We start from the raw sequence: 282,378 nt of genomic DNA, 5'->3' as shown, positions 1-282,378 counted from the left end.
TTCATTTTTTAAAATGTAAGAAATTATTATAATATATACATATTACTTATTTTAAAATAAATTATGCTTGTATCTCAAAAATAAAAATAAAAAAAAGTATTTTTTGTTATATTCTTGTTCTCTTTTTGACAAAACATTTATCATTTTGTAAATAATTTATAGCAACTATTGTTTATTGTTTATTCTACGTGAGATTATGTACTACAGCAATTTTGTGATCTAGTTCGGATAGCTTGACCTCAACTCAGTGTGTGACGGGTGACAGCGATGCCACGATTCAAGGAACCGACCAAGAAGAAAACCAAGATTCCATTATCACCGTGTTATGGGTATTTTAAAAAATAACAATAATAATTATGTATCGCTATTTGTATTTCTAATAGAAAAATGATATCAAGACGTTGATTTATATATTTGAAGCAAAGTGTTGAGTTTGAATTTTATAAAAAAATTGAAAAATAATAATTAAAAAGAGAAATTTCACTATAAAAATGATAAGTGAGTTGATACTTTGCACTATGGTGGTAAAAAGAAAATAGAGCAATGATAAACGTATACTTCAAAAATAGAGTTAATGAGATAAAGAAATAGAAAAGAAAGAAAGAAGAAGAAAGAGAAATTAAATATCTGTTTATATTTTTTCTTTAAAGAATACTATAAATTGAGAGTTTTTCATTAACCCATTTTTCCCCACTTAATATTTTTGCTTATATAGTTGTGTAAGTTTTTTGTCTATTTTTTTTACCCAACTTCATAATTTATCCTTTAATTTAAATATATTTTTTCATATTTTTCTTGCTTATCTTATATGTGCAATTATTCATATCTATTTTATTTTAATCATATAAATACATATTCATTTGTAAAAAAAATAACATAAATATTTATTAAATAATACGGAAAACAAACTAGAAGTATATGTGTTTTGGAATGAACTCATATTAGCTTAAATCATCAAAAGACATCAATATAGTTGGTAGGTTGAATGAAGCTTCATTTCGGTGAACTCATATTAATCCAAGTTCAAAGTGAATTCAATGAATCCAGTTGTAGGGAAATTCATTTCGGTCAAGAGTAAATTAGAAGGATTTTTTAGTTGAAATTTGCTCAGTACAAAGGGTTGGCTCTGGTATCAATTTTTTCTCCATGGGAAGGAGGGGGGTCACTCACTGGCAAATGCATATGCTTCAGACTTTGTTCGATTTTGAGGATCATATTAGTTATTTGTCTTGGAATCTTATTTTCTAAACATTGCCTTTACATAGCATTGCGGACTACGAAATTCAAGTATTGTTTAAGATGCATTGTAACATGTATAAAGGAGGACAGTAATATTGTTGTGCTGCCGTTGGATCCAAAAATGACTTGGGATGTTTTGGCTTCTTAATTTCTCAAGTTTCTTATATTATTAGGTAATTGACCTCATTAATGCTTTATTCTATTCAATGATTTTTTTGGCACATAATGTCATTTATTATGTATCACTCACTCTTAATTTAAAATTAAAAAAATATCATGAATACTCATAATTGCTTTATTATCATTTTAGATAGGATGATATGTTTTATCTTCAAGTTTGAAGAGACTGTGAATTTTAAGAGTAGCTAATATTTTTTTAACTCAATTCAAACATATAGAAATATCTTGATATATTATTGAAAAATAAAATATCTTAATTGTAGTGGTTAAAAGAAAATAGAAGAGAGAAAGAGTAAATGTAACAAAAAATATATAATGGAATAAGAAAAGAAAAATAAAAAAGAGATGAACTATTTCAAATAGATATTTACAGGGTACTTTGAATATGTGGGGGATGGAAATCTACTTACTTTATTATAAAAAATTTGTTCAGTGTCACTCACATGTCCAATTTTTCTTAGTCACGTGTGACTATTATGAAGCTTCACTTTTGTTTTTCATTTTTTTTTTATCTTTCCTCCATCCCAAAAAACACGTTTCTTCTCGCCTTGTCCATTTTTTTTTTCTTTTTATATAAAAAAATATTGTATCAGATTTATATATTTATAAGGTTTTTTCATTTTGGATTTAGAATATTTTTATATTCAGTTATATTCTTATGTATTTAATTGTTTATATTTTACTATTGTAAAAAACTATTTATTATTAATTAATTAAATTTTGTATAAAAATATATTATAAAAATTAGTGATTTTATCATGTGACAGTTTATGCTTTATAGGATTGGATGACAGATTTGTCAGCATATTTAAATTATTTTTTATTATATAAATTTGTCTTTATATAAAATATCTTTTAATAAAAATGTGAAAAAGTTAACGACAAAAAAAACAAAAAAAAACAATGGGAAGCACATAGTTATTCCCGGCACATGAGGTCACTGGGCAATAAACAAATATCGAAAGGCTGGGCCCCAGCACATTGAAGACGTGTATGGCTAGGATTTCTCCTATCTTGTCTGACTAAGACCAATTTCGAGGAACCCAATGAACTTATCAACGTCACTTTCCTCCCAACGGCTATTTACAAAGACAAAATCCAACGGTCCTCAACGCCCCGGCGGTTGCCGCCCAACACCATTCAACGGTATTCGTCTAAGGTTGCCGACCGCAAAGGTTGTCAGTAATTTAGGAGAAATTCTGACATAATCATTAAAATAATTGCAAATATCGCATTACTAACGTTCATTGAAAGAAAAAAAAAATACGTTGAGTATTCGATCTTGCGATTTTTGGCATATATATTAAAGGCGTACGATTGTAGTTAGTCGCTTAGAAAACCCCTTAGAGGCTTAGACCCCTCTCTTCTAAAACCAGGGTCCCCTCAACCAAAATCTTCTTCTTCTTCTGTTGTTCATATGCTGTATTTTATGATAACAACATACATACATAGAAGCTTGTTCTTCTGATCTGATTTGATGAGATCAAGTGTTGGTTCTTTGTTCATCTAATATTATTATTCTTTCCCTGAAATATATTCTAAACTAATTCACAGGCTCTTGATCCGTTTATTTTGAAGAAGATCATCGGCTGTTTTACTAGCTTAATTTTTTGTTTAATCCCTCCGTTAAATCTGAATGGACGGTGCAACGGCTCAAAAACAATCGTTTGCTCCCAACAGGAATATCAGAATGAAAACCCCGAAGAAAAATGGACGAGGTAATTTCATTTCTAATAAGCCTTCTGAGAACTTTAACACGTATGCAGGTCTCTTGAATCCTCCTCCTCCTCCTCCTTCACGCGCCATGTCCTTCTCCTACTCTCATCCGCTCTCAGCTTCTTCACTCATCTACATGCAACAACAACCACCTCTGCTTCCTCTGCCCCATGTTGTTAATAAAAAGAAAAACAGGAGCAGAGAGGAAGCGAAGAAAAGACCGGGAACACAATCTATTCTTTCTGATAACCGCTGGGGACCTGATCCCAAAGACCTTCCCAAAGTGGTGCTAGGGATGGGAAACATCGACGACGTCGTCGTTTCGGGTGCGGTTTTCAATCTGGCTCCGCCACCCAGTAGTTTGCCACTTCCCAACTTTTCTCTCAGATCCAAACACGGTTGCAAAGCGGAAACTGCGGCTGGTTGCGTTGACGACGGAGCAACCAACAATCTCCGGCGACTTCTGCGCCTCCGCTGATCTTCTTAAACCACTCTCTCCCCCTCTCTCCTCGTTGCAGTATGATGCTAAGTTTGTTGGGTCACGTTACTTGTTACTTGATGCTTACTACTAGTAAGGATCCGCGAGGGTAATCTGCTGATTCGTGTTTTTTTTTTTCTCCTTTTCTTTTCTTTATCAAAAAGGGAACTTGTGTGTACCGCCTATGGTTTTTTTGAATTGGGGTGCACAGAAACAATGTGTAGTAGTTTCTTCTTTGGATGTGAACTTTGTATGTACCATCAGTTCCGTAATCTGTCTATTTAATTTCGGGCTATCTTTTACAAATCTATTTTCTCATTTTTAGTTACTCTATTCTTTTTCTTATATTTTTCCTCATCTCTCAAGGTCACGATAATTATATATCGATCTCTTATTTTAATTTCCTTTTTATCTCTCTTCTTTCCGCTCATACAACTAAAAAATTGTTATACCATAAAACGTTTTTGCTTAGTTTTTATTCACATAAAATAATGGTTTGGGATTTGTATCGGAAAGTTTTTAGTTACCCCTCCATTAATTTTTTTGATCGCTGATATTCAGCCATACAAGACAGAACAACCCGTGTTTATAATTTTGATGTTTAATTTAAACGTGACATAACATATTTGATGAGTTTATAAAAACTTACATGACAATATAGAACTAATTAATTTGACGACAAATGTTTAGTTGACAATGTGAGGAAATGGAACAAGACACTGTAAAGTGATTTTGTCACTAAATAAATAGCTCTACTTTATTTGGATGAATAGATTTGAATGGGAAAAAAATTATAAAAAAAAAAGAGAAATGAAATATTTTCTCATTTCAAAAGGAGTGTGAAATAATATAAATTCTTGTATGATCATAAACATACGTTATGTTCTAGACGATTTTTATGTGATATGTGGCTAAATTTTTAATTTGTAAAAAAATAATTAATAAAGTCCACGCTGTATCATGTAGTAATTAGTTGGGACTATGACAAAATCAAGTAATAATTTTGTTTGAAATACACTATTAAAAAACAATGAATTAGTAATCAAATTTTGTGATAGAAAATTGTTCTTCCTTTGTTATTTTCGGGCTTCTTGATTTTTCTAGTAACTATAGGGGAAAGGGGAGTTTTTTTTTTTTTTTTTACGTGAAAGTGTGAAACTCCTGAAAAAAATAATTCCCAATATCATGTGAGAACTTTGGAATATGTTATTTTCTTTTTTCAGACCCTGTCTTGAGATTTTTCTCCCATTTCCCACTTTAGCATGTTTGGTACACTCATTCGTAAAGCATATTCAATGTCCATTTATATTTTATATATGAACTGGATGCATCAAGGTAGTTGACCACCATATTGTGGCAAATTTACGGAGGAGGGTTGGTTTTAGAAACTATTTACTCAATGGGGTCTCATTTATAAGAAATTACGGGGGGGCTTTGTTTTCTACGTGGGTGCCGCCATTGGCACTGGCGGGAAGCTTGAACCGCCAGTGGCAATGGCGGGATAGGGGCTGACTAGGAGAGAGGGGGAGGGGTGCAGAGGTGTCCCACCCTTGGAGATGGCGGGATAGGAGAGAGGGGGTGGTCCCGCCCTTGGAGCTGGCGGGACAGGTGAGAGAGGGCGGTACCGCCACTGGCGGTTGCGGGACAGGGGGAGAGAGGATCCCGCCTTTCGAGCTGGCGGGATAGGCTTGTGTGGGTTACGTGAATGAAGGCTTGGTCTGCACCTTTTTCTGAAAAGCCTGCACCTATGTTCACGTGAATGAAGGCTTGGTCTGCACCTTGTAAGCAATAGCTTTCAGGTTCTGAAAAGGCTAGCATATATAGCATCTTAACGTTAAAAAAATTTGAACGTTGGGGGTGGGGTTTAAGTTTTGGGCTATAAAAAAAATGTTGAACTCATTCTTTACGTTTACACAGCTTCCTTAGTTTGCTTTTTCTTTCTTTCTTCTTCTGGAGTTTGAAAGATTATTGTGTTTGTGTTCTTCTGTGCATTCATCTTTCAAGTGTGCTTCAAGTGCCCTTAAATTCCTGGTATGTATTTTCAAAGTAAATATGCTAATATATATTATAAGTTTAAGTTAGTTAGTATTATAAGTTAGTTAGTATGTAAATAGTAGGTTAGTTATTATTAACAAAAGTTCTAAGTTTAAATTAGTTTGTATGAGTAGCTATTGTGTTATTATTTTTTACTTATTAATAAATATTCCAATACTAGGTTAGTTAGTATCAAAATATTATTTGGTTAGTTAGAATTAAAATTTTATTTAGTTATTCTTATTGTATATATTGTTAGATGTTATTTGGTTATTGTATATAATATTTTAGTATTAGTAGTAATTGTTATTTGGTTAGTTAGAATTAAAATTTTATTTAGTTATTGTTATTGTATATATTGTTAGATGTTATTTGATTATTGTATATAATATTTTAGTATTATTAGTAGTAATTACAGCATAGCATAGAATATTATTATTATTTTTTTTTATCAAAGAATGAGAATTTTATTATGAATTCTAGAAATATCTGTAAAATAAAATATATTCTAACTCAAGATGGAAGGGTTATAAATGAAGGGCTATAAATAAAATATATTTTATAGATAAGTTCAACATTTTTTTTATAGCCCAAAACTTAAACCCCACCCCCAACGTTCAAATTTTTTTAACGTTAAGATGCTATATATGCTAGCCTTTTCAGAACCTGAAAGCTATTGCTTACAAGGTGCAGACCAAGCCTTCATTCACGTGAACATAGGTGCAGGCTTTTCAGAAAAAGGTGCAGACCAAGCCTTCATTCACGTAACCCACACAAGCCTATCCCGCCAGCTCGAAAGGCGGGATCCTCTCTTCCCCTGTCCCGCAACCGCCAGTGGCGGTACCGCCCTCTCTCACCTGTCCCGCCAGCTCCAAGGGCGGGACCACCCCCTCTCTCCTATCCCGCCATCTCCAAGGGCGGGACACCTCTGCACCCCTCCCCCTCTCTCCTAGTTAGCACCTATCCCGCCATTACCACTGGCAGTTCAAGCTTCCCGCCAGTGTCAATGGCGGCACCCACGTAGAAAACAACCCCCCCCCCCCCCCCCGTAATTTCTTATAAATGAGACCCCATTGAGTAAATAGTTTCTAAAACCAACCCTCCTCCGTAAATTTACCAGAATGTGTTTTCACTTCAGTCGCCATTTCGATCTTGTGGGTTTGCATGACTTGTTAAACGATACCAAGGTTTGGAAGAGTCAGCCGCATCGACCTCAATTTGAATTTACAAGCCTAACGATGCTCTTGATTGCACCGATTACTCTGTTTGAGAGCAAATGCACCATATAAATAGCTAAGTATATTGGTTATGTATAATAATATCAAATAGTTATGTATATTAGTTTTCATCAAGGTTTTTTTTTATATTAAAAATAAATAAAGAGTTGGACTTGGAGATGAACTCAACAAAAATGAGAGTGAGACTATGAGAATAAGAAAGCCACTTCATTTTGGTAAGAATTTATATTATGTTTAAATTGATAGAAATAGAGAAAATAAAAATATTAATTTGATACTTTTTTTTGAGATAGAAAATATTGGATTTTTAAAAATATCTTCTAGTAATGTGAAATGGGCGGGGAGTTGTTTATTTTTTATTTTTTTATAAAAATATTTTTACAAGATAAAAAGTAATAAACTGAAAGAAATATAACTTTGCTTGGATGTAAAAATAACTTTGATGAAAACTAATATACATAACTATTTCTTAATTATAGATTCTCAAAGGAGTTTTCTTGGATGTGATTTGTTCCTTCCAAGTGTTTTCTATTCCCTCTTTATTATCAATGTATATACCAGGGTGGGTTAGGTGTTGTTGGGATTGAGATGCCAATATTGTTGAAATATCAACCCTTGCTGCTCTATCTTAGCTCATTCCTTCTTCTGCATTAAAAAAACTACAAAATCACCTCGCTTTTTACTCAACCGAACAACCCTTACTGGATCGAACATTTTAAGCTCCACAATTTCGATCTTGTGATGGATCAAATTAAGTTTTATCGTGAGATTTCAAATTTTGAGAGAAGGATATGTAAACAATAATTGCCAATAAAAGAATGTGTTGGCTTTTTCCACACTTGGGAATGTTAGTTGTTCCCTCACTGTTGATTGTTGAGTGTAAGAAAAGGGCATCAAATTGTTCCATATTATTCATCCTTCCCAGAGAGTTTACCGGTCAAAGTGAAATGGCACTGATGATAAGTATGAGAAAAAAAGGTCAAATGAAAAGGCATGGATATCAAAATGCATAAATAAGCATGAGTTTTGCCTTGTTTTTTAGACACAAAAGTCAAAATTTTATCCAGCCAATTGACCAGACTTAAGGTGGAGAAAATTTCACACTTTATGATACTCTTATTGCATTCATGTGAGTGTGACGTCTGCTCAACATTCATGAAAGACGGACTTGGGGTGTTGCTTTGTGTAGGTTGAGCACCAACGGTATGTTAGCAAACTTTTGGTATAGTACTCCAGTAAGTTGTTTCTTTTGCTAGGGGCATCCAATTAGGATATCATCACATTATCACCATCTCATAGAAAGTTTACTAAAGGCGGTGATAATTTCAATTTGTAAGCAAGCCCCTTCAAAAAAAAAAAGAAAAAAAAAACTAGAAACCAATCAGTTACTATAATATTACTAAAATCTGCATCAAATAAAAAAAAAAGTACTAGGAAACTAATTGTACAGTTTGTTCTAGTAAGAAAATTGAAGGAAAGATAGAAATGAAGGCACGTTGAAACACGTAACAGAAGTTATTGTGGAATTTAATCTGTTTCACGCCTTAAATCTTAATATTAGAGTAACTTAATGGAAACAGGAACATATCATAGTAATAGAAAATGAGATTGAAGGACGAAAGTAAGAGACCAATTTGTTCCAAGCACGAGGATGTGGTGATAAAACCTCATCTTTGGAGACACTTTACATCATTGCATTTTGCATTTGTCCTAGTTTGGTGTTAAAACCATAACCATTGGGGGTGTTTTGAGATTGGGCTAAATATGGGGTTTGTTTTTCTCCCTTCTCAAAACGTGATCCAAGACCAAGAGGACTTCGCACAAAAGAAAAGAAAAATATACACTTTGTAGGTTACTTACACTAATGTCCTGAATTTTAGCTGAAATGACATTAATTTGAAGGACAAATTGATAATTGCACAATCAATGCACCGAAATTCAGTGTGAGATTGATGAAACCAAATTGACAATTGAAAATTACGGACCAAACTATAAATTATGCACTTAGGACTTGGGAATACATTGCGCCCCGTTCTTATCCAAAATGGTTGTTAGTTCCAACAAGAGAACAAAAAAGATGTTCATTTCCTTGAAGCAACGAAGGAAACAAAATGGTAACAATGCTCTGTTGAATATAAGAGACGGGACCGGGAGGTGAGGGAAGTTAGTGTTGGCAACAACACATGGAGGTCGTACTTTACCCTTCCCAATTCCATGTTCCTTCAACTTCCTCACACATTAGATCCAAACAATAGTAGTTCAATTTTCGATGGAGTTTGGTAACGCAGTTAGCGGCATGTTATCGTCTTCATGTTCCAAACAAAATTGCACAAACAATTCCACAAATCAACTACAACTTTCTTTAACAGAAATGCAAAAAAACTATTTTACAATTCTACATATGTAAATTTTTTTTATCCTTATGAATAATTAAACACAGTAACAAAAATTTATAATACTTATATTCTGTTCAACCAATTAAATTAAATTTCTTAGTTTCACATATATGTTTGCATCTCCTTCTCAACGAGGTCTATACAATAGATGCACGTACATATAATGAGCTCTATATCTAGGAACTTCAAAATATTTTACCGAGCTAAACATATAAAATATTATTAGTAAGTACTATGTGTATTGTTAAAAAAAAAACCGTGTGTACAACATAGATAAGATATTTTTTAAAATCCAGTCAAATAATAAAAAAAATCTAAAATCTAAAAAAGTATATGTAATATTCAAACTCGACAAACCTTTATTTAATGATCGACTGAGTATTTTATTCGAATTTTAAAGAACTTGATAATTATAAGTAAGAGTGAAACTTTATTATATGATAAAAAAGATAAATATATTCCTTAAAATCGAAAGTTATTTATTGGTGTATTTATTTTATACTAAAATTAATTGATGTATAAAAAAATAATGCCTTGGTGTTTGGTAAAGCATATCTATAAAAAAATAATATCGAATGAGTGGGTCCTATTATTTTTATTCATCAAACGTTAACCTTTTTATCCAACTTTTTCTCTTTTTTTTTATTAGTGATTTTGTAATAAAGGTATAATGGTATTTTTATGACCACAATATTATTTTTCACTCTATCTCTAAAAAAATTCTCTTCAAACAAACATCTCATACATTTTTTTAATTTCTATTTTATTTAAAAAAATATTTTTCTTTTATTTTTATTCTCTTTGTCAAATATATGCTATATATTTTTCCCTAATTACACTAAGAAGATTGAGATATGCATGATATTTTTCTCACTTTTCTCATTTATGTGATACATAGTTACTTACACAATAAAATAACTTGCGAGGTAAATTTTGATGTATCAAACATTCAAAATAATAATAAGAGAAACAAAAGAGTATTTTTAAAATTTAAACCATTAATCATCGACGCAAGATCCACGCAATCATTTGCGCCTGTCCAACTAATGTTTTTTCTTTTGTAATGAGGTGTGTCTAACTAACGTTACGTCTGTGCCTTTTGTTGATTTGAAATTTTACTTTACTTTAGAATAAACGATAAACATAAAGAACCGTTAACACACATACAAACAAAAAAAAATTTAAAAAAGAAAACAAAGATTTTTACTTGATTAAATAATTAATTTAGAGGAAGGAATAATTATTTTGTTGAGGCTAAGTAGTAGGAAGAGGACCAAATAGTCACATGAAATTATAGATAGCTGGCAAAAGGTTGTCTCTTGGGTCAGTCACAGTCAGCCAAGTGTCTCAAACCTTTTCTTTCTTTCTTTTGAATTTCATTTCAATTTAATTTCCATTTCATTTCCCCCTTTCTCTGCAACTCCCTCCAATTTAGTTAGAGTTATAGAGGCATTGTTGCTGTTTGGAAACAGATCTCTGATCTGAAAATGAGTGCATCGAGGTTCATTAAGTGCGTCACCGTCGGCGACGGCGCTGTCGGCAAAACCTGCTTGTTGATTTCCTACACCAGCAACACTTTTCCCACGGTTTCTTTCTTTCTCCTCTTCCCAATTATAACTATCTGTAGTTAAAATTAGATATATATGCGTTTGAATGGTAAAACTCCTATAATTTGGAGTTTCCAACTGATGTTTCATTACGTCTGGAACTTTCCAAATTTGGAGATTCACTATATTATCATTGTTATTCCTATTATTCCTGTATTCCTTAATGAACCAAGTGCTTCAAAGTCATTTAACGCTGTTTGTCACTTAGGGCTTATATTTATTATGTTGAGTAATAATTGAGTTTGAGAATTTGCTTGCAATTTGATTGAGACCACTTGAGCAAAGCAGGGATGCGTTGCTACTGCTTTATTTATTTTGTTTTTTTAATCAGCTTTCCAATTGATTTTGGTTTTGTTCTTTAAGAATTATGGCTTTGTGGTTTGTTTCACCCTTTTTCATTTTTGTTTTTTTATCATCGATAACAGGACTACGTGCCCACGGTTTTTGACAATTTCAGTGCTAATGTTGTGGTGGATGGAAGCACCGTAAACCTGGGGTTGTGGGATACTGCTGGTAATTATGACAACCAATTCAGTTATATAGAATCGGGTATTATTTTTGACTAATTGTTTGTTTCTGGTGGTTTAACTTGTTTGATTAACAGGTCAGGAGGATTATAATAGGCTTAGACCCTTGAGTTATCGAGGAGCTGATGTATTTATACTTGCCTTTTCTCTCATAAGCAAGGCTAGCTATGAAAATATTGCAAAGAAGGTTTACTTCTTTCTCTCAATTAGGACGGTGATATTTTAAATCAATTTCTGCACTCAGTATGATATGACTGATTAAGTTATTGTTCTTTTGGTTTCTTCTTTCAGTGGATCCCTGAACTAAGGCATTATGCCCCTGGTGTTCCAATAATTCTCGTTGGAACAAAGTTAGGTAAGCCTTTACCCCTTTCCTTCATTGAATGGAATGGAACCAATCCTGACGATCCTGTTAGAGCTTCCTGCTTGGCTTTGGTTATTGAAATGGTTTTCTTGACTTCAAAGTTCAGTTGTTCACAATTCACATCAGTCTATTGCCTTATCCTATCAAAACTATTCTATTCTTTACATTTGTTTTTCGTTGAGGTTTGTTCACGCACCAACCTAGAGTGTATGGAATGGTTCAAACAGCGTCATAGAGGCATTGCTGTTATCATTTTCATAAATAGTTATTCTTTCTTTGTGCTAAAGCATTATTGATGCCCTGGTGTATAATGCTCACAGAAGTTGGTTTAAAATCTCTGCCAAGAATAAGATGTTAACAGTTCTCAATGGTTATTGCAGAAATAAAGAGAAAATTATTCAGTTTAGCATCAATGTTGTGGAGTTGAGGAAATTCTAGTTTGATTTGTTTTTATTAGAAGAAAATATATGGAGGACATAGTTCGCAAGCCCAGTATCTAAATTGTGTTTGGATGGTGCATGGCAAAAGTAGCAACTTCTTTTTCTTACCAATTTTGAATGATTTATAACAATTGTAAAATGCTTAATTTGATCTGCAGATCTTCGAGAAGATAAGCAATTTTTTATAGACCACCCTGGTGCAGTACCAATAACTACAACACAGGTATGAAATAAACAAATTTTCTAAGCCCCACCCATTTCTTTTGCTAGGGGGGTAGGTGTGAATTCTTGATTCAGAAATTACATTGATCTACACATTGACATTTGTTTTCACTTTGGTTGAAGGGAGAAGAATTAAGAAAACTGATTGGTGCTCCTGCTTACATCGAGTGTAGTTCAAAAACACAGCAGGTGCAATTCTCTCTCTTAACACATATGCAGTGATTTTTTTTCCTGTTGTTTATAGGCTAAAATGCAATTTCTGTCCCCCTAGTTTGATGACTCAGCGATTTTGGTCCCCTTAGAATTTAATTGAGACATTTGGTCCGGAGTCTTAAAAATTGATGATTTTGGTCCTTCTGTCTAATGGCTTCCATTGACTGTTAATTTATAACGTTGAGCTATGCTCCTATGTAAGACATCTGTATTAGTTGATGGTTAGGGGTCTCATTAATGAGTAATTTACATTATTAACCAAAATTGAACAATGAAAAATTAACAAACGTTTGTAGAGAGGAGGGGTTGGGGGAATGAATGTCGATAACCACTGCAAGTCTGCTACCCATTCAAAACAAAACGCAACACACATCGCAGACCTAAGTTTCTGCTGTGAGAACCGAAGCCGTGGTTGGTGGCGGTTCAGATCTGAGTTTTTGCTGCCAAGATCGAAGCCATGGTCGGTAGTGGTGCATATCTGAGTTTTCGCTGTTGGGATCAAAGCCTTGGTTGGTGGCATTGCAGATCTTAGTTTCTGCTGCTCACCCACTCTCAATCCTTTTGTGGGCGGTGGCGGTGCAGATCCAAGGCTCCCAACATGGAGTATTGGAAGCTCCATGAGTCTTCTTCGATGTCGGTGAGAGAGCGAGAACGAGTTGGTGAATCCTAATGCATGGATAACATATTTCATCTCTATGCGATTTGGTTGCTTTTGTTTCTTTTATTTCCTTTGTTTTTGAACGTGCACTTGGCCAATCCTAATGTGTGCTACTGGTGAAACCATCTGCTTTTTTTTTTTTTTTAATCTTAGTTACTGTGTGGTAAGAACAAATGGGTGTTGCTGAGTGCATCTAAAGCCTGGAATATCAAATTTCAACTTCGATGAAATTTCTTAATGTTGTATTTGCTTTAGCATATTGTTGTTAGTGTCTTCATGATCTGGTTCTTCGTTTTTGTTAATATTCCAGTTTATATGAGAAAGAGTGTTATTTTTTTTGTTTTGGATTTTTATGTGGTTTGAATCTCTGAGGAAGAAGATGATTGAGGTGGTGTATGTTTGCGGGTTACAGAAAATGGATTAAGGAATAAGAAAGAGAATAATTTAGTTAGTCAACATATGTAAACTAACATTTAACGGAAGCCATTAGACGGAAGGACCAAAATCATCAATTTTTAAAATTAGGGGGACAAAATGTCTCAATTAAATTCTAGGGGACCAAAATAGTATTTTAGCCTTGTTTATATCACAGTTTTCATGTGCCCCTGTTAATAACAGAATGTTAAAGCTGTCTTTGACGCTGCCATCAAAGTGGTTCTTCAACCACCAAAGCAAAAGAAAAAGAAGAGAAAAGCACAGAAAGCTTGCTCAATATTGTGATTAAGAATCAGAAGGCTTGCTCAACATTGTGATTTAATAACCAGAGATTAATAGGAGGTATTGACTGTCTGGCCAACGTTTAATGTTGCCTCTCCATTGGTTTGTCTTGTTTTGTTCCCTATCCTCTGTAGCAGAGCAGGAAGCTGTGTATAGTTTGGACTGACTTCTTAGGCCTTATAATCAATCACATGATTACTGCCTTGTCTGTCTCATTTTCATACTCTGTAATTAAAACTAGCTCAATTACATAGCTGGTGCCTACCTATTTCCTTCTACTATTATTATGTTAGTAGCCCATACTGCTTGCTTTGTGAATGTGGTCATATTCATTTGGCCTTTTTGATGTCTTCTATGAATTTCTTTAATGGTTTTGGTCAGATGTTGCATATTTTAAATTTTAACACTCAAGGGATGTTATTGAAGGATAAAATTCCATTTTGGTTTATGGGATGTACCATTTAAATATTTACATAGCTATACGTGTTCTTGTATCTGTGGATCCAGATCTCCTGCAGATACATTTTTTAACTGCGCATATCCTACCTAAGCTTTAAAATTTCTTGATTTATTTGTACCAAAATAATTTTTCTCAACTGTAGGGGACTCAGTTTCAAACTAAGCTAATATGAAGTTTAACTTATTTTCTTAGCTCAAAAACTCAACTTAAAACACTGATTAAAAAAAAAGACTCAAGATTACTTGATCTTTTGATGAATTTTATCTTAAATCACTTTGTTAAAAATATTTTTTCTCTCCCAAAAATTAAATGAACGTATCAATACATACACAAAAAAAAAGTTTAATATTTTTCTTTAAAGTGTGTATATCTATACTATCTATCTATATCAAATAATCAAATTGATTTGGGAGTATGTATTAAGCATACGCAAATATAAACTAGTTAGCACACGGCTAATGATGAAGTTTGGGGTAGATGGTTAAAACTTAGTTCAATCTTTATTATAAAATTATATTATCAATGCATTACTTTTTTTTTCTTTAAAAAAATAATCTAAAAACACTAGTTAAACCGAATGTTTAAGAGGTGTTTGATTGTAAAGAAATAGAAGAGAAAGAGAGAAATTTTCAAAAAAATAATGTGTTTTTCACATTTTTTTCTATTTTAATTAAAATATTTCTTCTTAATTTTCTTTATTTTTTTCTCTTCTACACAATCAAACTCATGTACATGTTTGAATTAAAATTGGAAAAGTTCAAAAGTAATTTTACTTTCAAAGCAACAATTTTCCTTCTCATTTTATAGAGGGGAATGCACAATTTTCCTTCTCCTGAATCTTTCTAGATTTTTGATTAGGCACCAAATAATTTGATGTACAAGTGGTAATCGCTGTGATTACCTCATTTACCTGTAGCCTATATGTCTGCTTTCGGCATAGAAATCTTCCATTTTCCTTCTAGAATACGTCACAACGGTGCAAGTGGATTTAATTTAAACTTGATGGAACCATATATTTCTCCCCCAACAATTTAGTATAGAACTTGATTTGCTTCTTAATGTTGCTAATTAAAATTAAAGTTTTATCTTAGTAACTCATTGGATGCCATTACTTTAATTCTATCAGACCCTAGATTGTGGCAATGGTATTGGTATGGCACTAGCAATCTTTGAGTTTCCTCTTTCAAAACGCTTAAGTTTCCTTGGAATGTTATTAATTTCATGGTAAGTATGAAAGTTAGAGGATCACTGCTAATGAAAAAGTTAATGTGAACTTATTCGGTATTTCAACATAGTGTTACAGGATCACTGCTATCCCTTTTAAGACTTACGATGGCCATTTGCTGAGCCGCATTGGCAATACGGTGCAGACTCTGCAATAAATACTCCATAAGAGACTAGTAAGAACACAACATCATTGCCTTTAAAAAAAAAAAAACAACATCATATGCAAATAAATTGTTATGATAGAGGTATGGAAGAGAGTGGTGAATTTATTGAGGAATAGCAAAGCATTTATTGGGTAAAATAATCGCAACTTTCCAGTCCTCAGCCTTAACAAAATCTATTAAAAAAATAATATTCCACTCTTGCTTTTGATTTTTTTTTATTCTCGTAGAAGTCATAAATCAAAAGTCCTGGATCTATTTACGATTTACCCGTAAAAGTGTATTTTTTAAAAATCTATCTCCATTTGATCATTTTGAAAAAAATTACCCTCTCTTGATAAAATAAAATATGATTAAATCATATCTTATCCCAAAAATAAAAAAAATTATTATAAAGCATACCCTTGATTCAAAGGAAACGTGAGACCCACACTTGAATGATCTCACTGCGTCTTTCAAATCCTAGAGGAAAGTCTATGCCAGAACAATAAGCAACTCTTATCTATGTTTTTCTAAATCACTTTTTTAAATATTGTTATTAAAAATTTAATAGATATGTAATCAAAACTCTCTCCTTAAAATAAAAAACCCAAACTCACATTTTTCAACTTATACAAAAAAAAACCTTATTATTACATTGGTCGGGACCGGACCAAATAATAATTTATCGAGGATAGGGGAAAAGGATATATTAATCTAATGATAATTATCACATGAATTTGAAATAGTTTGGAAAAATAAAAAGTGAGTGGGAGAAAAAAAGAAGATGGAGAGCGGAGAGAATAATGGTGACGGCGCGCACGCACACGGCCATGCAAAACCACCTGACGGGGTTGGTGGCAGAGATCCTCAACGCATGTCACTTAGAGATAGGATCGTAGGGAAAGTCTCCACCTATCGCAACACGCAACCTTTTGCAAGCCGGAAACATGAAGTTGGACTATGAAGGAGGGAACCGCTTGCTTCCCAAATTCACGATTGACGCTAAGGTTTTTGAGCAACTATGTATTCCCTGGAAGAAATGCTTGGTAGTGAAGCTGTTGGGCAAGAGTATCGGATATTTGATCATGAAGGAAAAACTTCAATCAACATGGAAGCCAGATGAAGGGTTTGATTTAATTGATGTTTCTTATGGATACTTCATGGTGAATTTTGATTTGGATGCGGATAGAGAGAAGGCAGTTAATGGGAGACCATGAATGATTTTCGATCATTATCTTACGGTCCGGCCTTGGGTGCTTGAGTTTGAGGCGTCAACGACAACGATGGACAAAACTTTGGTTTGGGTTAGATTCCGAGGACTAGGAATGGTGTATTATGATGGGAGCATGCTGCTTACCATTGCCTCAGCTATTGGTGCACCAATCAAGGTGGATCAAAACACGTTGAATATGAATCGTGGTCGATTTGCACGAGTGTGTGTTCAAATAAATTTGAACGTTCCTATAGAGGGAAAATTCAATCTCAATGGGAGTTGGTATAAAGTGGAATATGAGGGTCCACATGTTCTTTGTGTTGCTTGTCGTTGTTATGGCCATGTTGCTCGAGCTTGCCCAACCATACCGCTATCTCAGTGGGTTGTTGATAATCAGGGAACGCAAAGCAAGCAAGGGGCAGGGGTGACTCCTAATCCTAACCATAATACGGAGAAGGTGTCACCACCAGCTACAGAGTTTCATGAAGTTGCAACGCATGGGTAGTGGATGGTGGTGAAGTGCAAACCTAGGAAGAACGAGACCAATCAGAAAATGCCAACCGTGGGGAATATTTTCATTCAAAATATTCGAGCCAAGGAGAATCCCAAGGGTGCCACAACTCAGCATAATAATGTGATTCTATTGGATGCCATGCAACCCCAATAGAGTCATGAGGGCCAATCATCAATAACTCAGAAAACGAGTATGATTTCATCTTCTTCAAATCTAGCTCACATGGCCAGGAAAAGGGTAAGACTGGATTCTTCCGCACGTGGCAATCAACTTAAACTAGAGCTTAAGACACACATGTAGCTTCACGTCAGGGGGTGCATATTGGGCTCATGCATGACTTACAATTGCCACGACAACTCCAAGGGATGAAGACTACACAAGTTGGGATCTCTCTTACTGCACAGGGAGACTCCATGTGTGATAATAATATTGTGACCCTGCCCATGACTATGCATGCCCCGCATGGTAATTCTGATGTTAGTGGTCAAGAAATCATGAATGTGGATCCAAGGGCAAAACCAAATGTTGCTAGTATCACGTCGATGGAGTCGTCGCAGGTCCCAGATGGGGCTCCTCTTCACGATGTTGTTATGCAGTCCTAGTGTGGACTCACAGTTTTCCTTCCTTGTGTATTCCTATGGAAGTCTCCAAAGATATGAATCTAATTTCCTAGAATATCCAGGGAGCTGTGAATGCGAAAGGGCGGCGTCGTATCAAGGAATTGGTGCGTATGTACAAACCTTGTATCTTTATTTTGTTAGAGACTCATTGTCTGTTTGCGTTTGCTGCTATTTTTGGCATGCATTGGGCTTTGAGGTAAGGCATTTGGTTGAAGCTTCGGGACATGTTGCAGGCCATGAATTGAAATGCATTGCAGTATGATAAAATGTGATGAATTATAATGGAATTGAGCGCATAAAAAAACCTTTTTGATCATTGAACTGGTGAAAGAAAAGTCAATTTATCGTGCCAACAAAACTTATTGAGCAATAGCTGTATTCAAACGAGGAACTGTATGTGAAATGATGTTGTAATAATCTCACATTCTTTGCTATGTTACTGTTGTAAATTGTGCATTCTGTTACTAGAAATTTAGGATAGTTTTTCTAGTTACCATAAATAGGTTTTATTTTAGGGGATAAAGTAATCTTTTTACAGAAAGAAGTCGTATTATTTCATTAATAATCAAAGATAGAATACAAGCTGAAGTATGATTAAAGACATGGCTACCAGGAGTTTTGATAGTTTTAATCCTCCATGGTCAGTCTTTCAAAAAAAAAAAAAAAATCATCCATGATTAACTTGTCTCTTTACAAAGATAGCTAAGTTATGAGCAACATGTTATCATATCATTTCAATTTTTTTGTATTATTAATTTTTCACCCATTCTTTTCATTCATTTTCATTATTTTGACCAATTTTATTGCTTATTCGCATTTTTTTATACCATTCATTTGCATTTTTCCCCAGCTCATTTAAATGATTTTTCCATTTTTTTTCTTGTTTGCATAATTTTCCTCTCCATTTTTTTATTTGTTAAAATTGGTTGGAAATTATAAAATTGTGTGACACTCATTTTTTTAACCCACAATATTATATGGAATATTCACCAACTTTTGTTAATGACTAATTTCTATCAAGAAATCTAAAATCTTGTTTAAGAGAATCTAAATTCAATACCACTCAAACCAACGATTTGTTATTATATTATTTTTTTTATTGAGTTAATTAGAATGATCACCCATGTTATTTGTTTTATTACACTTGTCATCCTTCTTTTTTTTACATTGCTTTTAATCTCATATTTAACTTAGTGAAACTTTCGTTAGTAAATTTAATAAAAGAAAAAAAGATATTCATTTATGAAAGAAAAACAAAGACAAAAGAGAATGATATTTAAATAGTGACATGAATAATTTTGTCGACAACTATTTTAATATTAACTGGTGAAATTCAATAAAGATATTTTAAGCAAGAAAAATTTATTAAAAAATAATGTGTTTCTTATGTGACAGTCTCAAACTAACATTTTTTAGATTTAAAACATCAAAGGTGACTAACTAAACATAAAACCAACATTTAGGATTTTTTTAGGGTTCAAAAAAAGTAAAGTGTCCAATGTAATAAAAGCAAACAAAAATCATTCTAATTATTCTTTTTTTATTTAATGAACTCTAATTATGATTTTATAATTTTTTAATAAAATTTAATGAATAGAATATAGAAGAGAATGTATTATAAGTTTGTGTCAAAAAAGGAAAAAGAAAATGTATTAGAAAGATTGCTGGCAGTTATCTAAAATTGGGTGGAAAAAAAAAAAACACCTTCATGGCTTCATTAATATAAGAAATAGTTTGTTATTATTATTTATTGTTGTTGAAAAAGAAGCAAAACCCTAAACCCTGAAGTTTGGTTGTGTGACGGTGAATTGAGGAGAGAGAGAGAGAGGATGAGAGGGGTGAAGAGAGCAATGTTTGTAGGCAGAGCCCTGAGAAGCAATTCCAACAGCGGCGTGTCTCCCCATGGCCATGGCTGCTTGACCCCATCAAATCCAAATCCAAATCCAAATCCTTCTGTTTCTGTTACTGGGTTTAGATACCTTTCTGCTTATGCTGCTGCCACGTCTCTTGTCCAAGACGCTCTGACCAAGGCCTTCAAACCCAAAGAACTTGCCTCTTTCAATACTAGGCCTGTCCATTCTGCAACAAGGTTGCAATTGAACAATTTCCGCTCTTTTTCTATTCATTCTAACATTTCTTTGATGATTAAGTCTTTCAATTTGTTGCAGCGTTTCTGGACTATTATGATATTCCATTCAAAGTGGTTGAGGTAAATCCCATCAACAAGAAGGAGATCAAGTGGTCCGACTACAAGAAGGTGCCTATCCTCACCGTTGATGGTCAACAAATGGTCGACTCTTCAGGTTCTTATTATTCTTTCCATTTCTTTATCTTGTTCTTTGCAAAATCAAAAGTTCTTTTCTTGTAATTAAACTCGCTGTTTATTTTTGGCAGACATAATTGATAAATTGATCAAAAGGATACATCCAGATTATGACCTAAATGCACAAGAAGAGAACAAGTGGCGATACTATGTTTTGCTTATTATACTTCGACTACTTGGTTGCATACAGTTATCTCTCTTCTTTACTGCTTCCTCTTTAACTAATTCATATCCTTTAACAAAATTGGTTAATATAGTTACTAACATTAAATTTGTATTATTTTGCTAAAATTATCATGAAGTTTCCGGGAACTCAATCTCTTTCTTTTTACTTGATTGCTTTCACACCTAATTAATTAATGTGTATCTTCTTATCCAATCTTTATATGTAGCACATCGGGTTACATCTGATGTCATTATTAGGAGTTTGTGGTGCTATAACCAACTGCTTCTATGTATGAACATTATGCTGTGACATGTTGTATTGGTGGGTGGATAATCACTTGGTGCATGCCTTGTCACGGAATATATATCGAAATGTTCCTGAAGCTCTTGAATCATTTGATTATATCACCACCCAAGGTATGATTTTCAATAAGAGTTTGTCTCTTGTAAGCTTTCATTTTATTTTCTTACTTCTAAAAAACAAAAAGATTATTTAATACATATAATCAAAAAAAGAATGTTGTATTCTTAATTGTAGTTTGCAACTAATAGTTGAATTATAAGCTGGTTGTGTTTCTGGTCGACCCTGTACAATTTTATAACTCTTCAAAGCATATTTCGTTTTCTCCTAAAATATTAGACATGTATGGGACATTTTCATTTTATCCTAATTTCATATTGCTTGAAATCAGTGTTTTCCTCTGTCATTTTCTTAATATGGAGAAAGTTCTGAAAATTCTGTCGTTTTCAGTTAGGTCATGCAAAGTTGATTATTCTGTAGTGAGTAGTGACCCTAAAATATGCACAATGGGATGGATACTAATCTGTCCCTGTTGATGCATGACACTAAACAGATCTCTTGATTCATCAAACCGTTTTGCTTCAAATTTAAGTAAACCTTATCCAATTGTATGGCCACGTCTGTAATAATTATACATCATGAAATTGAAGGCTTTGGAGGAAGAGATAGGAAGCCTTAATTCAACTGTTAAAATCTACGTTAGTTTTATGTCTTTTGTAAGGCAATATTTATTTTAATCATTCCCTTTCACTGTTTGTTAACATCCTTGTCTCTCCTTTTGAACCTTTTTGGCTTTTTATCCCAAAGTCTAGCATGTTATAGAGTGTAAACAATTTTAGCTGTTTCCTTGACATGCAGGAAATTTCAGTTTTTCTGAGAGGTTAGTGGCAAAGTATGGTGGGGCTGCGGCTATGTATTTTGTGTCAAAGAAATTTTAGCAGATCTTGCTGTGTTTGGTGTTCTAAGACCCATCCACCATCTCAAGTCAGGTAGAGATATAATAGAGCACGCCCTGATTGGGAAATGGTTTTCTGAGATGGATCTTGCAGTAGGACAGTCTTCTAGGGTGAGTGAGCATAGCTAGAAAAAACTATAGTGAGCAAAAATACATAGCTTCTATATGGGGAAATGAAATGACTTTTATTCTAAGTTTGGTGAGTCTTAGTAAGCTATAAATGCTTTGCAGTTTGTACTTGTAATTTATCTTGTGGTGATTAGTGATCACATACTGTTCTGGTAAATCCGGGTATATATTCAATAAAAAAGTTTATCTCACTTTGGGACAAGCACAAAAATCTCTCTTTTGCTTCAAATTGTTTGATTATGCAATTATTGGACAGCAAAATTTGACATTTTCTGTCTTATATAGCTTAGGGAGTAAGGGTGTATTGCTGATTCATATATGAAATCTGGAGTGATGATTCACACTCGAGTTTGTTTAGGGAAAGTGAGGGAGAGAGAAGAAACTAGCACGTACTATCCTCTTATAGGATACAACGTTGTGACATTCGATCACTATATGATACAACTATCCTTTGGATAAGCTTATCTTGCTCTTGCAGTTGTATTTGTGTGGCCTAGAAAAAATTGTTTCAATAGGAACTAGTACAATGAGCCTGTTTGGATAAGGCTGAAAGTGCTTTTGAGAACTTCTTTACTGAAAAAGTTCTATATTTTTAGTAGAAAAATTCTCAAAAGCACTTTCAGCCTTTCTTGTATTCAAAAAGGAACTATGACTCCTGAATTTCAAGAGCAATTATGAGTTTTTCAACAGTATTTACGATATTCCTTTGCCAAAAAGAAAAGAAAACATCATAGCATACAAATCTATAATAGACCAAAATTGAAAAGTAAAGTGCTAATACCATTCTTTAATAATATCCTTAATATTTTTCTCTGATTTTTATCTTTGTAAATGTTTAAAATAATGATTATTATCATTATTGATTTACTTATCTGTAAAACTGGTGAATATTTAATACCAATGTTATGGGTAGGGGCGGACCAAGGTTGAAGGAGGAGGGATCTTGATCCCTGTTTTTTTTTTTTTTTTCCTTTTCAAATATATAAATTCATTAGATTATTAGTGTTAATGATTTACTATTTTATATAATTATTGAATCATAGATGCTGTCAAAAAATTTTATTGAATCATAGATTCACATTGAGTAGGCAAGCAGCAGTATGACTGCTTGAGAATCAAGTGGCATCTAATTTGCCTATAAAAATATATTATTATTTATTATTAAAATAAATTTTATCTAAAATTCATATTGACTAAATTTTTAGTTATTATATAATCTATTTTTATCTCTAGACATTTTTCTTCTAAATTATCAAATCAATAATAATTCTATTTTTTTTAAGAAAATATAATTTAAATATTATAGTTTATCAAGTTTTATACAATCAATTTTTATCTCTTGACTTTTTAAAATTATAAAATTAATAGTAAATTTTTTAAAAATCTTATCAAAAAATTATATTTTATTAATTTAAATTATTATATAATTGTTTTTATCTCAATACTTTTTTCTAAACTAAAAATCAATAAAAATCTTGTCTTTCTTTAGTAAATTCTATTTAAATATTATATTTATCAAATTTTGGTTATTATACAATTAATTTTTATCTTCTATCTTTATAATCATAAAATTAATAGCAATTTCATCTTTTTGTAAAGAAATATTATGTAAATATTTTATTTTATTAATTCTAATTATTATTTAATTATTGTTTAATTTTCTCAATCATAGACATTTTGTGACATGCACGAAAGACATTTTGAAGTGACAATTATATTTTGTATATCAATTAATGATATATATTTATTAGATAATTTTTTTATCATTGGCTTCCTCTGTTGTATGAGTATGGGTCTGTCCCATTTTACAAGTATAAAAAAATATGAATATAGATATGTCAAAATAAGTTAACTAAATATCTTTATTTTAAAATAAAAATAGATAATTTAATTAAGAATATAATTTTTTTGAAATTGATTGGCTAAATATATTTATTTTAAAATAAATAAATCAAAATTACGGAACAAGTATAATAAAACAAACAAAATTATATTTAAGTACACTTTTAAAGTCTATCTCTAAACCAAAAAAAATAAAAAATCATCGAAACCTTTTTAGCAAAGTAAAATACTTTGTAATGGTTTATGTGTTACTTGTATTTAAGCCCACTTTTAAAGTCTATATTTTTTTAAAAAAAAAAGTTAAAATTTTGCTTTTACCCTATCTTTATGTGATACTTGTAAACGATTTATGTGTTTGGGGTAAGTTTAAGTAATCATCCTAGATAATAATCGCTAGTGTTTGTAATACAATGTCAAAATATGATATCTTAGAAGAAAAAAAATTCTAGATCCTAGTAATTAATGTTATCTATCTACCTTAAAAATAGTGATTTTAGACTTTAAAGAGATTATAGCAAAAAAAAATATTTACAAGATCAAAACTAAAATTTGCTCCTTTTATAGGAAGTAAAATCAATAATTTTAAATTTTATAGGAATAAAAAACAAAGAAAAATTTGTATAGGAACCAAAATAAAAATATATAATATTTCAGCCAATCTTCTTTCATATAACTTTTTTTTGTTTTACTTTGTATTTATTTATGATGTTTAAATTGCTTGTACTTATTTATTTGATGAGTTAACTTATGAGTCATTTATTTTTTATTATTTTCTCTATAAAAAAAATTATTAGGTGTATCTCACACATCACTCTTGTAAATATAGTTGAAAATTTTCTTTCTTAAGCATTTCAAATTATTCATGTTTTATTTTTATTTATATACTTATATTCCTAATTGTTTTTTTTAACTTACCTTCTTTTATTTCAAACTTTAAATTAGTTTCCAATGATTTTGTTTAAAGAATGATCAATATTTAAAAATAATCTTATACAGCATACAACTTAGCTTGCTAATTATAAATTCAAAATATATTTTTTATATTTATTATAAAATTTTCTTATGATATAAGGTCATTTTTAACGTTTGAATATTTTTTTAATTATTGAATTTTAATTAAGAAATAGGGATAATGGACAACACATAAAATAAATAGATAATTAAGAATTCAAGTATATAAATTAAGATAAAAAAGGTAATTTGTGATAAGTGAGATATTTTTTTTGTAAAAAAAGTGTGTGAAATATATAAGTATTGAGAAAACATTAATAATGTATAAAGCGCAATCATAGATGAAAGTAAAGAAGATTAAAGTCTTATCTTTTAAGTTATATAATTTTTTGTAGTATAAGTTATATATTTTAATCTATAATAGTGAAATATTAAATGCAAAAATAAACTTCAATTTTAATTTTTAAATGCCTAAAGCCTAATCATAAATAAAGATAAAAAAATAATAATAAAATATTGAGTAAATAGCAACTGAAGTAATGAAACACAGAGTCAATAAAAAGCATGTTCTGTTGCAATTACTACCTTAACAATTGCTATTTAGCGTATTTTCATGTCCTTCGCCTGCAGATAGCGCAGCACCCAAGTTACTTCTAGAACCTCCGTGTTCCGCGAATTACACCCCCACCTCAAACAAACCACTTGCACATATTCTGAGAGAAAGAGTATTGAATCCTCATCCTCTTCCTTCCATTCCTCAAGAACCCTAATCCCAATCAGCCATGCAGCAAGGAGACTACACCTCCGCTCCATCTCCATATTATCAATTCCCTCATCTCCAAAACCCCAATCCCAATCCCAATCCCAATCCCGATCCACACCCAAACAACCCTTACGCTTCTGCACCTCCCTTCACCCCCAATTACGCTCCCTCCGATTACACCCCTTACCCTTCCTACCCTCAAAATCCCGATCCTTCTCCACCCACTGCTCCTTCCTTTCCTCCCTCTTCTTCCAACCCTAATTTACCCCCTCCTTTCAATCCTCCCTTCGAATCTAACCCTCCCTACCAACAACAACAACCCTATTTCTCACCATATGATCAGCATCAAACGCCTCCCAACCCCAATTCCACTCCCTCCTCATACAACCCTGTCCCTTCTCCCTACAGCTACTCCGGACCCTCCTCCGTTCCTCCGATTCCGACCTACGAACCTGCATACGAGGCTCCCGTGAGGCCCGATCAAGGTGGAGGCTACTTTGACGACAGGTACCGAGCCGGATTTACTCGGAGCCATTCCGATTTGGGATCCGATTTTTACGGGAAGAGCGGTGGTGGCGCAGATGATGGATACGGAGATGGGGTGTATGCTTATGAAGGGGGCAAGGTGGAACCCTACGGGGCGCGTGGCACGGCGCCAAAATCGTCGACTTGGGCGGCGTTTGATGATTACGGGAGGTCCATCAGTTTCCCCTCGCAGAAGGAATCTTCTTCTGTGGGGGGTAAGATTGTGAAAGCGGTGCCCAAGGCTGATACACAACAAGATGTCAAAGGTGGCGGCGTGCAAAAGTTTCGTGTCAAGCTGTTGGCCGAAAGTGGGGGTCAGAGCACTATGGATGTTCTCTGTCAGGTATGACGAGGATTGCATTTAGAACCATTTGTTATGTTTGTGTTTTATAATTAAGAGGATTGCATTCAGCTGTTGCCCCAAAGCTGGTTTAGGGCTTCAATATCAACGCTTGTTCATCGGATTCAATCCAATGAATGAGAGACAAGGATGTGGAACATTTGGAAATTCATTGAGAATTAAGAAATTACGTCTAGGATGTGGAAGCTTTAGCTACTAGCTTCTTGGTATACGTGAAGAATCTCATCTGGGATGTGGAACCAAACATGCTAACAAATTGTGAAAAAATGACATTTGGGATGTGGAACCAAACACCCTAACTAAATTGTGAGAAATCACTTCTGGGATGTGGAAGTGGAACCAAACAAGTTAACTAAATTGTTTCCTTTGCATTGTTATTGAAGTAATTATAGTCAGGCTAGGGACTAGGGGAGCACATACATATGGCACAAGACACTGATTTTGAATTATAACTCATTTGCACAATTTTTAATTACAAGATAGCTTCAATGTTTTGAAATTTAGCGTTAGTTAATAAAAATGAGAAAACAGATTATGTACTGACTGGGTAAAACAATTTTTCACAGTCATCCAATCATAAACAACCGTGTGTGGGAAGTTTATTGACTTCTACAATAGTTATCTTAAAAGTGATACTAATGATGATTTGTGATTGGATTACAATGTAAAACTATTTGTGATTGGATTACCATGGCCGTTATAGCGGAATGGCGTGGCAGATTTTTTGCCAACTGTCCTAGTAAATTTGTGAAGGGAGGCCTGCTATGGCAGTACCATAGGCCACAATAGCGGGTCTATATGACGGAATTTTTTCCTTCTGCCATCTGCCATTGATAACACTGATAGCCATTAAACTCAAAAAATACTATTGTTTTATCTAATTCTTATGTTGTTTTCGTTTATATTTTGTATGGAAGTTCAAAAAATAAATAATTGCAAAATGTAGTGAAGAGTTACGACTTGAGAGTATCCAAAGTATCTATATCATATTTTTAGCATGGTTATGTGTTTGAAGTGGGTATGACAATTATTTTGACATGTCCGTGGTTCCTAGCCGCAAGGATATTGGATACCAATTGCATGGCTAGGGGTGCTTCTTTTGTATAAGTAGGTTAATGAAGGATCTGGTTTATGACTTTGACCCAAAGTAGTAGTCTCTCTCTCTATATATATATGTCTAGATTAGTCTATTCTTTCTATATATTCCTGATTTTGTTTTTGCTTCTAAAAAATGTTGGTCACATTATGTTATTGCTGTTGATCTGAACTTCGTTGACCTCTGTCTGCTCAGATTGGTTTGGATGGAATTCGTATGCTGGATCCAAATACCAGCCGGACATTGAGAATTTATCCTCTTGAGAACATAACAAGATGTGATGTGAGCTTCTTGATTTCCTTCAGAAAACTTCTCTACTTCCATGAAATTAATTTTCCTAGTCAATCTCATTATAATTTTTTGCTAATTGAATCATGCAGAGAATCGATTCATCTACCTTTGCATTTTGGTCAAAGAGTCCTGTTGACATTGAGCCAAGACGGATCAGATTGCAATCTAATAGTTACACTACTAACACACTTTTGGATATAGTGACTGCTGCAACCATACAGGTATTCAGATATTTCAACTTTCTGTTATAACAATTGTTCAGGTTTTTTTATGATAAATTAGGCTAGATCATAAGACACTGGCTCTGTATTTTTAAGGTTACCATGGGACAAGATTTTGTTTTAAGGTTGCTTTCTCAGTTTGAGTTACCATGTGATAGATAACAAGACCAGAGGTCCAAAAGTAAAGGAAAGCAGAGAACAAGCTGAATTATATCTACTCTACTGTACTGATAAAAGTTGGGTTAATAATATGTGAAAGATAGATGAACAAGAATATAAAAATACTGATGGCTCAGGCAGTTTCAAGAGTGCCCGATTCTCTCCCTTCCTAAACCTTTAGCAGTTATCACACTTTTCATCCCCAAGTCAGCATTGTAGTTAATTGTGCACATTAGTGGTAGTAGCACTATCATGCCATCATGGCCTCCTGCCACTCCTCCAACCCCCATCATCATGTCACACGTGGTTATCTTAGCTAGACTTGTGCCTTTTGTGGCCAATCATGACCATCATAGGTGCTACGCAGGTGACATGTTAAGTTCAATTTTGCCCCTGAAACCGGTGTTGTTTTACGGTTTTATTGGGGGCAAACTTGGAAACTTGCCTGTCCTAATAATCTGTTCTCTTGTGTTTGTTTATCACTTCCTTTATCATCAGTCTGCCCTAGCCTCTGTTTTCTGTTCTGTGAACAAACCAGCCATGCTCCTCACCTCTGCTCTATCTTTCTCCACCCGCACACTTCTGACACAACTCTTTCAGACCAACTCACACCATGTAGAACTTTGGCACATCGTTTTGCACTTTTTGTTCACATCTCTCTGCTCATCAGCCATCTCATGCCCTTTCTTGTTGTACTTTTCTTTTCTTTTATATTTTCTGACTTTTCTTCTTATTAACTTTTGTATGTCTTATTGGGATAAGGCTTTGTTGTTGTTGTTGTTGTTGTGGTATTATGACTTTTAACTATACTTGAATTTAAGTGTGAGGAAATTTCACTCACATGACTCTTGATATTCATGTTTCAGCTTACAATTTATAGAGTACAAAGCATAAGAGAGAGAAAGGGGGAAAAGACAGCCTAGCCTAGTCTATGTGACAGCCTAGTCTAGTCTATGTCTGCTGACTTCTAAAACAAGGAAAAAATATTTAGTAATGATGCATACAAATCTAATTTAGAAACCCCAAAAGATATTCAACACTCCCCCTCAAGCTGGAGCATATAGATCATATGCACCAAGCTTGGAACAAATAGACTGAATCCTAGGTCCTCGCAATAACTTAGTCAAAATATCTGCTGGCTGATCATTAGAGCTAATGAACTCAGTGATAATTTCTTTGGACAATAGCTTCTCCCGAATGAAATGACAGTCAATTTCTATGTGTTTGGTTCTCTCATGAAAGACTGGATTTGAAGCAATATGGAGAGCGGCTTGGTTATCACAATATAACTTCATCTGCCCAACTTCACAGAATCTCAATTCATGAAGTAGTTGTTTGATCCACATAAGTTCATATGTAGCCATGGCCATAGATCTATATTCAGCCTATGCACTGGATCAGGCAACAACAGTTTGCTTCTTGCTCTTCCAAGAGATAGCATTCCCTCCAATGGAAACACAATATCCGGATGTGGATCTCCTATCCATAGGACAACCAGCCCAATCTGGATCACAATACCCAGATACTTGTGTATTACCTTTGTCTTCATAAAGTAATCCTTGTCTTGAAGCTCTCTTAATGTATCTAAGAATACGCATAACAACATTCCAATGATCAACACGAGGATTTTGCATAAATTGGCTCACCACTCCAACAACAAAGGAAATATCAGGTCTTGTAATGGTGAGATAAATGAGTTTTTCCACAAGTCTTCTATATCTCTCGGGATCAGGACACATTTCACTCTGATCTGCCAGGAGCTTCAGATTTGGATCCATAGGACTATCAACAGGTCTACAATTCTGCATGCCTGTTTCCTCCAAAATGTCAAGGGCATACTTCCTCTGAGAGATCACAACACCATCTCCTGACTGAGTCACCTCAATACCAAGGAAGTACTTCAAATATCCCAGGTCTTTGGTCTGGAAATGACTGAATAAGTGCTCTTTTAGCTGAACAATCTTAGTAGCATCATTCCCTGTAATCACTATATCATCAACGTATACTATCAAATAAACACATTTCCCAGGGGATGAATGACAATAAAAAACAGAATGATCAGCCTTACTTCATTTCAACCCAAAAAGTTGAACAATATGACTGAATTTACCAAACCAAGCCCGAGGGGATTGCTTCAACCCATAGAGAGATCGACACAGCTTACAAACAAGACCATACTCCCCCTGAGCAACAAACCCAGGAGGTTGCTCCATATAAATCTTCTCCTCAAGATCACCATGGAGGAAAGCATTCTTAATGTCAAGCTGATGAAGAGGCCAATAACGCATGGCTGCCATAGCAAGAAACAGACGAGCAGTGGTGATTTTAGCCATAGGAGAAAAGGTGTCACAATAATCAAGGCCATAAATCTGAATATAGCCTTTAGCTACCGATCGAGCCTTAAGTTGATCAACCTTACCATTAGGCCCAACTTTAACTGCATAGACCCATCTACAACCCACAGTCTTCTTGCCAGGTGGAAGAGGAACAAGTTCCCAAGTACCATTATTTTCAAGGGCCTGCATTTCATCAATCATAGCCTGTCGCCATCCAGGATGACTAAGTGCCTCATGAACATTAGAAGGAACATGGTGTGAGGATACAGAGAAAACAAAGGAAGAATATGAAGGAGACAAGCGATGGTAACTCAAAAACTTATAAATAGGATGAGGGTTGCGAGTGGATCGAGTACCTTTTCGGATGGCAATGGGCCAGGCTGAATCAGAGTGATGAGAGACAGGTGAGGAAGCAGGATCCATGGTTGGAGGACTAGTTGGAGAAGGATGAGAATCACGAGGGGAGACGCAGTGCTTACTGCGTGCTTCTTAATTAATAGGATGCCTTCTTCTTCTCTTGATACCAACTTGAATTTAAGTGTGAGGAAATTTCACTCACATGACTCTTGATATTCATGTTTCAGCTTACAATTTATAGAGTTCAAAGCATAAGAGAGAGAAAGGGGGAAAAGACAGCCTAGCCGAGTCTATGTGACAGCCTAGTCTAGTCTATGTCTGCTGACTTCTAAAACAAGGAAAAAATATTTAGTAATGATGCATACAAATCTAATTTAGAAACCCCAAAAGATATTCAACAACTATTAATCTGAACATGCCTTTAATAATGCGTATTTTTATAGCATTTATATATGTAATACTACCTGTCCCTTAATATAAGACTCTTTTAACTAATTCATACTGTTTAAGAAAGTTGGTTTATTTATTTAGAAGTATTAAATTTGTTAGCAATTTATATTATTTTTCATACTTATCGTTAGAATTATTGGGACTCATGATCTCTCTCTTTCTGCTTAATTACTTTCTACCTAATTAATTAATGTGTGTTAGCCTTTTTCTCCAATCTTTGTAAGAGAGAGAATACATTTATATTTTTAATTCATAGCATTTATTGTAAAAGTAATTTGGGGTATTTTAGTAAAAAAATAATTAATGCAAAAGACAACTTGAAAAGAGCCTTATAAAAAGGGACAAGCAAATTTTTAAAGAAGTCTTATATTTAGGGACGGAGTGACGAAGGTAGTATAAATATTTAGTTTACATCTAGATTCTAGAAATTTCATAATAGTGGTTATCCTGCTGTCCGCTATCTCACTGTACCAGTTTTGGGGTCTGCTGCTTTGTGCCACTATCTGGGATTTTAATAATTATTACTCTGGTTCATATTCTTAAAATCAGTTATAGTATCTGCAATGTCTGCAATAATAGAAAAAATCGTCTGTTAACATTATTTATGGTCGCCTAAATCTATTTTAATTATTAAATTCTACACAGGTTTTCTAGTTAAATAGCTTTTCATTTTTCCTTTTCTTGGGTTCTTTGGCTACTTATCAACAACTAAATTGTTTTAAATATTGGGATTATATGATATATATGTCTTAATTACCTTTATTTTCTTTTTCTTAATGCAGTTCAAGGAAATGGGTGGAGGCAGGAGGCCTGCTGAAGCTGTGAAAACAAATGAACTGTCTTCAGAAAGAAAGAAAGGTTTTGGTGATTGGATGAATCTTATCAAACCTGCCAATGAAGAGAAGGATCATTGGGTAAAAATTAGATGCAATCTTTTTGGCTTCTCCCTCTCAGAAATAGGATCCTTTGTTTTTTTGAAGAAATATTTTCCAATCATTTTCTGGTAGAGGCTTGTGATTGTTGGAACATGTTTTGTTACTTTAATTAGTATTTTTTTGACTTTATTTTCAATTGTTAGTATTTTTCACTCCTTTTAACTCTTGCAAAGTTTCTGAATGTGACTTGATTTTAATGAAAATTAGTTGACCTATCTTACAAGGTTCTATTTTGGTATAGGTACCGGATGAAGCCGTCTCAAAATGTACAGCATGTGGCACTGATTTTGGGGCTTTTGTTCGCAGGGTTAGTCTCCCTGTTTTCCTTGCTCAACCAATGTTCTCTGTTTTTTGTGTGCTTTGTTGCTAATGTCATGATCCTCTGTGCTTCCAATAGCATCACTGTAGGAACTGTGGTGATATTTTCTGTGACAAATGTACCCATGGTAGAATTGCTCTGACTGCTGATGAGAATGCTCAGCCTGTACGAGTTTGTGACCGTTGCATGGTATGTGCAATATTTGTTGGCTTTTCATTGGATCATATTGGATATATTGAAAATAGGGATACTGTTTTGTAATATGCTTTTGCTGTTGTATTTGTTGAGTTTGTAGTGCTAATGTGCTATTAAATGGGATATCCAAGTAGGGACTTTGTCCCCTCCCAATAATGGGCATACCATACTCCTTTTCTATTACTCTCTTATTTTCAATTCAATTAGTGCTGCCTGAACAGTGAATAACTGAAGAAGCAATGCTGTTAAGTTTCTTATAGTTCCGTTGCTGTATAGGCTGAAGTGACTCAGCGGCTGACTAGTGCGAAAGAGTCATCAAGTAAACCTGCATTGCAGAGTCATGAGGATCTTGCAAAGAAACTTCAGGTAACTGATTGGGACATTATACTGTTTGTTTGTGTTTGTTTTATCGCCCATGGAAAGCTACAATTCTTTTAGTTACTTTGGTAATCTTTCTTGTTGGTGAATGCCTTGGCAGGAGGAACTAGAGAGAAATCAAAAGGCATCAGGTAATGTAATTACTATATAGATTTTTATTTTTTTATTCATAACTTGGAAGCAGGTTTCAAGCAATCTGTTGTAATAGATAATTTAGTTGAGATGGCTTGAATTTTTATTTTTTTTTTAGATTTTGAATTTTATCTCTGCAGCTCTGTTAAGTGGTGTGGTTTGTAGGTTCCAAGTCTGATGGATCTGCAAGACGGATGAAGGAAGTTGCATGTCCTATTTGCACTGTCCATCTGCAGGTTTGAATCTAGTGACCACTGCCCCCGTCTTTTCTCATACATGCATCATTAGATCATCATCTTCATTTGGCGCTCATGTGGCGCTTTGTTTGATATTATTGCAGGTTCAGGTGCCTAGCTCGGGTTCAGAGACTATTGAGTGTGGAGTTTGCCAGCACCCATTTCTTGTGAGTGCTCATTGAGTTCCGATAAACATTAATATGGATGAGAAGGTGTCTTCGTGTTTCACAAGTTTAAAATTCATTTGTTTTACTGAGCTATCTCTTGCACATTAATTATCAATGATTGGGATTGCCTTCCTTTTACTATTATTTTTGGGCTTGTTTCATGTCCTAGTTTTACCTTGCATGCATCTTTTTTTTATTTTTTTATTTTGTGCTTAAAGCTTGGTGTGCTTCGTTAGTTGTTCAATTCTCACTTAAATTCGTTTATCCGCTTGTATAAAATAGACGCTGAACACACATATATATACATGTATAGCTATGGTGAATTCATTATGGTTTCAGACGATTTGTTGGTTCAGCTGAGTAATACTGTTTTGCTAGAGATTTTGTAACTTCTAAAGTTCGGAAGATCAACTTGGTCACAATTATTTTGATCAGTCTTGCGTCTCCCTGAATAATGTAAAGCCGAATATGTGTTATTTTTTCATCTAACTTTTATATCGATTAAGTGGAATAACAAAACATTCAATGAAGGGGTAATTAGTCGGGGTATATTTGGAATTCTGGGTGAAGGATTAGGACTTAGGAAGGAGTTTAAAGACGCAAGTATGGGTAGTCTTTTTCTTGGTTGAGAGTCGTGTGGATTTTTCATATAGTTTGACCTTTTTTTCGAGATATCCCAAATGGGAGCTTGCAAGGAAAAAAATGTTAATTATGTTAGATTCTTTTATAAGGGTAAGATTATCTTTTATTACACCCTTTTTCCTTGCTTTTTCCCCCTCATGATTCATAGTTGGTCAATGTCGCCCTTAGGGGTATTAAGTACAATGTTATCCAACTTGAACATCTTTAATCAAGTTGGAGTAATGGGTCACTAAGTTATGGATCCATAATTGACCCGTATGATCTTTTGTTTATAATTAAAAATATTTCTAAATAATTTCATAACCTATAAATTTGTACACTTAAAGATTTAAAATTTAACATTTTTAGAAAGCACATTTATGAACTTGTTTAAAAAATTTGAGCAATATATTTTATCAGAATTAAGCATATACTGACAAACATAATTTAAATCATCTATTTATTAAAATTATCATCATTGTTCACTCGCAGACATAATCATAAAATAAATTCTTGAGAATGATTTATAGAATAGGATGTAACATTCTCAATTTAAGATTTCTAAGAAATTAAGAATTTCTCTACCAAACATTTATCAGGGTCTTGCTAATGTTTTTGTAGCTACTGATGTGAACCAAAAAAATTCTAATGTTCTAAAAATCAGGGTAATTGAAATGGTGAAGGTATTGGTTTAATGGTTAAGGGTAAATATTATTGTTATAAATCATTTAGTTATATAAATTAAAATTATAAAATTAATATAAAATTGCTTGAAGATATTAGTATAATTTATAACTAGATCGTCGGCCTAATTACTGTTTAAAATTACGACGATATTTCTTAGGACTTAAAATAAAATAGGATTTTATTTAAATTTAAAAATAATAGCAGTCTCATAACAATAATAATTAATACTGTTTAATTTAAGTTTTCAAATAGAAATTGTAATAATTTAAAATAATACATGATTTATTTTAAAATTGAATTTAAAGGTTTTTTTAATTAATTTAAAATTGAAAAAAATAATAAAATCTTGAGAAATCATTCTCACTCTCATAATTTGTGTAAAGATCGTGTAACGAAAAAAGAAGAAAAGTATAAAACAAGTTAATTCAAAGTAGGAAAAATGAGGGTCTCAGTTTCCAACAAAAACATCAAATTTATATTTTGTCACCTTGCTTGACCAAATAATTACTTAGAGAAAAAAAATCGAATAATTTCTCATTGTGAAATGTTAAAGTGAAATATCATATTTTTAGTTATCAAATAATAAATATTTTTATCTACTGTTTTCAAGGTTTTGATTTTTGACATCAAGTTATTATTATTTAATGTTAATTTAAAATTTTACTTTTTTTTACAATTTAATATTAATTTATTTACTATACATATATGATCAGTTAGTCCCGAATCAATCTTGATTAAATAAACAAAATATAAATTAGTATGTTTGAGTAACCATATTAATGTTAAGAACATTGGTATTAAACGAAACTAATACACTGATTAAAATTGTACGCCGACTTCTGCCCTAACGTCAACGAATTTCTACATGACTACATATGTTCAACACGAGTCTTTTACCATGTTGTACTTGTATGGCATGTTAGTACTAAAAACTATTATTATCACTTATTATTGTGATATCCACGGTGGAAAAGATTAATGCATTTGCCTTCTTTGCGGGGTTTGTGATTTTCGAGAATGTTACCTCACATTATAAACAGTTGACTGACTCAGACCGTCAGACTTTAGAATTTTAATTTGATGTTGCCTCATTCGTAAAATTAAATTGTGTGCACTAGCTTGACGAGTAACTCATGATAGTGTGTAAATTATTATACATTATCGTATTTGTATTTAATTCTTATAAATAAAACAAAATTGTATTCAGTAATTCTGTTAGAAATTTATCTAAATAAACTGTTTATTCTCTTAAAGCCTAAAGTGGATGCATTTGCAACAAGTCCGTTCCTTCACGATGATGGTGCCATAATTAGAAACTATCTGCATTTTTAAAACATTCTACTTAGGGACGGATCTGGAAGTCTATTGAAGGGAGATTGAATTTCTTTTTTGTCACTTTATAATTATTTAAATATTGTTTGTTAAAGATTTTATTAATTTCTTGTTTCAAACTTTGAAAGGTTATGATTTTATGAACATAATAAAAATCAATTTTTTTTATTCTTAGAAATGAAATTCAAGTATAAGTGATTTATAACTCATCTACACTATTCAACTACTTGAGTTGGATTTCCTTATACACAATCACAATAAATAAAACTTACATTAATATGATCTCATAATCTAAAAAAAAACAAAATTATTCTATATACTAATAATTAAAAGTCATCAAATCCTATAACAATGATATGATATCTATATGAAACATATTTATTATATATATATTGAGAGGAAAGATAACTTATGTTCATGACAAAAATGAAAAAGTGTTATCATGAGAGTTTTGAATCCTTAACATTCCAAGTAAGAAAAAAAATATAGCAAGATATTAATTTTTGTTCTAAATTTTATGGTTGTTATAGTGTTTCATGGTTAATATTCTATACATTTATTTCTAAGTTATTGTAGGCAATTCATCGGGATCCAAAAATTCTAAGAGTGTCAGCCAGGTAATATGCAATTTTTAGAACTATTGTGCAAGATTATATCAAGTTACGCAATTATATTACATACTCAAAAAATAAATGAACCATCTGTTTTCTTTAGCCCCTACATACTCAATTGGCATGATGGTTACCTCTAGATTTTGCAAATGCTATTCCGTGTTATAAGGGTACTAGTTAAAACAGTAAAATAAATATAATGTATGTAACTCATTGAAAATATATGTTAAGTTTGTAGAGAGAATTTATGTTTTATTCCTTCAAAATATACTCCTGAGAAGGGGTAATAAATTTAAAGTGTGATTAAATAAAGATTAATCTCATAGAATCAAAATATACGAAAATATATATCTTAAGATATTACCTTGAAATCAAATATTCTAATTGATGATTAAAAAAATATAACTAATTTTTTGAATGAGAAACATAAAATTATTTTTTTTTATATTCAAATATGTTTTATATAATTTAATAAAAATTCTTTTAATTTTTTAACCAAAACATTTAACGCAATTGTTAGCAGAACACTTTAGATGCTAAACAACAGAATTGTCAACGAACGTGCACGTCTCTGTTCCGGTCACTTGGCCCACTCACTCACTAGATCACAAACAGTTGGACAGATGAAGAAATTAATATATTTTCAATTAGTAGGTGAGAGGGAAAATGAGGTCAAAGCACAAAATCGTGGATACAATGTTGTTACCTAAAGGTTATGAACAAATTAAAAAAATAAATTATTCAAAAATCAAACTATGGAAGGATGCATGCATTCAGGATATCATGTTACATTCAGGAGTCTGTTTTGAACACGGAACACCTATAAATATATACATATATATAAATTTTAAAATTAGTATTTTTCTCGTGATTCTTTTTCACTATAGTCTCTCATTATTTTGAAGTTATTGATACAACTGAGTTTTATATTTAATATTTTTTTTATAAATTACAAAATCTAATAATTGATTGGTTGTATCTTTTGATACTGTCTTACAGATCATGTTTATCAAATTTCATTTAATTTAGACATTCGACGATATAATAACAACTTGCTAGGATATACTATAAGTCGATAATAAAAAAGATCATAAATGGATTGTACGTGCAGTCAGAAGTTAGCTGAAGTCATTTCTTGCGTGCAATGAATGAGCCAATTAACTCAATTGCGTGACATATAGGTGTATTTCTCGCACTCGCAGATCTAAGTTATTTAAGATGAAGCTAAACTTAGAAGTAGCTAAAATTATCACTGCCATGGATTCTTTAATGGCTTCTCCTCTACCCCTTGGTATTCTTGTTCTACGTTGTTTCATGTTACTGTTAATGGTTTCTTGCAAAGCGAAGGGTTTGGTGGAACTTCCACCAAATGTTACGGTTCCAGCAGTGTTGGTGTTCGGAGATTCAATAATGGATACGGGGAACAACAACAACAACATGCAAACTCTTGCTAAGTGCAACTTCCCACCATATGGGAGAGATTTCGAAGGAGGCATCCCAACTGGTCGATTTGGTAATGGAAAGGTTCCATCAGACCTTGTAGGTATACACTATATTTTTTTTATCCCTATGCTCTTACGTGATATATAGTAGCATATGCTTGAGAAATATTTTTTGCACAACCATTTATATATAGTTCTTTGAAAAATACTACTGTTTCTGAGTTAATCTTTGACTTGTTAATTTATCATATTAATCTTGCCCTTAAGAGTTTAAAATTATACAGTTTAATTTCTCAGTTCATTTTAATATAAAAATGTGAAAATATTCGAATATTTTGATATCTAAAAGCAAAATAATTAAATATTTAAAATATCACTAACTCCACGATATTTACAAAACTGAACTTTAAAATTCGTACTTTAAGAAAAGTTAATATTCAAATCAAACATAATGCCATGATATTCCAATATTTAATGTTAATGTTAAATTAAAGCACTTAAATGCTTGTCCATTGATCATTAAATTGTAACATTATTATGACTTGACGTTAAGCAGATGACATGGCAATTAATATTTAATAATATTTAAGTAAAATTGCAGTTTTGGTTTTTTTTTTTTTATATTATTTAAAAATAATTTAATATTTTTTATCGATAAATATTAATAATTAATATATTATATTAATAGAGAGATTTGAACAAAATGACATTTTTATTACTCCAACTCTTGTCTTATTAAGTATTAGTTGTCACACGTACCATCTATTTAATGCAATATAGAAGGATTAAAAATGTAATTTAACTTAAATATTGTTAAATATTAATTAACATGTCATCTACATAATTTAGATTATGGTTAATTAATGTTAGTATAATTTTGGCGGTCAATAGACAAATATTTAATAGTTAGAACAAAATTATGAATTTTATAAAAATGAGATATTAAAATTATTGATTAAAAATTGGTGGATAAAATTGTAAATTATAAATTATAAATTATAGAATGACTAAAAATGTATTTTCACCGATATATTATGAATTTAATGTTTATGTATTAATTATATAAAATAATTTTATATTGTTATTTAACCATAAATTATTGTTTAAAGTGTAAAACTTTTTATACTTTTAGCGCATAATCCTTTTTTTGGGAGTGAAAAAAAAAACTTTTGAATCAACTAAGGTTTTCAAATTTTGAATTGATGTTAAATAGGAAAATAAATCCTTTACAATGACTCTACAACTGTATAAAATTTGAATCCTTTGCTGAATTTTATTAATATAATATGTTTTATGGAATCATTTTAAAATTTTTTTTCCCAGCAGAAACTATCCCTTCCGTTATTAATATAATATGTTTTTTTCATTTGATTTGATATTAACTTAAATAGAATCTTAGATTTTCCAATGTATTTCAAAATATCTCATAAGTTTGACTCTTTTTATTAACTGTATGATTAATTCTTGATCAACATTTAATTATATTTAAAATTCATAATTTTTTTTACAAAATTAATGTATATTGTCAATTATGTTATGCTTATTGGATAATTTAATATGTTTTTTAGGATCATCTCAAGATTTTTTTTTCCATGAGAGGTTGTTCCTTCCTGTTAAACAATCTTTATTTTCTCAAATAATCTTTTTCCGGTAAAATAAAATTATAGATATAAATGATTTGACACGTATATCTTTAATTAAAGTTTAAGAATTTGATTCTAACTCAAACATGCTATAGTACTAATTTACCTTATAATGAGTAAATAAGTGAATATGGCGAAATAAGATTAGTTAACTATCAAATACAAATATTATTGTATACCTTATAGTCTATATATATATATGTATATAAAAGAAAATTGTCCAGCCATTCCCATATGTCTAACGGTGGAACCGTTTGCATTTTATTTTTGTTTTTCTAATGTATTTTATTTTTGTTTTAACAATATTTAAATATATATTTTTTTTATTATTTTTTCTCTTCACTCTTTCTTTTACCAAAACAACCATGTATTGTACGAATTCCAATGCAAGTTATACATATAAAAAAGAAAAATTAGAAAATCAAAAGGATACATGCCTTTTAGCGAGACAAGTAACTGAGAAATCAGCCAATCAGATTCAGAATTGTGTTCCCTGCAAAAACTACAGAATGTCTGAACGTCCGACGCCCTGCGGTCTGGCTTTACTAGTACAGTACTGATATTTAATATTTTTATGGTAATTATATATAAATATCTCAAAATCGTAAGTAATTAGGGTGCCTTGGTTTCGAAGGAATAAAAAAATTAAATTTTATTTCATGAGATTCACATTTTTTATATTTTATTTTAATTTAAAAATTTTTCTTTATTTTTTTTTAAATCAGACACGTCCTTTATTTTTTTTAAAAGAATTAAAATCACAAACACCTAATTAATTAAGTGTGTTTAGATTGCAACGGTTACAAAAATCAGATTATTTTAAAATGTAATTATATGTTTCATCAATTATAATCATAATAAGTTTTATTTGAATAAATTTATTGAAAACTAATGTAAACATAATTATTTTCGTTAGGAAGAAGAAGAAAGAATTACATAATAAAAGAATTTTTTTCTTAATTATAATTATATTTTTTTATCTACAAGATTAAAATCTAAAATCTTAGACCGAGTTTAGGATTATAATATGAAAACAAATAAAAGAGAAAAAAATGTTAAATAACAATCGTAAATTGCAAATGTTGTATTTTATACAAATAACTTATATTTTTAGAGAAAAAAAATCAAAATTTAAGCTAATTTTTCCAAAAATTTTACCTTTTTTATAAACAACTTTTTCTCCTAAAAACAACTGAAATAGGATAAATTAATCCATCTCAAACATGTTCTTAATTAATAATTACTTGTATCTCTTTCCCTTCTTAATAATCAGGAACATATTGTAACACAATTTCTTATTATATGATCAGCTGAAGAATTGGGCATTAAGGAACTTCTGCCAGCATATTTGGATCCAAATCTTCAACCCAGCGATCTCGTCACTGGTGTCTGCTTTGCATCCGGTGGTTCAGGGTACGATCCTCTCACATCTAAACTAGCGGTAGGGTAACATTCAGTTTCATTGTTCTCTATCAGCTCCTAATTAATTTTGTTTAATAACACAAAAAATAGTTCATTTTTTTCTCTTAATTATTCTAATTAACTTGGTTAATATTTGAATACCAGTCAGCTATATCGTTGACCGGTCAAATAGACATGTTCAAAGAATACATAAGAAAACTAAAAGGACTCGTTGGAGAGGACAAAACAAACTTCATCCTAGCCAATGGTATTGTTCTTGTTGTGGAAGGCAGCAACGACATTTCCAACACATACTTTTTGAGTCATGCTAGAGAAGTAGAATATGATATTCCTGCTTACACTGACTTAATGGTCAAGTCAGCTTCTAATTTCTTAAAGGTATGCATAAATAATAATTAGTTAGCATATGTTATTCAAGTTATGCACATATATCACTTATGAATATGTTATTTTGATTGATTAATTAGCTTACCATGTACATACATTAATTAATAATTATTGTGAATATAATTGAAAGGAAATATATCAACTAGGTGGTCGGAGGATAGGGGTATTCAGTGCTCCACCAATTGGGTGTGTGCCATTTCAGAGAACACTGGTTGGAGGAATAGTTAGAAAATGTGCAGAAAAGTACAACGACGCGGCCAAGTTATTCAACAGCAAACTCGCAAAGGAGTTGGCTTCCCTTAACCGGAACTTGCCTAATGCCAGGATGGTTTATCTGGATGTTTACAACCCCCTACTTGATATCATTGTACATTACCAAAATTATGGTAATCTAACACTTTTCACTTTTATTACACACTTACTATTCATTCATTATTAGTATTTCTTAAGAAATAATCAATGATCATCAAGTTACTGGCTAGAATAGTTCTAAGGTATCAGCCATAGAAGTAGAAAATGATTTGTGTAGAATTAGAACCCAAATGTCTTATTAATTTCACAGTAGACAATGATTCCATAGATAATAGATCAATGGTGACAATAAAATTTAAAATTGAAATGGCATACAAATATTTAAGGCTCTTACTATTAGGTCATTCTTAATAAGTAGCACCCAATTGTTTATGACTGAATTTACTGCCCCTGACAGTGCTCACAGGCAAAAATTCTAAAAAGCAATTAATAGAAAAAGCTTTGTCGGACGTCATGCCTTTATAATTGCAGGATTTAAAGTGGGAGACAGAGGATGCTGTGGTACGGGCAAAATAGAAGCCGCAGTGTTATGCAACCCTTTGCATCCCACGTGTCCGGATGTGGGAGACTACGTTTTTTGGGATAGTTTTCATCCTTCAGAAAATGTTTACAGAAGGCTCGTAGCTCCTATTCTTCGAAAATATTTGTCCCAGTTCATCTGAATTTCTTATTAAATTTTAGTTTTATAGTCAACTTCTAAATAATGTAGAGTTTGACACTCTCCTTGTAAGACCGAATAATTAATTATTGATTTTAATTTAAATATACTATTAAAATAGAATAAGTTTTACATTTATACAGCCAGTAAAATAGGTTACCATGTGATTAATTTGCTTCACGGGAGGATTCCAATAGAAAAGGTAAGAGAAAAGCTCATTTAGGCCCAAATATTGGCAGGTAATAGATCAAACACATTAAACGAGTTTATAATTGTTATTAACAAAAGGAACTTTTTAATGTTTGGCTAAGTGACATACACCACAAGGAAAATGTGACTTGAAACTATCAAAATTAAGGAAAAATTGTTGAAGGTCTAGGCCGTCAATTTGTCACTTGAAGGTTGGCAAAGCCGCGTGCGCCACAGGTACGGTTGGAATCATGAATGGATTTGTGAAGTGGGAACTTTAAATGGATAGGCTTTACGTGCTCATCATTTCAACATAGAAATCTTCAGTATACAATGGTCTAACCTTGAGAAAGCAAGTTGGCACTTGGCAGGGTGGTGTTGAGATTAATTTAGATACTCATATCATATTTTAGAGTGTGATTGGTTAAGTGATGAATAATAAGGGTGTGATTTGTCAAAGAGTTGAATCATCATATATTGAAAAAAAATATTATATTATTATTTAATTATAAATCTTTATATGTATGACCTTTAAACTAATTATAATAAAATTTAATAATTTTTTCTTTTAAGAATTAAAAATTAATAAATTTATCATATATAATAGGTTATAATTAAATAATAATGAAAAATTGTTTTACTTAATACATAACCAATTTTTTTCTTTGTCAAAATATGAATCAAGATAACGTTTTGTGGTTATAAACATTCATCTTTATGTCCACCAAAAAAAAACATTCATCTTTATTATTTGCCGATAAATCAATACACCAACTCAACTGCAAACTGAATGACATTGATTTTGATTTAAATAGAAGTGTACCCAAATTCATATTTATATGAATAGTAACTTTAATACGTACTTATATTTGATTTATTAGGTGCCTATATATACTCTCTCTCTTCTTTTTTTGCTAATGACCTATATTATATTTAGATGCTCCTTACTTTCCTTTTAGTTAATTAAAATTAAAAAATATATTTTAAAATTTTTAAATTCTAGTTATAAAATAAAACAAATATATTATGCAAGTATATCTGGATAGGATCAAGTGCTGTAATACTATCTACCCTCGTCATACTCATAAATTTTTATGGTGTGGGTGTTTTGGTAAGGTACGTACGTATAGTACCTAAATTTTTCCCAACACATATATAACATTTAAAATATAATTTATCTATAGCAAGTATATTACGTATATAAGTATGGAGATAAGGCACTGTAATAAGTCATACCCATAAATTTTTATGAAGTGTGTATGTGGATGTTGTTAATGTATAATACCTGTATTTTTATGAAGTGTGTATGTGAAATACTTAATATAAGGAAATTAACAGAATTTAATAAAGAATAAAATCTTTTTAAAAATATTTTTTATTCAAAATCGATTGCTTAAATTTATACTATAGAATGTATGTTAACTATTCAGTAATGAGAGGAGGAAAAATATATAAAAAATAAATCAGTCCAATTTTAAAATAAAATAAATTTTATTTATGAATATAAAACACAATTTTTTAATTCTCAATATTGTCAATGTTATTTATTAAATCAAATTTCAAACCATTTAAGATAGAAAGTTTTAAATTCATATATTTCGTCAAATTTGATATTTTTTAAATTCTCATTTAATTAAGTTAAAGTCGTATTAAAAAATTTATATTTAGATTATATTTAAAAATATCGTATCGTTTACAAATGAAAATAATCAGAAATTCAGAAGTCCAATTTGGCAATTGGTAAGTGGCAACTACCTGAGAGATGCAGGTACGACGAGTGGCACCTCAACAGCCAGCACTATTCACCACTTTTATAATCTGTTATCCAATATCTAACAACTAATTAGTCGGCACCTCGCTATATTTAATTTGATTCAAATAAATGTGGCCGGAAAATACATGTGATTGTGAATAACAAGATCACACTTCCCTTTCCCACCGTATATGCCTAAGGTTACTCGTAACATTTTTGACGAATCACCTAGAAATAGAGATTTAAAGTTATAAATATGAAATTATATAATTGAACAAAAACTAATTGGTATTACTTATAATAACAAGATATATATATTTTTTGGTAGCACATCATTTAAAATATAAATATGTTTCACTTAAAATAATTATAAAATGAATAATCTTTTAAAAAGTTTCTCGTAAAACTTGTAAGTGAGAACAAAACTTTTACAAGTTTATTGTGGAATGTGTTAACTTAATCAATAACAATAAAGCATAAAAAAGAATAATAAAAATTGGAATTGCATCAAATAGATAATAAGAAAGAGTTGCATTATAAGAGTTTGACCGCTAGATTTTCAACACTAGAGATTTAACCTCTCATTATCAATAGAGACTTTACACTTTAGGGATTGATGGGGATGAAAGAAAAAGAGGGATGAATAGAAAAGGAGAGGGGGAGAATGGTTCTAGAAAAAGGGTTTCCCCTTTTAAAGATACTCATGCTTTTGGTGTATTCAATAAAAAACTCTGAGTCTAGGTGTGTCTTTCTCTTTTGTTTTCTACTTCTTTTATAGGTTTAAGGTAGCTAAGCACGCCTTTCTAGGCTTAGCGGGTATGACGGTGATCACGCGCTTAGCACGACGATGTGCGAGTATGGCAGCAATCATACGCTTAGTGCGGGATTTGCGCTAAGTGTGTCTTTGGGGTTCTTCATAGGTCTTCTTCACGCTAAGCTTGGACTGGCCACTGAGCGAGGTGTCGCGCTAGACCTGTCTTGCATGCTAAGCGAGATGTTTTAGTTTTCAAGTTCTTCTTTAATACTTTTTTTTCTCGTTTTTACATCAATTTTTTTTAAAGTATTTGTAGTTTTCCTTCTTTTGAATCCTGGTCAAGAATTAAAATGATATTAAAATATTCATTATTCTTTTCAAAACAACAATAAAATAAAATAATTCTAATAATTTTTAATCAAATTTAACTATCAATTAAATCCAAATTTTATAGTTATCAAAATGCCATAGTATGAGAGTTATTAAGAAGTCAACATCTAAGAATATTACACTATTCATTAATAAAATTAGAATATTTAATCAAAATTACAAATTCTTTAATGTTATATTTCAATGTAAATTTTAGAGAGACATAAAATCCTATCCTGTTTTGCGAAAAGAAAAAAACACGACAATTTATTTCTTATGGTACCTTGAATAATGAAATGGGTCTTTCCATGAAAACAACTATATATTTATTTTTGAGAATTTATACAAGTTTGATTCTAGTTTTATGCGAGAGTTACACTCATCATCTTTCTTCTTCGGAAATGTGATTTGAGCTTGAAATATTTACTTATTCAAAATGTCTAAGGAATTTTAAAAATTTTACATTTGTTGTCAATATATTTTGTTTATTTATTACTCTTAATCCATTCAAACAGGACTTATTTCAGTTTCCAACAACACATTACCTTTGTTTTAGACTTTGATGCTCTGGTACCGGTGTTTGAACGTTTCTACCCTAATCTTACGGATATTCTAAAAAAAATTATAATGGATAAAGTAAACACTTGATTAATAAGATGAAGTCCGGCATTAAGAATTTATCCACTATGTTTAATGTTATTAGGTGCAAGTATAGATATTGTAGTACATACTTTGCCCCACGTGCATATATATGCATACATATGAGCTTACAAATATAGATATGAAGATATCAAATGAGAATAGCTTTCATTCTAAGAAGTCAGAACTTTAAATTTGGATCATACATCCATATATGGATTATCAAAATTAAAAGTTAATTATTTCGTGGTTATATAATCACTTAATATAATGTCCATATCCACACACACATTACATTTTGGAATGATCATATTAAATGACTATGTTTCTAGATTAGTGTTATTAATTATCGTTGGATGAGTGTAAATTTTCAATTCAATCGTATAAATTTTTATACTTAATAAATTGTATTGATTTTACAATCAAATAAAGTATGAATAACGAAAATATATTAATTTTCATATATAGGTATGCAACAAATACAAAGATAAAGATTGAAGGTGTTACCTCCATAAATAATATCAGATATGGATATTTACAAATAAGAGGATGGACACTATAATATCTTATAACTTAACATTCCTATGCCTAATTGACTGAACCAATTATATCTCTATAGTAGAGAAGGGAATCATGTAGGGATAGCAATGGGCGAGTAATTGTCTCCTCACTCCTATATGTATTTACATGGGTACTCGTCAAGTGGGTATCCACAATATATATGTGGATATTTCTTAAAATATAATTTTAAAAGAAAAGTAAAAACAAAATAAAACTAAAAACAATTAATTTTAAAATATATGAATTTATGCTAAAAAAAATAAATTATTTTACTTATATTAAATAATTTCAAAGTGTAGTTACCCTCAAATACAAATATCTTATGGAGGTGTTCATAACATGTCTCATCCCATCAATCTGACCTAACCCAAAGAACTTTTGATGTGTTTAAATATAAGAAATTAGATTCAATCTATTTTGAGAACAATCAAAGTAACTTACTCTAATATAACATTATTTTAAAATATATATTTCTTTAAACAAAAATACATTAATAGTCTAACCGTTTGTCTTAATAAATAATATTTTACCTAACAATATTATATTTAAAGTTTAATGGTAATACAATGATAATGTAAAATAATTTTAGGTTAATAACAAATTTTTTAGTATAACTTTTAAGGTAATTTTATTAAAACCAATAAACTTATTATATATGATAATTATTAAATAGATAATAATTTAAATTTATTTTAGATTTTATATTGTTAGTATATAATTTTTTTCCTATTTGTATATATTTTTAGTTCTTCAATTTAACTATATACAATGTTATAATTAATATATTATATTAACAGTCGGATTCACGTGGCCTATATATCCTATGATTAATCGGTTGGATTTGGATTCACATAATTGACACTATAAAAGTTTTTGGTTAAATATGAATATGGGTAAATCCATCCTAACTCATTTTGTGAATACTCATATATGATATAATTGACTACTTTTTCTTGTCTCATTAATCAAAGTATATATCTATTTAAATATCAATTTTCAACTCATAACAAGTTTTACCCGCGAATATTCGCGAGTACATTTTATTTTTTTATTTCTAAAACTCTGAAAGCATGCCATTCAGCCTGCACATTTTGTTTTCGATTTTGAACTTTTAAATCTAAAATTGATGAACTTCAACTCATTATGAACCGACATATATATCAAAAGATCGAGGTAGCCCACCCGCTTGCATGATGTACGAAACTACGAATCACTCTTGCACATTTCTTCACGAGAACAAGATGCACCTACCTAACTTTAAAAAAATAATAATTCTAGGATCTTTTTAAAAAAATAATATTTAGGGGTCATTTGGTGTATGAATTAACTTCGGAGTTCAACTTTTGGATGGAAATATCCAAAAATCCCGATTATAATTATTATTTTATTTGGTGCGTATATGATTGGAAATTTAATTATTAGTCTAATTTAATGAAACTAAAAAAACACCATCTTATGTTTTATTTAATTCTTAATTTAATTTTTTTGACATAAAATCTTAATTTTAAACATTAAGAGTAAAAAAAATAATTTTTTATATTTATTGTTCATTACGGCTATCTTATGCATATACTGTATATGCTAGAAAAGCATATTGTTGCTGACATAGTCTCACACAATCATTAATGATATTCTTGTTGCGTGCAAGACGTCAGATCAGGATACCTAAATTTGTATGGTAGGGAGGGAGGCAACTGCTCCCAGCGCCACGTACCATACATTCCAATTATTGGTTATTGCCACGGGATGTCTTTTTAGTTTTTAGTCCGGATTGTGCCACTACCCACCAAATTATTAATCATATGTTTGTTACAGAGAAAACAAATGTGAAAAGAAAGGAAACCTTAATATAAGATTACGATGTCTTTTTAGATCAAGAAGGATTCTTGACTTTTTGCCTCTCTATCTTTTCAATTTTTTTTTTAAATACATTTTTGAAGTGAGACTCACCTTCTATTTTAAGGTGAAATTAAATAAGACCAGAGACCAAGTTATTTCTTTTCTATCCTTCCTTTGATTTTTTCTTATCTAAATTATAATTTTAGTTTCTTTTAATTTCTTAATTCTGGTCATCCTACTTTTTTCTTATTATTTTACTCTATTTTAAAAAAATTCATAATTTTGATTTTATATTCAATTTTACATACTTTTTTATATTTAATTGATTAAATTATTTTTTTATGGTGTCTTGATATGGTATATCTAAGTTTTCAATTGGACTAAATTTGAGAATTAGACAAAAGATATTTTTTTTAACAATTTAGTGTTCTTTCTTTCATGATTTTACCTAACCAAAAATTTAGTAGGAGTTGTCAAAGGAATATGAAAGTAGTAGAAGAACTTAAAAAAAGTAGTAGAAGATAATAAAAAAGGGATAAATGTTATAGACCACATTATAAAAAAAAGTTGTGGTAAGAATAAGATAGAAAAGAAATAAATACATACTAATGTTTTTAATTAGTTTTTAAGGCGTTTAAATATAATTGAAATTATTAGGCTAACAAATGATAAAAAAATTATCATGTTGGTGTAAGGTATTTTTTGATTTTATTTGTTTTATTATCGATAAATATTAGTTGTTAATTACTAATTTTTTATTAGTGAGAATGTTTTAATTCATGATCTCTCCTCTTCTCCCTTTATCATAATAAGTCAATCTTATAACTTTTATTTATTGACTCTACTAATAATCAATCTTTAATTGATCATCTATAATAAAAGATTGTTTAGACATTTTATTTTGATTCATATATAAGATTTGAACCAAATACCATTTTTCAGTCAACATGACTTGTTGACTACTTGAGTATAGTTTTACTCAAACCAATATAATAATGTCAAAAATAAATGATGAAAATGATTAAATTATTGATAAAATAACTTAAATATTTAATTAATTTTTAGATTTTATTTTCAAAATTGAATGAAATTATAATATTTAAAGAATAGTGTTGATAACACACTCTTTTAGCACACATTATACTATTGACTAAAATTTATTAAAAATTATAAAATAAAAAAGACTCACTCAATGAAAAGTTAAATCCACTAAAATTTATTATTTTTAATAAATCCACTAAAATTTATTATTTTTAATAAATTTTAATCAATAAAAATATGTTAAAAAAGTGTGTGATGAAATTAACGTGTTACAAAGATGTTTTTTATCAACAATAAAACATTATATATATCAAGAAGACATCAGAAATACCAAAAGCTGGTACATCAGTGAGACTTGAAGTTTCTCGTGTTAATTAATTAGAGAGCATTAGAATGAATTGTTTACTTTAATATTTATGGCATGTCTCTCATATATTTCTTATAAACGTGTTGTTAGTATTTTTTATAAATTTTTGTGTATCATTTTTTTAATTGTTTGGAGTTCTTGGCCTCTTAAATAAATTTTACTACATCAATAAATTAATTCTTGACAGAGAAATGTATCATTGATTTTTTTATTTATTTATAAAAAAAAATTTAAATCAATGCCATTGCATTATTATAAATTAAGCAAAATATTTGATAATTTTAAATTGTTAACATATAGAAAAAATAAAAGTTTTATCATAATATTATTAAGTGTGTGAATCAAATGATATAAGATTATTTTAATTTAATCAATAATTTTAAGTTGAAATTTTGACTATATAATCGTATTAATTATTAAATGTTTGGAAATTTTTTTTTTGACATCGTGGTAGTTATTCAACTTAAAGACCAAATTGCCCCTCTTTGTAAATACTAAATACCAAAAAAGTGGCATTACCTTTCTTGTTGGTTGGTTGAACTTGAACCCCTTTTCATGCATGGTACCTTACCTTTGACTCTCACGTGATGGCTTTGCCACGAAGAATCGGTCCAAACAATTGCTGGCGTCAGGTATGTCACCCAAAGCATTTTTCAATCATTATTATCATCCACATCGTGTGATACTTGTGATTAGGAATGAAAATGAGCTAAAGAATTTGTTAAGGACCTTTACTTCAATCTATTTAAGATTTGACTCAATTTGATTTATTAAGTTTGATAAATAAGTCTCTTTAAGTAATAATAATAATATTAATAATAATAATTATTATTATCATTAAATAAAAAACTTTTAAATTTTTTTTAACAGATACATAACTATGTCAAATTTAATTATTGTTATAATTCTAATGCTGTTAAAATGTTAAACATCATTTTTGTGGTACAAGTTTACACTTTAATTTATTGGTTTAAGGATGTAAATCTTGAATTATATTTTGTTTGCTAGCTTTATAGCAAGTGACGTATTAATGATAATTATTTATACCATTTCATTTTTATACATTATGAATAACATGATGAAGTGACATAAAATGCTTAGAGAGTTCACTTGTATGTGATAAATTTTCAAACGAAAAAAAGACTAAAAGGATAATATAACCACATTAATGCTTTAAAGGAAAAAAATATTTTGTGAAGATATTTTCAGACAATTTAAATATTTTTCAGACTAATCCATACATTTTTTAATACTATGCTATTTTTTTATATTTTCTTTTGATATACTTTGTGTTTTAATAACTTGAATTCAATATGATTTTGTTTATTAATTATTTTTAGATTTGTACATTACTTATACGAAATTTTATAAGTTTCTTTTTTTACTAGATTTTAAAATAATTAATTGATCAAAGACATTTTTAAGCAAACTTTTAAATAAACTCGTAGGCCAAATTAGATTTTTTGTAAATCTTTTTATGATAAATATTGAATGAAAAGTAAAAATATTTATTATTTTAAAAGTATAAAATATATTTAAAATTTATCATAAAAATAATAGGAAAAGAATAATGTAGTAGGAGGATTAAAAATTATTCTAGTTTACAATCACCCAAAAAAAATATTCTAGTTTATACTTGTTGGTGTCCCCAGGTTTTTCTGATTTAAAGTTAACATTGAGTTATATTAAGTTGCTTTTATCGTCATTTATACTGTCAATATAGGTTGATGATATAAAAAACTTCAATTATTAAAAAAATATTAAATTTGATAGACTTATTAATAAATACGTGTGCCGAAATATAATTTTCATTTGTTTGTATGGATTTACCCTGCCACTCCATGAAGTAATTAACCAGCTGAATCTGAGAGAGAGAGAAAAGTGAAAGCAGCAAATTAAATGCAGTAGTCAACATATTTTCTCCTCCTTTACCTATACTTATAAAAAATGTGGATGGAATTGGCTGTACGTTAACCATGCATGTCATGACTTGTTCGCATATTGGGTCATGGATAAGAGAATACCTACTCAACCTTACCGATGCGATAAGAAATTAAACCTGAACTCTGCATCTTACCAAAGAAAAAGGAAGAGAGACATCCAAGGATCCGTGTTAAGTTAAGTAATGTAGGTGTAAAGGAAGGATCCAATGTCTACTCTAATGATTTGCTTATTGCAACACCGTTGTTGGTCCCAGGTTCCAGACAAGACAGTCCCTTCCTCAACCAACCGAAAGGAAGGATCAAATTTTCCCAATTCAGCACTCAGCAGTCAGCACCAACTTATAACATGGCGTGCCCAACTAATTTTACCATTAAAAAATATCTCATAGTACAATTAATGGTTTGCTTAACGCTGAAATTAAGTAGTAGTAATTTTTATATACAAGTAATTAAGTGCGAAATCAAAGTTACAATCACATACTTAAATAATTTGAAATAACAAATTATTGTGGTTGGTGTCAATTCGCATCTACTAACTCGATCTTTTTTGTATTAAAAAGTTGAGAAGTTAATGCATGATCGATCAACCGCTGGATCCAATCAGTCTTGCTTGTGCAATAAATGAGTAAAAGGACGTGATATGTGTATAAAAGATAGACGCTACGCACTGAATATATTATTCTTATTCATTAAAGGGAGTTAACTTGTGAAGAGGCTATTAGTGGAAGTTCTTAGAAAGCAGCAGCACTATGGCTCTGTTTATCAAGTTCTTTAATTCTTCTTTGACAAGCTTAATGCTCCGTTTCATATTATTGTTAGTTCTATCGTTCAGAACGAAGGCTGTGGTGAAACTACCACCAAATATAACATTTCCCGCAGTGATAGCTTTTGGAGATTCGATCGTTGACCCGGGCAACAACAACATGGTTAAAACACTTGTCAAGTGCGATTTCCCTCCTTACGGTAAAGATTTTGAGGGAGGGATTCCAACCGGTCGATTTTGCAACGGGAAAATCCCATCAGATTTGCTAGGTACTGTGCCTTCCCTTTTGTGTTGAATTTACTTTTCTGAAATGCTTTTTAACTAAGTTAATGCTTCCTCACATGAAAACCCTTAGTTGGGAAAATATATTTTATCATCCAGAAAAGCAAAAACACCTTCAAAAATCATTTGTTAACCGGCCATCTACACAGCATTCTCATCATAGCATATTACAAGACTAAGCATTTTTTGTGTTTTTCAAGAAGTTTACGTCCTTTTCAAACTCTCAAAATGGAGTATTATATTAGGAGAACTCTACTTACTTGAGACAGAAAAATTATGTTCTTAAGATCACTATAAAAAATATTGAGCTTATATTCTTTATATGAAGTTTTTTTCATGGTAATATGAAAATAGGTTGTTGTGTATGCTTGAATTGGGAGTGTATATGTATGGGATTTTAGTGTATATTTTTTTTATATTTTTTAATTTAATTTAAATGAGAAAGGATTAATTTAAAGTATCTCTTTAATTTTATATTATGAGAATTTTTAACTTGTGGCAATTTGGTAGTTCTAACTTTTCATATTATAATAAAAAAAACTAAATGTGTTTTATGTAAAATTTAGGTAAATGATTTTAACAACTAATGCTTCCTTACTTATTTTGTAGAAGAACTATTTATCTCGTAAAGTCAAAAATATTATTTATAATTTAATTAATTTTTATGAAATTACCATTTTCCTTTATTTATTTTATTTCGTTGTATTATGAAGTAACAAAATATTTTTAAAATTTATAAATAATTTACATGATTAACTTTTTTTTTAGCGGACATGATTAACTTAAGGTAATAATTTATCAAATGTTGTGCAATTAAATTTCTACCTTTATGCATAAACTAACTTTCATATCTATTATAATTTTTGAAAACTATATTTAAATAAAAGGTTTTCTAAAAAAATCATGATTTAATAAACTTTGAGAGTAACTCATGCTTTTTATTCATTTATTTCATTTCCAATTTAATTAGTCGCAACACCATGGTCCCCTAGCCTTGAAAACTTCGTTTAAAAAGTTTATTTCGACAGTTAAAAAAAATCTTCATGCAATTATGCAAATTATTTTTTATGGATTGATGTATTTTGAGTATTTATAATAACTACACTTTTAATTGGTTGTCTGAAATTTTATGAAATAAGAGATCTTTCTAATAATTTTTATTATTATCGAGGATTGAGTTGGAACATCACGAACTTGATGCTGCAACTTGCAAAGCATATTTAGAACTGAATAATTTAAATACTATTGCAGACTTGAATATCTAAAGGTTGATAAAATATCTATAACCCATTAACTTTTAGGTCCCGAAAGAAAACAAGTTGGACTACTTATGTGAGGAGATGATAATTGGTCATGGTAATACGTGAAAACAAATATTCATGGGATGGTATAGGTAAGGTAGACTGGTAGTAGTTATGTCAAGCATAAAAATTATCCTTTTAAACAATATTTTTAAGACCAAAAGCTGTTCCAACCTAAATGAAAACGATGGCTTAGCTTGATCGCAAAGTATACATTGATCCTAGCTAAATAGAAATTGAAGTTCGCATGTCTCTTGTGAAACGTTGAGACTTGAGCATTGCTAATAGCATGATACCCGAGTGTTAGGGAACACATTATAAAATAAAGTTTGGCAGGGTAGACATCTTAAAAGACGTAAAAAAAAATAAAAATTCTAAGGACATTAGTTAGCTAGTGAATAAAAAAGAAAATCAAACTATAAAATTCATTTGATTTCTTCTGGTCATATTTTACATCATTAATTATATAAGAAAACATTACCATACACTGTGGTCATGGAAACCATAATCAAAATAGAGTTCGTGTTGGTCAACATTCTTTCAGTAGCATCCAAAATAATTTTGTTCCTCGTTGCAATTAATTACTTCTTTGACTTTCAGCTGAAGAACTGGGTATTAAGGAGCTTTTACCTGCTTATTTGGATCCAAATCTCAAACCAAGTGACCTTGTTACGGGAGTCTGCTTTGCTTCTGGTGCTTCCGGATACGATCCTTTAACGCCAAAAATAGCGGTATTTTAGCCCTAATTCTCACTTCTAAGATAGGCACACATGCACACTCATCCTTTTAATTAATTATCATGGTAGTTCATTTTTCTAATTAACTTGATAACTTGATCCTTTAAAAAAAAAACTTGATAATTGTTTGATTATAATCAGTCGGTGATATCAATGTCGGAACAACTAGACATGTTCAAAGAATACATAGGGAAGCTTAAACACATTGTTGGAGAGGACAGAACAAATTTCATCCTAGCCAACAGTTTTTTCCTTGTGGTAGCTGGAAGTGACGACATTGCCAACACCTATTTTATCGCTCGCGTTCGACAATTACAATATGATATTCCAGCTTATACTGACCTTATGCTCCACTCTGCTTCTAATTTCGTTAAGGTACGTACGTACACTTAATTTTATTTAATTTTTTTATTTTTTCCAACAAGTATTTAACTCAGCCAAATTTTCAAGTTACTCTATCCTAAAAATTATGACAAATAACTAACACCTCTTGAGGTTTGACATAATTACATACGATGAAACTTCTCTCTATTTATCTATATATAAATTTGTCTCAGTCTATATATGTAATAACATATGGTATCGCACGATGCATCTTTGTGGATAATACCTCACCGCATAATTGATTTTTTTTTTATATTTATAAAATGTGAAGGAATTATATGGACTTGGAGCACGCAGAATCGGAGTACTGAGTGCACCACCGATTGGATGCGTTCCATCACAGAGAACTCTAGCTGGAGGTTTACAAAGAGATTGCGCAGAAGAATACAATTACGCAGCCAAGTTGTTTAACTCCAAATTATCAAGGGAACTGGATTCTCTTAAGCATAACTTGCGCAATAGTAGGATCGTTTACATTGATGTTTACAACCCTCTAATGGATATCATTGTGAACTACCAACGTTATGGTAAATTAAATGAATTCCATCCCAATTATTAATTAGCTAGCTAGCTAATAATATACAATTATCTAATCATTTGTTTATTTATTTTTCAAATAAATTTGTTACATATATTGTTTTGAAATGTTATATAATTGAGTTCCTTGGTGAATTATTAATATTGCAGGGTATAAAGTTGTGGATAGAGGATGCTGTGGCACAGGGAAATTGGAGGTGGCAGTGTTATGCAACCCTTTGGGTGCCACTTGTCCCGATGCTTCGCAATATGTTTTTTGGGACAGTTATCATCCCACCGAAGGAGTATACAGACAGCTCATAGTCCAAGTCCTTCAAAAATATTTGACTCGATTCTACTGAGTTTCATCATGGCATGGCGTTAATAAATTAATTACAACACATATCATATCGAAGAAGATGAATATGCATGTTAGTGAGTGTGTATATATAACGTAACGGGTCTACTTTCCGTAGATTCGTATTTTTTCTTCTTCCTTATTTCTATTTGTTTTAAATTTAAAAATATGAGTACTGCAAATGATTGATCATATTATATTCATTTTATTTTTAATTCAAATTTGTATTTCTTTTATATAATTAGACACATTATATATTAGTTTCCTTGCTGTTTTTTTAAAGGATTTGTTTTCTTGTTTTAGACACTCGATATTCGGAAATTATATTAAACTCTAATGTTAATTCGAGTAAAGCAAATAGCCTTATTTAAAAAAGTGAAAAGTCTTTCTAACGTATTTTTTCTTCTTCTTCTCATTAACAAGTTTTTAATAAATTATAAAAAAACAAGTTTTTAATAAAAAATGTTATTTCAGAAGAATTATTTTTTTTATCACTTATATCAATATGAACACCTAATTTTGTCCAAAAAAATAAAAATAAATAAATACTGTAAATTAATAAGATAAATTCTTTCTACTGTAAAAAAACAATTCTTTCTTTCTCTTTTTATAAAGATTAGAAAATATGACTAATTCACGTTAATTTAAGTCGTAAGTAATTAAGTAGAAAGAGTAAGATAATGAATTATAGCCATTTTAAAGATAATTTTGAAAAAATAATATACATTTTTAGTAGGATTAATTATGGTCTTAGTTTTTAAAATTTAAAATAAAATCATTTTTGTCCTCAAATTAAAAAATATATATTTTAGTCCCTATAATTTTAAAAAATTCACTAGACAAGTCATCATTTTTGTTAGCATCGTTTATCTCGTGGGACTAAAAATGAGCTGGTTTTCATTGAATTTTAAAAATAAAAACATAATTAAGCTAAAAATTTAAGAGTACTATTATCTGAATCAACCAACTATTCTAAAATATAAATTAGTTAAAAGAGTCTAATATATAAAAACATAAGAAAGGTAATATATACATTCTTGTCCGAGGTACGTAACTTATTTCTACTTCTATGTGCATTTAGTAAACTGCTATATATACACGAATCTTCTGTGATCAGGACTTGAAACGCTTCCCTTAGATGATGGATATGTTAATGGGTTGTCACTCTATTTTTGGCAATCTGCAACCGCTGCAGTGTAGCAGAAGCAAATTAGGCAAAAATCCTTTAATTGACTCAAACTACAACAGCCTCGCTTTTAGAAAATAAGAGGTGGCTTGGTTTCACAAAATATTTCTTATTTTTATTTTTTGAAAATAGTTTTCATTTTTACATTTTCAAGATTTTGAAACCATGTTTGTTTTATTAAAATCTTATTTTCTATTTTTTGAAAATGAATAATACATTGAAAATGTGTTTGGTTTAATTAATTTTCATAATGAAATTCATAAAATATTTTGTGCATTTAATTTAAAATAATAATATATGTTCAAAAATTAATGAAACTAATATATGCTAATTATTATTTTAAAAAACAATATACTTATTCCAATTATCAACTATATCCCATAACAAGACAATTATTTATCTGTAGAATTCCAATGATCAAATACTGTAAAAAATAAAATAAAAAACTTTACAAATTATATTATTAAATTAAATAATATAATACGATGAAATAGGAGCATAGACACTCCATAATCTTGGATGCTTAATTGGTTGATGAAATGGCGGGGAATATGAGGACAAAAGTTAATGCTGGAATTTGGCTTTTCGCAATTCCTTGGATGTGGTAAATTGGGGTAGATTCGTGAATGAATGACCATGATCTCCCACTGAAATGGTTCAGTAACACCCTTCTGTAGAGGAGAGATTGAAAGGATGATCTTCTGAACTTGGAGCTAATTAATGAGAACGGGATGAGTGATGAACCTAACCACATCAACCTTCACGATACCAAATGGCTGTGAAGAAATGAAAAATGAAGACATTTGTTATAATTGCCATCTATGTTATTGTGTTTTCCCATTTGATTTTCTTTCTCTGTGAAAATGCGGAAAACGACATTATTTCATTTTTAGTGTTAGGCATCTTTTCAAAAAATATTTTTCAAAATAAATGTTTTCTAAAATCAAAACAAACTCATTTTTAAAATTATTTTCTATTTTCTTTGAAAATAAAAACAAAAAATAATCAAATCAAACGTGACCTAATAAACAAGCAAGGGAAAGTGAAGTACTATGAAGAAAAAGAAGGCAAAACGTTTGTGGATATTTCTTTAAATAACGAAAAAGGTTAGCCAACTTTTAGTGTGTTTTTACTTTTTACTTTAGATTATTTTGAAAATTAATTTACATACTTTTATCACTTTTAGAAGATATTTAATTTGTTTTTTAAATTAAACATGTTATTAATGTGGAGATATAAAATTGACAAAGAAAGAAAAAAGAAGTTGTGAATCATTTTATTAGTTACAAGATTAAAAAAATTTAAAATTAAACTGAAGCACTTAACATTTTCTAAAATAATATTTTTTATTATTTTTAATTCGATCTACCTCCCAATGATTCGTACCTGTATATATGTATGACATAAGATTTTTTATTTATTTACAACCGCACTGATTTTTTTTAATATAAATCGCACTGAAATTAAAACTATAACTTTATATTACAAAAATGTATATTATTCAAATTACTGTTAAAAAAAGAGTTTAATAACTGTAAAATTATTTGAATTATTTTAAAAGCGAATAAATTTATATTACATGATCAAATGTGATTCGGTGAACGCATAATTTTTTTATTTATTATAAATCATGTTTTTCTATAAAAAAAATATTATTCAAATTTATGGCTACTGAACTGACCCTAGTAAGAGTTTAATGTACAATGTATGTACACCTACCTATTCCAACGGCTCATATTCCTCTAAATTTCTTAATTGTGCTCTAATTTTTTTTTCCTGAAAAAGTTAAATATATAATGTTTATAAGTTAAGAGTATTTCATATTAATATAAAAAATACAACACATAATAGAATTTGGTTGCATTGGCCATAACGTAGAAAAAATGTTTTTTTTTTCTTAAATCAAAATACATTGTAAACATTAAATCGTATGTATCCCTCTTGGGCACGTTTGGTAGGGAATTTTGTTTTATTTTCATAAACCATAATTTTTAGGAATCATAAATCTTAAAAACAGAGTTAGTCCAACCATAAATGATACCTAAAACATATAGTAAGAAAAATTAATATCTGACCTAATTGATGATTGAGAAATATCGATAATTTCTAAGCAAGGAAACAAGTAATTTAATTAGTATATTATCAATCTTTAATTTCCTTTTTACGTAGTTTGATCTGCATTTAGTTTTCCGTGTGAACGTGGCAAGGTAATTCCGAGGATATTTCGTCTTCCTGTCGTGTTGGGTCTTGGTTGGAACAATTGATCACCACTAACATTGACTTATGGATCCACAAAAATATAAATGAGCAACTCATCATATCTGAGTGATCGTGTTTGGCCATCTATGATAATTCCAAAAATAATATACTCACTTTGTATTTATTTATAAGATCTAAATTTTAAAAAATCCAATGAATAATATTACTTGTATTAATTTTTTAATATGAAAAATAATTTCTCATTAAAAGACAAAGAAAATATATTGATAAATAATTAAAAAGATAAAAATATTAATAACAAATATGATTTTGGAAAAAATTATAAATTTAAAATAAATTTATTGATATATACTAAAATAATTATTTTTTTAATCTTGATGAATTAAATAATTGAATTTTATACATAGAAACATATATAATTCCGATTTGAATATATATTTGCAATTATATATTGAATATATATTTGCAAATATATATTCATTATATTATGACACGATTTGAAACATTTAAATAAGATTTTGTATAAGTTAGTCAACAATTGGGCAACATTTAATTGGGCAACATTTAATTCCGAATTTGTATAAGTTAGTCAACAATTGGGCAACATTTAATTGGGCAACATTTAAATAATATTTAATCGGAATAAAATATATTTTTAATCCCTTATATTTTTATTGAAATTTGTTTTTAGTTCTTGAATATTTATATCAAGTAATTTGGTCCCTAAATTTGATAAAAAAATGTTTTTAATCTTTAATCCATAACCTAAAATTAAAATGTGCAAATTTTGGAGAGTAAGCCTAAAGACTATTTTTTTTATATAAAATTTCAGAGACTAAAATGCATAATTTAAAAGACTAAAAACAAGATTCAACTTAGATATATAATTATTATTTTATCTAATGAGTTTGTTGATCTTTTTAATGATTAAATTATTGTTTATTTAATTGTTATTGTGCTTGTAAAACAAAAAAGTCAACTTTAAAACTTGAAACAAAAGATTAGTATAAATAATTTTCTTCATGTATTATTTGAAACAAAAATCAATTTTAATTTTGCATATAAAACTAATAAATAATTTTATAAAAGTCATTATTTATTAAATATTTATTTATTATAAATTAGATATTCAAATAATTAAAGTACCAAAAAAAAATTCAACCTTCCTTGATGGTTTCTGGATCAGTCCCTGGTTTTTTGTGTAACCAATAATAAATGATGTGAGCAACATAAAATAGATGAATTAATTAAAGCAGTACCTACCTCTATATAATTGCAAGGAATTAGGAGTGAGTAGGAGCAACAGAAAACGCAAAATGGAGTTGTGGAGTGTGGTGTTTGTGTGTTGTGTTTTATGTTATAGTTTTTGTCACAGTGCAGAGGCTATCGTTAAGCTAGGAGGAAATGAAACAATCCCAGCACTGATTTTGTTTGGGGATTCGATCGTTGACACAGGAACTAACAATAACCTAATAACACTGCTTAAGTGCAATTTCCCTCCTTATGGGAGGGATTTCCAGGGTGGGATACCAACAGGAAGATTCAGCAATGGCAAGGTCCCTGCTGACTTCATAGGTACGTACGTACGTGCCATTCATGCTACTGTTAATTACGTCCTCATCATCTTAACTTCCTCCATAATTTAGTGCATAATTATTAATTAGAATCTTACTATTCAATATGATTAGATATACACACGCTAGTTATTCATTCGTATCCCCAGGTAAATTTCAAGTGATGAATAAATTCAGTACTTCAATGTTTACAAAATCAAATTTATGATGTCTAAAACAACATATGAAGCATTACATTCTGCACAAGAATTCATTCAACTGGTCTTAATTTGATATTAATAAAATTGATCACCTAGCTATCTAGGTAGGTTTAACTCTTCTCTTTTCTGACCCAGAAACGAATTGATCCATATTTTGCTTGTAAATTTCAATTATTAATTATAATTCTGAATTGATTGTCGTCTTCAGCGGAAGAGTTGGGAATCAGCGAATATATAACACCATACAAGAGTCCTAGTTTGCAGCCTGGTGATCTCCTCAAGGGAGTCAACTTTGCTTCGGGTGGCTCCGGATATGATTCTTTGACCGCACAAATAGTGGTAAATAGATGCATTTTATTTCATCTAATTATTCTTTCACCACTAACCTATTTTCTTACAAAAGTATTTGCATTAGTATTTTGCAAAAAAAATAATACATATATAATATATTGAATTCTTTGAAAATATAAAATATTTATTAAATAAATAAAATTGATAAATTATTATAAAAATATAGTTCATGACAAATACGCGTGGACAGCAAACGTGTAACGTGTTATGTTTTGTTTAAAACAGATTTTCTCTGCCACTAAATTGTTTTTTAGTCTGACATGATTTGTCCTCGTGTCATTCTTCGGCTTCAAAAGTGGGAAAGCATTAAATTGTATATTAATTTATTTTTATATTTTCTTTCTCTTGCATTATTTTATAAATATTTTTTTCTTTGTTTTTATTTATTTATTTATTTATTTCTCATGATGTGTTTCTATATTACATCATGACATCTTCAAATATATATTTTATTTTAACTTATTTTTTTCTTCTCTCCATCCTGATATTATCCCATCATTTGGCTGAAGCTAACTAACAATCTTCTCTCATAAAATAAACTATTTTAATCGTACTTTGTTGCTAATACAGTCTGTCACACCATTATCTGAGCAACTAGAGCAATTCAAAGAATACATAGGAAAGCTCAAGGGAAATTTTGGAGAAGCAAAAACCAACTTCATCTTGTCCAAAAGTTTAGTACTTGTGGTGTCAAGCAGCAACGACATTGCCAATACTTATTTTGCATCAGGAGTTAGGAAAGTGACTTATGATGTTTCGGGTTATACTGATATGTTGGTGCAAGAAGCCTCTTCTTTCGTTAAGGTAATCTCACTCTGTACTATCCTTCTCTCCCATCATAAATTAGAATCGCATATATTATATATGTATGGGGTTAAATAACTGACCATTTAATTTAAACAATGTGCGATGACTATTTTTTATTTTATATATAGGAATTATATGGATTGGGGGCAAGGAGAATAGGAGTGTTTGGTGCACCTCCACTAGGATGTTTGCCATTCGTACGAACGTTGTTTGGAGGTCTAGAGAGAGTGTGCACCGAAGAAATAAACATGGCATCAAAATTGTTTAACTCTAAACTATCTTCAGAGCTGCACAACCTAAACCAAAGCTTGCCTCAAGCGAAGGTGGTGTATATCCGTATTTACGACTCTTTGCTCAATATCATCCAAAACCCAATCAATTATGGTACAAATCTATTCCTCCCTTCCCTTTCACAAAAAAAATAATCTCTTAATTTACACACATTTGTTCCAATCCTAAATCTAATAATTGAATTTCAGGATTTGATGTTGCTGACAGAGGATGCTGCGGTACAGGGACGGTAGAGGCGGCTTTTCTGTGTAATCCGTTAGATCCAACAACCTGCGTAGATGATTCCAAATATGTGTTTTGGGACAGCTACCATCCCACACAAAAGACATACCAAATTCTTGTTGGTGAAATCCTCAACAAATATATAATCAGCTTCTCTTGAGAGAACTCCAACTGAATTCATGTTCATGGTTTTATCATGTTAAATTTTCTTTATCTTCAATTTTAAAAGACAAGTGTCCAATCGCAAGAGTTGGATACAAATATTGTTTTATTTGTTAATTACGGTTCTATTATTGTCAGAATTTTAACCTTTATATATGAGTAGATTCGACTTCTTTAAGATGAGAAGGTAAACATTAGATAATAATTAGTTGCACTCATAGCCAGTGGTTGTGATTTTTCAATTTCAGTTTTTTAGTTAAGGATTTATTTGGCTTTAATAAGATCAATTCTTGAACACTCTTATGTTATCGTCACGTTGAATGCAAAGAAAGACATAATTGTTATTAAAAAACCTACCGTAATTAGTTATAGAATTCGCTAATTAAATGTGGTAAAAAGAATTATATTTTTCTTTAACATAGCTAAATTATGATGCTGGGTGAGAATTCAAATTTAAAAATGTTTACCTTTACCATTAGAAATTTCAAGAGTTTTTATTTTATTTAAAAAAAACAAAAAGGGGATCAGCTGATGATGTCATTATTCTAACACACATTCAAGTGTTGGGTTTATCTAGTTCTTAAAATTAGAGATGAAAATCTAGGAATGATTTTCCAATATAAACCTTATTCCTGAAGTCTCATCTACTAGGGAACAACTACCAGACCATAGAATGATAATTTTGCAAGTGTGCTATTTCAACCGATTGTGTAAAAATATTGGGAAACATAAAAAAACATGCTAGTTGTTAGAAACACAAAGTCTAGCCTTGAAAATTTTGCAACAAAAGTATTCTTATGTGTGAATGTGGTTTGTATGGGGTTCATCATCTTGAGTTCAAGTCACGTGTCTATGTAGATGAATTACGGATAGTTTACTTTGCCTTCCTATTGTCTGGCTGGATTTGCAAATTTCTTCACTATAAATGAAACTCGATTGCTCACTTAAGATATAGTTCTTTCAAAATCATCTTAGCTATTATTATGTCTCTTCTTGGAGGCACGGATTTTAGTAAACTGCAATGACTATATTGTTTGGCTGGTTGATACATCCATTTTGTTAGTAAAAGAAAAAATGTTTTTGAGCCCTTTCTTTTCCACTCTACCCTTTGGCCTTTGCTAATTAGGCCATTGATATGCTGACATGGTGTTGTGCTCATTTAGGTTGGAAAAGTTTTGACAGATTTACCCTATTTTGGGCCACCTCTTCTCAACCTGCACAATGGTACTGCTATTGGCATAACTGTGAGAAAGTCAGAATATTATTGCTTCATTGGCCCAACTTGGAACTGGTCTGGGAATGCCACCTAGTTCTTATATGACAGAGAATAGAAGTAGCACCTTTGGGCAACCTGTGTATCAATTTTCTAGAGGAACAAAACTGTCTATTCTGGGTCTTCACCACATGCCTTTATCGTCAAAGGAACTAGGAAATTTTGGAGCTTTTACAATTCCTTTAGTCTTGTCCAAGCAATATGAAGATGAAGTTTCTGAGGCAGTACGTGAAGTATTGCCATCAATGGGAACAAAGATGCGTGTGTCAGCTGGTTCTATTGCCTAATGGCAGAGTCTGAAATTGATGATTTTACAAAGATTGGAGGTTGGGTCGAGATGGACAAATTAAATCCCAAATATTTTCAATTGGGTGTAACCATATCTGATGTTTCTGAAGATTCATTTGGTTGGGGAACGAGTCTCAGTGGGATGATTGGAAATTCAATAAATGAGGCTCATTTTCAGGCTGAATCGTATCTAAAATTTAACATGGGTAATAATTCTTGTTTGAAGCCAAGTCTTGTATTGGGAATAGATGGGAAATCTAAAACAGCTGCCTTAATGCTTCGATCTAACTGCTCACTGATAAATATCTATGCATTTTCCGGTATGGCCGAGTTCTCATTTTTTTATCAGGTGTATTAATCATTTTTTGTTATATACATTTATTTGATTGAAAACATGTTTGGTTTTCTTTCTTGATGCATTATGGAAATCTAGAATAGAATTGTAGCTTTCAAGATTAATTTGGGGGGTTAACTGATGATGCTTAGCATTAAGTTGTTCATAATGAATCCTGGGTAGATACTCTGCATTCTGCCATGGCACAAAATGCATTACTTCTGTTTTTGGTTTTTCACACCAAAATGTACTTTGCAAAAATTAGCCTAATAACTTTTTTTTCTTATTTTTTTTTTTTACAAAATATGAAAATCATCCGAACATTTTCAGTTACATTTTTTTTTCAAATTACATTTTAACTCATAGTAAATAATACATTATATCAATAAGGTATCAACTTTGAAGTAAACATTGTTTGCTTGGTTGTAATAGTATAATAATACTATCCTTTATAAGCTTCTTTCTAACTTCAATTGCCCACTAATCAAAGGTGTGTTTAATTGCCCTCGGTTGAAAACAACATTGAATGCCAATAACTATTTTGATAAGCTTTTTCAAGCACCTCTCAAGAGATAGGATCCAAACCTCATTTTTTTAAAAGCACTTCTCAAGAGGTTGGATCCACACCTCAGTTTTTCAAAGAAAACACTCACCCAGTATAAAATAATGATATATAAGGAAAATTAAATCATCTTAAACTCGTGTAATGTATATGCCCGATTTATTCAACTTAGCAATACCCATCATGGGAATCTGACAGACTTATGTACCGTACAACCCCCATGAACTTGATAGTTACTCGATTAGTGGGATTTATGTACCGTACAACCTATGAACTCGATAGTGATGATCACTAACTTTTCACGATCACGCAACGCTTAGAGGACTATCTAGTTAGTGTAACCTCCTTAATGTCGAATATGTATATATTGACATAAATAAAACACAACAAGGTATGTTTTAATCATTTCATACATCGATACATAAGTATCTCGGATCCAATTGAGTTGATTGTTGGAGTCCTTTTTGTAGGTACTTCTCCTACACCGGATTAGGAGATCCAAGATTCCATTCGACCACAACTCACCACAATTCGTCAAAACTAAGTCATAGCTTACCACAACAAAGTCGAAACTCTGCTACAGCTCACCACAACTCAAGCCAAAATTCAGCCACACCTTACTCAAAACTCAGTCGAAACAGTTTCCTTATTTTATGAGCTCACTTCCCTAGTTCCCCCTTACCTTTGTACAAGTTTTGTTAAAAATTCATCATTTTAGTCTGCAACTACTTTTGAGGAGTTTGCATTTGAAGCATGAAATTGATGTTGAATTACCAACCCGTGTAAAAATCCGAGGTTACTACGATCCAGCTATAATTAATGTAATTAAATCACATTTCTTTTTTTTAATTAAGCTGAGGGCAAACGGCTAGTGAATAAGTTGGAACTAATTTTGAGTGTAAATAGTAAGTCAGCTTATATATTTGCAAAAGAAAAAAACATATTAGAGAGGCTGAAAGTATAATAAATTAAATTAAAACAGAAGGCATATGAATAATAAATAATCAGGACTCGAGTGTAGGCACCACGAAGAACTTAGCTTGCATTTATTCATCGCTACTTTTTAATTTCACTATTTAGTTAATACAAAAGGAATTCGAACCATATATTTGTCGTTACTCCAAGTGATAGATCCAAACAAATCTTTCTTCAAGGAGGTCTTCGGTCTGAAAGTAATATTGTAGCTTTGTTTTTTAATACTTGTCGTAAACTCAAGATTATATGGAAAGAGTGTGACAATTACTTCACTAGGAGCTTCAACAACGGGGAAGTACACTGTTTCATCTTCTTCGTCAACGTTTGTGACAGTTCTACTCACGACCGCGTCTGCTTTGCCAGTGAAGTTTACTGCTATGGAAGGGTAGTTGATGCTGGAGATGAGATCAGAGCTCGAATCCTTGGGACAATTGAAATTCTCGGGGACAGTTCCGGAGATGACCTTTATCATGGTTATGTTAAGTCCATTGTAACACAAATAGTTCAAGTAGTCAACGTTGTTGGTTTCATAAACTAGCCCCGGTTGCAATGGTTCAGATGTTGTAATTGCCCCTGCTCCATAGTCATAAGGTGTGGCTATCAACCCTGAATCCGTTGTTATGGGACCCTTCAAATTGTCATTTTGAATTGCTGCATACATATTAATTTATAGAATGATATGAGTTGGTATGGTACATTTTGCTGGATCACATTACTTACTTAGATCACATTATCAAATGGGTGACCTGAAGTCATGATGGCAGATTTGATTGCGGAGGCACTCCAAGTGGGGTTTTTTCTTTTGACACTGCATGCAAGCCCTGAAACATGTGGAGTAGCCATGGAAGTTCCTGAGAGTATGCGATATAGTGAGGGCTTTCTTCCTTTTGGAACCTCTGATGTGTCATTTCCAAACCATGCAGCGAGAATGTTAACTCCCGGGGCTGCAATATCAGGCTAGAAAGAAAGAAAGAAAGAAAGAATGAATGTTCTGTTTAGTGTTTGAGCAATGAGCATATTGAGGATGATGATTGATATGTATAATTCTATCGATCGTCATATCATACCTTGAGAACATTGCTTGTAATCAATGAAGGCCCTCTTGATGAAAAATAACCCACCCGGGGAGCAGGCTTATAATCAGGAATTGTAACTGTTGCTAGTATTGTTCCCACTGGATGGCTTTATATTACATATATGCACAAAGAATTAAAAGAAAATAACTCGTGATCAAAGCAAATTCTAAAATTAATCAAGAATGTTGCTTCTTTCAAGTGCTATATAATATCCTTACCTAGTTGAGTTGATGTACTGGAGGATTGCGTCGCCATGTTTTGATTTTACCTCTGTTACTGGGAAGTCCACATAATAAAATGCTACTGATCCAGATTGATCAGTAATATGAACCAGACCTATTCCTCCCAACGCCTTCACTATGACAATTTTCTCATCAGTTGAATAATAAATGTCATTTTTTCCATCACAAACCACAATCTTCCCTATGACTTTTTTTGGATCTAATGAATCTGGGTGGCATTGTCTGCATGTGACAAATGATTTAATCATTTGCTAAGAGGTTATATATGAGTATTACATATAATTGGTGATGAAACACTTGTTTGTTATTGCTTAGTTGATTGCTTGATTTGAAGTTTGTCCAATACGAAACGACAAATGGTTTTTAGAGTACGTACCTTGCATCAGTTATGTTGGAGATATTTGCCCTGGCAGCAGACTCAGCATATATCATTGGATAATCGGGAGAATTTAAAAGAGGGGAGAAATTTATGGCTCTTCCCTGAAGTTTAATAATTATCAACGATGAGAAAAGATGACATTAGTTGCACTGCACCGATTTAAAGTAGAATATGTAGGTACCTTGACGACTTGGTTATTACCCAAGACCACGTCGGATTGAAGATCACGGTCGATGGTGGAAGCTGCAACGGTTAAAATCCAAGGTGCGTCGTTGAGAACGGTGAATGGTTCTCCGTCGTTCCCGGCGGCGCAGACCACCAGGATGCCGCGCTGGACGGAGTGGAATGCTCCAATCGCAATCGGGTCGGTGGTCAAATCGGTTTTGGTTCCACCGAATCCACCGAGCGACAGCGACAAGATATCCACTCCGTCGTGAATGGCATCGTCAAACCCCGCAAGAATGGCCGACCCAGGACATGACCCAAAAGCCCCACACACTTTGTAAACCGCCAACCTTGACTCAGGGGACCCACCCCTTGCCGTCCCCGCCGCCAGACCATAGAACGATGCGCCACTCACCGGCACGCCCACTGCCGTCGACGAAACGTGAGTCCCATGTCCGTTGAAATCCCTTGCCGTTTTCTCCTCTGGGTTAGGGTAAAACCTCGCGCCAATTATCTTCCTATAAATACAAACCTAACCGTTATTCCATCCACTACCTAATTAAATAGGATTCATTCCAAACCTTCTTAAACAGCAAGCTGAAATCACCTTTTTTCTAATAATAATTAATAATTAATAACGTTCGCCTTTATATATTTATTATTATTATTATTATTATTATTATGGTTTCACATTTTAGTTTACCTGTTACAACAAGAGGAATTGAAGTCTTTTGATGTCATGCAGGTGCCTTTCCATCGGGATGGAACAGGACCGAAACCCTTGTCGCTAAAACTCGCCGCCTCTGGCCATATGCCTGAAATATTCCATTTTTGTATATATTATTATTAACATTTTTAAAAAATGAAACACACACATATATATCATGTTTTTTTTTTTTTTTTGATTATGGACAACCTGTGTCTAAGACGCCAAGAATGACGTCTGATGAAGAAAAAGAAGAACCGGACAGCGTATTTGGTTTGGTGTCGATATTGACACGAGTTTGGCTTTTGAGGAAATCCCATGAACGTGTAGTGTGGAGCTTCAGAATGGGGTCAGGGAAAACAGACACCACACCAGGTTTCTGAGCAATTGAGTTTGCCTCCTCTTTTGATAGACGAGCTGCGAACCCAGAGAAACCATGCTTGTAGTTCCGTACTAGGGCATTCTCATTCCTTCAATTCATTCACACAAAATATGTAAACACATCAATCATCAAATTAATTAATTGGTGCCCATATAATAATAATATTATGTAATTATACGTACCTTCTTAGCACTGAATTCAGAATCTGAGCGTGCTCATTTTTAAGAGAAGCTTTTGTTGAATCTGCAGCTCCCATGTACACGATATAAACTTCTTTACTGTTAGTGTCATCGTTACTTTCATTCCCTGTTGAAGATGAACTTGACACTACAAGAAACAGGAAGAGAGTAGTGTAGAATAAATGCAACAAAAGTGTATTATTGCCTTTCATGTTAAAACTTTGTTGCACTCAGTGTGTGTTTTGCTGCACCCTCACATGCTGTTATTTATACTCAAAATTAGAATATATATTTGCAATTATATAATAAATATATATTTGCAAATATATATTCATTATATTATGACACGATTTTAAGCATTTAAATAAGATTTTGTATAAGTTAGTCAACAATCGGGCAACATTTAATTCCGATTTTTTATTTTTTTGTGTTATTCAGATTTTGTATAAGTTAAAGCAATCTTGGAGTTTCCTAATTAAAATAAAAAAGAAATTATTTTATCGGATATTAAATTGTGGAGTATAGAAAACCATTCTCATGTCGTGTTTTGTGCAAGGACGGATTTACGGGGGTTAGTGGCTTCAGCTCCCCTCCCTCAAAATCTTTAATGAATATACTTTAATAAATGTATAATAATTAATAATATATACTATTTATAGTAAAAAATATATATACTAATTAATACATCTAATAATATATTAATTAATAGATACAATAAGAATGATAATTCTATTACTTGTTATCATTGTTATTACCTAGGCAAACATATGTATTTACTATTATAAGTCTCATTTATTTATTAAAATTAATTATTCTTACAATTATATTATAAAAGGTTACATATGATTGTCATAAAATTTGATGATTGTTAGTTATCAGAATAAAATATATTTTTAATCCCTTATATTTTTATTGAAATTTGTTTTTAGTTCTTGAGTATTTATATCAAGTAATTTGGTCCCTAAATTTGATAAAAAAAATGTTTTTAATCTTTAATCAATAACCTAAAATTAAAATGTGCAAATTTTGGAGAGTAAGCCCAAAGACTATTTTTTTAAAATAAAATTTCAGAGACTAAAATGCACAATTTGAAAGACTAAAAACAAAATTCAACTTAAATATAGAGGACTTAAACATATTTTATCATAATTATTATTTTATCTAATGAGTTTGTTTATCTTTTTAATGATTAAATTATTGGTTATTTGATTGTTATTGTGCTTGTAAAACAAAAAAGTCAACTTTAAAACTTGAAACAAAAGATTAGTATAAATAATTTTCTTCATGTATTATAATGCATGCAATCGGTCTAGTTCATTCGGTGCTCAATTAATTGTTATTTTTATTTTTTTTTACAGTGAAGGAAAAGCAACAATCTGCGATGATAAAATGATTGCATGCGTATTCCTTATGAGCACTGCAATTGCCCGTTATGCACTCAGTCCATGTAAAGTGAGACATTTGAAGATATAGTATTAGTAGCCAGCCATACAGAAATTTTTTGTAGTTGGTGCCGGCCAGCATATATTCGATAACCAAAACTGGAGGTTGCAACCAGTTAGTAACATGTAATGCAACATGTCAAAATTATATAAACAACATATTATATATAGCAGCTAAAGCTTGGCTATGTAAATCGAAAGAAAAAAAAGCTTAGCTATGTATGGTATCAATCAAATTCATTATAAAGGAATTAAGGTGGGGAAAGAAGCTCTTTGGTTGCATTACTCTGGCTCGCTAATTACACGACTCTTACAGAAATTAAGTGTCATTTTAGTTTTCAGCTTTAATAGAATTGGTTTTAATAGAATTAATTTAAATACATAAATATAATTACCCAATGAACGCGGTAACCATGTCGCCATGCGATTGAGATGAGCCAAAAAGATTCTATAGCCTAACTAGGCAATAAGACATTTTCAATTTTTGAAAAAAATCATCATCACAGGCATATTATTTGATAATTATAAGATGAAATAATCATTTTTATTTTTAAATGTATAAAATAGTAACGAATTCATTTTCGAAAAATGAAAATTTAAATTTTAGTAATCGAAAGTGAAAGAAATGCAATAAATTCATTCATTTATTACCGTTAATGAAGGAGTCCAAGAGCACAAATAAGCTAACATGATTATTGAATAGATTAGACCTATGTCAACAAGTTTTCATTAAACTAATTTCTAGGACTCCAAATTTTGTTTTATTTAAGAGTAAAATATAATATAATTTTTATCTTTTATCCTCCATTTTTTTTCTCATTATAATAAAAACACTAAAAAAAATATGAAAACAAACCTAACTTAAAACAAATAATTAAATAAACATAATATTGATTAATAAACATAATTTGTCTATCACTCTAAATTTTTAATGTGATAATACATTACCTAAAATATGATACTTAAACAAAAATATATAATTATTAAGTTAATTTTTACAAAAAAATGAAACTCAACTTAATTTTATTACTACCTAATGTTATTAGAATAGAAAATTCAAAGCAACAAACAAATTATTCTTATTAATTAATATTATGTTTGTTCTAATTTATATTTGTTTTCCTACTTTTCTAATGATACAATAAGGAAGAGAGACGAAAATTAAATTATGTTTTATTTTAAATGAAATAAAATTTGAGATCTAACAAATTAGTCTAATAAAAAATTCAATAACTTTGAGGAGAAAAGTCACTGACTTTTTCTTCTTCTTTAATAAATGGACAACAACTTAAATAAGTCGTAAAAAATTTAATAAAAAAATAAGAAAAGTCACGTTACTTTCTCTTCTCAAAGCTACTCATTTGAGATGCTCTAAAAAGAATTGTTCCATTAGATTCCTTAAATGTCTTTCCTTCTCTGACTCTCTAATGGGTTTTGCATATTTGTAACTTGTGAGTATATAAATTTGGAAAAATATTAATTTAATTATAAATTTTATCTTCAAAGTTTTTTTTAAAATTTTTATCATTTCAAATTTGTGTGCATTTTAACACTGTTGACTTGTTAAAAAAATAAAATAACATTATTTTATTATTATATTTTGTAAAACTGTGTTATTTTGTTATTAATATGATGATAAAATATGTAAAAATAAAAAAATTTGAATCATAAAATTCATAAAGTAATAAAATTAGGGTGATAAAATTAAATTGGAAACTAAGTTAATTATGAGTGAATTTGTTTAAACTTAATAATGATTTTTAGATAAACGTTTTTTAAGAAACAAATTGATAAGATTTGTTTCTTAAAATAAATAAATATTTTTAAGTACAATCAGTTTAAATAAACATATTAAAAAAATTAAAAAAACAATAATTTTATTAAAATAAATAGTTTAAAACAAATAAATTTTAAGCAATCGGACCTATATTTCATATATATAATATATCTTTTAACACTACCTAAATTTGGTAGCAGCTTACGTGAAAAATAAAAAAATAATTTGGCGTGCAATGTATTTATATTTTCTATTTCTCTCCACCTTTTTCATTATATAATATTACATCTATTATTTTCTGTTATTTCTTCTTCTTCTCTCTCCTGGTTCCACCTCAATCAAATCAATCTAAAAGGGGGTGGAGGATTAGAATTACTCCAATGGCATAATACTTTCCTTTATTGGCTTCTAACATCTACTGCCCACCAATTAATTATAGCAGACTAAAATTTTAGATGGCGCAAACAGCCAAACTCGTCACGTTAAAGCAGCAGAAAACTTATATTTCCTTATTTCATTAGCTCACTGACCCCTTACCTAGTACAAGTTTTGTTAAAAATCCATCTTTTATGACATTTGAGGAGTTTGTATCTGAAGCATGAAATTGGTGTTGAATTACCAACGGTGTAAAAACTGAGGTTACTTCCATCCCGCCATGACATTAATGTAGTTGAAACGCGTTTCATTTAATATATTTTTTATGAGTAAATATGGAATTTATTATTAGAAACCAGAACTAAGTACAAGGTGTATATTAGTTTGACAGCAGAAAATTCGTACATAATTCAATATACATTATCAGTGCACCCTACAAATATACCCCCAAACACTTACCCTTTGCAAAGATGTAATTCGTTTCTTTTTTATATTAAGCTGGATCAAAAGGCCTGTGAGTAAGTTAGAACTAATTTTACTTGTAAACATGGTAGTAATTAAGTAGGACAGCTTCGTGTAAAAGAAAAAAAAAAGTATATTTGGAAAGCTGAAACTATAATTAATTAAATTAAAATAGAGAAAAAATGAATAAGAAATAATGAAAACTAGAGAGTAGCTAGGCACCATGAAGAACTTAATTAGTTTGCATTTTATTCATCGCTACTTTTAATTTCACTACTACTTAGTTAATACAAAAGGACTTCGAACCGTATATTTGCCGTTACTCCAAGTAATAGATCCAAACAGGTCTTTCCTCAAGGATTTCTTTGGTGTGAAAATAACTTGGTAGCTTAGTTTTTTACTACTTGTCGTAAACTGAAGTTTATCTGGAGTTAATGTGACAAATACTCCTTTGAGAGCTTCAACAACGGGGAAGTACACTGTTTCACTTCTTCTCCAACGCTTGTGACAGTTCTACTCACGACCACGTTTGCTTTGCCAGTGAAGTTTACTGCTATGGAAGGGTAATTGATGTTGGATATTAGATCAGAGTTCGAATCCTTGGGGCAATTGAAATTATCGGGGACAGTTCCGGAGATGACCTTGACCATGGTTATGTTAAGTCCATTGTAACACAAATAGTTCAAGTAATCAAAGGTGGTGGTTTCATAAACTAGCCATGGTTCAGATGTTGTAATTGCCCCTGCTCCATAGTCATAAGGTGTGGCTAATGATCCCAATTCTGTTGTTATGGGTAGGGGTGGAAATGAGCCGAGTCAAGTAAAACTTTATTAGGGTTGAGTTCAGTTTGAGTTGAATACGCAAGGTTTGAATTTGATTCATTACCTGTCATAGACTTTTTTGAAAGGCTGGACCCAATTTACATAAAAGTCTTACTTGGTCTACGAACCTATTTAAAAATAAAGTCTGTCTAAAGACATCTTTAACCAATTATAAAATTTATAAAATCATATTGTAAAATACTAACTAAAAAAACTTATAAAATTTTATATAAGTAACGTACAAATCCAAAAATAATTGATAAACAAAATCATATTGAATTCAAGTTATTAAAACATAAAGTATATCAAAATAAAATGAAAAAAGAGAGTATAATATTAAAAAATATATATATTAGAGATGATTTATATTAATATAGTCAAATAAAAATATTTAAATTGTTTGAAAATATATTTACAAAACATTCTTTACTTTAGAAGTATTAATCTGGTTGTATTATCCTTTTAACTTTAGTCTTTTTCTTTTTAAAATTTTTTCACATGCAAGTAAACTCTCTAAGCACTTTATGTCACTTCATCCTGTCATTCACTTGAATTTTACATTTTGTATCATTATTCAACAAATATCAAATTTAAATCATTAATTGCTTAAAATTGGACATATACAAATTATGAATATAGTCAAAGTTACTATAGACTCGACACTCGAACTTTTATTTTAAAATACTATTTGAACAAATTGGTGCACTTGCCAATAAACTAACAATATCCGTGGCTTTGAGGGAGAATTTTAAAATTAAAAATAAAGTTTCTTTTGTAATTTTTTTATCATCAAATATGTGAATAATTGTTATGAAGATATTTCAGATTAATCAATGATATTGAGTATAAGTCCTACCTGTACAGCATGAGTGAATTGGGTTTTTGTTTTTCAAGAAACTAAAAATAAAAATATAAAAGAAAACTAAAATAATAAAAGAATTGCTAAAAAAAGACCCTGAACTTAAATGTAAAAAGAAAAAATAGACCTAACTATGCGACGATGAAGGCACACATGAGTGAATTAGATGATAGGAAACATTGGGGAAATGCAAGTTATACACAACTTTGTGTTTGGTACGTAATATCAATATTTTTTTGTTTTTATGGGGCAAAGATCTAGTGACTTTTTTTACCAATGAATCAACTCGTCAAATATGATGCCGTATTTTAAGCCCATTGGAATGGATAGACCCATTTGAGGAGAATTGCATATATTATTATGCAAGCTATATATTTTTCTCCTAACATAGGAATTGAAGGTGTTAGTGTACGTAAGTGTGCTTTCTCAAATCTCAAGTCTTCAAGTGATGAAGTTGGATGTATGTGCCCACTTTTTTGATATCAGTCTCCATATGCATGAGTCATAAAAATTATTGTAGTGCGCCACTATGTCCATTTTCCACATTTGATCTTGTGATATGTATACAGTATTGCTCTGCATAAGTGCATAACCGCATACCTATATGGCTGACTGGTAGCTGGTGTTCCAGATTAATTAATTAATAGGAAACAAAATGTCCTAATTAATTGATCAGTTCAATATCAAATATCAATAAAGTTGGTATGTCAATGTTTCAAATGTTAAGAAAATTCCATCGCAATAACGCCGATGATGGGATGGCATGTAAGGAGAGGCAGCACATTTGTATACAAAGCTTATGGGATATGAGGCGTTTGGTATGCTGGAATAACATAATGAAAATATCTACATTGATGTCGGAGCTATGCGTATTAATCGTATGAAAATGAAAACAAAATATGTCTGGGTGTTTAAATCACAAATTTTTGGACACGCTAGTATCAGTTGGTACACCGTTAATAATGACCGTGAAACATCAAGATCTAGTTGCACCATCCAGCTGCTGGTTAGAGTCTTTTTCCAAAGTATATAATATAGAGATCGATTTTTCATGCAATTCTTATATATAAAACTCCTTAAATTCCTAAATCCCCATGTGTATGATTATTTCTCGTGTCAAATTGACCAGTCTAAAGGTAGAAACAGATCAATTCTCTCATATGACATTAGGTACTTTATATGCGATGATCTGTAATTCTGCTCTAAGAATCCCGGTAAAGATAGGTTTATAAAGGTTTAAATGTTTTATTTTTAAAATTCAAAATGATCAACATAACTGGATAGCTAATAGTAAGTTAGAAGTCAAGCATAATAACTTGGTTGTGAGACGAGGTAGAAATAATAGGTAGCATTCAATTTTTACATATCCGTTTGAAAATCTACGAAACACTTGGAACACTAGATTACCTGGAATATTAATTATTAAACAAATATCACAAACTGGCACCCCTAATTTATTTGTCAATAGAGAATGATACTAGTAAACACTGAACTAAAAGCATGAAGAAGCATTTATTCATCGTTACTTTTAAATTCACTTAGTTAACACAAAAGGACTTCGAACCATATACTTACCGTTACTCCAAGTAATAGATCCAAACAGATCTTCCTTCAAGGAGGTCAGAGTTGATGAAAAAATAACTCGGTAGCTTAGTTTTTTACTACTTTTCGTAAACCGAAGTTTATTTGGAGTTAATGTGACATGCACTCCACTGGGAGCATCAACAATGGGGGAGTACACTGTTTCATCATCTTCGCCAACGTTTGTAACAGTTCTACTCAAGTTCACGGCTCTTTTGCCACTGAAGTTTATTGCTATGGAAGGGTAGTTGATGTTAGAGATATGATCAGAGCTCAAATCCTTGGGGCAATTGAAATTACGAGGGACGGTTTTGGAGATGACTTTAACCGTGGTTACGTTGAATCCAATGTAACACAAGAAGTTCAAGTAGTCAACGGAGCTGGTTTCATAAACTAGCCCCGGTTGCAATGGTTCAGATGTTGTCATTTCCCCTGCTCCATAGTCATAAGGTGTGGCTACCGACCCTGATTCCGTTGTTATGGGAGCCTTCAAGTTGTTGCTTTGAATTGCTGCATATATACAGAAAGATAAGTTTATACATTGCTATATCACGTTACTTAAAGAATATTGATTTATAATTTATAATTAAGTACATTGTAGTCCAAGAAATAGACTATACTATAAGGTCCTTTTTATAAGAAACAAGTTATAGTGTAAAATGCACTATCACTTTGATAGTATAAAAAGGCAGCAATAAGGTGTGCAACGTCACGAAACTAGAAAACGTTAAGTGAAACTTTGGATTTATATATTCATGAAAATGGGTGACCTGAAGTCATGATGGCAGATTTGATTGAGGAGGCACTCCAAGTGGGGTTGCGTGTTTTGACACTGCTTGCAAGCCCTGAAACATGCGGGCAAGCCATGGAAGTCCCTGAGATTATCTTGTATAGTGAGGGCTTTTTTCCTTTGGGAACCACTTCTGTGCCATTTCCAATCCATGCAGCGAGAATGTTAACTCCCGGAGCTGCAATATCAGGCTACAAAGCAATAATGCAGGTTCTGTTTAGTGTTGAACATTTAGGATAGTTTATCATGATATTCATACCTTGAGAATATTGCTTGAAAGCGATGAAGGCCCTCTTGATGAGAAGTTTGGCACCAGGGGAGCAGGCTTATAATCAAGAACTGATGTTGTTGCTAGAATAGTTGCCACTGGATTGCTTTATATGCACAAACAATTAAAATAAAATAACCCGTGATCAAACAAGATTCTAAAATTAACCAAAAATGTTTGCTTCTTTCAAGTGCCAATATCCTTACCTGGTTGAATTGATGTACTGGAGGATTGTGACGCCATCTTTTGAACTTATGACCGTTGCTGGGAAGTCCCCATAATTTGATGCTATTGCTTCATTTTGGTCAGTAATATGAACCAGACCAATTCCTCCCACCGCTTTCACCGTGGCAACTTTTTTTCTAGTTGAATATTTATCATTTTTGTCATCACAGACCACGATCTTTCCTTTGACTTTATTCCCATCTAATGAATTTGGGTGGCATTGTCTGCATTTAACAAATGATTTAATTTTTTGCCTTAGAGGTTTTGAGTTGTGACAGATAACTGATCAAAAACATGTTTGTTATTCCTTTGTTGATTACTTGATTCTCTAAGTTGTCCAATTTCAAACCCTTGAGGTTTGAGCTTCGGATTAATTGCCAAGTTTTTCACATATACAGGTCGTAGATTTTGCGTACATACCTTGCTTCAGCTAAGCTGGTGCTATTCGCCTTGGCAGACTCACCGTATATCAGTGGATACTTGGGAGAATTTGAAAGAGGGGATAGATTTATAGCTTTGCCCTGAAGTTTAATAATTATCAATAATGATCAAAGATGACATTAGTTGAGCTGTACCCATTTAAAACAAAAACAAGAAAACATAAAAAAAAACACATTAATATTTCTTAATTAATTAAAAACGCATAATATGATGCATTAATATTCTTTAACTAATAATGCTTTCAAAACATTCACCAGCAAAATCGTAAAATGAATATTAATGCATCAAAACATTATCTTTCAAAACATTAATATATCTTTTGCCCATTCCTTTGAGAAGGATAAAAATTATACCCTTTCTTTGCCGTTCACCAACAAAAAAAAAAATGATTTACAAAAGATAATGTACGTATAAATTGGTTATAAAGCAATGGATTGGGTCTTTTACAAAAATAAAATAAAATAAATAAGTCCAAAAGTTGATTAATAAAATAAAAAGGAATGGGCAAGGCCTTTAACAACAAAAAAAAGCATAGGAGAACAAAAGAATCCAAAATAAAATAAATAGAATTTTTAGTTTTACACTATTATTTGTCCCTTCTATTGAAATAGAAAAAAATAATAGAACTAATGAATAGTAGGATAATTATCCTTGGTTATATAAGTTATAGATTGTTGTTAGAGAAAATAATCAAGCATTTTAGGCTGTTATTGTCAAATTACAAATAATTTCATACGAGAAATTTGTTCGCTTTTAGATTATAATAAAAATTATTTTTGTCTGGTCAATGGTATTTTTTTTTATCAGGCATAACATAGTCATTAAACTATTATATTATAGTTTTCTCTATTATGCGAGTCAAGGATATCTCACTAGAACTAGAGAGTGATTAATTTCTTAAAATAAATTTTATCTCTCCATTCAAATGGTCAAAGATCAAATCAAAGCCTCACACAACAGAGTCTACATATTCAATTTAGTATGTACCTTGATGATTTTGTTATCACCTAAGACGATGTTGGATAGAAAATTTCGATCAATGGTGGAAGCTGCAACAGTTAAAATCCAAGGTGCATCGTTGACAAGGGTGTAGGAGCTGGGTCCATCGTTCCCAGCAGAGCAGACGACGAGGATGCCATGCTCCATAGCATGGAATGCTCCAAGCGAAATCGGATCGGACGTCAAGTCGGGTCGAAACCCAGTGGATGCACCTAGTGACACCGACAACACATCCACTCCGTCCGCAATGGCATCGTCAAACGCAGCAAGAATGCTCGACCCACGACACCCAAAGTTAGAACACACTCTGTAAACCGCTAATCTTGACTCTGGGGACCCACCCTTTGCACACCCTGTCGCAACACCGTAGTAAGATGCGTTAGTCACCATAACACCAGCTGCCGTTCCCGCCACATGGGTTCCATGCCCATTAGAATCCCTAGCCGTGTTGTCCCCCGAGTCATTAGGGTCAGCATAATACCTTGCGCCAATTAGCTTCCTATATATCCATTCAAAAGTAAAAAGATAAAGATGTACGGACACTTTGAAAGAGAATAAATAAAGGCACATATATATATATATATATGTGCCTTTATTTATTTATTATGGGTTCCTATCTTTTTGGAGGGGCTGTGGATCTTTTTACCTGTTACAATTGGAGGAATAGAAGTCTTGTGATTTCATGCAGGTGCCTTTCCAACGAGATGGAACAGGACCCATACCCTTGTCGCTAAAACTCGCCGCCTCTGGCCATATACCTGAAATTGTGAAATGTTACGTTTTTGTGTTAACAATTAACATTTTAAAAATATTTGGTAATTGTTTGTTATGTAAATAATCAATGACGTCTACAAATGTAAATATGATTGTTTTTAAATTATTGATAACCTGTGTCTAAGATACCAATGACGGAAGAAGATTTGGAGACCGCATTTGGTTTGGTGTCAATTTTGACTTGAGTTTGGTATTTGAGGAAATCCCATGACCGTGTAGTGTGGAGTTTCAGAACTGGGTCAGGGAAAACAGACACCACACCAGGTTTCTGAGCAATTGAGGTTGCCTCCTTTTTTGATAGACGAGCTGCGAACCCTGAGAAACCATGTTTGTAGTTCCGTACTAGAGCATTCTCATTCCTTCAATTCATTCACACAAAATATGTAAGAATATAATCAATAATCAAATTAATTAATTGGTGTCCACATAATAATAAGTGTACCTTCTTAGCACTGAATTGAGAACCTGAGCATGGTCATTCCGGAAGGAAGCATTTGTTGAATCTGCGGCTCCCATATACACGATATAAACTTCTTTACGGTTAGTGACATCGTTACTTCCATTCCCTGCTGAAGATGAACTTCGTACTCCAAGAAACAACAAGAGAGTGTAGAATAAATGCAACAAAAGTGTATCATTGCCTTTCATGTTAACACTTTGTTGCACTCAGTGTGCTTTGCAGCACCATCGCATGTTGTTATTTATACTTCATTCGGTGCTCAATTATGTCAGCAATCAGCCGCGATTGTGATTTACTGTTAAAGAAAAGGTACAATCTGCGATGGTGGTGGAATTATTGCATGCTTATTCCTTGTGCGCACTGCAAATGCAATTATGCCTCAAGCACTCGGTCCACGCAAAGTGCGCCATTTGAAGATATAGTAGCCACTAGCCAGCATATATGGAAATTTTGTACATGGACATGGTGCTGACCACAGTATATACCATAATTTCAAGTTACATATAATGCATTGCGAGGATTATATACACAATACATATATCAATTTGTAGTTACAGCTTGACAATCGATATACATATATAAACTGATATACACCATGTCATTCAGTCGAGCGAAAAAGTTTCCATATCCTTACCAATCAGAACAGTTCCATTTTTCATTTAAGTGAGTTACAGCTGGGCGATGGTAGAATTATTGCATGCCGTGGTAGAATAATTTGAAGATATAGTATGCATGCGATGGTAGAATTATTGCACTCGGCAGCCATTGAGATTTACTGTTAAAGAAAAGCTACAATCAGCGATGGTGGAATTATTGCATGTTTATTCCTATATGGCTGCCTACTATATCTTCAAATGATATATAGGAATCATTTGAAAATCGACAACTAAGAGTGGAGGTAGCAACCAGATAGTAACATGTGCTTATGGCTCGTTTTGAATTAATTTTGAAGTAAAAATATATATATATATATATATATATATATATATATATATATATATATATATATATATTCCATTCTATCACAAAAGAAAATTGCTGTTCGATTTGAAAATAATATTTAAACTAAACTAATATAATCTTAATTTTGTAGTTTGATTTCACTACAAGAAAACGCTGAAATAGAATTTTGAGAACGTAGCGTTGGTCTCGATAGTTACGGCTAGGGCGTGACGCCAACTGAAAGCAACATTTGTGAATGTAGTAGACAAGATTGACAGCATTGGGCATTTGGATGAAGAAGCCTTTGAGTTCACAGAAAAAATGCCAATGGAGCCATGTGCGAAATATTGATGAATCTATATACGTAGAGTTCCTGGGAACATTTGTTGTCTTAATTTCTCTACTGAAAGGATAAGATATATGCCCTGCTTAGAGGTCTAAATGAAGTCACAAGTAAAAGAAGACACAAAATTTGTGTTGCATGACATAGACCAGGAAGAAGCAGGCAAAGAAGAAGCTCTTCTTGCCCACAGCGAGAGAGAAAAGGAAAAAGGAGTGCTACAATTAATATTGCCAAATCTTCTTCAACACGAGGGTGGTGTGGTGGTCACTGCGGGAATGGCGGGGGCTCACGGTGGTGGTTTATGAGGAAATCAAAACGGTGATGGGGATGAGTGATGGAAAAATATAGGAAAAAAAGTTAAAACAAATTAAAAGCTTACCAATTGAATCAGTATCCCTTCTTTCATCTCAGCCATCGAATATTTTATAAATAAATCTAACGGTAAAAATGGATGCTTCACCGGTGACCCACAAATTCTACTACTTCACGCTGGGTTCGACTTCTTATGTCATTGGAGATTAGTTTTTCATGTTAAAAAGAGTAACCTAAAATTGCCCCCTTAATTAATATAATGTATAATTTTCGCCATGCAAATTAATATTTAAACGCACTAATTTTATATTATATTAATAAATATATTTAATTACAATAAAATGTGTTAAAAATCCTTTTATCTATTGATTAATTTAATATGTTGGTATTTTTATTACTTTCTTATTATTTTATTTTTTCTGAGTTAAATAATTATTTTCATATTAATTTAGAGTAATATTTTTAGAAGGTACAACAATCAACCATAAAAAAAATAACAAATAGCTCAAAACTTTAATTCTGATTTAATTATTAATAATTTTAAGCATTTGAAAGAATAAAGAGCCGTACTTTAAGTTTTGATGTATTGAAGTATATATTGTATTTCTCATAGCAAAAGCTTGAACTAAATAGTACATATTAAATTAATAACGATAATAACATTTTTTTACTCCTGTGTTTCAATATATTTTTATAAGCTTTCATCCTTTACAAATACGATAATAATTTATATATGAGTACAATTTAATACAATTACATAGTATAAATTTTGGGTATATAAATATTATTTATTATTCTGAACCCCTCAAATTAATTGGTGAAGCTCTGCAATGAACTTTAGGTACGTACTTATGTTACGTTGGATTTAATATAACCTTGGTTAAGACTATCTCCAGAAATGTTCCTAATAATTTCAGTTACCCCAAGGATTCGAGTTCTCATCATATCTCCAACATCAACTACCCTTCCATAGCAATCTCCGATCTCCAAGGGAAAAGAGTCGTGAAAGTGACTAGAATTGTCACAAACGTTGGTGAAGAGGACGAAACACTGTACTCCCCTCTTGTCGATGCTCCCAATGGGGTAAATGTCAAGTTGATTCCAAACAAACTCCAATCTTCGAGAATTAGTAAGAAACTAAGCTACCAACTTGTTTTTTCCCTCACTTTAATCACGTTGAAGGAAGATCTATTTGGATCGATTACTTGGAGTAATGGTAAATATGTAATTCGAAGTCCATTTGTATTAACTAAGTAGTTAAATATGAATAAATGAACATAAGTTCTTTTTTTTTATTATACTGGAAATGAAGCTAACCTCTTCTTTTTGGTATTTAAATATTTCACTAATGATTCCTCCATTTCAAAATGCACACAAGTTAAGAAAACATTCAGATTAATAATATTTTTTGCCTTCTCAAAAAACATCTATAAAATTTTCTTTGTTACACCGTAACTAAAATATTTTCAATAATTAATTTAATTTATGGTAATTAAGAGAGAAGGTTAATAGATGATAGGTGGAAAAGAAAAATGATAGAAGACATATATAATCATTAATTGGGGGTATAATTGACAGTAATATTTTTTACTAGGGCTTAGATTTCTAAAACAAGTTTTGAAATGAAAAAAGAAAATTTTAAACAATTTTTTTCTTTGAAATAGAGAGCGAGTAATTAAAAAAAGTGTTTGGTAGAATTTTTTTAATGTTTTTTAATTTTAAAATACTAGTTAAAAAACACATTTTTTATATATGGACATTTTATAAAAGTTGACATTATTCAAAATTATCATTAAGAATATAAAATCCTCATTAATAGATTGATGATTCACTATAATTTCAGAAATCCAAAATAATACGTACTCTAATATGAAGGATCAACGACTGTCATCAATGATCAATGTAATAGATTCAATGAGACTTGATGAAAGCAATCCCACACATCAACAATCATGCGTGACCCCAAGACAGTAAAGATTCCAAATTAACTACGTAGTTAGTTGTTTTTCTTCTTTTCCAGTGCACTTTGTCTTTCATGAAGCCCAGCTGCACCAGCCCACTGATTGCACAGCTAGCTCACTGCAAAGCCCGCACAGCGATCCCCTTTCAATTACAACCATAACAATTTGGATGCTATAATGGTATCAGCAATTGGAATGGAAAATGTGGAGTACCTATAATGTCTCCTACATGCATTTTTTCCCCACCAACATTGCACCACATAGTATTTAAGGATGCCATTCTTTGGATGCGTTTCATTCTCGGAAATCCTATTTCTAGAAATATTATAGCTGATAATATTATTTATCGGTATATATAAAAATAAGTTTGGTTAACTTTTAACATTTCTAAGAATACGTTTAAATGTTTAAAATAAAAATAAAAATGAAAGTTACATTGAAGTTAATTAAATCGAACATTTTCTTAATTAATACACACTTATGTTATGTTCAATGAAACTTAGTTAGAAACTCAAAATAGCTAGAAAATATAAATGACATATTTAAAAAGGATAATAAAGAGATTGAATAAATATTTTAAGAATAAAATATAAAAAATTAAAAATTAAGGTTTTAAAAAACATTACATAGTATTTTTAAAAGCATTACAAATTACTTAAAAATGTTTGTTTGTCAACCAATTAAACCAAAAATTTCGACAAACAAAAAAATTAAAAAATAGCTAAAATGACTTGTTAAACAAAACTTTAATCATTAGATAAATTTATTGGAATATTAATAAGATTAGTAAATATTTATTTGTTTTGATACAATAATAAATTTCTATTTTAGTAAGTAGTTTTGTTGGATAGTAGGTAGGTCACATTTTTTTTATGAAATGGATTGAATTTCTATTAGTTCCCTAACAACAATCTAATTTAATTAAATCTAACGAACTTATTTAAGTATATTATGTTAGAATTTAGAAATTCTATGTTGAAAATTTTTGTTATTTCCTGATTTTTTTTTTTACTTGTTTATATTATTTAGGAAGAATACCTTTTTTTTTTTTACAAAATTATAACAAAAATTCTTTAAAGAGAAATATTAAAAAAAATATATAATTTTCAATTAATAATAAAGAATGTATCAGGAAAAACATGTTAGAAAATATTTTCATAACATTTCTCTAACTTTTATAGACCCATATTTGTTATTTAAAGCAGAATTAGAGGCAATGACATATAAAGTAGCTAATGCCGTCAAAGAAGTGATCTGCTTGTACCTTTAGACTGGTCAATTGTTTGACACTGGGTTGAGAAATTGAACAACGAGTTTTATATAAATGTTACATGAATAAACTGTGGAAAAAGACTCGCTCCCAGCAGCAGCAAAATGGTGCAACTGGATGTTTCGCCATCATTACTAACGGTGTACCAACTGATATTATAGCGTGTCCAAAAAAATTTGGGATTTTAATTTTTAAACGCCCAGCCACATTTTATTTTCATTTTCATATATATAAGCGCGCGTGGCTATTTTCATCACATTATTCCAGCATAGCAAATTAATTAATGTACATACCCTCTCATCGTCATCCTTATTATGATGGAATTCTCTTAACAGTTGAAACATTGATTCGCCAACGCCATTGAGATTTGATACTGCACCCAATTAGGACATTTTGTTCCCTAATAATTAATTAATTAATCTGGATCACTTATCTTCACTACCATAGAGGCCTATGCGGTTGTGCAGATAGATCGAGCAATACTGCATACTTATCACAAGATCAAATGTGGAACATGGAAATAGTGGCGCACTACAATAATTAATTCTGATCGATGAATTACGCATATGGATAGATGAGACAGATAACTAAACAAAAAGATGAGCATTTCTCTTCTGTTGAGATTTGAGAAACAAAACTAACACCTTCGGCTCCTCTGTATTTGTCTGACAAATAAGATAAGCATTTCTCCACAAATGGCCAACTTAACAGGGTGCCATCCCTCAGCCACATGATTAATTTCCAGTTTGATAATCTTTTTAATTTGTGCGTCAGAACGCACTCATATATATAATTGCAAGTTTATGTTATACAAATCATATTTATGAAAATTTCCGTCCATTCAAAATTATTCAGTGTTTAAAACTGAAAATATTTAATAAAAATATTTAACCTTTAATATATTAAGAATTTTTTTTAATATTTTTATTTTAAGATTATCAAAAAGTATTTTAATAAAAGTAGCCAATATTATTATGTGTGATCGAGTTTATATATGAAAGTGTCATAAAAATAGTTATTAAAGAGTAAAAGTAAAAAAAATAAATCATATGATTTAAAACAATACAAAATAAAAAAAACTTTATTTTTAATCTTAAAATCCTTATCATGTCATCTTAGCGTCGTATATATGATGATAAAAAAGGTCAAATATGTGTGATATTGCTGGTTATAATTGTTAATTACTATACCCGTAAAAAAGGTCAAAATTTTCCTATATGGTATTGGTAACTAAATCTTCATCAAATATTGGCGCACTTTGCGTGGACAGAGTGCTTGACGCGAAATTGCAGTACGCATAAGGAATAAGCATGCAATAACTCCGCCATCGCAGATATTGCACCTTTTCTTTTAACCAATATTAATCCCAAGCTATTGAGTGCTGACACAATTAAGCACCGAGGAAGACCCAATATATAACAGCATCCGAGGGTGCTGCCAAGAACATTGATCAGTGCAACTAAGAGTTAAGAGAATAATACGAACTAACATGAAAGGCAATAATATACTTTTGTTGCATTTATTCTACACTCTCTTGCTGTTTCTCGGAGTGTCAAGTTAAATTGTGAGATTTTATGGTAGCTGCAAGTCCTGAAACATGTGGGCATGCCATGGAAGTTCCCGATATGATGTTGAATTGGGAGGGCTTTTTTCCTTTTGGAACACCTTCTGTGCCGTTGCCAATCCATGCTGCATGTTAACTCCTGGTGCTGCAATATCAGGCTACCAAGAAACAAAGTCTTATTTAGAGTTGAGAATATTTAGAGTTGAGAATATTTCGTTTGAGTTGAGAATTTTCAAATATATTATTTTATAAAACTAATGTTACATTAAATATTTTTTTTAAATTATGTTAAATTAATTATATTCCTAAAAATCTTAATCGTCATATAATCTAACACACATAAAATATTATTAGTTTAATGATATTAGTCAAGAGTGACATAATCTCTTAACACATTTTTTTATAATTAAAATATATTTCATCATATTTGGATATTTAGTATTTACTGCTTCGAGTGAGTTTGTTAAGAGAGTATGAGCATAATCATTTCCCTTGTGATATACTAGTATACGTTTTTGTGCATATTTGTGATGTGTATTGAATGATTTGATGAAATACTCGAAGCAGTAAATACTAAATACCTGGATCAGTTTATGGCCGAAGACAACGTTGGACTTAAAATCGCGGTCTATGGAAGAGGCTGTAACGGTAAAAATCCAAGGTACGTCATTGACAACGGTGTTTAAGCTTGGTCCGTTGTTTCCGGCGGAGGCAACCACGAGAATGACGCGTTCAACGGCGTGGAATGCTCCGATGGCAATTGTGTCATATTTCAACTCTGATCGGAACCAACCGACAGAGAAATCACATCCACTCCATCAGCAATGGCATCGTCAAACACACTTTGTAAGAACAGCGGAGCCAGGGCACTCATATTTGAAGCACACTTTGTAAATCGCCAATCGTGATTTTGGGGACCCACTTTGGGCGCTCCCCGCCGCGACACCGTAGTATGATGCACCGGGCACGGTGGCTCCGGCCGCTGTGGATGCCACGTGGGTTCCGTGCCCATTTTTATCCCTTGGTGTCACATACTCACTGTCTCCTTGAGGATCGGGGTAATACCTTGCTCCTATTATCTTCCTAATAAAAAATTCAAAATCAAATTCAGCATATATTATTATGGATTACATATTTAAGCTTGATTCAAGGCTGTTTGTGGCGCTTTTTCTTTTCTGTTTTTTTACCTGTTACAGTTAGATGAATTGAAGTCGTAGGATTTCATACATGTGCCTTTCCAACGGGATGGAACAGGATCCATACCCTTGTCGCTAAAACTTGCCGATTCTGGCCATATACCTACATAAATATATCGTTTTTGTTGAATCCATTAGTTAAATATCATTGAAATGATGTAATAATCGAGTACTAATATATAATTCGTTATTGACTGTATATCTTTTAGAACTCTAATGACGTGTCTTGATATTATAGATTACTGTTGATAAACTGAGTCCAAGATGCCAATGAAAAATGGAACAGTTTTGTTATTACTTTGATTTTGAATTCTATTATATGAATACACATATACATAGTACCAGTAAATTTCGAATGGACTATTATTACTCGATATAATAGTGTCATCATCACTTCCATTCCCTGCTTGAATGATGTCTGCAGATGATCTTGACTCGCCAAGAAACACCAAAAAAAAGCGATATTCGATCAAATATTGATTTTCGTAATATTAATTGTAACAAAAATTATCCAAAAAAATTGTATTGAGGCTCTAAACAATGTGTTTAAAGTTTGTAAATATTATCGTCAACTCGCTCAAGGAATTGTTCGATCAAATAATAAAAAAGAGATCACCAATATATATTTTTGAGCAAGAGCCCAAACTGGTAAGGCGAGAACATCTTGATCGAAAGCTCCACTGTTTTGAATAATGAGAAAGACTTTTCAAAATTCGATCGAGAATTTTATCAGACCAACCGACCAATTGAGTTTTGTTGGATGTCCATGTCACAGAACCTCGCTTCTAACCAAGAATCCCATTATTGATCGAATCGGGGCGGATTTTATTTGAGTGCAATGACCCAAATATGAGAAAAATTTGAGTGCTTCTTTTTATTTTTGTTTGACCCAAGAAGACTTCAATTTCTTCCTCCAAAGTTACTCTCCTTCCTTTTATTGTTCCATGTTTCTTTTATCATAAAAACCTTCACTCAAGTTATATTCATTAAACTTTGTTAAAACTATTACCACTACTTTAATTTATACACTATTTTATATTAGGTTAGCCATTAAATTTATAGAAAATGAGTGTTAGAATGTACACAATAGTACTGCTATAAAATTAATGTTTTCAATATTTTAAATTATTCAAATTAATAATAATAAAAACTTCAAATAATAATGATAGTAACAGTATAAGAATGATAATAATGATAGTAACAGTATATGAAAAGTAGTTAATATTTTCACTTTATATAAATAATTAAAGTGATATATTAAAAATATATTTAATTGTTAATGCTTTTAGAGAATAATTTATAAATAATCATACATTGACTATATATAAAGACAAAAAAAATCATCGACTTTTAAATAATCAATCAGTTTATATATTGAAAAAGAGTTAACATCTTCACTTTACATAATTAAAGTGTTAACTAAAAATAAAGAGAGCAAATTTGGAGTTTTTCTTTTACTTTTTTTTAAGCTCAAGCCTAAATTATTTATATCAGACTCATGCCAAAATCTCTTTTTTTATATATAACTTATTTGTGCTTAACCCGTAGATATTTTTTTAATTCTTTCTATTTTTCTCTCTTTTTTACTCGACTTAAAAATTTCTCTTCTTAACTGATTTGAATTAAGTTTAAAAACTATTTTCTTCCTTTCATTTCTAATATTTTCTTCTTTTCAATTTTTGTGTTGTCTATGTCTAATTTTTTTCCTTCTATTTTGTTTTTGTGTAGATTATAAATATTTTTTTTTGAGTTACAATTATGCTTAAATCAGGTAAGACTATTAAGATGATAAATTTTTTTCTTTAAATGTTTAACATTACGAATTTATGACTCTTGGAATAGTTGTTCCTCCTAATTGCTTGTAAAAATCTTGTGTATAAATAATTCTTTATATTATTATTTTGTTTTTGAAAAATAAAAGGAATTAATTTGGACATGATATCCGGCCCGTTAATTTTAAGTCTTTAGTCGAATCTAAAATAATCTTACGTCACACAAACTAATGATTGAGAAAAAAAGAAAGATATATAAAATTTATAAGGTCATTATAGTTAAAAAAAAAAAAGAAAGATATATAAAATTTATAAGGTCATTATAGTTAAAAGGTATGGGACCTAAAAGAATAGAAAGTTTTGCTATATTACTATTATGCCAACCATTATTTCGTCCATGTAGTTTTGTTTCTTTTCGCCTTTTGTCCTTTTTGTTTACATATTAAAAAAATGAAAATCTAGCTGCTAAGTTTTGAAATAAAAAAAAACTCCCTAACCCATGAAATCCGAGTGTGGATGCAAAGTTTTGAAAGGTAAATCAAGCTGCTAAGAATCTTTGGATTGTTTCACGTGTTAAGGAAGAAAAATAAAAAATGAGAGGCGAGAACAACGCGATTGGTGTGTTGAGGGAGTCCACTGGCTACCAAATAGACACAAGGTAGGAGTTGGAGTAGGCATGAATAGAGACTATATAATAATATTTATAAAACCTTATTCTATATAATAATATTCACAAACATTTTGGGGCTAATAATTTTCATTTTCCATCTCTTGTAAAATTCTTTTTGCTCCACTTAGCGCTACCTTTCTCTAATAAGAATTGAAGGCTTTTATTTGATCAAATATCTAATGGCAAATACCTATTTTCCTTTCATTACAATATTTTTGAACTAGTTCATGGATAACAAGCTTAAGGATTTTCTTATTGAAGATAGTGATTAAATTATTTGTTTCACTTTGATTAGCCTTAGTAAAATGTAAATCTCCCCGGGCATTTATAGCCGATAAGCAAATTAAAAAATTCTAAATTACGGTTTTACAAGTACAACCGAGTAAATTTAAAATTAAACAGAATAATATTTAAAACAAATATCCCTTTTTATGATTTGATTTACTCCAGTGCCCATTGAATTTAAAAAAATTTCTCGGTTTTTTTTCCTCACGTGAAAAATACCATAAAAAGAAGAAAAGGACAAGATTGTATTTTTATAAAAGAGAAAAGAAAAAAAAAAGGTTAAAAAGGAATGACAAAACAACATGGGTGGGCCATTGCCACTGGGCCCTCTTATTTTAGATAATTAAGGGAGTGAGTTGTCCTTGTTGGAGCAGAGTGTAGCGATACTTGGCAAATTGCATTGCGTTGCGAGTGATGCTTCTCAAAATGGAGATGTTGAGGTTTTATACAGAGTGCACATTTTGGGAATGCGCTTCAAACGGATTTGCAGCTGTAACAAAAGAAACGTCAACAAAAGTCCAAAATTAATCAATAAAATGAAAAATTAAACTAGTTTAAATCTCTTCATTCTGTATCTACTGACAAGGATTAAGGATTGCTTTCGTAATTAATTTATGTTCTGCTTTTATTTAAATGAACCATTTCTTAAACTTCTTTCATATTAGTGCTATCCAGCTTGAGTACAGAAGATACATCTCGTAAAAAAAAAAAAAAAGACCGAGGGTTGTTGAACCGGTAAGATTGTGGTTCAAAATTTAATGATGTAAACTTATTTTATTTATTTATTTAAGGAACTAAATTAAATTAATTATAGTTAAGTTGATAATAGTTGAATACTACTACTACTATTCTATTTTTAATGCTCTACATTATAATATTAAAAATAACATAATATTCATGTATAGATCAAAACTTAAACTAAAAGCAAGTGTAAAAGTCAAATAAATAGTTTAACCTTTCTTTTTTCTTTGTTCTTCTGAAAGAAAAAGGGAAGCCGACGTTGTGCAAAACTAAATAAACAGTGAATTTTTTAAAAGATTAGAATTAAAGTAATTCACGATTATAATCTCAATTATTTGTTAAAAATAACAATTAATTTATACTCTCAAATTATGATTTATTGAGAGAGAATAGGTGACCTCACTTAGCTTGTAGCTGTGTTCCGAGTCTAGAATTGGATATCTCTTCCATTAAAAAGAAAGGCAAGCTTAGTCTCCAGGTGTTTTGGCCTGCAGAAATAGTTTTATATTATGGGAATTAATGTCAGAGGTGATATGTACGTGCATGGAGGGGCAAAAACTGGTGAATATATTATTAATTAGAATATATTATTATAATCTTTTTAACAAATATGAGAATATTCATTACCATTCTTATATTTTCAAAAATAAAAGATGACTTGAAAAAAACACCCTACTATTATAAGTATTCATAAGGTTGCTCTATCGGGTGCAAAAAGTTAATAAATGTAAGCTTCAATTCTTAAATCAATTATAATCAGATGAATATAAATGAAATATTAATAAAGCTTTTGAAAGTAAAAGTTGTGTGGGTTTTTCACTAGCTGTGGTCAAAGAAAATAAAAATAAAAATAAAAAAGTACTTAAGAAAGTATCAGCATTTGTAGTGTGTACGTAGTAGTTCTAATTTTGTTGTCCGGTAATTTTAAATAAATGCTTACTAAAACAATAAGTAAAAATTTATTTTAGTTCCTCTATTTAGATGTATGATATCAGGAAAAACATTTTTCAAAATGACTGTGTGATATAGCAAGAGAAAAACTTTGACAACCACAACGACAAAAACCCTATGCTCCTCATTACTTTTATTTCTCATGAAATGTTTCATGTATGAAGTATGATCTATCCTTTCGGCTAATTTTGAAAAATAATCCAAACACTACAATCAATTCTTATTCCATTTTTTATCTTTTCCTCACCACTTATAAAATGGCAAGAAACAGGAGTTCTCATAAGAGAATAACCTTAACAAAAAACTTTCATAAACTCCCAACAATAAAAATTATTAAAATTAAAATTGATTAAGATAATCCTTTTAACATACAAAGTTAATTAATTTGATACAAAATTTGCACTAGACAAACAGGAGTTTTATTTTATTTTTCTTTAAAATTTGATTCCCAACTATATTTTAAGTGAAATTTTATTTTTATGAATTTTTATAATTAAGAGAGAAATGGTCAGACAAATATAAAATAAAATGGATAAGATAATTAAAAAAGAGAAAAAATATATAAAAATGTTGTAAAAAACATACGTATGCAAATTATATAATTAATTCATAAAAGGAATAATATATAATCCATCGTGGCCAACCACAACTACTTTATCGTAACAGATTCACAAGAAAAGGGCAACGTGGTGAAATTTTGTTTGTTTCATGTTTGGGTTTAGAACCACACCAGTCAAAGGCAGATTGCAGTAGGGGGAAAATGAATTCAATTGTTAAAATTTTAATATTTATTATTATTTTGATATGCGTATATATGTTTCTTTTCACTTGCATTGAATTTATTTTATTGAATTCAAAGAACCAATTCACTCCCTCTCTTAATGGTATCAAGCTAAAACAAATGTTAATAACTAATAATTTTTTATTAATAATAAAAAAACATGGTAACCAAAAAATAACTAGCATAATTATTGCCCAATTAATCCATCGAATTGTAATATGCAATGACGATTTGACAATACATAAGGTAATTTGCAAACATGACAATAACTAATAACTACAAAAGTCAAAGTAGCTAGAAATAATCTGGGAAGGAGGTAGCGACACCAAGAAATACCCAACGCGCGTGAATTCTAGGGCAATCCCGCAATGAAACATTAAACCATGTTCCCGCGAACGATACAAGCTCGCAAAGAACTCGTGTCAAGTTAATCGAGAGATAGAGACTGATGATAGAAAAAAACAAGTAAACAAACCCAGAGGATCAAGACAAATCTCAAGATAACATTCGGGTCATAAGGAATAAATGCACGGGATAGGAGATTAGAATCAAATTTAGTTAGTTAAATTATCTGTTTTATTTAAAATATAATGAAATGTGGAAGAACTAACAAGGAATCTATTATATATTTTTTTCTAAAGAAAACATTCTAACTTTATTAGTCTTGATAACAGAAAGCAGCCAGTTTTTTTTTAATATATACAATAATGGTAACGAAGCTTAAATTTAAGATTCCATGTTAATTACTCAAATCCCAACTACTAGACAAACTTAGTCAAAACTACAAAACCAGGGTTATCAAAACTCTTCCTCAAAAAAAAAACCCTATTAAAATTCAATCCATTTATAATCCTTGTGTTTCTTTCACAAACATTTGAAAGTTGAAAACATGCAAGAGTCATGCCATATTCACGGGTTCCTTTCCTTCTCAAAATGGAGATGAAGAGGTTCTACACGGAGCGGCCATTCTGGGAGTGTGAGAGGAGCACAAGCAGCGCTGCAACTGTAACAAAAATAATTTCGGAATATATTAAAGCTGCCAAACCCTCTGACCACTACTGAATAATGAATGAACGAGGGAACGTGTTCTTTTAATTCGTTTCCGTACACTTTTCACAGTAACATAGACAATCAACCACACATAAAAAAGAGACGATGGATACCTAACCAACTCAAGCGTCTTAATTTCTCGCTCACCTTTCCTTTAAATCCAGGTACACAATTTTCCTTCCAAAATTTTAACGAAATGGATAGAATAATTTAAAATCCAGGTATAAAATTTTCTTACCGAAAAAAGTATCAATACTTTTTTACTTTCTAACATATTACAAATATTTACGGAATTATTGAGTTTAATAAATATGTGATGTGTCAATCTAAGAGTATGTAGCGATTTTTTTAAAGCTTTTACATAGTAAATTAGTCAAAAATAAATTTAAATTGCTTTTAAGATAATTACTATTAGTTTATAGTGTTAACGCAAATGCATATGTTGTTTATTTACATATTTAGGTCATATTTAAATAATTTTTTCCTTAAATATTTATAGAAAAAGATTAAAAAAATGAATTTCTCCACACAAAAAAAGACAAGTTATACATGTCATATATTTTAGAAATTAAATAAATGAGGTTTAATTCTATTCCAGCTGCCTATTGTAATTCTACGTGAAAAGCTAGCACAGAATTATCTTTCAGATTTTAAAAAAATAAATATTTTCTTTCCGTACAATTATTAGGGAAAAAGTTTATACAAAAATGATCATATTCTTTCTTTACTTTAAAAGGTAGTTTACAAAAATCGCAAGAACTATGAATTACTGAAATGGTTAAGATCGGATGAAAAGAAGGAACAAGAAAATTTAAAAAATAGCTAACCTCTTTCAATTGTCTTTTTAGTCTGGAATTCTCTTCCGTTAAACGGGAAATTTCAACTTCCAAGCCTTTTCTATAAGCCTGCACGTACAAATTGTTTTTCCAACAGTTAATAAGAAAGAAAACACAAGTTTTGAGCATTAAGAAGATTCAAAGGCAGAGAGTTAAGTTACCTGTTTTCTGGCTCTGGACCGAACCGCGGATTCTCGATTCTTGATCACACGCGTATGGCGTTGATCTTGCAGGGTGTTGGGGTCGGAGACAGAGAGAAGAGAGTGGTCATGTTTGTGAAAGACAGAGGAGGAAGAGGAAGTAGAAGTGAGAGTGAGAAAAGTGGAAAGAGGTTGGTTAAGGAAAGAAGAAACGGAGACAGAGTGGTTGTTGTTGTTCAAGTCTAAGTCAACGGAGGAATTGGAGAGAGAGGCGAGTTTGATGTCGTTCCAGACATGTTCAATGGAAGAAGAAGAAGAAGAAGAAGAATGGGGCCAGCAATCACATGGTGATGAGGCCATCGCTTTCTCTCTCACACTCAAACGAACAAAATATCTCTGCAGGTTTGGGTGGCCACGAGGCCATGCTTCACCCCCTTCTTCTTTTTTTTCTACTTTTGCCAATGACAAGGGTATTTCCACATTTAGGGTTGACAAGGAGGTCCCAGGTTCATGTCCCCACACAATTAAACCACCACCTCTTTTTTCTTCTTTTTTATTATTACTTGGTTCTCTTTTCGGAGGACATTTTGGTTTGGTTACAAATACAAGTAACTTTTTTTAAAAAAAATATTTTTCTATAAGATTATTTATAAATTTAATTATGTAAATTGTGTGCATTTAAAAATTCAATCTATGTTTTTATTTTATTTTAAAACATTAACCTGGATATCGTCTTCCCATAATCACTCTGCGACTGTTGCTCAGATATTCTAGTATTATACAGCTATAGCTTGTTAGTAGTGGACAACATAGTGAGGTAGTGAACCTATCTATCATCTATTGGTGCACTACGAATATATTAACATTGTGACTACAAGCACCATAAACGAAAAATAAGAACGATTCTATTTCAATGGTTTCATTAAAAAACAATCAGCCAAAACTACCATAATACCGGCCAACCATCACTGCCTGCACGGTTTATCAGGACAGAAAGGGTTCGATTTAGTTTTTAACTTTTAAACTAAAAATCATTTGAATTAAACATAAGAAATATTTGAATGTAAATAATAAAGTGATAAAAACTACACAAATATCAATACAAATTCAACTTTAATCACGAAAATAAAAGATGAATCCAAACCAAATATTTTTCAATTTTCGATTTAATCAAATTTTATTTTATTAAAAGAGTTGACAGTTTAAAACAGTTAAATTTTAAACCTCTACCTCTAAACGGCAGAATCCATTTCAAGTTTCCAGGGGAAGATGTGATGGGACTCATGAGACATCAAGCCAACAAATGCCAATGAAATATCTACATCAAAATACGGAAATAAATAAAATTAAATTATAAGATTTGACCATTATATTATTAATGTTGATTGTCTATTCAGATAATCAGATGGCTTGATACTTTAAGATGAGTTTATTAAAATAAAAACATGAATATTGTTTAATTTTAATAAATCAAGTCAAAATTAATTTAAAAACAAAAAAAAAAAAAGTTAAAGGAATTCCGCTATATTTGCAACGCAAACCTAGCCACTGGTCCTTCTCTAGCTTCCTTTGCGACGCGAACTCCCACATTGTTATCGTCAATGTCAGCAGCACCAGCACTAGCGGCGATCGATGAGCTTTCAGAGCAATGCCGCCAGTCGTGCTTTCGGAGCAATGTTTCCTCCTCTAGTCTCTCTCTCCGTGTCGCCGCGTCATTGGACAATAGTGAAGATGGCTTTGATATTGACCTCAGAGTCCTCGTCGCTGCTCTCACCGAGGGCCATCGACATCGACGAAGGTGTGTGCTATTATGGCTATGGAAGGAGGTCGCCGGTGGTACTGAAGCTTTGGGTTTGAATAATGTTGATGCTTGAGATTTCTAATAATTTTTTTCTTCTCAATTTATAATAAATTTTCCAAATTCTTGATTTTTTTTTTTTAATTGAGTTATGATGCTTTTTTATTTCTGATGATAACGTTGAAGAGATATTGATTTTTGGATGTTTGATTTTCAATTTTCAGTTGGCCGCCAATGAGGAAAACATGACATCGAGGGTGAATCTGGCCCAAGCTAGGTGGCACAATGCTTGGGTCAGGTGGCGGGTTATCCCATGCAATAGATGAAGGTTTTGAAATCATCATCAACCGAAAAAGAAAATGAAGATAACAATTTTTATTTTTTTTTACTTAATTTAATTAAAAATAAACAATAATCACATTTAAATTTTAATAAACTCATCTTAATCATGTCATCTAAATATCTAAATAACCGATCAACAACAATATATCAGTCAACACAAAAATTAATGGAGGGACCAAGACAAGAGTTTACAAATCATGCGAATCAAATGTTGCCATAAAATTGAGAATTTTTTTTTCATAATCATTGGATCACAACCCTTCTAACCATATATGATAAATTTAATGACTTTTAAAATAATTATCTTGAAATAATTTAAATGAAAATTAAATAATAATATAAAATTATTTTATACCGTTAATGCTTAGATAATACACTTTTAGATAATAAACTTTAAAACTTTAGGAGAATCAAAATCACAAATTTGAAAAAAAGAAAAAAGCAAAATTGCAATTTAATCAAAAGAAAAAGACAGCGAAACAATGTGGAGAAATAAACGAAACAAGAAATCAGAGCATAGAAGTGACAGAACAAACAACATAACCTAATTCGTTAAAATGGCAGGGCAGCTTGGCACAAGCAAAGCTCAAGTGCTGAATTCAATTCATAAAAAATATTTTTACCCACACATACCACCATAAGCCACCAGAAAATAAAGAATAAATCATCCGCAGCAGATATAAAACTATACAAAACCAAAAACTCTTCAAATTCACCTCCATCAAAATTCTAGGCTAACTTTCTTTTCTTTAGGCCAATATAATAATTCCGAAGAATTCTTATTTCTTTCCCTCTTTGATTCAATTGCTACCAAAATCAATCTGTCACCGTAGAAAGGAATCAAACTTCCAAACAACCTATCCTTACCATCCCCTCCAAAAAAAAACCCTTTAAAATCAAGAGTCGCACAGGGCCAGATATGGGCCAAGTATTCTGGGATGAGGTAGATATAAACTGAGTTGAGTTTTAATTGCTGCTCACAGTAGTAGCATCATTTGGGACTTGGGACTGAGTTGAGGACTCTCCTGCAGCATCATCATTTGCCGTAGGCTTGGCGTTAACTTTAGCATCATCCACTGTGATCTTTTCAAAATCAGCTGCTAGGTTATTAGAACTTGATTCGCTAGGCTTGGCCAGAAGCTGAACAGACGGAAGCCACTTCATCCACTCAGTGCGCCTCCTCAACTTGTCCCCCTACAGCAAATTTGGAAGGCAGAAATAACTAATTAGAAAATATAACAAATGGAATAGCTTTAATCAAAGTATACTTCAAACATAGCTCCACTGCATTGCAAACATGGCAATGAACAGAAATGAGATGTGTAGAAGTGTGTCCAGTGAAAGCTGAATGAGAATGACAAAACTTTAAAATTAGAACTTACCTGCACTTCCACAAAAGTGGAAGTTCTCAATGAATCCAATATCAACTTAATGTTGCTTGTCAAACTTCTAACCTGCAAAAAGATAAAACGAACCTAGGATACTTACCATTTATGATAGTTTAATCAAATCACGACCTGACATTGAAGGTGTATAATAACTATTAGCAACATAAGGGTCAAGGATCATCACTCCACAACATATTAGATTAATCTTCTTAATAGTCAAAATCTTGTGCATGTTCACTAAAGATACCCCCCTCCCCTCTGTGTGTGCATTGTTGGACAAGATCCATTAACACGAGGTGTAAGAAATATACAAAGAGAACTTTCCCCCTCTCCTCAATTAGTTTTTTAATTGAATTGTAGACTTCATCTACTTTATGAAAACTTTCAATCAAACAACAGATTGATAAAAGAGCTAATTACATAAACACCACCTGAGGTTTTTTCGATTTGCACACAATACCCCACCTAAATTAATGTTTACAACAACATCCTTTATAAGGGGTTTAGTGTAATATATAAAGGAGTGTAAGTGTAATGTTTTCAAACATTAAGGGGGGTTAGTGTAGGAATAGAAAAAAAGAGCGGTGTTGTGTGCAATTAAAAAAAAAAAAAACTCAGGTTCAAATGCAATTTGCTCTTGATAAAATTTACCATTTACTATAAAGCTACTAAAGGTGCGAGTTTCACAAGAATAACACACACAGAACAATGGGGTAGGAAGTAGAGGTTGGCTTATGGGCATAAATGAGCAAATAATGTTCCATTGATACATGCAAGCACACAGCTGTTTATTAAAAGATGAAATATTTGTAAGCATAAATCTTGAAGTGAAAACAATAAAAAAATGCATGACACATTTAAATGCTTTCAGATGGGATTTGGTTTCTAATACCTTAAGAAATGTTCATATATTATTAGGACCAGACATAGAATGGAATGACATAAGTTGTCATTGTTTGTGGATTTAAACTAGGATGGAATGAAATTGAAGCTGATAAATCTCACTCTAGACCAGTCCATACCATAGATCATTAGATTTCCAAGCATTGTCCAATTATAATATGTGTAACAACTTGAATACCACATCCAAAGCTCACAAAAGTGCATATCTATTTAAGACTTGTTCTTTCCAATATCCATACCAGTGGAATTGTATATGGTGGAAATGAAAATTTCAAGAAAGGGAAAATAAAATTATGGCAGTAACATTAAAAAAAAATACATGACTTGGAAGTAGAACACATTTTAACACCATATCTAAAGCTTTGTGAAATCAATAACCATTCCTAACAAGTTCCTTCCATCATTTATACAGATGACACTGCATGTTCAATAATATTATTTCAAGCAAAGGACAACATTTTTGTGGCAAAAGGTTGCTTTGACAATCATAAAATAATTTTTGAAAATATTAACACGCCCCCCCCCCCCCCCCCCCACACACACACACACAAAAAAACAAAATATTCCAACAAAAAGCTAGACAATCTAACATAAGAAAACAGAATGTTTTCTCTTAAGCACCAAGAAAATCCATTATTTTTTATTCTTTTTTCAGATCTATTATTTTGTTATATTCTATCTTCAGTTTCAACCATAACAACTGCTTTTAAGGTAACAAACATTACCGTCAACTATAAAAGGAAAAATTCCTTAATGGCAAATTACAATCTACTAAAAATATCCACAGTAGACAAATGATGATTAGTAGATGACTAAAATTATTCAACCATACAATCAAGAAGTACATAAAAAAATACCAGTATACATAAGTTTCAGCTATAAAATTCTGGTTTTCAACATACAATGGATCACATACTCAAAGACTTAGCAGAAAAAATGTTGAAAATATTACTTTATCAAGCACAATTAACTTACACGTGGGAAGCTTGCAATCAAAGAAATAGGAACCCATCCCTGTTCATCCATGTTGGACCTTAAATACTCATCCTTCACTAAATTAGCATCACTGTCATAAACAAATCAGTAATGAAAAGAAAATTCAACAGCCAGGATTTGTTGGCAAAATTTAATAGTAAATAACACGGAACGGAACAAATTACCTAAAGTAATAATCAATTTGGTTGGCTATTGTATTGGTGAGAGGAGTTTCTGCAACCGGGTAGAACATCGCAGGAGGAGGTGCATGTGTGAAAAATGGCATGCCCCCAAAGGGTTCAAATTGAAGTGTTGGGAAATAATAGTATTCTATAAAGGAAGAGACAGTGAATTAGGTTTGATTTGTTGTAGTAACAATCAAATAGAAGAAAAAAATAAACTGACCAGGAAACCCAGCAGGGTTTGCAAGGGGTCGCATAGGCTGAGGCCCCATAAATGGAGCAGGATTAGGTGGTGGGGGCCTCATTAATCCCCTTGGAGGCATCCTCTGTTGATTTACATGAGCATCTCTAGTATTTGCATAACCTACACGGTCCTGATCGCGCCTGTTGCCATAACTGTTGTGATAGGGACCTTCTCCACGTGGATGGTGCCCAGCATTGCCCCTGTGAGAGGGACTCCGATGCTCATTCATTGGTGGCATAAAACCCCCATGTTGAGGTCTTGCATCCCAGTTATTGTTCCTGTAAGGATCCCTTGGAGTAGGAACAGGAGCCCCTGGTATCCCATGGGCAAATGTACTTGGAGGCATCAGAAGAACAGGAAAGGGGGGCGGAGGTGGTGGTGGAGGAAGATTTGGGGTAGTACCAGAGAAGTTGTTCTGAACAGGACCAGACCCAACATTATTGCCATTTGCCCCTCCACGCTGCTTCATTGATCTTTGTCTATTAGCCATACCATAGTTCATTGCAGGAGTAGGACTAGGTTTTGCATTAGCAGTGGCTTGTTTCTGAGGGGGGTCTGAAGTAACAGGACCCTGCAAAACAACAAACATCAGGGAGGATAAAACTATTTTCTGTAAACAAACACACATCTTTCATAAGTCGTCTACAATGTCAACAACAGAGGAACTACATTACAACACTATGAACCCTAAAACCCTTAAGATTAACAATTAAATTCGTTTAATTCTTCAAATTAAATAGAATCTGAAGATAATGATAGAATTAGGCTTTGGTATGAAAAGCGGACCTGAGGAGTGGTGGTTGACTCTTCATCAGCAGCAGTCTTAACAGAGGAGTCAGATGTCAATTTAGCGGTGGGCTTGGTGGACTCGGATAAATCGGGCCAAGAATGAGCGCCCATTACAGGCCCAACTTCGGCGACGCCATTGGCCTCCGGTTTCTTCCACGCAGGTTTCACGGCGATATCGCTTGTTTGAACGGCGGGACCGTTAGAATTAATGGAATCGAGGGACGAGGAAGAGGAAGAAGATGGCGGCGATTGATCGTTGGGTTCAGCGTCGGCACCGCGAACGACCTGGGCCCACGGAGATGGCATGGTTTTTTGCGGGAAATTATTAGAGGTATCAGCAGCAGTGGGTGAGTGATGGTTAGAGGAAGAATCAACGGTGGTGGTAACCATTGCCGATTAGGGTTTCCGGTTTCACAGAGACAGATTAATGATTGATCAGAGTATAAGGAAAAAGCATGGACAAATAAATTAATATATCGGTGAGGGTTACGGATGAAAATTGTTGCAAAAAATAAATATAAGAGGGCAGAGAAATAATAAGATTAAAGGAAGGAAAGAATGAGTTAGGGTTTGTGATGGTAGAAGGGTTTGTGATAAAAATTACAGAGGGGTGTGGATGTTGGTATGGTAGCAGGAGCCGCTTCTCCTGCGTTGCGTTGCGTTGGCTTTCACTCTCCGCGGCGCGCAACCTGCGATCTCTTTTTCTGTTTTCACGACTCGGCGGAAACACAAACAAAGTGTAGCAGTAGCTACCCCAGCTGTTACCAAACCTAGTTCTTTTCTCTATTTTTATTCTTAATTCTATTAGTAAAAATATTCGTTTGCTATATTACCCCTCAGTCTTGTACCATACTCTTCTCTTTCTTTTGTACAAAACGGTAAACTCAAGCTGTTTTTTTCTCTCTTTTCTTTTGTGCAAGTGTGTTTATCACAGTTGATTTTACCTCCTTTTACAAACTCGATTTTAGTAAAAGTATTATTATTCTTGGGCAAAATTTATTTTGCCTTCAAATTTTGATTTTATTAGAAGGAGTAAAGCGTAACTTTTATACTAAATTTTACCTCAAAAACTTTGTTTTTCAGGATTACTTCAAACCTACTTTCACATAAAAATATCCAAATATAAATCCCTTCATTGTGAACACTACATTCCTTCTAAAGAATAGTTTGGATAATTTTTAGTTTAAAAGATACTTTGCCATTTAAATTATCTGTCAATGCATAAAAATTTATATCCTTTTATAATTGTTTTAAAAGTTTGTTAACATATGATTTTAAAAAAGCTGACTATAAATTAGTATCCATTTTCTTTGTATATAATTTAAAATAGTTATCTTAAACGAAAGTGTTTTCAACAGACAATACATTTTTTAACAATAATATTTTGTGGAGTTTTCCTTCTACAAGAGTGTCGTTTTAGATATTTTTCTTAATTTTTATCTCTTTCAGTCATCTTTAATATTTTGTTATAATTTAAATTTTATTATTTTTATAAAATAATTTATTGATAATTAAAAATGACATTATATCATGATATAAATTATTTATTAGAAATCTAAAATATAATTTATATTACTTATTCATAATTTAAGTAGTATATTATATTGTATCATTTCTTATTAAGACCATTGCATGATTGTGAATTTTCAAAGTTATTAAAGTGGGTCAACCCAACTTCATCTGAATTGACTCAGCACATGTTATTCGAAAAATGAGTTGATTGACTCACCTAAAATAAAATATGTAATAAAACCAAATTTAAATATTATTTTATTTTTTTGACAAGTAACCTAAAATTATATTTTTTAGGCTAAAAATTCAACTATTCTAACTTTTTGTTAAATATAATTTTTATATTCAAAAATGATTATCTAAAATAAATGTATTAGTTACATTAAATAAACAAGTATCCTATGTATTGCGCGTGTAGGCTAAAAAATTAGTTTATTGAAAATTAAAAAACTATTAACTAAACTTATTTGAAGTAAAACTCGTAAAACTTTGTTTTTTTAAAGAAATATTTGTCAATGGTAAAAAAAAGGAGGAGTGCTAGTTTTAACAAAAAAAAAATAATGAGGAATTTTTGTTTTTTATGGTGGAAAAATGAGGAGTGTTATTAACAATATTTCTAATACACAATTTTATCACACTTTAGTATTGATTAAAAAAATGAAACCTAAAAATAATGTGAATAACTCATTAAATTAGAAGTAGCATTAAAAAAATTGTAATTTTAAAAAATTTCAGCCAATAATAAAAAGATATAGAAACATTTCTCACATGGAAAAAAAAAACTATATTTATATGTTACTAATATTTCTCATTCCAAATAATTTAGGAGGGATGGGCTGACATTGAAATAAAGATGGAATTGCAATTTGCAAGGTCCACGTTAATATGTTTCTATGACGCCATATGTGCTTCGTATCTTGTACACAAACGCGTTCGTATCAATGGTTATCTCATGTCAGGATTCCAGCTGTTTTGCAAGCAAACAGGAATTTCATCCACCATTTTGTGTAAGTATAAATCATTTCATGTGATTTGTATGCGTGTTGGTAGTGGTTATATTTACTCAATATTTATAATATAATTAATCTTATTTTAGTTTATACTGATATAACTTTATTTTTATCACATAAACAAATGTAAATTAAAATAATGTGTTTAATTGGTGCAAATTAACACCGGACCGGGCATCAATATTGTTGATATGATAATAATTTATTTGAATAAAAGTAGGAGTTCAATTTTTATGTAGTAAACTTTGTTACGTTGTTAATTCATTAAAAAGCATTCTAAATATAACTTTCAGTTAAGATAGTTATTAAAAAATTAATAACTTTATCATATGCATATGAGAATATATGATTAAATTACAGTATAAAAGATATTTCTAAGATTCATTGTCCAAGACCTCAAAACACATTAATTGTTTCGTATATACATCTTATTAACTAATAATTAAGATATTTTTTATTTTTTCAATAAGAAATTATTGGACAGAGAAATTTAATCCCTAATTATGGACACGCTTCAATCTCTTAATCTCTCCCCAAGCAAGAAATATATAACACACCTCTCTCTCTCTCTCTTTATATATATGCATACACACACCATACAACAAGAAGGTCAACATAATAAAACTACACCTCTAATCTCTAAACTTTTTATAATTTTATTTAGTAGATGACAAACTCTAGGTGGCTATCTTTCTTGCGAAGAAGAACGGGTGAGTTTAATAATTTATGCAACACTTAATTTTTTTTATTCGTCTTTCGCTTATGCGTGTGCATTTATTTATACGTTACACACATATGATCTTCCTTTAAGATGCACTTTACTTAATATCTTCTAGAACCACTCCAGCAATAAATTGTAGTAAACATGAAGGTGGACCGTCTTCTGGTGGACTACTTGGAAGCAAGCTTAGAAGCACGTCATTGCTGCGACACAATCCTTCAAGCTATCCATCAAACAAGATTTGCTTACGCAAGAGTCACCAATGTCGTTGTCAAGCTAAGCCAAACAACGTCTTATGATGATGACCAATCCCAAAACCCTATCCACACACAACTTTCTTCCTTCGTATAGCATTACAAAATAACCCTTTGTCTATTGTGCAGTTCTGTGACATATATTCACGACAGATACATGACCCTCTTACGTATGCTATTATCAAAGAAAAGGAAAATTCAAAGAATATTAACTATAAAGCGTGTTTGCAAGAAGGTTGGAGGAATTGGTTTAATCGTTTCGCCCAGCGTTCTTCTGGCTGCTCTATTGGTGTTTGCGTTTCATAGTGTAATTGGGTTGGTGGTTGTTGCACCATGTATAGTTGGTTGGTCATAAGGAAGAGATTTAAGTGGAGTGAGTATTCGTGAAAGGTTCAACACTACTACAAACTCTTGTATGAAATTGTGTGAACAACTTGATGTTGCTGCCAAAAGGGTTTATGTGGTGATCAATGAGTTGGACACTATGAGCCGAACGATTAAGAGGTTAGATGATGAGGTTGAACATTGGAGAGAGATTGCTGATATTTGTGTGAAGAATTACTGCAAGTGTGAAATATTGAAGCGGATTGTGAAGGAATTTCAAGACAACAAATCTAATTAACTTTTTGGATATGTTGCAAGAGATTGAAGTGCATATCAATTTGTGCTTTCTCAACGTGAACGGATCTAGAAGGCTAGTTATGCAAGAAATCACGGGGAAACAACGTTAAAAGAACTTGAAGATCGAGCATATCTCTTTTGCTTATTAATTTCATAGCGAATAATTTTTTAGCAGTAGTGCACGAGTCAAGTTCGATCAGAAACTTCTGCTCTATGCACACACAGAGGAATGTTTCACAAGAGTACGTGCTCATTGTTTCAATTTTCAAATTGTCTTTGTAATTCTTTGACTTTTTTTACGTCTTCATAACAAGTAATAAGAATTCTTATTGTACAGTCTCTCTCTCCCCCTTAATTTTGTTGCCAATAATTTCTGTTATAAGTATTGATTCACATGATTTAGTTTTATGCAGCCCGAAATTATAACTTTTTGACTCCATCAAATATTTACTAATATTATGTTAGTTAATGTAGATTCTCGGTGTCTTAATTAAGTTCTTAGAAGAGGATCTTAAACAAAAAAAGATTGGTAGACGATAATGAGATTGATCATTTTTTTTTTACAAAAATTAATTATTAATAAAAAAATAAAAATACATATTTTATTTGAGAGAGAAAAAGAAATAAGCGTATATTAAATAGAGATAAAGAAACAAATAAAAGTATTGAGAGAGAAAAAGAAATAAGCGTATATTAAATAGAGATAAAGAAACAAATAAAAGTATAAAATATGTATTTATAATATATGGGTATTTATATATCATTACTCTTATTAAATAAGTATTTATAATTTTGGCTCTCCTTTAATTTATGATATCTGATTTTAATCCCTACAGTTTAGAAAATTCATAACTTTTTGGGTTACGTGTAGAGTAGATTTTAGGGTTTTTACATTTGAGTATAGGAAGAGGAGAGTAAACAGGGGATATTAAAATTTTTGAGGGTGCGAAGAACCAAAGAATGGAGTCATGAAATTCCTAGAGTCCTGTTACTTTTACATGAACAGGTTTATGAGGTTTTGAGGGTATGTTTGATTTAAAAGATAAAAATAAGAGAAATTTTTTAATTAAGGTAAAATAAAAAAAAGTGTGAAATATAAAAAATATATAAAATTTCTCTCTTCTTTATCAATACATTTATATCATGTACTTTCACTATTACATGGGACACCTCTCGTTACATTTCGAAAATTTCATTTCAAAATATAAATTTATATTTTAAAATAGACTTTTCAAAATGTAAAAAAAGGTGGAAGATACATTAATGAAATGAAACTATATAATAGCCCTCTATCAAACACATCAAGAGTGACTTTTACAATTATTTAAAGCCCAGGCAGTGATGGGCCAGAGGCTAAAAAAAATCTTCTTTCTCTTAATCTCTCCCTCTTCCCTCCATATTTTTAGAGGATCACATTTTCAAGTGAGACCTACTAGCACACTTAGACTTTTCAATCCTTCACTATTTACTATTTAGGAAGGTTCCAAAATAGATGAACGAATTAATGTTAGCTTATTTTGGTTCCTTTTTTATTATTCATTCCTCTCTTAGAAGTTTCTTCTATTTTCAGCGATACCGAACACTATATGTTAGAACATTTTCCATGAAAGTTGACATATAAAATATCTAATTAATTTATTAAATAAAACACAAAAAGTTAGCAGCAACAGTATATAATGGGCATCTTCTCATTCAAACATTTTTTTACATAACATGAGTCCATCCAATTTTTAATTTACTTATGTTAGTGGCGTACATCAGAATATTTGGATAAAAAAAAAGTTATGCTTATTTAAATTGTTTTCGTGGATGTTTGATAAAAAGTAAAAAAGATGGTTTTGGTTCCCATTTTTATATTTGGTGAATTTCTTCTCTTAATTTATTTCTAATGAAACTACAATAATACACCTCTATTAAAAAAAAAATCTGTAAAACTCACCTCTGGCCAGTAATTATTTTTTAAAAAAAATCTAGGAAAGTGGCCAAAAGTCATGTCATCATCATTATTATTTGTTATTAATTTAAATAGTTCAAAAGAAGAAATAAAATAACAAAGCAAAAAATAAAAGAGAAAAACCTAAAGAATGGAGTAGATCCAATAACATGAGATTCTTGGTTGGCCGTGGAGTTAAGAGATTTCATTTAACTAATCATCTGGCCACGGTGTAAGGTTTTTCGCCATATGCTGCACCTAAAAATTTATCAATTTGATCCGGTTTGTAGCATTTGGGGCCCCACTAAATGAAGCATCATGTGGGGTAAGCACTTCGATTATGGCACCATTCTTGTTCCAGATTCAATTGACTTCCCTCAATTTCTTGTACTCCTGAAGGCTAACTAGGGAAGCCTTGACCTTGAGCCAATCAGCAGGTTTTGGCATGATAATAGCAATGTATCCTTCTCTGTAAGCCTGAAGGGTTAATGAAAATAAATTCATAAGGAGGGGGAATGGAAAAAAATTAGAGAATAGTTCATAGCACAAACTCGTGTATGCTCTAACTATCTCAACGAAACACCCAAGTATTTAGCAGTAGCAACAATCATTTTGATAAAACTGGATAAGAACGAAGATGAATAAAAGGACCTTCATTACAAGGAACCCTTATTTGAGAGACCTAAACTCTCCCTCGTATTTCCTGATTACTCCCAATCTGCCCCACAATTCTACCTATCCATGCTAATCTATCATATTGTCAATTACCCGATCTGCTACTAACAATTTCCCAACTAACAGATTCTCATTAGTCATTAACTAACTCTTAACTATATTTAACTGAGTACTGAGGAGTGGGCTATTCCCTACTTTCCCTCTTCTAACACACGCCAGGGATCTAACACATTTACATTAATGAATCAACTTCTATGCCAACCATATACCACGGTAACCGCTGCACAGATAACACCACTTCAGCTGTTAAACCTATAATCCTGCACGCATGTGGTAATCCACTATTTCTAATAAATAGGATATTTCGTAACTATTCGTACATATAGTATATTTTATAATTCCTACCACATTAGTTCCCCATACACATGATACTATATAATTTACATTGGGCACTACACTCAAGGGTATCGTCAATTAAGTAATGCTATAATAAACAGCCTAATAAAGAAAAAAATTCATGAATAATCACAGAAGTATCAATCACAACACAATGTGAAATAATGACTTTACAACCAATTTTAACAGCATGAGATAAATCATTTTTCAAAATATAATGTTTCATACAGATGCATCTGCTAAGGTATAGTTATAAATTGGCTCCTTTCCTTCATAGGTTCTTGAGTAGATGGGAGATGGTCAACCTTCTTAGGTGCGCATACATGAGGTGCATATCTACCAAAGAATATTTCTAGTGCCTTACATACATTTTCCCACTATCCTATGAACCATAAACACAATTTTTTTAACCATACTAGTTACTACCACAACCAACAGTTCTCAACATCTCTTTCTCTTCCTTTGTGAACTGTATTTGCATTCTTGATTGTACTAGCATTAGACTACAGCACCTATAAAATACCCATTGATCACCATAAGTAAGACTTGGCAAATAAATCTGGTATCGTTGCTGCACAAAGACCCTATTAGTTCACACTGAAACTTCAATAACAAATAAAAATTCCCTATTTAAGTAACCACTACATGCCTATAGGATGGATTCAATTAAAAAAGATAACAACACTAGCCAAATTTGATTGTGATTTGTGAAGAAGGTTGGAAGATCAAACATAGTAAGTGGCAATACTGGTTTTCTATTCTCCATTGTAATATGCATAATTGCTCCTGTTATAAGAAAAGTTTATCTATGTTATCCAGCATAAATAAATAGGCTGGATAAGAACTTGGTTATTCTTACCGAAACATTAAGCAGTTCTGGCTGCTTGATTAATTGTTGATTGACTTCCAAAAGGGAGCCTTTGACGCAACATCTATGAAAAATCACGACAAGTCAAGCTATCAGAAAGTTAAAATTTAAAGGACAACGAGAAAGAAGAGGAGTTGGCTAAGCACACAAACACAGCACATAAACGAACTTTTGATCATATGGATGTATTATAATAGAGAACTTACCTCACAATATAAGAATCATTTTTGGTAGAAATTTTACACAAAGCCGTATTGGACTCAAAGTGTTGTGCATTCTGCACGAAAACACATCCTATTAAAAGGAGAAGAAGAAGAAGCTACTTTTCATAAAGTAAAGCACTGTACAACGCACAAAATTCATTAAACAGTAACATTAACAACAACAAGCTCTGCATTTTCTTGAAAACACCCTATATAATATAACAAGATAAAATTTGCAACTCAATCCACTTGCAGAAATAATGAAATAATACCATTAACAAGTGGATCCATTTCACAACAATAAAGCCATTAATTCTAGACTTCTATTCTTAAAAGTAATATCACAAATATGAAAGCATTTTTCAACTTTGCACCAAAAAACAATAGAAATCAGGAATTAGCATTACTAATTCTTCATACGTATCCAGAAACAGACAGAAGGAGAGTGTGAAAATTCAAAATTGAGAAAAATAAGTACCTTCTTCCGCTTTCCAGTGACTTTCATCCCGCTGCGATCAGACTTTCCAACATTGAAATCAACGGCTGTGATTCCACCTTCATCCTTGAAAGCAACGTGGGAAGGAGCCAACCCAATCACGCACAAGCTATAAGGTAACAACAACAGTTACAGAGAGTTTTAAAAAAGAAAAAGAAAATACCAACACAATTCAATTCCAAGTAGAATGAATAGTATACCCATTGGCGTGGCGGTAAACGTACTGATCGTGAGCTGGCTTCATAAAATCTGCACTTCAAATTAATTATTTTCATCAGAATTAAGTGTTAACCCAGCTACAATCGAGGTTTAGGGTTTATTAGAAAAATAATTACCTAGGGCGAAGTAAGTGGCAAAGTTGGTTTCAACGGCGGAAGGAGGGATCAGAGGAAGATTCTGCACGTCAGGGACTAGAAGCTTCTGTAAGTCTTCCTCTTCCTCTTCCTCTTCGACTAGTTTGGTTTCTGAACGGTTCGATTCATCGACGATATGGTCCTTGTTTATGGTTGACATTTTTTTATTTATTCAATTTTAAATGAGAGAGAGAGAGAGAAAAAAAAAAAACTGCAACAAGCAGCCTTCGACAAATAGGGTAACACTCGTAACTAGTATGTGGTAACAGGTATCAAAGGTTACAGAACCACTGGGTTCGTTGGTACTTACAAGTTACAAGTGAGGTGACAACAACTTAGGATTGAGGATTCTCTTTCTCTGTGTTTCTTCTTAAATCTGATTGGGCCTCACCCTTTTCCATATGACTTATATCAAATGGCCCAATAAAAGTTATTTTTTAATAAATATTTTATTTGCACTCGTGAATATGTTTGAAAAGAAAAGTTCAGTTAAAAACATTACTTACCAAAATAAATATTGACATTACTACTAAATTAAATCTTATCTTATATATAAGTTTGAGGAAGGATAGTTTTCTTTTTGAGACTGATAAATTTATTAATAAGAAATTTATCTTAAATGAAAAGTAAAATCTTTTGTTTATTCGGATAGTACTCAAATAATTTCGGTCCATTAAAATTTTTGTTTAATCACTTGGTTAATGTTTTTATCAAATTTCTCATTTAAAATTCATTATTGGAAACTTATCTTAAAACATTAATTAAATTCATTAGTATGAAATATTTTTATTTTTTGGTCCTAATTCCTCTACATCTATTAATCATATTGATTAATTAATTAATTATATAAATTAGAATAGTTATAAATTTTAGCCTCCATTTTCTCCTCCAAAATTCAACTCCCAAATATACCCTTAAATGTTCACTTTTTTCATTTTGAAGTTTTTGAAAAATTATTGCTTCTTCTTTTTACTAAACTGGAGAATTTTAACAAAGATAACAACAATCAAATTGAATTTATCCCTAAAATGCCATAAATATTTTTGCTTCCTTTTCCAGGAATAATTGTTTGAAACCAGCATTATCTTTAAGATAATGAAAATGAAAACACACTAATCTCTAATCCCTGTGGCCTTAAAACTGGACGCGGGTAGGGAAAGTCTGGCCAAAAGCCCAATTTGCTGGAACAACACCTCGGAAAAGTCTAGTTACACCATCGGTGGTGGTGACCTTGAAGGACAAAGATTGACCATTCAAATACTCGTTGGACTGCCAATTTTCTCCCCAGTTTCTTGTCATGGCCATCCATCCAGTTTTTGAGCCTTTGATATACACAGATTTGATAGATCCAGCTCCTCCCACATTGGTGATCAATACAAGCTCAAAGTAGTTGTTCCCATTCATAGTGAACCTAACTCCTCCCTGCCTCGCGCATGGAACCCTGCAAGCAAGACAACGTTATTAATTAATTAATTTGCTGCCAACCAAAAATGCTCGCCTTTTATTTATGCGGATAAATAATTTTAAAAAAAAAATGTTACTCGTACAACAAATAATTGTAATTTTGAAATATGATGACTGACGTGGTGAAAAGAGATAGATACAAAAATTGATGTATGTGTATTACATTTCTGATTTTAGAGGGAATATATTAAGACTTAATACACAAAGATATTGAATGAAGTTCAAACCTTTGGTAGAACACGGGCACGATCCCTCCTCTATAGATAGCAATCTTTTCCCATGCGGGTTGAGACATGTCAAAATGTTTGAGAGGTGGATTGCACCACCCTCCGTTGTTGGGGGACAAAGACAAATTGGGAGGGCAGAAGTTTGTGGCGGTTACGATTACTGATTTTCCTTTTAAGCACCATTTGGGGTCTGTTCGATAATCGCATGTGATTTTGTAGCACTCCCCACATGAAGCTCCATTGTTAAATAAGGCAGTACTCAATGCTGTCGTATCAGTTCCATAACCTGTTGCTGAAAAAATATTCCCATACCCACAAGCTCCTCCTACACAAATATATGCAAACTTCAGTGAGGGAAACAAATTTAAATTCTCTTTTCTTGTTGTCGTCGACTGACATGTAAAATGTGCATCATTTTTATGAGATATAATAATTAGTGTATTTTGCACTCAATTATATGAGTCATTATTTGGTAACAATTGTGTCATTTTCTCTTTGACAATAGACATGAATATATCATTGTATAAAAACATGGTTGGATAACTTTGAATTACAGTGGCTCACCATTTGTCCCAGAGGCATCGATACCACCATAAAAAGTGGCATGGGCACTGTTCCACCCAGAAGGAGAGAAGCCGCAATTGCTAATTGTGAAACAGCATAATACGAGGAAGCTGACTAAAACAAGCATGACTGTAGTAGTGGTCATTCTTGTGTTTTTCTTACTCAATTATAAGTGGCTGCATATATAGGATAGATGTCTTTAATTCGTTGGTGAGCTGTATTGCGAGTTAATTGGCATATTAGAGATTGTTTGACATGTAAGAGGTTAATAGAATTTATTAACATATTAAAGATTAGTTGGAATATTAGGAATTGATTGACAAATTGGTGAGTTAATTGGCAAATTAGGATTTAACTGACAAGAATCACTCTGCATACGTTATATTGGCAACATTTTATTTGCTAACGCGTAGTAAAATGTTAGTATGTTACGGCTTCACCTGACGATATATTCTTTTGTACTATTTTCCGTTAGTTACCAGAAGCTATATCTTTATATACGTATCATCTTCTACTAATAAACGTTGTCGTTTCACATTTTTTAATACTACTTAATTGTTTTTACCTATTTAACTACTCCTAATATCTACTGAAGCCCAAACACCTACTGAATTGTGTTGGTAATTACGAACACAAACTTAGAACTCACCCTAAAATCCAGACTAACAAATTGGAATGGAGTACATATGGGATATGAGTTTGGAGACTTGAAGGTAGTAATTACTGGGTAACTAGCATAGTCATCTGTATGATGCACACAGGCTGGGTATATAATAGTAATAAAGATATTTTTTCATCTTTTTACCCATAATACATTTATTTATTTTTATTATTGGTTGTTCACTATCATATAATTGCAAAATATAAAATATATTTTATATGATAGTGAACAACCAATAATAAAAATAAATAAATGCATTATAGGTAAAAAGATAAAAAAAAAATCTCTAGTATATACTTTGCGTAAAAAAAAGATAAAATCAAATAAAATTCTACTTTATCCTTATGTAAACTAAAAATGGCTAAAAAAATTAATAAATATTTAATTTAAATATATAAACGTTAAAATACCAGTAATATTTCAGAAAATAGTCAAAGCACTAAAAAAATTTGTATATCTAATATTATTAAGAAGATCAAATAATTTTTTTCACTAAAAAAAAAATTAGAAGTCCGATGAAATTATTTGCTAAACATACTGACAACAATTATTACTTCTTAAGTCATAACTGGAGTAATTTTTAATTTCTTGACAAATATAAAATATTTAAACTAATAATGTATTGGAATTATATATATATATATATATATATATATATATATATATATATATATATATATATATATATATATTAAAAATGTATTGATAATATATTTACTAATTTAATGAACTAATTATTGTTAGATTAAAGTTTATTAAAAATCATGAGTGTGAAATTTAAAAAATGAAAACGATATTGGTATAATTTCATATAAATTTAATAATAATAATAATATATGATAATTAAAGATTATACACTAATATTATAAAATACATTTATAATCACATCTGATTACAAATTATGATTATAAATTATCACGTATAATAAATTTTTTAATTTTATAATAATTATTTTAAAAATTAAACTAATAATAATTTATAATTATACCAAGTGTAAAATTGTTTAACATTTGATGATTAAACTCATAAAATATTTAATAAAAAAAATTGTCATGGTGACATTTTCTACTTAAATAATAGAACCATCTCGTTTCAAAGAGAAAATTCAAATCCAGAACTATTATGCTTTTTTAAGCGGGTGATGCAATGCAACTGACGAACTAGTATGAAGAAACAACACGTTGCTTCTAGACTTGAATTTCAATTTTCAGGGAATTAATGTGCTTCAATTCCAGCTATTCTATTCATTTCGTGGGTAATATGAGATCTGTTGAAGCTGAAGCCTTGGCTATTTTAGAGGCTATTGTAGAGAGCCATTATAGAAACTGATTGTAGTTAATAGGATTAAAGGAAAGTGTACAACCCTTTCTGAATTGGCCGCCATTGTTACAGACTTCATTGTTAGCATTTGCATACATAGGCTTTCTTTGGTAGGAGACAATCTAATTGCGTTACTCATGCTTTAGCTCGGGTATCGCAATTTCATGCTAGTTCTCATTTTTTTTTTATTACATTCCATTTTGTATTCAGAACTACATTTCAAAGGATATGATATGAGCTTTTTGCATGAAAAAAGAGTTGTACTAAAAACTCAACAAAAGTGTTCACATAGTATCGTATGATTCAAACTCTGAAGATGTTTATTTTACACGGCTTACAGCTGACATATAATTCCTTATATAATTCCTTCATTAAGGCCATCAAGTTCATATTTACCAAATTCAAAAGCAGAAAAGATAGGTGGCGGGCTGCTCCAGTAAAATAATAAGCACGCCACTGCCGTTTCGTTCACGAGAAAGTCCAAAACCCACACAACTCAATAGTCCTTTGTAGCCCTTAAAACTGGACACTAGTAGGGAAAGTCTGGCCAAAAGCCCAATTTGCTGGAACAACATCTTGGAAAAGCCTAGTTACACCATCGGTGATTGTGACCCTAAAGGACAAAGATTGACCATTCAAATACGCATTGGATTGCCAATTAGCACCCCAGTTTCTTGACATGGTCATCCATCCTGTTTTTGAGCCTTTGATGGACACAGATTGAATAGATCCAGCCCCTCCCACATTGCTGATCAACACAAGCTCAAAGTAGTGTCTCCCATTCACACTGAACTTAACCCCTCCCTTCTTCACGCATGGAGTCCTGCAAGCAAGACAACGTTAATTAATTTCCCACCAACCAAAAATGCTCTCACATTCTGACATTCATGTGGATATGTAATTGAGAAATCATAGTAGCAGCACATTTTAGTTCTATATCTCTAACATACTAATGTTTTTTTAGGCAAGTGAACATAGTCCTACTCATTAAGTCAAAGATATTATTTTCACGATATGTGATTGTTTTTTATTTAAAAGAATTTTAGACATGATAAAAATTAAACATAATTTTTTCTGTTAAATAAATCATTTTTCACATATAATAAACACATTGTGACCTTGATTATACTATTGTGTCATTTCTTTGGGTTTTTCAACATACTATTTTGATCATATTATACTATTGATTAAAATTTATTAAAAATTTTAATATTTTTTTAGATGTCACATTTTATTTAACTACCGATTATAATTTAATAAATTTTAATCAATAATAGAATATATGTTAAAAATGACTTAGGAAGGACAAGACAAAGCTAGGTCTAAATTCTAAATAGTTTACTTACAAAATTACTTACAGTTTTAAAGATAGTATTATTAGACAAAGATATTGAATAAAGTTAAAACCTTTGGAATAAGACGGGCACGATCCCTCCTCTATAGATACCAATCTTTTCCCATGCGGGTTGAGCCATGTCGAAATGTTTAAGAGGTGGGTTGCACCACCCTCCGTTGTTGTTGGGCAAAGCAAAATTGGGAGGGCAGAAGTTTGTGGCAGTTATGGTTACTGATGCTCCTTTTAAGCACCATCTGGGATCTGCTTGATAATCGCATGTTATTTTGTAGCACTCCCCACACGATGCTCCATCGTTGAATAATGCAGTACTTAATGCTGCTGTATCAGTTCCGTACCCTGTCGAATACAGATTCCCATACCCACAAGCTCCTCCTGCAATCACACACAAATATATGCAAAAGGGGAAAAACTTTAACAAATTCTCTTACTTTGTTGTCCTTGAGTGACATGTTAAAAACATACTTTTTATCAAATATAATAATCATGCGATTTTATAAGCATCTTAAGGGAATTAAAATATAGAAAAATAAGGTACTGGTACTATAGTACTAGACTCACCCATTGTCCCAGAGGCATCGCTACCTCCATAAAAAGTGGCATGGGCATTGGTCCATCCAGAAGATGAGAAGGCGCAAGTGTTGATTGTGTAACAACATAATACGAGGAAGCTGACCAAAACAAACATGACTTTAGCCATTAGTATCTTGCTTCACGCACCAAATATGCTCAAGTCAATACCCCGGCCGAGTGAAAAATAAGGATGTAATGATAGAATTTGTATTAAGCACGGAGTTAGTGTTTAAATAAGGGATCAGACTCGCTAAGGCAACGATGCCACACGTGAATGCCGCAACAAGAAAGAACTGAGAAAAAAAGAATATCATTTATTTGCATTAAATTTATGTGTGCATATTGGTACAGTTCTGGTGTCATTCAATTATTCCCACGTTCTCTTATCTGACACTTCCCTTCTTGCTCACATGCACAAGAGTCGTAAATGCATCCAAAAAAACCAAGATTAATTGGACATCCCCATCTGATCGTGTCTTTTCTTATTTTCCTTCCCAATTTTAGTTCCATCGTTTCATTTGACTTCTTGGTTTGCAGCTATTTGCGGATAAAATCACAGGTAATATTTTTGCGAAATGGAGCAAATGTCACCGATGGTCACATGCAAATGCTTGGAAATGTCATAATTAATGAGTAATATCCACATGTCCCATTTTGACTAGTAATACAGATTGTTAAGGCTATATTATAGATGGTGCTAGAAGGCACAAGGTTAATTGGCAATATCACCGTCGATTCAATTAGAGAATACACAACGTGGCATCTATATTATGTATGTATAGACTAGAGAATCATAGAATTGGGGTTGGATATATATTGTCTCATTTGTGAAATATTGAATCTATCGGATTGATGATTACTTGATCCACCGTCAAGCAAAGCGAACGACAAAGAAATTCACATTGGACATTTGGACCCAATGACAACTGTAATCAACATAGTATTCAGAATTCACCGGCTTTCCAATTTTTCTAACTTTCGTAATTTTTTTAGAATAATGCTATTTCCAATCAACATAGTATTCAGTATTCAACGAAGGGATTCTGTGCGAAAAACATTCGAAATTTTTTACTGTATATCTTCAGGAACTCCTTTTCTTGAAATCTGTCTTGGATTAGTTAGGTGAGTATTGCTATAATGAATTATAAATTAATAAATAAAAACATTCATTAAAAATTATGATAAAGATATATTAATAGTAATAGATTATATATTTAATGCAAACCTTTTTATTTTTAATTGTAATATAAAATTGTTATAATATATTGATAAAAAAATTGTTATATTATTTGCTATGTGATTTGTAAAGATTTATGAAGATTTTTTTTTATGACAGAAGGAAAATAATTTATTATTAAGAAAGATAAAATTCCCATATTTTTTATGATACGAATCTTTAGTAAAAATTACTTTCAGTGCAAATAATAGTAATAATAATGAAAAGGAAAAAAAAAAACTGTTTTGCACCATATAACACTTTTCAATTATATTTGCAACAACAATATGTTAATATTCACATATCTTAATGATATTCTCTCATATAAGTTGTTCAATGGTACATTAATTTTATTATTGCTTTTTTAAATAATTCAAATTATATCCTTATCGTATATAGTTTGAGTAAAATTGCCCCCTCTTGCAAGTGAATTTTTGGACGATTCAAACAATTTTGAGATCTGATAAAAATATTTAAAAAAATTATAACAAGGGTTTTGTAATCAATAATCATAAGTGTAAAATTCTAAAACTTTCGATTAAAAAATACTCCTACGAAACTTTTGGAGTATTAAATCATTTCTTAACTTTTTTTCATTTTTTTAGCCAATAATTAATATTTTAAGAAACCTATTGTTTCATACGAAAAGGTTTTGTATAAAAACGTGATAAAGTCGCGTGTCATTATTGGGAAAAATTAATTTTTTTTTTAAAAAAAAAGTGATTGCTTCAATGTCATTATTTCCAGAGTACCAATATCTTTTCACAGTGAACCAAGAAAAAAAGTGAAAAAAATAATCTAAACATACATTAAAAAAGCATAAAAACATTAAAAGTACATCATAATTGAATTAGAATTTAATTTTAATATATTTTAAATTTTATAATCACAAAATATTTCAGATATTTATTTTCATTTTCTAAAATATAAAAGATGAGTAGTATGCAAATATAAATGAATGGACGACAAAAGTAATCCTAATTCCTAAGGGTCATTTAGCAAATAGAAAATAATAAAATCTTAAACAAACAAGTCATATTATCAATATCATATTACAGTTAAAGTTACAAGCACACGTGTTTATTATTGAGAAGTGATTCACATAATTTATTGGACAAATAACATTTGCTTTTGTGATTTATTGATAAATTAAGGAAGGTACCAATAAGTAATAACCTTTAAAATATGCAAATACCGTGGAATTTATCATTATAAATATTAATGACTTCATAAAAATCATGTAGGTTTGCCTCACAATTATCGTCGGAATTTTGTTTCATAAATACTATCAATTTTGTTATTTTAAATACGAAACCCATAATTATAAATAAATTAAGACCTTTTATAATTTTATCAAAAAAAAATATTTTCATATATTAATATAAAATAAATTGTTTAAAATAACTTTTTAAACGGTATATTTGTTCTAGATCACTATATTGAACTCAAATTCACGAAGCAAATAGCTTGGTCCAAACACAAGCAAATAATATGATCAATCCAATTTAAGTCCGAAACGAGGATCACCTCACTAGTGCACCATGACAAATAATATGCTTGCATTGCACTAGATGCAAATAAAATTGTGCTGGGCATTTCACATACATCATCGCTTGCACATGCATAGGCATAACCACACTTATCCTTTGCTCAATTTTCTCCTCATTTTTTCAAAAGCCCTAATACGTTTACATAAAATCCCCATCTACACATGCATAAGGAAGGATTTCATCTCGGGGCACAAAGAAAATGAATCGTTCTTGACAGAAAAATAGATTGTCATGCTATAATTCAATAAATCCTCCAGGGTAACAGTTTCTAATAATAAAACTTCTGAACAGAATTCGCATCGTCCTAAATATTTGATTTTTTTTTCTTCAGGTCCTAAAACATAATTCTCCGAACAAGGAACAAACCATAGCAGTCATCATGGATGAAAAAAAAAAGTAAATATTTCGATATGTTAAACTGACTTTCAGAGATCTTCCACTTAGGAAATGAAAAATTCACTTTTTGAAAAAGGAAATGATAATGAAAGTTCTTCAAAAGGAAAAGATGAGCAAACGTTGGAAATGAAGGTATCCAGATAGCAATTCATAGGGTGAAAAAAAACAATTATCAGAAATCATCGTCATCCTCCTCTGCAATATGCTTAGCCAGCTCTTGCTCTTGCTGTTGTCTCTCTCTTCTCTTTTCAGCACTTTCCTTCTCTTTGTGTGTGTTTGGTGGAAATCGAAGTGCTCGAACCGCCTCATTGTGCATGTTAAGACAGAAAGCAATCCGAGAATTAAAGGCTAACTGAGGCTCATTTGTGGAGTAAATATCTCCAGTTTCTTTGGACACCATCCAACCATTGGCATGATCCAATGTAGCATCAATTGCACCATCACGAATAGCCTTTGATACAATGCTCTCAGCATCTGCAACAGGACTTGCAGAGTTCAGCCTCAGTTTTTTAGCAACATCAGCTAGAGAGATGCGAGAATAGGAGATGCTGATGTTGCGTAAACCAGTCCTGATGACATTATGCCGCAAACGAACAATCAAATTATGGGTTCTGTCTGCATTAAAGGTAGTGGCAAACTTGTCCGCAATATTCCTAAACAGTTCCAAGTCTCCAATCCGCACAGCCTGAAATTTCCACAACATAAGCTAACACTACCACAAAGTTGTACAATATTGAATAACATTATCATGCATATGAAATTATTAATTGTTGGGATACAAAGAGAGTGTTCACAAATATGTAAGATGGAATGAATTTATAGTTGAACCAAAAAAAGTGCACTTGTCATGATTGAGAGAGAGATCGAAACAGGACTAATCATAATGATATCAGGAACCAGTTTAGAATGATGTTATCATGATAAACTTGGGAGCATAACATGAACTTACATTTGTAAGCTCAAAGTAAGGCCTTAGAGCTTTCTCCATTCCTTTCTGCATGAAGACAGTCCGCTCAGGTATTTCTCCCAACAGTAAACGCACTATCACAGCCCACTTGTTACATTGAATTCGAAAACCCCGTGCAGCAACAGGAGCTTTCCGGGCGGCCTGCAGGAGAGACTCTTTTGCATCGGTATACTCCAGCTGAATTGTCCGAATTTTCCCTAGGTAGAAGAGATAACGACAAAACTGAAAAGAAATACAACAAATGAGGATAAAAAGTGAAGGGAAAATGAATCAAAAAAGAGTCTCAGAGCAACAATAAATTAGACTACATAAACACCAATAATACAATAGTTGAGGACATTCACAAGGGATTTAACACAACATCTCTGAGCACTGGAATAAAAGGTAGAGATTGTTTACCCAAAATAAAAAAATCAAAGCTTAGGTGCTCAGGATAAAAGAACTACTATACCTGCTGGTTTGAATGTGCTTCAAATCGAGGAGCCTTCGACCTCAACTTCTCAGCCTGATCATATAGGTTGTAGTGAAGGTAGTTACGAAGTAACAAATTAAGAAGTGTTTCCTGCATTGAATCAACAGTCAACAGATCAGTTAAAAATTAAATAATTTGCATGAATTGTTTGACGGATCATTCTATATTCAAGGAATATTTATTGTAAGTGCGTGATTTAATAAGGAATACAATTGAAATTTTAAGATAAATCAAAGCTATAATTACTTACAAACCAGTCATGTGAATTAATTGATAATCCATAAAAGCTATCAAATATGTCCTTGGTTTTAACATGAGCTCAATTCTAACAATGATCATAAGCCCTTAAGTAAAATAGCTCAAGGAAGTTTGAAACAAACCTGACCCAGCTCATCATGGCGGAGGGTGGCAATTCGGTGCAATGCAAGAAGGTTGCTGAAAACAAAAAATGCAAAATTTAAAATTACTTAAATATAATTCAGTCTTGAACCTCCTTTTTTTTAACATTACAAAGATTAGCACCTAACTCACCCCCGAATTTCAGCAAGATCTCCCATAAGTTCATAGCTATACGAATAGTAAAAATACAGTCTGGATGCAATAACATCAACAGTTCTCCTGTTTATGTTCTTCAGCCAAACAATGCTAGCTGAGGAACAAGCTTTGGCCTGAAAAGTAAAAGAAACATTAGCTTATAATCAGTTGTCACTCATTAGTTTGCAAAGTCAAAAAAGGGGAACTGACCTCACTGTATTTTTTCTGATCAATCAGAAAAAGGAGTACAAGCAGGTAACAGTAGATTTCTAGCTCGGGCAACAAGTGTTTGGCTGGGGTTTGAATCGCAGATGTTGCAGCGTCCACTTCCATCTCATGATCATCCTCCTACACAATCAGTGACAAAATTAGGAGTCGAAACAAGATCACACCATAAAAGCATAGGAAGGAAATATCACATTATTTCCCAAAGCCAGAGAGAGCACTACGCTCATTGACCTTCTTCAAGTTCCCACTATTAATTCTTTAAACAGAAGTAAAATTATACGAATTTTCCACATGAGTAACGAAATCACCAGAAGTATCTTTTAGAGGGACTACTCATCTTCATCCACTTCATAATTCAAATTAAATGAAACATAGACGACTACTCATCTTCATCCACTTCACAATTCAAATGAGTGTAATAATAAAAGCAACAAAATCTAAAGCCCTATTCAACAGGAACAACCCCTGAATCTAAGATAGAAGTTCACCTTGGGAAGATACGCAGACAATTTGGCGTGAACTTCAGAGCCAGGAGTGAGAACATGATCGAGAAAAGAAGAGATAGCGGATGCTGTCAATTTCCGCCTCAACGCAATTGTAAGGCGAACAGCGCGAGCAATTCTACGAACTTCCTTCGAGTACGAACCGGTCTCGATAAGAGACGCTATCTCCTTCAAATCTGCAAATCCAAATAGCAAAGAAAAGAAAAAATAAAGAGCGAAAAGCTGGAATAGTTTTGTGAAAATGCGAAATCGGCACAGTGGAAGTGGTTAGAGAAAGATACTATATGCTTACGCTGCAGAGTAGATGGAGCAGGCGAAGAAACGGAGTTGGAAGGCGTTGAGCGATCCTTCATCTCTAGATCTTGAGTCATTTTGAAGAAAATCTAGCGAAAGCGCAAAATCAAGCAAGAATTAGGGGAATCTGATGCAAACCCTAAGAGGGTGAAGAAGACCAAATTGGAAGCAATATGGTCGCACAACTGGCACATGTCCTCTACAGACTACAGTCACCTCACTTCACCTGATACGAAAACTTGTAAACGTAAAATGGGCCTTTGATGAATGGGCCAAGTCAAACACGGGCCAGGTTTGTTTCAGAACTACAAAAAGCAAGCTACTAAGCCCAATGTATTCTCTCAAAAATAGTATTATGCAGCTTGTAGCTTAACTGATTAAAAAAAACATTTAATGTATTTTATTAAATATTTAAATTATTTTAAAATATATATTAATATTTTTTGTTTTAAATATAATAAAAAAATTAATTAAATAATTTTACTTTTCATTGAATACTTTTTGTACAGTACTTTTCATTGAATACTTTGAAAAAAGGAAAACAAGTATTTATTTCCTTTGGTCTCTAGTCAGTTTAATTTATTTTTCTGGGAATGCAAATTCTAGTCAGTTTAATTGACTTTATGACAATAATTGTAAATGATTATTATTTTTTGTTGTAAGTATATAATTTTGATAACCCATGAGCTCCCTTTGAACAGCACAACAACAAACAAAAATTGCATTTCTATCATGATTCATTTAAATGAACAAAATAATACTTTTTTAGAACTGTCCATAAAGTTAAGAATAATCACAATCTTCAAAATTGGTTGTGATATTGTCAACATATGTGTAATTCCTCATCACCAAAAAATTGTAAATTCTGCTGTCCTCTTCTGAATTAGTAAAAAGGGGAAAAAAAATAAAAATATATATATATATATATATATATATATATATATATATATATATTAAAAAATCCTAGCAGATTGAGTTAATTTTGTGGAATTAATTAATTTTAACGCTATAGTTGCCTCCTATTGAAAAGAAAAAAAAAACAGCAGAAGCATTGGTTTTATCTATTTTTAAATGTTAATAATTATTATTACATTGTTGACTGATATAATGTAAACATTTTTTAAGTTTTAAATAATAATCATTTTAATTTAAATATTACATCGGAAGGATAAATGTTTATTCTTATATAATTTTTTTTTTTCACAATATGTAATTAAAATTTATAACAGATAAATATTTCATTATATAAATTTTATTATCATTTAAATTTATAATAAATAGCTTTGAACATATACATTATATTTTGTATTTATGTTGAAAATTTTAAATTATGATAAAGGTTTGTTTAGAGTTTAATAGTTATACATTGTGTAAATTTTATTATATTTTTTATCAATTATAATTCATTATTGATATGTCTTTTAAGGTTTGTAAGCTTTTTTTGACTGCAAGGTTTGTAAACCTTAAAAATCATTAAATTTATTATACATGTGATTTAATTGTGATTGAATGATAGTGTAAAATAAATTTATCTTATTAATACATAACTTTTTTCTTCTTTTTTTACTATTGGCAATTTCTTTTAAAAAAATGTTGAAATTCAATTTAAATGCAAAGATAAAACATAACAACTTAAAAGAAATCAAGTACATAGATAAAATGACTATATTGAGACTCTTTTAAGAATAATTAGACGTTTTTCTAAAAAAAAAACAATTAGACCTGATTGAACATTTAATTAATAATGAGACAAAATTAAACAAAATAAATTAATAAATAAAGAAGAGAAATATAACCAAGCATACTTTTTTGTGTTAAATAACTTCGTTAGATACATGATATAATTAAAATATTACTGGCTTTCCAAAAAAAAACCACCTTCATATTTTTTCATCGTTGGCTTTCAAAATTAAAAGGATAATTTAATGCACGATAAAATTTTTTTATAAATTCCTTACAACAAGATAAAAAAAATGAAGCAATCATGTATTGTATAACATGGATTTTATATATATATATATATATATATATATATATATATATATATATATATATATATATAATATAAAATTTAAAACAGTTTATCAATATAACATAAATGTAAAACAATATGAGTTTTTTTTTACATGTAAAACCTATGTATAAGTAGGGGTCACATACATGTATTGTACATGATAAACAAACACTCGAAATATATCATATATTACAAATATAAAAATTAAATGTAATAGTTGTTACTTGTGATAGCCTTGTGTGGTGTGTACAGTCTACGATACTTTGAGGTTTTTCTTTTCTTTTTAGACCACAAATATTTTTTTATTGATGAAATTTTTTTATTGTAAATAATAAAAGTCTTTATTTAAGTATTTAAGGCAACATTTCATATTATTTCTTTTCATAAAATTCAAACATAAACTAAGGAATATCACATCCCAATATATTCGAATCGATGCCACATATGTATATGTAAGGATAAGGACTAAGGAATGTTTTATAACATTTGATTCCAATATCGCATTTTTGGCAATAGCCCCTATAATTTAGTCAGCGGACACATTCTTCAGATTCCTTCACTGATGCAGTGCTAATGCAACTGGACTTTATTTATTTGCAGGCAATTTTTACAAGAAGAAATGAAGGGACTCCTCATTTTGGATACTCTTATTCTTAGCTCCAACCAATGGGTCAATGACCTTCCTCCAAGTCTTGTAGTCAACAGCACCTCCAGTATCAGGCAACAAGAATCCATTGACATAGAAAAATGGCGTCCATACACCCCTCTCGAAGCAGCATACTGCATTTTCAAATAAACTTGAATTAAACTAACAAGAAAAATGTATTTGATAGAAGGAGGGGGAACTATGTTCACGTGTTTTTTCAAGTCTTAAATCAAACAATCAAGATGTGAAAAATATTAGTTTTGACTTTTGAACACAATTTCAAATGCAAACATCTTCAAGTAAGTGGAATTAATCAGAATGCAACCTAAAAGATAAAAGAATTTGTCTTACCTTAAAAGAAACTCTGGTCTGAATATCAGTTTTTGTGTCATTGAAGGCATTCTTTATGGTGTTATAATAAGAGCTCCCAACTACTTGTGTTGCAGACTCCGCTACTTCCTCTATAACAGAAGCCCTAGATAAGTTCCGTGTTTGAGCCCCATAGAATTTCCCCTGTTAAAGGGTATGCACCAGATATGGTGAGTAAGAAACTTGAATAACTTTTCGCCTTTTCATCTAGAAAGATTGCATCTGAGATGCAAATGCATTTAATGTCTTAAGCACAACACAACATAAAAATTACAGTGACGTCAATATAAACAACTTTAAGCCAGATAACAATGATTTTACAAGTAGCCATGTTGCTCTTCCTTAAATAGTTATGACAGGTATGACTTATATTAAGGCATGTAACGCATGTTGCTGATTCAACAACGAAACTTTCACTGTGCGAGCCCACCAGAATTTCCCCATGAATCAGATGCAGCACTCAACCACCATGTGATCAATATGTAAGGCTATATTTGAAAATTAAAACAGAACAAGCAGAATGAAAACAAAGAGAATAAAAATTCAATAGAAGAAAACAACTTTCCATCTTATTGGAAGGATAAAATAGAAACAGGGGAATAAAATCCCAAGGATTGCCGGTTTCCATTGTCTGGGAACAATCCTAGGCATGAGAAATAAATTGATACCCGTGTGACGGGAAATATTTATTTAGATTTGTCTATTTTATCATATCGATTCCTCTATTTTTTAATTTAACCTTCGATTAACAATATTAAATTTTAAATATTGACTAGATTAAAAAATTGACCAATATTTTTAAAAAAATAAGAACTTCAAAAAAAATATTTAAAGAAGAATAAGAATCATAAGTGAGTCACAAAAATAATTTTATTGAATTTGAGGATATAACATGATTCATAATAGGTTAAATTAGTCTTTTGATAGCTGAAATATTTGACATTTTCCTTGGGGTGACATTTTTGTTATATAATTTTTTGTTATCGAGTCCTTGATTTTTTAAAATCACTATAAATTATTTTTTTACAAATTTAAGTCACGAAAAACTAACATCAGAAATATAATTTAAAAAAATAATTTAAGAATCTATTTGAAAATTTGGAAATTCTTAAACAACAATTAAGTAATTTAACCTTCACACCAACACCAAAAGACAGGGAGCTACTATAGTTTTCAAGTTAGTAGGCAATATGAGTGGCAAAAGTCAAATAACAAAATACATGAATTATTATTAATATCTAGACACAGTTTTTGGACTTTGATTTCTACCGATGAGGGGCAAAAATATCCATTAATCCAAGACTCATGGAGTGCATTCATGTAAAATCTAACCCAATTCATATTATAGTTACTTAAAAAGGGATACTAAGATCAGATTAAATATAATTAAATAGATACTCCCTCGTAAGAACCGAATTAGAAGTGGTGTTTAATCCTATTTATTAGAACCAATTTATAATTTTTCTTATTTTAATTATTTTTAGACTAACAAAAAAAAGTTGTAATGACAAACAATTAAGGAAGAAAACACGAGGGTTAGCGACAATGACCATTTTGAAAAAATAAAATAAATATAAGATATATTAATTGTTATCAACTAAATTAAATTCTTTCTTTAATCCTATTTTATTTTCAAATTCAACGGGTCGTTTAATTAACGCTTTACGGATCAAAATCAATCCAATATAGTTTTTTCATAGTTTATTTTTTAAAAATATATTGAGACTCATTTACGACATTATGTTTCTTTCTTTATATACAGATTGTGCTGTCCTTTTTTTTTTTAGGAAAAAGTTGTCACCTGCTCGTAAACAACATAATACACGAAGTCCATGAGATTTCCAATTTCAAAAAATAACAACAAAGAGAAACAAGCTTATACGAAATACTAATGTTTCTGATCTCCATCTTCTCAGTAGAGATGAAGTCTGGGTAAACTTCTCTATAAAATACTTTTAGGAGAAAAAATAATAAATTTTTTATTAGTTAATTTTTATATGTTTTTTTATATTTTTAAAAATGAGCCAAATTAATCACGAATTTTTTTAAAAAAATAATTTAATCTTTAAATTTTTTTTAAAAAATTATTGTTTACGACATGGAGAAAAATATGCCAAAAACTTTCTGGGAAGACAACCCCGTGTTTCACAACTGATTCAATAAACACTATTTGAAATTAAGGAACACAAATTGCTTTCATATCTTCGCAATACGTACGTAAAGCATGGGATTGAAGTTGCAGGTGAGGCATTGCTATCATGGGTCATCATTGATGCAGGATGCATCCAATAACGAAAAGCTACAGTACAAGCATGTTGTCATCACCATTATTCATTTTAATAATTATTTTCCTTGAATATTATATTATTTATTTTAAATTTTCATAAAATATTGTATATCTAAATAAAAAAAAACAATATGATTTCAAAATTATTATGAAACAAATTTATAATTACCTAAAAGTATAGTTTCTCTGCATAATAAAAATATTTAAAAATCATATTAACTTATTTTTTAATATTATTTTATATTTGTCGATTAATTTAACCGTTATTTTTATTAAATAATTATAATTTAATAAATTAATTTAACAATTTAAAAAAAATAATTAATTAACTTATCAGATATTTTTGTCTTGCGTGTATTGTGTATAGTTCATGATGTCGATGATTAATTTCTATGTATTTGTAAAACTCATTTGTACTGAACCAATTCATTCAATTATGTATTCACATCTCATGCACGTTCGATCCTATTCTCTCGGATTTTTCTCTAGTTTGATAACAATAAAAAGTGTGAATAAATAGTTCTATGCAGAATTATTTCTTATCTTGTTTATAGTTTTCTTTAAAAAAACTTGTTTATACTTGTTCCTCTCATTAATTATAAACTACGTAGGCCAAGCTACCTGATAACAACTCTCTAATTAAGATTTAGAATTTTTTTTAAGGAATCAAGATTAAGAAAAAGTTATAAACAGATTTATCCATCGTACTAATAGCTTATTGGAGTATGCGAATTTAGATGCTATTAAACGAATGCAATCTCTGTGATTTAATAAACAAAGATTTGACGGTCCCAATTAACGAATTTGAGTATCCATTGTTGGCATGCTTGGCCACATGTGTGCAATTTCGTTAGATGAGAAGTGTGAATTGAGAAGTACGTAGCATAAAAAGTCCTTATTTGATATATTTTCTTTTGGCCACAAAGTGTGTAGCCACCACCAATTCAGGAACGGATTATGTAGAAGCTAATGGGGGCAATTGCTCTCATTAAGTAATTTTGTTTTAGTTCAATATATGGAATAAATATTTTTTTTGTTCTCATAAAAAAATAAATAGATGTTGTTGCATTAAAAATTTATTTTAAAAAGATAAATGAAAAATTAAAAAAATAACTAATACTAATTTTATTTATTTTATTCTTTTAGTTTTTATTATTTTCAATTTTTTTCATACTCTTTTAATAGAGTTTATATTATTTTTCGTGTAAGAAAATATTAGGCTGTCACACCTCCTCCCGATTTTTTACGACTAAAACGCCTCCTCCCTTCTCTCATTTATGCCTATGGTTTGTTAGATGGAAAGGGAGAAATTAGATGAAACATAGAACAGATAAAAATAGGAAATAGAAAAATATGATAAACAAAAATAAAGAAATAGGTTAAAATAAGTGTTTAATTTGAATAAAAAATAGGAAAGAACAAAAAAAAAGTTTTTAACAAATGATTATAGTTATTTGTAAACGATTGATTGTCACGGTGAGTAAAACAATGGATTTTTTTATTAATTTTTTTTTGGTAATTAAGAAACAGCTTACTGTTTGTTTCCGCTTATTATTGCAACAAAATAAAACGTTGTAGAATCCACGTCTTTATATTTTTATTTCATCTTATTTCACTCATACCAAACATACTTCAAAAATTCATCCCTTCATTGTTTTCTTTATTCTATTTTTATTTTTATTTGTTTCCTATCAAATGACAATATGAGTAACACATTTAGTCGAATCTTTCTCTCACACTAGTTATAATTTGAGTTACATTCTTAATTTTTCCTATCAGAAGATGACTTGTATATTCTAATGTAAATCATAACTTCTTTTATCACATTTTCCTTAATATTAGACAATATTAACATTCTAATATAATTAATCCTGTTACTGTTGGTGGTCTTTTCTAGTCTTACGAAAGGTGTATCTTCTCCTTATCATAATTTCTTGTAATATATATTACATTCTAACAAATCCCATTATCATTATATTAAATGACACTATCTTTAAAATTAAATATTTTTTATATTAATTTGATTTAGTGAAAGAATATATAACAAAGTAATTTTGATTTGTATAATTAAATAATTATATACAAAAATATTTACTCCGTATATTTTCAAGTGTTAAAAAATTAGTTTATTAACAAGTCGTTTATAAAAAAAATACAATTAAGAAATTAAAATATAAGAATTTAACAACTTTGTAGTAATTTAAATGTATATACAATCATAATTTCTTAATTAAAAGGTCATCAATATGTTTCATTTTTGTAATGTACTTCACGTTTTAAATGATATATCTATTCACATGATGTTTTTTCAAAATTAAAAATAATAATATATAAAAAAAATGTATACTGTAAATTCATTACTTATATAAAATACAGATTACTAGACTGATTTTTATAAATTGTATAATATAAACCGTAAATAAATAAATAAAAACTACTACCTGTGAATTGACAATTTGACATCATTTAGATTTTAATATTTAATTCTTCTACAGTGAAACGTGTATATTAAAAAATAAGGAAAGTTAAGATAAAACTGTCTTCCTTTTAGGTTAAAGAATCCAAATCTTAAAACAAGAGAATATTTTCTCTCCAAAATTTAATATTTTTTAACAATTTTTTTTATATGGGTATCATACCTTTTGCTTTGAAATATTCTTGTTCAAGACACAAGATGTTAAATGAGGACATCGTTTTCGATAATAATTCATAATTTCATTAGTTACCTTATAAGTAACTAGCTCCTTTTACTTTAATCAATTTCATTGATATTTATTAAACAATTTTATAACCTAGAAAAAACTATAAAGAGTTTATAAAACATTTTTAGTTTCACAACTTTTTAAGATTTATATTTTTAATTTCTGTTTTTTTAGTCTCATATTTTTTTATATCTTTATTTTTAAAAGACTAAAAGTAAATATGAAAAAAAATACAGAAAATAACAACACAGACAAAATTTATAAAGACATTGACCAAAAAAAAATCAGAAATTCAATAAAAAACTTTTAAAATCAGGAATTTAAAAAACAATAAACCCTATTAATGAAAACGGGAGCACGAAATAAAAAATGAGACACTACAACTAACTATATATTTATTAAAGTTCAGTTCCGTTGGGACGGAGGTTTGTTGTATCAGATTTTAGAAAGCACACATCTGAATTTTAAATGGATTTCAAAACATAAGCTGACTCATACCGCATATCTTAAGGTTCGGTTGAGACTCATTCCCCCTAAATTCTTGACTCAAATCAGGCAATTGTGCTCTACTCTTCCCCCTGTTACAACAAAAGTGTTTCAAATAGTTGTGAAACTTCCTTTGATGATGGATCTGGTTGAAGTATTGGGTGATTGGATTAATGGTCTAATCAATAAGTCAATAATTGATCCAGTTTTATTGGTCAATATTAAAAAAATTTAAAAAATATATATATATATATATATATATATATAAAAGTATATAATTAACCTTGTTTGATTAAGAAAAATCCATTCATAAATTCATAATTTCATACTTTAAAATTTAAAATAACAATTCAAGTATTAAAATTGATAACAAGTGAAGTGTATTAATAGTAAAAAATATGTAAATAACAATTACTTAAATTAAAACAAAGTTCAATGGAACAAAAAATCCAATTTTCCAATAAATAAAAAAAGTGGGGATATAATTTATACACTCCCATTGTCTCTTTTAACGTGCACAACTCAATCCTGATTTTTAAAACCGGTCAAGTTGTTGGACTTTTTACAAAATTGATAAAGTTTGACCGGAACATCTCAAATTACATATATAAACAATCCAATAATAAAACTAGCTTAACTATACCAGCATGGGTAGACCAGTCCGACCAACGAACCAAACTGAGTTCAGAACTGTACTTTCAATTTTCAATTAAACAATGCTGCTGTTAAAGTTGCTTCCCTTCATCTGCAATTTGCTTTAGCCCAGGCTTTAAGCATGTTTTTAAGGAACCGTTGCTATGCATTTTCGAACTTTTATTTTTATAAATCTTGTACAAAAAAATATTTAAATCTAAACCCTAAAAGCAAACTCATTTTTTCCGTAAAATTAATAATAAATTCATTAAAAGTTTATTTATTATTCATGGTTATTCGTTAATATTATAAGAAATATAAATAAAAAGAATAAATAATATTAATAATTATTTAAATTTATTTTTTATTCTTACAGGATCATTATTATAAAATGAAAGGATCCTATATGTTAAAGTTATCTGTTGGGTTTTATTGGTGGATGCCCTGAGACATTAAGCTATGTTATTTGGGTCCGTAGCATGAATTGATTGCGGTGGAGATAGAAACGAAAGGGGCCTTCCTTATCAAGATTGCTCCTTTGGTAAGCCCACTTATAAGCTTGTCTCCTCATTTCAATAATTTCAGTCGTAGCAAATATCAGATGAATATCTTTCTTGCCCCTTTGTGTGCGTTTGTAAACAGCACCCACTCCAGAAAATCCATCGTCGCCCACAGCTACCCTCCTACGTCGCTTTCTTCTTACGTGCTTTATCGGTTTATCCCAACTCATCATTGCCATTTGCCAAGTAGCTAGAAGTAGAACACCGTCAAAACGTTTTTTTTGCAATAGTTTTTTATTTTTTTTACGATATCAATTAATTAGAAATCATCTAAAAGAATATAACTTTTGGAGTAATTTTTATCAACGTAAGTAATATAACTTTTTAAATAATTATCCCATTTTTTATATATTTAATGACTAAGTTTAATTTTTAGTTTTTTATAAACTAAATTGTCATTTGCTTCATTAAATATATTATAAAAAATCCAATGGGACAAAACCCTATAAGGAGAAAAAGAATAGAACGTATTTATTTATTCCTTTAGGTAAATAATCATCTTTAAAATGATGAAATTTAATAATGTAAACTAGTTGTATACAAATTTTCCTTGATAATGACTTTGTAAATAAATTTATTAGATTCTAACATAAACAAACTAATTGAATATTTTTATCGTCATTTTTTAAAATATTATGAGTGAAAAAATAATTTCGATAAAATATGTTTTATTTTATCTCTTTTAATTTATCAATTTTTTATTATAAATACAAGCCACATTATTTTTACACATGATGATCAATGCCATTTTTTTCTAAAAATAAACTAAATTTTCTCCCATGTGTTGAATTACAAATCTCAACCAAATAGATTCCCAACTTGTCTCATGTAATGTTAAATTGTCACATGCGAAATTAATATAGCTAAAAGTATTTTACACAACTATTTTTTTCCGATGGTTGTAAACTTGTAATGACTAACGAGGATGAAATCTTCATGTATGTATCCCAATCTTTTAACACTATTAAATTATTTATTATAAATGAAAATATTTTTATATTGTGTAATGAGATTAAAATACTATTTATAGTATAGTTTATATTCATCATAACTCTCAACCTTTCTTTTGAAAATATTACATTTTTCTCATTAAAATTTATATTACATATTTCGTAAAATTTATTTTGTACTAACAATTAACTTTTGTGTTAATTTAAAAATATTATAAATTAAAATGACATGTAATAATTAAAAATATTATATATTTTTAGCTTTCAATTAATACTTATTGCATCTATTATTTGATTATTCTAAATAAAATAAAAATAATAACCCGAAGATGTAACCAAAAGAATATTAAATGTTGAAGAGAATATTTTATATATCTCTCCAATAACTATTTTCAAACAAACAAACGTAGATGTAGCTTAAAAATCTTTGAGGGTATGCTCGGTTGTTAATAAGGAAAGAGGAATTAAAGGAAAATTTTCATTATTTACTTACAGTATTTAGTATGAATCCTACTATTTTTTTATTTTAATTTAAATATATATATTTTTTCCCCCAACCAAACCCATATGAGGTACTGTACTAGTAATTTAGATATTCACTCAAAGACAGCTGTGCAGTGGGGATCCGTTTAAAAATTAAAATCTTTTGTGATAAACGAGTAGTGTAGTTGGCGATAATAACTCCGTCCTAGTCTAAAGCTATAACTATGACTTCTCTCCTTCATCTCATATAAATATATATATTCACATTCAATCATAAAAAAAACCTAAGAGCGTTAGAACAGAAAAGAAGTGCAAACAAGGCGCACATAATAATAGTACCCTTCTTCTTCGTTTCTTAGCTCTCCACTCGCCTATTAACCCTCACCGGAATCTCTGATTCGATCTTGGTTTTCCCATATAGCACAAGACATAGAGCCGTGTGAATTTGCGATATGCTGGGTAATTGTCGCCAATACCCAATCTCTTGGGTACTCCTTTACCAACCCCCACCGCCGCATTAATTATTTTTCTCTTGGAATCGGACAAAGGTTCCACTGAGACTGAAACTTTTTAAGGCCAAAAAAATGCTCGATTCGGTTCTTCTGGCGCTTTTCTTGCCGTGCCTTGGCATGAGCGGGGTTTTTATCGTCTACATGTGCCTTCTATGGTACGCCACTACCCGCCGCAACCAACCCCCCATTGACGGTCAACCGGTGAAGCCCGTAACTGATAAGGGTCTATCAGCTTTGGAGTTGGAGAAGCTTCCAAAAATCACCGGCAAAGAACTCGTCTTGGGCACCGAATGCGCCGTCTGCCTCGACGAGATCGAGAGCGAGCAACCGGCTAGAGTGGTCCCCGGTTGCAACCATGGATTTCATGTCCAATGCGCTGACACCTGGCTCTCTAAGCACCCTATTTGCCCCGTTTGTAGGACCAAGCTGGACCCGCAAATCTTCACTTCCCAAAGCCCCTGCTGAACAATGAAGCATTCATTATTCAAGGAATGAATAAGGGAAGCCAAATTTTCAATTAGTAATTTCATAATTATCTTTATTGTTTTCTTTGTCAGTTCTTTATAGTTTCTTGAACTTCCGTTACTAATTATTATTATTATTATTATGTGTCGTGTAGTGGTTCAGTGGTTGTGGTGTGTTATGGCCTGGATGAATTTAGCAGTAGTACCCGAAAATTCAGAAGCCATGTTTAATTTATGTGTTTATTGTTTAATTTTTATATTATGGGGTTTGGAGGAGATGTAACTGTGAAGCTTGTTGGAATTTTTCACTTTGTTGCGTAAAGTATTGCTTGCTGCACGTAAAAAGGGTATAATATAAATGAGACTGATAAGGTGCGAATGGAGGAGAAGACAACGAAAGAGCGGGGAATTGACGCTATCACGTAAATCCCAGACACGTAGGTGAGGGTTGTTGAAGCAAGTGGATGAATGAATGAATGAATGAATGGGTCGTGAACTGAACGGTTTGGTTTGCTTTTTCCATGGGAGTCACAGAGTGCGCAGGGTGATTTTGATTTTGATCTTATCACTCGAAAACACTATACAGCTACATGCCAGCTTGGAAAAGTATGTTTCTTTTTTTAATACACTTCTTTAATTAATTGAAATTACAGTTTTATATTTTAATATTAATACAATTTATCAAAATGAATTTCTGACTAAGAGCATCTAAAATGATGTTCATGTAAGTAAATTAATTTATGTCACCTTACACTTAAACAACTCAGTTATTTTTTTTCCATTAGAAAATTCTATTAACAAATTAGTGTAACTTGCCAATATCATTTTTCTTTTAACAACGACTCATGAGTAATAATTATTTATATAAGTATTTTTTTATTAATTTAAAATCACATGCTACACACTAACATAATATTTTTTTGACAAACAAGTCATTAAACAACTTTTGATTGGGATGCTCCAAAGCACTTGAAAAATTACATTTAAATTTTATCTATTTTTATCGTCTCCATTGCCAATCGCTCTGTTTTGTTGAGTTTAGACGCGGTTAAAAACTAGAGTGTGCGTAAGAAAAAAGAACATTCCAAATTAAAGCAAGAGTATAGTTATTGCGGGGTCATGGAGAGTATTTGGCAAGACTTTTCTGGTTAGTAAGTCCCTTTAACCAAAATATATATGTTTACGAAAGTTTCTTATTTTAATTACGTGCAGCGTTTTAAAGAAACGTGTAACTCTGATATATGTTTTATTCAGGATATTTATATTTATATTGCAATTTCTTATTTTATTTTAAAAAATCTCTCTCTCATTTTTTTCATATTTGTCACTCTCTATTCAGTTACGTCATCTTTTGACGTTGCTAAATTAACACGGGTTTATTATTTTAATGCTAAATTAAATTTAAAAAAATTGACTACAGTATTATCCAAAATTTGAAGCTGATAAATGATTTCAAATATATTAAAATGAAAATTTATGCTAATTACTAAAAAAATATGAATAGTTTTTATCAAATTCAAGATATATTTTTATATTTATTAAATAAAATTAACTGATAATTTATCTTCTTTATTGATTATTTGCATGGTATGTCCCAAGAAGAATTAACGAGTTAATAGGCTGCGAAAGAAATGGGCGAATGGGTCCCTCCCTGACTTTGAGGTTGGGAATGAAAGAAAACCAATAGCTGTCATATCGTAAGGAGCCCCACGGAGTAGTGAAGAAGGTGTTGCAACTGCACTGCACTTGCACCTGAGGTTTCAGAATCCCACAACAATACGCCAACGACTAATATTCCATTTCACACCTTCACCAACATCCTAGTCATTAACGCTTTTTTTTTTTTTTTATAACAATCATAAACGTTTTTTAGACTTCCAGCTTTTCAGTCAAAAATCTCTTTGATTTCTATGGAATTTAGAGAATTTTTATTTCAGTCTTTAATTTTTTTATGAGAAAAAGTTTTGTCATCTATATTAATTTTTTCCAACTTAAAAAAGTTTTGTTCGCTTCTCTTGTTAATATACGATACTAAGTATTAGGAAGCATTTGACATGACATTTTAAGGTTGGTTTCTAATTTCCAATTCTAAAAAACGTTGCTTTCTTATATTTTATTTTGTCATTTTCTTCCCTATATTTGGGACAAGTATAAAATATGAATAGAAAACAATTATCCTTTGGGGCACATATCCTTATTTGTTTTTTTAAAATTAGTCACAAAATAATTCATGAGAGCATGATCTCATGCAGTCGTGTATGGTTTGACAAGATTCCTAAGAGGAGCGAATATGAAACGTCAACAGCAAGTAATAAATAATTTTTTTTCCAGTAATGCAGTAAAAAGAAAACTTTTTTTCAATACTGGTTAAAAAATAATAAGTTTTTTAAACATTAGTACGAACAAGTAGTTCGCGTCGTGTGAGTGAATTTGAGTTTTATCTTTTTGAGGAAAGTGTCAAATTCAAAAATAAAAATATAATTAAAAGAACAGATCTCATTAAGAATAATCTGATTTCAACAAAGATGATTTATTTATTGTTTGCAAAATTTAATATCACATTTTTAACAATTATTCTTTTATTTGTCTCTTAATTTTTAATTAACTTGTATATGCATTTATTGTAAAATCGAAAGAAAAAAGGGTAAAATAGAAAATCCAACAATTACGTTTTATAATTAAGAAAAATTATTATATTTCTTTATTTTTATCAAACAATCTTGAAAGACAAATAAAAAGATTAGAGGAAGTATATTTTTTTAAAAAAAGTTTATGTACTATACCAGGCCCTCAGAAGATCGGATTGGAGGTAACCAACCTTCACGTGTTACGAACAATTATCATCAGGTCCAAACTTGACCCTTCTATTAATATAGGAGGAAACACCAAAATGAGATAAATAACATTTTATCATTCATTATTATGCTCTTGACTCACATACTAACTTAAACGTTAAATTTTTTCTTTTTCAGGTACTCACCCACCATCAAGGAAGGAGTTCATACACAGAAAAGGAAGAAATATAAATCAGGTCCAGTGACACATGTCCTACTAAGAATAGTTTATAATCTTAGAGTATTTCTAAGGTAAGAAATTCATATAAGTTTCTTAATCATCTTTTTATGGTCCTCACATTACTTGTTATAAAATGATTCCCGCAATGTCATATCATTTATAAAAAATTCAGATAAAATTTGATTTCAATGCAAGAAATCATAAAAAATCACAAAATATCTAAACTTAATGAATGAACTCACTTTGTCACATCATTATACTCCAATAAAAAAAATTCACAAAAAATCATTTTTTAACTTAATAAATAGTAGAAGCACCTTCCATTAGAGATGCTCTTATATCAATAAAAATTCAACAAATATTTTCTAGTAACATTTTTTGCAGAGTCAGAACGAATGTTTTTTGATGTATCTCAATTGAGGGCGGCCGAGGTCGTCTTTTCATAAATTCCATGAACCCTTAAAAAGCGTCCTCTATTATTTTATTTATTTATCCCCATCAATGATTGACGGTACATGTAAAAATATACTCTCACATAACGAAAGTGAGGTAATTAGTTTTCATTTTTACTACGGGTTCTAATTCAATTTATTAAATAAAGATTGCTCGAGTATTACAAACTTTCTAATATCATATTTACTTTTTAGATTATTTTTTTCATTTTCAGCGCTATCAAAAGATTAGTGGTTCCTTACTTTACGTGGATTAACATTTTTTTTATGAGAGAGAATGTGGATTAACACGATGACGTCCAGATATGCATAAAAGCAATCAGAAAAGGACAAAATAAGAGATTCACTCGTTGAAAATGTCCCTCCTTATGATTAAAGATAAATAAATGTTCCCCAAAAAATGGTAAAATAGAACTGACCTAATGCGTTAATTCACGTAATTCATTAATTTATCATTTTAATAAATTTAATTACTCTCTCTAGTTTCAAATACTACTATATAAGAGAAGAAAAAAAAATTAACTTATCCTTATTAAAAAGATTAGTTATAATCATTTAATAGTATAAATTTCATTTAAATATAGATATTTTTCCTAAACTACTTTTTCCTGTAACTTGCTATCAATAAAAAAATTACTGGAAACAAAAATTCAATTAAACTAATGATATTTTAAGAATTATTTTATTAAATAAATTAAAATTAATTTAATTTTACTTATATTTATGACCAAGAAAAATAAGTTTTTATTTATTTGTATTTAACACCGAAGTATATGCTAATCAATCAATCTGCGCCACTTTGTGTAATCAAATTTGATCCGTACACCGATTTTTTTTCTTCCATTGATTCAAGTCTACATCCTTAAAAATTCAATAAATTAACACATTTGTTTACATTCTTAAAATTTATGTATATTTTTTATTTTTTATCAATTATCTTATTACAATATATTTTCTCATTTACTAAGCAGTATAAAAAAATTATTTGATGAATAAGAGTATTTTTCGATCAAGAGTCAATACTAATCTTTTGGGATACTGAGATCCCTTTAAGGAAATATTTTATTTTAATAAATATTTTTTTATACACACAAGTTAATGATCGAACTCATAATTATATATTTAAAAAATAAGATTATCTCTCTCTCTCTATATATATATATATATATGTTTTTTCTTGAATATTTGTTTCATTGCTTCTAAGGTTTAATTTACTTGCAATTTCAAATATTTAAAATCTACAAATTCTTAATATTTGAGTATAACACTTGTCTCTGTTTCATTTTAAGATGTCAACATTTAGAATTAAGAATAATACAGTTTCTAACATCTCCCGCAAAGGCAAAGTACCGAGATTCAACTCCAATTTACCAACATTTCAACTAGAGAAATTATCGTCTTTGCCTATAGAAAAAAAAAAGTAGAGAATTTATTGTAAAAAAATAGAGAATTTTAAATACGCCCACCCGTTTAAAATATTAAGTTCCAGAAATGGAAATTCCAGCATGTTATTGTTAGGGAAGGGACAGGTTGACAACGATAGACTACATTGGCAAAGTGATAGATGCCTTTTTCGTTAATGACATAGTATAAACTATAAAGTAATGTTGGGCCTGTTGGCGGACCTAGTATTTTGTTTTGGGGCTTGCTTAACAGCTGCAAGTATCAATGTTTAGGTAATTACCTAATAATAGAGTGCATTAAATAATTACCTAATCTTTATTTTTCATTACTTTGTTCCATATGTTCCATCATTTAACTGATCAAAAAATATGTTCCAGCTTGTAAGGCTAGATACTATTACACCTCCGATTTATATTATTCTTTTGCAAAAGAAATTTATGGGAATGTTAAATTTCAACAAGTTTTGAAAAAAGAGTTTCCAAAAGTCAATTTTCAGAATTATAAGGCGTAAACACTGGAAAAATTTACATCAATGGGTCATGAGCAACCACATAAGTTATTCTAACATCATCTTAACCCAAAATCTTAAGACTCAAGTTTATGAGTTTTATACTCACTTATATATTACTCAATCTTTACATTTTCTCCCAATGTGAAACTTCACCTCACACTTTTATTGCAACAATTTTTTCCTCGAGTGTGAGTCTTTTTCACATCGTTGGGAAATCAAGAAGTTAAATCGACAAGATTTACACCAATGGACCATACAAGGGATCCTTATGTTCATGGATCCATCTCTTTCATTTTATTCCTCTGAGCCTGTCAGTAAATTGAACCATCGACTCTAAAATTAATTGTTGTGTAACTGAGGAGGATAAACACCAGAGGAATTTATACTAATGGACCATAAACAACTACATAAATGAGTTTGACATCACACTTTAATCCAAAACTTTAAACTCAGATTTTTAAATCTTGTTTTCACTTATATGGTGCTCAAACTTCTCATTCTTACATGATGTGAGATTTCACCTACACTTATACTCCAACAGAAAGATTTAAAAGAGCAATATTCTCAACGATGTTGGAGATGCAAAGGTGATCATGACAAGAACCAAGGATCATAAGCGAGTGGGGAAGTTTATGGGTTTTTCAAGGACTTGGAGGTTGAGAAAGTAAAGGAGGAAGCAATGCATAGAGAGACAAACAAGGAAGCTAACAAGCAGAAAGGCTAAAAGGAGCAAACTCCTTTCACAATGAAACAAAATCATGTTTTTACTGCCATCAAGCCAACTTTTGCTCAGTCTTGTGAAAATTACTTTCTGAGATGTGTTAGAAATTTAACACTTTAGAAAATACTTTTTTAAAATGTGTTGAAATTTACTTTAAAAAGGTGAAAAATGTTAATTTTATAAAAAATACAAATGGGAGGTATATTAGTAAAAATGAGTGAAGTAAATAACATTTGCCTTGACGTTTGTGTTGTTTATGTTCTCCACAGTACCTAGCCAAGTTTTCATGGTGTTAACGCAAAAGGAAAATGTGGAAATTCTATAAAACTGTATTATTTATGTTTCTATGTATAAGATTTTTTTTTTTAAAAAAATTGTTTTTCCTTTTTATAAGACTCCTTTAAGTTGTCTTGTATATTAATTATTTTTTTTTCTTAAAATATCCTTAACTACTTTACAATAAATCTTATGAATTAAAAAATAAAATATTATCTCTCTTATAATGATTGGAGAAGAAGACTAATATATATTAATTAATTAGATATAAAGTAATTAAGTGGAAAAAAAGATGATGAATTCTAATATTTTTAAGTATAATTTTGAAAAAATAATACAAAATGCTAACAAATTAAATAATATTAACTAAATTAATCAATTTTCTTAAATGATATTAATTAATTAAAAATTATTTTATTTTGGAATAGAGAATGTAATTAAAAATTTGCTAATTATTATTTAGATATTTTAAATTTGATTTTCGTAATACCAAACTTAAAGATTTAGATATGCTTTGGTTCTTTAAACTTGGACTAAGTTGTTTTTATATTAGGATTTTTTTAAAGACAAAGTGTAATATATATTATAAATCAAATAAAAACTTCTGATATAAAAGAGTACAAATGATTGTTGTCATTAATGTTATTATCACCATTAATATTTTCATTAATATTATCATTATGGTTATCATCGGTATTATTGTTATATAAAATACTCTAAAATAATTATAATATAATACAGTACTGATTAAGCTTTTACAAATGAATTTATTTCGAGGTTAAAATTAGAAGAAAAATTATATAACTAAATTTAAAAATGAAAATTGATTACGCCAATATTACTAAAAAGAATCAAACTCAATAAAAAGATCACCCCTCCCCAATGCTTTGTTATGTGTATTTTTCATTTAGGGTTGGTTTGGTAGGAATGAGAGAAAGGAGAGGATGAGAGAAAAGGAGGGAAGAGAGGAGAAATTCTAAAAGGTTGGTGATTTGGTATGAGAGATTAGGAAGGATTTTTTTTTTTTAAATGATGGATCCCATGATAAAAAAAACTAGGTGATTTGGTACGAGAGATTGAGAAGGATTTTTTTTTTAAATGATGGGTCTCATGATAAAAAAACTTTCACCATAATATGAAAAGATTTGAGAAGAATTGTACTTAAATGAGCTTCTCTCTCCATTTCATGTGTTGAATTGGATATGGTATACATGTTTTTATTCTCTCTCTCCTCATTTAATATTAATTTATCTTTTCTTTCTTTCTTTTTTATATCAATCAAATTATTTTAATTTAAATATTCTTCTTTTATTTTTTTTCACCCAAATAACTATTATTTTTACTCTATTTTTCATCTATTTCTTTTCTTTTCTCTTTTTACTTATTCTCTTTCGTTGTCTCATTTTTTTCTCCTCACAACTAAACTCACCCTTAAGCTCTATTCGTTTTAAAGAAAAGAAAACCAGTGAAAGCTATAGCATCAACGAAAAGGAAAGAAATACAAGCTTTCTTCCATTCGGTTGAGCGGAAAGGCACAATGGAATTTGTACGAAAAAATGGTCTGCTCCACAATTGTAGATTTCTTCACAAAAATGAGAAGAAATGCGAAGAAAGAATACGTTACTTCGATGTTTCCAAAATTAGCCTTAGTGGCATGCGAGACAACGCGGGAGAGCACAAATCGATTGCACTTACACCATATTCGATTATGGGATTATGCACATTGCAAGTTATTTGAATATGGTGAAGTCTCATATAATATAATAAAATGTTTTTAAAAAAGAAAAAATAATTATTATCATACTAAAAATAACATGAATAAAAATGAAGTTATAAAAATACTTAATTTTATTATTTAGTAATCACTTTAATTCAAAACTTTTATTTATTTATTTTGAGTCTCTTTTATCTGAAATGAACCACTTTATTTTTGATTTCATTGTTTTTGTTTGCTCTCCTTAGGATCCGTTGGTTGAAAGAGCAGAAAATGTGTGACAGCTGAGGCTGAAGTAATATTGGAAGTTGGGAAGCGAATGATAGAAAGGCATGGAAACGGAAGCAAGAGAATGAGAATCCAAAAAGGCTTCCGAAGGACACGTGAGCTTCAACTATTATTGTGGGCCCCATCCACTCGAATTATTTACGCTGCACAACAACTTCCAGAGGCCAACACGTGACACTTGTCCGACTGCTTTTATACGTGTCATTTTCTTGTTAATTTCCACTTCACACTCATGCTCTGCTCCTAAGTCCTAACCATCCTTAGTTTCATTGCAGGCTAAGAATTCATTTAGAATATTTAATGTATTAATTTTCTTATAAAAATATATTAATGTCATAAGCTTCTAAGGGGCAGAGATATAAAAAAGATATAATTTATATCATATAAAAATATACAAGTAGAGAAGTTTGACACGCGAAATCATTCGTGCTCTATTTTATACGTCGATGTAATCTACATGTTTCTTGTATAAAAAGTAAATAACTAAAAAGTCTCCATGTTCCAAAAGATTGGAGATTGGAGAATCAGTTCGCACCTGTTATATCTTGGAACGTGTGATTAATACTAGTGTAGCTTGTAAGTTCCCACTAATGATTCAGGAGCTCCACTGCTTTATTTTTACTACTAGACGGGATTTGGACAACTAGAGAAATTCAGGTCAATTTTTTTTAACATAGTTACTTAGATTTAAAAATAATTTGGTGGATGAAATTAAAAAAAAGTTTCCCTTTACTTGCCAATGTTGACATGGCTGCTCATAAATATTTCTTCCATCTCATTATAATTTATAATAAAAATTATTTAAAAATCATTATTATATTAATTTTTAATATAATATTAATTATTTTCTCACTTATATTTCTTATAATATAATATAATGATACATAAAAAAATATTTAATAAATTAAAGAAAATATTAATTAATGTCCTTAACACATTGATTAAACAACTCTTTTTATAAAAATGTGTAAAATTATATTATCTATAACTTTTTTTATACTCTTTTACAATTCACTTAATAATTTTTTTTTTGGTATCTTAACAAGTACCATAAAAACACTAATTAGCAAAACCCATAAATTTATGTGATATTAAGAAAACTAAGAGATTAAAAACCCAAAGAAATCATTTTATTTTTTTCTCAAAATAATATATCCAAATTAAAATGACTAAAGCTCGTAAGTTTTTGTATCACCATTTAATTAATTTTCTGTCTCAGTTTTTCTATACATGTACAATTAATTAAGATACTAAATTTCAATTAAAATTAAAATGTAAAATAATTAAAATATATTTAGATTATAATGGTAAACAGTAACACTACATGTTCTTATATTTTTTTTCTCTTAGTATTTCCGTTACTTTTTTGAAAAACAAATAAGAAAAATATACTTAAAAGATTTGTTTAAAATGTGATATCAACTTGTTTTAGACGTTGGTAATTCTATAATACACTGCATTTCCTCCGTTCTCAAATATAAAAAAAACAAATATTTTTCTTGATTTTAAATATAATTTTTTAACTAATTTTATTTTATTTAATGTGATTATCTTAAAAATATTATTCATTTAATTAATGTATTATTTTTATTGACTAATTTTTTTATATCAAATTTTAATGAAGAATAAGTTAGAAAAAATATTGTTAAATGAAATTAATATACTTAAATTTTTTTAATTAGCATACACCATTTTTTTTATTTTGAGACCTAAAGGAATATATAATACAATTTAATAAAACTAATTAATTTTTTATAAATATAAAATATGGGCTTTTTTTTATAAGACTGGAAGGAGTACATAACAAGAAGGTTAGCCCATGAATATGAAAGAGGAGTGGCTAAAGAAAAGTGAAAAGTAATAAAGAAAGGGGAAATTAAAGGAGCGACAGGTGTCGGAAGAAGGGTTTTGCCGTATTCGGCATCATCAATTTAATTCAAATCAAATTCAAAGATCTTTTATGACAACACGGACCTTCCGTTACACCGTTGCCAGAAGATAGCAAAACTAATAATAACACTCCTTTCAGGGAATCACCACCATACACGTGACCATTTTCTTTTCGCTTGACTCGAACATAAGTTAAGTCAAGGCGCACATGGATGAGATCGCGACAATCAAAATGAAGCACCATCATTCTCTATGTGTGTGCGGTGTAGGTTGGTATTATCCTGGGGCTTGGATGAATGCTACGTGTGAAGGTGTTGATGTGTGATTTGTGGATGCATAGGATGTAATAATGATGTGGAAAGAATATGATTCTACTTCTAATGAATATAAGTGTCGGGTGTATAAGGGGTCTTCTACTCCTCTCGCGGTGCTTTCATCTCTAGATTAGTACTCAGACCTTATAAAAAAGAAAGAATAAGAGAGAGAAAGCGGAGATGAAGGATGGAGCCCAAGTTGTGCTGAATGATAATGGTAACTACGGCAAATTCTCACACCTACTTGCTTCCCAAGATCGTGATTATCTTCTCTCTCCAACTGGGGCTCAGGTTCTCTATTCTTACAACTTTCTCTAGTTTTGTAAGAGTTATAAAATTATTCAGAGAGTCCTTCGGGTAATAACTGAAAATAAATACTAGTATACAGTATGTATAAACAAAAAAAAAAAGAAGGTTAATCGTATATACTATGTAGTATGCTTCTATGGGTTCTATCGTTTAGTTCAAGTTTCGTCTGAGATGGTGGCCACTGGTCAGTTTTCGTCCTATATATTATCTTGATCTTCGTATGTTTTAATATTTATATGCTTTGTATATTTTATCAGATTTGCTCATGATCCTCTCTCTAACAAGTTTTGAACTTAGTCACAGATAATAACAAAATTTTCATATAGTATTTTAATTAATGATAATATAATACTCGATCAAGTAAATAATATGATTATGTACATCGTAATTTGTTTGATTCTCCTTTAACTTTCTTTTATTTGGAGCTCTTTGCTGTGGCTTATGGTGTAGTTTTTGGTCAGGAGTTAGTCTTGCAAAATGTTAGAATTGCTTATTTTTTAAAAAACTTGTCTGGTGGGTTCCTGCTGCGGTAGCCGGTGGCGGGTGAGCATATATTATATATGTTCAATCGCGTTTTCTTGTAACTACCAAAAGAAAATGTCATTTTTAATTACTCTTATATCGGTGAAAATTTATTCATATAATTAAGGTAGATGAGCTAAATAATTTAGTCCAATTGATTAAACATGATTCGTGACATATTTAAACTTTCCAGTGTCTATTTTTTATTTCTAATATCAAATTTATTTTTAAGACAAATATTATATTAAGCCTAGGTTGCTCTTAGTGAAGACCCAGAACTATGTCAGTTGTTTTCCTAGAGAGATTGTAATAGGTAATAAAAAGTTTATCGATTTATCTATTTATACGTTTTATAAATTAGAACTTAATTAAAAGCATTTGCAACCCCAAAATTATGAAGGGTATTGGACCTAGCTGTAGGAAAGCCTATCTTCCACCTTAAAAATCAAGTTCTAGGGTTTAAAAACGAAATTAACATATTAATCTTATTTAAAGGATGTAACTTCTCAATATGAAATAGCTACCTCTGGTTATGATATATGTGGTCAGCTGCAAACCCGCATGCAGAATATGCTTCTTTTTTTTTTCTCTAAGTATGAATCGGATGGGTAAAATTCACTTCGTTTGACCTTTATTAGTATTTGAGAACCAATAACGGCAAGTAAGAACCAGACACATCCGATGGAGTATTTTACCCGCCCAAATAAACGGGGTAGCTAGCAAGCGAGGTAGGGTATACATAAGTTGTGAGAGAAACAGGTTTGTATTGTAATGGCTGTCTAATGGGGCTTGTCCTCTATAAGCTTTTGATATAGTAGGCTATTCCTTTACTCTTTAATTTTATGAAACCATCCCCAAGAAACTAAGCTTACGATTCTGATGAGTTGTACCATCTTTAACACTATTACTCTACGAAAGAGAGAGATGGTTAAATTGGAAAAAGAAGCTGTTTATACAAACCATCAAAGAAATCTTCTTTAGGTTAAAGATAAAGATACTGTCAATGGAGTGTTGTAACTGTAAATTGTAATTGTAGTACTTATAAAAAGTGGGTCTCACACTATAATAATCTACTGTAACTTATTAAATACTACATATTAACCAGTTCTTCTAATAGTCAATTGGTTAAGTCACTGTTCTTTGTATTTAAGGTTAACTGTCTTTAAAGTTGCTCAACTAATAAATCGTGAACCACATCATATATATATCGAAAATAATTACATTTTTTTAAGAGTAATAATATTTGAACATCTTTTTATTTTGAATATCTCTTTAATATCTTTTATTTTTATTTATCTCTCTTTTCCTATCATTTATATCACCTATTACACCTATTATCTATTTTTACTTTCTCTCTTTAGATGTTGACTAGCATAAGGTGAGTTCATATATACTTTTCCTTTTTTTTTAACGAAGGAAGATGATTTATTTCCCAGCATTCTGTTAAATGTATTGAGACACCTACCAAACCTGTTGTTAAAAGCAAAAAATGAAATTAAAGATGAATGGTGATGATATTCTTGTTAGCTATGGAGTTGTTTGATTAGTTAGATCATAGATGCAAAACATTCAGGAGCTACACATGTCCAATATTTTGTAGTCACTTTCAGTGTGTCATGGAGGACCAAGCATTGCAACCAAAGGACAAGTATCACCTAAACGGTTCCTGTAGCCTAGTCCTAGCTATTACGCTTTGCGTTATACACGTGGCCCATTATCCCCTACAAAAAAACAGTGGGCCATTTCGGTGGCCAGTCCTTTTCATAATTTCGGATAGCACTGGATTCTCTTCTGTTCTTATGTACCCTTCTTAGTTGCTTTTATACCTTTGTCGGTGTTATTCAATTTGTTCAATCTTTTTTAAGTATGTCTGAATTCTGATTAAGAGAGAGCAACGCATTTATTTGTTTATTAGTTGGTACTAGTAAATAAATTAAATTTGAGTTTCACTGAATACAGTAGTAATTTGATGTTGCTTTAAACCGAACCGAATTATGGACACCGACAGTAACTTGAAGATCATGAGGTTACAATTTACAAATAAAAGGTACTAGTTGACAAAATGAGTAAGGGAGTTGTTTTTACAAATAATTTTTCTCATAGGGTCCATTTTAAAAGTATTTTTGGGAGGGTCTTTTTTTTGGGGTATTTTGCTAGTAGGGTCGGCGGGTTCCTTTATTTTTAGGGTATTCCGTCAATAGGATTGGCGAGTTCCTTTATACAGTAAAGCAGCCATTGGAGATGGCGTAAAGTGGCAAATTTGGAGGCCACGTGGCTTATTCCGTCATTAGTAATGGCAAAATGCGTTTTTGTACAATTTTTTTTTAACTTGAAACGGGTATAACTTTTGATAGGAATGTCCATTTGAAACCCATAATATGTCAAAATGCTTGAAATTGAATGAGAAATCCCCCTTGGGAATATGCCATGTGGCCTCCAAATTTTCCGCTTTACGCCATCTCCAATGGCGGGACCTTTGACTGCTTTACTGCATAAAAGAACCAGTTAGTTCTATTGGTGGAATACCCTAAAAATAAAGGAACCTGCGAGCCCTACTGACGGAATACCCAAAAAAAAAATCCTTTCCGAAAATACTTTCAAAACGGACACTGTAAAAAAAATTGTTTATAAAAATAATCTCCTTACATCATTTTGCCACTAGTAGTATTTAGTGGAATTCACTTCACCTAAATTCTATCAATAATAAAAGTTAAGTGAAAGAATATTGTGTCAGGACTAAGAGAAAATGTGTTGTTTTTCTTTTATCAGCCAAGGAGAAATGTGTTATGTGCTGTTAACTTGTTATCTTGCCCTTTTGATTAATCTAGAATCTTGAACTATGTTCATGTATCTTTGACACCTCAGACACATGGTCATCGCTGGAAGGCAGCCGTACGGTGTCTGGCACGGTTTTGGTCTCTGGTATGCCAGTGACACTTACGAACACGTATCCACGTGATGTCCTTTTTTTCTTTTTTAAGAATTTTCGTGGGACGCTTATTTTGGATATGGCCTGGGCCTGGTTCAGTGTTAAACTGATGAAGTCCCTTAAAAGTATATTTAGTTTAGTTTAATGATGATATTAATGTGGAAAATAATTTTATATCTTCATTTAATAATAAATGATCAAATTATCGGTGATATATGATTTTTAAAATAATTAATAATTTTATTATGCATGATGAGTTGTGGTTGGATGATGATATAAATTTTTTATAGAGTTACAGTATAATTCTTTTTCTCTATTTATTTTTAGTTAGAAGAGGTTAGCTTTTGATTTATTTACTTAAAAAGTATTTTTATGCTTTATATACTAATCTATTTAAATTTTTTTATTATGGTATCTTAAAATTATATACTTACTTATCCATTGAGACACACACACACACACACACACATATATATATATATATATATATATATATATATATATATATATATTATGTCATCATATTTTTAAAAATTATTATTAAAATAATCTTCTAAGGTAGGTTAATTTTTTTAACAAAATTAGGCAAAGTCTAAATAGGTCAAAGTTGTGAACTTTAACATGTGGTGTGGCCCATTTTTACCCTAGTTGCTGCTGTCCACAGGAGCTGGTTTTGCTGTTTGGAATTTGGATGCATCAAATTAAGAAAAATTTAACGAATATATGATACATTTAATAACACTATTTATTATAAATTCATGCCGTTATGTTGTGGCTTATCATAAAAAAAACCACTACTTTTATGGCGCATTTAGTAAGAAAATTTAACGAATATACGATGCATTTAATAACACTATTTATAGTAAAATTCATACCATTATGTTGTGGCCTATCATAAAAATCATTCTCTAATACCGGGTCTAATTTAGATATGAATTTGATTTTTTTATGAAATTGATTGATTTGATATCTTTAGGATCGAAATTAATTGATGATGCTATTTTTAAGAATTAAATTAATTGATAATTATCGAAATAAAAAACTATTTTTTTATAATATTAATAGACAAATAAGTTACCTATAAAAAATAGATGCAAACAAATGCGGTAAGAACTGAAACATGTACACTTTTGAATTCACGTTACATTAGCACTTTTTTTTTTTTTTTGCTGACTTGTTGAAAAACCACTTAATTACATTGATATAATGATAGTTGCTATTTGGTTAAGTTTAAGTTGTAAATTGTGGATGCAGGTGAAAGTTTCTGATCTTGAAGGGAGAGTAGTGGGTCTATTATTCGCTGCGAATTGGTACCCACCATGCCGTGGATTCACCCAAATCCTAGTTGGAATCTACGAGGAGCTGAAAAGCAGAGTCCCTCAATTGGAGATTGTGTATGTGTCCTCTGATGAAAACTTGGATGCCTTTAATAGCTTCTATGGAAACATGCCGTGGCTTGCAATTCCGTTCTCCGATTTGGAAACAAAGAAATCCTTGACCAGAAAGTACGACGTGGAAGCCGTTCCGTGCTTAATTTTGTTGCAACCTGATGATCGTAAAGAGCACGTAACAGTTCGTGACGGGGTTGAACTTATTTACCGTTACGGAATCCAAGCTTATCCATTCAGTAACGAGAGGTTGGAGCAGCTGCAAAAGGAAGACAAAGTGAAGCGTGATAATCAGACTCTCACTAATTTACTAGCAAACCACCATAGAGACTATGTTTTGAGTCACACTCACACGGGACTCAAAAAGGTAAATGGCTCCAACGCCTTTAATTATCTCGCTTGCATGCATGCTACTGTTTTCCACGTTTTGTTATTTAATTATCTAATCCTCCATTAAAGATTACACTATATAATAGAAGTTTAATTTTCATTATGCAACTAAATTCATGTTCTCTAAAAGTTTTCATCAAGCACTACAGAAAGTAGAGACTATATAGATATATTAAAAAAACTAGAAAACTACAATTTTAATACTATTTGTGATTATTCTTAATTATAACATTTTTATTAAAAAAATTTAACTCTTTATTTTTTGAGCAATTTTAGTGACATTTTTTTAATACTATTTGTGATTAGCTGAAATTTAACGGTAATCACTAATTTTTGTAGATCCCATATCTAAATTTTGACAAATTCCAGGCAAAGAGAGGGTTAAGAAGGAAGTTTGAGAGCATTTCTCTTGTTTTGAATTTCTTCGCTTCTTATTTGGCTTGTAGTTATAGAAAAACTTGTAGAATATCGATTCATATATGAATAGGAATATATATAATTTGTGGTGCACGCAGTTTTATTTGAACTGCATGCAGAGAATCATGGATCCTGTTCCGGGTGACGGGTGTTGCTCATGTACACAGGTACCTGTTGCTTGGCTAGTGGGTAAAACAATTGGACTCTACTTCTCAGCGGAATGGTGCGTCCCATGCGCCAAGTTCACTCCAAAACTGATTTCTGTTTACGAGAAGATAAAGCACGAGCTAGCCGGAAAGGGAGAGGAAGACTTCGAAGTTGTGCTAATATCCAGCGACCGCGACCAAGCATCCTTTGACTCCTACTACAGCACCATGCCTTGGTTAGCCTTACCTTTCGGTGACCCAGAAATCAAGAACCTCGTTAGACACTACAACGTGCAAGGGATTCCCTGGTTGGTGATCATAGGCCCTGATGGTAAAACAATAACCGTACATGGCAGGAGTTTGATAAACTTGTACCAAGAAAATGCGTACCCTTTCACCAACGCCAAAGTGGAGGAGCTGGAGAAACAGCTTGAGGAAGAGGCCAAGGGTCTTCCGGCATTGGTGTATCATGAAGGGCACCGCCATGATCTGAATTTGGTGTCTGATGGAAACGGTGGAGGGCCCTTTATTTGCTGCGTATGTGATGAGCAAGGGTCTAGTTGGGCCTACCAGTGTCTCCAATGTGGCTATGAAGTGCACCCAAAGTGCGTCAGAACTGTGGAACGTCATGACAATAATGTCTAGGAATTTTTTAATTAAATTCCTGTGGCAATTAATTCTATATCCTGTGTTACCGTCCAAGAGGGGCGATAACTTGACTTGGCTGTATCCTAATCTGCACCAGGGAAGGGACTGGAATGCCCTTTAGATAAATTAGATTACGTATCTTTATGGTGCTTTTCTACTTGTTCAGAATATGTGTGACTGAGAGTCATAAGAAGGAAAGGTGATACTTGGGGAATCATCTATTTGGTTCTCCATAGCTTTTAAGAAAAACTGTTGTTACTTGTTCGTTATCAAGTGTCTTTCTATAACTAACAATGACAATAAAATTTATAGTACGTACTGTATTTGATATGTTTAAAAGTGAACAAGTTGCATTGTTCGTTGATATTGGTCAATATATGGTCATGATGCATGTATCTGTAATCATCTTGGAAATTTTATTTCTGCGAAAACAAGCTGGACACCTGGTTTAATTTCTTCTATTGAGGCAGAGGCTCTTCCTTTACTTGCTGCAATAAAATGGGTGTAAGATTTGAATTTTATCTCAAGTGATGACCGCAAGCAAATTGTGGATGCTGTTAACAGAAATTGTTTCCCAAACAATGAGGCGGCCGGGAGCCATTTCGAAGGAGTACCGTCATGAAGTTTCCTAAGTATAGAACTTTCCTATAAAGTTGATCGGTAGACAAGTTAATCAACTTAGGCATAAAATTTTTCAAGTGTAGAATTTTTCTACAAAATTTATTCGTAAAGAAATAAATCAAGTAATTCATGTTTCAGTTAGTGTGTCTACATTTCATACTAGCATACATTTTTTTTTTTTATTTCATTTCAAATTGTATTAACTCACTTATTATATGAATGAAATTATATGATTTTTTTTCTGTAAAAAGAGTTAAATTTTTTATTATTTATTATATTTAATAATTCTTTATTTTAAATTTCTTAACAAATACGTAAGGATAGCAAAACGTACTTACACATATTCGTTCGTCGCCAACTGTCACTACAGCCACTCTTTAAAGTTTGATCTCAAGATGTTAGACTTCTAAAGAACTTGAATCTAAAACATTATATTAAAAAGAAAAATTCCCTGAAGTGTACTGTCCTGTATCGATTAAAAATAATCGAGTTCACACTTATTAAAACTTGATATCAATTAAAAAATGATTTTTTTTACTAAAACCTAATATCAAGCATAATTTTTTGTTTTTCCTATTAAATAAAAAATATTTTAAAAATAATCTAATCAAATAAGACATAATTAATTAAAATTTATTTATATTTAAGATAAAAAATAATTTTTTTATTACTTATATTCAAAAGGGAGTATCTCCCTTATTATCATTAATAACATTAAATAATTGGGAATAACAATTCATTCATTAAACTTCAACCAAGAAAAATAACTTAATAATCACCATGGGGATAGTTAGAATATAGAGAACTTAATGATCTTAAGGTCTTCAGTACTTCAAAAAATATACATGACATAATTTTTTTTTAGAGTTTGAGAGATCTTGTTAGACCATTCAAGTATGTGTAATCTCCTCCATCTCTAGGTTAATTAAGAGTTATTTTTATATTAGTCTCCAATATCAATTTATTTTCATGATTATCATTTTGATCATATCCTTTAATCTCCGTAAATAACATATAAGATCATTATTATAATTGGATATATTATTGTTTGTTGATAGCTCAAAGGGTTTGATTGGTCGATTTTTGAGTCATAGACTATGATAGATACTTGACTCAAAGATAATTGAAGGATACATAGTCTCTAGCCTCAAATGCTATGGTACAAGTATGGACTTCAGCTTCAAAATGGTTTGAGGACACACAAGTATTTCTTTTGTTTGAATTGATTGGAAAAGAAAAAAATAAAATAAATATAATTTTTTATGAGTAATGAAATAAAATTCATTAAAAGGAATATGAAATGAATCATAACGGAATAAAATCTTCATTCCATTGTTTAGATATGAGATGGTGGAAAGGAACAAATTTTTTATTCCATTGTTTCAATAATAAATGTGGAAAATTAAATAAATTTTTAATTATTATAAAAAACGAATTTTAAACATGATGAAAATTTATGTAAAAAAAATGAAACAAAAACAAAAAAAATCCGTTTTTGGTCTATGAGTCGGGATTTTTTTAGTAACGCTTACTTTACTTGAAAGTGGGCCTCAATTCCTTTTGTATCATCCCGCGCTTCCTTCCTTTGGCATCATAAAAGCCGAACCGGTTAACACGTCGTCGTTTCAAACTTCCCGTTACAGTTTTTATCCCACCATTCAGCGAAAAAGTGAACAAGTAATCAAATAGAAATGCTACGTTTCATTCCTGTGGATGTTGCCGCGTTGCCGCATCCCGAGCATTCCAATTTCAATTCCAAACCGCACCTTCTCCTTCAGTTTTCTCTCTGCTACGAGCTATAAATTTATTTCTGCCACCGCGAGCGCCGCTTCTGGCTCCGCCGGCGACACAGACTCCGATGGAGAGCCAAAATTGAACTTCTCCGGTGTGCGGTTGGAGGAGGCCGTCGATAGCAGAATCGGATCTGGAAAACTCAGACTCGACAACTGGATCTCTTCCCGCATCAATGGCATTCGTAGGGCAAGAGTTCAATCAAGTATCAAATCAGGACTCGTTCATGTCAATGGCCGTGTGGTTGATAAGGTAATCTCAGAGGCGCGTTCATGCATTAGATTCTAAAGCTGTTTTTACTTCCGTTTTGTGTCGTACTGCGAGCAATTGCAATTACGTATATATGACCAGCTCTGTTTGTGTTTACGAGCGTGTTTGGTTTCTCTTGAAAAGAATTTCAAAGTTAATTTGAATTTGACTATTTGTTTATTGAGATAAATCTGCATGTTTCAGTCCTGGAAGATATACTGTTTATGTGCGGTTTATTTATGAATATGAATGTGATTTGTGTTTAGAATTTAGAAAATGTTTCCAGTATTTAGCTGATGCTCACAAATTGGAGGCGTTTCCTTGCGGTAATGATAGCCTAGTTGAAATTGAAACTAAACCTGTAATGCTGGGTTTTTTTGTTGCGATAAGAGACTTCAAGAAACCACCATTACTTATGATACGTAGGTATCACGATGAGTAGAGTTTAGACCGGGTACTATACTCTAGTGTTGTTCATGGCCGCTATGGCGGCGTTACAGTGCTATCGCATAGCAGAATTTCTTGAATCGCGATTGAGACTTAATCAACTATTGCGACCCCTATCATTGTTGTGGTTGTGGCATACGTTCTGCATCCTCTTGTCATGTCTGGCGGGTCTCCAGCCAATTGAACTTTTGAGCTAATATTATGTCAATTTTTATCCATTTATTTTTATTTGCACACAACTTAAATTTTTATACGTATGACATATATCATATAGTTCAACCGTTATGTGAGTTCCGCTATATGCCTGCAACACTATATGATATTGCGGGTTATTGGCTTTCGGCAATTATCCGCAATCCGTAATTGATAACACACCAGCATACTCCAATCTCGTGTTTAGAGAAAAAAAGTTCTGTGAATTCATATCCACACAAGTAGTAACTTTAGTGTCCATGCTTGTACCCTATGTTGACTTGTATACCAATATTCATTTCACACTCATTACATGCCTTTTAGTTAAATGAACTGTGAGGATGGCAACTCTTGATTAAGTAATCATAACTTTTTTTCCCATTTGAAATAACTTGGTTCCTTTGTTATCTCTTGGTAGCTTTTAACAGTGCTCGGTCTTCCTCTCTTAATTTGTGTTTTAGTTGCACGGATCAGTGACATCTTTTAATTGATGATCCTTGAGCAGGTTTCTTTCAATGTCAAATCTGGGGATGAGATCAAGTGCACAATCGCAGAATTGCAGAATTGCAGAATTTGAGGGCTGTGACAGAAAATATACCTTTGGATATAGTTTATGAAGATGAGCATGTTTTAGTCATAAATAAACCTGCACACATGGTAATTCCGAACCTGACTTGTAAGATTTATGAAGTTAATCTTTTTAACTTTAATTTGCAGCCAAGTAAAAATTATTGACAATGCATTGTTAATGGAAGCTAATAGTTAGATTCTCAATTTCATTATTTGGTCAATACATCGGGGATGCTTGTCAATGGTATTCTTCATCATTGCAACCTTCCAAATGTTGAATTTTCTAAAGAGGAGGAAGCTCTTTCAGATACAGAAGATTCTGATGATGAATTCAATAGCTATCGCTCCCTGGCAAGTTTTTGTGAGGGGTTAAATTCTAGACTGTCTGTGGCATCAAATTCAATTCGCTCAGGGATTGTACACAGATTGGACAAAGGCACGAGTGGGTTACCTGTTGCAAAGGTGCATTCTTAAAACCTAGTCATTAGCACCCAACTTTAATGAAGAATGGAAATTCTTGTTCATATTTCGAAAGATCGACATTTGGTTTTGTACTTGTTATTTGTATGCTTTCATATCAGGATGAACATTCACATATGAAATTGTCAGAGCAATTCAAGCAACATACCATCAAAAGGATTTATGTCAGTCTTACTGCTGGGCTACCCACTCCAGTTGCTGGGCGTGTTGAGGTTCCAGTTGGCCGTGATCCTAATAATCGGATTCGTATGACTGCTGTAGCTGGACCAGTTAATTCTAGAAAGGCCCGTCATGCTGCTAGTAGGTGACTAATGGTCCTTTTACACTTTTTTTATATTTAGTTATTTCCTAAGTAATACAAATTATTTTAGTTTCATCCGGTCATATTTGAGTATTGTGAAATTTGGTACATATCAATTAAAATATTTATAGGAAAAACTGTATAATTTTAAACATGTGTATGTACACATAACATGAACTTCAAGTTTTTTATTATTCAATCCAAGCGATCTTGCTAATTAGATCTTGCCCAATGGCCATCTAGAAGATATTTCATCCTTGGGCTTTTCCCTTGTAATCAAAATATCAAAACTAAAGGAAATAGTTGAATATTTCTCTTGGCGTGATCCATTTAAGTGTTTCGTCATTATGTTAGTTATGCTGTCTTCCATATGGCAGGATACCCTTAAGGTATATTTAAGGTTCATAGCAAGTGCTACTCCAGGGGCATGTATTCATCTAAAAGTTGATTATTTACCATCTGTCAGGTACAAAGTAATTGAGATACTTGCTGGGGGGAGTTGTTCTTTGGTTGAGTGGAAGTTGGAAACTGGACGCACTCATCAGATACTTCATGACACAACTTTGAGGAAATGGTTCATGGTACAATTTGATGTCTCACTATTGTGCGAATCAGATTCTTTGGGCAATTAATGAAATTTGGTGAAATAATAGCTTTTCCCTTGATATTGGATTGAAGCATTGTTCACATTATTTTCCATATTGTATCAATTGAAGAATGTAATGATAAACAATGCATGTTTTATTTTTTAAAAAATTGGGCAGATTTCATTTTATTTCCCTGATGGTCTCATGAATTCAACATTAGTTTACCTAGTTTGAAACCCTATGTTTGCCCAAACAATTTTCAGTCAACCTATAAACTGTCTGAATATTTAGAGATACGACGTGAAAAATCTTAAACACACAAATCTTCGGCAGGAGAATTTGTCTTTTAACTGGAGAAAACAAAAAGGAGAGTCTGTTTTGTGAGTAATGGGATAACATATTGCTGAAAAATGCTGAGGTAAATTGGAGAAAACAGAGAACTGGTTAAGTGTGTGTTCTCAATGCAGCATGAAATTATATTTATGATTCTTATATTAGTTTTTACTACTGTAATTGGAAATTTGGAATTAGGGCTTGTAATTTGGACTTATTAGTATGTTTCTTTTTGGATGGCAATATATCTGAATTACACAGTTTCACATGGAGATCTGGGAGGTGTCACCACTGGGTCTTTCACATTTATTTGCAGACATTGCTGGTGTAACTTTTAGTGGAGCTTAATTTTCCTTTCTTTCTCCATTGTACATGTACTCAAACGTTACACCATTTTAAATGCATAATAGATGCCAATATTTTGAAGAAAAACCTCTCATCTTTTTGAAGAAAATTCCCCTATAATTTGCCTCCAAAAACAATCAATATTTTTTTTGTAGATTCGCACCTATGCTAAGTATTTGGGAGTTCCTCTACTGGGTGATGAGGTGTATGGAGGGACAAAAAACATGGTCTTCTCACTGCTAAGGCCCCGAACTCCCATCAGTTTGCATAGCAAAGTTGTAAAAATGGTTTCTAGGCTAGATAGGCCTTGCCTTCATGCTTTGACTCTCGGGTGAGAACTTGTTAAACCTTGCTTCCCATCTCTTTACATAATAAACTTGATAAGGTGTTGTGTATTGTTTTGTAGGTTTCAGCATCCCCATACAGGGGAGCAGGTGCACTTTTCATGCGAACCCCCTGCAGACTTCGCTGAGATCTTGAGCCAGCTTCGTAGAATTGGTAGTGAGACCGTTTCTTTCTCAAAGCGTTCAAATTTATGACGAGGGCACTATATTCATATTCAGTAAGCAGGTTTTGATTTCTTATCAAACTACTTCGCAATACATTTTTTCATATTTATGGACTTGTTAAACGAAAATCTATATGTGCGCATCTATCTGTCTATACATTTTACCAAGTAGAAGTTCTTTCATCATTCTTCGCTCTTTTTTTTTCAAATTTGCATATTTATTTGATCTTTGATTTTTAAATTTTTTCAAAAGCAATAAAATAAGAGAAACTAAAAGATAATAAAAATGATTTTTTATGGTAATTACAATTTTTAAGATCATATCTATATGATAAAAGATAAAAAAAGTGAAAAAAAATCTTTTTAGAGTAGATGATAAAATAAAAGTACAGAATGAGAACTTCATTTAGTTTGATTTGATTTTTTCAAACATTATTTGAATTTTTATTTATTAACTTAAATATAATGTTAATATGTTGTGTTAAAATTTAATAAAATTGAAAAATAAAAATAAATTGTTTGAAAATAATTTTTTAAGCCGTGCTAAAAAAAGTATAGAGATAATTCTATTCAATTTGATTTTGTTAGCATGATTCAAAATTGGCATATTAAAAATAACTTAAATATATTTTGAATGATGAAATTATGACATCTCTTCGAATCATCTTTATTTATATTTATAGACCACAAAAATATAAAAAGAATAATTTTTGATCTGAAAAGCTTTAGAGAGCGACAAAAAGGCACACTATTTATATTAAATAAATATAAAGGCTGAATTATGACTAAATGACCGTATGTTTTTTAGCCGGAAGGAATTTTAATTTTTTCATCCTGTCCTACCCTTCTAAGTTTAAATCTGCAATAATATTGATTCCTCTTTTTAGGCTTCTAAAAAATAGAACTTTTTTATAGGGAAAAAAGTAAAACTTTTCCTAATTAGTTTATATGAAAGTTCTATTTTTGGTCTTTATTCTTTAAAATCATTTTTTTTTCTATTTTTAATAGTATTTTTTAAATCACTTCGCCTTAAGATTCGTGTAAAATGAAAACAATACCATTTACTAAAAGATACTGAATATATATATATATATATATATATATATATATATATATATATATATATATATATATATATATATATAAATTGAGACTTTTTTTTTCAAAAAAATATTTTGTGATTTGTTTTTTCAAAGCGAAAATTTCCGTTCAATATCACACGGCAATAATATATACAAAAGGATATCAGAGGAAAAAAGAATATAATCATTTTTTCCGATCATGATTTCTAGTATATTATAACAATGTTAAAATACATACTCATATTCTACCAAAAAAAAATTACATACCGTTGTTAGTTCATTCTTCATCAGTAATTAGTTCATTCTTCATCAGTAACAGTACCTATCCTTTTTTTATATATAATTAATTATACATATTATAAGTAGCCTCATCAATATAATACTCAAACATGATTGATTGAGGTAAAAATAAAATTGTAATCTTAAAAGAAAAAAAATTGTTGTAAAGCCAAGACTTTAATTTTAGAGTGTTCACTTTTATTATTATTATTTGTAGGGATCAAAGACAATATTAGAGGATTTATAATAATTCACGTATCTTATTCAACTAATTAAGTTAAATCCCATTTAAGTTACTTAAAAAGGGAATTTGTTTTCATCCATCACTCACTCAAAATTACTTATTTGTAATGTACATGGAAAGAGATTTGTGATGTTAATGGTTAACGCTTGATCCATTGCATGGACATGTTATTGAAATTTAGGACATTGGTGTCAGCATGGTCTGGTTAGTATGCCTTAAGTTGGACATGTTATTATATGATAGTAATTAAACTATAATGTGTAGATGCTTTAGGGTCTAATAACAGTGAAAATTGCACTAAGGTACTGGGTTTTGGGTGTAATTTCAATAAGGATGATTTGAAAATTTTACCTGGATAGATTCTTGAATCATTTTGTGTTTTCCTTGGGTGTGACCTTGAATCCTTTAGTTAGTTCTCCCTTGTTTTTTTTTTTTTTGTACCTATGATGATTTAGATACTTATTACTGTAATGTGATTTTTCACCTTTAACAAAAAGACCTAGTGTCGGTTTTTTTTTTCCAGCAAAAAAGTGTTATTTGTAGTGGTGGTTTTTTAAGACTGAAGCCAATGTCTCTCAAGTTAATAAAAATTCCTTTTTCTCCATCAAGGGTGTTATATTTCACCTGGAATTGGCCAAATTCAAATAGAAGTGAATTTACTTTAATTTTTTTGTTTGATTTGACATTTTAGTTACATGACCACGAATGAGCTGAGACCAATCAAAGTTCTTAGTAATGTCAGAGTGAGCAATCTTTAACTATTTTCATGAATTCATTAACATCACTTGTTGACTTAACATTTTCAGCCATTGTCAGTCATCAAGTTCAATGGGTTGAACTATGTTGATTGATTTGAAATCATTAGGTTTCAATTGAGTGTAATGGACTAGACTTGAGTACTTGACATTTGTGATGGATGACAAGAATCATTACATAGACTAGTACAAAAGCTGAGAAGCCTCCCTTTGAGGTTTGGGAACGGTCTAATAGACTTTCCTTAAACTTTGAGACCAACATTAGTTGAAAATGTTGGTCATCCATGGCCACAACAGATGATGTTAAGGAATTTATGAAAATTGTTAAGGAGTACTCATAAGTGAGCTGATAAACAAGATAAACAAGAAACTTGACTTGTCTTAGTCCATTCAAGATCATGTAGTTGAAATGTCAAATTTGACAGCAAAGTTGAAGCTAATGAATATGGAAGTGCGTCTTTTCTTGTATAATTCACCTTAAATTCTTGCTGAATTTGTCAGTTTTAGGTGAATTATAACACCCTTAAAAAAGAGTGAAACTTCAAGGAAATTAAGGCCATGTTAATTCAAGAAGGAAAGATTAAAAAAAGTGAAAGACAACTCTATTTATCTTATGAGGAATCCAATAAGAGCAAGTTAGGTAAGGAAGCACATGGGCAAATCATTAAAGAAGGATTGACGGTCAACAAGGGAGAAGTCTGTAAAAGTTACTTTTCATTTTATTGTTACTTGTATTTATTGCTCGAAATGTCTTATTCAATGGATATCCTTAAAGTATTTATTGACGAGGTAGAAAGGTAATTCGAGAGAATAGTGAAAGTTGTGAAGTGTTATATGGGCGGTGAATGTTATGGAAGAAGTTCCAAGTAAGGGCATATGTATACAAAATACAATGCCTTGTACATCGCAACAAAAGTGAAGGGTAGTGTATCTGAAAAGTAGAATTGCACTCAATTATATATGATTAGGTCAATGTTGAATTATACTAATGTATCTTTTACATCGTTCCAAGCAAGGCAATTCCTAATGAATATGGTTAGATTAATGTTAAATTATAATATTGTACTTTTATTTAGTTAATAAGGTTACTTAACAAGGTTCCATGTAAGTCAGTTCTTAAAACTCCTTATAACTACTTATGAACAAGGAAACTCAATTTAAGACAGCTTCATATTTAAGGTTGCTTAACAAAAGTAAAGGTGTATAATTTACATGAAAAAATGTTTGATGTAAAAGAACCTGGGGCATTTGTTTCAAGATATGAAATTTCATATGCTTGGAAATAATAGTCCCAAAAACATGTTTCTGTAATTTCAGGGAAAAAAATTATTTAATTAAAAAAATGGAATAATGAAGTGGGAATAGATAGTTATTGTAAAAAATAACTTCTATTCTGATGGGAATCCAATATATCCACCCTTTTTCGTGGGAATAAGAAGCAAGATAATCATGTGTATTTTACATCCAATTACTCTTGAAAATATTTTTATAAAACATGTATCAAACATGGGAACGTGATATTCTAAAGTCCATATTCCCAGGAATCTTGTTCCATACCTTAAAACAAACACCTCTTTGGTGTAAAAGAACCGTTTCCCGCAAAAAGAACCCTTGGTGGTTTTTTCGTTGGCTATCCTAACAAAGCTAGAAGTGTAAGTGAACAATTTTACATGAAAAAAAAAGAGAGAAGCTTACCGTAAAAGAACCCTTGGGGGTTTGTCATATTCTTAAGAATGGCCAATTCAGTAGGAGTGAGAAATTAAAAAAAATAAAAATCATGAAGATGATGTTTCTTTTGCTATATTACAATCAAACAACACTCGGAGACAATAAAATAATATTCAAAACTCACATGATAAACATACAATTATTGAATCAACAATGAAAAGTCACAAATAAACAAGTCATGAAGAAACACTAGAAAGATAAATGCCACTCATACTCTCTTTTCAACACTTAGTGATTTTTTTTATAGCCAACTCTCTTAATGATTGAATAAAATTAATTAAAAATGATTTATTTTGACGAGTCTCACTAATAAATCTTAATGATCGACTAAAATTAATTAAAAAATATTTATTTTGATGAGTCTCACTAATAAATCTAATAGTATTGATTGCTTGCCAATGCCGAAATGAATTTGTACAATGTGTCTCCTTTATAATTCCAGGATTTTAAGATGATATCTTTTCAGGTCGCCCTTCTTATCCCATTTTTTGGTTGTTGTCCCTGATAAGAATCAAAATGGCTGAAGCTAATTCTCTACCCTTACTGCCTAAGTACAACTCTTTATTTTTCTCCAATTGTCGACCCAAATATTTTTTTGAAGGACGCGATAATGGGGACTTCAATCCCGTACAAAGCATATAATTCAGAGAAATCCAGTGAATAAACGGGAATAAAAAAAAGAATAGGTCCGATAACAGAATAACACCCTAGGATTTAATAATACCTTCAAATAAAATTGACAATAAAAAATAAATTCTATAATAATGATTAAAGTAAATAAACGCTCCTTTGAAAAAATAATAAAATAAACGCTACGACTTCAGAAAATTGTAAATTTGATTTTAATAATTGTAACTGCAAAACTATCATTATACCACACATTATAGTCATATAATCAAATGAGATAGACTATAATAATGACATAAACATGGACTATTTAAACGAAGAAACAACACATGGTTGAATAATAAAAATAATTACACGAACACTGGAGGGGGGAACTTCTGTACAAACTAAAAAAATTATTGTTTTTCTTACTTCTGTGAAATATAGCACATTCTCAAAAACTTATCTATGACCAACATACCATCCTTTCACTATGCTAAATTGCAAATTTATCTCTACTTGTATTCAACACATCACTCCCCAGTAAATTGCAAATTTATCTCTACTTGTATTCAACACATCACTCCCTGGTGAGCCTCTTACCTAATAGACATATTCGCTTGAAAACTCTACAAGACTAAAACTCAGATCATTAACTGAAAGTATTCTTTTTTCCCTTGGCAATGCCAAAATTGTCTATCCATGAGAAAGAGAAACCAAATGGTTTATTCTACAAGTGAAGAAAATGCTGGCGCACCTGAGCAAAGGGGAACATCACTAGGTAGCATAAAAGGTGAACATGAAATGCACTGAACTTGTGTTTATCCAATCCAAAATGTGATGAAATACTCACCCTGTACCACGTTAATCCTGAAAATATAAAATGATAAGGTGCTCAATGATATCTGACAAATATGTGAACCGAGGTTCAATGATCCACCAATAACAGTAAGGTGCTCCAGTGTGTAGTGCATGACATTTCATATATGATGTGAGAGATGTGTACAAAACAAGGCTAAATTTTTTTCAGCTGAAGTACATCTATTTTCAAAAGAACAATAGGCTCAAGCTTAGTCTCTAGAAGTACCTGTGCAGTTGATGGGTCAAACCTTGTACTCACGAAGATGCATCCACTTTGTTGAAGACCATTTATTTCCTTTAATTACTGGGCAACCACCTGGAAGCAAAGATAAAATTTTAATTAGCTTTACCAATCATGTTCTTCCTGGAACCAAAAGAAATTGTGAGTATAAAACAAAGTGCCAGGTGGCTTTTAATTTCCATTGATAAGAAAAAAGTATGGAATGACATGGAAACAATACTCTCAAGACAAGTTCCATATTGCATATTTATTATAATTTACCCAGAGCGCTTAAATAGAGCAAGCATGCATAAGATTAAAAAGCAGTAGTAAATACATGGATCAATCTGAATCTAAATGTAGAAAGATAGCTCATAATTAAATGTGGTAAAAAATGGATAAATGTGCACTTCACATGCTATAGGAACAAAATCTGTATCTACAGCTAATCTGGTGACGATTTTCAACAGTTTCTAACCATGTAAACTAGATGGATCTAGTGTGGCATCAGGCCTCATGCTCCAAAATAGCAGAGCATCACCCATTTTTGGTTTCACTGAGAGACCCTTTCTTGCACATTGGGATAAATCATTCCACCAAGGCACAGAACTAAAATTTGCATTGGCAGCCGGAAATACAGTCTCACCGCCTTCTTCAACATCTGAACTGCATAAGCAGGAAAAAATGAAAGGGAACTATCAAGTTTCCATCCAAAATCCAACAAAAAATACAATGCAAGACCATAATTTGGAAAGAGAATGTCAGCTTACAGGTACATAAGAACTGTAGCAATACGTTGGCCTCCATTCTTAGTGTTGAACTCATCAAGGAAGTAATCATAGTGAGGCTCATATTTTTGTCCTACTTCGTAGTGAAGAATTTGAAGTCCTTCTCCATTCTCTGAATATGTTAAATTAACCGTCAGCAAATGATAAAAAATAAGTATTCAACCATGCCCATGGATAGGAAGTGCTATTAGAAAACAAAATATTTTGACAAATACATAGATTTTAGAGCTACTTGGGCATTGATGCATAATGTATCGATACATGTCCTAATAAATGGGGTTCGGTGGAGTCCTGTGTTTCCCCTTCCCTCCATGGACCTCCCTTGTCATTAATCTATAGATTAAAAGATTTACTCTACCCCACGCAAAAATATTCACCCCGCGCATCACACGGGACAGTGCACTAGGTATAACAAAAAATAAATGTACTGATACAAGCCAGGAATTAGTTGCTTGTGGTAATTCCATTAATTTAAATCATCACCTTTATTATGACATTCTAAAATACTCTAGTTCTCTCTATCCCCTATAGACAGATCAATTTCCTTTTGGTACAATATCATCCTACTTTTCCACAACAAACATCCAAGACATTAAATAAATTCTTTAAAAGAGAAAAACCTACATGCTTTTTGAAATTTTCTTTTTATTGGGATAATAATTTAGGGAGCTTAAAACAGTTAAAATTTGTTACAGACCCAGACATAGAATATGAGAATTTAGAGAAAGAGAGAGATGCAAAGACAAAAGAGAAACAATGCTTCTATTATTGAATATTGAATGACAACAAAGAAGAGGAGAAAATTCTTCTCCAACCAAGGTTTTCCCCTTTCTACAACAAATCTCAGTTCCCAAATGCTAGCTAGCATATTTGAATACATTTCCTTCTATCACTCTTTCTATTTAAGCAAAGCCCTTGCTCTTCCACTATAACCACCACCCAACTAATTCTATAACTACTAGGTAAATAACTCTATAACTTCCCAACTTCATGAATTCATCACCCGAAACTTAACCCCCTTCTGAATGGGGAAAAGTAGCAAAAATGCCAGATAACATGAAAACTCATCTTAAGATAAGTTTGACTTTTAGGTATAATAATGTAATATGCAAATTGTTTGAAGAGCTTTTATTAAAAATTATACTTCTGCTTAATGTGAAATGCAAGCAATTCATATACCTTTTGTTGGGCTATTGAACATATCAAGCTAATAACTTAAAATTGATGAATAAAACTCATACCTTCAGGTATGAAGGTAAAGTCAGCAATTCTTTTCTCTATATTCTGGACAATTTTGTCCTTTCCTCTCTTCAAGAACATTCCTGAACTGGTTCGAACCCTACAGACAGAGGATATCCAGAATAATGCATTGCCACTAGTCTCTCAAAACAGTGTATGAACAAAAATACAATCCACAATTATTGGATCCATTACAAAAACACATGCCAAAAGTCAAACCTGCTTTCTGTACTCTTCCCAGTCTTGCTATCAACAACACTCGATTTTGCCATTTGAGGTTTGGCAAGTTCAATCAAGTACTCACATTCTTCTTTTGACTGTTCCAAATTATAAGCAGAACTAACATTTGCATACAATATAAATTTCAACAGTTTGCTAATGCAAGAATCTACAGCAGTAAAATAAGATCTCTCACTCAAAAAAAAAAAAAAAAAACAGACGCTTAACTTCTAGCTATCTCCAAAAAAAAAAAAAGATCGAGGAGAAGCAGATGAGCCGATCATTAGTAGATAAGGAAAACTGACCAGAAAATTGTGATAGATGAACGCTCTAGGCTCCCAGGAGAGAATCTCGGTCCACTGCTCCGGCGGATTTTCCACCAAACTCTCGGCACTTCGCGAAACAACGATTAGCAAAAGATTAAACACATTTTCAGCTAAACGGAAACCAAACGGATCATAATGAATTTATATAATAGCACCTTTGAGAGGTCTTGCGCCTGAAGGCGCTGAGATCCGTGGTTGGAAAATCGTCGTCGGTAGTTGGAAGATAAACAATGCCGAGAGCAAGGAGCACGACGAGGATGAGTGTGAGGAAGAAAAGCGCCCACAGAACCAGCGAGAACGTTGACCACTTCTTCCCCTGTGCTCGGGTATGCGTATGCTTTCCTTTCGCCATGTGCTTGGATTGAAGTAACGCTGAATTGAATCTGTTCCAAAACCCTAAGCAATGCTAATGGACGAACGAATTACGATATACTCAGTCGTAGTTAAACAAACAAGTCCTTCGAATGGTGTCGTCACGATTTCGTTGACTCCAGCCACTATTCTTTTCTTTACTTACCAAAATATTTGCCGGTGTGGTGTGACTGTGACCGGTGTCTCTGTCTCTCTACTAACACGGCATTTCCTTCGTTTTTTGTTTCGTAAATAAAAACTCGAGATGCGGAAATGTCGCCTTGATTTTTTTTATTCTCTTTTTTTTTTAATGTCTAGGAAGAATTTATTTTCACTTTAGTAACGTGCGCAATCATTTATATTTTTAAAATTGTCAAAAAAAAAGTAAAGGTGGAAAACCGACTTGTTTCAATTAAAAAAAAAGATACAAGTATATTTTATCTGGATTCATAAGCAAAAATAACTAACTTTATATTAATTAAGAAATTAATTTATATCATTTAATTTTACTTTCTTACATAAAAAATAAGATTATAAAAATTTTAATATAGGAATTCTAAAAAATTTCTTATTAAAAATGAAAAATAGAATTTGTAAGAGAGGAGAGAATTGGGTAGGTTCGGGAGCCCAATTTGCGGTTGTATTGGGCCAATGGCCCTAGTCCACAAGTATCTTCTTCTCTCCCGGTCGCCGCCGCCGCCAACACGTTTCATTGCTAGTATAAGAACGCCTACTTCACTTCAAACATCGCCACTCATGGCCTTCATAAAACCAAGCGCACGCTTCCGCCACTCACTCTCACCCCTCCTATCCCCCACTTTCAAGCCATATTCTTCTTCAGCTTCGGCCTTAGTTCCCGAACTTGATATTCAACCCGACACTCCCCAGAACCCTAATCTCTCCCCCGAAGAAACAACCTTAGCCGACAAGTTCCACGCCGCAATTAAAGAGCACCACCGCAGAAACCCCACACCCAACCCTAACGCCCCTCCCCCAACTCCCAACCTCACCATCCCCGACCTCTCCCTCGCCTTTTCCGCTATCTCCGCCGCCCACCCAATCTCCCCCTCCGTCGCCCACCGCGTCATCGAGAAATGCGGCGGCGTCCGCCACGGCATCCCCTTCCTCCAATCCCTTGCCTTCTTCAACTGGTCCTCCTCTCTCGACGGCTTCCCCGCCTCGCCGGAGCCCTACAACGAGATGCTCGACCTCGCCGGAAAGTTGAGACAATTCGACCTAGCCTGGCACGTCATCGATCTCATGAAGTCTCGCGGCGTCGAAATCACCGTCCACACGTTCTCCGCCCTCGTCCGCCGCTACGTGAGGGCCGGATTGGCTGCTGAGGCAGTGCACGCGTTTAACCGTATGGAGGACTATGGCTGCACCCCTGATATGGTTGCATTTTCAATTGTAATTAGTAGCTTATGTAAGAAAAGAAGAGCAAATGAGGCTCAATCGTTTTTTGATAGTCTTAAGCATAGGTTTGAGCCTGATGTTGTGGTTTACACTAGCTTGGTTCATGGGTGGTGTCGTGCTGGTGACATATCTAAGGCTGAAGAGGTGTTTAGTGATATGAAGATGGCTGGAATTAAACCTAATGTTTACACTTATAGCATTGTGATTGATTCGTTGTGCCGGTGCGGGCAAATTACGCGTGCTCATGATGTTTTCTCGGAGATGATCGATGCAGGGTGTGATCCAAATGCGGTTACTTTCAATAGTTTGATGCGGGTTCATGTGAAGGCTGGGAGGACTGAGAAGGTTTTGCAGGTTTACAATCAGATGAAGAGGCTTGGTTGTCCTGCTGATACCATTAGCTATAATTTCATCATTGAGAGTCATTGTAGGGATGAGAATCTCGAAGAGGCTGCGAAGATTCTCAATTTGATGGTCAAGAAAGGGGTTGCTCCCAATGCGTCCACTTTCAATTTTATTTTTGGATGCATAGCTAAGTTACATGACGTGAATGGTGCGCATCGGATGTATGCTAGAATGAAGGAGCTGAACTGCCAGCCCAATACGTTGACTTATAATATTTTGATGAGGATGTTTGCTGAGTCAAGGTCTACTGATATGGTTCTGAAAATGAAGAAGGAAATGGATGAGAGTCAGGTTGAACCTAATGTGAATACTTACCGAATTTTGATTTCCATGTTTTGTGATATGAAGCACTGGAACAATGCGTACAAGTTAATGATGGAGATGGTTGAAGAAAAATGCCTAAGACCAAACCTGTCAGTTTATGAAACGGTTCTGGAGCTGCTGAGAAAGGCTGGACAGTTGAAAAAACATGAAGAGTTGGTGGATAAGATGGTTGCGAGGGGGTTTGTCACTCGTCCTTTGTAGAAGTTGCTTTATCCTTCACATCACATCTTTGAGGTGAATAAGAGAACTTCTATGTATGACTATAAAATGGTGGTATTGCTTGTTAATTGCTACAATTGAGACAAAACAACGGTTTTTTACTACCCCACCCCCAAAAAATAGCTGCCTTATTATTATTATTATATTTTTTTTCATTATGATGCTCTAGCCTCGAATTGTTATTTATGTCCTAGTGTAGTATGGTGGTTTAGCTGATTAAGATCATGGATGGAGTTCTTTTCCATTTGACTTGAATTTGGATAGTTGATAGCCATGATTTATAATTTGGTTTATGGCCGAAATTTTAGGTGTTCATGAAGGAAATGGCACAAGTTGTTTGAAGCATTTCATTGAACCTGTAATTGATAAATGCTGTTCTTGTCGCTGGGAAGGATACTCATTCTCTAATTATTGCAAGTTTGTCACATTTTGTAAGGTGTGATGTCAATATGGGGCATTTATAATTCATAACCGAGTCTCTGAGGTTTCAAATTTGTTTCTGTTCTTATTATTTACATCTAACTACGGTTGCCATTTATTTTTTATGAAATGCTAAATTATGCTTTATAAGCCATGGACTGGTTTGGCAGAATGAAATGCTGTATGCTAGGCAAATGTGTTCCTGTTGTTCGTGGAGTTGCTAACAACTTACGGCATGTTCAAAAGAGACTGAGATGCTCTTACAAGTGGGAGGCGGTCTATGGATACCTCTCTCTCGAGACTTGCATCAACAGCATTTTTTGTACTGCCCGTGAATAGGAATATCTATACAGACATCAAGAAACTAGAGAAGAGAGACAGGTGTTGATATGATTAGTGATGTGATGTAATGAAGAGAAAAATAGGGAGAAATGAAGCGGGTCAATTATATATTTGGATTGTTTAAGTGTTCATAAATCAGCACTCCTAAGAATTCTGTTATTCTGTATGGTAATTGCGTTGTGTATCGTCTGATCATATTTTTGAGATGTTATGACTTGTGCCATTTCAATACGGCGGGAGTCTTGTTCTTTTTAGCGGATTTTGGAGGTTTGGGTTTGTTTAGGAATAACCGAATAAGGAACCACATTTGACGAATTGACGTCAAAGAAAATCAACAGCGCAAAACTAATATGACTTGGAAATCCATCATGCGGCAATAAAATAACTATTTTCATAGTTTTATTTTCCTTCAAGAATATTATTTTGCTAAACAACTTGTCTCTGATTGTATTATATATTATATATTATATATTATATATTTGAAAACGAAGTTATTCTGTATTCACACTGTTGCAGTGCAAAGTTCCACGAACAGCGTGGAAAATCGGCATCCACACGTGTTGCTTTACAAGGAAATGCACATGCTCAATTATCTGTATCATTGACTCATTGTATAAATCCAATAATTAGGGTTCAAAGCGAGTATGGTGACCTGAGATTAAAATAGTAAAATTTAGTTATAAGTCATCCTTAATACAGCGTTACTCATTTCTTTAAAAAGAATATAAAAGGACTTCATTGTTCCTACTAGTGAGCCTTAGCTACAATATTATATATTTATATCTGAAATAAAAACAAAGTGAAATAATAAAAAATGTCTTATTCAAACTCAAGTTAATGATGCTCGAAATAGATTGAGTGACATCAGAGATGAACCCCTACATGTATGAAGGTAAATTCTACTTCTGCAGAGAGATTTGTATAGACCTTATTTATATCAGTTAGTTAAATTAAATTAATTAATAACTCATATTTCATTAATTTTAAATTAAAACATTATATCACACAATTTTTTGTAATTATATTATATAATTTGATAATTTATCATATAAAAATCAGTTTAGGTGATACAATTTATATAGTACAAAATAACACCCAGGAGTAGCAGTATTTAACAATCAGACAATTTATGTATATTTTGTCCATACTTACCAGGTGTCGACCTATTGTCCTATTTTTTCGTTTTTGAATTTGGAAATGTTTATGTGGTTAGAGTGCGGCTTAGTGTAGTTCAAGTGACAAGAAATTCGATCCATAAATATAGAGTTGTGGATTAACGTTTGTAAGAAAAATTTAATTAAAAAAGAGAGTTTTGTTTCTTTAGACAAGTTCACCAAATCAACTTGATTATTAGGGAATCGAGATATCAAAAGTTTTAAAGAAAAAGTGACAGATGACAGAGTTGAACGAGCCTGTTTTAATTTGACTTTACTTTAAAACTTTGTTAAATGTTCAAGTTTTTTTTTAAGGGAAAACTGTTCAATGTTAAAATGAGTAATTATTTCATACCAAATGGTTATAAAACATCTAATGATTAATGAACAAACTAATTAACATTGATTCTAAATGACGAAAAAAGTCGAGTGACTGAAGATATTTTCTATGAAAGTATCTTTGTATTTAACTCTGATTATTAGTACTTTATTGTTTTATGATTTATATATTTATATGCTGAGTATGAGTATTTCAAAAAGTTTCACTATAATACTAATATTTTTCGTACTATATATACCAATAATTTTTTCAACATTGATTACTTCTTTTTTAAACATGAATATAGATTTTATCGCGTTTCAAATGTCGACAACTGGTAATTTAAAATCCGATATCAAACAATTTTCTTGTAAAATCCACGTTTATGTAGTGATTTAGTTGCCTTATTTTACTAAAACGTCGTCTTCTTCTTTAATTTTAAAAACCACCTGCCGCGTTCAATGATTAGATCAAAACTTAACTAGTCAGAAATAGACGTAATCAACCCAAACGACACAACAAAAATTTATTCCGGACACATGAAAAAATTTATGAAATTTAATTGTAATGGTTAGTGTTTGTTTGGACCTCCACTAAGTGAAATAAATTAGTACTATTAATAAATTAATATATATATATATATATATATATATATATATATATATTAAAACAAATGTATACCTACAATAAAAAGTTATGAGATTATCTCCGAAAAATTAGAGTAGTATTAGTTAAGGAAAAATTTATCTCCTCACATTCTATTAACATAATTAAATATCCAACTGTCATATGTTTAAACTGCTCAAAATCTCAAATCACTTGTCATTTGTATCGCACTTTATAAGTAAATAAAAATAATAATTTAGTTAATATAATTATATTTTTTGTAAATGACGAGTATTTACTATAATATTTTTTATCCTTGAACATAATCTTAATGAAAAATTATTTTAAAACATATAAGAAATATAAAGCCATGTTATTTTTACAAATTTTCGATATAAAATTTAAAATAATATGATATTTTGACATTTATAAATAACAATAAAACATTTTGTTAAACCGTAATGGCCATTTTCTTATTTCTACAAAAAACAAAAAAGCATAATTTTTAGACGAACAAAAGGACACCCACTACTTCAACGTACTGCAAGCTGTTTCAGTGTTTCTACTTGATGGCTCCAACAAAATCCTCAAGCCGCTGCACGTTTTTAATAATAATAATTGTGGTTATCTTGTAACTTAATGATAATAATTGTAGTTATGTAGCTTACGTTTATTGGCCGAAGCAAACAGCTACTGTATTACTTTGACTAGTGACATGCATGCTGGTTTTCTTTGACCAAACCCTTTCTCTGTTTCCCAATTCCTACCTTTCTTGACAAAATCAATCATTAATTAGTTATTAGTAAGACTAAGAACAACCTTTTCTCTAGTTACTAGTTCCACCTTCAACAATCCAAGGTATATAAGGAGAGTCCACCCTATCATAACACACAGGATATCAAAATATCAAATTCCAACTCTTGCAAGCTAGCTTCTACCAATCTTTCACAACTCTTGTTCAAAGAGAAACAGCTTATAGGATGAAGAGCAAAATCTTGAAGGCACTGCCAAAAGCAGTTTCAGCAGTCACGGTGACATTTCAAAACCATCCATTCAGCCCAGGCAGGGACCACAAATCAAAGCCTATCGTATCCATGATTCCCCATGAAGCTAGAAGAAAAACCCATGATAGAGGCAATAATAACGACATTGATGAAATTTATTCTCAAGAACCCACTTCACCGAAAATCTCCTGCATGGGACAGATCAAGCACAAGAAGAAACAAATCGAAAAATCAAAGTCCAAGAGCAAGTCCATGACAAAAGAAGCGAGGAATGTTGCTAGCAAACAAACATCCTCAGCTTCCAGAGACATAGAGGTAAAAAATCACGTTTCGACGTTTCAAAAGATGTTATTATTCCATGGGACAAAGCCAAAGTCTGATGGAAGGAAATCCAACGCTTCTGCGCCTGGAGATATTAACAAGGATCGTGCTCTTGCTGACGCAGCACGTGCACCGCGCGTGAGTCAGATGAGAAGGTTTTCAAGTGGACGTGACGCTCTTGGTGATTTTGATTGGAAGGTGGCTCAGGTGGCGCCAGATGAAGAGGAAATTGATTACTATTCGGATCATTACAGAGTGGATAGTGATGGCGATGAAGAGGAACAGATTATTATCCCTTTTTCTGCACCCCTTTTGGTTGGTGTTGGAGTTGGTCATGGGGGTGTGCTTAATTTGAAGCCACGAATAGAAATTAACCTGTGGAAGAGAAGAACCATGGCTCCACCTAGGCCTCTTCAATTGGACAGAGCAAACTGATTATTTTGTTCATTACAAATGAAGATTAATTTGTTCTTTCGATTTTTTTAATGGCTATGTTTTTGGTTTTGAAACATTTTCTGTGCCAAACTGCAGATTGATTTAATTAGGTACAGCAAAAAAAAAAAAATGTAGTTGGCAACATGTTGTGATAGGCAAGTATCGTATTGTGAATGAATATATTAGCATCAAAATTCCGATCTGTATCCTAGTCAAATGCCATTCATCAAAATTACCTCCATGAGCTTAAGTATAAGGGACTGACTGACTATACTTTTATTTGGATTTTTAAGAGAGGTCATTCTCTGCATTGGCCAAGGAATTTTATCTATGCTACCAACCTTGTTTGGAACGAAGAAAAGATTTCATATTCTCCAATTGTTGGCTGCCCAATTCTGCTCTGATAAGACAAAACGATTATTTCCTTCGTGACATCACTGACATGCATCATATGGGGAAGACCTGTCTAGGCTTTTCAAGATGAAGAATAACTTCACCCTAATTTCTTTGCCCCATCCCCTTTGGGGTGGGTTAAGCTGGATACAGATAGGGCTTACTCTTCAACGGGATCAAGGGCTGCTTGTGATGGAATATTAAGAGATCATAATGCTATGTATATTCTGCTTTAGGATCTTGTTCAGTTGTGCTGTTTGAATTTAGAAGAATTTTGGTGGAAACAGATTCTCTTGTGGCCACTCAATTGCTCAACAAAGGTTTATCTCCCTAACACCCATGTTATGCCATAGTACAGTCTATTCACTTAGTTGTCCGCCAAGCTAGAGCCATTCTGCTCATTCATTGGCATCATGTTTTTAGAGAGGCCAATGCTGCTTCGGACGATTTGCCAAACATGGTCTCAACATGTGTAGGGGGATGCAAATGTTTTTGGATAAATGATAATTTTGGTTTTTGAGAATGTATAAGTGGACAATTTCGTTTGATCGATCATTCGGTTTGTAAGAGTTATTAAGTTATAATGTTCGTAAATTATATTTTTTGAAAATGAATTTGTCATGTAGTTATCGTTTCTCATATTCAAATATTAAATCAAAATTTTGATACTTTAGACACTGAATTGTGGTTGATTTTCACTTTCAGGACCTAAAGAGTTATTTGCTCTTTTTTTTCATTTAAAAAAATGCATTAATTTTTCATTACAAACAGCATAGTTTTTTTTAAAAAAATAATTAACAGGGCATAAAAACCCCAAAACGGACACTTTTGCCAAACATGGTCTGAACATGCATCATGGGATTCAAGTTTTTGATGTTTCCCCTGACTTTGTATCTTTGCATCTGCTAGCGGATGCTTTGCTGTTTTGTTTGTCCGCTAGTTTGTTTTCTTTTGGGCTTTTAGCCCCTGATAATTAAGAAAAAAATGATATTTGAAATGAAAAAATTACATTCTTTAAATATGTAATCTTAGGTCCCATAGCACTATTACTTCTTTCATTTCTTTATAATTGTCTAACTTTAAAAAAATCCTATTTATATGTCATTTCCAGAGTTAAAGATAATATTAATATATTTTTTTCAATTATACTTTTATCTTCGTTAATTATTTTATATATTTTTCATAAAATTAGATAATAAATAATTGAAAAATCCACGGTACACTTATTTATTACCTATTGACCAAAACTTGGTGAATGGTTACTTTGAGAAAAGTTTCTAGCATACTCCCAAAACATATTACTTAATTCCCAATTCAAGAAAAATCATTATAGTTCATGTAACCATGGATTTTATTTCACGAGAGAAATCATCGAGTGACTTCTAATATAGAATATGATTAATCCATGTAGTGGGGAGTGGATTTGACCCATTTGGGGGATGATAAAACTATAAAACAAACAAAAAATACAAAAGTAAAGAACTTATTATAAGATCTAATTAACTCAATCACATAGATTAAAGAATTTTATTTAGTTAAAAGTATTATATTGATTTTAAATTAGTATTTTTTTTTTCAAAAACATTCTTATAAACAAAACTAACAAATATTAGAGGATTATGTTTTCTTATTATCACGTCTTTCAAGAACTAATGCTAATAAAAAAATAATGCATAAAAAATTATAAATTAAATCTTCTAAAAATATCAAGTTATAAGGAAGAGAGAAAGTATAAAACTACTTCTGAAAAAAATAAAATAAACAAATGATTTTACTTAAATTAATTTTATAATATTAAATTCAGCACCTAAAACCCAAATTTTCAATCTTCGAAGGCGGATTATAATATTATTAAATTAATTTTATAATATTATCGTCCATGAGTCATGAGTACTCATGGCCATACTGGTCATCCCCGTGCCTTAACTTTCCACAAAGAAAAAGAGGAACCTCAATTTTTCAGAGATCAAGATCGGAGATCCTTTCCAGAGAGAAAAAGATACCAGCCCTATAATAAATAGTAGTAGATCCTTTTCAGAGAGAGAAAGATACCAACCCTATACTGTAATAAATAGTAGTAGATCCTTTTCGCTTGATGTCCACGTGCCCGTCTAAATTCCATTAGGTGACAATTTTTTGTGATAATATGATATATATTATGTTTGATAAGATATTTTAGATAGTTTTTAACTTTTTTATTGAATGAAAAATTTATTTGATTTTTTGATAAATAATTTTTTTTTAGTAAATTTTTAGTAGTTTGTAATTTGAAACGTAATTTCAAGTAATATTTTTTAAAATATTTTTATTTTTATATTTCAATATATTTATTCATTTTTTGTTATTTTTTTAAATAAATCATAATATTATTATTTTTATGTCATTTTATACTTTTCATTACTTTTATCAAACACTTCTAATTTAATAAGTTAATTTTTCAGTTTTTGACTAGTTTTTCCATTAGTTTTGTCAAATATAGCCATAGTAATTAAAAAATGAATGATTAAAAATAAATTAAATTTGAAGAATATCAGTATCTTTTTTAGCATTCTTAGAACATTGAAATTACACTGTTTGACTCATGTTTTGCACCTAATTTGGCTTTGATGTTCTTTGTTAAACCTGTGTCTTAGCGACTTGACTTCTCTGTTGTGCCTTTTCAAGTTGGTCCTGTGTTGTCTCTCCGAATTTTCATAATTTTTAAAATTGAATCACAATTATATATTAACACAACTGTTATGTGACGTCGTTTTGAATGAACAACACAGAGACAGCTTGGAAAGGAACAGCACAAAAGTCACATATATGTTTTCTGGTTCTTGTTAATGCCACAGGCGTCGTTCGTTTTAGATAGTTTGTGTTTTCCATTCTTTTTTCTTTTAGTTTTTCTACTCATAAAAAAATTACAACTATATTGGGAGTATAAGTTAGTGGATTTAGGCTATGTTTGAAAAAAATCACTAAAAAAGTAATTAAAAGCCGGTAGCTGAAAAAACATATCAAATTATAAGTGTTTAGTAATTTAATTGTTAAAGTAGTTAAAAAATATAAAATGACTGAAAAAGCAATAAGACCATGATTTATTTAAAGAGGATAAGCACCAAATTTGATAAATATATTAAGTAAAAAAAAAGAAAAAATATACAAAAAATTAGAAAAGAGTGATCTAAAAATTGCTACTTTAAGACTATATTTGAAAAGATATTCCTAACTATTTTTACTAGCTAAAATAGTTAAAAAAACTTGTTTGAGTGTTGATAAAAAGTTTTTATTAGTAGCTTCTTAATAATTTTTAATATTTTTTAAAAAATTACTTGAAATAATGTTATAACGTTAGCTTTTGGGTTTTTATACTTTCTTTCACTTTTATTATTAATATATTTATTAACTTTTCGTGTTATCTTTTTTAAAAATTTATTATTTTATTATTTTTTTTTATTTTATATTTTTTAGTTACTTCAACATCTAATTTTATCAAAAATTTATATTTTAATAAATTAATTTTTTAACTCTTTAGTTACTTGTCATCCAAAAAATCCCAAATTATTAAAAAATTATAAAAAAAATCTTAATTATCAAAAAATCAAATAAATTTTTTAACTAATAAAATAAACTAAAAACTAAAATAAATATTTTGCCTAACATAGTCTCATCAAAAGTTTTGGTTGAAATTAATTTATAAACTAATTCATAAATATTAGTAAATGAAATTAAACGACATATTTAAAATAATTTATGATTTTACTTTAAATTAATGTCATAAAATAATTCATCATCAATATATGGATTGCAATGTATGTCTTGTCCATCAGTCATTTGTCATGACAATAGTACTTATCCCCATGCCTCAATTTTCCAAAGGAAAAAAAGAACCTCAGTGGGTCCTCATCCTCATAAACCCAGGTGGGGGTTGTATGAAATTAAAGGTATAATTTTACATCACTAAAAACATCATTCCCATCAATATTAAGAAATTATTTTAGTATATTTGATTCAATTTTAAATTTTAAAAATATTTTTAAAATTCAAAATAATTGAAATAAATGAATCAAAAAAATATGTAAAAAAACTTTAAAAAAATGTGCTATAAAATAACTTCACATTTTTCATAAGAATATCACTTTTTTACATTTTCACGAGAATAACACTTTCTGGATGCTCATGAGAATGATATAAAAATCATATTCCTACTTTCTCAAAATCAATAATACTCAATTTTTTCAAAAATTATATCAAACATAAGAATATTCCACTCAAATTTATATTTTTAAAAATGAAGTTTTAATCGGTGAAACAAACTGTCACTATTATTATTATTATTATTATTATTTCAAATTTGTGGCAAAAATTGCATCAGTGAAGGAGAGCAGAGCAATAATCTAAATCCGTGGTTTTAGTTAAACATTAACTAGTCATGGGAGCAAGTACGATACAAGTGAGTAAACTGATTTGCCAGATCTAAAGCAAGTGCGGGCCAGATGTCGGGGTACGTGTGGCCGTTGGGCCTTCGGAAGTAAAAACCCACGCGCTACGTGACAAATAGTAAAAGCAAAAAAGCATCAAGGCCAGATTCAGACGCTGAAAAATCGAACATAAGCACGTTACGGTACAACCAGGCTTAACTTATCGTTAGTGCCAGTGGTCTCCACCTAATCACGCGCTAATATAGCCAATCTAACATGTGTTGTACCTCCGACCCCCCTTCTTCTTCAATTTAATTATTTAATAAATGCATTCATTAAAATACCCTCCATCAGCATTTCACATATGCCACTTTGATTCGATTCGTGAATCAAATAATTAATTCGCCGAATGTGAAGGCAGCTACTTAATTCTACTACTAGTAATTACCATTGAAAACAAAAAAATAGACATCCTTAATACTAATTTCCAATCAATACCTTACTCTATTCTAAATACTAGTAATTTCCATTGAAAACAAGAAATAGACATCCTCAACTCAAAGATCAACATTGCAAACTAAAATTAAAATTGAAAAGATCAAAATCCAAATTACACCAAGTTCATAGTAATAATAACTAATAACAACAAGTTAAACCCAGGATAATAATGAGAAAAAAGAGTACCGGAAAGAAACAAGGTGGCGGTGGTGGTTTTTGTTTTCCAATTTCCAAATGAAACGAAACCCTAACCAGAGTTTTGTTCGTCCTTGTCATGGGGCTTTCTGCAGAGGATCATGTGCATCGGAGAGAAAATCCCAGAGTCACCCCCTCTGGTCAAATAGTCAGCGGTCTTGAAGAGCATCTCATGAACATCGACGGTCCCCTTAGGCGCGATTCCCAAAGCGGCGAGAACAGTGACCACAATATGGTTCCGCCAGTACGCGATCCTACCCATCTTCAATCGGCTCCACCAGGGAAGAGCCGGCGGCTTGGCCAGATCCCGCTCCTTCACAACAGCAAACCCTACCTTACGCGCCGTTTCGGCTATTTCGGCGTAGCTTCTGAGGCCAGGCAACGCGTCACCCCTCTCAATCCCCTGAATGACCTCCACGTGTTCAGGGTCATCGCCGCTGTACTTATCCGTCGTCACCCACTCGTAGGAAACGTAGAGCGCCCCCGGTTTCAGAACTCGGAAGATTTCGGCGTACACTTCTTCCAGCTTGGGAGCGTGACACGTGGCCTCGATGGAGTACGCTCCGTCGAAGCTGTTGTCGACAAACGGCATCTTAAGGAAATTCCCACACACGACCTCGCAGAGAGAGTCCAACCCAGCCTTCTTGTTGTGCATCCTTGCTCGATTGACCTGGTACTCGTTGATGGTGATGCCCACCACGTTCGCGCGGGAGTGGGCCGCGATGGCCCGCATGGGCCCGCCCACGCCGCAGCCCACGTCCAGGATTTTGTTGCCGGGCTTGGCCTCGATGAGATCGACGGCCATCTCCTCGTGGAGGCGCGTGGCCTCGCGGTGGGACTTACCGGGGATGGAGGGGGAGAAGTGGAAGGACTGGCCCCAGCCCCACTCGTAGATGTCGGTGACTAGATTGTAGAAGGTGTCGACGAAGTCGGGAACTTTGTCGGCGGTCTCGATCTCCTTGGGGCGGCGGAAGAAGGACCAGTACTGCTTGTAGTTGTCTTGGACTTTCTCGGCGGAGATGGAGCCGCCGGATAGATCGGTGGCGCGTTTGCCCTTCTGCTCGGCGGGGCCCAGAACACAGACGAACCAGTAGAGGCCGCCGGCGAGAAGGGCTCCGGTGCAGAAGAGAGAGAGGGAGTCCATTGTGAGAGTGAAACGAACAAGGGAAGTGAGCAAAGAACAAAAAAGAGTGTGTTTGTGATTGTGAGGTTTTACTTATTTTGGGGACTGGGCTATTCAACGACTGGGCTGCGTTAAGTTGTTATTAACTAGTCTTTAATTTTTTGTTATTTTTTTACAATTAAATGTATTAATAATTTTTTATATTCTTTCTTTAAATATTAATAATAATATAAATAATTGATATATTTAACATAATTAAATTAATTATATTTTTTTTAAAAAATAAAATAAGTCTTTTTTATGCGTAAAAATTGAATATAATATTTAAAAATTTACAATATCTGAACCAACTTAACTAGACCTTAATAGAAAGGTTCTTTTATAATTAGAGTAATTAGTTAATTTAAGTGGGAAAACCATTGGTCCCGACTCCTTGTTTTATTCGTTTCTATCTTTTGTGTTGCGGAACGTGGATCGATCGCTGCTGCTTCCGGTTCACGTGCTCCGCGCGTGAATCCTGCTTCAGTTGTTGTTTCGATTAAACAATGCAAGTAAACACACAAGACAACAAAAGCCATCATAAAATATAATAATAATAATAATATAAAGTGATTTAATGTATGTTGTAAGGTCATTTGATAATGAATATTTATTTATGTTTACTGAAATTTTAAGTTATTTAAAAATAATCTTAAATAATATTTTTTAATCACTGTAATTAAAATATTTGACTTTTCAACGGCACCTAGAGATATTTTTTAAAAACTTCAGTTCATCTATAAAATTAATAGATAATAATTTTCTAGGAATTTATTTTTTAATAGATAATAAATAATTATACTAGTAATAATTATTTTTTAAGACTAGATATTTTTAGGCGTTTATTTAGTATCTGTTACGACTTAAATATGAACTTTATTGTTATTTTAAGGCAAAATTAATAATTTTAACTATTATTTTATTTCATTTTTCAGTTTGGTCTTTGACTATTTTTTTTCTTTTTTTCTTTTGTAAATTTTTTGGGTTTGTCTTTAATTCTTCATCTTTACATTGTTTGATAATTGATTATTTCCGTTAATTTCATTAAAGTCTGTTAAATAACATACTAACTTTGTCTTTTTCCTCTAAAAAACGTGTCTTTTAATTAACTAGAAAAAAAATGCTAGCAAACACACAGTTTAACACACATAAAATTTTGATGGATTTTAAGTCTCAATTTTTAATATTAGTTCCGTGGCCACCACAAGCATGTGTAATAGGAAGCTTCTAAAAACTTGTCCTAAAGAGATCTTGACTCATGGAGAACTAGTTCACAAAAAAACTAACTATGCTAAAACATATTAGTTCTTGCTATAACTTAGACAATCAAGTACCATTACAATGTTGAAAGAATCAACCATCCTTTCAGTTAGTTTAGATCTTTATAAAAAAAATACAATAAATAAACCTAGAGAGTTATATTCTCTTCACGTGAATTGTATTTGTCTAGTCTTTTTTTTTTTTAATTTATAGAATACTTAATAGCTTATAAAGTCTTATTAGATGAAACTTTAAATAATATCTAAGTAAAATCAGTGAGTGTGTCATGCACCTGACGAATCTAGGATGCTAATTTAGCGAGAAGAATTTAAAAGGTTAAAAAAATAATAAATATTATTAGAACATATATAAAATAAATACATAAGTATCTTATGGGATAAGATTGGTATATGTGAATAAAATTAATATTTTACACCAAATCTTGATCACTAAATTTAAATAATCTAAATGCTAAAATTGATTTATTAAAAAATTTAAAAATTATAATTAGCAAATAACAATTTATAATTTTGTTATTTTTAATTATATTAATTGATCAAAATAAGTAATGATAGCATTAGATAATGTTTGCTTGATATCTCATAGATAAGATTAATAAGTTATTATAATAATTAGATTTCAAGAAAATAAATGATAAAATACACAAAGAGTTACTTTTTATTTAAGTTGATTTTTCTTTTATATATATATATATATATATATATATGAGTTTAATATTTATATATTAATAATGTAAAATAATTTTAAATTATAATTATAGTTTGAATTATTTTAAGATAATTTTAAAAAAAAATTAACAAATTTAACGTACATTATGGGTTGTAATAAGATTACTCCGGAAATTTTTTTATGTATTTGAGATTTCAACTTTGTCAACTTCGGTGTCCTTTTCAGTATTTTTGCATTTCATACCTTTTTGAATAAAAAAAAAGAAGATTTATAAATATGTGTGGTAATTAATGAAAAATTTAATTGAAATATTAATTTCGAAAATAAACCTTTCCTTTATTCTTTCAAGAAGACTATGATATTCCCCAGAACAGGTTTTAAAACAGGCAATGCAACAGTCCTCAAACTGTACTTAGGTTGCCTTCTTCTTTCTCTATATAAACGAACATGTCTTCCTCGCCCGACAGTTTCGTGAATCATATTTTCTTTTTCTAGGATATGTTTTCCTCTTCCTCTATACTTTTCATTCATTTTCCAAAAATGAAACACTTCCTTAATCCATTCTTCCTTCTTCTTCGATTATGTCCTAATTTTTTCTGTCGTCATTTGTTTTTTCTTTGCAAGTGATCTCATCACAAATCCAATGCATGCATTTAGTAGATCTTAGCTTGAAGTAAATTTGGTCTTCGATTATGTCTTGTTAATTTTATAAATTTGTGATTTTGATCGTAATAAAAATTATTAATTATTAAAAAAAATTAATAAAAAATTATTAATTCTAATGTAATATTATTATTGGTGAAATGCCAGTGCAGGTAGAAAAAGTTTTTAAAGAGAAGAACAGAAATACTGTGGTGTAGAAAATTAAGATTAATAATTTTTTAATAATTAATAATTTTAATTAATTTATAATTAACTTAGGAGAATCAAAGTGGTCAAATTTTAAGACTATAAGACTAAAAATTACAATTAAAATTTAAAGAAATCAAAATCATAGATTTAAAAAAGTAACGAGATTAAAATTATAATTTAACATATATCTATCTTTATCATAATCCAATATACACATCGGGGGATTGAAAATGATTTTTAAAAGCTTTTAGAATTTTGGGACGTTTCTTAATTTTCTTTCTTGCTCTCTATGAAAGCTGGCACGTTTTTTTAATAATTTTAATGTACTTATTATTTTAAAATATTTATAATTTAATTTGGTTTTTACAATTTGTCTCTTGAAGAAAATGTTAATAATTCTATCACTATTGTCTATTACCAATAAAATATTATTTCATATACTAAAGTTTATATACATTTTTTTTATCAATATACTAATATTTAATTTGATTTTCTTCAAAATTTATTGATTGTATTTTTTATCTTGTTAAAAAATCAAATGTTTTAGGTTTATTGTTATTGATCCATTACATAAGATATATCACATTTATCAGACAGTTTGTTCAATACGAATTTACGAAAGTAACACATTATAAAAATTAACAACCAATTGATAATACTTTTTAATCATATATTACATTTTAATTTGAAGAAAAAAAAAAGACATGAAATAAAACAATAGTTTCAATCTATTTAAAAAAATTAAATTAAATAATATAGAAAAAAATATTAAATGACCATATAATTTTAAAAAAAAAATTGAACTCCCCTTTTAGTAAGTTCTGTATCATCGCATCTTGGAACATACTCATTGATCCTAGGACTAATCCCATCTATTTGGTAGAAAAGAGAGAAATAAGATTGAAGAGAAATATATATATATATATATATATATATATATATATATATATATATATATATATATATATATATATTAAAGGTGTAGTTAAATAGAAATTAAACAAATATGTAAAAAATAATACAAATAAACCCTACAATTTAGAAAAGTATTTCCATTTTCCATCATATCTCTGCTCCACCAAACAACCTCAGATATTTCCATCTAATTTCTCATCTAGCAAATAGAGGCTAAAAACTATGCAGCAAGCCACATATGTGACAACAAAAACACACACACACACACACATATATATATATATATATATATATATAATTTTTAAAAACAAAATCATATAGCTAACGATTCTTAATAAAAACTTAACGAATTGAAAGTTTAATCGCCTAACTTATACGAGCTTTTGTCTAGTTAGATACAATTAAGATACTTAATCCATAAATTAAATCAACCATGAATTTAATCAGTGATCACGAGATGATTTTGGCCCACCTGCACGATGCTTTATCTGCCTGTAGAAAAAAAGGTAAACATAAACCTGCACACTTCAAGGCGTAAGTTGATCCTAGTTATTTGTATTATCTTTGACGCCATTCACCCGATTCAATCAACGGTTAGACGATTAACGAAATACTTGAAATAAATATTTTTTTAAAAAAAAAATCAATAATCAATAGCTCTTTATATACGTGACTAAAAATTCTTTATTTCACTGTCACTTATTTGAATTAGTTGACAGTTCACCATATTGCTCCACAAGAGCAAAAACAGTTAAGTTTTTTCCACCCTTTTTTACTTACTGCGAGTGTTTGATTGACCGACCACATGCACAATTGTGAGATACCACGTAAAGCAATCGCAAAAAGTACGATATATATATAGGGTGCTTTTAAGTGAAACTTTGTTGCACTTGTGGCTAAGTAGAGAGGTAGCTTTCCCTGTAAGACTGTTAATATTAAGATCTTACCAAGAATTCTAGCTAGTTAGTTCTTTTGTCATTTCAAAGAGAAACTGATTGAGAGAGCCATAGCTAGGGAGAATCATGGACAAATTGTACGGGTTGAGTCATCTCTTCATGGCAGTGTTTCTTCATAACTTCTCCATGTTCATGGTGGTACCAGCCATCACCGATGTCACAATGGCTGCTCTTTGTCCCGGACAAGATGAATGCTCACTTGCCATCTACATCACTGGTTTTCAACAAGCGGTGAGTTTAACTCCACCAATATTCCATACCATCTTCACTCATTCTGCCTTTTCTATCTCATGGTTTTGTTCCTTAATCAGTGATTATGTTTGTCCATGTATGATATTTGTTAGAGATTTCATATCCATGACCATTAGTGATATAGTCAAATTAAAGTACATTAATTAGTGTGACTGGAAATTGAGTTGATCGAGTCCGTTGTTCTTAATTAGATTCTTTAACTAACCTTTTGATATCAACAACCTTTTTTTGGGATAATCTAAGCTACTCTTGCTCGATAACAGCTTTTCAGTAATAAGCAACACACAAAACATACGTACGGTACAAGTAAGAACTGCTATGGAACTAAATGAAACTCATTTACCTCAGTATTTAACAACAAATTTAGTAAAGTCTATGCATTTTATTTTCATAGCTAGGCATCTTTAATTTCTATGTACATATAAATTTTATTCTTCGGCCGAAATTAAAAATCTGTGGCTATTGTGTTACCTGCGCGCGGTGCACGTCCTGGCATTCATCCCTCATGAGTTACACCATTTTATGACAAATGAGATTTAAATAAATTAATTTAATTTAATATTAGATAATAAAATAGTATGATATGTAGTTTTTAAGAATATTATAATTTTTGTATATTAATTATTAATTGTCATTCATCAGTTCATGTCCTCTTAAATTAAGATAAAGTAAGCATATAGCTAGTTTGTGATGTTTATTTCGCATTTATTTTATGTATGTATATATATATTGACCTAAGAAAGGCCTTTTATTTATTTGGTTATTAAATTAAAAAGATCAATTTTTATTTATTTGATTCAATATTAAAAAAATGTGGATGAAAAGCTTAATATGTGTTTCATAATAAAGAATTAAAATATATTTATTTGTGAATTAAATCAAATTAATTCCTGTAAAAAAAATCAATTTAATTTCTCTTCTTGTAAGAATAACGTTAATTATCTCTACACATTTACACTTTCTATCTCCGTTAGATCACCTATCTAATTACACAGTTTTTTTTTATCTCTCCTTTGTGTACAACTTGGTGTAATAATTTAAAATATAAATAAATTATTTTTTTGTAATAAAGCTAAGACTTAACAATAATTTTATACAAAATTATTTAAGCCCGTCACCATTTACTAGCCTTTGTAGATTAAAAAAAATACAAATTAAATTTACATTAAAAAATAATTAAAAATCCATTACATATCTGATTTATTTGGATCAGACAAGATTTTAAAAGTTGTTATCTAGATTGTTTATGATATTTTCTAATTAAACACAAATTGATTTTGTTGATGACTTAATGACACCTCCGTTGATTGCCCATAAATGATGATTGTTTTATAGACAAGCAACCTCAAAATTCAAAAACCCATCACTGGTGACGTTAAATTGTCACCAAGATAGCGTCCCTTCGTCTGTTTCGATAAGCCTGATCCACCACTCAGAGAAAGAAATTTCCCTGTGATATCGTGAGTCTTATAGGCTCCCATTTTCTTTAACTTGTTGCAAATTTACAACTGACTCCATTGGCCTTAGTGTGTGTGATGCATTGCTAAGCTTTTTCCTCGACTTGTCGTGGTTTTGCTCACCTTTCTATTGTCTCGTCGTATTCGGACTAATGAGTTTTTTGTTTTTTATCAACAGCACTTTTATGTCCATCTTGCAACTATTTGTCATCCTCTGTGGCCCGTTTTAAGCTTTAAATTTGGATGAGTCTCCAACTGGTTTTTTTGGGCCAAATAGAAATGGGGCGGGCCTTGTTCAGCACAAATTCTAGCCTCCATCACTCGGTCCAGTCTACATTTGAAAATAGAAATAAAATATAGTACTAATATACTACTATCTATTATTAATCACAAGAAAAAAAAAACTTACCTTTATTGTAAAAAAAATAAAAATTTAACATCTACTATGACTCACCATTATGACTCACAATCACATTGTATCCAGCGTATATTGAATTTAATGCAATTCGTAAGCTCTTTAGATTTTTGTTACAAATAACAGCTGGGCAAATGCTCTGTTTATCACTCACTCTTTTCATTACAATTTACCCCCTTATAGTTCTCATAACCTTTTAATAATATCAATGACGAAGATTTTTTTTTTTTGGAGTTAATTTCTATGACAATGTGCAGTAATTTGTATCCATGTCCATATGGGTAAAAAGACGTGTGATTTATGCAGATGATAGGACTGGGCACGCTTGTGATGATGCCACTCTTGGGTAATCTTTCGGATAAGTATGGGAGGAAGGCCATCCTCACAGTCCCTATGATCCTCACCATCATTCCCGTAGGTACGTTTGCGTTCAATTTTTTCCCTTTGTTTAATTGATTCCACCTTTTTTAAAGTGTATATACATCTCTTTTAAATACAGCATACTATTCTTAAAATTCAATCTACGGCTAGCAAGGAGTTTTTCTATTATATTATTATTATTCTTTAATACATTATAGAAAGAGTTAAATTATAATATATAAAAGTTACAGTTATTTAGAAATTTAATGTTACAAAATTAAATAACAATAATAGTAATACAAGATTTTTTACATATTATACAAATAATAAAATAATTAATTGAAATTAAATCGTTCTCCATAAACACATGACAATATCAAGTAATATATACTTGATTCCTTTTAAAATAATATATATAGTCTTAAAGTAATTTTACGGTGTTGTGAATGTTTTTAATTATAAAAAAATGTCTTCTACAACAAAATACCAATTGTCTAAATTTAAAAAATGCATGACATGAACTGGTGCCTTTAAATTGTCAAATTTATCTTTTAGAATGGACTGGTGGCTGTTTCGCAGGCATATTAGCTTACAGCAGGACGAAAAAATTCTTCTACGTCTACTATGTGTTTAAGATACTTATTTCAATGATTTGCGAAGGAAGCGTTCCTTGCCTCGGTCTAGCTTACGTGGTAAGTCTTCACTATTTCCCTCAAATGAAAATAACGTAGTTTTTTTTTTTTTTACAGCTAAAAGTAAGTGTAATTTTTTTTAGGGGAAATAAGTGTAGTTATACTTGTTTATATATGTAACTACATTAAATTGGGTTTAAATACAATGTACCAAAAAAATGAGTTAAATACATTTTTGGTTCGTTAAATAAAATAAAATCTAAAAAATAAATATATTTTCTGTCATTTATGAAAATATATTAAATGTGTTTATTGTAGTTCATAAAAAATTGTCTTTTCTTGTTTTCCCATTTATAGAAATAAAAATCACATATGATACATTTCAATTAACAAGAGAGTAAAAGAAAGTAATTTATTTTAGGACTAAAATTAAATATTACCCAATTTGTAGAATACAAAAATATATTTAACTCTATTAAATTTATCTAAATGTTAATTGTGGTTAAGTTTTAGGTTCTTTTTCTTTTTCTTTCTATTTTTTCTTTCATCATGAAAAACTCAAATTTGACGTTCTAATTCATTTTAAGTGTGAGTAAGATTCAAGTCAGATATATCAAAAGATAAATTTATTTTTATTATTACTCGATCCAAAACTTTGTTAAAGTCATTTGCTTGAATCCATATTTGACTTAAAAACTCATTAAATTAAGGATAATATCGGGTCAACCCTACTTATTATCATTATATTCTATATATTTACAATAAATATTTCAAAATAAATGAGCATTATATTATATTATAGAAAGAATCTATTAGAAAATTATCATTAAAATATATTTGTTCAAAACACTTAATTTAAACCATAAAATTTTACATTAAAAATATATTAATATTTTTTCATAACTTCAAGAGTATGTTTAAATATAAATTATGATTTAATTAATTAAACGACTAATACATAAATAAATAGCATATAAATAACAAACAATACTAATAATTCAGTAAAAGAAAAATAATACTAATAATTAAAACATACCATTTTATTGATAAAATTTAGGCAAGACTCATTAAGAATATATGTTTTCTTCATTATTTAATGAGTCTCATCTTGTATTCAATGGGTATCTAAATAAAATTCTACTAATATTAAATAGTGTGATATTTATGAAATAAGAAATAATTTAAAATTGTACTGACTACATGGATTTCCTCTTGCAGGCAGATAACATTCCAGAAAGTGGACGAAGCACTGCGTTTGGAATTCTTTCGGGAATTGCGTCTGCCGCGTTTGTGTGTGGCACCTTATCGGCTCGATTTTTATCTACTGCCTTGACTTTTCAAGTATTTTGCTTTATGCTTACACATCTCTCCCTAATTGCAATGCATCATAATCTCAATCTTATTTCCCTTAATTACAATGATTACACATCTTTCCTTAAATAAGGTTTCCACACTTATCGCGGTGATTGGAGCACTATACATGCAATTTTTCCTTCGAGATTCGGCCATTGATGACAAACACCTTTATACTCCGATCATTTCACAAGAAAATCCAATTATATCTAAGGTCAATGGAAAACTGGAAAGTAAGAAGCATCTTTTTAAAGCATTGCGCTCTATAGAGGACCTGACTTCTTTCCTCAATAGCAGGTGCTACAATTTTCCTTCTTATTTTCTAATCAAACAAATATTTTTTTTATTTTGTGTCATAATTATACATGTATGATGTATACCCAAATTTCCAGCTTGACTATTACTCAAGCAGCAATTGTTGCATTCTTCAATAGCCTTGCAGATGTTGGCCTTCATGGATCATTGTTGGTATATTTTTTTTTCTCTCTTCGTATTTTTTTGTATCTTGTTCAAGTCCCAATTTTTAGTTTAGATATCATGTATATTATATATTTTTTTATTTTTTTATTTTTAAGTTTCAGTGTTGGTAAAGGCTTGTGCACTTTTACATCATTGCTAGAACATGCGTTGATGCTTACTCATATTTTTATTGGTTGAATTGGATTCTTAGGATCAAAGCAAAACATCTAGTATCCAAGAACATTGTATCTATATATATATATATTTTATCATTACTAGTCGGAAACCGGTAATACATGTCTCAACTATCTTTTTTTTTTGTTTAAATTAAAAATAAAAAAAAAATTAAAAGATGTAAATAATTATCACATTTGAGAAGTTATTTTTTCTAATAATTATATTTAAGAAGATATTTTTTCTAATAACTATTTGAATCAAAGATAATTTTCAAAATTAGTTAGAAGACAAATTAATCTAAAAATATATATACACCAAATAAGGATAATTATCTTTACAAATTTTTTTATTAATAATTATAAATATTTCTCTTGGCTATTTGAATTCATACTCTACTATATAGGCTTTCAATATCTTTAATCAGCCGTTATTGATGTTTAATTTCTTCCATTTTTTAAACCTTTGTAACGTGGAGTATCTATGTCCATTTGAAACTTATTATGTCGTTCTCTTTGACAAGTATTTGGTAACACTTTTTTTGTGTGCAGTATTTTTTAAAGGCTCAATTTCACTTTGATAAGAATCAATTTGCCGACTTGATGGTCATTTCTGGAATAGCAGGAACTGTGTCACAGGTATTTATTACAAAGTTATATTTTAATTATCAACTGATTGTCCTTTTATCCTTTTTGTAAATCTTCAATTTCTTTGAATTTATATATCGTGAATCTAAATATTAAACAATGATTGTCATAGCTTATTCTTATGCCTATTTTGGCTCCTATTTTGGGCGAGGCAAGACTACTCTCAGTTGGACTATTCTTTCATTGTATACATGTAAGCATGTTTTTTCATAAAATCATAAAACAATATCTCTTTTATGAAGTTCTAAATTATTAAAATGATGGGATGCAGATGTTCCTTTACAGCATAGCATGGTCCTCCTTGGTATGTCTTTTGCTACTTTATTTATAATTACAAGTTTGTTTCTATTAATTATTTTTCAATATATAATATTTTATAAGGTTGAAACTTGAGCTAGAGCGGTAATTTAATTTTCACTTCTGTATATTCTTCCCGTATCCTTTTGTTGTCTATGTTTCCTTATTTTTATGTTGTTTAATATTTAGTGTGTGAATGTTGACAGGTTCCTTATGCTTCCGCCATGTTCTCAATTTTATTTGTCTTCTCACACCCTTGTGTGAGTTTACTTCCTCATTTTGTCTTTCTATATTATTCTTTAAACGGGTGATTTTTTTTTTTCATTTTTACCCTTCAAATTAAGTATATTTTTTTTTTCAAAACACAATATTGAATAATTTATTTTTACATTTTGCAGATACGAAGTATTGTATCTAAACAAGCTGGTCCCCATGAGCAGGTACAACGTTAATCATACAAACAATTTTTTCATACGATGTACATGCAAAGATTATTTCACCATTTCATTTTTTTCTTCTAACAAAAAAATTCAAAAAAATTATGAGGAAACTAAATTTTATATACAAAATATTTTGATCAGAATAAAAGGAAAAAAATGTTACACTTAACAATTTTTATTTGAAATCAATATTATTTTAATTTGAAGAAGATAAATATTTTATTATATTTTTCATGTTTATGTATGCTTATTAATTTTTTAATGGGTGTTAAATATATAAGTTTGAAGCAATATATAAGAATTTCATGATGCTACAAACTCTAAGGTTAAAAAAGTCACTATAATTATGAAAGGCATATTTTTTATGATTTATTTTTGTTATGATTTAATATTTGAGGTAACATGGTCTATAAAATCTCGAAGGCAAAATCATCTTCTACTTTGTAGCTAGGCACTCTTTTTGCATGAAGTGCGTCAATGCACATAGATATATTATTTATGAAAAAGACCATACTAAATTTTCTGTAACTTGTAATATAATGTATGATAAAAATTTACTTGTATGAACATTTTCTTGCAACATACATGAATTGAACTGATATTAATTATTGTTGAAGTAAAAAATGTCAGGTTAATTAAAAAATTTCGTCAATATATTAATAAAATATGTGATGTACCTAAATAAAATAAAATATGTGATGAGTTACATTTATAAAGAGGACTATACAACATTAAAAAAAATAAAAATTAAGATGTACTTGTGTAAGCTATAACTTAAAATACATCTCATTGACTATAAAAACAGATTTGAGACATATTGACATATTATAAATAATTAATTTGGTAAGTAGGTTCTTAAGATTAATTTATTCTTACAGTCCAACTTGTTGGGATTATTATTTATTTTTGTATCTTTGTTAGTGGAATTGAATTTATATGATTTCTAAAAATTTGAATTTTGGCCTATGTAATAAGTAAAGCCTAATTTCAAATTGCAAAATGAAAAAAAATATCATGTTTAAATAATTTGGTTTCTATGAGACAGTGTTGTGTTGTATGATGTGAAGGCATCATTAGTAGAACAATAATTTTGTTACCTCTATTAACTATTGTCGTATTAAAAAATAAAATGCATGATTGTTGCTTTAATTAAAAAATGCATATGATTCCTTTAATTTCTCTTATTGGAGTTTGCCTGTAAAACACATTTTAAGAGATAAACAATAGTATAATTTATTTAATTTATAATGAAGGCAAAATGCAACTCAATTGTGTATACTAAAAAGCTTTTTGTTTAGTTTTATTTTATACTTTTGGTACATAACTTCAAATTTGTTTAATTTTTCTCTTCAATTATCTTCCTTTTTTAGGGAAAGGCTCAAGGTTGCATTTCAGGCATATGTTCAATTGCACATATTGTTTCTCCCTTGGTTTTCTCTCCATTAACAGGTAAGAGCTAGTATGCCATTATGTTTTTTTTAAGGATTTAGATTATCATTAAATTTTACTAACAAATACTTCTTCTCAATTGTCAGCTCTATTCCTTTCTGAAAGAGCACCTTTTGATTTTCCTGGATTTAGTATAATGTGCATTGGATTTGCTTCGGTAAGAACTTAACTTTAATGAAAATGTTCTATTTTTTCCCCTTAACATCGAAGTCAGTATTTCTTTAGTTTTGTCTAGTCTTGATGAATCTCTACTATTACTTATCAACTCCAAATTTTGATTACATATGTGGATAATAATTAGTCTAGGCATGGTATAGTTGATATGATGATTCATTCACATGATACAAAAACACATGAAAGATAATACGTAATATTCGTTTGGTGTTGAATTTCGTAATCTTCAAACCACGTCCAACACTGGACCTTAGATATCAACATTAATAGGTAAATTGAATTATAAACCTCAAAGTTTTATAGTTATACATTACATGTGGTACATATCTTGATTTAACTCATCTATGTGAGATTATCTCATATAGATTTTTATTAATAAAATTTAATTAGCAATTATTTTAATTTGTTTTGTTTGAAAAGAATTTGTTCTATATATTATTATATTTCAGTCAAATTTTACTTTATTTTCATTGACCTTTTATATTTATATGATTCTTTGTGTGGTTGAATTTTGCTTTACAGATGATATCTCTTGTTCAAAGTATGATGCTCAGAGTGGTTCCTCCCATATTGAATTAGGCGAATATAAATTAGTTAGAGTCTTTTAATTTAAAAGGAGTGAATATTTATCGTGCTTTAGCTAATCCTCATATGTACAAGCTCTGCCTTTAATGGTGCTTTTGATGAGGAAACAATTAGTTGTATAAGTTCATTCCTAGTAGGCATTTGATAAACTTCAATAGTTTTTTTACTATTGTATCATGTTTCCTTATCAATTGCGGGGTTTAAATCAAAGGTAAATTTTATAATTTTATAATTATTTTTATTTTGTTGTGTTGTTGCAATTTGGAAATTGTGATAAGATGCGTAAGTGCAACATTGTGTTTCCAAATGCTTCCTTTTTGACATTGTGTTTCAATAAAGGTTAAATATGTTTTTCTTTTCAAAACTTTTTTAATTATATCTTTAGTCCCTAAATAATTTCCATATTTTTCTCTATTAACATTTTTGGCTCTTAGTATCATGTATCCTTACTAAACAATGACATGATAATTATGTTGGCAACTAAGGGCAAGCAATAAAAATTTGACCGTGTCATTTATTTAAATCCAAACCCGACGACCTGCTAAAGACCCTGAAATATGTGTGACAAAAATCAAATCAACCTAATATTTTCGCACAATGTTTCATTATTAACATTAGGTAAAGTTAAATGGTAGAATAAAAGAAGTATAAAATTATATTTCATAATACATATTTAAAATAAATTATATCATTAATGTAAACAAAATGTTATTTCTTAAAAATATTATTAATACACAATTATTCAAAATATTTATATTTTAAAAATAATGTATATTTCATTCATCCCATAATAATTATTTTGTAAGAAGAAGAAAATTTATGCTAAAATAATTAATATTTTAACTTTTAAATGTAACATTAATTATTCTTTTTTACTTATATATCATATAACATTAATGATATAAGGGGAAAAAATAAAATGAATTAATGATAATATTATTAATTTTGTAAAATCATTATTATCTTTTATTTATTTATTATTTTTCTTGATTTGTGTAAAATAATTTGAGACGATAATTATAATAAGACATAATAAGTATATAATACTAAATCGGATTAGAATAACTTAAAGTATAATATGATTTTGTCCTAAGATATGCGTCAGGTCTATTTTAAAACTTAAATCCACTCAAATCAACCCTAGTTTAGGCCAGACAAATGGATTATGTCGGGTCATGTTCACCCTTATATGTTTTTAGTCATTTATCTTTTCACAAAATTCACTTTTAATGTCTGAGGAGATGGAGACGTTGAACACACCACTTATACCTGAACCTACTTACTACAATTAAAGTGATTTTCCAACATTGTCTCTTATACTCACTGTTACCTGCATCCTCATGGTTTGAAAATGAGCTACCTGCACTAAGGTTCCCTAGATTATACATGAATTGCACTTTGAAGGAGGAGGAGATAAGTGATATGGGTGGGGGGGGGATTAGACGTGGAACATACCTTTGCGACGGCATTGGTTTGAATGGGAGCTTCAGTTAGTCCATCAACTAGATGCATTTCTGGACTCATTCACTATACTGGATCGCAAAAGAATATGGAGGTGGATGCCCAAACAGTTCGGTAATTATTCAGTTTTTTCAGCATACAACTCACTGCTGAATTGGAGAACACACAACCGGCATTATAGTCTCATGGAGGCACTCTGGAAGGTAAATATCCCTCCGAAAGCTTCACATGCAATTTGGAGATTCTTTCTTGACAGAGTTCCATCAAGAGCAAATTTAGTGAGAAGAAATATTGCTATCTCTGATCCATCTTGTATTTTCTGTAACTTCTCTGTTGAAACCACTTACCATTGTTTGTTAGCATGTCCCTTGATACAGTCTTCGTGGATGAAGTGGTTTGATTTATTGCATTGTCCCATAGCTTCTCTTGGTTCAATTGCGCAGCTTTTTCTTCTAATGCTGGATATGTTGAGAACGAAAAGGGACCTTGCAAATTGGAGGATTATTATCTGTGCAATTTCTGTGGTGTGTTTGGAGGTGTCGAAACAATTGTTGTTTTAATGGCTTGCAGATGGATGTGTATAAACTGTGGGAGGATATTTTGATCACCTCATGGATGTGGCTCAAAGGAACGAAGAAATTCAGCTACCCACTCTCTCAATGGTTAATGAATCTTATGCAATGCATTTTCACCTGCATGAGTCAGAGATCCATGGGTACGCGGAATAATTATGCGGCGTGATTGGTGGTATTAATTTGTTGGAGATTCTAAGAAGAAAGACACTACCGAACGAAAACTGAGGAAAGTGACTTAACATGACTAGTGGAGTTAATTTGTTGGGTAGACTCTAGTCTCGGGCCTTGGGGCTTGTTGAATGAATGTAAGGTGGGGGGCGTTCCTTATTGGTGGGTACAGAAGGGCATTTTTTATGTTTGATAGCATCTTCCCCTATGCAACTCTCTTGTATAGAGGCTAAGATGTATTGGTGGAATTTTTTGGGTTGTCTCACAACAACATTGATTGTGTAGCTCTTGAATGGAGATTGTCAATTACTATAATTATTGCAATCTTTTGCACTTGTGCAGCTATATTAATACAAATTTTAGATTCTAATATCATATTACATTTTAATAAATAAAATTCAGTTTACATTAATGATATTATTTAATTTTAATTTTTTTTACAAATAGGAGAATAGTGAAGAAGAATGGTTCTTTCATAACAGTTTGATAATATATCGCATTAATTTCTAATTAAGGGCGAGATACGAATATCTATTATAGTAGCAAAATGCAAATGGGTAGGGAATGGAATCACATGGACGTCATTTAATAGCAAAGCAGGCCTGTCCTGGCCTAAAGGCCCCACAAAATATATGTTTACATTGGGCTCACCAGCATCTCCTCTTCCTTCTACTGCTGTCACTTACACGTGTTCATATATCCAAAAAATTAGACGCCAACGGCAACAAACACAACAAAACGAGTGCCCAATCCCGTTACCTTCTCTTTCCCGCTAGCTAACGCCACCGTATCATAATATTATTATTATTATTTTTATTTATTGCGCACACCGTTGCCAGAGTGTGTGCCATTCCCTTCTGTTCCGCCGCCGCCGCCGAACAAATCAACCAAGGGACGGAGAGTAATGCTGTAGCCTCCGTAACGCCGTTCCGTGGTAGCGAGCGTTCGCTGGTTCCGCTGCGCATTTTTCAGCAACGTAACGCTCCCTATCACTCTCTTCCCTCCGACAATCAATTAATTAACTCCTTCAATCTAATCTCACCTTGCGTTGACCCCTCCGCGGTGACAATGCCTCACAATCCTGACACCGTGGTCTACCTCCACGGCACCCTCGATTTGGTAATCGAGGATGCTCGGTTCCTTCCGAACATGGACATGCTCTCCGAGCGCGTGCGAAGGTTCTTCTCTGCTCTTAACACCTGCAGCGCCTCCATCACCGGGAAAAGGAAGCAACGACATGCCCGCCACCGCCACCGCAAAATCATCACCAGCGATCCTTACGTGACCGTCTGCCTCGCCGGCGCCACCGTTGCGCGCACCCGCGTGATCTCGAACTCGCAGAACCCGACGTGGGACGAGCACTTCAAGATCCCACTCGCTCACCCGGCCTCGCAGGTCGAGTTCTACGTCAAGGACAATGACATGTTCGGCGCCGACCTGATCGGAGTCGCCACCGTCTCAGCCGAGAGGATCCTCTCCGGCGAAGCCATCCGCGACTGGTTTCCGATCATAGGAACGTTCGGGAAGCCGCCGAAGCCTGACTGCGCGGTGCGCCTGGCGATGAAATTCACGAGGTGCGAGGACAGTTTTATGTACCGGTCCCGCACCGAAACGGATCCGGACCGGTTCGTTGTTCGGGACTCGTATTTTCCGGTTCGGCACGGAGGATCGGTGACGCTGTATCAGGACGCGCACGTGCCTGATTCGATGTTGCCGGAGGTTGAGTTAGAGGACGGGGTTGTGTTTGTGCACGGGAAGTGCTGGGAAGATATATGTCACGCGATATTGGGAGCGCATCATTTGGTTTACATTGTGGGTTGGTCCATCTACCACAAGGTGAAGCTGGTCAGAGAGCCTACAAAACCCTTACCTAGCGGTGGGAACTTGAATCTCGGGGAGTTGCTCAAGTACAAGTCGCAAGAAGGTTTGCGAGTTTTACTATTGGTTTGGGATGATAAGACTTCGCACAGCAAGTTTGGCATCAACACGGTATTTTTTCAGTAATCGTTTTAAACTGAAAATGCATTTGTTGCATGCTTAGGTTCAATCGAGTTTCTGTAGGTTTTTCTTTGTTTGTATATGAACTTCAATAAACTGGTGAGTACTAGCTTAGAAGTTTAAATTTAATCTGCTTGCTAAGTATTTTACATAGTTTTGTGGATATAATGGGAGTAACTCTATTGGGAACTATAAATATAAATTAGAAAAATATTTGTGGGACACTCAATATGTTATCCAACGGTTAGATAGAAAAAAAAATATAGTTATGATAGAAAAAAAGAGATAGAAAAAAATGAAAAATATTAGTAGAATTTATAAATTATTTCATTATTTTTAAGTGGTCTCGTGCCCACCAACTAATAATCGTAATTATTCATGTATATAGTTGTATGATGTAAATTTATTGTTTTTATTTTTCACAATAACCATGTGTTTCTCACATACGTAAATACAGTTTTTACTTGTTTTTGAGCTTACTAAGTTTAAGGAGTAACATGTTGATGTGACTTTTTGCTCCTTCATTAGAATGACTTGTCCATGGAACATACTTGTGACGTGTTAATATGATTGCTACCTTCAAGGAGTGGCTTGATGATGTTCCTTTCGTTAGTAATATTGGGTTTTGGTATTCAAATTGGACCTTATTGTGTTCCTGCTCTTCAATTTTGATTCAAGTACCCCGTGACAGATTCCAATTTAAAATCACATGTTATATAGGCACATGACGTTGTGTTCATATTTCTGAGATATAGGCTTCTATTCTAAGTTTTAACTAATCAGCATTCGTTTTTTTTCTGCCTTCATTTTACTTCTAGTGAGTTTTGTACTTACAAGTTGCTTGAACATCGACACCGATTTGGGTTGATTTCCTTTGTTTGCCATTCTGCCCAGTTGACTGTGGTGTCTGTTGAGTTTTTCTTTTAACAACCTTACCAGTTAGTAATTTTAATTGCAGAGTGGAGTAATGCAAACGCATGATGAAGAAACTCGAAAGTTTTTCAAGCATTCATCAGTTAGATGTTTGCTGTCACCAAGATATGCCAGCAGTAAGCTTAGCATTTTCAAGCAGCAGGCATGCTTTATGCTATGGTTTAGTAGCTTTCCCAGATTTTGTCATTTTTTCTGTTAGAAAGTTCTTGATACTTAATCATGCTTGCTTTCCATCCTTTCAGAATATCACTCTAATTTTAATACATGCTTAGGATGGATGAGTCCTAACCTTGAGATTTTAACATGACAAAATAATACGAACTTTTTTGCGTCTTTGTCTTAGTAGACACTAAATAGGGGAGGCCTTATCAAAATCTATAAATGTCTATGAAAAGAGAAATAGACACAAAATTTTGACATGACAAGATCATGTGAAAATGTAACATGAAGTTCTTTCCCATGCACGGGATAACTTCCTTCCTTGAACTTCACATTTATGTGTCAATGAATTAGTGGACACACCCTTTCTTGTTTCTATTGCCCAAATCTGCATACCTGGCACATGCAAACTATTAATTTAAGTTGAGCCCAGAAAAATAAAATTGAAAACTTTTCATTGAGATTTTTGAATGCCAACAGGGATTGTTTTTCTAAAACAAAGATTATTTTGTTTACCAGAAATTGAAAAACATATTGACTATATATATTACTTGGCACCAAACTTCAGGTTGTTGGCACTCTCTTTACACATCATCAGAAATGTGTGATAGTGGATACTCAAGCACACGGTAATAATCGGAAGATAACTGCATTTATAGGTGGTCTAGATCTTTGTGATGGCCGGTATGATACACCCGAGCATAGAATTTTACGTGATATCGACACTGTTTATCAGGACGATTATCATAATCCCACGTTTTGTGTAAGTTCATAATCTCTGAGGATACCATACATTAGTTATAAGTTGTTGCATTCCGAAATCTACATTGACATATACCTGAGCTTGTCTTTTTAGCACGATATATGTCCAGTTTCTGTTTCTTTATCTAATAAGCAAAAACAGAGTTGTTTTGTTCAATCAGGTTAATTATTGACCTAATATTCCTCTTTTTGTCTATAAGCAGATAATGACTTCTTGGTTTGAAGTATAAATATTCATACGGACATTGTTTTAGCATACTTTAATTGTTAACATTTTAAAAGTAGTGACAGAAAACTCCCATGCCTTCCTTCCACTCATTCAGCAGGTTTGGCTTGTTATAAATACAGTACTGTTATTGGCACTTCGCATCTAGTATAGTATCTTCATAGACATAAATTTGTTGTCTGGGGTATTGTTTGATACTGAGATTTAGATCACCATTGTACTTTTGGTCTTTCTTGCTAACTGAAATTTGTCTTGTCTTCCATTTCTAATAATAGGCGGGAACCAAGGGTCCAAGGCAACCATGGCATGATTTACATTGCAAAATTGAAGGCCCTGCTGCATATGATATACTCACTAATTTTGAGCAGCGCTGGAGAAAAGCCACCAAATGGTCTGAGTTGGGTCGGAAACTCAAGAGAGTATCTCACTGGAACGATGATTCTTTGATCAAGTTAGAACGCATCTTTTGGATTCTTAGTCCTTCGGAATCAACTCCAGTTGATGATCCTGAACTATGGGTTTCGAAGGAAGACGATCCTGAAAATTGGCATGTTCAGGTTACTAGTTCACTGTCTTTAAAGTGTGTCTTCTGTTTCCTTCTTTTTCTTTCAACAGAGAATTTGTTTATTTATACTTTGTATATGTTTTTCGCAGGTTTTTCGATCCATAGATTCTGGTTCTTTGAAAGGATTCCCTAAGGATGTAGTTGTTGCCGAGACTCAGGTAACTCATCCAACATTGAGTTGCTCTATGGTTGGATAAATGTCATAGAAGTAGAACCTTTGGATTTCCCTTTCTCACTAATTTCTTTTTTATTGTCATTCATTGTAGAACCTTGTTTGTGCAAAAAATTTGGTCATAGACAAGAGTATTCAAACAGCATATATACATGCGATCAGATCTGCTCAACATTTTATTTATATCGAGAATCAATATTTTATTGGATCATCCTTTGCTTGGCCAGCTTACAAAGAAGCAGGTTTTGGCAGAATATTGATGCTTACTCATGTAACTTGTTGCATCTGCTTGTTGCTCGTAATTTCTGTATACGCACCTATGACTAGTATTCAGCGTGTGGCATGCGTTTTTCTACTTTTAAGCTCAGAACACTACAAAAAATTGTAGACAATGCTCACAGTACAGTTCCTTTTTGCTCTTACATAGTGTCTATTTTGATAAATTTCTTTAGAAGTACCTAGGGAAGAAAAAAAAAAAGTTTCTTCCTATGCTAAAATTAGCTTATGTATAAGCAACTTTCTAGAAGCTCTCTTATAGCTTCAATAAAAGATGATTTTTAATTTATAAATAAATTAATTTTAGATTATGGATAAGCTTATTTTCTGTTTTTCTTGTTGTTATTTTTTTCTTAGAAGTGTTTTTTGTTGGTAAATATTTGTGTTTTAATTTAAAATTTATAAATATATATTAATTCTATTTTATAAAATAAAATATTTATTTTAGATTTTTTTTAAATTTTGTTTTAATGAGTCAACTAGTTTGCTATGTTTATTGTGACAGCTATAGGTTGGTTTTCGAACGGTCATATTTTGTTTGTTGCACCTGTGCCTATACAGTCTCATCTTTTTCTCCCAAAAATTTTCTATATCTTCTCTTATAAAATAATTTATTTCTTGAGAGTAAGAGCGTTGGTGTTCATAAGGTTCGGGGATCCTTTCGCTGCACAAGATCGGAACCAACAGGTTGTCGTATCTTGGGAGAGGAGCGCAATCAAATTTTCCCACGAGTGCAGTGGACATTTTTCTCTCTAAGGATAACATTTACGCGCTTCAACCCAGGCTATATCTTTCTTTCCTTAATTTATTTTTTTCGTGTGCTTATTGTATGTTATAATGTATTATTCATGTGTTATCAATTAAATTTATTTTGCTACTGTGATTCTGTTATTTAATTCAAGACTGTGCATCTTCTTTGTATTTATTTTCTTTCATTTTTTATTTTATTTTTCCAACATTTTTTGGATAAACTTATCCTAACAGGCAATCGAACAACTGCTTAACATATATTACGAATGACAAACTTGCTCAAAGTAATTGTTAGCTATGTACTACGATTGTGTAGCCTTAATAACTACATCACTTGAAATATCATTGTTTTTCCTCAAAGCCCACCTAGCGGGGGCAAGACTTTGTCATTGATATCGATCTTTTTCATCAATTTTTTAAAATAGCATTTTCTACTTATCTAAAATTCCATTCTATGATCAGGTGCTGATAACCTAATTCCTGTGGAGTTGGCACTGAAGATAGTCAGTAAGATAAGATCGAAGGAGAGATTCACAGTTTATATTGTCATCCCAATGTGGCCTGAAGGTTCCCCTTCTTCTACTTCAGTGCAAGAGATACTCTTTTGGCAGGTAATTTTGTGTAAATTACGTAGCTAGCTAGTCATACAAAATTTTAACATTGGAAATAATTTATTCGCTGATAAAATTTAAGTGCTATTTATTACTAATTAAAAGGAATTCACATTTTCAGGGACAAACAATGAAAATGATGTATGAAATCATAGCTCTGGAGTTAAAATCTATGCAGCTTGATAGTCATCCACAAGATTACCTCAATTTTTACTGTCTTGGAAACCGAGAGCAGTTGACAACTGAAGTTTCAAGTTCAAGTAATTCACCTTCAGATAATGGCGAAACGGTAATCATTCAAAATATTTTTCTGAGTTTGGTGCATTATTAATGGAATGAATCAATAACCTGGCAATTGACGAAGTGTAATGTCATATATTAAGATGACAGTGGCCCCGTCATGTATATCATATACTCCTTTTTATATAAATGTAAATAATATAATTCCTCTTAAATTCTCAAACATCAACTTAGGCCAAAAAATGTTTATTTTTTTTATAAAAATACTGTTCAGTTTATTTGTTTAAAGATGAATAATAATTCATATAATTCTTGTTTCATTATCAATATTATATTTAATGAAATAAGTCTCATCCTTCATATGTTTCCATGTTTTAACCTGGGTTTTAGCCTCATTCTTTGATAAGAACATTAGTTATCCTTCTCCTTAGGTCGGTTGATCTAAGGTAAAGAAACGAAAAAACTACGTGAAAAGGAGAAAGGAAGTGGAAAAAGTAAAGAAACGAAGGAGAAGGATTTAAGACCGTAATTATTTCTAAGGGCTTATGTCTCTTGGATTTTGAAGTTCAAGTATTCGGTCAATTTTCATTTCACATAAATCTTTCTTGCTACATTCCTCTAGACTACTGGTAGTATGAATGTGAAGTATGACCAATTTACTTGTTGGTAGATATATGTAGTTCAGGGTTAATATTCTTGTTTTGCGTTTGATAACATTAACATCTTATATGTAGTTCAGGGTTAATATTCTTGTTTTGCGTTTGATAACATTAACATCTTTCTGCAATGATCATCAATCAGGTTTCAGCCTCACAAAAGTTCCGACGGTTTATGATTTATGTACATGCCAAAGGAATGATTGTGGATGATGAATATGTAATTCTTGGGTCTGCCAATATAAATCAACGATCTTTGGCTGGATCCAGAGATACTGAGATAGCAATGGGTGCACATCAACCGCATCATACATGGAGTCAGAAAAAGAGGCATCCACATGGTCAGGTTTGTATCATTAAATATATAATGTAAAATTAGCTATACATAGTTATTCATTTCTTCTTTCTTGGCCTTTTAGAGCGTCTCCAGAAATAGTTTTTAAATGGGTCCTTAAAGTTAAGAACCGTTCTTAATTAGCTTTGTCATTGAAGGAAGATGATATGATGTCACGCGTATGAATTGTTCTAAGTTCTTAATCATTAAGAAATAACTGAGAGTTGATTTATAAGACCCATGTTAAAGAAATATAAAAATGTAAAATAACTTGTGAAATCAATTTTACTTTCTTGAAGAGTCATACCATTGGATTAAAAAGTTGTTAAAGTTCTTAAAATTGATGTGAATTGCAGTGCAGTAAAAAAAAAAAAAAAAAGTTAAGACACCTTTGTGTGTTTATTATTATTGGGGATATTCTTTGAGGCCCGAGGCAATTTCCCAGATATTTGTCTTTCCGGATCCGGAGTACTTAAATAAAGGTATTTGCAGGTATATGGGTATAGAATGTCTTTGTGGGCAGAACACATGGAAACCATAGAAGCTTGCTTCAAGGAGCCTGAAAGCTTGGAGTGTGTGAAAAGTGTGAACAAGATTGCTGAAGACAACTGGAAGAAGTACACAGCTGATGACTATACTCCATTGCAAGGGCACATAATGAAGTATCCCGTGTGTGTAAATGCCTATGGGAAGGTAAAGTCCTTAACTGGATTTGAGTCTTTCCCAGATGTTGGTGGCAAGGTGCTTGGCTCCCGGTCTACCCTTCCTGACGCTCTAACTACATAGCATACCCTCTTAATTTCTACGTGAAAATAAGTACCAAAGTCTCAGAGAAGAAGAGAGAGGGATCAATTGGATTTTGCTGGCGTGCTTGGTGTAAACTGTTAAAAAGAGGCCTTGCCCCTGCATTTTTTTAAACCATTTACACGGTGGTATAGTATGCAACAGGCTGCGTATATAGTAAATTATTATTAATCAGTGGACTGTATGTCACAGCCACATTGTAAATTTGTATTAGTATCCATTCTTTTTTGCCAAGTGGTGGAACGCGCTATAAACCATGGTATCTTAATTCTTAAATCAGTAACCCCGCCTGAAAGGCAATTGATTTCAAGGATATCGATCATCACTGTACTAGTGCAAATACATTTCAGTAGGAAAAAAATGTTAAGATTAATTATTTATTATAGAGAAATCTACTATTCCTATGCTAAAAACTTAGAAGACACTCTCTCGAACATTTTCAATATTCTCATTTATTTTATTTGAAAGTGTATTATTTTACCCACATTTTCTCAGCTTATATTTTTTTTCTTTCAAATATTTTAAGATTTCACTTTTTAATTTTATTTTAAATTAAATTTCGATAACATTTTTAAAGTGAACATCAATGATTAAAAATATTTTTATATTATAATTTAAATTATTCACTATAAATATAAAATTTGATTTATATATTAAAAATAGAATGACAATTTAGTTCTAATTTTTTTTAGTCCCTAAATTATTCACTTGTGTTTAGTGAGACCAATTTCATATTAATTTATATTTTTTTAGAATAAATTTGTTATTAAATTATACAACAAGAATGTTTATCATATTTTTTATATATTCAAAAATAAATCAAAATTTTCATTTTTTTCAAAGATGAAAATGTCATTAATTTACACGTTTAGATATTAAAACAGCAATTTATCTTTAAAAAATTATGCACTAATAGTCTGAAATAGTCAATAATCTTATATTATGTCACAGATGGTAATTATTATAAAATCACCGAATTTTCCTGTACATAATGATTTGTTATTAATGATAGTATGCACTCTCATTACATAATTATTAAATTTTTTTTTATATAAAATCTAATCAAACATTTTGTTATTTTTTTATGGCAAACTTAAAAATTTCCAAAGTAAACTAAGTCTAGAACTTTTTATTTGTTTAAAAAAATGTTTTATGAACCTCTATTAATCTATTTAACACCTAGAAAGAGAGAATAATAAACATCATAAATTTTGTGAAGTGACAAAGAAAAAGAAAAAAAGAAGAAGAAGAAATATTAATGGCAAGTTTAAAATTAAAGAATATTTGTGTATAACTACTCTCTTATTTATTTATTTAGATGCTTGAGGTATGTAACTATGTAATGAATTGTTTAGATGTAGAAAAATAGTAGTAAAAAGATTAATAAAAACTAAAAGATTTTTACAAAATATGAAAAGAAAAAAAAAAACAGTCCGATATAAAACAAGAAAGCAAAGGAGGTAAATGAATTACACAAAGGCATTATATTGTTGATTCATCCCATAGGCCCTAACAAGAAAGATGAATTAGGCTCTTCTAGGAAAACAAGCATATGAGAACTTAGACGTAGGAGACAATATATAATTAATTAACGGTGACTTTTCCCACCATACCAGCTCCTTGGTGAGGCGAACAGTAGAAACTGTAGGTTCCCTTGGCATCCAAAGTAACGCTGTAAGTCTCACCAGCCGCATTGAGAAGGTCTTCTTCGCTCATGGAGATTTTCCCTGCATCCACGCCGCTAGGAATCTCGTCCTCGTCGAACACAACGTTGTGGGGGAAACCTGCGTTGTTCTTGAACACGATCTTTTCCCCAGGGGCCACGGAGAAAGAGTTGGGAGAGAAAACCAGAGACCCGTCATCAGTGCCCAGTAACACTTCAATGGCCATGGCGTTGCTAGCTAGAACTGCGCTCGCAGCAGTGGCCACAACAGCGACTCCAACGTCTTTGAGGGAAGCCTTGATGCCGCAGAACCTTGTGGCTTGGGGAGCTGAGACTTTAACTGCGGCGGCACTCACTTTGCCTGCGCTTGCCTTGAGGCCAGTGAATGAGGGAATAGAAACTGCTGCAGAAGTGACGGTGGCCATGTCTATGGATGATTGAGGAGTCTTCTTGTGTGTGGAATAGGGGAATCAATCAAAATTGCAGAGTGTTTTTTATAGGGTGGGTGAATGGATTGGTTTTTCTGTGGCTGGAAATCTAAGGAGCAATGGGTGATGTAGATAATGCGGATGGGATACAGTGGACGTGGCTTATCTCATCTCATCACCACCATTCTTGCCATTGGTTGGATTCGATGTTATCCTCTGACGTGGCTTAGATATTTCTTTTCTTTTTTATACAACTAAGACTTTATTACTGCGTTTGGTTTGGAATCCCCGACGTGGTTTTCCACGTCCAAGCTGAAGCAGTTAGTTCTCACTTCTGCTTCAAAGACCCTTTGGACGTCAATTTATTGGCTGGAAGATGCTGTTCCAAACATGTTCTAGGTGAGTTTAATGGGAAGAACTCATTTTAATTTGGATATCTCTAAAGCCTCACTAAATACTTATAAACATATTTAAATATCTTTTCACAAAAGATATGAATTTGACCTTTAGCTCTTTATTAACTAACTAGATCAACCTTAGTGTGAGGTACATATGCAAGCTCTTAGTATTCCAAAGTTTTGGTACCCAGTAGAGAGACTAATCTTTGCAAGACTTTGGCAAACAATTATAAATTGGTTAGGTTCCAAATGAGTTAAAGCCACAATGGAAGATAACTAAGAGTTTACTAATCTTTACATAGTACTATTAGTGTAAATTTTTGTACACTTATTAATCAGAAATCACATTTTTTTTATTGATTAATAAAACAAAAATTCTTTACACTGTCAATTTCTAAACTATTTATTTAGAAAATAATACTAAAAAAGTATTTTAAAAAATAATAATTTACATGTATTGTTAATATAAAAGTTTTTTTTACTGCATGTACAAAAAATTTTATACTGTTAATTAATTGAAAGGTTCATTTAAATATTGGTTTCACTTTCTTTTATCCAGACTGTTTTTACTTCTGAGCATAATATTAATCATTTATCTTGTGTGGAGTGTGAATTGTATAGGACTTACTATTATTAAATAGAGATTGAAATAAGTCAAATTGTTATTCACTGTGGGCTTATATTATAATCTGATCTACGTTAGACTTAGACCTATTATAATAATAATATCAAACATTTAATGTAATGGTTTGAAATTACATAATTTTTTGTTCTATTTAAATTATGACACACAAACATTAACTTACATATCACTTTAGACATATTAACTCACTTAAAGACTAATTTTATGAAATTTAAAATTAAAAGTGTTTTATGAAATAAGTTTTGAATCGAACCAAACTTCTGAAAAAACTCATATCAACCTTTTAAAAAAGGAAGTTTATAGTACATAAATAAACTCAATCTTTTAAAATTTTTTTTATAAAAAAAATAGGGTAAACCTGAATCTTATAAAGCTAACCTTAGTCTAGCACATTTTCACCTTACCGATGATAAGCCGACGCCCTATCTGGTCCTTGTAGCTGGGTCAATTGCATACTGTACAGGACCCGTCAGAAGAAGGCCCAAGATTGCCGACAAGTTAGCCAACATTCAAAGAGGCCCAAGTGACGATAGATCTCAATTTTTTAATATCACAGGTATACTTCTTCTTCTTTTTTTTTGCTGAATATATATTTTATTATATATATATATATATATATAAAATAGTATGACACAAAATTCTTAAATATATATTTTATGTTATTCAAAATTTTCCTTCTATATATTTTAATCATATAGTTCTAAATGATATACATTAGTACATTACTATGGACTTCAGATCATCAATTAGTTTCAGAAAAAATATAGTGCTCTTATAATACTTATGATGAGGAGCTCATGAAAAAATAAGGCAATCTTGTATTGCTTATAAGGTGCTCGTGACAAAATGTGTCTCTATATTATTGGTGATATAATGCAATGTAATCTATTCAATAAATGTCATTTAATTGATAATACATATTGTATTTGTGGAGAATAATTTAAAATAGCTATATTGTACGAGAGTGTTTTTAAACATGACTAAATTTTGAATAAAAAAATTATTTCATAACAGATCTTGTGGAAATATCTCAGGATGGAAAAAAAAAAATTAAAACTAAAATAGATACTGTACATACAGCGGATGGGAAAATACTTAATAGAACTAAAGTTGTACTATGAAAGCCACAGGTCCTGTTCATTAACGTCATTGCGAATTTGCGATGAAAGGCTGAAATCTTATTCGTACTATGAAAGCCACGTGTCTTTTTTTATATGGTATAAGTTCATCAATTAATTTCCTTTTATGTTAATTTACTAACATGGATTAATGAAAATCGATTATCATTATTTTAAGGTTAAAATATATTTGGGTTCTTGTAAAATTTGAAAAGTATTATTTTCATCATCATAAATTTTTTTGTATTAATTTAGTTCCTATACAAATAAAATATATTTTTTATGATCTTTAATTATAATTTTATTAGAGGATCTGACATGATTAATAAATTTAAATGTATAATTTACAAATAAATTAAATAATTTATGATATCTAAAATTCCTCAAAATAAATTAAATAATTTCTAGCGGTAAAAAATTCCTAAAAAATTTATAATTTTTTGTCACTTCCTAATGAGATTAAGGGGGAAGATGATGCAACATTGGATTGAGTTTTGATGTAACTAAATCCATTAGCCACATAAAGAAATTGTCTAACGAAAATATGATCGAGGACAAAAAAATATGTTTTTATTTTTAAATGAACTAAATTAATATGAAAAATGATCCCATGACAAAATTAATATTTTTAAAATTTTATAAGGACCCAAAACATATTTTATCCTTGTTTAAAACATATGACAAGTAAAAGTACAAGCTTAATGTCTATGTACTATGTACTAATAATGTAAATTATTTTTTTATTTTTGGGTTTTAAACGTAATTTTTAAAACAAAACATGTTTCACAAAAATAAAGTTGAAATGATTTTGAAATCATTTTCAAAATAAATAAAAAAAACTTTGTAAATATGAATTTTAGTTTAAAAACACACCTTTTCTATATTTGATAATGACATTTTTTTGTTATCACCAAAACTACCACCCATAATAGTTATTATCACCACCACCAATACCACCTACAGCGTCATCACTACTACATCATCATGGTCACTACCCATCATTACCACCTCCACATTATTATCACTATTATCATCATCATCATGATCACCATTATAACTGGTTTTTCTCATCATTATTGTCACTAACATCCTCACCACTGTCACAACTTCGTATTACTACTTTTAGACTAATTTTAATATGGTATAAAACTTTTAAAATGAATTTATTTAAAACTAATCTTATTTTAAAAATTTGTTTACATTTTTTAAACTAAAACTAGTTGTTATTTTTAAAAAATTTAAAATTTAAAACTAAAAACCATCACAAAACAAGCTATAAGCTCTTTGTTGTTGGGGTAACTATCTCCCGTTTATTTATTTTTTTAGTTTCTCTTTTTTGGGGTTAGGCTCCTTTCAATAAAAAAGAAAAAAAACTAATAGAAAATATACTTAATTTTTATTAAGTATACTTTTACCATGTATTTGAAAATTTTAGATTATTTTTCATATGCACTTTTATTTGATTCAAATTTCTTTTTTATTTACCAACCTTGGCGGACACAAGTAGTTCAAAATTCAAAACAAATTCTCTCATTCTCCATGAGTGAGTTCGAATTCTTTTGATACTACTTTTTCAATTTTTGGTGGATAACCACCTTTTTTAATTTAAAATATTTAATAAATATATTTAACACTTCTACATAATATATTCATTATCACGTTATGAAAACTTTCAAATTTATGTGGTTTTATCATTCTATTATAATCAATTATTTTTTCTCACATCTACACTCAAATTATGCCCGGACAATGCAATTTAGTGCCACGCTTTTCAATAGAAAATACATGCACGAAGGGATTTGTTTCTTTCTATTTTTTGGTAGTAGTATTTTTTAAAAACAAATTTTTATCTATTATTTTAAAGTTTGAATTAATGTTGATTATTATTTATAAAATTATATAATTATAAAAAAAACATTGTATATAATATCAAAATAATAAATACATATTAAGAAATTATAAATAATTTTAATAAAAAAATACTGCTAATAAAAATAACAGAGTGCGATCAAGCTTATAAAAATAGTACCAACAATAAACAAAATTTTATTTCGAATATCAAAAGGTAGGTGTCTCGAAATTAGAAAACACTAGCATAAATGGAAAGAAAAAGAAAGTACAATCAGAAGAGAGAAACCACGCGGCGTACACGAGCACCCATTCCGCCATTATTGAGTATCCCAAACCAAAAGAGAGATAAGTTAATAATAATAACTAAAGTACATTCAGCAAATACCAAGGTATATCGGTTTGGGACTTGCATTGATTAGAACATGCTGTGTTCCGGGCTGGAATATGCAAGGAACGTGGACTTGGCTGAGGAGCTAAACCCATTGAAGTTAGTCCCCGACGACGTCGTATATGCACCCATGTTCGGGAACACTAGCCAATCGTTCACTTGCAGTCCCGGCAGCTTGTAATCCCTCAGAACCGTATCAATAGAATCGCACGTGGGTCCAAACACGGTGCTAGGGTAAGTCTTCAAATTCAATTCCCTGCTGCATCTAGGATTCTCCGGTTTCGAGGTGCACGCCAGTGGCATGCACGTGACGGTAGCGTAATCAAACACTATGTTATTAAGCGTTCCGTAAATCCCATCGTCAATCCAGTACTCCCTCACGTCCCCCCTCACGCGCTTCCCAATAATTCTCGTCGCCAACGTGAAAGCCGTTTCAGCGAAGTAACGACCCGGTTCGCCAATAACCACGAGCCCTTCCTCGTTCCCGAAGCTGGCCTGAATCGCAGCGTTTATTTTCAATGCCGCGGCTTCAAACGGCGGCCCAGAGGTGAAGCCGCCTCCGATGTCCAGAACGCGCATTCTGGGCAAGCCGAGCCCAGAAGCCATTTCGAATACGTTTTTAGCGGCGGATATGGCTCCGTCGTAGGCTCGCGTGTCGGCTCCGCCGCTACCAATGTGGAAGGACACGCCTGTTACCTTGAGCCCCGCCTCGTGAGCAGCTTGGAGAAGCTCATGGACCTCCTCGGGAAGCGCGCCGTATTTGAGGCCCAAGCTGGTACGCGCTCCACTGTCTTGCGGGGGTTTAATGCGGAGGAGCAACTCGCACGTGGGGTGGCAATTGCGGATTTTCTCGACCTCGTCGAGGGAGTCGTAGGTTGTGACGTTGACACCTACGGAGGCGGCGTATCTGATGTGGGACTCGGATTTGCATGGGTTTGCGTAGATGATTCTGTCCGGTGAGACTCCGAGGGACAAGACAGATTCGATCTCGGCTTTGCTGGCGCAGTCGAAGCTGGAGCCGAGTGCAGCGAGCGCGCCGATGAGGGAGAGGTTTGGGTTGCACTTGACGGCGTAGAAGGGCTGGACCGTGGGGAGCTTGCAGGCCCATTTGTCCATGAGGCCCATTACGACGCCCAAATCGAGGACGCTGAATGGAGAGTCGATGTCTGGTTTGTCAGCTATGATTGCTTGAATGAAATCAGTGAGGGCATTTGCTTCTGCTGATAGTGCAGTTACTCGCTTGCCCTTGACGCCTGAGGCACTGAAAATGGGCTTCAGGCTCAAGGGTTCTGCGCCCTTGGCTTCGAATGCCTCCGCAACTAGTGAAGGCATTTTTAATTGGTAAATGAGAGTAAGTAAGTAAGTAAGTAGTGAGGAGTGTGAAGCTTAATTGACTTGGATTATGAGCGTATATATACACATACAGCTAGAGAGAGAACTAGGCACGGCCTTTGTTGCATCATTCAATCATACATTATTATATTTACAGGAATGTGATTCATGCATACCCTATGAATCATGAATAAAATATGACCTTCCTAGGTATTCCAGCGCGACGAATCCAGGAGCATTTGAAAGGATATTCAGATCTAATCAATCCCTCGTTTTACTTTTATAAATAAAAAAGGAAATTAATTGCGGGGAGGTTGATACACTTGGTAGTAGTAGAAAGGAAGGACTTCTTTTTGTCATTTTTATTACTTTACTTAGTTTGGATTTTTATTTATTATGAAACCTGTGTTAAACCATGCGAGTTTGCCAGATTTATATAAAATTTGTTAAGAGCAAAAGTGAATTTGCCATGCAAGCTGATATAGTTCCCAATTGTTTATTCGGTAATTAATGCTCCCATGAGAATAATAATAAACATAATTAATGTGATTTGACATCTTTTATTTATGTTCACTGAACCAACTCAAAAAGTTTATTATCACAAATATGATTATAAGATTGTAATTCACTCCAAATATTGTATCATTCTACAAATTCAATTACCTCACTTAATGGTTACAAAAAATGATAATATTTTCACACAAATACATTTTTCTCTCAACAAAATAACTTTGTTTCTCAATCTTCCTTTTCACACATTCTTTTTTCATGTATTTTGTTTCTCCACTAAATCTATTTTTTATTTATAGTAAAGATTGTCACCAACTATAATAAATAAGTTCTTTTAAAAGTTGAAATAAAAATAACTTTTAATATATCCATTCAACTAAGGTTACTCTAGTAGTATGTAATCTTCCACATTATATTTAAGTCATCTAAACCTTAATAATAAATCTAATTCTCAACATGCATACACATTATCTTTTTGTTTGGAACTCTATACCAACTTTCCATCAATCTTATCTCTTAATTCACATTTTTATTTGAGCCTTAGAATCTTTCCAAGTACTGCAACCAAGTTACCCATAGAGAACCACCATAAGCCACCATTGAGGTTGTTGGAATCTTTCTCCTTAAGACCACCACAAAACATTTTTAAGAATTGTAATTTATAACTTCAATTTTTAATACGTAAGATAAAGGAAGAAATAATTTCTTATTTTAAAAATAAAAATACTTTTAAAAAATCTTTTAACTGAAATCTAAACATCCATACAGTAGTAGTTGGTTGAGGACGCTTATAAGTACTCTTTTTGGTCCAGAAGTCAGTCACTTCGGTGTGCAGTAGTTCGGTGGGTGCATTTCATACACAAATGAGGACAGAACTAGACTACTGCCTGAGTTTAGTTCACGTTCAGTACAAGAATATTGTCACATTTATTGTTTAATAAAAACACAATTTTTGAATAACTAATTAATAACCTAAAAGTAGGAATTTCGTTTAATTAAGATGAAAACTACTTAATTTTTTTTTATGTGTGTGAATACTACGTAAAACTATTGTCCTGTGATTTCTGTCAATATATATATATATATATATATATATATATATATATATATATTGTTTCTTATTTTATTTTTTAATTTACTATTCTCAATAAATAGAATGTAAGTTAGCAATATTTAAAAACGAATGGAAAGAACTGAAAAAACTTGCAGTGGAAAACACAAGTTAAAATAACATATCACATAGCACGTGGTGAATAAAGTATTAGGATGCTCGGTCATTTAATTAGTGGCGTTTTAAATTAATTTTAAATGAATTTTATTTTTTATTTAGTGAAATTTATTTAAATTTATATATTTTAATTTACATAAAATTAACTCAATAATAAAATATATGTTAAAAATAAATTTGATAAAAATATGTTACCAATATCCTTCATATTTCTTTGTTTAAATATAAATAATTTGATATGATTATTACTTTCTTTTTTTATTAATAGATGAAACTTCCATTTAATAATTACAATTCCTGTTGTCACATTTGTTTTATATAGCCACATTTTAGTTTAACATATGATATCTTATCGATCTATCCCTTTTACTTTTGTTTAATTTAATTCTCTTTTCTCCTTTGACCATTAATTACTTAACTAATCCCTATATAATAGTCTTAAAGCAAATAAATTGGTCCGTTTGGTAGTTTCCGTAGGAAAGAAATAAGATGGTTTTAATAAAGAAAAACAGGAAAGAAATTAGTATTTTAACTTGTGAATAAATATTTTTTTTATATAATTGAAGTTTATAATAAACAAATATTTTTTAATATATAAATTATTATAATTAATTTCATAATAAATAAGTATCTTTTAACATATAAATTATAATTTAGATTTATGATAATTAATTTATAGTGTGACACAATGTTATTGTTAATTATTGATATTTATTTTAAATAGATTGAAATACATAAGGAATTAAGAAGATTTTTTAAAAATACTCTCGTACGATATATAGCTATTTTAAATTATATAGAGAAGGTAGAGGATAAAAATAGATAAATAAATGAACAAAAGTATATGAGAAATAGTAAAAATAACTAATGAATTTCCGACTTTTTTTTTCTCTACCAAATTTCTTTTTTTTTTTCTGTCTTTCTTTCCACTCTCTTTCCTTTACGCTAAAAAAAATTAAAACAATAAAATTTATAATAGCATATTACAAAGAACGTGGTGATTATGGTGAATATATATATAGCAGTGGGCTGTGGCACATGTTGTCAGACTATTATTTCGAAAATATAATAACAATTAGAGATTACAAAACAAACAACCACCAGTGCACCGTCCCCAAACACGAAATTTTGGAGATTTTGTGAAATTATGCGTATCTTTTTATTCTCTTTCATGTATTTTGTATAATATTTTAATATTTATAATTTTTTTATACAGTGAGATTTAGCAGTTTATCATAATTCAAATATGCTACTCAATCAATCGACTTAAAAACTTTTTTTATATTAAAAAGTTTTGCTTAATTGTAAATTTTGTCGCAAAGTGTGACTTTGTTGTAAATTTTGCTCTCACATATTTTCTTTTCTGAAATTTTCACTAAAGTTTCAAAAGGTGGTGAATTTTAACATTCTTTCAATTGTCCGCTAAATTCGTTTAATTTTTTCTTTCAAATTTTGCCCACAAAAGTTTCATAACAAAATTGTATATTTTGCTCTCATATTTTTATGCTAATATTTTCCCCTGTATTTTTATGGTCAACTAACAAATTTAACACACTTCATAAAAAAAAACTAACAAATTTAACAGACAATTAAGGAATAATTAAAATTTGCGACGTACATTTCAAAATTTTGGAGATAAAAATTACAACATTAAGAAATAGATCCATGCCTCTAAATAAATTATTTAGTGTGTTTGAATAACTGTTAAACTCATGTTCAACGAACATTTTATGTTTTTTGAAACAAGAACGCAAAAGCAAGGGAGGGAAAATGTCAGTGTTGCATTCATTTGAACGAAAATACAAACAAGCATTTAATCATGGTCATCAAAGATTATGTGTGGATTGTGGAAATTAATTCTCTTCTTGCTAACCAATTTTTGAATAAAGGGTCCTTCCCAAATCATGATTGAAGAAACCTTGTGCACACAATGTTTATACTGTAACCTAAATTAAGAGTTTTATATCCTATCAGTCTAAATAATTTTATACAATTGCCCTATTAAAGTTGTTCTAAAATTAATTTTTTAAGTAATAATTTATAATTAGATGAATTAGATTCTTAAATAATGACACAAGTATAATTTAACCTATTAAATTAAAACTTTTAGCTGCGTGCACATGAAGATTTCAATGTATGTTTGAGTGGGTATTTAAAAAATTGATTTCAAATAAAATAAATTTTGTTTAAATTACTTTTAAAGTGGAGTATTTTATGTTTATATGATCTTATCATAAAATAAATTAATAATAAATCTCGATATAAATTTTTCATCTAACACAAAAATATCTTAAAACAACTTTATCTCAAAATCATTTTTTCAACCTCAAATCAAACATATAAATATTTACATAAAAAATTGTATTGACACACCTATTTACCTGCGCCACACGGAGTTATATGGATTTTTTTCTTCTCTCGTGATAATTAGGCGGCGAACCCAACTTGTGTTACAAAATAGAAAGGAATAAAATATTCCTTTTGATTATTTGGATATTGGACTTCATTTGAGTCCGGAGAAACCGTCAAAGTATATGTTACAGCATGAAACATATTCCGGTCCAGATATTGACATAATTATTTCTGTTGTATAATGTTTTTCTCATTTTTATAGTAATAAATGATTGACAGATAAAATACTCTTATACTTCGTTTGATTTGATTAGTCTAACATAATGTGACATAATCACCAAATAATCTTGCTTGCCCTTTAAAAATGTTCCAATATCTATTGAGTCATTGAGAAAAGTTAATTTCTTAAAATGAATTGCTGAGAGATATACTGGGTTAAAAAAAACTTCAATTTGATAAGTCTTAAACCAAAATCCATTTCCTTTAATTTGAAAAGAAAACTGCATTAGAAATACCATTAACAAAGATTAAAAATGCTACCATACTCTTAATTATAAGAATTATCAAAATAAAAATACTTGTTATTTTTTAAATATACTATTTTCTTTTCTTCAATTCTTTCTTTCTCATTACTTTTTTCCTCACTCAATTTTTTTTAAAAAAAAACTTCCTTTCACAAACTAAACAAAGCAATAATCTAATCTTTGCAGCATCCAAAAGAGGCTGTGGCGTGGTGACACCGAAGTTGGTCTGGAACGGGACATTGTTTGGTGAGAGGCAGATGCTTCTGTCTCCTTTTGATAATACTATATAATATCCTTATTTAAAATAACAGCTCAGGATGCGATTTTGAGGGAATATACATCAATTATTCAATGGGCACCAGGTATATGCCTTCTGCTACGTTGACTATTTGACTTTAAGCATTGAAGCCTACTTATTTACAAATTACAATGTGATTTGGAGTGAATATTCATCAATGGACAGCTATTTCCCTCTCCCCATGCTTTTCATCACTGACTTTGAAGCCTACTACTTACTGCCTCAACTACTCTCCGCTTTTTTAAAAATTAAGTAACATTCAAACAAAATACGTATTTTTTGCAGGTTTGAGTTATTTGTCACGTCTATCAGCAATTCCTGCAAACGGTTCAATATGAACTAAACATTCTTAATAATAATATAACAATTAAGTTAATTTATGAGAATTATATCTAACATAAAAAACTAGTCTCTCAAAATATAATAAACTAAAGTATATGAATCTCTACTAAAAATATTTATTTATATTTAATATCCACTTATATTTCAAACAAAATTACTTAGTGTAGAAAAAAAAAGCAGAATCACTTTCGAAAGAAAATTCATATATTAGCGAAGAACAAAAAAATATCAACAGATTTTAAATATTACAAATTACTTAACCTAACTAGTAAATCGAACCTAGTGAGATATTATTTCTAAATACATCCTCCTCCTTCTTTTTATTTTTTTCAAAAAAAAAACAATAGAGGCTAAATAACTTCTGCCACCATATCTGATACCATGATACGATATTTGCACCGTTTGAGTATTTTATTATGTTTTATTTATTTATTTAAAGTTCTAGATCACTCTATTTTATACTATATTAATTTTGAAAAGCTAATACTAGTTTATTAATATTTTTTGGTAACGCACTAGTTTATTACTTAAAGTCTTTAACAGTTCGCTAGCTGGCAAAAAGACAAAAGATTACGTTTAAGATTGCGAATCAGTTTGCAATGATCAAACCGACATTTACACATATCAAAGTATAAAATAGATGGCCAAAATATAATTTTTGGTTTATATTTTTCTAAATGCGTCATTTTTTTAATTAAGATATTTTAGTTTTTATTTTTTAAAAAATTGTGATTTAAACTTTTTTATTTTTAAATTGAGATATATCGTCTCTTTTTTTTTAAAAAAAATATGATTTTAATTCTCTTGGTTAATATTACACTTATTAACTTTATAATTTTTTAATTTTTTTAATAAATTAAACTTGTCAGTAATTAAATAATTTTAAAAAATATTTAATAATAAGTAAACATGTGTCGGACAATATTTACCAGATATACATATTAATATTTAAAATTGATCATAAAAATTAAAATTGTGAATTTTTAAAAAATAAGGAATAAATTTTTCAATTAAAAAATAGAGGACTAAAATCCTAAATTTTTTAAAAGTGAGAAAAAAATATCTCAATTAACAAACAAGAAGATTAAAAACACTAAAAAATATAGGAGGATGAAATTATATTTTAGTCAAAATAAAAAAAATGAAATGAGCATGCTAGAAAAAATGAAAGAACATAAATATTATGTTTTCTTATGATAACATGTCATTAGTGTGTGAAATGTTCACTATCTGAATATTTATTAATTTTATTTATAACCAACTTTTGTTATAAAACTTGATTAATCGTACTTCAACGAAATCTCTCCTTTCAACCTTAATTTAACGATATCGTTCTTTTAACGTCTTCCTATCCTTTATCACTCTGCTTGTTTTAATGAGAAATAGTTTCACATATAAGTTCATATTCCAATCACGAACCTTTACATTAAATTGAGAAATCTCACATTTAGATGTGCACTTAGCCTCTTAGGCTCTTACCATGTTGAGGGGTACCTCGGTGAATATTCATTTTTATGCACTCCCCTAGCCTTCACAATCCCCTAGCTGTAACCTGTTCAAGGATCTTTTAAGTATGGACGAAAAGAAATAGTATTGTAGAAGCTTCAATAATTCTTTTTAATGCAACACAAAAATTGTCAAGATTCCCCTCAACATACCGTCTTGGTCACACGCGGCAGAAATTCTAGAATTTCTGAGAATTTGGGTCTCAAAGATGAATCTTGGTGCCAGCACCAGTGAAGCAATTCCACTAACTTTGGATGAGTATGCCTTGAAATTTTAGGCCTTAAACCCTGCAATTCATATCCACAAACATATCCAATTTCACAATATTTTGTGGCTTGGTAGCTTGAGCTACTATAGAGCTTTGAAGTTAGTAATATTTCTTGCACATGATCCTATGAAATGGGGACAAATGCTCATAAGGAAGCTGTCATTCGGTCATAAAAACAGAGATAAAAAAGATGTGAATTCTGAGCAACCAAAATAATGCTGAACAAAAACAAATGTCTAAAGCATACTTGCTAACTTTAATTTTCCATTTCTGTTCAAGACATTGTTACTCACTTTTTATTCTTCCCTATATCAAAGTTTATACATTATCAATTCACCATATATGATTTAATGTGGTCAACATTGTCTAGAAAGTTTTGCTTAGTACTTCAGTTGCGGGAAATAATCCAGCTAAAAGGATTGATAATGTACCATCTTTGATATAGGGAAGAAGTACTAAGCAAAATGATAGAGTCCATGTTAATGGTCACTTTATTAAGAAGGACAAAAGTCTTGGTTCTATAGATGTCAAGCAAGAGAAAGCCAAAGAGGGGAAAAAGTCACAATGCATTACCTTTTCCGTGAGCATTTCCCAAAGAACAATGCCAAAGCTAAAGACATCGGCTTTCTGATCATATGGTTTATGTTCAATAACCTTCCATATGTCAAGGAATCACGAGTCAAATTATAATAAATACAATGAGCAACAAAAAGGCAACACATATCAATTTTTTAAACTGTCTTACATAACCAATTAAAGCATCTATAGGAAAAAACCATAGTTTTGGTTTCAGCCAACAGCAGAGAAGGTAATTTGAGAGCAATAGCCTACCATTGTCTTCTTTTATTGGAGATTGTTACAACATTTTTCTTTTGGATGGGAGTTTTACAAATTGGGGGACAAAATTATTATTTATTGATATTTGATAAATTAGTGATAAGAAGGAATTTAATTGAAGTTTAATGTTCATTTATTATTAATGGAAATATTTTTATGCTACCAATCAATTAAAAATTATCTTAGGAGTAATTTTTAAAATAATTATCATTATAAAAGTTAAGATTTTCAGTATACATTATATTTTTTGTCATTTTAGAATATCAATTAGATATTTTTAGTATACATGATATCCTTGATAATTTTTGGTAAAGTGAGAAACAAAAATATATAAATAAGAAAGAATCGAACTAATATAAAAACCAAAGATATATTAAGAAAATAATTTTTTTTTAAAATTTAAAACATTAATTATATTAGTTAATTCTTTACCAAAACATTAAACGTAAAATAAAATAGAATGAAGGAAGTTATATATATATATATATATATATATATATATATATATTTCTTAAGATCATTCATAAAATAAAGTTAAAGTCATAAGAATAACTCTCAAGATATAAACATTATCAAAAGTAACTTTTATCTTTTATAACAAAATCTTCTTTGTACTATAATTAAAAAATTAATTAAACTCATATGAGTAAATTTAAGAAAATTAAAATCAATTATCTTGCATCTTATTGTGGAAGTTTTATATTATTGGATGATACCATAAAATATTTTATACTATTAATATGTTAATTTATTTATCTATTTTATAATAATAAATAATATTTTTCGTATAAACTAATAATCATATGATACATAAATAATTTAATATTTTAAATTGATTAAAATATCTTAAAATCAGGAATAACACCATTTATTCTCATTAGGTAATTATTAAATATATATTTAATTTAATAAATATATTTTTTATTATGCAAGTGTCATGATTATTGATTGAAATTATAAATAACATAATAATTCTCTGAATTATCTAATAATTTATTAGAAAGATGACATCATGGAACGTAATATTTAGCGAGCCACGTTCAAGCAAAAACAAAATATTATAGCAAGAACATTTTTTTTCTTATGATTATTAGAATTAGAATATCCAGAATTTATCCTCCGACTCAAGCCAGTTCATGTGTTAGCAATGTTTCAGCCGTCCATCTGTCACCTGCACTGCCGACCTGGCAAATGCAAGATCAATCTTCTACTTTTACCAATTAGTTAATTAGCAGGAATAATACCCGCACTTCTACAAATTTATTCACTGGAAATTGGCGTCGAGAAGTTTTGTTTTTCTTACTCGATATCTTGTTAATTCAAATTGTGCAGAGAAAAACATTTCCGAATAATAAAATACATTAAAGAACTCTAAGTTCAAATATTTAAAACTACAAGTTAATCCAATATATTTTTACGAAGTATATAATAATATTATTTGCATTGATTTATGCACTGATGATAGTCTCTATCTAGCCTTGTTTTTATTACACAAATATAAGGGTCGTATTAAGCAAGAATTTGTTTCGGCATAATTTTTTTTTAAAGGAATATAAATTTGAGTCATATAAATTATATATGGATGCTTAAAAAATAAAAATTCATTAAAAATCATAGAATCGCTTAAAAATGAATTTTTATCTTTTGAGTATGACTTCATAGTCTATATTTATAATTCCAATAATCATGTTTTTCACCATGAAGAGAGTATTTATATATATAAGAAAATTTTAAATTTTCGTTTTATCCAAAAAAAAAAAAAGCGCACACAAATACCATAATATGTATATTTTCGCGTGTGTTTTATAAAGTTGCAACAATGACTTCAATACATTACTATAATTTTCAAAACAAAGAGAAGTTAGTATATCAGTTTCCAATATATTTAACCCAATTCTTGTCCTTCAACTGAATTGTATACCTGAATATTGAATTTATTTGAGATGTACGAATAGTATATATACTTCTCAATTTATTAGACACAATTATGTTAAAGTCGGATAAAATGTTATATGAAAGTATTAAACACACACATATATATAACTCAAATTTAAGATCAATGCTTAAGTTACAATAATCTCATGCCATTTAATTCATACATTCAATAGTCTTATTTTTTTTTTCAATCCCTTATGTTTGTTTTATAATCAGGATTTTAGGTCACCCACATTAACATATAAAAAAATAAGTTAGAGATATTCAACATTTAAAATAAAAGAAGGAACAAAATAAAAGTTATGAGGTCTGTCATCAATTGACTGAGCATAATTTGCTAAAGCATCGGCGACCTGATTTGCTTCCCGGAGCACAAGGTTTCATCAATTTTTATTCTATCTTTAGGAAATTTTAAAGAATAAAAAGAATACATTATTAGCTTATTTTTACACAGGCCAGAATGCAAAGCCCAAACCAAAGCAATTGAAAACAGGGCATTTGGTCTAAAGAAAGCCCAACCCAAATACTAAGAAAGCGGAAAGGGTGCTTATCTATTAAATATCATTTATCTATCTTTAATATTTATTAATATCAGAGGGCATTTGGTCTAGTGGTATGATTCTCGCTTTGGGTGCGAGAGGTCCCGAGTTCGATTCTCGGAATGCCCCTCCCTCTACTTTTTTTGTTTTTACGGTTTCCAACTTTCAATGCACAAACATTCAACGATCATAATTCTTTTGTGTTTCACGTTAATGCATTATATTTCACAGCACAAAGATGAGACATTTACAAACATCATTCTACATTTACAAACAGTTTTCAACCACAGAAAGTTTCAGACAAGAAAAGCAGACAAAAAAAATTTAACCAATGAGTTTACTCTAAAAACACCATAACATTTTCAATACCTTAAAACCCTGATAACGATTGATTGATTGCTAAGTATCTGCTTAATACCCGTCAGAATACTTTCTTCACTAATCATAACACAATTCGCAATCAAATTCAGAACAAATTCAGCAAGTAGTCAAATACAGTTCAAGCTCACAGTAAATATAGGTTACTGTATATAGCTTTGGTACAGTGCGATCTTGCTCTTCAATCCGGATCCCTCGTGGCTTGCCCATAAGAAGAAAATAGTCACGACTTTGAACACCAAAAGTGCAGGAGGTGATTCTAGTCTTTCATGTCTCGTTCTTTCTTATTGAAAAAGAAACTAACTTCACTTCACACCTTTACATTCGTAGTTCATAGTTCTATGCTTCCATAGCATAATAAGGCAAGCTGGTCTTCATGATCACATGCATTTAAAATTCAGTAAACTGAAACGAACAGAACTTGCAAATTGAAAGAATGAAATCAACAGGGATTTGGCGAAACCCAAATTGATAGCGGCCAGCCAAGCCGAGAACAGGAATTATGATCAAAACACGGCAACGGTTCAATGCTCTTATCCCGTAAACTAAATACGCCCAAATCATGCTTCCCACACGCATCATCTTCATTGGACTCCGAATAATCGTCGGTGAAATAGATGCAATCCGAAGAACACGCATCGAATTCAGACGCACAGAACGAAAGCGACGAATTCCCCCCAACAAAAAACAGTCGCTCGCCCAAAGTCTCGACTCTCTGACACGTCAGAAACCCCCAATTCATCTTGAAAACCTCAAACCCCACCGTCCTATACACCAAATTCGACTCCTCCCATGCGTGATCGGAGAGGTCGAAGAAGACGCGGCGAGAGAGCATGAGCCATGGAGAGGGGTTTTGGGAACGTAATCGGAGGTAATCGCCGTAGATGGTTAAGGTTTTCGATATTGATTCCAGTAGTTCTGGGGGTAGTTCGCCCCATTCTTCTTCTTCGTCTTCACGTTTTGTTTCGTGTGCCCAATATTGGTGGTGGTGGTAAACGTCCCTTTATAATGTTGATTTATATTTTTTAGTTATAAGGATAAAACCAGTCTTTGGGCCTTCATTTATTACAAACTGCTTGGCCCAACAGCACCATTTGTAAGTAGAAATTAAGGAACCTGTTTGGGCCGAGTTATTGTATCTATGGCCCAAACAAGAAAAGTAGAAAATGAGGAACCTGATAGCATCTTATTTGAGGATTCGGAAAAATTGGGAGAGAGCTGCTCCAATGGGACGCCAATGTTTTATAATCATGAAGAATTGTGGATTCCTCTGCATTTGAGTTCTTCAAATTAAGTGGAATCTTGCAAGTCCCTAGCTCCCAGTGTAGGTAATATTGCACTTTTAGGTTGGGCTCTTAAGCTGCTTTGATATTCGACCAATTAATCAACCGAACCTGCATATTTAATAGCCTTTTTTTTAAGCATATTTAATAGCCTATTGAGTACTTTAGAACAATTTCCATTGTATTAACCTTCTGTGTCCTAAAAGTAAAAATAAAAAACTCGATGCAGCAAAGAGAAACGATAAAAGATAAGCATCCTCTCTTTCCCTTTTTGTTTGTGTCATCCCCATTATATTAGTTGGCGAAGTAGAAATTTAGTCCCCACCGTTGCACCAGCCCTTAAAAATGCCTTTCAATAAAGGAAACAAAAGAAGAATAAAAGTTGACGCTTACCCTGCATAGCGGCCAGGGAGCAAAGCGCATGTACCTTTTTGAAAGGTTAAACTCAAAGTGTGGACAGGAAAGTTGTTTTTTCTGTATCTCCTCAAGTCAATTTCAAAAAATTAAATAACTTTTCTGTCTTCTTTTCTCTCTTCTTCATATCTCATTCTTATTATAAAAAATAATTTCACTTGCGTAATTCTTTTATGTTCACTATAACTATACATTTTTTTTTACAGCACTATAACTATACACTTCGAAAGAGTCTAAAATAAACTATAATATTAAAGGTATTTTAATACTTTTCTCTTATTAAAAATAGACTTTTATTTCAGTAATTCATAATGGAGTACTCACATTTAAGGTCATTTTGTTTTGCATGCATTATCAATAAACTTTAATTTTAATTAATAATCAGCATAAAAAATACTTTTAATATTACACTTCCCTTTTTGTTAAAAGAAGAATCCAAACTTGAACGGAGAAGAGAATCGGTAGGTGATTGTTTATGACTCACCTCAAAAGACTAGTAGGTGCTGGTTGTAGCAAGCTAGCTACTATTCTGCTTCACCTTTTTTTATTTATTTTTCTTCATATCTAACATATTTTCATGTTTGGTTCTTTTTTTATTTGGAAGACACTGAGTTAGTTCAAATTTTCAATGATAATACCATTTTTTAAGTCTTTCCGGTCAAAGTACCAAAGATCTATCATCTATGTTTCCTCTGTTTTTCACTTTACACAGCTTTTGGCATACTTTCACGATTTGTTGGGTGGTTGCATTAGGGTGCTCACCAATAAGTATGTGTTTGGAAACAAATAAATCCAATGCCAATAAATTTTCAAATAAAAGTTATAAGAAACTTTCTCTGATCTTAAATATAAAAAAAAATATGATACACTAATTAAAAAATTTAGTTAATTATATTTAATTGCATCAATTTTAATTAATTTTGTTAAATTTACTTTTCATTAAAACTTGATATTGGTAAAAAAAAGTCATTAAAATTAATACATCAGTTAAATGAAAGATATTTTAAAAATAATAACATTAAATAATATAAAATTCTTTAAAATTTTATTATATTTAAGACCATATGTATTTTTTGTATTTAAGACCAACAAAAATAATTACTTTAAATTTTTTTACAGTGGAACACGTAATTTTTTCATTAACGTTAATCCAAACACATCGTAAGTTACACATCCAATTAAGCAATAAGCACGGTTAAAGCTTACACTCTGTTTGTACAAGAATGGAAAGAAGAAAAAAAAAACGAAAATAGTACAGTTATAAGTAGAGTAAAAAGAACGTGTTACAAGAGTGAGAGAAAAATCTACTTTTTTGGTTAGGGTAAAAAAAATGAACAAAAATAATATTTGAATTCTGATTAATTTTAAAATATAAAATAAATCATATTAAAAAGAGAATATTTATTTTATGTGCTTATGGTCCTCAACAAAAAAAATTAATTATCGTTTCTAATAGACTTATTTTGTACCGATGTCATAATCAATAAAAAAATATATTACATTCTTCTCCTCATATCCTTTTTATGTTTTAGCTTTTTAATTTTTTCAAAACAATTTATGTTTTATAATTTTAAAGCCTAATTAATTGGTTATTCTCAAATATCCTCTTATTTAATACTGACTGCCACTAATGTACTAATGGTGTAGGTATGAAAAATTAAGATATTAGGATAAGGATATTTTAATCTAAATGCATCAATTTTTAATTCTATTAAATGTTTCTTAATATTATGTAATAACTTTAAACATGAAAATATATGGGAAGAGGATAGGATAAGTTTGGTTAAATAGAATATAGACCAACAAGAGTAAATCTAATAAAACATTTGGTAGTAAAACAATAACATGCACTAATAATTTCATGCTTATTATTGTGCAGAGTAGACAAAGGTGTGGATGATTACACACACGCTAATTCATCGTTTCTCATCTATCCTATTCCTAAATACGAAAATTGCAAATCGTACGTACTCCACGAAAGAAAAAAAGTAAAAAAATGGTCTATTTGTAATATAATAGAAAGTATTAATAATTTTGCATTGTTCCAATGATTTAATCATAGCTCTGACAGTGATTCCGCAGGCCAACTGTTATGTACCTCAGACTAATAAAACGGAGATGAGACACCTTAGACTAAGAAAAAGGTCATCGTCATCGGTTGGAGTGGATGTGTATGTTCCTGGGAACAACGGATCCTGATTTCTTCTGGCTTTCTTGTTTGAACTTCGAAAGTGTGAAAAAAAAATTAAATTGGGTGGGTGTAGACGATAGTTGGAGGGTTAGATTTGAAGCAATAAATAAGGTGAGTAAAATGGGTTGGTCTCATAAATGCATATAGAAAATAAAGACATGGTACTAATTATTTGTGTGGGAGTTTGTTCTTGTGATTTATTTTGGGGTTTGGAGGAGCTGGTGAGTTTTCCTAAGGGCGTGGCTTTGTGCTTGTGGGCGTGATGAGTGCGACGTATCGGACGACAAAAAGGAAAAGATTAAATCATATCTCTTTCGTTGCGTCACTCAGTATTTATTCAATGGGAAAAGGAACCTTTCAAGAGAAAAAAAGTGTGCAGTTAGCCAGTTACTAGCATAAGGAATGAAACCTTAACAACCGAGTATTTTAAGATACTATTCAGAAGTTTAAGAAAATTTTTTTATTTATCGAATCTATTATCACTATTAAATATTAATGCTCCTATATCTTATCATTATCTTTAGACACATTTTAATTTAAAGGAAGAAAAGAAGTGTGAAAATAAAAATATATATATTTGAATTAAAATATAATATATAGATATGAGTTTCATACTAATTTTTTAAAAAAATTTATTCAAATAAACCCAAGTGAAATTGAAGCAAACACCACCTTAATATGTTTTTTAATAACAAAATATCATTCATTCTAAACCAATATTCCTAATATACTACTGATTAGAGGAACTAAAAAATTATTAGAGACACTGACCATTTTCTCTTAAAAAATTTATGACCAAAACGAAAGAGGAACATTTGCTATATGCCTAATGTAATAGTAGGTCAAAAGCATTTTCTTTTACCGGAAATTTTTTAAGTTATTCGGTTGAGTTGAACAGAGGATACCTTGGATTCTTAAGTAGTGGGAGGTAGTAGGTCCCATCCATGAAATGTAAAGGTAAGCATGGGGTTGGGGCCTCCACCTTCTATAACGCTCACTCTAACTTGTTTTTTTTTTTTTTCACGTATAAAAAACAAATAAATTAAACCACGTAACTTTTACTATAAAAGAATAAATGCTAATTACTCATATCAAATTTGTTAAATTATTAATGTTAGAGTATAAAATTTACTCTATTTTAACAATCACATATCATGATATGATTATAATTTATTTATTTTATTCTCATATAAAACCAATTTTCTCAATAATATATATCCCAACATATATCCACACACATTTGATGGAAATTTATCGAATGAGTATTTTAATATATCTACATAAAATATAAATAATTCGTCATAGTCATATCTTTATCTTTTTAATTTATTCAATAAATTTATTAGTGTGGATATTACTTCCAACTAATGATTATATTTTTTGTTAATCTTTCAGCTAATGTTAATATAACAGTTCATAGTTTAAGCGAAGGAACGAAAAATAAGATAGCGGATGCCATTTTTCTACATTAATAGAACTGTTTGATTCTTATTAGAACAAGAGAAAAAAGTTATACAGTAATTGACATGTTAAAATTTTTTATACCATTCTTCAATCATAATTTATTAGTTATACAGTAATTGACATGTTAAAAAATTTTATATCATTCTTCAATCATAATTTATTATACATCATATCTTATTAACTTTTAAAACAATTATCTAAAAATAATTTAAACAATAATTTATATTTAAATGATAATATAAAATTATTTTATATCACTCATATATAAATATTAAACTCTTAGAATAATGTGTTTGAATGGAACATAATATCTTACTAAAAATTCAATTTCCGTTTAAAATTTATACCAGTGAAGGAAAATCTAATACCAAAAATGAGTAAATGAACTTTCTTTATAACGAATGGCTTTAGTTTTATTTTCAATTAAAATTGAAATTTTCATTTTTATAACTAACATCGGCTTTTACCATTAATCACTAACTTTTAATACCGAGGCTATTAATATAAAACTATAATTTTACTTACAAATAATACAAAAAATAAGAAAGACTCGTTTTTGAAAAATTATAGATTATTTTACAATATTTTGTTGGTCCTTTTAGTTGAAATATATAGAAGTATCAAATACTTTTTTATTTCCAAAATATTAACTATATTTGTATTTATTTAATCCTTTCATCATAAAATATTAAGGAGATTTTTTTTTACTGCATTAAAGAGATTAGTTGAAAATTCAAGATAAATGATCTCTTTATTAATACCTTGCGGTTTATAGTACCACGGGCACCGCCAGTAAATTACTATGTTTCACCTCAAACATAATCAGGCCATAAAATTGAAAATACTCCATCTTTGCCCATGGCCTTTTTTTGGGCAAACACTTGATGTGTACGCACACCTAAAAACTTGTACTTAGTGAGAATAAATTCATATGTATTAATTAAATTATTGACTTTAGCTTTCGACTAACCTTTTCATTTTTTTTATTAATTTTTAACTTTTAATTATCCATTACATTAGTTTTACGAAACACGCCCTCAATATATTCGCAGAGTTGATGCAACCAAAAACATATTCACGCAGTTGACCTTAAGTCATTTGTAGTTTCAGCTTGAAGAAAATGTGTTACTATTCGTTGTAAATTTGTAATAAATAATATTTATCTCTTTAATGATAAAAAATAATATCCGTCGCAATCTTACATCAAATATTTAATTACACTTGGTATTTTTTTTTTATACAAAATTGATAAAATCTTTCGTGATTTATTTATAACCACTGTAAACTAGACCTTTAGCTCCTTAATGAATTTTGAGATATTTTTATAAGATTTGTTATTTTAACTGGCTAGGAAACTAAACTTTAATCTTAAATTTAGTCATATTTAAATTTTTTTTATCACTTTTTAAGAATGTATTAGGCAATAACTGAATTCAAATATTTTTTAAAATTCAACATATATTGTGAATTAAATTAGACTCATTAATATTCATGATTTAAAAGTAATATATATATATATATATATATATATATATATATATATATATATATTACCAACAACATTAATATGAAATATTCTTTAATTTTATTGATGATTATTTTTTATTAAAAAATTTACTCCATAAAACTGAAAATTATATTTTATTTAAAGTAATCGAATTTAGTCAGACTAACGACTTATTAGTCAGGAGCAATACACATTAATTACATGAGATAGTTTTATTTTAATATAAATAATAGTAAATAAAGATGATAAATATGATTACTATAAAATATAAAATATTTCCACTAAAAATATGTTTTGCACCAATACTAAAGTAAACTCAAAGAGACGTTTAATCATCTAGTGCAAAGGGACAGTTAGAACCTTCATATTAGGTCACAAATTTCGGGAATTGAATGTGCACCTCGACCATTCCTAGACCTGCTTGGCTGGTAGGTAACCATTTCTCATCTAACTCTACATTTTTCACTCCTGAGCCTATAATATGAGGGACCTTCCCCCTTTTAGACATGTTCTCATCTAACTCTACATTTTTCACTCCTGAATCCATAATTTGAGTATTTGTAGGTAATTTACTCTGTGGTTTGTAGGACAACCATTACCAAGTAGCCGAAGAAGCTCTCTAATCGACATATGTAAGTCCCTCGAACTTGTTATATTCAAATAGATATACTAAAATTATATTTCTATAGATAGAGTTACTAAAAATACTAAAATATAAACAATACTGAACAAGTCATTGGTAAAAAATTAATCTATTTATTAGTACTAAAAAATTTCATCAATTTATCAAATTTGATTTTTTTTAAAAATAATTAAAAGGATTCATTCATTTTTACTTCCATCTCATTTCTACTTTATTTTCTATTTGTTATTTTTTGTGTTTCTCTTTTCCTTTCACCATCGTAAACATTATGAGATTATTTTGAAAATTTAGTAACTAAATTATTAATAAATGAATAGTTTAAGGATTAAATAGGTTATTTATTTCTTTAATTTAATTTCTTTTTTAGAACAATCGAAACCCAACAAATTAAAAATGGTACCCATACTCGTCCAAGTGTCGAAGGTAGAGCGTCAGCAGATAGATCCAAGTGCGTTTCGTGGGCATCAGAATCGAGGGTGTGAAAAGATTAGATTGATGGAGTGAAGCTAATATTAAGCTAGAGTGGGTTTGGTTTCATCAGGAACGAGGGAAGATGAAGAACATCTATGATGATCCTTTGATCTTTCTAAATATGCCTTCTCTATCAGGAATGAACCATCCAATCTCATTGCTTATCAAATCTTTTTGAGTCTGCACTGCAACAACAACATTTCTCTCTCTCATTAATAATAAATAATAATAATAATAAATTAATTAAACAATAATCACCCCCACCACACCACCTCCTCTTTCTTCTCTCTCTTATTTATTCTCATGCTCCATCACATCTTTAATACGCCACACCACATGCTTTCCCTTCACTTTCTTCCTTGTATTGGTAGCCCAAACAAAACCCCAATCTGACTTTGCGATGTTTCAACGGCGACTCAAAAGCAAAGCCCGGACATAGTTTGTCTTCACGTGGGTTTAACAAAGGGTTGCTTACAGAGTTTCTTGGCATTCTGTCCACCTCCACTTCTTGGCCCTATCTACGTACTCGGAGGTGGATATACTGCCAATAGAGCTGTGTTGGCTTCTCTTTGTCAAGCCTCCGTGATACTATAAATCTCAGTTAAATACATAAACACTTTTTTCCCATTTTTCTTTTCTGGCTATCAATTATATGAGGTAAAGCAACCTCCTTCCTTTTTCTTTCCTTTTGTTGTTTTGTTTTTGTGTGTATTTTTATTATCTGTTTCTCTTTAATAATCGCTTTCTATCTGTCTGATAAATGCTCTTACACAATGTTATCCCCTGCTGCTTACATGAGGAGTATCGATTTACTATTATTTTCTCTTTTAGGTAATTACTAGATAGCACGATACTGTGTGCTTTTCCCCTCATTTTTTGATTTTGCAGGATCCCACCGGTCGTTTGCAAAAAAATGCTAAGAAATCGGATAAAGAGTAGAACGCCTCGAGTCGCTTGCCGCTTGCTTCTGGTGTTAGAAAGAAACCCTATAATCTTGTTTCCCTCCATTCTTATGAAACCCTATATTTCCCTTAGAACTTGGGCCTTTCCATGTTTCTTTAATTCTACTAGTCTAGCGATTGTTTGATGTTTCTAGTTTATTTCTTAAAATAAATTCTTGACGTTGTGTACGTTTGGTTTTCTAAGATGTGGGGTCTAGGGTTTTTACTTTCTTAAGGGTAGTACCATTTGCGACTTTACATCCCTTTAGGAATAAAGGGAGTTGAATAATTTTCTAATTTTGATAGCCAAGGGCAAGTCTTTCATGGCTAGGATCTCCAGTTTCTTGCAGAAATGAATACTTATTTTAGGATGGATGCATGCAGAAAAGATCTCCTTTCTTTCTTTCTTTTGTTTCAACGATTTTAAGTTTTAAGACTGGTCATTTATCTGAGCTAGTAGACTTCAGCGTCTATTAGCTAGCTAGCTTCATGCATGATCGTCATCACTTGTGATGTTACTGCCTGGTATGTAATTGAAAAATTGGTTTTGCTTTGGTTTTAGCAAATTGGATTTGCATATCCAGCAGCAGGCAACAGAGACTATAGAGATTAGATGGTACTTTAACTACTTGCATTAATTTATGACTGACCTTTACATATTGCCGAACACACATTTTTACAACGCTACACGAGCCCTCACTGAACGTTAGGGAAGGCTCATGATTGAAGACTGACCCTAACATCTTATATATCAATTCAATACAAAGAAAAAGTAGGCACTCTCTTCAGTAACAAACAATCATCCCATTACCAGGTGAAATATTAATTTAAAACACTCATCTACCATTTTCTTCTTTCGTTTCTAAGTTTTTTTTTTCTTAGTTGGGATGATGGGATTTTTGTCTTTCGTAGGAGTACAGATCAAAACCAGTCTTTACTCTTTTGTACAAGTTATTATTGTAACTTTTGGACTTTTTGTACAAGTTTATGTATTGGCTTTGGAATAGCAACTAGCAATACTGAATTCAATGCCTCTTCAACAAAAAGATGTATTGAGCCGGGGAAATGGGATATATAGAAAATTGAATAAATAGTTACTTTTGTTTTTGAATATTTAATTTGTTTTTTAAAGATAAAAATCTAAAATTTAATTTTTAGAAATATAAAACTTGTGACAAATTTATTTGACTATTAATTTGCATTTGTTATTGTTATTAAAGTTGGTTATGTGACATAAAAGAATGAAATTGTTATAAAATTGATTGTCAATATGATTATATTGATTATATAAGATGAAAATGCTAATAAGATATAATTTTTAGACTTTAATGTCAATAATTTTTTTTAGACAAAAATATAACAATGTTAATATAATTTATTTTAAAAAAATGTTAATAATTTTTTTCATTTAGTTATAAGTATATTTCATTGGATTAGAATGTTAATAAGTTATTATTATTTAATGAAATTGTGAGTAATTTTTTATTGGACTTAAATATTAATATTTTTATTGGATTAATTTGTTAAATTTTCAATTATTTTATTTAAAGGTAAAATATAAGTTTAGAATAAATTTTGATTATTTTTTTTATTTTTACAAATATAATGTTATAATAAACACTTAAAAAAATATATTAAATAAAATAATTTTAAACAAACATAATAATAGCAAAATTATTGATTATTAATTATAAATTATCTGATATAATGAAAATTATTCAAAATAAATATTATATTAGTTTATCAAAATAAACATTCTGATGGTGTATTAATCATTATAAATTTATTTGAATTATAATAATTACTTATAATCTACTATAAATAAAAGATAAATATATCTTATATTTTTCTTCTTTAAATCTTGACACTTGAGTAGTTTTGATGTCGATATAAAACTCATGTAATTTGGTTGTTGTTGTTATGAGATATTCCATTTGATAATTCAAATTGATTTAGGTATGAAGATGGTTTTTTACAATAATAATAAATAATGGTTAGTTATGTATAATATAATTTAACAATAACTAATCAATCATATATAAAAATCATTCACAACACTTTAAGTGGTCATTGGAGTTTGAGCTAGAACACTATTAGTAGATTGAGAGCAATTAATTTCATCCTACAAATATGTAACATATAATATCAATAAATTGTAAGCAACAATAAAAAAAATGGTTAATTTGGAATGCAAATGGTATCACCAATCCAAATTGTAAAAATCTGAAAGGTTAAAAAGGTGCAGATAAGTTATTTTCAAAGTAAGGAAGCAACTATTGTTGTATTAACTTTTTTAGAACCCGTTTGTGAAATTAGTGTTGACTAATTAATGCATCCTAAGAAACTATTGGTCAAAATTTTTGAAAATTTCAGAATCTTTAATCATTCACAAATTATTCAATATGTGGAATATAGAGAATGATCATCAAAATATGTCATGTCCAGACTGTATTCTTTATAGCCTCTATGTTATTCACAGCTCCATTATTAAAGTTCAATATGCAAAAAGAAATTTAATTCAATACAAATTTTTTAGAAGAACTTTACAAAATTGGAACTCAAATCATATTGAAACTCATTCACTGAATAGATACTAAATAAGGTCTATAGTAAAAGGATTTGATTGGGCATCAATGCCTTAAAGGCATTATTCAATGCAACAAAATATTGACTAATTTCATATTCAATTAGTTAGAAAAACCAAGAAAGAGGACTATAATGTATTTTTGGAATTCATTGGAGGGGAATGTTCCAGGTCACTAGGTATCTATTTCAATCCATGTTCATTCCTACCTTACTCAATAACCAGATTGATACAGGATTTTGATATTTAGGATTCCAATCAATAAATTCAATGTTTTTCTTACTATTATGATGAATTGTAATAAATAGGTCGATGGAAATAGAAATGGTTATTCTCCAATTCCTCTTTAGTGAAAGAGTGTCAATATGACTTGAGGATGCAAAGAAAAAGAGACACGTATTCTTTTATGGCCTTTACGTTATTCAAAGCTCCACTGTTGAAGTGCAATATGCAAAAGGAAATTCAATTCGATATAAGATTTTTGGAAGAACCTTACCAAATTGTACATGCAATAAAATCCAATGGGTTGTTGCCTCGAGCCGAAAGGAACAAAGAACAATCAAATACCTTCATCTACCCTAGAAAGGTAACATAACAAGCAAAGATATTTGAAACTAGAAGGTATGGAGAAAGAGTAAGATAAAAGTAAACAATAAATACAAATATGAAGAAATCCATACAAGGTATCCTCTGGGAACGATGCCCTAGGAACTCACTGTTTAATTATTCTATGAAAGAATTGTATATCAAAACGAGACTCAAAGCTATTGGGAGTGTCCTAAATACACTCCATATATGTGAACAAATATACAAAGAAAATATTTAAGTTTTAGCAACCAAACTCATATAAATAGAATTCTGAAGCCAAAAATCCAGTATCTATAAAGACAATATTAAATAATTACTGACTGAATAACATGTAAGCAACAATAAAAAAATTAATCATATTTTTAGAGATATCTTATTCATGTGTGTGGTTGCATTTACCATCCATATTGCATCTAGTACAAATAAACTCTTATAGGATCTTTTCAATCTACTATTGTTGACTTGGCCCTCATTCTGATAATTTCTTCTACATTTTTTGAGTCGACCAGGTCTTTTTTTTTAACATGGGGTGGTGTCTGTCTATCAAAAGGTGTATTTTCCTAATATCGTTGACTCCTGCTAGGGTGTATGTAATTTTCATAGGTTGCATTGTAAGATCCAATTTTCAGCATACCATCACCGTTGTCCTTTGATTTGTGGTTATTGTATCTAATAGCAACAATCGCATGTCTACAAGGCATACCTTTGTAGATATACAAAATTTTCATAGTGATGCAGTACATAATATCCAAAATTGACAAATTTAACTAACTTAGTGGTATACCTGTAAGTTGCCATATCCTACATGTGCATGACTAGTTTTGTAGATCGACATCAAGTGTTATTTCATAATGGCAAACCTTAAATCTGGTTCCATCAGGATCACCAACCTAGTTGTCCATCCACTTGTTGGATTCGACTTTCTCATTTTCCAGCCTTAAATGTTGCATAGGTACCAATGGTCCTAATCTTGCAGCCATTTTCAGTTTAGCACTTGTCATCTTGCGCATAATATAGGTCCTTATATCCTCACATAGACTTAAAATTGGCTTATTTTTTAACTTTAGAATATTGTATTAAAAGACTCACAATTGTTGTTGGTTATGTTGTTAACCTTGCAATTTTCACTAAAGTAGGCTTTGGTCCCTGATTCACGGGACAACTTGTTTAAATAAGCCCATGCCTTTTCATTCTTCCTTTTGACAGCTTGCATACTAGCATTAAATTGTGATTCAGTAGCAGACTGTAAATACTTTCAGACTAGTCCTCTTAACTCTTTGTATTTTTAGTGCTTGGAGAAATTCCTCCGTAAGTGCATAACACAATACGTGTGTTTAACATCTGGCATAACTTCCTGCATTGCAGGAAGCAACCCCTACACATGGCATATAAATACACATTACATATTAACAGCTTCTGAAAATCGTGCAAATTGATAGCATATTAAAATGTCATTCACCTAAAAGCCACCCAATATAGTAGATTATGACATATATATTCAACCGTGGAAAATAACTAGGGGACTAATAGCTACAATTACAAAAATTGTCATATATATTCAACCATCTTAACACAATCCTAGCTAAGAAACTTGTGAGACAAATTCAAACAATAATGCAGACACTAATTCAATTTTGGCAAGAGTAGTAACAAAACACTTACGAAGATTATGAAAATAAAAAATAAAATATCAAAGCAGGAAAAGACATATAAACAGAACATGGTGAGGAACAATTAATGAAAGCAATAGTGTCTCTATTTAGACTTTTTTCCTTGTTTCTCAATTTCACTAACCTTTATTGAGGAACAATTAATAAAAGCAACAGTTTTGGAAAATAAAGAGTTTGACAAATCATATGAGGAACAATTTACTGAAGTGGCAAATATAACCCTGATCTTTATAACTTATTGATATTTGTATCATTAAAAAATGCTACTTACTAACAAAAATATCCACGACATAAACATATATATCACATTGCTAGCACGACACAAAAACTATCACATATGCATGCATGCAATCAAAATTACAATTTTCTATATCTAAACCCTACTTTGCATCATAGTTATTGAAAGCAAGACAATTGAATTGCACCTTTTGAGCGTTTGACATGAAATTCCAGCCATATTGCTCGTAGTCTCCAATGTCTTCATGTAACAATATGAGGAACCACTTTCAGTTATCTTTATCTTCAACATTTACTACTGCATATGCAATCACAAGAAATGCATTGCTTACATCTTGTCCCACCGGCGCAAGCAAATGATCGCCATAATACCCATTCAGAAAACAACCATCAAGACCAATAAAAGGTCTACAACCAGCCTTGAATCCTTGCTTGCATGCATCTAAACATATATAAATTCTATGGAATTACAGAGAAGATATAGGTATGAGAATGCAATTCATTTTCATAATTGATCCTTCATTGCTTCTTGTTAACTCATGTGAATAGTCCCAAAGCTTAGCATATTGCAATTGGATACTTCCCTCAACCAGTGATCGAGCCTCTTTGATAGTTTTAAACATCTTTCTTTCATCAATATACACACCATAATGTTCTCTAATATGTTCATGTGCCTCAACATGATTTAGGTTTGGATGAACCCTAAGCTTATCAGCCCCCCTTTTTGCCACCCATTTCATTGTAGCTTGCTTATTTTTTAAGACCTTTCCACATATGTGCTCCTCCAAAAAAGTCTTGATTTGAAAGCTTCTTATAACTTCAGACCATGAACAAAATTTTTCCCATGGACATTCAATTTGTTTACAATGTGCTCTAGCTCGAATGGTGTCAACTTTTACCCATTTCAGATCTCTACCATGAAAAATGGTATAGTTTCTTGCAGCTTTAATAAACATTTTGATAGTATCAAACTCCATCCCAACCTTCAAATGCACTTGTCCAAAACAACTTCTAGGATTGTATTGAGGATATTCGATTTTAGAATTGGTGTCCCCTTCATCATCACTATTGGAAAGATACTCAAATTCTTCAAGAGTGGTAATTATCATTACTTGTGTCAGTTGATTGTCCATCATCTTCTAGAGAGACATATACGTAGTCTAGGTCACTTTCATAATGATTGGAAAAGTCACCATCCATATCATGTTCTTTAACTTCATCATCATCTGCACCATTGTTAACTTGAGTTTTAACTCCAACAACTTCATTTTTTGCATCTTGTACACTAGGTTTTATTTCAACTCTAGCAGCTTCAGTTTCAACTTCTTGTACATCAGGTACAATTCAACTCCAAGATATTCTAATTCCTAGAGTGTGGGAAAATAAAAAATTAGGAAAATATTATATGACAAATTTGTTCATATGTTGGGAATTAGAGGTGATCACATTCTCAATTATTTCATTGACAAATCCGTTCATCAGTGTCATGTAGATTATTTTATTAACGACGACGGACGAAAGGTAATAGTCGAATAAATTTGTCGCATTTTTTAACATTCCGGAGACTAAATTTTGTATTTTCATCTCTTAGGTACGAATTTGTTAACGAATTACACATTTAAGGACAAAAATAATTATTTAACCATAAAATTTTGAATCTAAAACTATTTAAATGCCCTTTAAGTAACAAACAATTCAATGCCCTTTGTTAGGATTACAGCTTCATACTAGTTGTAGGGGAAAAATGGAAAATTGAAACTAAAATTATATAAATGTTAGCGATGATATATAGTAATCAACTTTTATGTATAACATATTTTATTAATATTTTTTCTTATTGCATTAATAGTGTAGTATTTGGTTGATACATAAAAAAAAATCATTTTTATCGTATAAATTAATGGTGATATCATAGAAATCCTCCAAAGAATTATCTGTTGTTTTATCTTTATCATGAAAACATAATTTTTTTAAATTCATTGTAAAATAATTCTAATTTCTAAACATCCTAAAAATCCTTTTATGTTGTGGTATTCGTGTTTTGTTCTCTCTCTTCCCATATCTGGGTGTGTCCATCAAACTTTTTTCGAAGTGCTTGTAGATTGAATTTGTTTTCTTCCGCGGAGAAAATAACAACACTGCATTAGGCCGGGAGTGCGAAACGACGTATGGGCCGTGGTTGTAGATTTATCTATAAAAGTTGTTTAAAAAATAAAGTGAGACGTAATGATGAGTCTGATAGGAAATGTGATTGGGGTGTGTAAAAATGCAGGACAGCAGGATGAGTGTTTAAAGTAGTGGCGGCCCCTCCTCAAACTTGCTAGGTAGTAGACATGGTCTATGAGCATACTAATGTGCATTTTGCAGCCATGTTTTTGTACGACTCAAATCCTTCAATTTAATTTTGGTACAAGTGTACGACTCGCAGACAGCTAGGAATTAGCCTTAATAATAGGGACCATCTCATTATTACACGACTACAGCACATACATGCCTGCCTTCACCTGCTATTACAGGTTTGTAACCGGCTACATAATTTTTAATTATAAATAAAATTATTTAAAAAATCATTTTTCTATCCAGATCTGCTTGCCAAAGTTGCATCTCTTTTCTATTTTTCTTGTTTAAAATGATTTTTTAAAACAATTATTAAATGTTTTAATTATTGTTAATCTCCTAAAAAAAAGAATAATGAACTCTTGGTGAACTCAACCCACTCCTCTGTTGTCATTTCCGTTACTGCTGCTGCTGCCTCCACTAAGTGATTCTTCCTCATCTCCGTCACCCAAACCTTCTTCAACTGCAACAATAGATGTTCCTTCTTTTTCCTGCTGTATCTATTTTGTTTTGATCCATGACTATCATGAAATTTATTCATTTATTTTGCTAATTGATGTCATGGATTTTTCTCGATTTGTTATTCTTTCTTTTAATCTTAGTTGCATGTTCTCAATTTCATAAATTGGTTTGAGGGATTTGAAATTTGAAATGAATTGGCTACTTTTTTTGTAAGAGATCTGTTGTAAGTTTTTTCTTTTTGACCGGAGATTTGTTGTAAGTTAATAATCCTAAATATGGGATTTTTGTTGTTTGAAACTTTCTCGTTTGTTCTGATGATAAATGGGTTTAATCATTTGCTTCAATGGTGTCAAAGAATGAATTTAGATTTGATATATGGAATGTAATTCAAGAAATTAGCAGGAGAAAGTGGTGGTAAGAACGAGTTGAAGCTTTTTCTCAATTTGTAGTAACGTGAGTCAAAACTTTTTTGACCTGAAATTGAAGAAATCAGTAGAAGAAAGTGGTGGTTTGGGATGAAATTTGATTTGGATTCAGATTTGGGTCTTGCGATATTTTGCAGCAAAATAGTGGTGAATCTGGTAATGGTAGGAAGGGGTTGAAGAAATTAAAAAAAATAAAGAAATTTGTAATGAATTAAGATTTAGAAATTGAATGAAATTGAAAAAACACAGCAACGTAACTTCTCTCAAATTTGAAATGGTGACGAGTTGGTTCAGTTCGTTCTTGGAAGGGAGTGCTGGGAGAGTTGCAGAAGAGTGGTGAGGGTGGTAGGGAGGTTGACAAAATAAAGAAAAGAAGAAGAAAAAAAAAATAAAAATCTTGTTATAAAAAATTTAAATGTATTTTAAAAAGTACCGGCCAAGTCAGTTTCCTTTCTTAAATCTTAACCCTTGAATATTTTATAAATTCATCTAATGGTAAAAATTAGTGCTTCACCGGTGAGGATGGAATTTTAGGACTTCACCTTAGAATCCACCCTGTTCATCATAACAAAGAGTTTATAGAGATGCTGCTTCACTGGACTCTTATCCCAAGCAAAGTGGACCGAGGAACGTAGTATAAAATAAAGTGCCGTGTGTTAATAACCTGTGGGGAGGACATTCATCTTCCACCCTGATGTTATAATTAGGCACAACTTTTTCGTTTTTTTAGGGTATGGATTTTGAACTTGAAATGATGATTTCTCTTTCGAACATTTAACAAACTTTACGCTTTGTTTACTTAAAGAAAAAAAAAATAAAGAGGGAGAAGAGAGAAATATATAATAGCAAGTTGAATGGTTTAGATGATTATCAATATGAAAAATGGAAGTCTTTGTTTGAATAAACAAAATTCGGAAATGAAAATATATAAAAATATATTAAAGAGCTTTTTAAAAGAGTGTTGTCCTTGGCATTAAATGGATGATGAGTGAAAGACTGTATACTTAATGGTTTTATATGAAAATGTGTTTAAGGTTATTTTAGTTAGTTTCGAAAAAAATTATTAATTTAAAAATTTGTTTGATTTTTTTATTAAGTTTTTTAAGTAACTTTTTAACATTTTTTAAAATGTTACCTAAGGTTATGTTTGACAAAATTAAATAAAAATTAAAAATTTAATTGAAAGTTAAAAATTAAAAAATTAGTTTATTAAATAAGTGTTCAATAAAATTATTTATTAAAATAACTGAAAAAATATAAAATAAAATAAAATAATGATCTATTTTAAAAAGATAAGAAAAATAAATAAACACATTGTGAAAAAGTAGAAGAAAATAAAAAAAGTTAGTATTTAAAAAAATATTTTTTAAGTAACACTTCAAAAAATATTAAAAATTACTAAAAAAACTCATTTACTAAATAATTAAATAAATTTTTAACTCATAAAAAAACCCAAAAATAAAATAAAATGTCTTGTGAGATATAACTGAAATAGTATTTTTTTTAAATGTTAATTTTTAATTTTTAATTTTTTATATTTTATTCTTTTTCAAATATTTATTAAACTTTTTTATTATGCTATTTTAAATGTCATTTTTGGAATTTTAATTTTTTTTACTACTTTAATAATTAGTTTTATTAAATATTTATGATTTAATAATATTAGTTAAAAGTTTTAACTTTCGACTATCAATTAGCTTTTACTTTCAATTAGTTTTGTTGAACATGATCTAACTTTTATTTCTTTTTAATATTTTTTTTATGTTTGTTATTCATTGCTAATATAATATTTTATATTGATAAAAAAATATAACATTTATAGTATCAATTTACTCTAAATATAATTTTTGAAATAATTTATAACAAAAAAATAAGAATCTTAATGGTTATAATTTTTTTATACTACTAGTGCATTTTAAATAAAGAGAGAAAAAAAAACTATGCACCGTTAATTTAATATAACAAAATTATATTTTTAATTTAGAATAAACAATCTAAATTACAATATTGTGCCTGGCACTAAATGAAACATGGGTGGAAGAGTAAATACTTAATGGTTTTATATTGGAAATGTGTTTAACTTTTATTCATTGTTAATGTAACATTTTATACTGTATATTAAAAGTTAAATTTTTTAATTAAAAGTTACTCTAAAAATATAATTTTTAAAATGATTGTAACAAAAAAATAATTAAGGTTCTGTTAATAATAATAATCTTACTATGTACTAGTATTATACTATGATCCGTGCAGATTGACTGCGAGTAAACTTAATGACTCGTGCTGATTGACCGCGAGTGAATTTAATGGTTCATTTTATTAGTCAAAAACATTATTTAATTCGACTTAGCTCGTTACTGCTTTCTTTTTTTTTTTTTTACTGCTGCTGGGTTAAATAAGTTGGATCATTATATTTAAAAATAATAATTAGGCCATTGAAATTTATAGTCTACACATATTTGAAATTATAAGCCATAACTCTCTAAGGTCAACAAAAATAATAAGTTGGATCATTATATTTAGTAATAAGTGATTGATAATTGAATAACATTATAAAATTATTTTAACATAATTTTTTTTATTATCATTTAATTACAAATCATTACATATATCATTTTTCTTTTTAGTAATTGAGTCGAAGTTGATAACTTTTGAATTCACTGTTACCTTGAAATATAAAAAAGTAAATAAACAATCAATTTTCGTTTTATTTTTTTTTTATCTATTCAAATTTAAATTTTAATGTAATAAATTCTTACGAGCAAGAGCATGATCGGAATAAGTCAAAACATAAGTATTTTTTTTCCTGGTGATTGGTGAATAAGAAAAAAGTAGACTTCATTATCAAAACGTAAAATAACTTGACTTTTTTATAAATTAAAATTAACTTATGCACCTCAATTTTTCGACAAACTAAATTTTTATTAAGGTCAAAATACTTAAGTTTTTAATTTATAAAAAAAGTTTATTTATTTTATCTTATTTATTTTCTCCTATGAGTATGAGAAGTTTATCTAAATAACACTGTGCTTTTATTTTTTTGAAGGGAAATATCACCTTACTATTCTACATAGATACCCATTTTGTAAAATTTAATCATCGATATCGCACTTAATTACGTTTTAAAATTATCTCCTCTGCAAATATTATCGACCTACAGCCTACATGTAAATGAATTTGAATTCTTTCACAGTGACGAAGTCAAACCACGCAGATCGACGTAGCCAGAAAGGACTGTCCGCTTTCGCTCTTTCACCTTAGTCCGAAATATAACCCTGCACGATATTAACTTTCAATCACTAGCATAATTCCCCAAGCTTTTGAATATGTTGGAAGTGGATAGTGCAAGATAATTGATACTATTTTTTTTTTTAATCAATGAGACAAACAGTGATTCTACCTTGAGCCTTCAAGCCACATCTCAGTAACCAGAGTTTCACCAGGGTAGACATGTAGAAGAAATCTGCCCGCTATGCTTTTTACCAAGTCTGGATCTCCTCTGCATATGCATTTGATGATTGCCCTAACTGCAAATCCTAATGTGCACAGACCATGCAATATTGGCCGCGAGAATCTTTGGCAACAAGTTAAAAATTAAAATTAGACTAGCCGAACAAATGAATTCAATCCATATGATAGAAAATGACCCCATAAAGAATGGTCACATCACAAATTGATGGCATTATATCTTAAAATGGCACATAACCACTATGTCTATAACTCTATGGCTGAAAAGGAAGGAAAATTCTCATTCACCTTAGCACACCCCAACTTCTACCAGGGAAGAGGGAGAGGTACGCAATCTAATTAGAAATTTCAAGTGTTTAACAAACGGCTGGCATTCAGAAGACAGGATGAGAGTACTAACCCGGCAACCTTTGCAACCATGGGATCTGAATGCAGAGGATTGTAATCACCAGATAGCCTATAGAGCAATGCCTGCCAAAATGAAGAACATTCAGAATCTGTGTTAGAGAAAATATCAAAAGTTTTCAAAGATGTGTTAGGCTTCCGTGGCTTCAAGAATCTCAACAGAGTGCCAGAACAGTGAAGAATGTGTACAGAGATAAGAACGGGTAAAAAATGGGTTCTATTAGATAAACACATGAACAGGGAAAACTCTAGTTGTATTTGAGAGTTGGGCTTGAGTGGCTGAGCTTGATTATTCTGACCATTGGTGGGCTGGTAACTTCCACGCTGAGTATTCCACATCTATAATTCAGCAACATACTCTTAATGGAGGTTATTTAATGTCAGGATAAAAAAATCCACATGTTACTGTTTGATTGGAGAACTAAGAACTATCTGGAAACGTCGGGCCTCTAATGCTTTACTGCAATCATTAGATAAGCATTTTACAATATCTTTTTTTTTTTTGGGGGGTGGGGGGGGGGGTGCTCAATTACTTGCCACACTACTTAATGACAAGTTGACAACCAAATATCTAAGGCATATGGCTAGAAGCTGATTAGCTGAATCAGTGTAAATGTTCAGAGAGAGGGTAAGCTGGTCCAGAACTTAAGATACATATCCTACATTGCTTTCCAAATATGTCACAAAGAAGGTAACAGAGCAACGGCAAATAAATGAGGGAAAGGCAAAAAAAACATAGATGCAGTGACATTAATAAAAAAAATCCAATTTATTCCAAACAATATTGCATAGTTATAACATGCCTGAGATGGTTGGGTTCGATCCTCAAACACCGAAAAAGGTTTACTTTCAGGAATTTTCACAGCTGGATTCTGATTCACAGGGTAGTTTGTATAAGAAAATGGCTTAGATGACTTTGAGAAGCCACCAGAACCCCGTAGAAAGACAGTTGTCCTGCAAGCAACAAGATAGTTGAGTGTGATGATAACAAAGGTTTAAAGGGAACTTTTTCAGCATTACCTGTTCATGCACAATAAATCACCAGATTCTTTCTCGTAGCTTTTTGTTTCAATCTCCAAAATTGCTGCTTTACCTGAAATTAAAGAAATGACATCCAATCTTGAAGGAGCAGAAAAAGGAATATAAAATAAATAAATATGTACACATAAAGATATTCATTTTCCAAAGAAGATGTGAAAGTGAAACTGTAGAGTAAACACATGCACAAAAGATCATTAAGTAGAAACTGCTTTTGCAAGCCAACCTTTATCATGTAATCCGGCAAGGCTTACTTTATTGTGTATCTGTAATAAGAATAATAAATCATGAGTCTATCTACAAAGAATTAGAGAGAAGATCATGATAGAAAGTTAACCTTAGCATGCTGATGAAAATTACAATTGTAAAAGTCCTGTGGGGGATGGGGAGAAATTAGAGGGGTGTTCATGCTATGATTCACTCAGATATATAGAACTCATTCTTCATCTGTAACTCGCAGATGATATTTATTTCCCCAATTAAATTCAAACCAAAATCAAAAGGCCACTCTTCTCAAGTAAATGTGTTTTGCTACAATTGTTCTCACTGTTAGTCACATCGGGAATTCGGGATGAAAATACACAAAGAAAACATGACTATTACACATGTGTAAAAAAGATATGTAACTACCAGATGCTTGAAATTTATAGTGTGTCTAAATGCTAAAAATGGAACCCTCTAATAATTAATTGAGTAAAATTTCATTCACGTCTACCATAAGTTTGATAGATTTGATTTTCCAGCAAATATCATCTGACATGTTGGTGTATTGAGCTAAAATTAGAACAATAAATCATTAGTTTCTCAATTCGATCTAAATATCCAGCATGTCCATTTCTCATTAAAAAAAAAAAAGCTTACATGACAGCTTGAAGGAAGTGGTTTGTATAATTCTATGTATTGTTGTCCATGAAGCAGAAGACGTGGATCATATCTAGTACACATAAAGTTCTTTGGGTTAGGCATCAGAAAGGGAAAAAAAGGAAGATTGACATGACAGAAGATGGAGAAAAAAGCGAAGGAATTATACATTCACCAACAACATAAATACTATAGAGATTATATATTAAAACAATACATGAAGTATAAGCATAAACATATTGAAAGTATTAAGCAGCACTCACTTCAAGCCTGGGAGATTATAACCACTCGCCCCAGATCTAAGTACAAGTAGAGTAGAAAACGTAGGCAAGACCTAAACACAAAGTAGAAAAAGATGCATAAGTCAGCAATATTTTGAAATTATATGTTAAGAGAGACTGCCTAAACAGAAATGAATGATTAGCAATATCTTAGCATTAGTTAATAGTAATGGTTGAAGCAAATTGTGTTACATTGGGCATTTACCAAGATTACTCCATAGTAACAAAACTCTAATCATTTTCAAACTTTTTGGTAAGCATAATGAATTCTCAGCAATATTTTTGAAGATGATACTGGTGAAGAAATACGTCAATATAACATATATATTTTTTATAACCACAGGAATTAGGGTCTTGGGCTTTCTAGTTTCTAGTGAGACTGAAATATCCTTTCAGATGGTTATGGGAGTTATAAGACTTAAAAGCTTTGGTAAAATTGAACCCAGATGCTCCTCAGAAGCTCAGTATGTATTAGCAATTGAGACACATCCCGTTGGGTAAGTTTTATAATAAATAATAACTTACCTTGATAGACTCCTGACCATTTTCATGGTAAACATATTTAAGCTCATCAGCGTCAACAGCGTCCGACAAACACACCCCTACGCTTAGGGCATAAAGTGCTGCATCCCTGTTCATTTAAAATGATTAGTAAAGTTAATCATAACATGAGAGAATATGCGCCTTTCATAATTGAAAGCTTTGACATACGGAATGCCTCACCTTTCGGTATAAGAGTACGTAGTCTGCAGAGCATCTCGCACGATCAAAATGATAACAGAAATTCAGAATTCAGTTTGTTGTAAATTAGGAAAACCTACTAAAAAGAAAAGAAAAAGATTACGCAAAGAATATTACATCAGGGAATTTGTGGGAAAGCGCAAGCGCTGGGTCGAACTCTGATGCACTCCCCATCTAGCCTTCAATTATTGAAACACAAGGGTGAGATTAGAGTCGATTAATATAATTATTAGATGCCAAGTTAGATTGATTACATGAAAGAAAATTAATTGATCGGTGTTTGCGTGTTCTTGCGGATCGGGATAAGGCTCCTCCAGAGTCTTGACTCCAGACGAGTGCAAGAGAAGAATAAATTCGTTTCCTTCGCTGATACAGTGTAGTACAATGTATTTAGACATTCTACACCGTTTTCAACGGGGGATGAGATGAATTGGATTGAGATTTTAAAACATTATTTTGATATAGTTTTTTTTAAAAGAAATTAAAAGATTTTGTACTTTTAAAATGATTTTAAAGATTTTTTTAAAAATAATTTTAAAATTAAATTTTTATAGTGTGGATTTTAATAAATTTATAAAACATGAAATTATAAGATTTAAAAGAATATTATGAGTTTTTAAAATTTTAAATAATTTTCTACATTATTAATAAAGATTTATAAATTTTTCTCATGTAACACTTTAAATAAAAGTTATCCTACACAAAGAACCTTAAATTTATTGCATAATAAATCAATTTTCTTTAGCATATTTAAAAGCACAGTAGACTTGTTCTCTTTCAATTATCAATCATATTAATGATATAAGAATCATATACCGCAATGTCCATATAACATCATACTTATAGTTATTTTCACATTAACGATCCCACTAAACAGAAAATATGCTCAATGATTGTTTCACATACCAGTTATAGATGTAACAAAAAAATTCATGTACAAAAAAATATTTATATATTTATTCACTTATGCATGATACAACTTCTCACGTCTATTAAAAATAAACATGTAATCAAGATGTTCCAAATTTAAAGAATTATGAAAATCTCTCATATCACACCTTACAAGACATGTTATTCAAGGGTCAAAAGAGTAAAAAAATTATAAGGATATAAGACTTTCAACAAAGAGATAATGAATTATGTAAGATGGGAAAAGAAAAATATGTCAAAAAGAAAGAAAGTTCATTAAAATCTCAAGGGTTTAGATAAGATTGTTTGATATGTATGTTCTATTAAAAAATCTCATGAAATTCATTATAAGTTATCATAAAAAAAGAATCCATCAAAATTTGTATAATTTTGAATATTGTGAGATTTTTTTTAAGTTGTAAAATTTTTTAATTAAATACCAACAAATTTTATTAAATTTCTTAAAAAATCCTAATAATCTTGATTGAATATCATAAGACTTATTTGTATTATTTAAAAATGGAAAAATTGCATTTTTGATCCCTCAATTTATCTCCAGTTTCAGATTTGGTCCCCTAGTAATTTAATTCACGAATTTGGTCCTCCTATTTTGTAAAATCGTGCAATGTTGGTTCCTAATTGGATAATGATTGCCACGTGTCATATTCTGATTGGTCAATGAAAACAACAATGCATTTCATCTTTCATGAAGTTGACATTCAATCACAACATGACACGTGACAGTCACCATCCAATAAGAACGTGACATGTGACAGTCAACATCACTTGTTAATGGTCAACGTCTAATTGTGTCTTGGAGGATCAAATTCGTAAATTAAATTATTGGGGACCAAATTTAAAACTGAAGATAAACTGAGGGATTAAATTTACAATTTTGCCTGTTAAAATCTTGATTGAATACTTTAAAAAAAATTAAAAACCATTTAAAATCCTTTCAAATCCTAATTGAATACACCTATTAAGTGTCACACTACACATTGAATTAGACATTGTGACATTTAAAAAATAGATAAAATAAATAATTTTCTTTTGATCATTTTAACTTATGTTTTTTTTATCATTTAATAAAGTGAAATTATTTGATGTTTAGTTTGGATATGAAATTTTAAAATTTTAAAGAATTTTTAAAATGTATAAAAATTTAATTACATCAATTAAATTCTTTTGATCTTTTAAATAATTTATTTTGATAAAATAATTGATTTTTTTAATAGAGTAATACAAATTATTTGTATTTCAAATTATTTATTTAAATAAAGAAATTTAACTTGTATTTGATTTCAATTTTTTTTTGTAGTAATATCTTTTTTTCAAAGAATTTTGTAGTACTATCTTAAAGTACTTTATCATGTAAACACTCAAGAATTTTATTTATTAGCCAGGGAGAAATAGACCCCGGGATAGTAATGAAGTCCAATATAATATATCATATTTGTGGGTTAGTGACAGTGGTGTCAATGTCTTTCAAAAAATAAAATAGTGGTGGTGTGAATGGGAACATAAAAAAAAAATAGTGGTCTCAATGGGACTGATTAGGAAGGGAAATTTTGGTAGAATGAGTCAATTCACTAATTCAGTGGGAACAGGTTAGGAACATCCTTAATTACTAATGCAGATTTAGTTCACTCTTCGTTATAGCAGATTCAGATCATCAATTTCAAGTCATCGACCAATGTCCTTTTCAGGTTCAGCCTCTGCTGTTGGCCGATGCAATAAGAGCTGTGTTCCTTAGAAGGTTGTTTTTTGCTTTTCTCTTGCTGTTTTTTTTTTATTTCATACTGATAAAATAAAAAAGCAGATTTTGTTCAAGCTTTTTGTAGATAATGCTTAAGCTTCAGAATCATAAATATTTCAGCATCTTGCGTCGTTTCTGATGTCAATATTGCAGAAGGAAATGTAAAAACTACGTAGGCATATAGCAATTGAAATTAAAAAGTTCTGCACAGCTACAACAATTAAATGAATCACAGACCCTGCTTAGCCAGGTTCCCAACGCCAACTTTCGCGATCAGATTCACCCTTCTTGATAACAATACTAGTAAAATCCGAGATAATACAAAGGGAATATAATATATATTCTCTCTCTCACACACTCTCTATCTTTCTCTGGGAAAGAATTAATGTGACCTCGAGCTGGGGTCATTTAGGGATAAAATCATACATACTCATCATCCCATTGGAGCATAGCATAAAATAAATAAACGAAAGCACTCAACTATAAAATTAGAACTACTTTTCGTATTCTAAAACTAGAATGCCTCCTCAAGCGTGGAACCCTTGCTAACTCAAAGGGGTCGCGTGTGTCTCCCACTTGCCCTACCACAAAGAATTGCATTCTTTGGAACAGGGAACTCGTCTCTGATTGAGGTTGATGTTGTATAAACGCGCAAATATAACTGTTGCCCAAGGTATTGTCGTGCCCAAAACTCAGACCTCAAGTTCCACATTCCCACATTGTCAAGGGCAATATAAATAGCAGTCCATGAAAAGGGGTATACCTGAACAAAAACAAAATCAAGAACCAAAGCATCCCTTAGTTCTATTCTAAACCAGCAAGCAAGTAATCAGAAATAAAATTAAGGACATGGCCAAGAACCATGCCTGATTCTCACCTGTGTGGTGCAACGTGCAACTGCATCTCGGAGATTGTACTGGTTCCTGCTAGCAGTTGTCCATTGTCCCCCATCCATACTGCATATATAATTGACACATTTTAGACCAACAATTACATATACAATTGAAATATTTTTACTCCAATTCAGAAAGCCAAACACAAACTATTAGTAAATGCTATATGATACTTTTATATGAAAGCAAGCTATAAAAAAATATTACTAGCCCATGTGAGAACACAATAAAATTTCTTTACTTTTTATTACAATTTTGATTTGGATCTAACTGAATTCCAAGAACTAGCTCATGAGGTGAAAGCTATCCTCCCCTTATCTACACTATTTTGATCATATTAGTAGTCAATGTGACTCTTAGAGAACTCCAATTCAATATTCCTCCTCATGCTAAGGACTAGACATTTCAAACATGAGGTTTATAAACTAAACATGTACAAATGATCCAATAACAAGTGATCGAATAGCCACGCCAACAAACACTAATATAAGTTCAAGTATCATTTTAGAATTTGAGTTTAGGCTAAACTTAATATTAAAAGCTAACTAATGAGTTCAGGAACGTTCATACTTATATACATTATTTTGGTCAACCACTAGTTAAATATGAAATATCTGACACTTTATTTAGTAAAATATATTTTGAGAAGACATTTGTATCATTTTGGTACTTTCCAATCAATGATATGCATATACTTGTAGTTGAATTTAAGTATGCAAAGTTATAAGTGGTTACCCAACGACAAAGAAAGAGTAGCCATCAAGATGGTAGCTCTGAACGATGTTCTCGTTGTTTTGGAAGACAATCTCGACAAAATTTCTGTAGTCAGCTTGTAACACAGATGTGTCAAGGTAAATGCCGCCGCCAGTGGGTCTGTCAGATATGCTTCCGGGGCGGAAAACACCGGAGATTTTGAAGTAATCGGCGAGCTTAAGAGGGGTGTCTGGGACAACATAAGACACGCTGTTAATTGCGTATCTTTGTTTCCCATTTACTTGACCAGCGGAACTCACCAGTATGATCGTCTTCGTCGTGTTTATCATACCGTAATGGTACGATCCTTGCGGGTTTGGCCTCGGTCCACTTGCTGTAAGGTTTGTCCTGAAATCATGTATTAAAACGTAATTAATTATTCCATACACGGTACTAAAATAAAAGAGGAAAAAAAATAAGGCTGTGTACTTTTGTTGTCCAATAAAAAATCATAATGCATTAAAAATTTATTGTCTTTTATAATAATTATTATAAAAATTATATTAATTGATGATTATATAACAATATATAATTATTATTAAACACATAAAATAAGATAAAAAAAATTATACATTTAATGTAAAAGAATTTTATATTATTATTTAATTACAAATTACTAATGAAAAAGATATACATGATCATTAAACTCATAAAATAATTATACTAGTAGTCTAGCAACTTAAATATTATGATTGATAATATAAAATTTCTTATACCAATATATAAAAATGAAACTTAATTTCTTTCTCTCATATACTAAAAAATATTATAATTTTAATGCCAAATTTTTACAAAATTAATTTTGATTAACCAAGTCCTTTTAAAATATACTATCAAATAAAGATTTTGGGTAAAATTGAATTTGAACTTAAAAAAGGTTTCTTCTTGGGCTGTTTTTGTTTGTCTTGGGGACTGTGGAGTAGATATATAAAGCAGCTAAAATATATACCGAATTGAGCGGGCCTGGTTCAAAGACCAATCAATTTGGATTGTAGGTCCACCAGGGGGTGGGCCTGATACTGGGCCTGCGGAGTTGCTATAGCGAAGCACTCCAGTGGTGGTGAGGACCTTGTAGGAGAATCGTGTGGAAACCACAATGTAATAGTCTTGAGCAGGTTGGTCTGCAGTTACCAGCACCGAATAAGATTGCCCTACATGAACGTCAAGAGAGGAGTACATGGTCTGAAGGGTGTGCGTTCCTTCCACTTCTACCAGCTTCATTTTGTGGTTCTGGATTCTAAAGTTAAGGGAGTGTTGCAGCCCCACGTTTGATATTCTAAGCCTATAAGTCTTTCCTGTTGTGGACATGAATGATAAACAACATAGCAAAAAAGATCATGTATCAAAATTATTCTTTGTTTTTTATTAACAGACAAATTAGATGGACTGAATTGAATACCTTGTTCAACGTTGAAAGACACTCCATTAGGTCCGCGACCATTGATAAGGATTCCATCGGGAAAAGGCAGCTTCTTGCCCCTATCAAGACGGGCTTTCAAAGTCTGCATATAATCCACAGATTTTTTAATTTTTCTTTTCAATTAAAGTCCAACCAAAAATACTACAGCAGTATTACTTAACTAATTCCTAAATTTCTCAGAAAAAAAATCCCATCAAGTAAGGTTTTAATTGAGTAGAACATATTCAACACATACTCTCTTTAGTTCTCAAATATAAGAAAATAAAACATGTCAAAACTAACTAAGTTAATTAATCATATTTAATTATATTAATTTTAATTAAAAGATATTTTTTAACTTATTCTTCATTCAAATTTGATATCAAAAATAAAATAAAAATCATTAAAATTAGTATCTTAATTAGATAAAAGTATTTTAGAGATAATAACATTAAATAAGATAAAGTTAGTTTAATTTTTTTTATATTTGAGGCGAAGAAAAATATATATTTTTCTTATATTTAAAATCAGAGGAAATAATTTTTTTTTAATTTTTTAATCCTTAACTTTTACTAACTAATTAGTTAAAAAAAATAAGTGTTTGATCTATTTGTTGAAATAAGTATCACTTAGTAGCCAAAAAAATATCACTAAGTGGCCAAATATATATACAGATGCATGCTATTAAAATCAATAATATCTGATATAAGAAACATGCTAAAAGGATATTTGAATGAACATTTTAGCAATATTCATTTGCCACCACCACGTGTTTTATAAATATTCTCGTTTATTTTATGAACTACAAATGTTTACTCACACCAAGTTGTAAATGCGAACATTCATTTCCAGCTTGCCAAAGACTGTAAGAGATATAAGTAGTTGAGCAATAATTATTGGTATCTTGATATTTAGTTACTGTTTTTTTTTAATATAAAAAAAAACTCAGCGTATCTCAGACTAGAAATTAAGAACTAATATGTGCCAATAAATATTTACTTCATACACATAAACGTAGGATCAAACATCAAACCATATATTACCCCTTCTCTATGATATAATAATTTTTAATATTTTTATAATCCATTAACTTTGGTAATACTATACATAGAACAAAAAAAAGCAGTTAAACAATTATAACAGTTTTAATAGTATATTCTACCGTATATGATAATTTGCATAGAACGTGGATGATGCTGTTGAGATAGACAGATGACCACCTGCCAAATTGGCTATAGATGATGCAGTCACCGATAGAAGAAGCTTATCTCTTGGCACACAAAGCAAAAAAATTGCAATGCCAACTCCCAAGTTTGCTATTTCCTACGTAGAACGAGTAAATGAATATTTATTGACACGCAATGCTTGGGAATCATAAGGGATTGCCACCGAACCAAGTCATTGCATCACTCTTCACAGGATCTGTCTCATAGTATATTACTACTATACGTAATACTTGAATATTTAAAATTTCTTAAATAACAAATATTTTAAATTAAATTAAAATATTTAAAAAGACGCATACTATAATAAATGGTAATGAAAATTTTCCTTGCCATTTACTCAAAGAAAGACAGAGAAAGCGGCAACGTGGGGACTGAGCACATAGAAAAGGAGAAAGAAAGAAAAAGTAGTAAGATGATGGATGCTTATGGTTTTTTTAGGTTGGGATAATTCCTTGCTTCTTGAAAATGTATGAGGGTCTGCTCGAATTAGACACGAGAAAATCAAACGTCCATTATTGAGAACTTAGTGCAAAAAAAGGCACGGGTCTGAAATTGGAGGTTAATTGTACATGCAATGGGCTACGACTTGTTTTAAAAAATGAACTAACGGAAATTGGAAGTTAAATAAAATAGTGTACTAGTTAAGAATAAAAATATTAAAAAAAGGTGAACACACTAAATGGAGTTATTCCCAGTTAAGTTTTTTGTTTTTTACTGAATTCCCAGTTAAGTTATAGATAATGTTAGACGGCTTAAAAATTTATGATAAAATTCAGTTTAAATTTTGATTTTGATAGTAATTGGTATTTTTTAAAGTAAGTAACCCCCATCCCATTTTTCAGTAAAAAAAAATAAAATTGGTAATGCGTAGTAATGAAGGAAATTACGAAGCATTAATGAGGAAATGAAAAGAAGTAGTAATTTATTACCGTGTGGTTGGACTTGTACCAATCTCCAATGAGGACAGTGTAATCACCAGCTGGATCAGGGAATGGGACTGGAATTCTTGGCCTGCTAAGGATTCTAATGCCTCCAAAACCGCCAGCGGCTTTGTGGAATGCAAGGGATGGGAAGTAGTAAAAGGTCCCAATTTGATCTTTGACTTGAAGGATGTAAGTGAAATTCTTCCCTGCTGGAATGGGGCATGTTGTTCCAAAAACACCATCTTCGAACGAGTTCCTTCTCTGCTGGATCCCATTCCTGTATCATTAAACTCATACTTTAATTACGTTGCTTAAATCTTTTATGCAATAATATCTATGTAATTTTGTAACAATTTTGCTTACTTAATTAGATGGATTCCCATATTCTATACTTTATCCTAATAGCCATCCATCACAGTGTCAGACAGTAAATATGAGTCGTAGTATCGTTTAAATGTCTGGCCTAATAATAATTCCGCAGGCTGATAAATAACGTTAATTTATTAAGATTCAATAAATGTTTTTTTTTCTGGAAAGGATCTTTAATTTTATTGTAGTAATCTTTTTCATTTTTCTATAAAAAATCACATTTGATCCTTTATTTTCTCCTCCTTTCCCTTTTATTTTTTATTTGTATTTTCAAGATTCTCTTCAATTCAAATTTCAACAATTTTATTACATTAGTAACTAAGGTTTTAACATTAAATTTGTAACTTAAATTACTACTTAAAAATTAATTTGTAACATTAATTAGAACACGTATTCTAGTTATACTTAATATAGTAATTTAAAATTAATTATATCTAATAATTGAGTCTTAATCTTAATACTTTATACTTTCTCTCTCTGTTCTTAATTATAGGATTTTTTTAAATTTATTTGTTTTTATAGGATTTTTTATTTTTAAATGTATTAATTATTTTTTTCTTATATAAACTTATTTAATTATTTATTCTCTAAATATTAATAAAAAATAAGTCAATGAATAAAGAGAAAAAAATTTACAAATAATTAATAAATTTAATGTAATAACTTTTTAAAGAAACATAAATGGGTTGAAAGTTGAAAATATCTTATAATGTGATTTCCATCCCCAACCTAGCGCTCGTGATTTTAGGAAACAAACGTGGAGTAGTTTATAAGTCACCGTGGATTCCGGTCCACGACAGACTGTTGCCGAAGAGAAAGAGAAAAAGGTAAACGATCCATGACATTAATTGTTGCCCAGCATAATTTACAAAATAAAAAAAATTACAAAAAGGTAAACAGGCCATCACATTAATACTTCAACATAAAAATAAAACACTAATACATTTTCTGAGAGAGGAAAGTTTTTAAACATTGATGTAAATTTCTAAAAAAATTACACTCACATTCTAAAAAAATTTACATCGTGATTCTAAAACTAAAAAGATAACCTACGTCCCTTCTCCCACACTTTCCTCTCCCACCCAAACATTGCATAGTGTGGCAATCACGTGTCTTTGTCCTTTTCAGAAAGAATATAATGTTCATTTTTAGCATTTTTTATTTTTGCTTAGAACATTTTTTAAACATGAGAATACTTTCCTTTTTAGTGTACATTCATTGTAATATACTGTATGAAAGAGCAGCGAGCTGCTAGATCTAGAACCGCGTCTACACATTCGTCGGTCCAGCACATGGCAAATTTCAGTGTTTCCACTTTCCAGCCGGAGACGAATCATATGACTTAACAAACATCCAAAGCAAAGAAGTGTCTAAAGCAATGTGTAACCGACTCAAGCATGCATCAGACATGCCCCCACTGGATCGACATCAAAACAAAGAAACATTTTTTTAAATTTTAAAAAATACTCTAATCACATGCACTTTTTGATCTAACCCACGTTATGATGCTTTGAGCTTAATGATTGTTAACATCAACCGCAGATCGAAAATGTTTGAACAAAGGGGGAGAGAGTACCAGGAGAGGAGAAAAGGCTCATCTAAACTGTTGAAGACATTGATGATGAGGTTGTCGTTGGTAACAGAATGAATATCTGGACCTGGGAATTGCCCGTTGATCAATATTCCCTGTTAAACAAGACATGTTTTATGCTGTGAATTATTCACCATACGATCCAAATCCAGCAATAGTGAATCAGTGATGCACACAGTGCAGTACGATATAGTAATATAACAAAAAAAAAAGTGTAAAAAATTAATTCTAATGGAGAAGGTTCATACCGTTTGGCGAACACCAAGAGGGTAAATATCACCATAAGTAATATTCCAGTTGAAGAAGCGGTAGGGATCTTCGGCCCCAGCGATGTGAAAGAGAGAAATAGCAACACATAGAAGAAGGGAACCGACAGTGGCTACTCCCGCCAACTTGAGCGGCATTTTTGCTCTTTTCTTAATTACCAACACAACACAACACACTCTTTGGTCTCTCCCCGATAGTGTACTTAATGCCCACTCTATTAAGGGACAAAGAGACTTTAAAGGGGAACGGGGGAAGGGTTCAGAAATGATTAGGGATGGCACACATTTAGATTTAGGTGCGGTACAGAGGAGTATGTAATGTAAATTATGGAATATATGTAGCCGTAAAAAAAAATTGAAAAAGTTAAAAAAAAAAAAAAGAAGAGGGAAAATTTGAAGGGAATTTGGCAGGAAACAAAAAAGTAATATTTTTTTTCTAGAGGGTAGAAATTAAATGCAAGTGTCGGTCGTGGGGTCCTCACACTAGCTTAATTATATTTGAACTATGCAGTTTTGTCTTCCACATGGATTCCTTTGTGTTTGTGGGCTTACTCTTACATTACAAACAGTGGGTGGTGAAGGATTTGTTTTCATGCTTGGTGCTTACAGGTTAGGGAGGGGCACACATGACGCGTTCAAACGCAAAGAAAACCGAAGGGCCCTCTTCATGAGGATATTCCAAACTCAGCGATTCAGTAAAGGGAGATGGAGTAGCAGTCCTACGCAATTTCCACTTTTAAATTGCGGCCCTAGTTAGATTAGATGTCCCCATGTGGAAGAACCGGTAGTGGTTTGTTAATTGTTACTTTGTTTTGATGTTCTTAAACCCTACTGTCAATTTACAACTTAATTATGAGTGACAATCACATGACAAAGAAATTTGATTGCTAAGCTATGTTTGGTTTGAAACACCTCTCTGTTTCTTAAATTAATATTAATAAAAAATGGTCTTTTTTATTTTGAAAACGATAGATGTTTTTTTTCCTTCAAACTAAACAAGTATTCTTTGCAAAATTAAAATAAGAAAACGATCGATCTCTCCTTATTTTCTTAATAATAATCAAGAGAAAATAATTTATTGTTTTCTTTATCAATAAACAACCCTATACAAGTACTTAAGATTTTTTAAAGCAATCCATTATAGTCAATAATTATTATTATAATACCAAACTATTGATGTATATTGTATTGGACTTTGTTTAAGAGTGAATCCTTAATGGGTTGGATCATTCATTTTATAACCAGTAGAGAAATTCCTACTATGGTACTATTTGTTAGTCAGATAGAAAATTGTCTCCCAATCAAACAATTTTAATTTTTACATACAACATTCTCAAAAAAGTGGACAGTTTACTCTCACATAAGAACTCAACTTTCTCTCTTCAATTGAAACAATTGGGACAAATTCAAGTACACGTTCTTAATCTCCCTTTCACATATTGATAATAATATGTTATAATTTGTGCCTATAATATTATGTTATCAGAATGTAAACCGTCTGCACTTCTTAATAACCTTCGAGTAGGAAGCAAAGAAAAGAAAAAATAAGGAGCAACCAAAGATATAATTGTGTAAATCTAATGATTCCATCCATTTATTTTTTGTATTAAATATGGTTGGAGTTGCTTCAATTTGAAGGAGAACTGGGTAGGTTTCTTGACCAATGTATATTACGTGTTTACCTGTTAAAATTTGGTCCCTGTGAACTGTGATAGTAATTATCTACGAGATCTAAAATTTTCACTATTGACAATTTGACATCATATATCATATCAATTTAATATAATTTACAAAAAAAAAAGGTACTGTTTAAATTTGGTTGGTGTTGGTACAATGACAAAAATTGTAGCTTTATTGTGTACTTTTTGGACTTTTTTTCCCAATTAATGAAGCAAAGCAAAGCCGTTCGTTTGACAAATGCAGATGTGTCATCTTTCCTGCTGCTCTTACATTTGCCCGGTCTCCCATCACACGTACAAACAATCCACCGTATTTGTCACCATCCCACATGGCAGCGGAAGTCCCTCTACCAAAATGAAAGAAAGAGATTCATGATCTGGTAGGTGGTAGCTGAAGTTTACTCAGATAATTGGTTATCTAATAAATTGAAGTTGGAGTTAGAGAATCTAATATGTCTTGATTCCTACCAGGCAGCAATTAAAGGGTACTTGTGATTTTTTATTTCTGGCTGTCAACAAGCTCCAAAACTACAAACAAGTATACCCTTATTTCTAAAGCCAATAAATTTTCGGAAAATATGCTTATACACCTCTCGTGTGTATACATCTTTTGATAGAGATAGGAAGAGGAGATAAATTAGTGATTAATATGTTTGGTCATAGATATGATGGAAAAAGAAATATAACAAAAACAAAATTAGAAGTATTGTTAAGGTGTTTGTAATTTGTTAAGTGTCTAAATATAAATATCTTGAATTATTTGTACATTATCTCACTTATAAGCTGGCATACTTTTGACTGATTAAGTCACTTTAGAATTTTCTTATCCTACTTATTTAATTTTTTGACACTGTTTTGGTTGGTGATCATATTAAACTTTGTTGGCTTTATGTTAATTTTTCTCTATAATATTTTCAGCAGTACAGACGATTATTATTATCAGAGGTGTATCTTTTCTCGTTGCTAATCACAAATTAGCTTCTTTCATAAAAATATAAATAATATCATTTATTTATGTTAAAAAAATTAACTTGGTTGAATAAAATATATTAACATTATAACGTATTCAATTTTTATGAATAAAAAAATAAAATAAAAATATTAAAAGTTCTCTAATCCGAAATCTGAGTTGACATTGATGTCACTTTCAAAGCATAAAATCTCTGTCAGGTTAGGTTGGGTCGACAAGTTTGCATGCCCATATTCGTCTACATTGGTAGATTAACTAATAAAGTCACTTTGTGATTCTATTTCAACAATGAAGGAAATTAAATTACTCACTTTAAACAAATTATTTTCAGGATCGATGAATTTAAATATATTTTTCCAAACAAAAAGATTTCAAAGAATGATGAAAATTTAATTGATGTAATTAAAATTTTTAAAGAATTTAATTTCCATGCTTTGTCCGTATAAATCTTTTTATACTATTAATCAATAAAAAAAAACCATCATGGATTTGACATTTAAAAGTTATTATAAATAGACTATACATATCTGATGGGATGATTATATAAAAAAAATACATTTTCAATGTATATAAATACAAATTAAATTCATTTTTAGGATTTTAAATTTCTCAAAATTTTCAATTACTCAATCCAAGTACATGGTAGGTTTAAGCTCAAAACTTCATCTATAATAGGGTTTTGCTTCAAATGACATTATAACACTCGTTAAACATTTTTTGAAAATAAAATAAAAAGTAAAAGATTTAATAATTGGAAAATCAAATTAATTGTTGTGTGTCTAGGACATTAGTTAACAAAATATCGCAAAGTATCTAAATTCACTCTTATTGGTTTAGTAGACAATACCTAATGCCAAATAATTTCTCATGGTAAGTAAATTTGAGAATCAATCAATGGTGCTATTCACTAACCCCTCACACATTACCCCACCCCCACGTCTCATATATTCAACTAGCAATATTAGGACCTGATAAGTTGTGATATCATATTAGAATTGAGAATGGATTAGCTGACTCAACCCCTCAAAATAAAGAGGAGAGGGTTGCTCACCTCATTATAAGATACTATAACCATATAACTGGTCCATGAAATTGTGGTAACAAGAATCGTGATCATGAGTTCACAACCTATGAAGTAATCATCTTACTATATGAAAGAATGAAATCGGAGGTTAAGTATACACGGATTTTTTGTTCAAAGGGAAAGCATGCCAAATCAAAGCGTGGATATTTGTTTTTGGCAAGCCATATTAGATTAATCAAGCGTTGTGCAAGAGAGAATAGTTGCAAAACGAAAAGCCAAGATAAAAGAATTAACCAAATCCAGAGAACATAGAGAGATGGAGGGATTGCAAACATTGATAAGGTCAGGTAGGACACTTGATTCACCTATTTGTGATTTTAATCTAAGGCCAGATCCACTGAACATTTCTAATTATCACTCACAGTAAATTGGTCGCACATGTGGAAGAGTGTGGATTCAGACTCAAGAAACTTATTGTAGTTGATCATGAGGCGTGGTGGAATTTACAATGGTTTGGCATCAGAGTTTTTGGGAAAATTAAGCATTACTCCAGCAAAGTGACTTCACATATAAACACAACATCAACATTGAAGCTGTTAGACATATATGAAGACGCTCCTAATTGCATCCCTTCTATTCATCCTCACAGGACATTACATTTAATACGAATCTTTTAAGTGCAAAACATTACACATATCCTCAACTAGAACCAATGTTTCCTAGCAGAAAGCAACAAACACCTTCAAAGACTATTATTATTCACGAGTTAATTTAAATTGTTTCTTCGGAGAGATGAAAAAAATAACTCACGAGAGGAGGAACCGAAAGGGTTCAGTGTTGTTCGGCAAAGAGGTGGCGAAGGCGAGAAGCGAAGAGGCCGGTGGGGTCATGAGAAGCTTCTCGAAGGAGGTCGTTCTTGATGTTGTTGATGCGGTCGGTGAGGGAATCGTGCTCGACCCTGAGGGCGTGGATATCTTCTTGGAGGCCGTGGATTTTGTACTTCTGGCTCAAAGATCGCATGCTCAATAGAAGGATACCCGTCATGGCGAAGAATTGAATGAAGCTGTCCTTCCGTTGCTTCGCGTGCGCCATAAACCCTAATATCCTCTTCGAATGTTCCGCGGCGGCGCTCGGTCGAGGAGAAGCTGAAGACGAAGCCATGGTTATCCACCTACAACAGAACCTCCCTGATTACAAATTGCAATCGATATCGCCGGATTCACCTCTGTGTTACTTTCTTGTTGCTCTTTTTTTCTTTTTATCTCGTTCAAAAATAATAATTAAAATATTAAATTTGGGAATTTAATAAAAAAAATGTGATGAAGTTTTTATTTATTTTTAATTTAAAAATAGTAAAATCTTCTAAAACTGCACATGTTTTTTTTAATAATACTGACCAGAGTGAATACTTATCATTTAAAATTGAGACTAAATATGTCTTTAATAGGATAATATTTGTTTTTAGTATTAAAAAAAGTACTTAAAAAATTATCTAATGAAACATTTTTTTATCACTTGTTCATGAAAATGTGTCGTTTGTTTCTTATTTTCATAAAACAAAGTCTATATTTTTTTGTGTGTGAATGAATCAATAATCACACCTTTGAAATTTTTTTGAAAACAAGAAAGAAAGAAAAAAAAAACAATTTTTAAAAGAAATGGAAATAAGCTTCTATGATTAATTAGTCTTTTAAAAATCAATTTTATTTTTAAACTAATCACTCGAAAATTTGAATTACTAATAACTGAATATTAACTCTTTTGTTTTGAGAAAATCATTTTCTCTCTTTTTTTTATTATGTTTTGAAATATTTATGTACCAATTTTATTTGTAATTAATTTTTGTTAAAAAATTAGACTAATCACTTATAGTAGAGTCTTCATTCTTCTAATGATGTTTTTCCATCCAAAAAAAAACTTAAATTTGATATTCTAGTGTAGTTTTAAAGAATGTTGTAATGCTCACTAAATATGTTATGGGTAAGACCCACCTATAATATTTAAATTTAAATTTAGATCATGAAATTTTTAAATGTCATGAGTTGGTACTATTATAAAATGTAAGGATATGTTTGTGATATATAATTTTTATTTTACAACATTATAATTTGTAATATTATTTAGTTATATGTGTGACACCGCTCAAATCTAATCACAAAGACCATGACTTGTTTGTGTCGACTAGAGCTATCCATGAACTCCAAAGATTCATTCATGGTCTCCTTCTGTCAACCGAGATCCATCAACTAGATCATGACAAGCTTGTATTAACCAAAACCATCAACCAACTCTAATGATTTGACCATGACTAGTTTAAGTAAAAAATTATACACAAGCAAGTCTCATGATTGTCACTACTTTGTTTCACTAAATGTATTTTGCATTGTTTTATGTTATGCTTGACTTCTTTGTAGTTGGAACTATAATTCCATTCATAAAAATGCAAACTCGATTCCCATAATTATTGGAAACACATTTTTGTTTCACATAAATTTATAATTCAAAGGAAGTGAATTTCTATTTTGTATTCATAATTGATACAAATGGAAACACATTTATTTTTTGTATTTGGAACACACACCATAATACAACACACGCTTCCTATTATGAGGGGTATTTTGTCAAAAAAATTAAGCTAAAGGGGTATGCTTAGCAATTATGAAGGTACTATTAACAATACTCTTGACTTAAATTACGAGCCGGAACAGAATTTAGTTAAGGGCCTATAAATTGAGCCTAGTTTGGCCCGTTTGAATTCTGAAAGCCTGAAACAAAACAAATGGGATGCATGTTTAGTTCGTTCTAACTACAATCAAAATTCATTTGCTGGCTCTGAAAAAGTCGCATAGTCGACGTTTTCGTTTTAGAGAGAGAAAGAATCAGAGTTTCTGCTTCTGCTTTAGGAGGAGAGAGAGAGAGAGAGAGAGACAGCGAGCGAACCATGATAACACGATCGAATCTGGTTGAACAGCTGCGAGAGTATCAGATTCGATCCAAGCATGATTGGGCCTCTGTCTCGTTCTTCTCCTCCACTTCTTCAAACATCACCACTTCCAGGTATGCTTCATTTTCAAATTATGAATCCTTGCGCTGTTTTTATTAATCAAAAACCCCCTTTTTATTTTCCATGTTTATTGTTTGTCTCACAATTATTGTACCCACGGGATTGAAAGATCACGAATTTCGCTAGGCTAATTTTTTTTTCTTACTTGCAATGTTTTTTGGATTTGGCTTATTTCCCGTTACAATTTGTTTTGTTGTGTTTAAAACTAAGATGAAAATTGTGGTTACTTGTTAATATGATTCGATTAGGAAAATAGTATTATAATAAATTGGTAGGCACGTACAGGGTGATTCGATTCGGCGTGGTTGTCTGGATTAGTTTTCAATTTGTTCCCGAGCACATACGTTTCATTAGACTCCTTGATTTGGGTATGTGCCTAATCTTATTAAAAATAAGGTAGTTTTCCTAACCAGGATAAAGGATAGTTAACGAATACAAACAGAAAAACAAGTTTTTTGATTCATATTATTTGCTAATCTTAAATGCAGGACTTGTATCTTGTTGGGTATAATATTGAAATTAGGCGGTGGTGAAAAGTGGCTTCAAGTAGTTATCAGATTCATTGGTTACAAAAAGCAAAATAAGTCATAGTTAGTTGTTACTTTGGGGGATTTTGATGTGTAGGAGTAGGAGAAGATTGGTATGTTATCAAAATTGATGTTGTCACTATATACTGGAGTAGTTGTCTAGGCTCTATGGCTAAGTTCCAAGTTTAAACCCAATTGGTTAGGATGACAGGTATGCCCTTATTAATTCAATCTGGATCTCCTCTTCTCATACACTTTTGATCTCAGATATTTTGCTGCTTTAAAAAAAGGTTATACTTGTTTAATATTTAGGGGCTTCTCTAAAAGATTTCAAATTCACAGTTCGTACTGATAAATAATTTTTTCTTCCTGATAGCACATTTATTTGCTTATTATATCATTGTTTCGCCAAGCCTTTGGAATCTTATGTGCCCATCAATCAGTACTTTTTGTTGAACTTGAAATGGCAACACTAATCATAAGCACAAATTAATGTTTCACCTTTACAATTACTGGTGGTAGGGATTTTTAATGTAGGGGGAGAGGATCAAAGGGGAAAATACCAATGATTACAGTTTACAGAAAAGATATAATTTGTAGTCATAACAATAAAAGTAATATACTTAAAATTTCCCTAGTGTAGGAAGTGCAATGAAAATGAGTAGATTTTGGTCTCTTTATTGCCCACCAATTGAACACTATCAGACAAATGACTTGTGGCCCTGAAATGCATATAAAAGACTTGCAGTCTTTTTTAGTTGGATTAATTGTTATCTCTGTCTGTCAATGCTTTTTGAAATTTGAATAACATAATCTGGTGATAATGATGTCTCTTTATTGCGATGCAGGGTGGATGTGGTGGTTTTTGTAATATGGGAACTTGTTATTTTAGCTTTCTTGGTCTTTTCCGTAGTCTCTTTGTACTTCAAGCACATCCGGCTTGCTTTTATTTTAGTCTGCATCACAATCCTATTGCTTTTATGCATGAAAATTACAAAGCAAGTAAGGCTTGCAAGGAAAAAGAGACGAAGGATGCTTCTTCCATTGTCAATGTAAAGTGGCATCAAGTCTTGACCTTTGGCATATTTCCTATTCTCTTACCATTCATTTACTGGCTAGGGTCTTGGCCATTTGTGACCATTTCAACTGGTCTCGCTTATCATTCATCACTGGATTGTGTATCCTCTGATTCCACCCATAGCAAGTCGACTGAAGTATATAATTGATGGTTCTTACATCAAGACAAGCTTATCCAATTGGTTGATCTAGATCATTGTTGGAGGCAATGTGGCTTAGTAATGCTAGGATCTTGTCACAACCTATATATTTGGCATTTCTTTTTGCTGTTTGTTTCTGTATACATAGTGCAACTGCTGCAAGTTACTATTGAGTTTTTGACCCCTTGACATTGAAAGCTCAAATACCATCTGATGAGTTATTGTATAATGACAACATATGTGCGAGATAGGTTTGGCAATGTGTTATTGCGCATAAGGTGATTAAATGGTAGGTGCAAAGTGTTGCTAGCTTTGCTAGCCTTTGAAGATAATTTTTTGTGGTGTTGGCCTTGTATGGAGAATGTAACCCTTGTTCAACTTCACTTTGGGTGATGATGTGAAAATATTTCCTTATCCGACCTAAGACCTAGTTGATTTGTGATTGTCAATGGAATATTTATTGGGCAGATTCACATACTAACTTCATTTTTCTTTTCTGGCACATTCTGCAAATACATTTTATTTCCTGACATTTTACATCAAAATGACTCATGTTTCATGAACGATATCAAACAATTAGAATAGAATGTCTGTTGTCACAAACCAAGCATTCTCTCAATTTCATTTCTCATGGGAGTTAATGTCCCCAACTTTGTGTGCTCCGCATGTTTGTCCATGAAACAGTTGCAAATCAACTTCCAGTGTTGTGATTGAGCATAGTATAAGTATCTTATTTCTACCGGGGATTGAAGAAATGGATCTCTATGCCCTGAGCAACTATTCCCCAAATGGCTCCTATGACAACCAGTACACTTAGAATCATCCCAACAACGCCTAGTGTCCAGTTAATGTACCAGTTTGTGCTACATTTTTGTGGCTTCTTAATCTGTATCCACATGAAACAGGGATATGCTAAGGTTATTGGTAGAGCAACACCCCCTATAAGACCTGCCAAACTTGGTAAGAATGGCAAGGCTACAGCAATAAAAAATGCTAGGCACCCAAAGAGACCCCTGAAAGCTATTCGTAGCCATCTCGGGCAAGGTCTGTTCATCTTGCTGGTGTATCTGAATTCCAGATTGTCAAATACTGGCATTGCATAGATTTGGAAGGAACTGAGGCTGTTTATAACAACTAGCAAGCTTATCAAAGCAATGATAAATTTTGATGTATCATGTTCGTGGTATTTTTGCAAAGCACCTAACATCCCTCCATTGGTAGGTATCTGGCACCAAAGAGCAAGCGGTTAGCTTCTATGATCAATCGCAAAGTCAATAATTGGAAAAACAGGCCATCACGGATACGACTGTTGCTTCCTGCACTTCCCATAATTTCATTTTGGAACGAGCTTTTTGATAATGTAATGGGAATTGTAGGAAGTCTTACCACGGAAATTAATTCATAATACTTACTAAATTTCCATAAGCCCAATAACCTCCAATGGCAAGGGGAAACAAACACAAGGCGATGACTATGTAAGCAAACATAACACCTTTCCACATGGCCAAGCGTGAGGGTTGCTTAGCATCCGAAGGCATGGTTCCCTGCAATTTTGAGGGGGACAATTTAGCAACAATAAATGCTTTTAACTGTTTAAATGCAGACAAAATGTTTGACCATGCATACTTTTACGTACCTGTATTTCCAACACAAGATTGTGACCGCGGAAAGCAAAAGCAATGATGCCTAGTGCATTCCACGCGCTAAGAATCATGCTAGCGTCTGTTTCTGAGTGTCCCCTTCGTGGCTCATAGGATACATGATGAAGTCTACCTGTGACTACAGATACTATACATATAAGAACACAATAACTCACTGCAGTGATGGCCCCTATGAGGGAAACCCCAGCGATTGAATTGAGGTTTGGTAACTGGGCAAGCAAAATGGCTGTGCATGTAAACACCAAATACCATTCAATGGTTGTGAGTGGGCTTGGCGTTCCAAACACCATCTGAAAGAATATCTTCATTGTGCCAGCTCCGATCATGATAAGTGTCACACACGTTCCACCCGATAAATACATGATTGGGAAGAGTGCTAGTAGTTTTCCCATCTTTTCTCCTGCATGCAGTTTCGTTTGTCCTTTGTCTTGTCAATTGCCGAGGTTTGTTTCGGTCAACATATGATAAACATTAATTTAAAATTGGTTACACCACTAATCACTATAACTATTCGGGTATGGTGCTTATTTTTAAATTCTATAAAACAGAATATACGTTTGAAGTTGCTTTCACGAGAGGCGGGGTCAACCATAATACAACAGCCATAAACTTGACCTAACAGACCAACTTGTGCATGCATAAAGAGCAACAAACATAAGTTTTATCTAAAGGGAAATGTTTTTTCTATGTTCTTAAAATTGACGAGGAATAATTTTGTTGCTTCCTTGATTCTGAAAAAAATAATTTTAAAATGTGTGTATAGAAAATATAATAAAATATAAGTGAGAAATAGTAGAATTATATACTATGTCAATTATTTATCTTCTTTAAGAGTAATTATTAATTTGATGTTGAAATAATTAAAACTGATGTAAAAATCAAGCACAAATAACAGATTAGAAGGAGACATTTTTTATATACAGAGTACAGGTATCATTATAAATGATAGCCCTATTCCAATTAAATAAGATCATTATGTAATAAAACTTTGAGGAGGACATATTTTAGATCCACGTATAAGATGATGTTTTTCTGTTTCATTTCTTCATTTGACATGTCATATCAATTTGATGGGTTATATTATTTTAAATCTCCAAAGGAAATAATACCCATATATCGCATCCACTTTAAATAATTAATACTCTTTAGACAGCATTTTGTTGTTTTCTTAATAGTTGAAATAAGTCTACCTTAAGATTTGCTAAATCTAAATGTTTATGATGTTAAAGAGTAGATAAGTATGTACACAGTACATCAAAAGGAAGAAAAAAAAAGCAAGATCTACATCATTATTCAACTTTAATGCTGTTACTGGGAGATGATATGATTTAAAGTTACTTCAATGAATAAATAATATATGCACTTCCTTTGAAACATTGGTTCCATTTTATTTTCTTAAAGAACTAGATTATATAAGCATAAAATATATGGCCCACATACAAATAAGTTAGGGTAAATAGTGCATGGTTTTACATTATGTGATATATAATTAGTGTGTTAACTTTACACTTGACGGTATATAAAAAGTAAATTCAATAAATTAAGACTTTAATTTTTATGTATTAAAAAATAATAATTTTATATATTTAACCAATCTAAAATTATTTTAAATATGACTTTTATAATAACTAAAAATAGTTAATATAAAAATCAATAAATTTATTTTCAATAATTTTATATTATTAGATGACGGGATAAAAAATATTTATACAAAACATTATGTTAACTGAACATTTTAAAAAGTATCAATTAATTTGTATATTATTATTCAGATATAAATCATCATGTGTTAAAAGATTGCTAATTTTTTATAGTAATTATCATAATAATCATAATAATGATATTTTTAATTAGTTGAGAGTCACAATTTTTCCATCGTTGCACTTGTAAGTTCGAGCAATGATCTTTTTTTGTATGATACTTATATTTTTTCCTCTTTTACAAGTAAGTGTGCCAAATATATGTTTTTAGATGTCGAAAATCATTTTTGTATGAGTTGGCGATTTTGTACGTAATAATAGCCACACAAAAAAAACTATAACTGTACGCTTACCGAATGCTGCCATAGCAAGTCTGAGGTACCTGCTATGGCGCAACCCTGAGTCCGATTCGTGAAGCTGAATCAGTAACCACAACGTGTAGAGCTGCCATGTAAAAGCCACACAGAGACATATGACTCCCCAAGTCCTGCATCAACACCAATAAATATGAAACTTAATTAATAGGTGTTAGCCAATAGCCATATTATCATAAATATGGAAACCAAATACCTAAAGAGGAAAGGAAAAAGAAGTTAGAAAAATATAAATATGATTAAACTGACCAGCCAAGAGTGGTGAAGGCTAATGGAAGAACAAGAGCCTGAAATCCGATCCCTGAAGAAAGAACGTGAAACGCAGCGTAGTATGCGTTTCCCTTCCTTGACTCGGTGATGGGAAGCCAATCGTCTTGTGGGTCAAGCTTGGTGAAGCGACCAACTTCTCCCAAGTAACCTTGCATGTTTTCAATGGCCTTCTTCATGGGGCTGGCTAAAGGGGTGCTCAGAAAACGAGTTGCAAATGGGCTTTTGACCCCATCCTCTGATGGAGTTGAAATCCCCTGCAGAGAGCTCTGAGTCTCTCTCGGTCTAGCACTCACCTTTACTTCCACCACTTCCTCCATATTATGATAATTGTCACTCCTCACACTCACACCACTCTTCTTTTAAGTCAAGTCACGAATTGTATTTTGATCCTAGCCTCCGTTATATATATAAGAAATGAGGAAAGTACGTAAAGATGCAATTAACGTTTTTAATACATTTCTATTTACGGAGTAAAACTCTTTTTGCAGTAGCAAATCATCTTACTGCATGCCAAGTCAACGTACGTCGGTTATCTAATGATTAATTACAGCATAGATTAAATTTATGTAACAATTATATAGTTTCTTTATTATCACGAGATAAAAATAATATATATATATATATATATATGTATATATATATATATATATATATATATATATATATAAGAGAGAGAGAATACAATTGTGATTTTTTTGACATAAATGATATAAGATACTAGTAGTTTTCCTCATGATTCTGAAGATAAAAAATTATGAATAATAACCTTTTCATAAGTTTGTTTTTTTCTTTTTATAATTATAAGATTATTTTCTAACTTTTAGATGTATTTTTTTAAAATATTTTTCTCTTATACACCTTTATTTAATTATTCTCTCTTTAAAAATTAATGTAATACGATTAACAAAATTTATCATTTTTCTTAAGGGACTCACATGAATTAGTTGGAAAAAAATTTATAATTATTAAATGAAGGAGTAAACGATATTCTCCTTGTTCTAATATATTAGACTCAATTACCTAATTAAGATTAAGAAAAATAGTTAATTTAGTTTATAACAATAAATTTATTTTAAATTATTTTTAAAAAAACTATCATTGTCATTTATATTTTTCTCTCTTCTAATGGTTTATTAATGCATTCTTTTTCTTCTTTTAATGAAGTGTGTTTTTAATTTAAAAATATTAATATAAGAAATATTATAGATTGAGTCATGTAAGAAAAAATAAACATTTTTTAAAATTTGGGTCTTATAAATAAGAAGGAAGAGAATATCAAGATAAAAAAATGTACTTCCTCTAATATCAAATATAAGAAGAAGAAAAAAATTATTTTTTTCTCATATAAGAAAAATCTACCTAGCTTTTTCTTATTTAATGTTAATATTTTAAAAATATTTTTATTTAATTGAAGTTTTAGTTTCAATAACTCTTTTTTTTAATATTAAATTATAATGAAAGATAATTAAAAAAAATCAATTAAAATTGGTTAAATTAAATATGATAAACTAATTTTTTAGAAAGGGTGACATTTTTTTTCTCAAATAAAAGTATCCCGTGTGCGTTCAATTTACAAAATATGATTTTCGGACAACTGCTTTATCATACTGTGAGTGGTTGTGACTAGATTAACCAATGTTTCTATTAGAAAACAGCAGTCGCTTCGGTCCAAGTAGTGGGTTGGTCGAGATACACCATGCACAACAACCAATATTATCATCCCCATGAATGGAACAAAAACAAAAACATCGTTTACTTCATTTTTTGGTGAAAATATATATCTACGTCATCATGTGACTTTTTTACAAACTTGTACATTTTTGGGACTATATGTTTTTATTTTAATCATTTACAATAATATCTAATTGTAAATATTATTTTTCTCACTTTCACAAGAAAAAATCACCTCACTTGATATGTCTCCTGCACGCACACAAGAAGAGAAGGGATCTTAATATGATTAATTTAGGAGTTTGATAAACTTACTTCATTTAATTTTTTGTACATGTTTAATTTTATTAATTCAGACATTAAACTAAGAATTCATATGAAATAAATAAAATGCATTTTTTATAAAGTTTTTAAATTATTTACTTCATTAAATAAATTATATTTAACATATAATGTATTCTTCAAAAATATAAGTAAATGTTAATTACAAATTTACAAAGCTACAAATGTTTTATTCATCTAAAATTTGGCGTTAAGTTGATATCAAATTAAATAAATCAACATAAAAAGACTCGATTATAAAATATAGAAAACCCAAAAGACCCATTTACGGTAATTGAAATCTAAAAAACCAAAATAACACAATCCAAAAAACTAATACTCCACTATTTTCTTCCCATCAAATAAGTAGGTATATAACGATAGGTATGAAAAATAGTAAGCCTGAGAATTACATAATTTACGTACTCTATGATTAGCATTTTCTTTCTCCCTCTCTCTCTTATTTTTTTGGACATATTGTTAATGCCTTAATGATCGGCGTTTTCCAAAGTAGGCTATGTGATGAGTCGGACATTAATCACATTCTGGTCGGAATTATATTTACTTGCTTTTATTTATTTATTTAAATCACCTATTTTTATTTAATTTGTTGATAAAATTAGATAAAGCCTTATTACCAATTTTCTTCGAAGGCTCATAAACTTTGCTCATTCCTAGTTGTTTCTGCCGTCAACCTCTGTCCCACGGTTCGTTTGAACAAATCCCCTTTTATGTGTCTTCAGCTTTCCGTGCATTAAACATGTGGCTGTTCTAGTTTTTTCTACACATTCAACGAAAGCTTGAGGAACCCTCCTAACAAAAAACTTTAGGGTCTTCGAAGGTAAGCGCACCACCTATTTTCCAATGTTTTGCCATAATGAACAAACCTTTGAGACCAAGTAGTTGGGTCTTGTGGTTGCATGCATCTTTGAAGTGGCTTCTTTTACCAAAGTTGCTTTGGAGCTTTCTTTAATTTTCTTGACAAACTTTCTTGTGCCATCACTTTTTTCTTGTCTTTGCCTCGGGTATAAAGATACTTTGTTTTTTTTAGAAAAATGATTCATAGTATATCTATTTGGCATTCTCTCTTTTAATATTTTATCATTATAAAGCAAAATTACATCCTAGCTTCACTAATAAAAGTGAACCAAATTATTTAATGAAGTCATGAAACTTTATTCAACCGCATATATTAAGGAAAAAAGGAAGAAGAAAAAACGAGATAAATTCGATTACTCATATTAAAAAAACTAATAATTAACAACTAATATTTATTGATAAAAAAATTATATTATTACTTTCACAACATATAAGGAAGATGCAGATGAATTTAGTTAAGATTGACAATAATAGTTTTAATCCATTTGGATTGACCATCATATTTTAAAAAATTAAAATAGGACCTGATTTCTTTTATCTCCCAATCTTTGCATGTACAAATTTAGTTAATTGACAAGCAACAAAAAGTAAATTTTAACGTTGATTAAAATTGTCATTTATTTTGGTTTTTTTATTTTTATTTACCAACTTTTTATGCGTTTTATTGCATCTTAGTCTTTTTTATTTATCCCGTGTTTTCTTTTTTAATTTAAAGTAAGTTAAATTCCATTTTACCTTTAAACGAGATTAATGTTTTGAAGTTTCAACTCGCTTAAAAAATAATGGGCTGATATCCGACCCATTTTCAGCTGGTTATTGATGGGATAAATTATGGCACTTTATCATACTCCTTGATCCTTTATGATCTACTTTAGGTGGGTGTGTGGGGGATACTGTTATAATGAACTACAAGTTTATAAATTGTAATTATTATTATAATAACCAAAGGTGTATACAAGTTGGATTGGATCATCAGTTTTGGGAAAATCCATCATTATAATTAAAAAATCTTAGATTGGGTCAGGTCAGAATATAGTAATTTTACCGTTAAATTTAATCTTAAAATATGAACACTATAGTAATATAGCATTTTTTTTTTTTAAAAAAAATCTCTCACTTCACGCATGACATTTCTCCCTCGTGAGTCCGTAGCGTCTCTTCTTCTTCCACTACGAAAAATATTTGTTCTCTCTGCTTGATTGGGTTTTGCGTTCAACCCTGCTGCATGGATATGATTTTCAGTGTTCTTATCTTGTCGTTTCCATTGCTTAACCTCCACTCTTGAAAACCGCTTCAACCTTCACTCTGGTTTCTTGTCGTACTCTGATTCCATTCTCCGAAAAGTTGAAAACGCTTCAACATCCACTCTCTGGTCTCACTTGAGGTAAGCATGTTTCTAATGTCTCTCTAAGCATTCCTTTTTTTTTTTCCCCTCACACGAAATCTGAAAGGTGAAATTTTCCATTTGATTTGTGTTACGGGTCTTTGTTGCTTAGTTTCGTTTTCTGCACTTGTGTGTAGATTATTTTCAACACGTGTTTGATTTGAGATTAATCTTTCAGAAACTTGGTTTGGGTTATTAGATCCAACACGTGTTTTCTGCACCTCACGAATCTCTCGTGTCACCCCCTTACATACTAGACTGTAATTCTACATTATGAAATACTTTTGCCGAAATGTAGAGGAATAGGCTTGAAAATTTTGAGGTGGAGGAAGAAACCCTCAATTTCTTTTTTGACCTAAAATTACACATCAAGAAGATACAAGACAGAAGCCCAGAGTTGAAGTTTCGTACAAAATCTAGGTTACTACTTCTTGAACCCAGTATATTTCATTTTGCACCCCCTTTTAATTTTCAAAATCTGTTAATTGCCCTCCTTTTATTTACAAGATTTTTTTCTCACCCCAAGTTCCTAAACTCTTGACCTCCTTCCTTCTCCACCTCTCACGTGCCTCTGTCCCCCGCTGAAAGTGTTCAAGGCACCTTGACTTCTAAGGCACGCACACTTCTAGTGATTATAATATATCAATCTAATTATATAAGAAAAACTCACGAATATTGGAATTGGACTAGACCCATTGTGGTACTGAGAATGGTAAAATATAAAATGTTTAAGATAAGGTACCAACTTGGTTACTAAAGTTGGTATTGTTGGGCTTTTGGTTAATTTTAAAATTAATATGGAGCGCAGGTGGAAATATATGAGGTCCAGTAAGCATGGGCCCAAAATTATTATAACAGGGATTTTCTCTGGCACTAGCATTTTTTTTTTACATCCAATATATTTTATATGCATGTATGAAATATGTAACTTTCATATTATTAATACAAAATTTTAACCAAATTAATTATATTATAAAATAATTAATATCATATATATAATATTAAAATTTATAATGTATATTTAACACATATATAAATTTACATAATAAATTTTATAACAATTAATTTTGATTTAATAATATATTTTTTTACATATATAAATTTTAAATAAAAATCATGCTTTAATAAAAATTTGTATATGTAAAAAATTAATTTTTCAATTTTTTTAATTTAAAAATTTTAAATGTATAAAATTATTAAAATAAAGATTTATAAAGTAATTATATAACAAAATAATTTATGCATTCATTTTTAAATAAACAAATTTATTAAATAAATAATTTATTTATTGAATTAAAATAGACAATTTTTTTATTAAATTAAATAATTATATAAAATTAACAACAATAAATATTTAAAAAATAATTAAATAACAAAAAAAATAAAAATTAAATTTTAAATAAACTATTTTATTAAATAAAAAATATATAAAATTAAAAAAATACGAATTAGAAATCCATATATCCAATAAATAAAAAAACGCAAAGAAAACAAAACTCGTGGCTCACAACGGCGATTTTGGAAGCACGTCGGACACCAACCACGATTCCCAATCCGTAATTTAAATTTAAATTAAATAAATCAGGGATAAAATTAATTTTTCAGTCAAACTCAAAATATTAGGCGTGGAAGAAAGATTAACTGTGCAATGTGCATGAACAAAATCCCTTATAACAGAGCAGGCGAAGTCCACATAATGGCCCGAGACACAAAACCAAAATCGGCTGTAAAAGCAAACCACGCTTGATATTATAGTTTTTGTTTGGGTTTATTATTAACCTAGTCTGTGGTGTGGATAAATAAATGGATCAAGTTTAGGCCACGTATACCAAAAATCTATGGCATAGAATCCAGCAAGTAGCCGAAGCAAAATCGAAGATATATAATCGTGATTTTAGTTGATAAAGCACGCTTTATATGAAACGGTGATTTTTTGTGAGTGTGGCATAGATCATTGAATCAATGGCCTTCGCCATCAGCGCCTTGGTTTGTTCAAACTTGCTCGGAAGGAAGGTTCTAGTCACAAGCAAATCATCCACTCCACTACCATTTCTTTTCAAGAGAAGCATCTTAAAAGCTCAGAATTCAGAGCAAGTCAAATCCGCATCTTCACGGGCTGCTCTAGCTGCACTTATCGTCTCCTCCGCGAGCCTCTCTGTGACCCCAGAAGCCCTAGCCGCTGATAACTTGACCCCTCCCCCCGTGATTGAAGCGCAACAGAGCCAACCCTCATCCCCTTTCTCACAGAACCTCCTCCTCACTGCGCCTAAGCCCCAATCCTCTTCCGACCTCCCCGAAGGCACCAATTGGCGCTACAGCGACTTCTTAAACGCCGTCAAGAAGGGTAAGGTCGAGCGAGTCAGGTTCAGCAAAGACGGTTCTGCCCTCCAACTAACCGCGGTTGACGGCCGTCGCGCCTCCGTTATTGTCCCCAATGACCCGGACCTCATCGACATCCTCGCCATGAACGGCGTCGACATTTCCGTCGCGGAAGGCGAATCCCCCAACAGCTTGTTCAACATCGTTGGCAACTTGCTCTTCCCCTTGCTCGCGTTCGCGGGTTTGTTCTTCCTCTTCCGGAGAGCTCAAGGCGGGCCCGGTGGGCCTGGCGGGATGGGTGGGCCCATGGACTTTGGACGGAACAAGTCCAAGTTCCAGGAAGTCCCCGAAACCGGTGTGAGCTTCGCTGACGTTGCGGGCGCGGACCAAGCGAAGCTTGAGCTCCAAGAGGTTGTTGATTTCTTGAAGAATCCCGATAAGTACACCGCGTTGGGCGCGAAGATTCCGAAGGGGTGTCTTTTGGTGGGGCCACCGGGAACCGGAAAGACCCTTCTGGCGAGGGCGGTGGCGGGAGAAGCTGGGGTGCCGTTTTTCTCGTGCGCGGCTTCGGAGTTCGTGGAGCTTTTCGTGGGGGTTGGTGCTTCGAGGGTGAGGGATCTGTTTGAGAAGGCGAAGGGGAAGGCGCCGTGCATTGTTTTCATTGATGAGATTGACGCCGTTGGGAGGCAGAGAGGGGCGGGGCTAGGAGGTGGAAATGATGAGAGGGAACAAACTATTAATCAGCTTCTTACTGAGATGGATGGGTTTTCTGGTAATTCTGGTGTTATTGTTTTGGCTGCCACTAACAGACCGGATGTTCTTGATTCGGCGTTGTTGAGGCCTGGCCGGTTCGATAGGCAAGTTACTGTGGATAGACCTGATGTTGCCGGCAGAGTTAAAATCCTTCAGGTGAGTCTGTCTCAGCCATAACATAACATCATAACCCTTTTGATATTGTTATTGTTCTTTAATTACTATTACTAGTATTAGAATTTCACTTCCATAACCTAGCTAACATTTTATTAAGTAGAGAGGAGTTCTAGCATGAAATTATGTGACACATTCCTTTATAACACCCTCTACTATTTACTTATAAATTACACAATGAGACTCACTTAGTTGACAACACAAGCTCAACTTGTGAGAGAGGACTTGAGTTCAATTATCACAAAATACATCCTTGGACAGGAGCGTGGACTTGATTAATTCCATATTTGGCCCAAAGGACTATTATGGTGGTTACCAAAAAGATTGTTATGAACTATAAAATCTTGAATGCTGTGTAAGGAATGAGACTCACATAAATTTGTGATTTTTAATAAATTTCAGCTAATAATAGAGTTAGAGAGTGTGTTGCCACTTGCTAGCATTTTTCTAACAAATTATTTAGATGAAATTCTAATCTTGATTGAAGTGTATCAAGAGCACCTTAGCATGTAAGTTTTTTGTGCTTTTTTAATTAGATTGGTGCATTTGGTAGGTCCACGTTTGTATGCAATGTGTCTCGATTGATTTTGTTTCGTACATTTGTGTATCTGGATTAATCAACTCTTCTCTCTCAGGTGCATTCTAGAGGAAAAGCGCTTGCAAAGGATGTTGATTTTGAAAAAATTGCTAGGAGAACCCCTGGATTCACTGGGGCTGATCTGCAGAATTTGATGAATGAGGCGGCTATTCTTGCAGCCAGGCGTGACCTCAAGGAAATAAGTAAAGATGAGATATCTGATGCGCTTGAAAGGATCATAGCTGGACCCGAGAAGAAAAATGCTGTAGTCTCAGATGAGAAGAAGAAATTAGTAGCCTATCATGGTATGCATTTTTTTTTTAATGTTCAACACGCAAGTTTGTTAAGAGTTGGTTGGTATTTGGGTATTCAACCTTTTTTTTCCCATGTTGATTTTCAGAGGCTGGCCATGCTCTAGTGGGTGCTTTAATGCCTGAATATGACCCTGTAGCCAAGATATCAATTATTCCTCGTGGCCAAGCTGGTGGTCTCACATTTTTTGCTCCCAGTGAAGAGAGGCTTGAGTCTGGATTGTACAGTAGAAGTTACCTTGAAAATCAGATGGCTGTTGCCTTGGGTGGAAGGTCAGTGGAACACAACATGCACAGTTACCTTGTTTGATTTTAGATTTTGACATTTGCTAGTCATTCATTCTTATATCAACACTACTGGCCTACTCTTGAGTGATCTATATATGAACTGTTGTTATTATTGTCTACTATTGTATTGTGGGATATGGTTATAATTTTGTAGATGTGAGATGCAGAGTTTTGTGCTTTGAAGTTTGAATATTATCTGACAAATTCCATGTCTCTATGGCAAAACAGGGTTGCCGAAGAGGTTATTTTTGGCCAGGAAAATGTCACCACCGGAGCATCAAATGACTTCATGCAAGTTTCACGAGTGGCAAGGCAGATGGTTGAGAGATTTGGATTCAGCAAAAAAATTGGACAAGTTGCCATTGGTGGACCTGGTGGAAATCCATTCTTGGGTCAACAGGTATGCCATGACCTATAACAGATTGATGCCTTTTACAATGTAAACGGTGTTCTTCAACACCAATGTATATATGCCTCACCCTGTCAAATGATTGTAACGCAGATGTCATCGCAAAAGGATTACTCCATGGCAACTGCGGATGTAGTGGATGCGGAAGTGAGGGAACTGGTAGAGAGAGCATATTCTAGGGCAACACATATTATCACAACTCACATTGACATCCTTCACAAGCTTGCTCAACTTCTCATAGAAAAAGAAACTGTGGATGGTGAAGAGTTCATGAGTCTATTCATTGATGGAAAAGCTGAATTATATGTTGCATAATCATACACGTAAGTAACACAATTATGATTGTACTATAAAATACGCTCTGACATGTACACTGTAAGAATCAATAATTATTTTATCAAATTCAAGGAGAAAAAAAAATTATCACAACAGCTTACGCAAAAAGAAATATGGTTCTCTCTGTGTTACACTTTAGAATGAAGTTCATTTTCAACTGTATACAAAGGATTTACTGCTAAAATAACAGAATGTTATGAACCTATGGTTATTTCCCTCTGCATTTTCTTTTCGTGAGCATCGGCCTCAATCATCATGTCTGCTGCATCCTTATTCACCTTTAATTTGGAAAGAGCAACCGCTTGCATGTGAAAAAATGTCTTGGGTCAGTCAACATAGACATGTTGAGCTTGTATAGCATCTCTAGAGCAGCAGCATCCAGTTGGACGCCAAAGAAATGGAAAAGATTACTGAACATGTATGAAGACGTATTCAATGTAACATTTGAAACGTGCTCATAAAGAACTTCTATCTTTACAAGTTAGTACCTCATCACTCCCTTTGCCATCTTTGTAATTAGTCATCAATCAAATCTGATGAATAGCAATAAGTTCGTATGAGAACAAGCATTGGGCATTGGAGAACAAGGATGTTGAGTGGTAAGAGGTGCTTCCTCAAGATTGGGCATTTCTGAAGTGCAGCATGTATTCTAGAAGATAAAGTATGCATATCCTAATTATTCCTAACAATTTTCTTTTTAGATTATTATAATTCATTTAAAAAGTTATATCAAATTTATTTTTAATAAAATAAAAATTATAAAATTAAAATAGAAAAAATAAATGATTCCCACTTTAATGATTCATATGCAATCTTCATTATTCTTGTGCGACAAAGCAACCGTTGTCATTCTTAGTTTGCACTTGCAGGGATTGGTTTTTCATGCTATTCGTCATTCTTGTTTTACAAAATCTTGGTTCATTTCTAGTTTTCCATTTTTGTCTGCAAAATATTGATTTTTTGTCTTTTCTAAATATAGCAAAGAGACCTTCGTTGTTTCACGAATGTTTGTTCTTTTCACTCTGAAGTTGTACATTTCCCATTCCAATAGGTTACAAAACAATTTTGTGAAAACAAATAAATATAAAAAAATCCAATTAAGGTACAATTAACAAATCAACCATTCACAAAAATTGAACTTTTTCATTTATCTCAATTTTGAAGATTTCCATTCATCCCTTCAACAAGGTTTTTTTTTTTTTTTGTCTCTTATTGATATTCCTATGTCAGATGTACCTTTTTTTAAAAA

General features: G+C 31.1%; 28 protein-coding genes, 1 long non-coding RNA gene, 1 other non-coding gene and 6 pseudogenes across 43 annotated transcripts; 19 read left to right on the top strand and 17 right to left on the bottom strand.

Annotated features, from left to right (window-relative positions):
* The first annotated feature begins 2,745 nt into the window (after positions 1-2,745).
* Positions 2,746-3,941, top strand: LOC114414581. Its single transcript, XM_028378883.1, has one exon. The coding sequence runs from the start codon at positions 3,056-3,058 to the stop codon at positions 3,611-3,613; it is 558 nt and encodes a 185-aa protein (XP_028234684.1). The 5' UTR covers positions 2,746-3,055; the 3' UTR covers positions 3,614-3,941.
* A 6,649-nt stretch (positions 3,942-10,590) lies between these two features.
* On the top strand, positions 10,591-14,477 carry LOC114414579 (rac-like GTP-binding protein RAC1). 2 transcript variants are annotated; one of them, XM_028378881.1, is made up of 7 exons: positions 10,591-10,867; positions 11,314-11,401; positions 11,493-11,602; positions 11,707-11,770; positions 12,378-12,442; positions 12,565-12,630; positions 13,905-14,477. In XM_028378881.1, exons 1-7 carry the CDS (start codon positions 10,769-10,771, stop codon positions 14,034-14,036), a joined length of 624 nt encoding a protein of 207 aa, XP_028234682.1. In that variant the 5' UTR covers positions 10,591-10,768; the 3' UTR covers positions 14,037-14,477. The 2 variants fall into 2 exon arrangements, with proteins under 2 accessions (XP_028234682.1, XP_028234683.1); XM_028378882.1 differs by having other exon boundaries at positions 10,595-10,867; positions 13,931-14,477.
* A 5,493-nt stretch (positions 14,478-19,970) lies between these two features.
* Positions 19,971-22,277, top strand: LOC114414578 (annotated as a pseudogene).
* A 3,181-nt stretch (positions 22,278-25,458) lies between these two features.
* Positions 25,459-34,148, top strand: LOC114414577 (protein FREE1). 2 transcript variants are annotated; one of them, XR_003667231.1, is made up of 10 exons: positions 25,459-26,503; positions 27,813-27,899; positions 27,998-28,129; positions 32,214-32,345; positions 32,608-32,673; positions 32,764-32,874; positions 33,157-33,246; positions 33,359-33,389; positions 33,531-33,626; positions 33,731-34,148. XR_003667231.1 is itself a non-coding variant. In XM_028378880.1 (10 exons), the coding sequence occupies exons 1-10, from the start codon at positions 25,655-25,657 to the stop codon at positions 33,806-33,808; spliced, it is 1,647 nt and encodes a 548-aa protein (XP_028234681.1). In that variant the 5' UTR covers positions 25,459-25,654; the 3' UTR covers positions 33,809-34,136. The 2 variants fall into 2 exon arrangements, 1 of the variants encoding a protein (XP_028234681.1); XM_028378880.1 differs by having other exon boundaries at positions 33,556-33,626; positions 33,731-34,136.
* Positions 34,149-38,257: 4,109 nt separating this feature from the next.
* LOC114414576 lies at positions 38,258-56,941 on the top strand. The gene is made up of 12 exons (XM_028378879.1): positions 38,258-38,587; positions 41,440-41,570; positions 41,696-41,929; positions 42,069-42,324; positions 42,722-42,902; positions 43,913-43,916; positions 45,854-45,919; positions 53,203-53,395; positions 55,310-55,440; positions 55,588-55,821; positions 56,102-56,357; positions 56,518-56,941. The coding sequence occupies exons 1-12, from the start codon at positions 38,263-38,265 to the stop codon at positions 56,706-56,708; spliced, it is 2,202 nt and encodes a 733-aa protein (XP_028234680.1). The 5' UTR covers positions 38,258-38,262; the 3' UTR covers positions 56,709-56,941.
* Positions 56,942-61,426: 4,485 nt separating this feature from the next.
* Positions 61,427-63,914, top strand: LOC114414575 (GDSL esterase/lipase At3g14820-like). Its single transcript, XM_028378878.1, has 5 exons — positions 61,427-61,685; positions 62,093-62,223; positions 62,806-63,039; positions 63,171-63,426; positions 63,522-63,914. Exons 1-5 carry the CDS (start codon positions 61,427-61,429, stop codon positions 63,713-63,715), a joined length of 1,074 nt encoding a protein of 357 aa, XP_028234679.1. The 3' UTR covers positions 63,716-63,914.
* A 541-nt stretch (positions 63,915-64,455) lies between these two features.
* LOC114414079 lies at positions 64,456-66,667 on the top strand (annotated as a pseudogene).
* Positions 66,668-67,192: 525 nt separating this feature from the next.
* Positions 67,193-70,528, bottom strand: LOC114414574 (CO(2)-response secreted protease-like). Its single transcript, XM_028378877.1, has 9 exons — positions 70,282-70,528; positions 69,928-70,187; positions 69,715-69,826; positions 69,028-69,529; positions 68,844-68,947; positions 68,444-68,689; positions 68,217-68,331; positions 67,896-68,106; positions 67,193-67,800 (listed from the first exon to the last, which is right to left on the bottom strand). The coding sequence occupies exons 1-9, from the start codon at positions 70,488-70,490 to the stop codon at positions 67,247-67,249; spliced, it is 2,313 nt and encodes a 770-aa protein (XP_028234678.1). The 5' UTR covers positions 70,491-70,528; the 3' UTR covers positions 67,193-67,246.
* A 6,765-nt stretch (positions 70,529-77,293) lies between these two features.
* Positions 77,294-81,800, bottom strand: LOC114414573 (CO(2)-response secreted protease-like). Its single transcript, XM_028378875.1, has 9 exons — positions 81,535-81,800; positions 81,207-81,451; positions 80,965-81,076; positions 80,307-80,817; positions 79,299-79,399; positions 78,860-79,102; positions 78,645-78,759; positions 78,366-78,576; positions 77,294-78,105 (listed from the first exon to the last, which is right to left on the bottom strand). The coding sequence occupies exons 1-9, from the start codon at positions 81,738-81,740 to the stop codon at positions 77,549-77,551; spliced, it is 2,301 nt and encodes a 766-aa protein (XP_028234676.1). The 5' UTR covers positions 81,741-81,800; the 3' UTR covers positions 77,294-77,548.
* Positions 81,801-94,947: 13,147 nt separating this feature from the next.
* On the bottom strand, positions 94,948-96,805 carry LOC114414572 (annotated as a pseudogene). Its single transcript, XR_003667230.1, has 3 exons — positions 96,388-96,805; positions 96,218-96,295; positions 94,948-95,343 (listed from the first exon to the last, which is right to left on the bottom strand). The product of XR_003667230.1 is annotated as a bZIP transcription factor 27-like (transcript).
* Positions 96,806-99,029: 2,224 nt separating this feature from the next.
* LOC114414571 (la-related protein 1C-like) lies at positions 99,030-103,767 on the bottom strand. Of its 2 annotated transcripts, XM_028378873.1 has the most exons (6): positions 102,985-103,767; positions 102,178-102,769; positions 101,958-102,102; positions 101,773-101,863; positions 99,889-99,960; positions 99,030-99,700 (listed from the first exon to the last, which is right to left on the bottom strand). In XM_028378873.1, the coding sequence occupies exons 1-6, from the start codon at positions 103,375-103,377 to the stop codon at positions 99,473-99,475; spliced, it is 1,521 nt and encodes a 506-aa protein (XP_028234674.1). In that variant the 5' UTR covers positions 103,378-103,767; the 3' UTR covers positions 99,030-99,472. The 2 variants fall into 2 exon arrangements, with proteins under 2 accessions (XP_028234674.1, XP_028234675.1); XM_028378874.1 differs by lacking the exon at positions 99,030-99,700 and having other exon boundaries at positions 99,889-100,023.
* A 5,317-nt stretch (positions 103,768-109,084) lies between these two features.
* LOC114414570 (FAM206 family protein-like) lies at positions 109,085-112,384 on the bottom strand. Of its 2 annotated transcripts, none has more exons than XM_028378871.1 (6): positions 112,012-112,382; positions 111,877-111,925; positions 111,659-111,785; positions 111,184-111,254; positions 110,969-111,041; positions 109,085-109,515 (listed from the first exon to the last, which is right to left on the bottom strand). In XM_028378871.1, the coding sequence occupies exons 1-6, from the start codon at positions 112,187-112,189 to the stop codon at positions 109,402-109,404; spliced, it is 612 nt and encodes a 203-aa protein (XP_028234672.1). In that variant the 5' UTR covers positions 112,190-112,382; the 3' UTR covers positions 109,085-109,401. The 2 variants fall into 2 exon arrangements, with proteins under 2 accessions (XP_028234672.1, XP_028234673.1); XM_028378872.1 differs by lacking the exon at positions 109,085-109,515 and adding an exon at positions 110,216-110,621 and having other exon boundaries at positions 112,012-112,384.
* Positions 112,385-113,133: 749 nt separating this feature from the next.
* Positions 113,134-114,414, bottom strand: LOC114414291 (expansin-A11-like). The gene is made up of 3 exons (XM_028378580.1): positions 114,285-114,414; positions 113,721-114,045; positions 113,134-113,470 (listed from the first exon to the last, which is right to left on the bottom strand). Exons 1-3 carry the CDS (start codon positions 114,409-114,411, stop codon positions 113,164-113,166), a joined length of 759 nt encoding a protein of 252 aa, XP_028234381.1. The 5' UTR covers positions 114,412-114,414; the 3' UTR covers positions 113,134-113,163.
* Positions 114,415-116,529: 2,115 nt separating this feature from the next.
* On the bottom strand, positions 116,530-118,400 carry LOC114414569 (expansin-A11-like). The gene is made up of 3 exons (XM_028378870.1): positions 118,181-118,400; positions 117,673-117,994; positions 116,530-117,088 (listed from the first exon to the last, which is right to left on the bottom strand). The coding sequence occupies exons 1-3, from the start codon at positions 118,317-118,319 to the stop codon at positions 116,782-116,784; spliced, it is 768 nt and encodes a 255-aa protein (XP_028234671.1). The 5' UTR covers positions 118,320-118,400; the 3' UTR covers positions 116,530-116,781.
* A 2,772-nt stretch (positions 118,401-121,172) lies between these two features.
* LOC114414568 (probable 26S proteasome non-ATPase regulatory subunit 3) lies at positions 121,173-124,563 on the bottom strand. The gene is made up of 8 exons (XM_028378869.1): positions 124,351-124,563; positions 124,044-124,234; positions 123,538-123,675; positions 123,325-123,461; positions 123,174-123,228; positions 122,773-122,883; positions 122,304-122,543; positions 121,173-122,039 (listed from the first exon to the last, which is right to left on the bottom strand). Exons 1-8 carry the CDS (start codon positions 124,427-124,429, stop codon positions 121,527-121,529), a joined length of 1,464 nt encoding a protein of 487 aa, XP_028234670.1. The 5' UTR covers positions 124,430-124,563; the 3' UTR covers positions 121,173-121,526.
* A 2,333-nt stretch (positions 124,564-126,896) lies between these two features.
* Positions 126,897-127,712, bottom strand: LOC114414075 (annotated as a pseudogene).
* An 8,020-nt stretch (positions 127,713-135,732) lies between these two features.
* LOC114414567 (E3 ubiquitin-protein ligase ATL23-like) lies at positions 135,733-136,766 on the top strand. The gene has a single exon (XM_028378868.1). The coding sequence runs from the start codon at positions 136,067-136,069 to the stop codon at positions 136,457-136,459; it is 393 nt and encodes a 130-aa protein (XP_028234669.1). The 5' UTR covers positions 135,733-136,066; the 3' UTR covers positions 136,460-136,766.
* Positions 136,767-147,017: 10,251 nt separating this feature from the next.
* On the top strand, positions 147,018-154,194 carry LOC114414566 (probable nucleoredoxin 2). 2 transcript variants are annotated; one of them, XM_028378866.1, is made up of 3 exons: positions 147,018-147,334; positions 152,058-152,558; positions 153,097-154,194. In XM_028378866.1, the coding sequence occupies exons 1-3, from the start codon at positions 147,224-147,226 to the stop codon at positions 153,787-153,789; spliced, it is 1,305 nt and encodes a 434-aa protein (XP_028234667.1). In that variant the 5' UTR covers positions 147,018-147,223; the 3' UTR covers positions 153,790-154,194. The 2 variants fall into 2 exon arrangements, with proteins under 2 accessions (XP_028234667.1, XP_028234668.1); XM_028378867.1 differs by having other exon boundaries at positions 147,032-147,334; positions 153,166-154,194.
* Positions 154,195-156,026: 1,832 nt separating this feature from the next.
* On the top strand, positions 156,027-160,404 carry LOC114414565 (annotated as a pseudogene).
* A 4,786-nt stretch (positions 160,405-165,190) lies between these two features.
* On the bottom strand, positions 165,191-169,187 carry LOC114414563 (probable prolyl 4-hydroxylase 3). 5 transcript variants are annotated; one of them, XM_028378862.1, is made up of 9 exons: positions 169,081-169,187; positions 168,719-168,959; positions 168,543-168,630; positions 168,238-168,335; positions 168,021-168,118; positions 166,762-166,891; positions 166,470-166,657; positions 165,998-166,087; positions 165,191-165,780 (listed from the first exon to the last, which is right to left on the bottom strand). In XM_028378862.1, exons 2-8 carry the CDS (start codon positions 168,913-168,915, stop codon positions 166,014-166,016), a joined length of 873 nt encoding a protein of 290 aa, XP_028234663.1. In that variant the 5' UTR covers positions 168,916-168,959; positions 169,081-169,187; the 3' UTR covers positions 165,191-165,780; positions 165,998-166,013. The 5 variants fall into 5 exon arrangements, with proteins under 5 accessions (XP_028234663.1, XP_028234664.1, XP_028234662.1 ...); XM_028378863.1 differs by having other exon boundaries at positions 168,719-168,946; positions 169,081-169,184; XM_028378861.1 differs by having other exon boundaries at positions 168,719-168,969; positions 169,081-169,172.
* A 332-nt stretch (positions 169,188-169,519) lies between these two features.
* On the top strand, positions 169,520-172,289 carry LOC114414562 (pentatricopeptide repeat-containing protein At1g20300, mitochondrial). 4 transcript variants are annotated; one of them, XR_003667229.1, is made up of 2 exons: positions 169,520-171,714; positions 171,869-172,251. XR_003667229.1 is itself a non-coding variant. In XM_028378859.1 (2 exons), exon 1 carries the CDS (start codon positions 169,566-169,568, stop codon positions 171,258-171,260), a length of 1,695 nt encoding a protein of 564 aa, XP_028234660.1. In that variant the 5' UTR covers positions 169,520-169,565; the 3' UTR covers positions 171,261-171,293; positions 171,889-172,289. The 4 variants fall into 4 exon arrangements, 3 of the variants coding, with proteins under 3 accessions (XP_028234660.1, XP_028234659.1, XP_028234658.1); XM_028378859.1 differs by having other exon boundaries at positions 169,520-171,293; positions 171,889-172,289; XM_028378858.1 differs by having other exon boundaries at positions 169,520-171,293; positions 171,869-172,289.
* Positions 172,290-174,955: 2,666 nt separating this feature from the next.
* On the top strand, positions 174,956-176,135 carry LOC114414561 (uncharacterized protein At1g76070-like). Its single transcript, XM_028378856.1, has one exon. It carries the CDS (start codon positions 175,100-175,102, stop codon positions 175,877-175,879), a length of 780 nt encoding a protein of 259 aa, XP_028234657.1. The 5' UTR covers positions 174,956-175,099; the 3' UTR covers positions 175,880-176,135.
* Positions 176,136-176,370: 235 nt separating this feature from the next.
* Positions 176,371-176,795, top strand: LOC114414073 (annotated as a pseudogene).
* A 4,385-nt stretch (positions 176,796-181,180) lies between these two features.
* On the bottom strand, positions 181,181-182,610 carry LOC114414560 (24-methylenesterol C-methyltransferase 2). The gene has a single exon (XM_028378855.1). The coding sequence runs from the start codon at positions 182,510-182,512 to the stop codon at positions 181,421-181,423; it is 1,092 nt and encodes a 363-aa protein (XP_028234656.1). The 5' UTR covers positions 182,513-182,610; the 3' UTR covers positions 181,181-181,420.
* A 4,529-nt stretch (positions 182,611-187,139) lies between these two features.
* LOC114414559 (hippocampus abundant transcript-like protein 1) lies at positions 187,140-196,204 on the top strand. Its single transcript, XM_028378854.1, has 14 exons — positions 187,140-187,434; positions 189,634-189,745; positions 190,267-190,379; positions 191,538-191,660; positions 191,764-191,969; positions 192,065-192,140; positions 192,857-192,943; positions 193,065-193,145; positions 193,224-193,256; positions 193,456-193,509; positions 193,648-193,689; positions 195,060-195,138; positions 195,225-195,295; positions 195,835-196,204. Exons 1-14 carry the CDS (start codon positions 187,270-187,272, stop codon positions 195,889-195,891), a joined length of 1,299 nt encoding a protein of 432 aa, XP_028234655.1. The 5' UTR covers positions 187,140-187,269; the 3' UTR covers positions 195,892-196,204.
* Positions 196,205-198,766: 2,562 nt separating this feature from the next.
* On the top strand, positions 198,767-206,970 carry LOC114414558 (phospholipase D delta-like). The gene is made up of 10 exons (XM_028378853.1): positions 198,767-200,090; positions 201,058-201,174; positions 201,760-201,954; positions 202,455-202,736; positions 202,834-202,902; positions 203,011-203,158; positions 204,405-204,553; positions 204,675-204,842; positions 205,595-205,795; positions 206,276-206,970. The coding sequence occupies exons 1-10, from the start codon at positions 199,170-199,172 to the stop codon at positions 206,567-206,569; spliced, it is 2,544 nt and encodes an 847-aa protein (XP_028234654.1). The 5' UTR covers positions 198,767-199,169; the 3' UTR covers positions 206,570-206,970.
* A 1,028-nt stretch (positions 206,971-207,998) lies between these two features.
* Positions 207,999-208,776, bottom strand: LOC114414557 (plastocyanin-like). The gene has a single exon (XM_028378852.1). It carries the CDS (start codon positions 208,673-208,675, stop codon positions 208,172-208,174), a length of 504 nt encoding a protein of 167 aa, XP_028234653.1. The 5' UTR covers positions 208,676-208,776; the 3' UTR covers positions 207,999-208,171.
* Positions 208,777-212,860: 4,084 nt separating this feature from the next.
* On the bottom strand, positions 212,861-214,477 carry LOC114414556 (ornithine decarboxylase-like). The gene has a single exon (XM_028378851.1). It carries the CDS (start codon positions 214,406-214,408, stop codon positions 213,104-213,106), a length of 1,305 nt encoding a protein of 434 aa, XP_028234652.1. The 5' UTR covers positions 214,409-214,477; the 3' UTR covers positions 212,861-213,103.
* A 10,327-nt stretch (positions 214,478-224,804) lies between these two features.
* On the top strand, positions 224,805-224,876 carry TRNAP-UGG. The gene has a single exon. It is a non-coding gene; the product is annotated as a tRNA-Pro (tRNA).
* Positions 224,877-233,079: 8,203 nt separating this feature from the next.
* LOC114414555 lies at positions 233,080-234,418 on the top strand. The gene is made up of 2 exons (XR_003667225.1): positions 233,080-233,755; positions 233,987-234,418. It is a non-coding gene; the product is annotated as an uncharacterized LOC114414555 (long non-coding RNA).
* A 10,933-nt stretch (positions 234,419-245,351) lies between these two features.
* LOC114414554 (enoyl-CoA hydratase 2, peroxisomal-like) lies at positions 245,352-249,528 on the bottom strand. The gene is made up of 12 exons (XM_028378850.1): positions 249,391-249,528; positions 249,254-249,315; positions 249,119-249,141; positions 248,921-249,026; positions 248,378-248,448; positions 248,115-248,187; positions 247,480-247,519; positions 247,236-247,308; positions 247,019-247,169; positions 246,211-246,281; positions 245,743-245,916; positions 245,352-245,617 (listed from the first exon to the last, which is right to left on the bottom strand). The coding sequence occupies exons 2-12, from the start codon at positions 249,308-249,310 to the stop codon at positions 245,530-245,532; spliced, it is 927 nt and encodes a 308-aa protein (XP_028234651.1). The 5' UTR covers positions 249,311-249,315; positions 249,391-249,528; the 3' UTR covers positions 245,352-245,529.
* Positions 249,529-251,958: 2,430 nt separating this feature from the next.
* Positions 251,959-259,531, bottom strand: LOC114414553 (L-ascorbate oxidase homolog). Its single transcript, XM_028378849.1, has 8 exons — positions 259,204-259,531; positions 258,941-259,050; positions 257,002-257,272; positions 254,847-254,949; positions 254,397-254,742; positions 253,430-253,795; positions 252,679-252,757; positions 251,959-252,564 (listed from the first exon to the last, which is right to left on the bottom strand). The coding sequence occupies exons 1-8, from the start codon at positions 259,357-259,359 to the stop codon at positions 252,352-252,354; spliced, it is 1,644 nt and encodes a 547-aa protein (XP_028234650.1). The 5' UTR covers positions 259,360-259,531; the 3' UTR covers positions 251,959-252,351.
* A 3,821-nt stretch (positions 259,532-263,352) lies between these two features.
* LOC114414552 lies at positions 263,353-264,139 on the bottom strand. Its single transcript, XM_028378848.1, has one exon. The coding sequence runs from the start codon at positions 264,053-264,055 to the stop codon at positions 263,726-263,728; it is 330 nt and encodes a 109-aa protein (XP_028234649.1). The 5' UTR covers positions 264,056-264,139; the 3' UTR covers positions 263,353-263,725.
* Positions 264,140-265,696: 1,557 nt separating this feature from the next.
* On the top strand, positions 265,697-268,183 carry LOC114414551. The gene is made up of 2 exons (XM_028378847.1): positions 265,697-265,951; positions 267,334-268,183. Exons 1-2 carry the CDS (start codon positions 265,836-265,838, stop codon positions 267,539-267,541), a joined length of 324 nt encoding a protein of 107 aa, XP_028234648.1. The 5' UTR covers positions 265,697-265,835; the 3' UTR covers positions 267,542-268,183.
* On the bottom strand, positions 268,172-272,070 carry LOC114414550 (lysine histidine transporter-like 8). The gene is made up of 5 exons (XM_028378846.1): positions 271,687-272,070; positions 271,417-271,550; positions 269,339-269,763; positions 269,115-269,246; positions 268,172-268,927 (listed from the first exon to the last, which is right to left on the bottom strand). The coding sequence occupies exons 1-5, from the start codon at positions 272,022-272,024 to the stop codon at positions 268,439-268,441; spliced, it is 1,518 nt and encodes a 505-aa protein (XP_028234647.1). The 5' UTR covers positions 272,025-272,070; the 3' UTR covers positions 268,172-268,438.
* Positions 272,071-277,877: 5,807 nt separating this feature from the next.
* On the top strand, positions 277,878-281,332 carry LOC114414548 (ATP-dependent zinc metalloprotease FTSH, chloroplastic-like). The gene is made up of 5 exons (XM_028378843.1): positions 277,878-279,190; positions 279,844-280,090; positions 280,186-280,369; positions 280,613-280,784; positions 280,887-281,332. The coding sequence occupies exons 1-5, from the start codon at positions 277,925-277,927 to the stop codon at positions 281,106-281,108; spliced, it is 2,091 nt and encodes a 696-aa protein (XP_028234644.1). The 5' UTR covers positions 277,878-277,924; the 3' UTR covers positions 281,109-281,332.
* Positions 281,333-282,378: the final 1,046 nt, after the last annotated feature.

Source organism: Glycine soja, chromosome 6 (genome assembly GCF_004193775.1).
Source record: "Glycine soja cultivar W05 chromosome 6, ASM419377v2, whole genome shotgun sequence".
NCBI lineage: Eukaryota > Viridiplantae > Streptophyta > Magnoliopsida > Fabales > Fabaceae > Glycine > Glycine soja.
This window is presented reverse-complemented; position numbering and strand designations above follow the sequence as displayed.

What these genes read in the sequence shown, in the direction of transcription:
- LOC114414548 (XM_028378843.1), top strand. Translation starts at nt 277,925, where the DNA reads ATGGCCTTCGCCATCAGCGCCTTGGTTTGTTCAAACTTGCTCGGAAGG. An exon ending in GCTGTTGCCTTGGGTGGAAG is followed by an intron (nt 280,370 to 280,612) that starts GTCAGTGGAACA and finishes ATGGCAAAACAG; the next exon opens with GGTTGCCGAAGAGGTTATTT. An exon ending in ATCCATTCTTGGGTCAACAG is followed by an intron (nt 280,785 to 280,886) that starts GTATGCCATGAC and finishes ATTGTAACGCAG; the next exon opens with ATGTCATCGCAAAAGGATTA.
- LOC114414579 (XM_028378881.1), top strand. Translation starts at nt 10,769, where the DNA reads ATGAGTGCATCGAGGTTCATTAAGTGCGTCACCGTCGGCGACGGCGCT. An exon ending in CCAGCAACACTTTTCCCACG is followed by an intron (nt 10,868 to 11,313) that starts GTTTCTTTCTTT and finishes CATCGATAACAG; the next exon opens with GACTACGTGCCCACGGTTTT. An exon ending in ATGAAAATATTGCAAAGAAG is followed by an intron (nt 11,603 to 11,706) that starts GTTTACTTCTTT and finishes TTCTTCTTTCAG; the next exon opens with TGGATCCCTGAACTAAGGCA.
- LOC114414551 (XM_028378847.1), top strand. Translation starts at nt 265,836, where the DNA reads ATGATAACACGATCGAATCTGGTTGAACAGCTGCGAGAGTATCAGATT. An exon ending in TCAAACATCACCACTTCCAG is followed by an intron (nt 265,952 to 267,333) that starts GTATGCTTCATT and finishes ATTGCGATGCAG; the next exon opens with GGTGGATGTGGTGGTTTTTG.
- LOC114414574 (XM_028378877.1), bottom strand. Translation starts at nt 70,490, where the DNA reads ATGAAAGGCAATAATACACTTTTGTTGCATTTATTCTACACTACTCTC. An exon ending in TCTTGGCGTCTTAGACACAG is followed by an intron (nt 69,827 to 69,927) that starts GTTGTCCATAAT and finishes GGAATATTTCAG; the next exon opens with GCATATGGCCAGAGGCGGCG. An exon ending in AATTCCTCTTGTTGTAACAG is followed by an intron (nt 69,530 to 69,714) that starts GTAAACTAAAAT and finishes TTGTATTTATAG; the next exon opens with GAAGATAATTGGCGCGAGGT.
- LOC114414569 (XM_028378870.1), bottom strand. Translation starts at nt 118,319, where the DNA reads ATGGCTAAAGTCATGTTTGTTTTGGTCAGCTTCCTCGTATTATGTTGT. An exon ending in CGATGCCTCTGGGACAATGG is followed by an intron (nt 117,995 to 118,180) that starts GTGAGTCTAGTA and finishes GTGTGATTGCAG; the next exon opens with GAGGAGCTTGTGGGTATGGG. An exon ending in GTGCCCGTCTTATTCCAAAG is followed by an intron (nt 117,089 to 117,672) that starts GTTTTAACTTTA and finishes TCTTGCTTGCAG; the next exon opens with GACTCCATGCGTGAAGAAGG.
- LOC114414552 (XM_028378848.1), bottom strand. Translation starts at nt 264,055, where the DNA reads ATGGCTTCGTCTTCAGCTTCTCCTCGACCGAGCGCCGCCGCGGAACAT.
- LOC114414577 (XM_028378880.1), top strand. Translation starts at nt 25,655, where the DNA reads ATGCAGCAAGGAGACTACACCTCCGCTCCATCTCCATATTATCAATTC. An exon ending in TGACTGCTGCAACCATACAG is followed by an intron (nt 28,130 to 32,213) that starts GTATTCAGATAT and finishes TTCTTAATGCAG; the next exon opens with TTCAAGGAAATGGGTGGAGG. An exon ending in TTTGCACTGTCCATCTGCAG is followed by an intron (nt 33,627 to 33,730) that starts GTTTGAATCTAG and finishes ATATTATTGCAG; the next exon opens with GTTCAGGTGCCTAGCTCGGG.
- LOC114414576 (XM_028378879.1), top strand. Translation starts at nt 38,263, where the DNA reads ATGAAGCTAAACTTAGAAGTAGCTAAAATTATCACTGCCATGGATTCT. An exon ending in CAGCTTCTAATTTCTTAAAG is followed by an intron (nt 41,930 to 42,068) that starts GTATGCATAAAT and finishes TATAATTGAAAG; the next exon opens with GAAATATATCAACTAGGTGG. An exon ending in TGTACATTACCAAAATTATG is followed by an intron (nt 42,325 to 42,721) that starts GTAATCTAACAC and finishes TTATAATTGCAG; the next exon opens with GATTTAAAGTGGGAGACAGA.
- LOC114414561 (XM_028378856.1), top strand. Translation starts at nt 175,100, where the DNA reads ATGAAGAGCAAAATCTTGAAGGCACTGCCAAAAGCAGTTTCAGCAGTC.
- LOC114414567 (XM_028378868.1), top strand. Translation starts at nt 136,067, where the DNA reads ATGCTCGATTCGGTTCTTCTGGCGCTTTTCTTGCCGTGCCTTGGCATG.
- LOC114414558 (XM_028378853.1), top strand. Translation starts at nt 199,170, where the DNA reads ATGCCTCACAATCCTGACACCGTGGTCTACCTCCACGGCACCCTCGAT. An exon ending in TAGTTGTTGCCGAGACTCAG is followed by an intron (nt 202,903 to 203,010) that starts GTAACTCATCCA and finishes CATTCATTGTAG; the next exon opens with AACCTTGTTTGTGCAAAAAA. An exon ending in AGAGGCATCCACATGGTCAG is followed by an intron (nt 205,796 to 206,275) that starts GTTTGTATCATT and finishes AGGTATTTGCAG; the next exon opens with GTATATGGGTATAGAATGTC.
- LOC114414557 (XM_028378852.1), bottom strand. Translation starts at nt 208,675, where the DNA reads ATGGCCACCGTCACTTCTGCAGCAGTTTCTATTCCCTCATTCACTGGC.
- LOC114414563 (XM_028378862.1), bottom strand. Translation starts at nt 168,915, where the DNA reads ATGGCGAAAGGAAAGCATACGCATACCCGAGCACAGGGGAAGAAGTGG. An exon ending in GGGAAGAGTACAGAAAGCAG is followed by an intron (nt 168,119 to 168,237) that starts GTTTGACTTTTG and finishes CTCTGTCTGTAG; the next exon opens with GGTTCGAACCAGTTCAGGAA. An exon ending in AGATCCATCTAGTTTACATG is followed by an intron (nt 166,088 to 166,469) that starts GTTAGAAACTGT and finishes CTTTGCTTCCAG; the next exon opens with GTGGTTGCCCAGTAATTAAA.
- LOC114414554 (XM_028378850.1), bottom strand. Translation starts at nt 249,310, where the DNA reads ATGGGGAGTGCATCAGAGTTCGACCCAGCGCTTGCGCTTTCCCACAAA. An exon ending in TGCCGGATTACATGATAAAG is followed by an intron (nt 247,309 to 247,479) that starts GTTGGCTTGCAA and finishes CTTTAATTTCAG; the next exon opens with GTAAAGCAGCAATTTTGGAG. An exon ending in ATGGTTGCAAAGGTTGCCGG is followed by an intron (nt 245,917 to 246,210) that starts GTTAGTACTCTC and finishes TTGTTGCCAAAG; the next exon opens with ATTCTCGCGGCCAATATTGC.
- LOC114414550 (XM_028378846.1), bottom strand. Translation starts at nt 272,024, where the DNA reads ATGGAGGAAGTGGTGGAAGTAAAGGTGAGTGCTAGACCGAGAGAGACT. An exon ending in ATCTTGTGTTGGAAATACAG is followed by an intron (nt 269,247 to 269,338) that starts GTACGTAAAAGT and finishes TCAAAATTGCAG; the next exon opens with GGAACCATGCCTTCGGATGC. An exon ending in ATTGGGCTTATGGAAATTTA is followed by an intron (nt 268,928 to 269,114) that starts GTAAGTATTATG and finishes CTTTGGTGCCAG; the next exon opens with ATACCTACCAATGGAGGGAT.
- LOC114414575 (XM_028378878.1), top strand. Translation starts at nt 61,427, where the DNA reads ATGGAGTTGTGGAGTGTGGTGTTTGTGTGTTGTGTTTTATGTTATAGT. An exon ending in GGTCCCTGCTGACTTCATAG is followed by an intron (nt 61,686 to 62,092) that starts GTACGTACGTAC and finishes TGTCGTCTTCAG; the next exon opens with CGGAAGAGTTGGGAATCAGC. An exon ending in CTTTGACCGCACAAATAGTG is followed by an intron (nt 62,224 to 62,805) that starts GTAAATAGATGC and finishes TTGCTAATACAG; the next exon opens with TCTGTCACACCATTATCTGA.
- LOC114414553 (XM_028378849.1), bottom strand. Translation starts at nt 259,359, where the DNA reads ATGCCGCTCAAGTTGGCGGGAGTAGCCACTGTCGGTTCCCTTCTTCTA. An exon ending in GAGCCTTTTCTCCTCTCCTG is followed by an intron (nt 257,273 to 258,940) that starts GTACTCTCTCCC and finishes TTAATGATACAG; the next exon opens with GAATGGGATCCAGCAGAGAA. An exon ending in GGTACAAGTCCAACCACACG is followed by an intron (nt 254,950 to 257,001) that starts GTAATAAATTAC and finishes GATTATATGCAG; the next exon opens with ACTTTGAAAGCCCGTCTTGA.
- LOC114414291 (XM_028378580.1), bottom strand. Translation starts at nt 114,411, where the DNA reads ATGCTTGTTTTAGTCAGCTTCCTCGTATTATGCTGTTTCACAATTAGC. An exon ending in CGATGCCTCTGGGACAAATG is followed by an intron (nt 114,046 to 114,284) that starts GTGAGCCACTGT and finishes ATATTTGTGTAG; the next exon opens with GAGGAGCTTGTGGGTATGGG. An exon ending in GTGCCCGTGTTCTACCAAAG is followed by an intron (nt 113,471 to 113,720) that starts GTTTGAACTTCA and finishes TCTTGCTTGCAG; the next exon opens with GGTTCCATGCGCGAGGCAGG.
- LOC114414581 (XM_028378883.1), top strand. Translation starts at nt 3,056, where the DNA reads ATGGACGGTGCAACGGCTCAAAAACAATCGTTTGCTCCCAACAGGAAT.
- LOC114414556 (XM_028378851.1), bottom strand. Translation starts at nt 214,408, where the DNA reads ATGCCTTCACTAGTTGCGGAGGCATTCGAAGCCAAGGGCGCAGAACCC.
- LOC114414573 (XM_028378875.1), bottom strand. Translation starts at nt 81,740, where the DNA reads ATGAAAGGCAATGATACACTTTTGTTGCATTTATTCTACACTCTCTTG. An exon ending in TATTCCTCCAATTGTAACAG is followed by an intron (nt 80,818 to 80,964) that starts GTAAAAAGATCC and finishes ATGGATATATAG; the next exon opens with GAAGCTAATTGGCGCAAGGT. An exon ending in CAGTACATCAATTCAACCAG is followed by an intron (nt 78,760 to 78,859) that starts GTAAGGATATTG and finishes GTGCATATAAAG; the next exon opens with CAATCCAGTGGCAACTATTC.
- LOC114414559 (XM_028378854.1), top strand. Translation starts at nt 187,270, where the DNA reads ATGGACAAATTGTACGGGTTGAGTCATCTCTTCATGGCAGTGTTTCTT. An exon ending in CTACTGCCTTGACTTTTCAA is followed by an intron (nt 191,661 to 191,763) that starts GTATTTTGCTTT and finishes TCCTTAAATAAG; the next exon opens with GTTTCCACACTTATCGCGGT. An exon ending in TGTGCATTGGATTTGCTTCG is followed by an intron (nt 195,296 to 195,834) that starts GTAAGAACTTAA and finishes TTTGCTTTACAG; the next exon opens with ATGATATCTCTTGTTCAAAG.
- LOC114414562 (XM_028378859.1), top strand. Translation starts at nt 169,566, where the DNA reads ATGGCCCTAGTCCACAAGTATCTTCTTCTCTCCCGGTCGCCGCCGCCG.
- LOC114414568 (XM_028378869.1), bottom strand. Translation starts at nt 124,429, where the DNA reads ATGACTCAAGATCTAGAGATGAAGGATCGCTCAACGCCTTCCAACTCC. An exon ending in TGTCTGCGTATCTTCCCAAG is followed by an intron (nt 123,676 to 124,043) that starts GTGAACTTCTAT and finishes CTGATTGTGTAG; the next exon opens with GAGGATGATCATGAGATGGA. An exon ending in AAGCACATTCAAACCAGCAG is followed by an intron (nt 122,544 to 122,772) that starts GTATAGTAGTTC and finishes ATTTCTTTTCAG; the next exon opens with TTTTGTCGTTATCTCTTCTA.
- LOC114414560 (XM_028378855.1), bottom strand. Translation starts at nt 182,512, where the DNA reads ATGGACTCCCTCTCTCTCTTCTGCACCGGAGCCCTTCTCGCCGGCGGC.
- LOC114414566 (XM_028378866.1), top strand. Translation starts at nt 147,224, where the DNA reads ATGAAGGATGGAGCCCAAGTTGTGCTGAATGATAATGGTAACTACGGC. An exon ending in TCTCTCCAACTGGGGCTCAG is followed by an intron (nt 147,335 to 152,057) that starts GTTCTCTATTCT and finishes TTGTGGATGCAG; the next exon opens with GTGAAAGTTTCTGATCTTGA. An exon ending in CTCACACGGGACTCAAAAAG is followed by an intron (nt 152,559 to 153,096) that starts GTAAATGGCTCC and finishes TGGTGCACGCAG; the next exon opens with TTTTATTTGAACTGCATGCA.
- LOC114414570 (XM_028378871.1), bottom strand. Translation starts at nt 112,189, where the DNA reads ATGTCAACCATAAACAAGGACCATATCGTCGATGAATCGAACCGTTCA. An exon ending in GTTTACCGCCACGCCAATGG is followed by an intron (nt 111,786 to 111,876) that starts GTATACTATTCA and finishes GTTACCTTATAG; the next exon opens with CTTGTGCGTGATTGGGTTGG. An exon ending in AATGATTCTTATATTGTGAG is followed by an intron (nt 111,042 to 111,183) that starts GTAAGTTCTCTA and finishes GATTTTTCATAG; the next exon opens with ATGTTGCGTCAAAGGCTCCC.
- LOC114414571 (XM_028378873.1), bottom strand. Translation starts at nt 103,377, where the DNA reads ATGGTTACCACCACCGTTGATTCTTCCTCTAACCATCACTCACCCACT. An exon ending in AGTCAACCACCACTCCTCAG is followed by an intron (nt 102,770 to 102,984) that starts GTCCGCTTTTCA and finishes GTTGTTTTGCAG; the next exon opens with GGTCCTGTTACTTCAGACCC. An exon ending in AAACCCTGCTGGGTTTCCTG is followed by an intron (nt 102,103 to 102,177) that starts GTCAGTTTATTT and finishes CTTCCTTTATAG; the next exon opens with AATACTATTATTTCCCAACA.